Here is a 288,358-nt window from a genome sequence, read left to right as displayed (position 1 = left end):
GCTGGCTGGTAAGTTGAGCTAGTAATTTTTCTTTGTTTTTAATCTGTCCTCATAGCTGAGCTCCCCATGCCTCTTATCAGTTTGGTTGTCCTTCTCTGCACTTTCTCCAGTTCCTCATTATTCTTATTGCGAATCGGTGCCCAAAACTGAACTGCGTATTCAACATGAGGTCTTACTAATGAATTGTACAGGGGCAGAATGATGTGTCACTCTCTGTATTCTATACCAGTTTTAATACAAGACAGGATTTTACTCGTTTTATAAACTGCAGCTTGGCATTGCATGCTATTATTAAAGAATATGTAAACTCAACACTAGGGATGAGCTTCGTGTTCGAGTCGAACATACGTTCGACTCGAACATCGGCTGTTCGTCCGTTCGGCGAAGTCCGAACATTTTGGTCCGTTCGCGCCAAATTCGGGTGGCGCTCACGGCCCACAATGCACTGCGATGGCGCAGTGCATTGCTGGCTCATGATTGGCCAAGCATGCACTGTGACCCCGCATGCTTGGCCAATCGCAGCGCCAGCAGCGAGGAGAGCCATGATTGGCCACAGGCAGGATGCCTGTGGCCAATTGTAGCTCAGGCTGTGTAGTGCACGCCCCACACTATATAAGGCCGCCAGCGCGGCGGCCTTGTGTAGTGTGTTGGCGTCTGAAGCAGTGGGTGTTCTGTGTACCTTCAACACAGTACACACCGATCGTTTTCGGCCGATTTTCGATCTTGCTGTTGTGTAGTGGTTGTTGTCTGCGTGCCCTGACAGCAGCATACACCGTTATATTCACCTCACCTATATAGCTAGTGATCTATCTTTTATAATAGAGCTTGCAGTCAGTAGTGTTAGGAGCTTGTGCGTGCTGTCTGCGTGCTCTGTACCCAGTACATACTGCTATATCCACCTACATAGCTGTTCTCTATTTGAGCCCACTTGCCATCTGCAGGAGTTATTGGAGGTTGTGTGTGCCTCCAGCACAGCACAGTATACATCTTTATATACCCCTTTATCTCTAGTGTTCTATAATAAAGGCATCTGCAGGAGTTAGTGGGTGTTCTGTGTACCTTCAACACAGTACACACCGATCGTTTTCGGACGATTTTCGATCTTGCTGTTGTGTAGTGGTTGTTGTCTGCGTGCCCTGACCGCAGTATACACCGCTATATTCACCTCACCTATATAGCTAGTGAGAGCCACCTATCAGTGGTACCTATCAGTGCCCCTTAGTGCCACCCATCTGTGCCACCCATCCGTGCCATCTTATCTGTGCCCGTCTTTGCCCATCAGTGCCACCTTATCTGTGCCCATCGGTGCCGCCTTATCTGTGCCTATTAGTGCCGCCTTAACTATGCCTATCAGTGCCCACCAGTGCAGCCTATCAGTGCCCACCAATGCAGCCTATCAGTGCCCACCAGTGCAGCCTATCAGTGCCGCCTCATCAGCGCACTTCAATGAAGGAGAAAAATGACCTGTTTGCAAAATTTTATAACAAACTATTAAACATGATTTTTTTTTTTTTTTTTTTGCATCTTTTTTTGTTTGTTTAGCAAAAAATAAAACTCCCAGCTGTGATTAAATACCACCAAAAGAAAGCTCTATTTGTGGGAAAAAAATGATAAAAATGTCATTTGGGTACAGTGTTGTATGCCTGCGCAATTGTTATTCAAAGTGCATCAGCACTGAAAGCTGAAAATTGGTCTGGGACTGAGGGGGGTTTAAGTGCCCAGTAAGCAAGTGGTTAAAAATGTACCAGTTGAAAATTACAAACAGATTCAACTTAACACAACAAACCTACACAGTCCCTGTCTTGTTTGCACCGCCTGTATACTGCTGTTCTGAGTATATAGGGCCTGGGGGCCACACGCATTTCCTTTTTTTAATATGGGTACGGGGTTCCCCTTAATATGCGTACAAGACCCAAAGGGGCTGGTAATGGGCAGGGAGGGCTACCCATGCCATTTTTCTCAATGATTTTCAACCATATTGCAGGAACCAGATATAACATTAAAACCGCAAGCAGCTTTAAATGACGTTATTTCCGTTAAATGTCATTTTGTGCAGGGACTGTTCTAAACACGGGAAACACGTGGCACTTCACAGGCATACTACAGACACCCCCCAGGCACCATATTTAAAGGAATATTTCACTTTTTTTTTCCCGCCAAAACGGCCGTTTTTAAAACTTTTTTTTGCATTGACCCATGTCCCCTGAGGCAGGAGCCAGGTCCCCAAACCCTTTTTAGGCCAGTATCTTGCATATTAGCCGTTAAAATTAGCACTTTTAATTTCGAACGTTCAAGTCCCATAGACTAACGTTCGTACGAATTTGGGGTCCGTTCGAAAGTTCTGGTGCGAACCGAACCGGGGGGTGTTCGGCTCATCCCTACTCAACACTTCATATCACTGATACGTGCCTGCTGTACCGTGTACTTATATGAAAAACTATCCTGTTCTCTTTGTATTGCTTCCTTTGTGTGAAATCCTTCAGTCCCTCTGCTTTCCTCTTTAAAAATGACCACACTAGGCAGGAGGGCACAGCAGGGTCAGCTCTTTTTGGGAACTTAGCCTGCCCTCCTCCAATGATCAGACTTGTCCTGACCCCCCCCCCCCCCCCTGCACAGCCATTCACTAGGAAGATCAATTATGCAGCAGAGAACAGAAGGAATGTGATCACTTATAGAAAAAGGAAAAATGTGTTTATAATGTGTTTTTATACCTATACACAAATGTTTTGCCTTTTATTTCTATTTTTAGACAGAATGGGTTGTATTACAAGGTGATCATTTACAATGATTTTATGTTTATGATCTACCAGAACACCCAGATCCTTCTTCACCATTGACTCCTCCAGCTTCTCTCCTCCTAAAATGTATGATGCATGCATGGTTTTAGCCCCTAAGTGCATACATTTAGATTTCTTACAATTAAAACTAATTTGTCCCAATTTTGAGTCATTGTGGATCATTTGGGGCTATGTTAATATTATCCCCATTAAGGACTCCAGTGTCTCCATTTTTCTTTGTATACACAAAGCTAAAGAAGGTAGTTCATAAATTAGCCTTCTCTATGTTCTCAGTAGCCAACTCAAAGGTATCCAGTAAAGGGCCTACATGCTCAGACCTGACCATTTTACTGTTAATATATTTGTAGCACCCTGGAGTTTAGGCATGGTTGCTCCCCACAAATTGACTTGCCAGGAATAATTATCCTGGTTGGTTGTTAAAAATCTATTGATTTCTCCCTAAGTCTGGCCTTAATGCACTTTTCTCTTCTACTACTAGGTGGCCGGGTACTTGGTGGTACTAGGTATGAGAAGGGCAACACAAGGTCAGGTTATGGGTACATGGGGTATCTCAGACAATGGGCAGGGGTTTTCTTGAATCCCTTGACATGCTGGGAAAGCTTATATATTTTAGTGGAGTCAGGTGATCTGTGTTCTGTGCCACCTGGACGGCTGTCTGGATGGACGTGTGTTGTACTGCCTGGGCTGCTAGGCTGGAGATTGTGCCTATCCCGGGCACATGTGGCTGCTAGGTTGTCTGAGGGCCTATCCAATCATTACTTGTTTGGCTTTGTATGTTCACTCATCGTGGGAAAAGAGAGGTGAACAATCTCAAACCTTTCCCCGGCAGTGCCCGAAGCTGGTAAGAGAAGTTGTAAGGGGGAATGCACAAGATCAATAAAGTAACTGTTATATAAAGTAGGCCTCCTGCATCGAGGCTTGAAAATCTTTACCTCATATTGTTTATGTCCCAACCTTAAGGAAATAAGTATTTCTACCATTGGCAGGGCTGTTAAAAGTTGAATACATCAGAGAATTGGGGATTAAGGGCCCCATTGTTACCTGTTCTTAAGTTTTTTTTGTCGAATTAATGTAAATAATGTAAATTCTGCAAAAAGCATCTCAAGAAATTTGTCACCACGGTGAACGCAAAGGGAGACACTGTAATTCTACCCAACCCAGGTACTACTGGTAAAACGTCAATCGAAATGGTATTACTACCACCTTGGACTACAAATATGTGCTGTGTGATGTCAAGGAAGCTGTAAGTGAACTATCATAGCACATGCACGCATAAGGAACTTACCGGATCGCATATGTGCCAATGCACATGTGAAAAGAAATGTGCGCGCCCATGCAAGCACATCCACAGTTCCCTTTGGTGCCAAACGGCCTATTTAAGGAATGCACTGACCTCTGACAAATTCTGACTGATCTTCAGCTGTTCCCTGATACCTGACTCCTACTGTTAACTTGCCTGTTACCAATTGCTGAACCTTGGCTTTCCTTGACCCTGCTTCTGGACTCTCCTACACTCCTGATTACTGGTTCCTGATCCCAGCTTCTAATTGACCTTGCACCTGCCTAATGTCTTGGTACCCTACTGCCCGCCTGCTACTAAACCCGGCTATCCTAGTAACTTTGTTAGGAAAGCCTGGAGAAAGGGTTTATTTGGCCCTCTTCCTCACCAGCAGGTGCTGCTATCTTCTTTGTGGAGAAAAAGGATCACACTTTAGGACCCTGTATAGACTACCGAGATCTTAATAAGATAATTATCAAAAACCGGTACTCACTTCCATTGATCCCTGAACTGTTCCAAAGGTTGCGGGAGCACAAGTATTTTCCAAATTAAATCTAAGAGGTGCTTATAATCTAGTCCTGATCAGAGAGCGAGATGAATGGAAGACAGCTTTTAGGACACGATTTGGGCATTTCTATTATTTACTGTAGTTATGCCCTTCGGACTCTGCAATGCCCCAGCCACCTTCCAACACCTGGTCAATTATATTTTTCAGGACTACCTTGATCTGTTTATCATTGTCTACCTCGGTGATATTCTTATCTTCTCTGACATGGTAGAAATGCCTTGCACCCATATGATGAAGGTCTTGAGTAGACTTTGTGAACATCACCTCTATGCCAAGGCTGAGAATTGCGACTTTGAAAACCAGACTATACAGTTTTTAGGACTTGTCATTTCCGTTGATGGTATTTCCATGGATCCCCAGAAGGTCGCTGCCGTCCTGGAATGGCCAGCCCCTATGGACAGAAAAGCTGTACAAAGGTTTGTGGGATTTGCCAATTTTTAAAGGAAATTTATTAAGAACTTTTCTGGCATTATCTCCCCCATTACACAACTGACCAAACAGCAAGTTCCCTTACAATGGGTCCCAGAAGCACAAGCATCTTTTGAACAGTTAAAAGCCTTGTTCACCTTGGCCCCCATCCTGAAACATCCGACCCATCCTTGGCCTATGTCTTAGAGGTAGACGCCTCTGAAACGCAGTAGGGCTGTATTATCACAACTACAGGGCCCTAAATTGTTACTTCATCCCGTGGCCTTTTTTTCCAAGAAACTGAATTCATCTGAGAGGAACTATGATGTTGGAGATCGAGAATTGTTGGCCATTAAAAGTGCACTTGAAGAATGGCATTACCTGTTGGAAGGTGCCTCTCACCCTATCCTTATCTTTTCTGACCACAAGAACTTGAGAACAGCCAAAAGACTAAGACCTCGGCAGGCATTATTTTTCTCTGCGATTTACCTTACCTATCGCCTTGGTTCGAAAAATAGTAAACCATGGCCCAGTCCTACCCTCGGAACCAGACACTATCCTACTGGCCAAGAATTTTCTCCTTCTTCAGTCAGACATGATGTCCCAAATAAAGGCAAATGTGATGGATCACCCTCCTCCTCCTCAAGACTTTCCTCTTCAGTTAAAGTGGTTGTAAACCCATCTGGAAAAAAAAAGCAACCTGCAAGGCAAAGGCATAATGAGCTAGTATGCATAACATATTAGCTCATTATGAATAACTTACCTGAGAATGAAGCCCCCAAAGCGGTCCTCCATCTTCATGTCTGCCATGAATCCCGGAGTGACTTCCCGGGTCTCGCTGCTCCGGCGCTGTGATTCACTGGAGCAGCGATGATGTCACTCCCGCGCATGCGCACGGGAGCCGACACTCGCGGCATATCGCCGTGATTTGCGGCCTGCCCAGTGCGCCTGCGAGCCGCATGCGCCGTAGACAGCGGTGGCTGTCTTTTTGTAAATATCTCCTAAACTGTATAGGTTTAGGAGATATTTCTTGGACCTACAGGTAAGCTTTAATCTAGGCTTACCTGTAGGTCAAAGTGGTTTGTAAGGGTTTACAACCACTTTAAGGGACGGGCTCTATTTCCATAATGAACAAATCTTTGTCCCGGAACAGTTTAGCATTTTTGTCCTAAAATGTTATGATCACCCCTTGGCAGGCTACTTTGGAATCCAAAAGAGTACAGACTTAGTTTCTCGTTCCTTCTGGTGGCCAGACTTGATGCGGGACTGTAATAAATATGTAAAATCCTATGTAACATGCCTACATAGCGAATCTGATCGAACCAATATTTGGGGTCTACTGGAATGTCTTCCTGTGCCCAAGAAACCATGGAGCATGATATCTATGGATTTCATTGTAGAACTTCCCCCATCTGAGAACTTTACCACTATATTTGTTGTGGTTGATTGTCTGACCAAGATAGCACATTTTATACCTTTGCAAGGGACCCCTTCTGCCGCTGAGATTGCCTTCACGTTCATCAGAGAAATTGTAAGACTGCATGGTATCCCTAACAACATAGTCTCTGATCGAGAGGTGCAATTCACCTCCAGATTTTGGAGGGCTCTTTGTGAAGCCTTAAACATCAAACTCCATCTGTCCACTGCTTACCACCCTCAAACAAATGGACGGACGGAGAGAACTAACCAAATGTTGGAACAGTACTTGCGTTTCTTCTCCTCTTTCTCGCAGGGTGATTGGTCATCTCTTCTCCCACTGGCAGAGTCTGCATATAACAACCCCATTCATTCAGCCATCAAACAGTTGCCCTTTTTTGCCAACTATGAATATCACCCTTCCTTTTTGCCTGAGCTGTCCATAGAGTCTTCTGTACCTGCTGCACAAGACAGATTGAGTTTTTTCAGTTCCAATAATAAATTACTTCAAGACACCATTTATAAAGCCCAGGCAAACAATAAAAAAAAAAAAAAATGACAGAAAAAAAGAGGGGTGACTTGAATCTGGGACCAGGGGACAAAGTCTGGTTATCCACCGCAAACTTGAAACTAAGATGTCCCCTCAAAGAAACATCGCCCGAAATACTTGAGGCCTTTTCTGGCCAAGAGGAAAATCAATACTGTGGCTTTTGAACTGGTGTTACAAAAGAATTTGGAAAATTCATCCCGTATTCCACATCTCTTTACTAAAACCAACGGTGCACAATCCTTTTCCCAGCCGGGATCCGGAAAATCCTTCTCCACTGCTCTTTGAGGGCAATGAGGAATATGAAGTTGAAGCTGTTCTGGATTGTAAAACCAAATGGCCAAACACAATTCCTGATCAAGTAGAAGGGCTATGGCCCTGAAAAGATTTCATGGGAACCAGCTTCTAATGTGCTTGTCCCATAAAAGGTACAAGCCTTTTTTCAGCATCATCCAGAAAAAAAGCCCTTGAAGGGCAGGCTGCCCATAAGGAGGGGGCAATGTAAGAGAACTATTGTAGCTCATCAGGGTGCTCACGCACGCATGCATAAGGAACTTAGCAGATCGCAGATGTGCCAATGCATGTACAAAAAAAAGTATGGGCCCGTGGGAGCGTGTCCACAGTTCCCTTTGGCGCCAGACAGCCTATTTAAGGGACGCACTGATCTCTAACAAATGTTGGCTTATCTTCAGCTGTTCCCTGATACCTGATACCTTGCCTGTTACCCGTTGCTGAACCTTGGCTTTCCTTGACCCTGCTTCTGGACTCTCCTACACTCCTGATTACTGGTTCCTTATCCCGGCTTACCAATTGACCTTGCTCCTGCCTAATGTCTTGGTACCCAGCTACCCGCCTGCTACCGTACCCGGCTTTCCAATTGACCTGCTGTGACTTCCTGCCTTCCAAGAGTCGCATCCTCTGCTACAAGTTTCTGGGTCTACATCTGCAGGCACTCATGTTCCTCCTGTCCCTTGGCTCCCTCTGTCCCCACTCTCAGCGGGACCTGGGATGGAGGTACAAAAGAGGTTGGCCTTGTCACTTCAGACTCGGACCAGGTAGGTGACAGATGCTATGCTGACATCCACTTCACACACACATTTAAATCGTTGTTATTGGAAGAACATTCCAGAGAGCTGTACAGCCTGGACTATGCTGGACTGAACGCTGCCGGCAGATACATGGAGTGCCCGTCTGAGCCATGATTGCCTGAAGTTTGAAGTTGTTGGAGTGATCCACACTGAAGGGTGACCTGTGATCTTCAGCGGGTTGTTGCTTCCCCAGTGAAAAGAAATAATATCTTCTATGTCCCCAGCTATCACATGGATAGGCTGAGGATGTCTTTGCAAGGGGACCGATGTCCTGAAGTGCGGTCCCTTGCACTAAGGCCTGGCTGTTTGTTGCCTGAAATGCAGCTGTGCCTTTTTGTCTCCAGAGTTGTCCCTGAAGAAGAAGGGAAACTGCTGGGAAATATAGTCCACCCAGAGGGAAATCCATGGAATGTAACATGTCTTGGACTCTAAGTATTAGTCAGTTAGATTAGGTTGTAATAGAGGGGTAAATCCTTATCATGCATGTGGATAATGGACTAAATCATAGGTCCAAACTGTTTTAGTGTGGTCACTAGGTGGCGTGAACAGTGCTGACTTTAGTGAACTTTATTCACTTTATGTGCCAAGCGCAAGTTTATTGATCAATGAGAAGGAGGTGGCATTCTCCATTGAGGATGGGGCCTGCTCTCCCAACATGAATAATGTTTTATAGGGTATATTCACCCTACTACAGTATGCTGAGGACAATTGAAACTTGTTTAATCACGTATGTGTATGTGTATATATTGCACCATGTTACTATAGGATAGGATGCATTTGCATTGTTGTTTATATTCTCTTTTAGGTGTTGCTGTGTATGTGCAGCTTCCTTGACTATGGAGAGACAGGGATCTAACCTGCTATCATCACTAACCCATTTATATATTATCACTGCCTGCCTTTAAAATTGTACATAGTTATTTTTGATATTTATTGTCTTATATGACCCCTCATAACTTCATTTATGTCTATTTGATACCTATGTTTATTGTATGTGGTAAGCCACACTTATATATATATATATCTATATTGTTATATTGTTAACCCTTTCTTGTTTCCCGATTGCATCCCAGTTTTAGCCAGAAAACTCGTTATCAGGCTTGAGAGCTTTAAAATAAATAATTTTTCTGCAAACTCTGAGAGTAGTTTTATAGACAGGGGGAGGATGTAGCACCCTGGAGTTTAGGCATGTTTGCTCCTCATGAATTTACTTGCCAGGAATAATTATCCTGGTTGATTGTTAGATATATTGATTTCTCCCTAAGTTTGGCCTTGTTGCACTTTTCTCTTCTACCACTAGGTGGCCGGGTACCCTTGTGGTACTAGATATAAGAAAGGCAGTCGGGGTGGACATGTATTGTACTGCACGGGCTGCTAGGCTTGAGATCGGGCCTATCCCGAGCACATCTGGCTGCTAGGCTGTCCGAGGGCCTATCCAGAAGCAAGAGAGCAGCACAGGACTGCGGCTTGTAGTCCAACCAAAGTGACGGTTCTGCCAGCCGGAGAACCTGTTGTGGTCGAAGGTAGAGGGGAAGCTGTCGCCAGTAATGGACTATCCACCTAATTACCAGGGACCACAGTGAGTAACTGAAGCAAGCACCGGAGCAGTATTCTCACCAACCGGGGACAGTGAAGAATCTGGAAACTTCAGTGGGCATCAAGCTAGGGACCTAGTCAGTGGAGGTGATGCTTGCAGAGCAGCCTTGTGTGTCAAGCCAGGGACCGAGCAGGCCAGCGGTGGCGAAGCTTGAGAGGTATCTAAACTGCCAAACTAGGGACCCAGCAGAGAAGAGGGGGTGACGCCTAAGGAAGATACCACCGTGATTATTGGAGGAGCTCAAGGGATTCAGTGGCAGTGAATCAGTGGGTCTAGTGAGAGACCGGGCGCTTAGTGGGCTGAAGAACTACAAGGAGCGATTGTAGTGAAAGTGAAAGAACTGTTACATTTGTGTTAAGACTTGTTAAAGACTGTTGCCATAGGAGACAGCATTCCTGCACCTGCAGATGGGGCATTTTGCTGGATGCCTTTCCCTGCATGGCTATCCTCCTATTGAAGTTTCGGAGTCTGCCAATTAATCTTGCAACTACCTAAGGGTCCTAACCATCTCTCCCCCAAAAAGTTTGTTAAGAGAAATAAACTTTTTTTGCATTCAAGAAGCATCTGGCGCCCAATAACTTTAACTACTCTGCACCCACCATGCCTTACAGCCCACTACATACAGAAGGATATCAGCTATCCCTGGCCCTGGAGGTTCTCATTAGATCAAAGGAGGCCTGGGACCTTGCTACATATTTAAATACTTTTTTAGGTTTGTCCTACTCTCTTTTGCAACTTGACATTCATTTTCAATTTTTGCAGCCTTGATTATATTTTTACATATTATGCTACATTCTTTGTAACTTTTAAATAAATGATAGTGTTCATCCATTTTTTAAAAAATATTTTTTAAATGCTTTTTTATTATTATCCATAGCTATTTTAAATATTTGAAGTGAGCAACATAGGTTTTATTTTTAGTCTTTTGAACTTATTGCCCATGGGAGTATATTTTGCAGTATAATATGACCAGTTCCTAGGTTTGGCTCATTGTCCCTCTAATAAACTCTTAGGTCCTCAATCCAAGTTCAAGATTGATTTTTAAAAGACTTCAGCCTGTGAAATTCCAGCAAAATGACATCACATGTTGTGCTGTTCCTTAGCGCTCAAGCTAGAAACCCCATGATGTTTGCATTGACAACATGGAGATTTTTATGTGTGCAGTAGCCAGAGACTACAGACTGTGTGTTTCTATAAATATGATTGTAGGTAAGAGGAAAGGTAATATGAGGTGACAGATAGTTAGCAGACCTAGATTTGTGAAGCGGCAAGGTAGGCCTGAGCCTAGGGGCAGGAAATTGAGCTTGGCAGGCTAGGCTTATTTCAAATTTTTTATTTTTTTGCTCATGCCCTTTTGTATAAGCTTTAATGGATTAAATATACATAGTAACATTTTACCACATTTACAATACATTTTGCAATATTTTAAGCAGTGTGTCAAAATTAGGGATGAGCCTAATGGCCCCCGCTTCGCAGCAGAACATGCGAACAGGCAAAAAATTTGTACAAACACATGAACAGTCTATGGGACACGAATGTGAAAAACCAATAGTGCTAATTTTAAAGGCTTATATGCAAGTTATTGCCATAAAAAGTGTTTGGGGACCTGGGGTCCTGCCCCAGGGGAACATGTATCAATGCGATTTTTTTTTTTTTTTAAACTCCAGTTTTTTCAGGAGCAGTGATTTTAATAATGCTTAACGTGAAATAAAAATAAAATATTCCTTTAAATATCATTCCTGCGGGGTGACCTTAGTATGCTTGTAAAGTAGCACACTTTTCCCGTGTTTAGAACAATACCACAGCAAAATTACAATTCTAAAGGAAAAAATTTAATTTAAAACTACTCGCGGCTGTAATGTATTGTCAGGTCCCAGCAATATAAATGAAAATCATTGAAAAAAACGACATGGGTCCCAGTCCATTACCAGGCCCTTTGGGTCTTGTATGGATTTTAAGGGGAATCTTGCACCCAAATTAAAAAAAATCCCCCAGGCCCCCAGGCACTATATACAGTGCCTTGCAAAAGTATTCAACCCCCTTGGCATTTTTGTGTTTTGTTGCCTCACAACCTGGAATTACCATGGATTGTTTGAGGATTTGCCACATTTCATTTACAGAACATGCCCATAACTTTGAAGATGTTTTTTTTATTGTGAAGCAAACAACAAATAGGACAAAATAACAGAAAAAGTCAATGTGCATAACTATTCACCCCCCTAAAGTCAATACTTTGTAGAGTTACCTTTTACGGCTATCACAGCTCCAAATCAATTTGGATAAGTCTCTATGAGCTTTCCACATCTTACCACTGGGATTTTTGCCCATTCCTCCTTGCAAAACTGCTCCTGCTCCTTCACGTTGGATGGTTTGCACTTGTGAACAGCAATCTTTAAGTCTGACCACAGATTTTCTATTGGATTGAGGTCTGGGCTTTGACTAGGTCATTCCAGCACATTTAAATGTTTGCCCTTAAACCACTCAAGTGTTGCTTTAGCAGTGTGTTTGGGGTAATTGTCCTGCTGGAAGGTGAACCTCCGTCCTAGCCTCAAATCACATACAGAGTGGTACAGGTTTTGCTCAAGAATATCCCTGTATTTAGCATCCACCTTTCCCTCAACTCCGACCAGTTTCCCAGTCCCAACTGCTGATGATGTTCTTTGGGTGATGTGATGTGTTGAGTTTGCGCCAGACATAGCATTTTCTTTCATGGCCAAAAAGTTAAATTTTAGTCTCGTCAGACAAGAACACCTTCCTCCATACATTTTGGGAGTCTCCCACATACCTTTTTGCAAATTCAAAACGTGCCATTTTGTTTTTTGCTGAAAGTAATGGCTTTCTTCTGGCCAACTCTATGGAGCGTACAGCTTATTGTCGTCCTATGTACAGATACTCCAGTCTCTTCTGTGGAACTCTGCAGCTCCTCCAGGGTTACCTTAGGTCTCTGTGCTGCCTCTCTAATTAATTCCCTCCTTGCCCGGTCCATGAGTTTTGCTGTGCAGCCATCTCATGGCAGGTTTGCTGTTATGCCATGTTCTTTCCATTTGGTTATGATAGACTTGATGGTGCTCCTAGGGATCATCAAAGATTTGGATTTTTTTTTATAACCTAACCCTGACTTGTACTTCTCAACAACATTGTCCCTTACTTGTTTGGAGAGTTCCTTGGTCTTCATGGCAGTGATTGGTTAGTGGTGCCTCTTGCTTAGGTGTTGCAGCCTTTGGGGCCTTTCAAAAAGGTGTGTATATGTAATGACAGATCGATTGCACACAGGTGGACATCATTTCACTAATTATGTGAAGATAATTGGTTGCACCAGAGCTTTTTATGGGCGTCATAACAAAGGAGGTGAATACATTCACACATGCCAATTATCATTTGTTTATTTCTGAAAAATTGTTTTATGTATATATTTTTCTAATTTTACTTCATCAACTTAGACTATTGTGTTCTGATCCATCATATATCATTCAGATTACAAAAACATTGAACTAAAGACTGTAATGTAACAAAATAGGTAAAAAGCCAAGGGGGGTGAATACTTTTGTAAGGCACTGTACTCTGAAAAGCAGTATATATATATATATATATACTATACGGCCTGCCCTATATACTCTGTGGAAAATTGGGCCTTAGGTGTTGGTGGTACCAGAACACTGTAAGCCCTCACAGTTACTCTTGGTGAGCGCAGGAACGGGCCCTGTTGTGAAATACTATATCAAAAATTGTAATTACATGCCCCAGTTAAACTGGGGCCGAATAATTGGGTATGGTGGTGGTGGTGACACAACACTAAGCCCTCACAGTTACTTTTGTTGGATGCAGGAACGGGCCCTGCTGTGAAATATTATAACAAGATTTGGAATTAGATGCCCCTGTTAAACAGGGGCAGAAAAATTGGGCCTTTGGTGGTGGTAGTGGTGGTGGTACCAGAACACTGTAAGCCCTCACAGTTACTCTTGGTGAGCGCAGGAACCCTGTTGTGAAATACTATATTAAGTATTGTAATTACATGCCCCTGTTAAACAGGGGCAGAAAAATTGGGTATGGTGGTGGTGGTGCCACAACACTAAGCCCTCACAGTTACTTTTGTTGGATGCAGGAACGGGCCCTGCTGTGAAATATTATATCAAGATTTGGAATTACATGTGCTGTGAAATATTATATCAGGATTTGGATTTACATGCCCCTGTTAAACAGGGGCAGAATTATTGGGCCTTTGGTGGTTGTGGTGCCACAACACTGTAAGCCCTCACAGGTACGTTAGTTGGGCACAGGAACTGGCCCTTCTATGAAATATTATATCAAGAATTGTAATTACATGCCCCTCGCCGAGAGAGCAGCGTCTCACCAAGGCTGGGGAGGGGCCAGGACGGAGGAGAAGCCTGCAGAGATGCTGCTCTCTTGGCAAGGCGATTTGTGGCATAAACAACACACCAATCGGATTGGGATTGTTTTTTTTTTCATGTTATGCATAGAATGATGCGCTGGCAGCACCTCTAAGATGTGAGTACGATTTATAAATTATTTTAAATGAATTGAAATTGAAATGGTATTACACTATTGGAGCTTTTCTTTGCATATATATATATATATATATATATATATATATATATATATATATATATATATATATATATATATATGCAAAGAAAAGCTCCAATAGTGTAATACCATTTCAATTTCAATTCATTTAAAATAATTTATAAATCGTACTCACATCTTAGAGGTGCTGCCAGCGCATCATTCTATGCATAACATGAAAAAAACAAACAATCCCAATCCGATTGGTGTGTTGTTTATGCCACAAATCGCCTTGCCAAGAGAGCAGCATCTCTGCAGGCTTCTCCTCCATCCTGGCCCCTCCCCAGCCTTGGTGAGACGCTGCTATATATATATATATATATATATATATACTGCATATTGAGGACATCCACAGTGGAGGGATTGGCGTTCCACAGAGTCCACTAACCCTGAACCCAGTGTTGGTTCTACTGCATATTTTTGACCAGACTTAGGTGTGTGGTCAAAATTTCTGAGATGAGCGCAGACACAAAAGGGGGGGGGGGGGGGGGGGCATGTGTGAGGAATCACTGAAAGTCCCTGAAAATTTCCAACTGTGAAGTAAAGTCACATATCACTGCGGATTCTGTTTTGGAGCCCTGGATATATATTATACTTATATGGGCTTTATTTACACCTATGATATTAGCACTAATCATTAGGGATGGTCGAACGGTTCGCCCGGCGGGCGTTTTGCGGCGAATTTTCGGCTGTTCGCGGTACGCCCGATCGGTGGACTATTGCTGCCATTCGCCCGGCGGACTTCCTTGTTTACTGTGTAAAAGAACTTTGACCTATGATGACACATCCATCATGGGGTACAGGACAATCAATTGAGATATTACAGCACATGGACACTTGGACATTCCCCCTAACTTATAAATAGACCCGATCCGGCGGCCATTTTACATTCTTTCTACTGTCACTATAGGGAGAGGTTGCTGTGTGGAGCAGGGAGAGATTGCAGTGACCCAAATCGCTAGCTATTTGGTCCACAAAAGTTCTTTTCAGGACTGGTATAGGTGTTAGGTGTAGTTCAGGATATAGGTTTGAGGCACTGCTGTGCTACTGATTGTTGCAGCAGCCTGTCTCTTGTCAGTGTAGAGAGAGGGACAGTACGCTGTGTGCTGCAGGGACAGTCAGTTTAATCATTAGCTGTTACTATTAGGTCCACAAAAGTGCTATTCAAGTTATTGTTCCAGCAGCCTCTGTTTTGTCAGTTTAAATAGGGACAGGCGGGAAGCTGTGTGTGAGGCAGTGAGGGACAGTCAGTTTAATCAGTAGCTGTTACTATTAGGTCCACAAAGATTCTTTTCAGGACTGGTATGGTAATAGGCTTGTACACGTATAATATTCTTTCTTCCAAATATAGAAAGAATATTATACTTGACTGCTGCCCTTCTGCTGCAGTAGTCCTTTATGATTATAGAGACTGAGGTACAGTCTGCTAATCATTCACAACCTACTTGTTCCACAAAGGTCCTTATAAGGACTGGTAAGGTCTAAGGTGCTACAGTACATAGGGTTGAGTGAGGTACAGTCTGCTATTCCTTAAGGACTGGTATAGGTCCACAATACATAGGGTTGAGGTGCACTACTGCTGAGTCTGACTGCTGCCCTATACTGCAGCAGTCCTTTATCAGTATAGGGACTTAGGTAGAGTCTGCTAATCATTCACAATCTACTTGTTCCACAAAGGTCCTTATAAGGACTGGTAAGGTCTAAGGTGCTACAGTACATAGGGTTGAGTGAGGTACAGTCTGCTATTCCTTAAGGACTGGTATAGGTCCACAATACATAGGGTTGAGGTGCACTACTGCTGAGTCTGACTGCTGCCCTATACTGCAGCAGTCCTTTATCAGTATAGGGACTGAGGTACAGTCTGCTAATCATTCACAACCTACTTGTTTCACAAAGGTCCTTATAAGGACTGGTAAGGTCTAGGGTGCTACAGTACATAGGGTTGAGTGAGGTACAGTCTGCTATTCCTTAAGGACTGGTATAGGTCCACAATACATAGGGTTGAGGTGCACTACTGCTGAGTCTGACTGCTGCCCTATACTGCAGCAGTCCTTTATCAGTATAGGGACTGAGGTAGAGTCTGCTAATCATTCACAACCTACTTGTTCCACAAAGGTCCTTATAAGGAATGGTAAGGTCTAGGGTGCTACAGTACATAGGGTTGAGTGAGGTACAGTCTGCTATTCCTTAAGGACTGGTATAGGTCCACAATACATAGGGTTGAGGTGCACTACTGCTGAGTCTGACTGCTGCCCTATACTGCAGCAGTCCTTTATCAGTATAGGGGCTGAGGTACAGTCTGCTAATCATTCACAACCTACTTGTTCCACAAAGGTCCTTATAAGGATTGGTAAGGTCTAGGGTGCTACAGTACATAGGGTTGAGTGAGGTACAGTCTGCTATTCCTTAAGGACTGGTATAGGTCCACAATACATAGGGATGAGGTGCACTACTGCTGAGTCTGACTGCTGCCCTATACTGCAGGAGTCCTTTATCAGTATAGGGACTGAGGTAGAGTCTGCTAATCATTCACAACCTACTTGTTCCACAAAGGTCCTTATAAGGAATGGTAAGGTCTAGGGTGCTACAGTACATAGGGTTGAGTGAGGTACAGTCTGCTATTCCTTAAGGACTGGTATAGGTCCACAATACATAGGGTTGAGGTGCACTACTGCTGAGTCTGACTGCTGCCCTATACTGCAGCAGTCCTTTATCAGTATAGGGACTGAGAGTTTTGTCACATGGTCATTTAAAAAATGACAGGCAGAGGAAGAGGCAGGCCCTTCCACAGAGGTGGTAGGGGTAGGGCAGGAGCAACAGGCTTGAGCCAAAGTGGGAAGTTGCAGAAGGTGCTTTCAATTACTTTAAAGGACGCACCAGACTTGGTTGAGTGGCTCACTTAGCCTTACTCTTCTGCACCCTCCTCATCCTCTCGATTTGCACCCTCTTCTTCACTCTCTGCTATGTGCACCCCCAAAGACACTACCGCCAACAACACCACCTCCACCACATACCTTCTGCTTGAGTCACGGGAATTATTTTCCGATCCATATCAAGACATTTCTGATGCGCAGCCACTCTTGGTATTGGATCAGGAAGAGGAGGTAGCAACAACCGCTACTCAGCAGTCTGACAACAGTACCCAGATCAGCCCAAGGAGGAGGTTGGTCCCCGGTGTTGCTGCCTACTCCGAGATCTCTACTTATAGCGGTGGGGAAGGTGACGTCGATGATGACGTGTCTAGTGATGTCACGTGGGTGCCCACAAGAGAGGAAGAGGAGGGGAGTTCAGAGGGAGATATGGACCAGCAGATAGGGAGGAGAAGCAGGAATAACTTACATTGCACAGGAGGGACAAATCAGACTGCAAATGTATCAGGAGCGAGTCATCGACCATGTACGGTCACATCTGGCGCTCCTAGGACATCGGCACATGGCTCCGCAGTGTGGGCTTTTTTTAACGTGTCCGCTGCTGACAATAGCGTTGCCATCTGCAATCTTTGCAGTCAACGCATTAGTCGCGGTAATCCGAACACTCACCTAGGGACGACCGCCTTAAGAAGGCACATGAGCAGCCATCACCGAGCCCAGTGGGAGCAACGGAACACACAAAGCCACACTCCAGGCTCTCACCATCCAGCCTCGTCTTCTTTTTCTCCTTCTCCTCTCTCCTCACAATTGTCCTCCACTCCACCTTCCATGACGCCAAGCTCACGTTTTTCTGCAAAAAGGCAGGCTTCCGTGGGCCTAATGTTCGAGCGTAAAAAAATGATGACGCCGGATAACCCTCTTGCCCAACGGTTGATGGCTGGTTTGTCAGAACTGATAGCCCGCCAACTACTGCCATATAAACTGGTGGACTCGGAGGCCTTTCGAAAATTTGTGGCCATTGGAACACCACAATGGAAGGTCCCAGGAAGGAAGTATTTCTCAGAGAAGGGCATCCCAGAGCTATATGGCCATGTTCAGCGGCAAGTGAATGTATCTCTGGCACACAGTGTCGGTGCCAAGATACATCTGACCACAGACACGTGGTCTAGCAAACACGGGCAGGGAAGGTATATCACTTTTACTGCCCACTGGGTGAACCTTCTGACAGCCGTCAAGCATGTAACCCGTGGCACCCGTGTAGATTTGGTTTTACCGCCACGGATTGCATGCAGGCCTGGCTCTTCTTCTCCTCCTCCTTCTACTCCATCCTCCTCCCTCTCCTCCTCGGCTGACTCCTCCTTTTCCACTGCTAGCGTCTCTTCCGCTGCGCCGCCCAAGCTCCCCAGAACCTATTCGACATGCCAGGTGAGACGTTGCCATGCCGTCCTGCGTCTGTTGTGCCTGGAAGCCAAGAGCCACACTGGCCCGGCACTCCTTTCAGCTTTGCGTTCACAGGCAGATCAGTGGCTAACAATTTGACAGTTGGTAAAGTGGTGTGTGACAACAGTGCCCATCTGCTTAGCGCATTGAAACAGGGCAAAATCACGCACGTGCCATGCATGGCACACGTCTTAAACTTGGTCGTGCAGCGATTCGTTGTCAAATACCCTGGGGTCCAGGACATCTTGCGGCAGGCAAGGAAAATCTCGGCCCATTTCAGAAGATCTTACACGTCCCTGGCTCGCCTTGCTGACATTCAGCGGCGACACAATCTGCCGGTCAGACGTCTTATTTGCGATTGCCCGACGCGATGGAACTCAACCTTCTATATATAACTCTGCGGCAGAACAGGTTCTGGGGAGCTGGGGGGTTTTTTCACCGCGCCAGTGGCTGCTCATGCGCAGACTTCTGCGGCCATTTGAGGAGATCAACAAACTGATCAGTCGCAGCCATGGCGCCATCAGTGACATGGTACCTTATGCCTTCTTTATGGAGCATGCATTGCGTTGTGTCAGTGATCAAGCTGTGGAGGAGCAGGAGCGGGAAGATGAGGAAGTCGCAATGCTGGATGAATTCCCAGGGGGGGCTACTCTATCTGAGACAAGTGAACAACAGGAGTCTGAAGAGGAGTCAGAGGAGGATGGTGCCGGGGCGGATGAGGAGGAGCAAGAAGAGCATGCTTTAAACCTTTCTGGGATCCCTGTTGTTGTGCGTGGATGGGGAGAGGAGAATGAAGAGGACGACATTATCCTGGATGATGAGCAGGAGCCAGGCCACCACACCGCTTCCAGTTTAGTGCAAATGGGGGCCTTCATGCTTCAGTGTTTTAATAGGGACCCCCGTATAAAAAGCATAAGGGTCAAGGACCAGTACTGGGTGGCAACGTACTTAGACCCCCGGTACAAACACAAAATGTTACCGCCGTCACAGAGGGCTGTCAGAATGGAGCACTTCCAGGCCTTGCTTCGAGAAATGCTGCATTCTGCTTTTGCGTGCGCTGGCAGAGGAGCAATTCCCACTCCCAGAGAAGGAGTTGCGGGTACCAATCCAACAGCGCCTGCAAGAAGAGGCCGGTTTGAAGATGTGTTGGTGACTTCGGATATGAGGTCATTCTTTCAGCCGACCCATCGACAGGTGTCATCCAGATCCAAGCATCAGGGAACGCCTAGACCGTCAGGTGTCCGACTACATCGGGTTAACGGCCGATGTGGACGCTCTGAGGAGTGATGAACCCCTGGACTACCGGGTGGGCAGGCTTGACCTCTGGCCAGAGCTTGCCCAATTTGCAATTGAACTGTTGGCTTGCCCCTCGTCCAGTGTCCTGTCCGAAAGGACGTTCAGCGCAGCAGGGGGGATCGTGACCGATAAGCGTACTCGCCTAGCTCACGACAGTGTTAACTACCTCACATTTCTAAAAATGAATGAGGCATGGATCTCGGAGGAATTCAACACATGTGACCAGTAGACCATGTATATGTCTATAAACAATTTTTTTAATCGAGCACACAGACCTTCTTTCTTCATTTGGCTTACTTCCTTGTCCAAAAAAAGCACACCGTACTATATGCCCGTACCCTCCTGTTTGAAGAGGTTGAGCGGTGTCATATTTCTACTGGGGCTGCTTATTATGAGGGGCTCCCACCATCCCTGTGCTGTGCTGACTTCCTCCTGGGGCTGCTTATTATGAGGGGCTCCCACCATCCCTGTGCTGTGCTGAATTCCCCCAGGGGCTGTACCTCTGCTGTGCATATTATAAGGGGCTCCCACCATCCCTGTGCTATGCTCATTATGAGGGGCTCCCACCATCCCTGTGCTGTGCTGACTTCCTCCTGGGGCTGTACCTCTGCTGAGCATATTATAAGGGGCTCCCACCATCCCTGTGCTATGCTCATTATGAGGGGCTCCCACCATCCCTGTGCTGTGCTGACTTTCTCCTGGGGCTGCTTATTATGAGGGGCTCCCACCATCCCTGTGCTATGCTGACATCCTCCTGGGGCTGCTTATTATGAGGGGCTCCCACCATCCCTGTGCTGTGCTGACTTCCTCCTGGGGCTGTACCTCTGCTGTGCATATTATGAGGGGCTCCCACCATCCCTGTGCTATGCTCATTATGAGGGGCTCCCACCATCCCTGTGCTGTGCTGACTTCCTCCTGGGGCTGTACCTCTGCTGTGCATATTATGAGGGGCTCCCACCATCCCTGTGCTATGCTCATTATGAGGGGCTCCCACCATCCCTGTGCTATGCTGACTTCCTCCTGGGGCTGCTTACAGTGCAGGTGTCAGTGCTGTATATCACGGTGCTGGTGTGAGTGCTTTATGTCACGCTGCTGATGTCAGTGCTCTCTATCACGGTGCTGGTGTCAGTGCTGTATATCACAGTGCTGGTGTTAGTGCTTTATGTCACGCTGCTGATGTTAGTGCTCTCTATCACGGTGCTGGTGCCAGATGACTCTATCACGGTGCAGGTGTCATTGCTGTATGTCACGCTGCTGGTGATCATCTCCTGCACCCTCTTCTTTGCCTACCCTGACCTTCCCTCTCCTCCATTGCCTTAATGCGCTCCACAGTCCTGAATTGTCACAACAATTTCACATATAAAAAAAGAATGCTTGTAGTTGTCGATCCCAGATTCACCTCATACATGTGTTATGTCATTGGCCATGTGGTGGGACTATGTTTGCACAGCTAGTAATTATTTTGTGGCTGCAAATTTGACCTGTAGGCTTGAAAAGTTTGAAGTCAATGGGGCCCGCCGAGAACTATCGGCCGCGTTCGCGAAACGTCCCGTCAGAAGTTCGTCCATCACTACTAATCATATCTAATTATTTATTTATGGTTTATATAACACTGCATAGGTGTCTTTTAATAGCACTTATATTGTAGATTGTGTATTGTGGTTTAGTGCAAAGCACAATGTATAAGATCATTTGATGTGTATTATTATTTCAATACTTGCAATATATTCAATCATTTATTGCATGCTAAAATCAAATGGTGGTGTACTGCTAGCAGATTGGCTACAAGTACTTGGGACACCTATTACTATACCTTCATTCCTCTCAGTGCAGATTTTTGAGAGAACTGGAGGTATAGTGGGGTTGGAGATCCCATATGTGGAGCAAGGAGAAGTCCATGTTTTTTCTTTGATGTGGGTCTTTCAAGTGCTGTTGCCAATGGACTCTTCTCTTCTCTCAGGCACCCAATTACAGTCAGTGACCTCATCATCCCTTCCCTCCTCGTCACTGGAGCAAACTTGGCAGTATGCTGCAGCTGGGGGAACATGACTGCCAGTTTCTTGTCCTTCTTGGGCACCCCCTCTCTCTAGGCTCAAGTTACTCCCTCCCTCAACCTGGGAACCAACATCGGAGCCTTCAAATCGCTGCGCATCCTCCAGCAGCATTTACCCGACACTGTGGTTGAATAATTCTGAGGACTCCTCCGTGCATGATGGTGGGGCTATGGAAGGAGTGACTGTGGACAAGGAGCCGGTGGAATAGGCTGCTTTGGCAGCTGCGTTGGAAGGCAAACTACTCTGAGCCTGGGTGACAGAAGATAAGGAGGATGAGGACGGCTTTGTTATCCACTCCACCATCTGTTCTGCATGTTCTGGCTCAATAACATGGCTAGCAGCAGGAAAAAAGGACAAGCGTGCCCCACGGCCACCTACAGAGGGTGCACCAAGTCCACGACAAGCACTGTTGACCGTAGACACAGAGGCTGCTTGCCCCCTTTTAGTTTTTCCTCCTACTTGCTTTTCAATCATTATTATTTCATCTCAAAATCAGAACTGCATCTCTCTGAATGGACAATAAGATCCTAAACACTATTAATCAAGTAACAGCGCCACTTTCCCAATTGCCCCCTTTTAGTGGCCTGTGAGCGTCTGCCTCTCCTTGGTGACCTTCCGGACATGATGTATATTTTGTTTTGCAACACCAAACTACACTATATTAGATACTGCGTACACCACCAGAAGTGTAGTAGAAACTGTACACACCGTATTAGATACTGTATATATATATATATATATATATATATATATATATATATATTAAGACACCGCCTGAAGTGTATTAGAAACAGTACACCATGGAATGCACTGTAGATATAGGCTACAATGGATGCAGAGTATATATGTATGTGTATATATATATATTATATATATATTATATATATATATATATATATATATATATATATATATATATATATATATATATATATATATATATATATTATATATATATGTATATATATATATATATTATATATATACACGAGACTGTGTATATAGATTAATACACTGCCTGCACTGACTGAATATACAGTAAACACAGAATTTATAGGCTATGCTAAATGCAGTGTGTATATATATATATATATATATATATATATATATATATATATATATATATATATATATATATATATATATATATATATATATATATATCAGATACACTGCCACTAGGTGGATAACCTGCCTGCTTAATCCAACTCAAGCTATCTCTCTGTCCACTCCAACAACATTACACACGGCCGCCGTGTAAGCCACCTTATATAATGTGGGGCGTGGACTTAGTCCCCCTGAGCCATGATTGGCCGAAAGCCCCCTGCCTTTGGCCAATTATCATACCTCCTAACTTTTTGAGATGGGAGCGAGGGACACCTATTAGCAAATGTATGTAGGCATAGGACACACCCCCTGCCACACCACCTTAACCACCTCAATACAGTGCACTTACACCCCCTTCCTGTCCAGACCAATGTTCACCTTTCAGAGCTCTCACAGTTTGAATGACAATTAGTCATGGAACACTGTACCCATATGAAACTTACATCCTTTTTTTCCACACAAATAGAGTTTTCTTTTGGTGGTATTTAATCACTAGTGTTTTTTCTTTATAAATAAAAGAAAAACGTAAAGTTTGTGAAAAAAAATGCCTTTTTCTTTGTTTCTGTCATACAATTTTGCTAATTAGTAATTTTTCTTCATAAATTTTGACCAAAATTTATACTGCTACATATCTTTGGTAAAAATAACCCAAATTAGTGTATATTATTTGGTCTTTGTGAAAGTTATAGAGTCTACAAACTATGGTGCCAATCACTGAAAATTGATCACATCTGATCAGGCCTTCAGTACATCAGGCGAATATTATTTCTTGAGACAATAACAAGTCAGGAAAGTACAAATACCTCCAAATGACCCCTTTTTAGAAAGTAGACATTCCAAGGTATTAACCACTTAAGGACCGCCGTATTGCCATTATACGTGATCAGAATGGCACAGGCAGGCACAATCACGTAGATCTACGTGCCTGCCTTCCAGCGGGTGGGGGGTCCGATCGGACCCCCTCCCGCTGGATACGGCGGTCCGTTTCCCTCCAGCAGCGATCCGTGATGAGGGGATGGCCGTTGGTTTTCGGCCACCCCCTCTGGATCGCTCCTGGCCAATGACGAACTTCCTCCCACTGTGTATTGTTTACACAGGAAGGAGGAAGTGATGTCATTCTCCTCGGGGCGGTCTTTTTGACCGGACTACGAGGAGAAGACTAATAGTAAGTGTGCACCAACACTACACTGACATGTAGGTACACACAGGTACACAAACCCCCCCCCCCCCCCCCCGATCGCCCCCTGCCCCCCCTCCCCCCCCCCCCAGTCACAGTGTCACTGATTGCATTTATCATTTCTTTACTGATCAATGCATTCAGTGTCAGTTGTAAAAGTAAAAACTGTCAGAGCAGTTAGTGTTAGGTCCAGGGTAGCCCCCTATCACCCCCCCAATAAAGATTTAACCCCCTGATTGCCCCTAGAGTTAACCCTTTCACCCCCTTTTGCCAGTGTCACTAAGCGATAATTTTTCTGATCGCTGCAGTAGTGTCGCTAGTGTCGCTAGGTAGCTAGTTATTTTTTTAGGTTCACCGCCAGGTTTTTATATCGCTAGGTACCCCGATATACTACCCAATAATGGTTTTAACATCCTGATTGCCCCTAGTTAACCCTTTCACCCCCTTTTGCCAGTGTCACTAAGCGATCATTTTTCTGATCGCTGCATCAGTGTCGCTACTGTCGCTAGGTAGCTAGTTATTTTTTTAGGTTCACCGCCAGGTTTTTATAGCGCTAGGTACCCCGATATACTACCCAATAATGGTTTTAACATCCTGATTGCCCCTAGTTAACCCTTTCACCCCCTTTTGCCAGTGTCACTAAGCGATCATTTTTCTGATCGCTGCATCAGTGTCGCTACTGTCGCTAGGTAGCTAGTTATTTTTTTAGGTTCACCGCCAGGTTTTTATAGCGCTAGGTACCCCGATATACTACCCAATAATGGTTTTAACATCCTGATTGCCCCTAGTTAACCCTTTCACCCCCTTTTGCCAGTGTCACTAAGCGATCATTTTTCTGATCGCTGCATCAGTGTCGCTACTGTCGCTAGGTAGCTAGTTATTTTTTTAGGTTCACCGCCAGGTTTTTATAGCGCTAGGTACCCCGATATACTACCCAATAATGGTTTTAACATCCTGATTGCCCCTAGTTAACCCTTTCACCCCCTTTTGCCAGTGTCACTAAGCGATCATTTTTCTGATCGCTGCATCAGTGTCGCTACTGTCGCTAGGTAGCTAGTTATTTTTTTAGGTTCACCGCCAGGTTTTTATATCGCTAGGTACCCCGATATACTACCCAATAATGGTTTTAACATCCTGATTGCCCCTAGTTAACCCTTTCACCCCCTTTTGCCAGTGTCACTAAGCGATAATTTTTCTGATCGCTGCATCAGTGTCGCTACTGTCGCTAGGTAGCTAGTTAATTTTTTAGGTTCACCGCCAGGTTTTTATAGCGCTAGGTACCCCGATATACTACCCAATAATGGTTTTAACCCCCTGATTGCCCCTAGTTAACCCTTTCAGCAGCGATCACAGTATAAGTGTCACTGGTGACGCTGGTTAGCCAGTTAGTTATTTAGGTTCCCCGTCAGGTTTTTATATAGCGCCAGGGACCCCCATATACTACCTAATAAAAATTTGAACCCCCTGATTGCCCCTAGTTAACCCTTTCACCACTGATCACTGTATAAGTGTTACGGGTGACTCTGGTTAGTTTGCTTTTTATAGCATCAGGGCACCCACCATTTATTACCCAATAAAGGTTTAACCCCCTGATCACCCGGCGGGTGATATCAATTAGGTTTTAGGGTCAGGGTCTGCGTCGCCCCAGGCAGCGCTAGGTTAGTGCCAGTACCGCTAACACCCACGCGCAAAGCATACACCTCCCGTAGTGGTATAGAATCTGAACAGATCAATATCTGATCTGATCAGATCTATACTAGCGTCCCCAGCAGTTCAGGGTTCCAAAAAAACGCATTGTTAGCAGGATCAGCCCAGATACCTGCTAGCACCTGCGTTTTGCCCCTCTGCTCAGCCCACCCAAGTGCAGTATTGATCGATCACTGTCACTTACAAAACACTAAACACATAACTGCAGCGATCGCAGAGTCAGGCCTGATCCCTGCGATCGCTAACGGTTTTTTTGGTAGCATTTTATATTTAAATCCGGAAGGCAGTGCTTGGTTTTCGGGGTCCCGTACGTGGCTAGGCTCCCAAAAAGTCCCCCACATGTGGTATCCCCGTACTCGGGAGAAGCAGCAGAATTTATTTTGGGGTGTAATTTGACTTCTGCCCATAGCATGTGTGAGCAATATATCATTTAGTGACAACTTTGTGCAAAAAAAAAAAGTTTGTAATATTCCCGCAACTTTTGGCAAAATATAAAATATTCCATGGACTCAACATGCCTCTCAGTAAATAGCTTGGGGTGTCTACTTTCCAAAATGGGGTCATTTTGGGGGGTTTTGTGCTATTTTGGCATTTTATGGCCTTCGAAACTGTGATAGGTAGTGAGGAGTTAAATCAAAAATTTGCACCCTTAGAAATCCTGAAGGTGGTGATTGGTTTTCGGGGTGCCGTGCGTGACTAGACTCCCAAAAAGTCCCACACATGTGGTATCCCCATACTCGGGAGAAGTAGCGGAATATATTTTGGGGTGCAATTCCACATATAACCATGGCATGTGTGAGCAATATATCATTTAGTGACAACTTTTTGTAAAAAAAAAAATATTTTTTTATTTTTTGTCATTATTCAATCCTTGGGACAAAAAAAATATATTCAATGGTCTCAACATGGCCCTCAGAAAATAGCTTGGGGTGTCTACTTTCCAAAATGGGGTCATTTGGGGGGGTTTTGTGCCATCTTGGCATTTTATGGCCTTCAAAACTGTGATAGGTAGTGATAGGTAGTGAGGAGTAAAATAAAAAATGTATGCCCTTAGAAATCCTGAAGGCGGTGCTTGGATTTCGGGGTCCCGTACGCGGCTAGGCTCCCAAAAAGTCCCACACATGTGGTATCCCCGTACTCAGGAGAAGCAGCAGAATGTATTTTGGGGTGTCATTTCACATATGCCCATAGCATGTGTGAGCAATATATCATTTAGTGACAACTTTGTGCAAAAAAAAAAAAGTTTGTAATATTCCCGCAACTTGTGGCAAAATATAAAATATTCCATGGACTCAACATGCCTCTCAGTAAATAGCTTGGGGTGTCTTCTTTCCAAAATGGGGTCATTTTGGGGGGTTTTATGCTATTTTGGCATTTTATGGCCTTCGAAACTGTGATAGGTAGTGAGGAGTTAAATCAAAAATTTGCACCCTTAGAAATCCTGAAGGTGGTGATTGGTTTTCGGGGTGCCGTGCGCGACTAGACTCCCAAAAAGTCCCACACATGTGGTATCCCCATACTCGGGAGAAGTAGCGGAATATATTTTGGGGTGCAATTCCACATATAACCATGGCATGTGTGAGCAATATATCATTTAGTGACAACTTTTTGTAAAAAAATTTTTTTTTTTTTTTGTCATTATTCAATCCCTTAGGACAAAAAAAAAAGATATTCAATGGGCTCAACATACCCATCAGCAATTTCCTTGGGGTGTCTACTTTCCAAAATGGGGTCATTTGGGGGGGGTTTGTACTGCCCTGCCATTTTAGCACCTCAAGAAATGAGATAGGCAGTCATAAATTAAAAGCTGTGTAAATTCCAGAAAATGTACTCTAGTTTGTAGACGCTATAACTTTTGCGCAAACCAAAAAATATACGCTTATTGACATTTTTTTTACTAAAGACATGTGGCTGAATAAATTTTGCCCTCAATGTATGACTAAAATGTAGTTTATTCGATTTTTCTTATAACAAAAAGAAGAAAATATATTTTTTTTTCAAAATTTTCGCTCTTTTTCCATTTATATCGCAAAAAAAAAAAAAAAACGCAGAGGCAATCAAATACCATCAAAAGAAAGCTCTATTTGTGGGAAGAAAAGGACGCAAATTTAGTTTGGGTGCAATATTGCATGACCGCGCAATTACCAGTTAAAGCAGCGCAGTGCGAAATTGGAAAAAGACCTCTAGTCCTTAAGGTGTTTATTGGTCCGGAGCTGAAGTGGTTAAGCAAGTAGCATGGTGAGTTACATTTTTTTCCCACAATTCTTTTCAAAATTAAGATTTTTTTTTTTTTTTTTAAACTTGTCATATTATCAGGTTATTTCTCACACACAGCATATGCATACAACAAATTACACACCAAAACACATTCTGCTACTCTTCCCTAGTATGGCGATACCACACGTGTGAGATTTTTACACAGCCTGGCCGCCAACATTGAAGTAGCACCTTTAGGCGTTCTACGAGCAAAAATGACAACCACCTATTACACGTTTGAAGGCCCTGGAGCACCAGGACAATGGTATTGCCCACAAATTACCTCATTTTGGAAAGCAAGCACCCCAACGCATAATCTATGAGGCATAATGAGTCTTTTTAACGGTTCATTTTTTTCCAAATGTTTTTGGAAAATGTGGAAAAAAAATTAAAACACATTTTTTTTAAGTTGTCCATTTATAAGATATTTCTAACACATAGCATGTATATAGCAAAAAGTACACCCCAAAATACATTCTGCTACTCTTCCCGAGTACGGTGATACCACATGTGTGAGACTTTTACAAAGCCTGGCCACATACAGAGGCCGAACATTGAAGTAATACCTTCAGGCGTTCCACAAGCATAAATTACACATCTTATTTCATTCCTACCTATCACACTTTTGAAGGTCATGGAGCACCAGAACAGTGGAATTACCCACAAAATTACCCCATTTTGGAAAGCAAACACCCCAAAGTATATTCTATGAGGCATGGGCTGCAAATAGGTACTCGGGTACTCTGAAGGGCTGCAGATAGGTACTCGGGTACTCTGATGAGCTGGTGACAGGTACTAGGGTACTCTGATGGCCTGGTGACAGGTACTAGGGTACTCTGATGGCCTGGTGACTGGTATTCAGGTACTCTGAAGGGCGGTGACAGGTACTCAGGTACTCATATGGACTGTGACAGGTACTCAGGTACTCATATGGACTGGGATGGGTACTTGGGTACTCAGATGGACTGACAGGTACTCAGGTACTCCGGTACTCAGATGAACTGTGACAGGTACTCAGGTACCCATATGGACTATGACAGGTACTCAGATGAACTGTGACAGGTACTCGGGTACTCAGATGAATTGTGACAGGTACTCGGGTACTCAGATGAACTGTGACAGGTACTCGGGTACTCAGATGGACTGGGACAGGTACTCGGGTACTCTGATGGACTGTGACAGGTACTCGGGTACTCTGATGGACTGTGACAGGTACTCGGGTACTCAAATGGACTGTGACAGGTACTTGGGTACTCTGATGGACTGTGAGTGACAGGTACTATGATGGGTGGTGACAGGTCCTCTTTATTGGGGGGGCAATCAGTGTGATTGGTGTTTACTGTAAGCAATAACGACATGTTACTGCAATCTCCTCCTAACACACGATTGGTGTGTGAGGAGGAGAACCCGGTAACATCTCATTACAGCGGTTTGTTGACATTTAGTGAACGCCTGTGAACAGCCGATCACATGGGTAAACAGCCAGCCAATGGCTGTTTACCAGCATCGGTGACGAGCAGTGTTCCCTGGAACACGTCACCACCGACGACCACGCAGCGCACTTGCGATCGCGCACATGCGCCGTGCACAGTGGGGTGGAACCATCTGTGATCGGCCGTGACTTCATCACAGCCAATCACGTGGTAAACAGCCATGCCCAATGATTGTTCACCCCCTTCGGGGGTGATCCGTGTCTCTGTGACACACCGCCACCGAAGGAACAGGGATGTGCGCGCACAATCGCACGCATTCCCTGTTTAAAAGGGAGGACATCATATGACGCCCTCCTGCAATGAGAGCCACACCACCTGGCCGTCGTTTCACAGCCGGCGGTCGGCAAGTACTTAAATGAGAATTATACAAAAAAATTATTAGTTAAAGCGGGAGTCCACCGGGACTCCGCGTTTTTTTTTTTTTTTAAAGCCAGCAGCTACAAATACTGCAGCTGCTGACTTTTAAAATAGTGACACTTACCTGCCCAGCGCGCCCGCGATGTCGGCACCCAAAGCCGATCTCTAGATCGTCTCTCGAGTGCTACCGCCGCCATCTTGGTTATGGGAATCAGGAAATGGAGCCTTTCGGCTTCATTTCCCGGTTCCCTAATGCGCATGCGCGAGTCGCGCTGTGCAATAAGGACGGTCCCCGCTGCCTCTGGGATCTGGTGTGTTTCCCAGCAGGCAGCGGGGCACTTGCAGAAAGGGACGGGCACTTGCGGAAAGGGGCGTAATCTACGCCCCTTTCCGCAGAGAGCTATCCCGGAAGTGGGTGCAGATACCTGTACTGTACAGGTATCTGCACCCCCCTCCCCCCTGAAAGGTGCCAATTGTGGCGCCGGAGGGGGGGAGGGTTCCGATGAGCGGAAGGTCCACTTTAGGGTGGACCTCCGCTTTAAACCCACAAGTGCTGTATTTTTACCACTACTCATTTATATTGGATTTTGAAGTGCAAAATGCAGCAATTTAGTAATTGGATGAAAGATTTAGCACCGGGAAACACTTTTTGAAAGATAAATAGTGCATTTTATATACAACTATAGAGATCAGACCAAAATGAGGGACAAATGAGGAGGAATAAGAGACAGAGGGACTTTGTTCCAAATCAGGGACAGTCCCTCGAAATCAGGGACAGTTAGGAGGTATTCAATTATGGCTCTCTTAGCAGAGGAATTGGCCAAATCCCCAGTTGAAATTCATTAGAAAATTTAGAAATTAAACTAATTTTAACAAAATGAAAATTAAATGAAAACTAAACAAAACTAAACAAATTCCGAAACTGAACTAATGCCATAGTGAAATGAAATTAGTAACATACCTAATCTATTTGAAACTAAACTAAACACATTTTTCCGTTTTGCACATGTCTAGTGTGCAGGAGCTGAGTGATCAGATAACAGTCTGAGCTGTAGTATTGAAAACAGAAGTAGGTTCTGTAAAGCTCACCATACACTATACAATCGAATTGTTCAATCCTTTAGATCTACCATCAACTATGTAGTGTAAGGGCCTGCCTGATTGGATACAGAATGATTGGATAGATGGTGTGTCCCCATATGATTAATTTTGTAAATTGAAAGGAGATTGTACAGAGATTGTGCAATCAGATTGTATAGAGTATGGCAACTGTTATACACCTAAAATTAACTAGTTGTGCTTTTGGTGGCATAATTGTTACTGGCATACCAAATGCATAAGCAAGCATTTTGCCACTTAACCCGCAACACGCCAAAATGTCCCATGAGCTACTTTGACATGTGTAGCGCAGGCCATTGAAATCAATGGGCTGCCCTATGCGTGTCACGGAAAACAACTGCCAAAAATGTGTGCTTCCACTATGTTAAGTGTGAATGTAGCCTGAAAGTGAAATTGGTATGTTTACACAAGAACAATGAGGCTTTGATCACATCTGCATGTTTCCGAACACAATGCAAAGCACACACTTGACATCATCTGGGCCAAATAAGTGTATCTCGGTCTCATATCGGACCACAGGTCCAGGTATTTGTACTTTCCTGGCTTGTTAGGGTCTCAAGAAATAAGACAGGCAGTCAGTTCTTCAGGTGTGATCAATTTTCAGATATTGGCACCATAGTTTGTGGACTCTATAACTTTTACAAAGACCAAATAATATACACCAATTTGGGTTATTTTTACCAAAGATATGTAGTGGTATAAATTTTGGCCAAAATATATGAAGAAAAATTAATAATTTGCTAAATTTTATAACAGAAACAACGAAAAATGCATTTTTTTTACAGAATTTTCCGTCTTTTTTTCTTTTATAGCGAAAAAGAAAAAAACCCCAGCGGTGATTAAATACCACCAAAAGAAAGCTCTATTTGTGTGAAAAAAAGGACAAAAAATTCAAATAGGTACAGTGTTGCATGACTGAGTAATTGTCATTCAAAATGTGAAAGCACGGAAAGCTGAAAATTGGTCTGGTTATTAACCCCTTCCCGCCGAGCGTACACAGATCTGCGGACTCGGCTTCCGGGGGGTATACCGGGATGATGCCCGTACCTGCAGGCATCATCCCGGTACCGTTTATTCCAGCGGGCGATTGGCTATCCAGCCATAATAACCGAAGCGGCTAAAAGCCGCTCGGCTGTTATGCCGGAGGAGCGGGAGGGGGCGCCCCCCCCCTCCCGCCGCCTCCCGCCGATGTTACCGGTGCTCCCGCTCGATCGGGAGCACCGATTCAACATCCAATGCCTCCGGCTGCTGGGGGAGAACTGGAACGAAGCCGTAATCGGCTTCGTTCCAGTATCCTAATAGTAAACACAGAAGCGACGTCATGATGTCACTTCCCGTTTACTCGGCTGCCAATGGCACTAGTTTTAAAAAAATATACGGTATTCAGAATCGCTGTTTTCGGCGATCTGAATATATTGAAGTGTAAAGAGTACCTGTCACCACATATTACTGTCATTCCTTGTGACAGCAATAAAAGTGATCAAATTTATTTAATTTTTTTTAAAACAATTTAGTAATTTTTAAATAAATTCAAATTTTTTTTTAAAGCGCCCGCCGTCCCTGCGAGCTTGCGAAGCAAAGAAAACACATACGGAAGTCGCGCCAGCATATGTAAACTGTATTCAAATCACACATGTGAGGTATCACCTCGATCGTCAGAGCGAGAGCAATAATTCTAGAACTAGACCTCCTCTGTAACGCTAACCTGGTAACCGTAAAAAAAAATTAAAGCGTCGCCTATTGAGATTTTTAGGTACCGTACTTTGTCGTCAATCCACGAGTGCGTGCAATTATAAAGTATGACATGTTTGGTATCTATTTACTCAGCGTAACATTATCTTTCACATTATGCAAAAAAATTGGGCTAATTTTACTGTTTCGTTTTTTTTTTAATTCATGAAAGTGTCCCTTTTCCCAAAAAGTTGCGTTTAAAACACCGCTGCGCAAATAGCGTGTGACATAAAATATTGCAACAATCGCTGTTTTATTCTCTAGAGTCTCTGCTAAAAAAATATATATAATGTTTGGGGGTTCCAAGTAATTTTTTAGCAAAAAATATGGATTTTAACCTGTGAACACCAAATGCCAAAAATAGGCTTAGTCATGAAAGGGTTAAGGGGGATTAAGTGCCCAGTGGTCAAGTGGTTAATGATTACAGAGTTGTATTAATTTGTGCCTTTTATATCTGCTTGGTTTTCAGATTTAAGCTGCGCTGTCAGTCAGCATGAGGCAGTGGATGACTTTTAGCGTTACAGAAAGGTCCACTTTAAAGCGGAGGTCCACCCTAAAATGGACCTTCCGCTCATCGGAATCCTCCCCCCCTCCGGCGCCACAATTGGCACCTTTCAGGGGGGAGGGGGGTGCAGTTACCTGGATAATCCAGGTAAATGCACCCACTTCCGGGATAGCTCTCTGCGGAAAGGGGCGTAGATTACACCCCTTTCCGCAAGTGCCCGCCCCTTTCCACAAGTGCCCCGCTGCCTGCTGGGAAAACACACAGATCCCAGAGGCAGCGGGGACCGTCCTTATTGCGCAGCGCGGCTCGCGCATGCGCAGTAGGGAACCGGGAAATTAAGCCGAAAGGCTCCATTTCCTGATTCCCATACCCAAGATGGCGGCGGCAGCACCCGAGAAACGATCTACAGATCGGCTTCGGGTGCCGACATCGCGGGCGCGCTGGACAGGTAAGTGTCACTATTTTAAAAGTCAGCAGCTGCAGTATTTGTAGCTGCTGGCTTTAAAAAAAAAAAAAAAACGCGGAGTCCCGGCGGACTCCCGCTTTAAATGCAGACATGCTTGTCTAGATGGTAATAGCTATTAGATTTTTGATTAAAATAGCATTTTTCCTATGTATATTGATGATCACTTTCTGTTCTCCATCATCCAATCTACAAATGCTATTTCAGAAACATGAATTAAAATTAAAATGGAGAATAAAATGCCATGTCTCCTTGACACAAGAAACACGAACTAACAGGAAATATTACACTGTGCTGGAAGATTGTGTACTAAATCTATTTGTGGAAGCATAGGAGTACAGCATGAATAAAACGAATATGCCATTTTCACTAACAGCTATCAAAACGGGAAAACAGCTTTATCTCTAGACACCGAACTGCAGCTTGCATATTTATATGATGTATCTCAATGTCTTTGTTACCTTTTTATAAGTGCAGCTATAATTTTCAAGTTTCGGGCTGGGTTTACACCTAATACCAATGTGGCGCCCAGCAGGGATCCGGTGCGTCCTCATTCACAGCTTCAGGTCCAATTTCAGCCCACATTTTTAGCTGAATTCAGACCTGAAACAGACCAAAAGATGCACAGGGCCCCTGTACAAATTCACACCGGATCCGCAGTGGAGATATGTGAAATAGCTCCGTAGAGAGTCAGTCAAAATCTCCTGCTATTGCGAATTGGATGCGGTTCTCCGCATACTATTCGCAATAGTGTGAACCCAGCCTTAGAGTGGCCTAATCCAAGAATTGCAAACTGGGCTGTGTGTGTCCTTCTTGCTCCTTTTTTGTTGCTCCTAGTGGTTTAGAGACCTGCGTTTTTGTGCACTTGACAAATGCAGGTTTCTGAAAAGACACACACAGACAACAATTGTTTTCTATTTGTCCTGTTTACACTACAACAGAGCACTCGGGTGTGGAGCAGTGTGAAACGGAAAAATGCAGCTTTTGTTTGCTCTCATCTGTCTGTGTGTGTGTGTTTATATGTACCGCAGCTGAGCTAACGTGCAATTATTGAAATGTCCCTCTGTGACATTTCAATAAAGTTAAGAGGAAAAGAGGCAAGGCACTGCTCCCCACTGTCTTTAGAAAAGGCACCCCAATCCGATACAATACGCTCCAAATAATTTTGTCTAAATAAATTAAGATGACCAATGATCCCCAGTTTCCAGATACAGTACCCAATTTTAGAGGGCGGGGAAAAAAGTCCCACAGTTTTATCTCCATTTGAAATAATGTGTCCCCAGTTTCTTTCCAGCTTTAAAGTGGTAGTAAACTCTTTTTATTTATATTTACTTACAAGTAAGCTTATTGTATCTGCCATAACCCTTTGCAGGACGGCCTTAACTTTTTGGGCTTACTGGTTACCTCCGCTTGGCTTGTTCTTCCACATCTAGGGGTTCCCAGAGTTAGTACCCAACAACCTTGGACGCTGACACCAATAAAGTCCTTTTGAAAGGTTTTTATTTGCAGAGAGTAAAGTCCAACAAACACAGTCTCGTATGGGAACAGAGGGCAAGGGTGAAAGAACTCAGGCACCTTGAACTGCAACTATCACAAAGTCTCTAATGCCACCCAGAGAGTAGCCACTCGCAGCTGGGCACTTCAAGGCTGAACAAATCTCTAGCCAGAGATTGTGGCAATCAGCGCTTTAATTCAGAACTTGTGAAATGTCTGACCTTGAACAAGTTTTAACTGAAAGTGAACAGGAACCTTTTTCCTCAGTACCTGGAACGTTCTCTGTCTCCTTGACAGTACCAAAAAAAGTGTGAATTCGTCAGTGTCCTTCACAACTCAGCAACCAGGCATTTCTCAGGATGCCAGCTTGTTGGCCCTCCTCCGAAGAGTCCTCCCCCGGTCACTCACATGAGCTGCGGTGCCCCTCCAAGCCGAGAGCACACCCGGACGCCTTGAATCCTCCCTCAGTTACTGCGCCTCGAGACCCAGGAACAGACGGATCCTTACCCCAGATTAGGCGGGTCTATTGGGGTTAACCAACCGAAGCATGTTGCGGAGTGACAAACGCTCCCGTGACCGGGACCCCTCGCGTGGCTACCCTGGTCCAGAATCAGGAACAGACCGCTAGGGCCTCACGACCGAAAAACCCGGAACGTGTAACTTCAACACCCTTCCCCAGACTCTTCAGCGGGGCCCGAAGCACCCACTGATTGGCTCCGGGGAAGCTGATACCCAAAATGTCCAACAAGGCCTGGTTCTGAGCCTGTCATGTGCACCTCACTGTACACATGACCAGGCAGAACTCTAACACAGCCCAGCCAAACTGATGTCAAAGTTAAACCTACACAATTAACCCTCAGAACTTTTACTGTCCTGAGGCAAAAACTAAATTTGTACATGAATGACACTTTGTCCAAAGTGGCACCGCTACATTATAATAAGGTTAAAGAGGAACTGCAGTCTGCTCACGTAGTTTGTAATAAAAACATTTTTATCTTTCTGAAGCTTCCCTCCAACCACTTTGCATATTATTTTATACAGTTTATACAGATCTCAAACGTGCAGCTCATGCAAGACAGCCCAAGAATTTACAGGAACTGGAGGCTTTTTGCCAAGAGGAATGGGCAGCCTTACCATCTGAGATGATAAAGTGCCTCATCCACAAATACCACAAAAGACTTCAAACTGTCATTGATGTTAAAGGGGGCAACACACAATATTAAGAACTGGGGTATTTTGATCAGGGTCATTTGGCTAGTTTCTGTTGTGATTATGATTTAAAAAGCATAAATACATGTGATTTATAATAAATGGCTTCAGCCAAACACTAACCATGAGTGAAAGAAAAGTTTTTGTGTTATTCATATTCTCTGAAAAATGGCCAAGAAATCATAAATTCTGCCAGGGTATGTAAACTTATGAGCACAACTGTATATACTGTGATTCTGTACGTGCCAAATATGCTGCAGAAATTTCCCTCCACTGAGTCTGGCTACAACCATTTTAACTGTGGGCAGCTGAAGCTGTTGCCTGTTCACTTCCTGGATTTACACAGACACACAGAGGCACACCTCCAGCTCTGCAGCCCTGCAGCTCTCATTGGCCCTCTTATGACTCCCCCCTCCCCCCTCCCTTCCTGGCAAACTCTCACGGGAGTGAGAGAGAGAGCTGTGCATGATGTCATAAGCCTAGGCTAATGACCAGACAAGAAACAGGAAGTGGGCTGTATGAGGTATTTACTGGAAGAAAAAAAAATGTTTTACTATCCAAAGTTAAAACAACAAGGACAGAAGATTTAAATGGAATCTTGACAAAATGACTGAAGTTCCACTTTAACCTGTAGGTAAAATAAATATATCCTAAATGTGCACCGCTTAGGAGATATTCAGTGTCTCTGCAGACAGTGGCATCACCCATACCGTTCCTTCAAAGCTGGGTCGCCCGCCTGAAACCACCACATAATGTGCTAGTATGTGGTTGCACACTATTGTTTCTGTAGAGAAATCAAACTTAGCAAAAATTCTGTGTACCTAGAGAAAAAGGAGGGAGGGGAGGGGTGAGTCTGCTCCCGGCTGTGTCCAGGGTACTTGATGAGGTCACATGCCAATATCACATGTATTTTCCAGTCTCTCCCCTCTCAGCTTGTGTAGACTTTGTTGCGGGAGGTAAGGATGTGGATCATTTGCTTCCTTGCACTTGTTTGTGATAATGACCTGCAGTGCACACCTGGGCCTGCACTCTTGACCCTGAGCAAAGCAGGCTCAGGTGGTATTAAACCACACCCTCTTAAGCCCCTCCCATTGTTAGCACAATTTGGCCACACCCAACATTTTGTGTGGCGCAATGAAAAAAGAATAAGATTGAACAGCCGCACTCCAATGCAACACCTTTACTGATGTAAAATGTGATCCATACACCAACAGAGGTACAGATAACAGATGCGCTTCACAACCTAATTAATGCTTAATCATAACTATGATTAAGCACCAATAAGGGTGTGAAATGTGTCTTTCTTCATTGACTATGTATGCCGAGGCAGCACCCTCTATCTCTCATGCAAGGATGGCATGAACGTGGGATTATCACCTGGAGCGGTAACTCCTTTCTTTTCATTTGGTGTGGCCCACTTTGCATTCTGCTATCATCCCCACACAAGTGGGCATTCCCAATAAAAGTGGGCGTGTTCTGTTTAGTGTCCCCGGATTTTATTTAGAAAATGTGGTCCCCTTGAAAAGCAAGAGCCCTGGATCTTGAGTCTTATGTATTTCCACCATTAGTACAGCATATAGCAACGCATGCCTTTTTCCTCTGTATATGGAGTTTGCCATAATGAAGGCTGGTTGCTGTTGCTCTCTCTTTTTGTGCAGGGTGGCTGGTCTTGTAGCCACCTCCTCATATTGTTTCTGGCAGGCAGCCCGGGGTGGGTGGAGCCTGCTGGCCCCCTCCCACAGCTCTGCTGTCTGCACAGGCTATGTAAAAAACAAATATTTTTGTCTGTAATGTATTTGGTGCACCCAAAGAGGATACATATTCTTGAAATTCTGACCAGTTGGATTTTGGACTTAAAGCGGTAGTAAACCCAGTTTAAAAAAACACTTAAATTCCCAGCATGCCGGAAATGCTAACTTTCACATTGGTTGATCTCTCAACCAAATTTTCAAGCCATCCAATGGCTGGTTTCATAACTGATCACATGTGCAGCATTATGGCAGTTGAAGAATCATTAGAGGCCAAGATGGCAGCTTCCTTGACTGAAAATGATAGAAGGGTTTACTTCCACTTTAAATAACTCCTATAGACAGTAAAGACAGGAGGTTGACACTACTGTAGCACTACCCCTGCTGGTAGATGTGGTCTACCTCTCACCCTGCACAGCCAGGCACACAAATCTTCAGACACTCAGTAGTCAAGAAGCAGTCCTTGTACTTTGTTTTTATGTTTTATTGAGGGGATTGTAACTTGGATGGGGATAGGGTAGATATGGGATGCCCCCGATGATTGTAAGAGCAGTATAGGAACTGAGAACTTTATCATCACCAGTATATACACACACTTCTCCTCTTCTATCTCCAGCACAAACTTGCTTGTAGAACTACATCTCTCACGGCTAGATAACACTGAATTGCAGGTCTGACAATGGCCCAGTCTGGCCAGAGCAAAAAATGCCCTTTGAAGGCAGGGACCGTGGACCCTGCCAGTATAGCAAAAAAATGGTAGTCCTAGTGCTAGCTGTCCCATGTGGCTACTGCTCCCAGTACCACCTCTTCAGGCCCTGCCAGTCCTCCTGGCTGTAGCTGCCTCTTTCCACTACCCGTGCCACCACAGTCCTCCTACTGGTTCTGCAGCCATCCCAGACCGCTTGCTCTCAGTCCTCTCAGGTGTGCCTCCCAGTCCTCCTGACTGTGTGTCACTCATCAGCCCTCTTGGCTGCAACTTGTTATTCCTCCTGTAGATTTGCCTGGCAGTGTTCTCCTGCTGTCCTCTCTTTGCTCCCATGCCTCCTGTCCAGGACACCTCCATTGGTTGTAGGAAGGTCCCATCTGCACCCGAACCCAGGCCCAAGATCACCCCCCCCCCCTTCGCCAGACTGGGGAGCTCCCTCCAAGGCCCACAACAGCCTTAGGCCTCATGTACACTGCTGCTGGTAAACAGACATTCAGAGGAAGTTGGCTGTTTTTCGCAGCTGCCCCGAACTCATCCAATGTTATTATCTTATCAGTACATGTACACAGGTTTGTTTAATGTTGTTTTTAGGCAGTTGAGTTTAGAGGCCTTTTTTGGAAAGCAGAAAAATGAGTTCAGATGCTGAGTTTAGAGGCATTTCAAGAGCTAAACGCTTCTAAACGCATCTAAACGGGGTTAAACGCGGTAACTCACAGCCGTGCTTCATTTACAGGTGTTTTTCATTTTTGGATTTTTTAAAAAAAAAAAAGTTTTAAATGCTTCTAAATGCAAACATGGCTAAACGTGGCATGTAAAAGGACGTTTTAAACGTGGGTTACTATCTGTCAAGTTAAATCATTCAGGAGAGATTGTAAAAACGTCCCGTGTACATTAAGCCTAACACTCCAGCTTCCACCCGAACAACTCCTCCCCAGCTGAGCTGACCCTGAGTATTTGAGGAGGCCTGCCCCCTGCTAATGCAAGTTGGGGCTTGGTCATGGCCTTCAGAATACTCCAGGCAGTTCCACCTCATCTCTCCCCCTATCTTTCCAGAAGGTTCCAGCATGTTCTGAAAATAAGTGGGAGGTCTCAGTGATGCTGCCTGTGAGTCATCCAGCTCTCCCTGGATTTCTGCAAACCTAGGAAACAAAAACAATGAGGCCTGGCTACCAGCCAAGCCTGCATCAATTTGCCTACACTGACAAAAAAAAAAAACTATCGCTCACACCCAGCACACTGGAGGGTGCTACACTACTCTTTCTGTTAGTGGACCATCTCCTCACCTGCACCCAGTGGACTGGACAGTGAAGGAGTGGCAATACATCACCTCTGCTCTCTCCTCCTGTTAGCATTCTCATTGTAAGAACATTTTCAGGATGCAGAGCTCCTGGTGCTGCCCCTCCCTCTGAAAGAGTGCTGCTGTACACTGGGGGATATGAGGTTGATATTAAGACAAAGTAAATTTTTTATGCTAGTTGTAGGTACAATGCATTTTATCCTTTATAAAGGAACACAAATGCATTCCCTTATTTGTTTTCATTACTGACTGAGATGTAGCTTTAGGCCCCATTCACATCTGAGCATTTTGTAACTTTAAGCCTGAAGCTACAAAACGCTGGAGGGGAAAAAATCTATTATTCTCAATGGAGATGGTTCACATCTCCTCTCCAAGTCACCTGAAGCCGAACGCCTGAAGCTCAAACAAGTTCTGGACCCTTTTTTGTCGCTCGAATTGGGCAGATTTGGGCGTTTTTCTTCTTTTTACATTGGTGACCTTTTGCCCTGCACAAAATCGCGGCAAAACACGGTAAACAATGCCACAAAAACGCGGTAAAAATGTCGCAAAAAATGCTGAAACATTGTGGTAAAATCGCACGATTTTCTGCCTGAAAACGCTATGCTGATGTGAGAATGGGGTCTTAAGCCCCTGTCGCTAAACCTAACTTCATAGTTCAAAGAGCTCCACCTCTTCCTAAATTCCATCTATGACAGTTGGAAGAGGTGAGTCTGTCTAAGGGTAAATGCCCTTGACACGCTGAATTGTCTTTTCAGTCATACCTTATTCTTCTAAAACCTAAATTACGACTTTGTGACCATAACTGAAAAAAGGCCAGGCTGCACTGTGTCCCTAATTGTGGTATCAAATTGATCTTTAAAAAAACAGTGAAAAAAACTTTACCGAGCTGTTATGTCCCTTGTCTACCTGTAAATAGTTTATTGTGTAGGTAATCCTTGTTCTTCTATTGTAAGTGAAGAGAGGTTTTACAGTCATTGTTAGAAAAATTAAAAGTCACTTTTATTAACCACTTCAGCCCCAGAAGATTTTCTCCCTTAACTGCTTCCTTTTTTTTTTTTTTTTATTCTTTATTTTCATAATATAGTGATACAGTTTTCCATATCTATACACTTACACACCTACATCTTATGTTTAACACCATGCCATTCATAATTTAATCGTGCTTAATTTCTTCTATTACATTACCATATTTCCTTATATTCACTATTATATATTTTTTTTTCCTTAACCTGGGATAGCCCTGGTTATTTGTCTTTAAGGAGAAAAAAAAAAAAAAAACATACCAAAATAGAAAGAGAGAGAAGGAAAAGGAAAAAAAAAAAAACAGTTTTCTTAGTTTCTTTCTCCTCCTCCCCCATCTCCCTCCTCCCCCACCCCCCCCCCCCCAAAAAAATTACCGACCCTCCCACAGATATTTAAATACCAGAAAACATTGAGATTAATCTTTGTTTTGACCCTGTGTTATAACCCAACTAGTATATATCTCCCCTTAACCCTGTCCAGAAAAAAAACATGGAAGGATTTTCATGTCCACATTCTAGCCCAGGATCAGAATGGTAAAACAGGGATATTTCAGAGACAGAATGACCCCGGACCACAATGTGGACATAACAGACAGGAGATAGGGGGAAAAAAAAGTAAAAAAAATAAATAAAAGGGAACCCCCCTAATGGTTTTGTTCCCTATATATAATATAGGGTTTCCACACTTCATGATACCTCTCCTCTTGCTCTCTCAATATCATAGTCAAATTTTCCATTTGTTGGATCTCCGATACCCTGCTCATCCATTGTGATTTGGTTGGAGCCACCGTGGTTTTCCATGAAACTGGAATGCATGCTTTTGCTGCTGTAAGCAAATGCCTTAAAAGAGACTTTTTATATTTCTCTATGGATAACGGAACATCATGCAGTAAGAAAGCTGCCGGATTTTCCCCAAGAGACACATCTGTTATTTCCTTCACTATTTCCGATAACATCTTCCAAAAATCTTTTACTCCGGGACAGTCCCAGAATATATGTAACAGAGTACCCTCGGCTCTCTGGCACCGCCAGCACAAACTTGATACTTGTGGGTATATACGGTGCAATACTTCTGGGGTCCTATACCATCTAGACAAAATTTTATAGCCCCCTTCTTGGTATCTAGTTGCTATTGACGCCTTATGGGTGAACATGAAGATCTTGTTTTTCTGTAAGTCTGAGAAAGTGACTCCTAGGTCACTCTCCCATGCTCGTAAAAAAGCCAGATCTTGTGAGGCTTCTTGTTCCATCCGCAATGCATACATCGATGAGAGGGAGTGTTTCAGTGGTTCACCTTTTAAGCATATCTGTTCAAACCCAGATAGTTTCCTAATCACCGGTATTCTCTGCCTACTTGATCTAAGAAAAGCATTTAACTGTGCTCGCCTGAATGGGTCCAAATCCTCTCTAAATTCTTGTTCGATCTCTTCCTTATACATTATATGATTATCAATTGTGAAATGTATAATCCTACTGATTCCCTTTCGTCTTAGATCCCTAAAACCCTGATCTGTCAAACCTGGCTGAAAACTCGGAGTGCCCAAAATTGGTATAATAGGGCTTGGATGTTCTGATATCTTGGTTTTCTTAAATAACTTTTGGACTGTCTGTATTGTGGCCCCCACTGTCGGATGTCTACGTACCTCTTGTGGAATTTCTCCCTCTGAGAGCCACACTATTCCTTCCAGTGGTATCGGGATTATTGCTTGTTCCATATCTATCCAAGGTTTTTCTTTTTTAAGTCTACACCAGTCTACTACCCGTGCTAAATGTGATGCCTCATAATAGCCTTCTGGATCTGGGAATCCTACCCCTCCTCTCTCTTTTGGCAATATCAAAATATCCCTGCGTATTCTTGCTTTTTTACCTGCCCATATAAATTTCGTAAATCTAGATCTCAAATCTCTCAAAAATCTTACAGGGAGCTTTATTGGTAGGGTCTGAAACAAATATAGCAGCCTCGGCATTACGTTCATTTTGATTATATTGATTCTCCCAAACCATGTAAAAACCGTTTTATCCCAACGTTCAAAATCTAGCTTAATCTGTCGTATTAATGGGATAAAATTTAATTCAAACAATCTGTTCAATTTATTTGATATTTTAGTCCCTAAATAGCATATGTGGGAATCCGTCCATCTGAACGCAAAATGCGCCGCTAGCTGGGATTTCATTACATTATTAATTTCTACCCCCATCGCTTCCGATTTACTGTAATTTACTTTAAAGTTCGATATCTCTCCATATATGCGCAACTCCAGTAGCAAAGAAGGTAAGGAGATCCCTGGGGAGGTTATAAAAAACAGCAGATCATCCGCATATGCGGCCAATTTATGTTCATCATTTTTTTTTATTGAAATGCCCTGAATATCAGGATTAGCCCGAATTGTTCTCAGAAAAGGTTCTAATGTGAGAATGAATATGATAGAGGAGAGTGGACATCCCTGACGCGTTCCATTCTTTATGCAGAATGGTTCCGACATTATCTCATTTATCTTTACCCTAGCTTTTGGGCAGGAATATAAACTATCAATCCAATTCTGCATCCCATTTTTTAATCCTATATGCTGTAACGTTGCTCTCAGGAATGTCCAGTCGACCCTATCAAATGCCTTCTCTGCGTCCGCCGATATAAGTACTAGCGGTTTTTGATGGTATTGTGCAATATATAGAGCATCAATAACTCTCTGCGTATTTTCTCTTCCCTCCCTACCAGGGGTAAATCCCACTTGATCTGGGTGTACTAGAGCAGAAATAAATGGCAAGAGTCTATTTGCAAGTATTTTTGTTAAAATCTTGAGGTCTACATTTAGTAAAGAAATTGGGCGGTAACTGGCACATTGAGTTGGGTCTTTCCCTTCTTTTGGGATCACCGTTATATGAGCCATTAGTGTTTCTGGTCGCATCCTTTGCCCCTCCCGTATAGAGTTAAAAGCCTCTATAAATTTTGGTGCCAATTTTTCAAAAAAAGTCTTAACCGCTTCCTGACCGTCTCACGCAGATATACTGCAGCAGAAGGGCACGTACGTGCAGATTAACGTACCTGTACGTGTCCCTTTAAGAGGTGGCTTGCGTGCACGTGCGCGTGTGCCGGTAACTACATAACTGTGACCGCGATCATCTCACAGTGAGGAGGAACAGAGAGATGTTAATGTAAACAAGCATTTCCCCAATCTGCCTAATGACACTGATCACAGCTCCCTGTAATCGGGAGCAGTGATCAGTGTGGTGTCACACACAGCCCCTCCCCCCCACAGTTAGAATCACTCCTTAGGACACACTTAACCCCTACAGCGCCACCTAGTGGTTAACTCCTTCACTGTCAGTCACATTTACACAGTAATCAATGCATTTTTAATTGCACTGATTGCTGTATAAATGTGAATGGTCCCAAAATCACACCAAAAGTGTCCGATCTGTCTGCCATAATGTCGCAGTCATGATAAAAACCACTAATCGCCGCCATTACTAGTAAAAAAAAAAAAATAATAATCAATAAAAATGACATAAAACTATTCCCTATTTTGTAGACACTATAACTTTTGCGCAAACCAATCAATAAACACTTAATGAGATTTTTTTTAAATATGTAGAAGAATACATATCGGCCTAAACTGAGGAAAAAAAATTTTTTTTTGATATATTTTTTAGGGAAATTTATTATAGCAAAATATAAAAAAGAATGTTTTTTTTTCTCAAAATTTTCGCTATTTTTTTGTTTATAGTGCAAAAAATAAAAACCACAGAGGTGATCAAATACCACCAAAAGAAAGCTCTATTTGTGGGACAAAAGGGACATCAATTTTGTTTGGGATTAACCAATCCTCATTTTGTTGCGTTGCCACCTTTACTGCACATGATCTGCCAACGTATAGGGGAATCCATTCACTCCCTATTAGTGCTTTTTCCAGCAGCCCCATCTGACTATTTTGTCACCTTGCTGACCTGTGCTGTGATTGGACACGGCATGAGTTTGGCAGCTGATTTCAGCCAATGATTTTGGCTGAAATCAGCTGATTGGTTGTGTCCAATCAAACACAGAGTTCCGTGTTTACTATGAACAGCGATCTGGCTGTTTCTTCTCCCTGAAAAGCAGGGAGAAAAAAAAGCCAGATAGTAAAGTAAAAGCAGCACATGTTATACATTTTTAGAACACAGTTAACACCTTGATTGCCCCTAGATGTCAACCCCTTCACGGCCAGTGTCATTAGTACAGTGTCAATGTACAGAATTATTACTGATCACTGTATTATTCACTATATATATTCTGCCTGTATTAGTGTCACTAGTCACATCAGTGTCAGCCAGTGACCCTCCCAGATAGTGTCTGTGAATGTCAGATTTCCCTCCACCTTATCACAGTCACACTATAAGTTGCTGATCATTACCAATACCAGTATATGCATATATGTATAGCTGTGTAAATTCCAGAATATATACAATAGTTTGTAGACACTATCATTTTGCACAAACCAATTAATATACACTCATAGGGATTTTTATATTTTTTTTACCAAAGACGTGCTGCAGGATACAGTTTGCCCTGAATTTATGAAGAAATTCGATTTTTTTTTTTTTTGATTGGACCTGTTTTATGACAGAAAGTAGAAAAAATACTTTTTTTTCCAAAATGTGCAGTCTTTTTTTAATCTATATAATAAAAAAACCCAGTGGTGCTCAAATAACACCAAAATAAAGTTCTATTTGTGTACAAAAATTATATAAATTTCACTTGCGTACAGTGTTGCATGACCGTGCAATTACCAGTTAAAGTGACACTAAACCCACAACATAAAATCCGTCTGTATATGCAGTAAAGCAGTGGTCATCAGCCCTGTCCTCAGGGCCCACTAACAGGCCAGATTTTATGTATTACCTTGGGGAGATGCAGACAAGAATACTGCAATTGCTGAGCAGCAAATGTTATCACCTGTGATGTATTTCAGTTATCTTGCAAACCTGGCCTGTTAGTGGGTCCTGAGGATAGGGTTGATGACCACTGCCGTAAAGCATGCTTGTTATACTCACTGTGGAACCTAAGGGGTTAATCCTGCGCATTGTGTAAAAAGGCTGTTTGATCTTGCCTTCTCTGAGCCTCCCCTTTTTTTGTCCCCAATCCATCTCCTGACAGTACGGAGCCTTGAGGGTACTCTGCACATGTTCAGTTTGGTATGTATTGCTAGAGAGTTTTTTTTTTCTTTCTTGGGAGGGTGCACATGGCCAATCAGCACAATCCTGCAGCCTCATAGGACAGTCAGAATAGAATGAAAACTCCTCCTGCAAGCTTTTACCAGAAGGGGAGTGCTAATATGAGTGGGGGGGTCCAGGGGCAGCTTCCAGGAGCTGGCACCACCTCCGATCATGGTCCAGGGGCAGTTGTGCGAGTAAAGGGGGCTGGTTTGTTTGCCACCCCCCAGAATATTGAGCACCAGCCACAACTGACCTACACGGAGACAGAACATGGTGAAATGGCTTGGTTCAGAGATGTACAAATGTGGTATTTTTTATTAGTTTTTTGGGGGATTGTATGTACTGTTTATTATACAAAATTGCGATAGGATGTTGGAATGGTAAGAGTGTCTAGAGCGGCATAAAATATTAAGTCCTCATGCACACGGACATTTTAAAAAATGGGCTGTAAAGCTAGTGCAGACACTAGGAAAAAAGCAGCGCTAAAAAAATCAATTTTTTTCCGCGTTTTGCATTGAATTGAATGCAGGTTAAGCCACGCTAGCTTTCAGCCATGTTTTTCTGTCTCTATTCAAAAACCAGTGGTTCCCTATGGGAGCCCATTGATTTGAATAGAAGTCGTACCAGAAGTCGGATCAAGATGATCCGACTTGCGGTGCAACTTGTGTGCTGAGAATCTTGAAGGGGAACGCTGCGGAAATGTAAAAAAAAAATTGCGTGAGGTTCCCCCCCCAGGATGATACCAGGCCCTTCAGTCTGGTATGGATCTTAAGGGGAACCCCCACACTGAAAAAAAACAGCATGGGGGTCCCCCCACGATCTATACCAGACCCTTATCCGAGCATGCAACCCGGCTGGTCAGGAAAGGGGGTGAGGATGAGCGAGCACCCCCCCCCCCGAGCCGTACCAGGCTGCATGCCCTCAACATGGGGGGTTGGGTGCTTTGGGAAGGGGGGTGACCTGGGGCCCCCCACTCCAAAGCACCTTGTCCCCATGTTGATGAGGACAGGGGCCTCTTCCCAACAACCCTGGCCGTTGGTTGTCGGGGTCTGCGGGCGGGGGGGCTTATCGGGAATCCGGGAGCCTCCTTTAATAAGGGGGCCCCCAGATCCCAGCCACCCACCCTATGTGAATGAGTAAGGGGTACTACCCATTCACCTGGGGAAAAAGTGTAAAAAAAAACACAGAACATAGGTTTTTAAAGTAATTTATTAATCAGCTCCGGGGGTCTTCGGAGGTCTTCTTCCGACTTTTCCGCTCTGTTCGGCCTCTTCTCCCGGTGTCTGGCCTCTTCTCCCACTCTTCTGGGCCCCTCTGCTATCTTCTTTCAGCTCTTTTACTAGCAGAGGAGCCCGGTCTCCTCCCTCCTTCTGCCCTCTTCTCTCTTCTTTCTTCTTCCGTTGTTGAAACAACGCTCTCTTCATCTGTAATGGCTTGTGCGACGTGCGCGGCGACTTATAGTAAAAGAGCTGAAAGAAGATAGCGGAGGAGCCCAGAAGAGAGAGAAGACGCTGCAGAGTGGGAGAAGAGGCTTGATACCAGGAGAACAGGCCGTACAGAGCCGAGAAGTCGAAAGAAGACCCCTAAAGACCCCCGGAGCTGATTAATAAATTACTTTAAAAACCTGTGTTGTGTGTTTTTTTTACACTTTTTTTCCCTAGGTGAATGGGTAGGGGTACGATGCACCCCTTACTCATTCACATAGGGTGGGGAGCTGGGATCTGGGGGCCCCCTTATTAAAGAGGACTCCCGGATTTCGATAAGCCCCCTGCCTGCAGACCCCAACAACCAACGGCCAGGGTTGTCAGGAAGAGGCCTTTGTCCTCATCAACATGGGGACATGGTGCTTTGGGGTGAAGGAGCCGCAGAGCGCTCCCCTTCCCCAAAGCACCCACCCCCCATGTTGAGAGCATGGGGCCTGGTATGGCTCGGGGGGGGGGGGGGGGGGCGCTCGCTTGCCCCCACCCCCTTTCCCGACTGGCCGGGCTGCGTGCTCGGATAAGGGTCTGGTATGGATCGTGGGGGGACCCCCACGCTGTTTTTTTTTTCGGTCTGGGGGTTCCCCTTGCGTAAATTTTCAAGATTCTCAGCACACAAGATTCTCAGCACACAAGTCGCACCGCAAGTCGGATCATCTTGATCCGACTTCTGGTATGACTTCTATTCAAATCAATGGGCTCCCATAGGGAACCATTGGTTTTGAATTGAGACAGAAATGCCAGACGAGGTTTAACACATCGTTAAGCCTCGTTAATTTGCGTTTAACACCTTTTGCCGGCGTCTGACGTTTTTACAGCTCTAACGCTGGAGCCTCAGAACTAGTCCTGTTTTTTTTTTCACAGCTTAAAAACGCCTATGCCATTCTCAGCTCAAAAACGCCTAGGTGGGCAGGAAGCCATAGACTAACATGGACAAGCATTTTTAAGCTGCAAAAAACACTCTAAAAAAAGCAGCTGTAAAAAGCGTCTGTTTTTAAGCTGGTTAAGCATGAGGCCTTAGATTACACAAATGTCTATGTAATATATTGCATATGAGCTATATGGATGTTATTTTTACATTTGGCGATTATTCTGAACATTGTTCAACTATATACGCACCTGCTGAGCTATATAAGTAACATTTATATTCCGCCATTGACCCCAGTCATCATGAAGATCAAAATCCTTCAGTGAATGAAATGGAATTCTATAGATATAGTTATAAATACAGAATGATGAATACGAGTATATTGTGCAGCCAGCTACATACAGAGAGGCCATACATCTGTGCTTTGTCTACTCTTTCTACTTTCCTTGGAAGATAAAAATAAAACGTTCAAAGGAAGTTCTTTCTGGCTAAGGAACAGATAATGTTAACGAGCCATACGGAAGATACATTCTATGTTCAAACGCCCCCATAAAAATGTGTCACTGATATTGTTTCATTTAGGTGTTAGGAAAACCTCCCCCTGCCTGGCTGGCTGTTTAAAGCGCACACAGGTATGTTTTTTTTGTAATATTATTAACCACTTGCTGTCAATTGCTTGCTGACAATTGTTAAATATATTATAAACATTTTAAAATCAGCATTTTTTGCTAAAAAAACGGAAAAAAATTTCATACTTACCGTAATTTTCCTTTCCTGGTGCCTATCCATGGCAGCATACCAGTGATGCATGCTGCCATGGAGGCACCAGGAAAAAGTTTTAAAAACAATTTTTTTAGGAGCAGTGATTTTAATGATGCTTAAAGTGAAAAAATAAAAATGAAATATTCCTTTAAATATGGTGCCTGGGGTCTCCTTAGTCTGCCTGTAAAGTAGTACATCTTTCCCATGTTTAACCACTTAACAACCGGCCCATAGCCGATTAATGGCTTCAGGGTGGTTGTTTAACTCTGAGAGACCATTAATTAACGGCCTCCCAGAATTCTGCTCTCGCGTGCCCCCTGGGGCGTGCACACAAGAGCATCCGTGACCGCCTGGTCCACAGGACCCGGCGCATCACGGATCACGGTAAACGGCCGCTCATCGCTCATCGCGGCCGTTTACCACGTGATCGCTCCGTCAAATGACGGAGTGATCACCTGTAAACAAACCGGGGTCATGTTATGACGCCGGTTCCTCCCTCCCCTCTCTGTACCGATCGGTACAGCGGAGGGAAAAGAGATCGGTGTCAGCAGCGCTGTGGGCTGCATCTGCAGTGCCCACATCGCTGCTCACCGACAATTTACCCCTCAATACCCTGACAATACTCTCCAATACCCTGCCAATACTCTCTAATACCCTGCCAATACTCTCCAATACCCGCCAATACTTTCCAATACCCCGCCAATATTCTGCAATACTCTGCAATACCCACCAATACTCTGCAATACCAGCCAATACGCTGCAATACCCGCCAATACTCTGCAATACTAGCCAATACTCTGCAATACTAGCCAATACTCTGCAATACCCGCCAATACTCTGCAATACCCGCCAATACTCTGCAATACCAGCCAATACTCTGCAATACCCGCCAATACTCTGCAATACCCGCCAATACTCTGCAATACCAGCCAATACCCGCCAATACTCTGCAATACCCGCCAATTCTCTGCAATACCCGCCAATACTCTGCAATACCAGCCAATACTCTGCAATACTAGCCAATACTCTGCAATACTAGCCAATACTCTGCAATACCCTGTTAATACCCTGCAATACCCGCCAATACTCTGCAATACCAAGCAATACCCGCCAATACTCTGCAATACTCTGCAATACCCTGCCAATACCCACCAATACTCTGCAATACCCTGCCAATACTCTGCAATACCCTGCCAATACTCTGCAATACTCTGCAATACCCTGCCATAAATTGCCATACCCAGCCATACTTGGAGTTACCCTGCAATACCCAGCCATACTCGGAGATACCCAGCCATACTCGGTGATACCCTGCAATACCCAGCCATAGACACCCCCCCTTGCCGCCCTCCGGTGCTTCTACCAACTCGCCAATACGATCAAAGCCAGAATCTTTTTATTTTATTTTTTTAAATTTTAAAATTTTTATTTCAGGCTTCCCAGCCTAAAGGTGATATGCGGGGTCTTATTGACCCCATATCTCACTGTAAAGAGGACCTGTCATCTCATATTCCTATTACAAGGGATGTTTACATTCCTTGTAATAGGAATAAAAGTGATCAAAAATTTATTTTTGGGGAAAAAAAGTCAAACTAAAATAAATAAAGTAAAATGAACAATAAAAAAAATTAAATAATTTAAAGCACCCCTGTCCCCATGTGCTTGCATGCAGAAGCGAACGCTTACGTAAGTCCCGCCCACATATGAAAACAGTGTTCAAACCACACATGTGAGGTATCGCTGTGAACGTTAGAGCGAGAGCAATAATTCTAGCCCTAGACCTCCTCTTTAACTCAAAACATGTAACCAGTAAAAAAATGTAAAGCGTCACCTATGGTGATTTTTAAGTAGCAACGTTTGGCGCCATTCCATGGGCATGTGCAATTTTGAAGAGTGACATGTTAGGTATCTATTTACTCAGCATAACGTCATCTTTCACATTATGCAAAAATTGGGCTAACTTTACTGTTTTTGTTTTTTTAAGCACAAAACAGTTTTTTCCCCCAAAAAAGCGCTCGAAAAATTGCTGTGCAAATACTGTGCGAGATAAAAATTTGCAATAACCACCATTGTATTCTCTAGGGTCTTTGCTAAAAAATATATATATAATGTTTTGGGGTTCTATGTAATTTTCTAGCAAATAAATTACGATTTTTACATGTAGGAGAGAAATGTCAGAATTGGCCTGGGTGCTCCAGAAAGCCTGATGGTGCTCCCTGCATGTTGGGCCTCTGTATGTAGCCACGCTGTGTAAAAATCTCACACATGTGGTATCGCCATACTCGGGAGTAATAACAGAATGTGTTTTGGGGTGTCATTTGTGGTATGCATATGCTGTGTGTGAGAAATAAACTGATAATATGACAATTTTGTGGAAAAAAAAAAGGAAAAAAAATCTTGATTTTGCAAAGAATTGTGGGAAAAAATGACAACTTCAAAAAACTCTTACTAAATACCTTGGAATGTCTTCTTTCCAAAAAGGGGCCATTTGGGGGGTATTTGTACTTTTCTGGCATGTTAGGGTCTCAAGAATTGAAATAGGCCGTCAGTACTTCAGGTGTGATCAATTTTCAGATATTGGCACCATAGCTTGTGGACTCTATAACTTTTACAAAGACCTAATAATATACACCAATTTGTACTTATTTTTACCAAAGATATGTAGTGGTATAAATTTTGGCCAAAATTTATGAAGAAAAATTACTAATCTGCTAAATTTTATAACAGAAACGAAGAAAAATTCATTTTTTTACAGAATTGTCGGTCTTTTTTCTTTTATAGCACAAAAAATAAAAAAAAAACACCAGTGATTAAATACCACCAAAAGAAAGCTCTATTTGTGTGAAAAAAAGGACAAAAATTTCATATGGGTACAGTGTTGCATGACTGAGTAATTGTCATTTAAAATGTGAGAGCACCAAAAGCTGAAAATTGGTCTGGTTATTAAGGGTGTTTAAGTGCCCAGTGGTCAAGTGATTAAAACAATACCACAGTAAAATCACATTTCTAAGACCCCTTTCACACCAAGGGCATTTTGCAGGCGCTATAGTGTTAAAAAATAGCGCCTGCAATCCGCCCTCAAACAGCTACTCCATTGTCTCCACTGTGAAAGCCCTCGGGAGCAGTGCGCTGGCAGGGAGTCAGGAAAAGTCCTGCCAGCAGCTTCTTTGGAGCGGTGAAGGAGTGGTGTGCTTACCGCTCCTCCACCACTGCTCCCCATTGAAATTAATGGGGCTATACCGCCGGCAAAACATCTCTATTACGGTGCATTGTGGGCGGTTTTAACCCTTTCTTAGTCAATAGTGGGGGTTAAAAGTGCCCCGCTAGCGGAGAAATGCGTCGCAAATCTGACGGTAAAACGCCGCTAAAAATAGCGGTGTTTTACCGCCAACGATATGGACCACTCGATGTGAAAGGGCTCTAAAGGAGAAAATGTAATTTAAAACTGATCACGGTTGTAATGTATTGTTGGATCCCAACAACATAGATAAAAATCAATAAAAAAACGGCGTGAGTCCCCCCCCAAGTCCATTACCAGGCTCTTCATGTTTGGTATGGATTTTAAGGGAAACCCCATGCCAAATATAAAAAAAATGGTGTGGCCCCCCCCCCCCCCCCCCAAAAATCCATACCATACCTTTATCCGAGCATGCAACCTGGCAGGCCGCAGGAAAAGGGGGGATGAGAGGGTGGCCCCCCTCCTGAACCGTACCAAGCCACATGCCCTCAACATGGGGAGGGTGTTTTGGGGTCCCCCCAAAACACCTTGTCCCTATGTTGATGAGGACAAGGGCCTCCTCCCCACAACCCTTGCCTGGTGGTTGTGGGGGTCTGCAGGCGGGGGGCTTATCAGAATCTGGAATCCCCCTTTAACAAGGGGGCCCCCAGATCCCCCCCCCCCCATGTGAATGGATATCAGGCACATGTAACCTTACTCATTCACTAATCAAAGTGTCAAAAAATAAAAATGACAGGAGACAGTTTTGGACAATTAAATTAAAAAAAAAAAATCAAAAAAAATAAATAAATGTCCATTCATCTTTAATTACAGTCTCCAATGTCCCCAGAAAAAAAAAGGAAAAACTCCGCCTCCATGGAGGCATTCCCGTGACAGCTGTTATATAGCTGAGAGACATAAATGGGTGATCCGCCCCTTCTGATGTCACGTGACAGCTGTCATTGTGAAAAAGCTAGTTGCGGGGACACCTCCCATGGAGTTTTTTTTGTTTTCTCTGGAACGTCGGACGCTGTGTGATTGAAGATGAATGGACATCGTGGGACACTTTTTATTTTTTAATAAAGGACTTGTCCAAAACTGTCTCTTGTCATTTTTACTTTTTTAACACTTTTTTTGGGTGAATGAGTAGGGTTACAATGTACCTTATATCCATTAGCATAGGGGGAGGCAGGATCTGGGAGCCTCCTGCTCACAACCCCCATATCCACCTGGAAAGGTTTTTTTGGGAAGAGGCCCTTGTCCCCATCAACTTACGTTCAACTCAAACATTGGGCTCATCCCTAGTGACAGCAAAGCTGAAAGTTGAAAATTGGCCTGGGAGGGAAGGGGTTTTAAGTGCCCAGTAAGCAAGTAGCTAATGCATAGGATGCATTAAAGTAAAAAAAAACTTTTACCTTTACAACCACTTTAATGTGAGCCACTGAATGTGTCATAGGCACTTATCAAGCATTGAGGGAATAATAGACCACTAAGATCTCTATAAAAAATACCTATCACCTGTCCAAAGCTATCACATGGGGCTTGCTAGCCCCTTTTGTAATAGCAATACAGGTAAATGGAAAAGAAAATGTAAAAAAAGTATAAAAGTGTGCACATAGGTCTCATATGCATAACAGTGATTGCACCACACATATGAGGTATCACTGTGAACATCAAAGCAAGGGCCAACACTATGACATAATTTGCAACCGCCACCATTTTATTCTCCTGGGCATCAACTTTCTCAAAATTTAAAGTATGTGGAAGTTTTAAGTAATTTTTCCTGGTGCCTCCATGGCAGCATACCAGTGATGTATGCTGCCATGGATAGGCACCAGGAAAGGAAACTTACGGTAAGTATGAAACAATTTTCAATTTTTTGCATTGATACATGTCCCCTGGGGTAGGACCCGGGTCCCCAAACACATTTCATGGCAATAACTTGCATATAAGCCTTTAAAATTAGCCCTTTTGAGTTTTCATGTTTCATATGCACTGGTAGGTAGCACTGGTGGGCACTGGCAGGTGGCACTGGTGGGCACTGCTTAGCAGCAATAGGTATCTGTGTGCGGGACCGATGTCCCTCTGACAGAAGCTGGTAATCAGCTTCTTTTTTTTCTCCTCACGCTGTGAGGAAGCTGGAAGCTGTGGAACACATTCGCACAGCTGATGAATTGTCACCTCCGTTACCTAATCTGATGGGTCACCAATTCTGTTGGAACTCTTGCATTTGACTGGATAGAGGCACTTTTCAATTGAGAATTTTTCAGCCCACTTCTTTGACCAAAGTGGATTGATAAATGGACTCTTGTCAAGCTGAGTGGTGCTGACTGGGCCACAGATGCAAAGAATTTTGACCCATTGAGCATGGATCGGCTGAAATTCAATCAGTATATGGCCAGCTTTACATGCTTCCTACACCTAAAGAATGTCGACAAACAAGATCCAGCCACAAAAGATCTTATATTATCATAAACATACATTAAAAAAATCTGCCCAAGTGTACATGTTGACACATATTCTGGGAGGGAGGCAAAAAATATTCCCTAATATTCTATTAGGGAAAAAGATAAAAAAAATTTAAGAAACAACCTGGCCATTCGAGCCTTACCATTAATAAGGATGTCCAAGGGATACCATGGCTGTCCTCATAAACATACATAAAACAAAAAATATATAATGGGTTAAAAACATATAATCATAAAAAAAATACAATAGAGACATCTACAACATCATTATGCTATAGTAAATTACAATGAAATACAGGAAATATAGGAAGAAATACGAGCATTTATTCAATGTTGTTACAATTTGTTTACATAAATTTAACATTAGAAAATAAATAATCAAATAACTTAATACATCTGGAATTTCTGTTTCAAAGAAGCATTTCCACAAAGTGTGCCTTTTTAAGTGCAACTGTCACATTTCAATCATTTTTTTTAGCTGAATAAACAACAACTGGTGGTGCACCTGTATGGTATGGGGTACGTAGGATAGGGTTTCCCTGTTATTGGTTTTGTGCCCACCTCTGATAATTCAGCAATTAAATACTAATCAAGATAATTGATATTAAAATTATTGCAGTATTATTAAATTATATGTAACTATATCTGCCAAATATACACATTCTGCAACATAAATGCTATAAATTAATAATATAGTGACTGTCCTAGTTTATAGATCAACCTATACAACATATCAGTGAAGCCAATTTCTAAGATTTAATTTACTACTGAACTTGTCAACCTTAGGAAGACACTGCAAGTTCCAAGGTATTGTCTTTATTTCTAGAATATCCACTTTTGTGTGCCCCCCCCCTTTCTTTAAGGGACTACTTGTAATAAGTACTCCCTATAATAAGGTAAAGCTGGCTGTAGATGGATCAAAATTTGGCCAGTTTCTTTTGGTCCATGTGTGGCCATCCTTGTTAGATAAACGGCTGAAGCCACTGATCGGGGTATTCTGAAAGCGGTGAGCTCCACTGTCAGAATGCAATGTCTCAGCAGGGGTGGAAGGTGGTATTCATTCATTTTTTTGAAGGCTGAACGACACAAAATGACCCATCTATGGCCAGCTTTAGCCCTTCCAACTACCACCCCTGTGTCTAAAAAGGGCACCTCAAAGGTCAATAAGGCCATTCTCTCTGGACAAGGGGTTGGTGGGTGGACTTAGCTTTGCAGCCAGGGAAATCAGACCCATAGAAAACAATGAAATAACACAGGGGAAGCTGTTCTGGAAATGTTAATAACAGAAACCTGGTGGTATGTACTTTTGAGAGAATGTTTACTTTTAACATTTGGTAATGGTTGACAGGTTTGCTTTAACAGAATGCATGTCACTGAAGAAATGTTATTGTTAAAACACATCCTATTAAGTACCTGCCCCTTAACAATTTCATGACCAGAGGTATTTGAAGCCTAGATGTCTAGACCTAATTTAGGAGTGTCAGTATGCATTGATTAACTTGACTTTTTTGATACACCCAAAACGTTTGGTTAACTTGCATATCTAAAAAAATTGTTATATGTTGTTATAGAAACACAGCGTAGGACTCTTATTTGATATTATAAAAAAAGTGTTGCAGTGTCTTATAAAAAAAAAACATATAAATTACTTTCGGCCATTGCCAATAGCAGTTCCCACAACCTTTTTCAAAAAACTGCAATCAATAATCTTTAAATATATTTGGAGTCCGGGGGGTTGCAGAGTGGCTCGTTCTTCTTTGTTTGCCACAAAACGGTGGGGGGGGGGGGTCTGGGAGTCCCCCACTTCTTGCGTTTTTATAGAGCATCCCAACTGGTCAGTTTTACCAAATCTTTTCTATGACATACCAACCTGATTGGGTAAAATGAGAGGCCCATGCTAGCACTTCGCTCACTATTGACCTTCTGCTCTGGATTCCCTTGAAAGAACGTAGGGCCATTCTCAGTCTCTGGGATAGGGTGTGTAAAATATATCCTCTGAAGTCACCCCACTCCCCAGTGGTCCCCATTTTCAGAAATCTGCAGTTTTCCCCTGGGCAATATCCGCAACAGTTTACATGGTGGATTAACAAAGGCCTTTACAGGATAGCTCATATAGACCATAAAGGAATTAGAAAACCCCCATATTTTCTGGAGACTTTAAAAATGCCCCCGTCTGAGGCATTTAGACTCTGCCAAATTAGTCACTTTTTACAGACTATGTGTCAAGATAAGGGTGACATTACTACACAAACATTACCAAAATAAATGTTTGAGTGGCCCAGGGACGTGCGGTAGTACATCAGAGCTGTACACTCTGTTTGCAGATCAGGGTTCTAAATTCTCTTACCAACTAGCTTGGGAGTCAGATCTGGGGGAGCATATAGATGAGGACATCTGGTTCTGGCGGTAAACCATGGTGCACAGGGGAATTTTAAATACTACCCTAGGGGAGGCTAATTATAAGGTATTATAATTATAAGGTGGTACCTTAAACCCACAAGGTTGGCAAAAATCTACCCTCTGTTTCAGGGGTTGAGGCCTGGAAGGAAGCATGCTCCATATTTGGTTGACATGCCCAAAAATAAAGCGGTACTGGACAAGAATATTCAAGCTGGTATATTCAGTGACCGGTTTGAATATTCCAAAAATTGTTAAGACGACAATATTTTCTGACCTATGGAGTGAGTTACCCAAAAATCTTAGGCCTCTCACCTTTTTTAGTTTTTGTATCTCATTGTTTACCTATATACTTTTTTTCAATAAAAATTATTGGAAAAAAAAACTGTATAAATGTGAAAACCAAAATGAATTGTAATAAAATAAATCACAAACATATATACAAAATATATATAAAAATATAGGAAACACCAAAGTCCATAAAGTGATAATGTGCAAAGTCCTTGAATTCAGTGCAACACCCAGTGCTTAGACAAATGAGGTAAAAATATCTTCTTACCAGACCCAAAGACCTATCAAGGTCTATATTCGCACCTGTGCACTTTTTTACCCCTCACATTGGGTGCAGGTCAACTTATCTTATCCAGCCTCCTTGTGGGGAACCGTTGGTAAAAAAATGTGTGCAATGGGTTTTCCTTTTGTTATGATTAATGGTTGGATCAACTGTGGAGATCCTGTGGTTACTATCTCTGGCACGTTTTTTACCAACGGTTTCCCATGAGGAGGCTGGATTAGAGAAGATGACGTGTACCTAATGTGAGGGGTAAAAAAGCTCACAGATGCAAATATAGACCTTGATAGGTAGGTCTTTGAATCTGATAAGAAGATATTTTTGCCTCATTTTTCTAAGCACTGAGTGTTGCACTGAATTCAAGCAGTGCACATTATCACTTTATGGACTTTGGTGTTTCATATATTTTTATATATATTTGGTATATATTTTTGAGATTTATTTTATTACAATTCATTTTGGATTTCACATTTATAATGGCTTTTTATAAGACAGCGCAACATTTTTTTTATAATGATTGTGAGTGCTGCTGTTTGATCATTTAATTTTAATCAATCCACATCTACACTAAGTACATTATTTCTTTATACCTACTATTTGCTATTTGATACGTTTTTTTAATAATAAAAAAAAAAAAAAAAAAACACGTACCCCTGTTTTTTTTATTTATTTTTATTATAGGCTTGCAAAAGCACAAAAAGTGTTGAAAAATATCTATCTATCTATATATCTATATATATATATATATATATAGATATATCTATCTATCTATCTATCTATCGATATATATATATATATATATATGTGTGTATATATATATCTTATATATCTTTTTTTTTTTTTTTTTGAGAGAGAGAGAGAGAAACAACCCAAACTGGTTCCTAATTGTTTTGTGGACTGGAGCTATCAATGACAGCCAGAATTTAGAGTCACCAGCTGGACAGTTTTGGCTGGTGGCTCTCAAAGGGGGGGCGATTTATTAACAACATAGGGCATCTTGATGAAAAAAACTTTAATTCCCAGACTGCAGGTGGGAACCGATTAAAAAGCAATTTACACAGTGGTAATTATATTGCAAAGTACTCTGGTTATTATAAATGTTATATTAAAAATATTATATATATATATCTTTTGCAAAACTATTTTGTAAAATAATGCATTAAAGATACATTTTATTCTTGAGAAAAATCATTAGCAAATTTTAAAATGATACTATGCCTTTTAGTTCTTTCTTATTTATAACATAAGGTTCAGATGTCCCTATACTAAATTAGTAAGTGTCTTCAGTGAATGCAGCACCATGTTTTCCCATGCTTTACTACATTCTGATACTCATGGAAGTGCTGTTTTTTGCAGAATCTTTGAATTAACATTTCTCTCTGTTTGAGCACCATTCAATGGTTTGGGGTAGCAGGCAAAATCATGTTTACTAACTTCTTTATCTGTTATTTATACATTATTTTTGATGACAGGGAATAATTATTTTTTGACTCATAAAATATTTCCTATCATGCCACTTTTTCCATATAATTCAGTATGCAGAGTGTGCACATGAAATACACATAAAACACCTGTGATTTTTACATTTGAAACAATTATTTTAATTATTTCATAAATTGACATATTGGTTCATATTTTAGATAACTATTAAGTAATACAAAAGTAATAATAATATTTTAATATTTCTCTCTTCTAAAGTTTGCTATTCTGTCTTATACATTCTTTTACTTTCTTAACAAAAAAAAAACACTAACAAACATGTGGATGATTTCAAAAGTGGAAACAAAAAACAAAAGCAATTTATAAGTTGCTCTAACACAGAAATCATACATTTTTTTTAAATAGTGAACACTTCTTTAAATATAATATATTTACCAAACAAATATAAGTGATTGCAAAGATAAATTTAGCTAACGCCTTTGCCATTCAATAGGATCTATTAATAATTATGTATGTGCTGATGGGAAGGCTTGCTATGGGATTTTTATTTTGCAATTAAATCTACACTTTATCTTGTTTTATAATTTCTGCAAAAAATAATTAATATTCTGAACACATATTGGAAAATATATGCATATAGCAACAAAAAAGTTCACCTGCAAAGTTAAGTTAGATCCTACAGTACCAATACACAGAGTACAATTTGGCATAATCTGAATGATTTTGACACAGTTATGCAGCAGTACAACACTGTATAGAGAATGCACAGCAAAAATTTTATTTAATTCAACATCAAGGGGATCATAAACTCCCCTGATATAGAAGAGATACACTGCCACTTTGTATACTTCTCTGTGGACCTGCTTTTGGCTTCTTAAAATTGTCTTCAGAGACGGGATGTATTTTGGTACCATTCATTTTGAAACACAAAATGTTGGCATAATTCGTATTTACTGCATTCATTTTAATCTTTTCACACCCACAAAATGAAAAAATTATCACACCTAAGGCCTAATTATTTACCCTAAAAATAGTTTAAAAAAATGAGGGCTGCTTTGGGGAAATTTAGTTTTTTTTCTCCCAAAGGAACCCCATACTGTGGAAAACAAATATGTTTTGGATAGTATACCTACTTTTATAATGATTAAGCAACTGATTTTACTTAAGACTCCTTGATTGTATGAATGGTAATTATAAGTGAGTAAGACACACTGATTTCATGTAAACAGGATTTTGTATTTCTGGCTTTGCATATGTTTCCTCTTGGGCAGCTTTGAATAGAACCTCTTAAATACCACTTAACCTCCAGGCTTGTTGTAATAGAATGTTTTAGTGGACAACCACACAAATCTTGATACTGCTGCTGAACATGAAGGTCTAGATAGAATAACACTAGAATGTCTAAGGCAGGCTGTGGTTGCACTCCATGTATGGCTGGCCTAAAGCTGGCCCTAACGTAAACCACATACAATGTTAGAAATGTGTTAGTTTGAGGAAATTTGCCATCTTGCTCCTTCAAATTTTCTCATTACTGCAGTCAAAAATGATTGTCAATGTGACCCCACTAATAATTAGAAATTCAAACAAACATTCTCAAAATGAAAAGTTTCAAACTAAGACTACTACTACTACTGTATTGAAAAATGTATGTTAAATACGATCAGAAGGAACAACTAAATACATTTTTTTAGTACTTTTATAAACCATCCAAGGATTCTTCTTTAGATCAAAAATTCAGCCCATCCAAATTGCTATTTCAGCTGCCGTATCTGTATAGCTAACATATTTTGCCTCCTGCACATCTTCCCCCACTCCCGGCCCCATCAACAAGCTAATGACATTTTTTTTTTAAAACATTTCAGCACCCTGCCTCAGTAATCCTCTCAAGAGCCCTCAGCCCTGAGTAAAGCAGTGGGTTGCATCTTGAGAAGAGTTATACAAATATCAAAATGTCTGGATGGGTGGATCTCAGTTTGAAGGTGTGGGTGTTTCTAGGCAGAGTGCATTTATTGCAGGCCACCCTAGGTTATGCTTATGAGTGACACTGAACTTCCATGACTGAAAGAACTTAAATCAAATTAATTTTAAGGGGTGGGCCAGGGACATGCAGGATGAGAAGGATTGCGCTAGATGTTGCTGAATGTCCTCCAGCCAGAGAATTTATCAAGTTTTATCTGACTTGATGCAGCCTATAATGTGCAATGTAAGAAACGGTGTGCAGTAAAATTGGAGTAAGCAATTTCAATACTGAAGAGGAGCCTGTGCAACTGTACAAGGCCAAAGATAAGGTGGGGGTTCAGCTTTAATTGCATTTTCCCATTTTGGAATATAGGAAAGAGTTTAATTTTGATCTATTTGGTGTTAGCACCTAGTAGGAACACCACTACCGAATATAGTATTACTGTGACAGGTCTCACAAGGTTGTAATCCATTCTCCGTACATTCTTACAGTAGCTCCAACAAAGGGTGAATTAGACCACTGGAGTTGTTGTCCTTCTGCCTAGTGGATACCCTCTATATATGCTGAATATTGTTCAGGCAATGCTTGTCTGCAGCTTAAAATAACACCAAGAAAGGCCCCTTGGGGTCCATTATTAATTTGGAACCTGCCATGCTCCAACAGCAGTATGTTTTTTTGTGTAACTGTTCTTAATAGGAAGTACATTGATATTAAGACCCAGCTAGAGTGCAATAGTGAACATCTTTGGCCATTGTAGGTGTTTCAAAGGAGACTTTTATTACACACCTGAAGTTCTCCTTTCAAGCTGGTGCTCGATCTTTCCCTCTTCAGAGGAGAATAATACCTTATACACATGGCTGTCACAGATTGACCAATCATCTTGAGGGTCCTGATGCTCCAGCAATACAATATAGATCAAGCAGATGCTCCCCCACCTCTAACTCTTTAAAGGAAAATCTGCCAGTTTAGGGCTTTTCTTTGAGTCAGTACTGAATCTCTCCACATACAAGTCTACGGGAATGCAAAAACAGATTGATGCATCTCAGAAGAAGGTCAAAAGCAGGTCAGAAGGAAAATCCACCTGTCAATTAATTTGAAGCATCTCAAACTGATCACATTTGAAAGCTGATTGCATCTAATGCAAGTTGCCTATGCCCATCTACCTAAGTAGTACAGAAACCATACAGTAGACTTGCTCCTCAGCAGGTGCAATCCACATACAGAAATTAATGGATGCGATTGACAGAAAAGATATATAGTAAATACTACCACTTTAGTACACATCCTTTAAATTATGTATAGAGTATTGTTTCAATAAAAAGCCCTTAACTCCTAAACCATTAAAATACATTCACATGAACCTAATATATACAGACTCAAAAGACTGTTGCTTTAACAACTAAAGTGTAACATACCTATACATAAAAAAACAGGATAACCATGTATAAGCAGAGTCCTTTTACTTATAGTGACAAAACTAAACTGTACCTGTGGATCCACCAGATGGGTTGATTTACTAAAAGAGCAAAATATGTTAACTGTGCAAACTGAATTTTAAACTACCTTATTCACATAGTGAATAAATAGGAAGCTGCTCTGACTCAATCATCCAGTTATGTGTGTGCAAATATCCTGGTTTTAAATTATCCATGCACACAATTGGGTATTTTTTTCAAAGTGAACTTTTATTTGGCTTCAGTTCATTCATTAAGCTTGGAGAAAATGCACTTTGCAAAGTAAACATGTTCTACATATTTAGAAAATCACCCCAATAGAACTTCACCCAAAAGAGAAAAAATGTAGAGTATGCAAAATTGTTATTATCTAGGTCATATTCTAAACTTTAAACTTTTTTATTCCCTGCTGTTTCTATTCCCTAGAAACCTATCTATGCCCTACCAGTTTCCTGTTCTTCTTTTGCAGCGTACACACAATCGGAATTCTCGTCGGAAAAAGCTCTGATGGTTTTCCAGATGGAATTCTGATGGAATTCGGCTCAAGATGTCTTGCCTACACACGATCACACCATTTTGTAACGCGGTGACGTACAACACATACGATGTGACTAGAAAAAGGAAGTTCAATAGCCAGTAGCCAATAGCGTCTGTCTCGTAGTTACTTGATAGAAAGTTTTTCCGTCAGGAAAATTGAGAACATACTATCAATTTTTGGCTGGCGGGAATTCGAAAAGCTAAATTCCGATGGAGCATACACACGGTCGCATTTTCCAATGAAAAGCTCTCATCTGTCTTTTTCTGGCCCGGAATTCTGATCGTGTGTACGCAGCATTAGAGGGACATATAGCCAAAACAATTAAAGGCCCAATTCAAGACTGATCATTCTGCTTAAGATGGTTGGTGACTAGCCTAACTGCCTGCAGTCTCCTGGGTTTCTATCAAACATCTATGGCAAGATATGCATCCTAGGAGAGCCTGTCAACAGTTTTCCACCATTTTGAGTGTTTCAAATTTGTTTTCACAAAGTTATCCATTTAATTGTACATATACATAATCAAACATTAATATATATCTATTGGCCCACATAAGGGTGGCAGAATTAAACCAGGAACTAAGGCAAGGCGATATTGCTTGTTATGAAACCATATTCTGTCCCTGATTTTAAGGCGAAGCAAGAGTAAAAAAAGTTTTATTTTAGTTTTGGATGGACTGAGTGGTAAAACCCCTGCCAGTTTTTAATTGCTATGTTCCACCTGAGCATTTTTTTCTTCACTTTCTGTCTCAGCACCACACAGAAAGTGACAGGACTCCTCTCAACAGAGTCAACAGAGATTCTGTCCTTTCCCTAAGAGCTGACTTCCACCTTCTAGAGGACATGCACCATAAATTACTTTTTAAGATCAGAGGAGATCCCCCAGTTTACAGTTAGTTTACAGCTAACTAAAAACATTGTGTGGGAGATTTCCTAAACCTGGAGCACTCGGATTCTGGTGCAGCTGTGCATAGTAACCAATCAGCTTCTAACCTAAATTTCAATTAAGCTGCAGCATTAAAACCTGGAAGCTGATTAGTTTCAATGCAGAGTCAGATTTTGCACTCTCCAGTTTTAGTAAATACCCCCCTTTATCTCAGGCAATTGCATCTTTGACTACTTTTTTCACTTTTGGGTGAAGATCTTTAAATATGTTAATTCTAAAGCAGTTTATGGCTTGCAAAACCTTCAGATCAACTACCACCTGTAGAAACAAACTCTTGGAAAATACACAAGGAAGTATGGATTTATCCAAGCACACGGACAAGACAAGGTATCAGTGACATTACCTTAACAAAACAATTACAATGACAATTCTGCACATAGTCCCACACATAGAGCTAGCAACTGATACCATTTCTTAATCTAGAGCCTCCATTTAGAGGGGCTGGGTTGAACACAAGATCAAGAACAGCTTGGCTTTGTGTCAAGGAAGCATGTAAAAGCCCCCGGGAGGAAAGGAAGTCTACGTATTCTTCACAGTTCCATCTGCTTCCTTCTTTAACATCACATCATGGACTCCTCCTCTATTTCTTTGTCCACCTCAATGGCTTTATTTTCATAACTTGTGATTCCTCCATATTTTCGCATGTGAACCATCAAAGGTTTTGGGGACTGGCTGCCTGCAAGGGTATTAACATACATGCCTGTCCTGTTTTCTTCCATTGATGGACCCCAATCCATGGCAGGTCGGCTAGCTTGGCGTATTCTCTGTGGTTGATGAAAATAAAAATTCATTAATAATGTAAAAATGTCAGCAAACCTCCATTTTCTTTCATGTGTATTATAGACAATATTTTTAGTTTTGTATATGGTAGGAAGCGGTTAAAACCCTTATCATTTTTTTTGTTTGTTTTGTTTTTGCTGTGTGGAGAGAGCTCACTTCTTGTATAGGCAAACTTTACAATGTGGGCAAATTTCCTCTCCTTTACAGTTGTCATTGAAACAGGCATTTTATTAAAAAAATTACCTTTTACCTCTTGTTCTAGTGAAACTGTACAACCTTGGGGTTTATAGTGGCCAACAGGAGGAATGATGAGGATTAAGCTACTAAGCAGGGACACCAACAGCACTTTGCAGGGGTTTTAATCCTTCCCCACGCAATCAAAAACCAAAAAGAAATGATATACAGAGTGTAAATACTGTATATACACCCGTATATGCAGCAGTAGTTATTAGTGGAATTATGGTCCATTACTGGGCTTCCTAAAGCAGGTCCCTGCAGAAGATTAAGCAGGCCGGACACAGGGAGGTATAATAATTGCCATTGTTGTGATATACCTACATGACATACATTTTCATAGGTAAATAATTTTATTACTGTGTATTAAGATTGCAATAGAATTATTTCTAGTTATAGGTTCACAATTATACTGTATATATACATAGAACCATTCATATTTGCGCATACAGAAGATTCTCTGTTTGAGTACAGTAGAGTATTTGCTTTATCTAGACTAAACACCCACAATGTTCCCAGTAGACAGTGACCATGTGTTCTCGAATTATTGAAAGTGTATCTGAAATAAAATAAAATAAAACTATAACTATTAAAGAGACCCTGTCTTTAAAAATGCCAAAAAGTGCAGACACACCTGCAGCCGAAACACTTTTGGGTAGTTTCACAGCATACTGCTACCCCCCCCCCCCCCCCCCTCACACATTCTTACTGGCCTTTTCTTTCCAATGAGAAGCAGCCTTACTGACCCATAGGAATCTAAAGGGTGTGGCTTGAGGGGTCAAGCACCAATAGTAGCAGAAAATGCTGAAGCTTTTACTTTAAGAGGGTCCAGCATTTTACTGCTACAGGAATGTGAACCTTTAGTCGTTTTAATCATTATTATTAGGACATACTCTCTTTAATTGTTAAATTAACACCTGTTTAGTAGAAGCAAACTGCGTATGGCCTTTATGTTCATAACAATTATATACAACAAGTAATGGTTAAAAAACAAAACAAAAAAAAAACAATATTAGACTATTCTTATTTTTATCATGTGCAAGGAGCACAAAGCAGATTTGTTTTTCATGTTATCATAATTTGTGTACTTTTTTTCCAGATCATTGAGACTGACTATTCGAAAGGCCAGTTTCCTATAAAAATTCCCAACCTTCTCCTCCTCTGCTTTCTGTTTCTCTGACAGCTCGTTAGAAAATAGGCCATGTCTTTTCACAAGCTCATTAGCCCCACTTACTGCTAAATCTAGCAAATGTTCTATTAAATATCATGCTGTATACACAATCCTTATCCTGTAGCATTCATTTTTCAGAGTGAACCGGATCACAACAATAGCTGTCTAAGGTAAAGCATTTTAATAATAATAAAATGAATAATAATAATAACAAAAATACCAAATTAAAGACTCAAGCTTAAGGCTGGGTTCACACTGTTGCAAATTGGATGTGGGTTCTGCATCCAATTTGCATAGCAGGAGATTGTGACCGGTTCACACCGGTTCACACTTCTTGGCAGTGGCTCCGGTGCGAATTGTACAGGAGTCCTGTGCATCTTTTGGTCCATTTCAGGTGCGAAATCAGGCAAAAATTTGGGCTGAAATCGGACCTGAAATAGTCCATCATCTTTACCCTCAGCTTATTTAGCAAGGCAGTGGTCATCTTGGAGGTGCATACAAATATGCTGAACAAATCAGTATTACATGACTTACATTGAGGACATACCGTATTTTTCGGACCATAAGACACACTTTTTGCCCCCAGAAATATGGGGGAAAATGTGCCTGCGTCTTATGGTGTGAATATACGCTTGGCACCGCCCCCCACCGCGCTCCAGAGTGCTCCGTCAAATGACGGAGTGATCACTTGTAAACAAACCGGCGTCGTGATGATGCCGGTTCCTCTCTCCCCTCTGTGTACAGATCTGTAAAGTGGAGGGGAGAGATCAGATGGCAGCAGCCCTGTAGGCTGCATCTGTAGTGCCCACAGCACTACTCTGTGACAAGTGCAGTCACAGCCATCCCTCCATACCCTGCCAATACTCTGCAATTCCCTGCCAATACGCTGCCATACCCTGCCAATACCCTGCAATACCCTGCCAATACTCTGCAATTCCCTGCCAATACTCTGCCATACCCTGCCAATACCCTGCCAATACTCTGCAATACCCTGCCAATACTCTGCCATACCCTGCCAATACTCTGCAATACCCTGCCAATACTTTCTAAGGTAATGGTCACACTGCATTTTCTATGGTAATGGTCACTCTGCATTTCATGGGCACTGGAAAATATTTTAATACACCATTTTCTTGTTTTCAACCTCTAAAACCTAGGTGTGTCTTATGGTCAGGTGCGTGTTATGTAGCGAAAAATACGGTAACATAATAAAAGCTAAAAGAGCTGTGCAAGGGACCCAGCAGGTCTTTCTGCTACATGCTGCCACAGAAGACTATGGTTGGGGTGGGGATACTATACCAGTCACCCTATACAAGGAGATAGAACAGCAGTGAATGTTCTTTATGACAGAAAAGGTAATGTGCAGTTGCTTCATGCTGAATGTTTACACCGATTTGGAAGGAATAAACAAAGGAGACGGACAGAGAATATTTTTTTCTGTTTTCAGCCCTTCCACTGCAGTGCTCTATGCTGACAACATCCACACGACTCATCACAAGTGTTCTTACACAGACTTGTATTGCAGAGAAAGGTAGGTTGCGTATTAAACGAGGTCTGCCACTTAGGCCTGGTTCACACCAATGCATTTTTTTGTGCATTTTTTAGCTGCAGATACAAGAAAATGGTGGTAGGACTATGAAATTAAGGTTTGTAGGAGGGTGGCATAGCATTCTCTAACTATGCCTCTAGGTGTTGCCCCTGTAAAAATAATAAAAAAAGTACTAATGAAAAGTAGTGAGTGTGGGCATAGGAATGGAGTAGCGAGAAGAGAGGCATGACTTCTGGCTGCATTGGCCGTGGGACTGGTCAGAGCCTCTAAGGCAGACCATACATGGTGCAAATTTCTTTCCTGCAAACACTGGGGCGAGCGTCGGAAGCCATCCCCACCTTGGAGAAGACAGTGATTATCGCTGGTGGCTATAGCTGCTACATTCTGCCTGTCCATTAATGGTTTGAATCTCGCCGGTAAGGATTAGTTTTGCAGAAACACGCTACAATCTATTTAACATGGTTTCCTATGGATCACATTCACATCTATGCATTTTATGGAAAGGGCCAGCGACCAGTAGGCTTTGTTTTTGGTTCCATAGACTTCAATGGATCAGAAACGTGTATTGAAAAATGCGAAATGTACCTGGAATATGCATCATCTGCAACATGCATAGGTGTGAACCAGGCCTAAAGCCCCATACACACGATCAGAAATTCTGTCAGCAAAAGTCAGATGTGAGCTTTTGGTCAGAAATTCCAACCGTGTGTATGCTCCATCAAACTTTTAGCTAGCAGAATTCCAGCCAGCAAAAGGTTGAGAGCAGGTTCTCTATTTTTCCGATCGGAAATTCCGATCGTCTGTACAAATTCCGACACGCAAAATTCCTACGCATGATCGGAAACAATTTGACGCATGCTCGGAAACATTGAACTTTATTTTCTTGGCTCGTCGTAGTGTTGAACGTCACCGCGTTCTTGATGATTGAAAGTTCAGAGAACTTTTGTGTGATCGTGTGTATGCAAGCCAAGCTTGAGCGGAATTCCGTTGGAAAAACCATCCAAGTTTTTTCCGACGGAAAATCCGATTGTGTGTATGGGGTATAAGTGCTGATTACTGAGTGCAGTAAGGCCTGATTCACACCTATGCATTTTTAGTGCTTTTTGCATTTTCCAGATTTGCCCTAAAGTCCATTCAACATGGTTTCCTATAGAACACGTTCTGTAGTTCAAATCTGCAAAATGCAAAAAGCACTAAAAATGCATAGGCGTGAATCAGGCCTAATTACCACGTACACACGACTGGACTTTCCGGCAGATTAGCTCCAACTCTCTTCCCGACCGATTTTCGGCAGAGTTCTGACGGACTTTCGGAACGAACGGACTTGGCCACACATGAACGGACTAATTCCATTCGAAAGTCCATTTGTTTTGAACGTGATGACATAAACGGGACTAAACAAGGAAGTTCAATAGCCAGTAGCCAATAGCTGCCCTTGCGTCGTATTTGGTCTGTGGGACTAGCACACAGACAAACGGTTTTCCCAATTTTTAGTCCGTCGGAATTGAGTCCGCCGGGTAGATTTGAAACATGTTCTATTTCTAGGTCTGTCTGATTTTTTTTTTTCAAAACACGTTCGGACTAACCCACACACAATCAGATTGACAGACGGACTGATCCCGTCAGACCTAGTCTGCTGGAGAGTCCGGTTGTGTGTACGCGGCATTAGTCTAACCCTGGTACCTAATACACTGCAGTTAGATTCAGGCCGCGTACACACGGGCGGATTGTCTGTCCAACTTAGTCCGCTGAACAGTGTTTCAGCGGACAATCCGCTCGTGTGGGCTTCAGCGGACTTTTTCAGCGGACAGTCTGACGAACAAAGTCTTACGGAATTTCCGTAAGACAGTCCGTTCAAACTTGGTTTTGTCCGTCCAAACTTGGTTTCAGCGGACAGTCCGCTCGCGTGTAGGCAAGTTGGATGGACTAAGTATGGCGCATGCTCAGAAAGGGTTTACACGGCAGAAGGTTGCATTGCAGTGTATAGGACGTCGTTTTTCTAGTCCCGTCGTACGTGCTGTACACGTCATCACGCATGCTTTCAGCGGACTGTCTGCTCATCGTGTGTGGTCAAGTCCGTTCATGCAAATTTTGAACGGACTGTCTGTCGGATTGTCTGCCGAACTTAGTTGGGCAGACAATCCGCCCATGTGTACGCGGCCTTAGACAACACAGCTGCTGATACAAGAAAATTGTGGTAGAACCATGAAATTAAGGTTTGTAGGAGGGTGGCATAGCATTCTCTAACTAGGCCTCTAGGCGTTGCTCCTGTAAAAATAATAAAAAAGTGCTAAATAAAAGTAGTGTGTGTGGGCATAGGGATGGCGTAGGAGTCAGCAAGAAGAGAGGTGTTGGCTTCTGGCTGCATTGGCCTAGAACTGGTCAGAGCCTCTAAGGCAGGCCCATACATTGTGCAAATTTCTTACTGCAACCACTGGGGTGAGTGGAGGAAGCCATCCCCACCTTGGAGAAGACAGTGATTATCGCTTGCGGCTATAGCTGCTACATTCAGCCTGTCCATTAACGGTTTGAATCTCGGCCGGTAAGGATTAGGGCAGAAGAGGTGTGACCATTACGAAGGGTAAATGTTCAAAAAAACACTGGTGAAAAGACTCTGATATTTTCCAGAATGTTGTCTTACTATGAGTCGTGACATTTTATTATTTCTTTAATTAAGTTGTCAAGTAAAGTTTTGAAAACTGATGACACTGGTGTCTCCTTCCTCTATGGATTATCCAGAAAGAACCCAGTTCTGCTGGGAAGACAGTGGGCAAGTATGTTGTATGATGGATACAATGTAAGTTGAGATACTTCCTAAAGGAGTGGGGTCTACACAAACACAGGAGCCTGAGCTTTGGTCGGTCTGTGGTGCCCAGTGGGGTAATGCTGTGCCCATGTTGTGTTGCACCTGCCAACAGGTTGTTTATATCCTGTCTATCCAAATGCACACCTATTTCTGTGACTTCAGCTGTGAGCTTTCCAACCTGAAATCACTATATATTCTTGTAACCAACCCATTGTTCATGAACTGATCCCTCCCATCAAATGTCACTATGCCAAAGAATTTCAAAGAAACTATCTTCCCCTTGTCAACTAATGTGACAAAATTGAGGTTATCAGTAGGGTATATGTGCTTCATCACAACGCCATTCAGACAGTCAAACTTGCACAAATGTAGAAACGCCTTATGATTGTTTCTATGGATCACTGCCAATGTCATCTAAAAAAAAGTCCATATTACCACATCATATAAACTGGTAACCTGTGCCATGGGTAGTTATATAAAAGGAGGACTGATTTCCTGTTACAAAGAGAAAAGAGATACAAAGAAATGGGAATTTCAAGGTGCCTAAATGAAAACAGATATTTGAATAAAAAACCTTTTATATCAAAGAATATTATTCAAAATAAATACTGTATCAACAGAAACTTTAAGACATATTGCCACCATGTCAGCAGTTGCATAGAAAATCAAATGCCTATTAAAATACCATCTTACATATCCTTATTGCATTGTGTGCACATCTCGTTACACTGGTCGGTTGAACTATACTATTAACATACTGTATATACAGGTTCCATGGAATAGATAGGATGGAAATGGTATCTTGGCTTCAACACCTTTCGTAATAAGCTTCATCAGAAAGATACAGTGAATATGAAAAATCTGTCATGTAAACATTGTTCAAATATTTGCATAGCCTTTACATCTGATTAACACTATATATTTAAAATACACTGATGCTCTGTGTGTGCGTCAAAGAACAAGATACCACCTCTATCCTATCTATTCAGTGGAAATTGTATGTCTGTTAATGTTTATGACAATTAACTAGTGTAATAATATGTGTATGTAGCTTGGCTGAAGACAGAGAGTAATTTAGGACACTGGGTTGCAGTGCTTTCTGTGTCTCCACTGGACTTCAGCTGAATGAGTTAACACTACCTCGCCTTCATTCACCAGAGAGAGCTGACAGAAGGAGCTCAAGAGACCTGATGGTTGGTAGCACTGAATCATGAGAGATGAAGTTCAGAAAATAAACTTTACTATGGCAGTTTATGGACATTTGGACTGCAATTTCCAATGCCACCCGGGAATAAGGAGAGAGAGAGAGAGAGAGAGAGAGCTGTATGTTCATATCACAGGCTGAATACTGAAAATGTCCTCTTTGGTGTAAGGAGACTACTATTTCTGTGTGCACATCAAACTGCTACAAGCCTTCAGCCATGTGCTGAGGACCAGAGACACTCCAGGCAGATCCAGAAGTGAGCTGACATCTGAACAGCGGGACCCTTTTGCTGTATCTGCAAAAAGATGGAGCCGGTGTCTTGTTGAATACTGTCCCCCCTGCCGAGAAAGGTCCCCCCATCGGATAGTGTCCGCCCATACTGCGCAGGCACAGCGTTTGCGCAGTACGGAGGATAAGGAGACGCCGAAAGTTTCCAAAGTTGAATAGCTGACCATGAGCTGTGCATAGCGCCTGCACACTTAATAGTCACCACTTTGTAACAGGGCATATTTTTATTCTAACTCTATGTCCACTTGGATTGCGGGGCTTGAACCTGGACTCAGCGCGCAGGCGCAGAGTAGAGCTGACGATCAACTGTTCACCCTCAGAGATTTTCGGTGTCTCCTTTGTCCCCCGTACTGCGCAAGCGCAGTATAGGACGGACACTATCCAATGGAGGACAGTATTCGACAAGACACTGGCTCCAACTTTTTCATTATCCTGTTCTGGTGTGAATGGACACGCTGAGCCTGGGAACCTATGTGTGGATCCTTCAATTGAACTGGGCTCTCCTTGTAGAGTGCGCTGCTTTCACTAGACTCCGATTGCTGTATCGCTGGGACTGGTGAGAGGACACTGCTGCCATTAAGCTGTTGCTGCTAGCAGAGAATGAGCACATATGGACTGGTCATCTAACTGCATTATTTACTGCATGCAGACTTTACTGGGACTGTACACATGTGCACCACTGTAAAGACTGGGCCCCAATGATAGTTGGCTGAAAAACTAGGGTTAAAGACTGCTCACTCAGATATCTGCTTCACAAGAACTTTGCCTATTGTCCACAGTAAGCGGTATCTCTTTAGGGAGTGTTAAGTTTTATCTCTGCCATTAATATAGAGTGCACTCTAAAGTGAATATAGCCTACTGTTTACAGAGGAGTTATCGCAGAATTGATTACCATTGCAGTTGCTGTTTTGTAATACCATTGCTGATCTTGTGGATTATCAGGTTTACTCTAATTTAGCCACACTCCTGCAAAAAGTCCTTGACTGTGCTGAAGGAACTCTGACAGCAGCCTCTGGCAAATAAGCCATCGGTTCTGTTTATAGTTCTAAAATAAGCAGCAATTGGCAGTAACTAAGACTGGGTTCACAACTTTACATATATGTGAATTGGAATGCATTTTAAACTGCATCTGATTCACATGACATGTGAACTGAACTGGCTTTCTGTGGAGCTAGTTCAAATATTGTATGTGTGGGCTAGCCACAGGGCGTTACTAAAGAGTTACTGATATATGGTGTGAGGCCAGTGTGAATACTGTACCTGACCAGTGATTTTTCCCTGACAAGATAGTAACCACCTAACACTTAAAGTGTTACTAAACCCACAACAGTAAAATCACTCTGTACATGCAGTAATGCATGCTTGTTATACTCACTCTGGAACCTAAGGGGTTAATCCTCTGCACTGTGCAAAAAGGCTGTTTGATCCTGTATGCACAGATCCTCCTCTTCTTTCACTGACTCCAAAACATGTCCGGATAAGACAGAGTTAGTGGAGTCAGGCTGCACATGTTCAGTTTGGTGTGTATTGCTAGAGAGTTTTTTTTTCTTGGGAGAGTGCGTGTTATCAGCACAGGGCCAATCAGCACTGTCCAGACAGAAGGTCAGGTGTCAGGAAAGCTGGTGCAGTATTGCCATTAATACTCCTCCTACAAGCTTTAACCAGGCACTGGTAGTCACACTTTCTATACTGCTGATGGGAAAAGGTATTTAAAGTGGTTGTAAACCCTTACAACCAACTTTGACAGGTAAGCCTAGATTAAGGCTTACCTGTAGGTCCAAGAAATATCTCCTAAACCTACACAGTTTAGGAGATATTTTCCGAAAGACAGGCACCACTGTCAACTGCGATATGCTGCGAGTGGCGGCTCCCGTGCGCATGCGCGGGAGTAACGTCATCGTGGCTTCGCCGAATGACAGCGGCGGAGCAGCGAGACCCACCGAGAAGATGGATGCTCTGGACTACAGGGGACAGCGGTGACTTCGCTGGCTCCTGTGTCAGGTAAGTGACACATAATGGACTACTATGCGATGCATAGTAGTCCATTATGCCTTACCTTTGCAGGGAATCAAAGAGGAAGTAAACCCATCAGGGTTTACTTCCTCTTTAACAGTTTATATTTACTAAAATAATTGCATTTCCATGTTCTGTGTACTGTCTAGGGATGGGCCGAACACCCCCCAGTTCAGTTCATACCAGAACACCTCAAACAGGCGAAAAGTTCTAGTGAACATGAAAAATCAAAAGTCCTCATTTTAAAGGCTTATGTGCAAGTTATTGCCATGAAAAGTGTATGGGGACCCGGATATTGCCCTGACATGTATGAATGCAAAAAAATGTTTTTAAAACAATAATTTTTAGACCAGTGATTTTAATGATGCTTAAAGCGAAAAAATAAAAATGAAATATTCCTTTAAATATTGAGCCTGGGGCATTCCCTTAGTCTGCATGTAAAGTGGCGCATATGTGCAATGTGTAGAACATGCCGCAGCAATACTGACATTTCTAAAGGAAAAAATGTAATTTAAAGTGGTTGTAAATCCTCTACTACCACATTTAGCTACATAATAAGGCTTACCTGTAGGTACCGTGAATATCTCCTAAACTTGTATCCGCATGTGCTGACGTCATTGGCACATGTGCATTGAAGAAATGGCTTGCTCGTGTCGTTTCTTCATGGGCTGTGCCGTGACCGTCAGCTCCCGCATGCATGGCCAATCACAGCACCAAAGCCCGTGAACCCAGAAATAACTCTGGGAGGCATGTCTCCGGTCACAGCAATGTACAGGGACCGCTGCAACAGCTTCGATCTAAGGTAAGTATTTCATAATAAGCAGGTATGCTATGCATACTAGCTCATTATGCCTGTGACTTGCAGGTTTTTTTTTTTTTTGAGAGTTTACAACCACTTTAACTACTTCAACCCTGGAAGAATTTACCCCCTTCCTGACCAGAGCACTTTTTGTGATTCAGCACTGCATCGCTGTAACTGACAATTGCATTGTCGTGTGGTGTTACAATAAAATTGACGTCCTTTTTTTCCCACGAATAGAGCTTTCTTTTGGTGGTATCGTCTACAAAATAGGGGATAGATTTATAGCATTTTTTTTTTTTTTACTAGTAATGGCAGCGATCTGCGATTTTTATTGTGACTGTGACATAATGGTGGACACATTGGACAATTTTGACATATTTTTGGGACCATTGGCATTAATACAGCGATCAGTGCTATAAAAATGCATTGATTACAGTAGAAATTTCAATGGCAGTGAAGGGGTTAACACTAGGAGGCGATCAAGGGGTTAACTGTGTTCCCTGGGAGGTGATTCTAACTGAAGGGGGAGGGGATTTACTAGAGGAAGTGACGGATCATTGTTCCTAGCTAATAGGAACACACGATCTGTCCCTGCTGTCAGAACAGAACAGGGAAGTGTGTGTTTACACACACTCGTCCTTGTTCTATGTCTCCTACTCACGATCGCGATGGCCATCGCGACCGTCGGCCATAAGCATTGGCACCTGCGTGCCGGCTATCCCCACCCTGGGAGCCAACGTATAGCTACGATGGCTTGAGCAGGGGAGCCAACCTGCCGCAGTATAACTGCGGGGGCTAGTTGGGAAGCAGTTAAAATTGCTTGCGGCTGTAATGTATTGATGGCTCCTGGCAATATAGAAAAAAAAACAATGAAAAAAATGGAGTGCCCCCCCTCCCCCTCCCCAGTCCATACCAGGCCCTTTTTTAATAAAAAAAAAATTGGTGTGGGTTCTCCCCCAAAATCCATACCAGACCCTTATCCGAGCATGCAGCCTGGAGGTCAGGATGGGGGGGATGAGCGAGCGCCCTCCCCCCTCCTGAACTATACCAGGCTATGGTGGGTGATTTGGGGCGGGGGGCTCTGTGCCCCCCACCCCAAAGCACCTTATCCTCATGTTTATGGGAACAAGGGCCTCTTCCCGACAACCCTGGCCGGTGGTTGTTGGGGTCTGTGGGCAGGGGGATTATCAGAATCTGGGAGCCCCCTTTCACAAGGGGGCCCCCAGATCCCGACCCCCTATATGAATAGGTATTGGGTACATTGTACCCCTACCCATTCACCAAAAAAGTGTCAAAAAGTAAAAACCACAAGAGACAGTTTTTGACAATTCCTTTATAAAAAAAAGTGTCCCACGATGTACATCCTCCATCAATCACGCCGCCCAATGGACCCGAAAGATAGAAAAAACTCCTTCCCCACGGGAGGCCTCCCAGCGACTGCTGTCTTTTTGATTTGACAGCTGATATATAGGCAAAGGCACTGACGTAACTAGATGACCAGCCCCCCTCTGACATCACATGATGTCGGAAGGGGGCGGGTCACTGGGTTATGTCATTGAGTGGCCCCGCCCTTGCTACATAACAGCTGTCAAAGCCAAGAGACAGAAGTCGCCAGGAGGCCTCCAATCGAGGCGGTGCCTTTAAAAAAAATTACATTTTTCAGGTCTGTTGTGTGGCGTGATTGAAGATGAATGTACATCACAGTTTTTTTTTTGTTTTTTTTAAAGAATTGTCAAAAACTGTCTCTTTTGGTTTTTACTTTTTGTCACTTTTTGGGTAAATAGGTAGGGGTACTATATACTACATGGACTGCACTATATACTCTGCTTTCGCCACTAGGTGGTGAAGGTTTGCATAACTGGTTGGATTATTGCACTTAGACACGCAGTAAAAATACTGGAAAGAAAGTGTCATTTCATTTTCTTTTAAAGTGAGGCTTTGCTTCCGTAATCGCACATTTTGTATGTTTGTGTTTCTTTTCTTATGTATCTCGTTTCAGGAGAACAACGAAATCTTCTATCAAGCTACTGGAGAGTGGGTGGTTTTATAAAATGGGAGTTATGTGTTATGTAACTTGTTTGCATGTAAAATTATTCTAATGTGTTGAGTGTTTGTTTTACCTTCCCTTCCCTGTCCAAATTTTGAGTTCAGGTACCAGACTTTCAGGACTGAATGTCTTTATGTTTTTCTTTTCCCAGACGATGGGGACATCGTCTAATGCGAAGGGGGGAGTATGTAGGGTCTTGCTCCTGATGAGCAGATTCTATTGTTTTTTCAAATTTAATTATCTGAAGCTGTAGTTTGGCTCAGAATAATTTCTCTAAAAGTTCTGGTTTCTGTACCAGTCCAGTTGGGTTGCACTGATTCCCACCTGACCGTAGGTGTTGCTGTCACCATCAGTGGGTGTGAAACAGCAGCAGGCTGGATGCATTGAATATTGCCTCTTGCTCAGAAATGGTTCAGTGGGTGTGGTTTCCTTGCTGTGCATTCTGGGAGAGGGTATTTAAGGTACCGACGCCATTTTTCTGCGTTTGTTTTCCGGGGTCCGTGATCCCAACCCCAGGGCCCTCCTGGCCTGGGGTCTGTGCCGCATGGTCTTGTGCCTTGGGGCCTGCTGGCCTGAGGCATCGCAACTGAGAGTGTAGGCCCAGGAATGTCTTGGGGCCTACTGATCCAGGGGTGGTCCTGCGCTGTCTCGCCTGCGGGGAAAAGCCAAGGAAAGCTGAAGGATCCAGGGGAGGACTTTTCCAGTGGAGGACCGAGCGCAAGGCTGGTGTCTCTGGAGGAGCCTGGAAACTCAGTTTGAGGACGCATCCCAGATCAATATCCTTACAGTATCGCCGGGTCGGCTGAAAGAATCTGGTACTGTATGGTAGTTCTTCCTAAAAACTCTCAAGAATCTCTAAGTTTAATTAACAAGTCTGTGGTAGAGACTTTGTTGCGCATCTACTCTCAAGAACCACTAAGATCAATTAACAAGTCTGTGGCAGAGACTTTGTTTGGCATATCATTGGCTGCTAGGTCAAGTGAGAGGGGCCTATCCGGTGACTGCTGGATCCAGTCTGTGGAGCTGTTTGTCCTCTGGATCTGACTGATACCTCTAACCCGCAATTACTAGGTGCATGAACTCCCCTTATCCTCTAACCCTCTATTGAAGGACTGTGTCTTGTGTCTTTCTTTGGTATTACCCCTAAATAAATCTTCAAAAAGGACCACATGTCTGATATAGCTTCATTTGGGCTACTTTCCACGGGAACCCCTCTAAGATGAAGAGGCGGGCAGAAGGGGTAACGGTAAGCCCGAATAAAACCAGAAGCTCTTTCGGGGGTTAGTGCTACATATATATATATATATATATATACACTACACGGACTGCACTATATACTGTACACTGTATTATATATACTACACTGACTGCACTATACACTGACTACCTCTCTATTCATTCACTATATACGGCCGCCGTCTAAGCAGCAGCCTTATATAGTGTGGGGCGTGGATTTAGCCCCTGAGCCATGATTGGCTAAAAAGGCACCTTGCCTTTTGCCAATCATGGTTCTCACAGCACACTATGCGGTGATTGGCCAAGGCATGCAAGTCAGGTGCATGCTTTGGCAAATCAGCAGCCTGCAATCTCGAGCAGTCTCAAATCTGCAATTCTACGAACAAACGGACAGTTGAAGTTCGAGTCAAACTTAAGTTTGACTCAAACATCGAGCCCATTCCTAGTACTGTGGGAGAGCATATAAATTGAATGCATGTTCCTGGGTTTAGTAACACTTTAACTCGTTCCTACCTAAACAATTAAAGTGGTTGTAAACCCTTTACAACCACTTTAAACTACAGGCAAGCCTATAATTAGGCTTGCCTGTAGCTGCACTGGATATCTCCTAAACCTGCACAGTATAGGAGATATCCCTGTATTTGCATGTGCCGACGTCATGTGACGTCATGCGCACTTAAACCAACTGAAGTAATGGCTGTAAATGCCGTTGCTTCAGTTGTACTGTGCCGTTCGTGGTGGCTACCGCATGCATGTGCGGGAGTGATGTAATTGCGGCTCTGGCCAATCACAGCGCCAGATCCATGATACCCGGAAGCAAGCCCCGGGCAACACGTCGGCGGCCTGAGGGGGAGACGAGGATGGCTGCTGGGGATTTGTTCTTGGGTAAGCAATTCATAATGAGCTGGTATGCTATGCATACTAGCTCATTATGCCTTTATCTTGCAGGGTGTGTTTTTACTTATTTTTTTGCAGGAGGGTTTACTTCCTCTTTAACACCTTCAGTGAATCTGTCATTTTTATTTATTTTTCAGGTCTAATTGACCACAGATCCCTCCATAAAGATTACCTGTCTCAGCCTACTACTGCCACAAGGGATGTTTACATTCCTTCCGACAGCAAAAAAGTGATCAGATTTTTCTTTTCCAAAGGGACAGTGTAGAAAAATTTAAAAAAAAAAAAAACAAATAAAAAAAAACAAATAAAAAAAAACTTGTAAAGCGCCCCATCCCTCTGTCCTTACACAGCCAGGGGGCTGTGTAATATGCAGGGGGGCTGTGTAATATGCAGGGGAGCTGTATGATGTTCAGGCGGGGGTTGTATAATATGTGTAATATGCAGGGGGGCTGTGTAATGTAAAGGGGTCCAGAGATACAGGGGCTTTGTAATGTAAAGGGGGCCAGAGGTGCAGGGGCTTTGTAATGTAAAGGGGGCCAGAGGTGTGGGGGCTGTGTAAAATAAGGAGGGCCAGGGGTGCGGGGCTGTGTAATGTTATTTTTATTTTTTAGCAGGTGAATGTGGCCCTCCATGCATTCACATACATTGAATCCGGCCTTTTAGTGGAAAAGGGTTGCTGACCCCTGGTGTAGCGCATCTATATAAAATATAGAGTTTCACTTTTTTAATTGAATTACTGGAATAAATTCACATTTTGATGATATTTTATGCACCTGTATATATTTGTAAAATAAAGAGTTCATGCAAATAATAAAATAAATATATCAAAAGTCCATTTATAAACCTTAAATATAAAATAACGTGGACGATAATTCCCTGTTCTTAAATGTTCTTGTTATATTCATCAAACTTTTGTGCTCAGTACATATTGTTCTGCATAATTACTCTGTATTTGTTTTGGTAAAATGTAATAAAAAATACAATTAAAAAAAAATATATATAAAATAACGTAACCAAAAAGCATTATAGTTTCTCTTTAAAGAGGCGGGATGTTATGGGTTACCATTGCTTTCGCTATATTACTAATTAATATCATTCAGGTCTGCTGTTTCAACAAATAGTTAACATCATGACTCAGAACCTAACAGCAGGCTCTGAAGCATGGCAAGTCATGTGTTTCCTATAACATCCCTGAAAACTGAGAAAGTGTCACATACTTGTGGTTCACTGCTTCTCTCCTCAACATCACATTTCCAATATGATTCATGAAATAAGAAAACGGTGGTTGGAGACGTGCTTTGTGTGTGGTTGCCCAGGCAACAGAGAGCTTGGCCAGCATGTACAAATGAAATGCAATCTATTGATGGTACTTGCTTTACAATAACTGAACAGACAGCAAAAAACCCTTAATAAAAGCCTGGGAGTCAGGGGTGAAACTGTCATTGTATGGTTGCTAAAACAAAGCTTGTAATAAAAAATGACCAACGAGCACCTGGCAAAATTTATCTCACATTATTGTTAAAGCTGACCTGCAGGTAAATGTAAAATTATCTGAAAGCCAAGTTACGCATTTAATAATATTTTTTAAATACTATTATTAATATTTCATAAAAGCCATAATTGTAATAATATCCAATGATCCCTTGTACACTTAAAACCAGGCTAAAGCTGGCCAATACGCTAGTAGATTTTCAAAAGAAAGTATGAAAATACTCATAAGTACATTCGTTCCCTTGGCAAATGTCGTTTGACCCTACATTCACACCTATGCATTTTTAGTGCATTTTGCAGTTTGCTAAAACGCACTACTGTCCATTTAACATGGTTTCCTATGGTACTAGTTTACATCTATGAGTTTTGCAGCTGGTGTGTTTTTGGAAAGGGTCTGGGAATTTTTTTCTGCAAATTTCGGCTAATAGACTTCAATGGAGTTGCACCAGAAACGCAAGTGGGGCATTTTTGATGTGTTTTGCATTTTATGGTTCTTATTTTACCACTGTATATAGCTGGTTGCTAAACAGGGGGCCGGAAAGCCGGCTGCCACATCCTTAGAAACCCATGAGTCATCAGCTGTCAGCGGGGTTCCCCGCTGAAAGCTGCATGTAAAAAAAAGAAATTGCCTGCAAAAAAATTTGCAAAAGAAACAGCGTAGGGTTCCCCCCAGGTACATACTAGGTCCCTCTGGTCTAGTATGGATTTGGAGGGGGCCCTGATGCCAAAATTGAAATAAAAATGGCGTGGGGTCCCCCCCAAAATCCATACTGAGCCCTTATCCGAGCATGCCATCCAAAATGAGGTGACAAGCAAGCGCCCCCCCCCCCTCCTGAACCATACCAGAACGCATGCCCTCAAACCGGGGGGTGGGGGCTTTTGGGGGGGGGCCCTGCCCGACAACCCTAGCCAGTGGGTCTGCGGATAGGGGGCTTATCGGAATCTGGAAGCCCCTTTAAGCCCAGATCCTGGCCCCCGCCCTATGTGAATGGGTATTAAGTACATTGTACCCCTACCCCCTCACCTAAAAAGCAGTGAAAAGTTACAAAAAACAAGAGACAGTTTTTGACAATTCCTTTACTAGTAAAATAGCTCTGAGCCGCAGTGTCTCTCCCAGTGTTGTCTTTTTCTGCCACTGTTTTCTCCCCAAGCTGTCTTCTTCCGGTTTCACCATCTTCTTTTTCTTCCTCACCGCTGCCGGTTACCCGACAAAAAAGAAGCTGGTCTTGCCACAAAGCTGTCTTCCTCCATTATGTTCCCCACTGTCCAGTGCCTCCTATATAGGCATGGGGCGTGGCATCCATTGACGTCGCTCAGACAGCCCCCCCTTGAGACACCACAGGTCCCGCCCTGCCCCAAAGCACCCATCTCCCCCATGTTGAGGGCATGTGGTCTGGTATGGTTCAGGAGGGGGGGCACGCTTGCTCGTCCCCTCCCTTTCCTGACCTGCCAGGCGGCATGCTCGGATAATAGTTCTTAAAGCAATACATTTAGAAACAAAACAAGTCTACAGATGTATGGCCAGCAAGGAAATTATTGCAGATGGCTGCACTTCCAAAAATCCTTTTATTGAAGCTTCATATGAACAGTGGTTGACAGATGGAGCAGGGGACAAAGTGGTAGATGCATTTCGAGCAAGTGTTAGTGCTTAGACATTATTAGGTGGTCTATTAGACCCCCAATGTCTCCATAAAGAGTATCTGTCTCCTGCTCATGAGAGTAATAATTCTAGCACCAGAACTCATGGTTAACTCTTAATTGATGAGCAGTAAAGGTTTTGAAAGCGTTGCCTATAGAGATTTTTGGGTACCATTGTTTTTCGCAATATCACGGGCGCACACAATTTTAAGATTTGACATGTTTGAAATCTATTTACTCTTTTTTACAAAAAAGGGTATTATATTGTTTTTATTTGCTAGTGTTAAAATATTTTATTTGACTAAATTAATACTATTTTAGTTGACTAAAATATGACTAAAACTAAAACAATTCAAATGACTAATGGCATTTTAGTCAAAGACTATGACTAAAACTAAATTGAAATTTGATGTCAAAATTAACTATACATACTAAGCTGCTGAAAGAAAAAATAATAAGAAAAAGGCTTTTTTTTTCCTTAATATTTAATGTTGGTACGGTAATATATTCAGGTAATATGTGTACAATGTCATTACAGTGAATAGAGTTTACAGTTTTTTTTTTTTGTTTTTTGTTTTTAATTTTCAACTTATACTTCTGCTTGTCAAAAAGCAATATTTTTGTTTGTTTATGAAACTTTTTTTCATAAAAACTTAATATATATCAATATCGCAAAATCTGTCTGTAGTGCGTGTTCAAATTAGATTTTTACTCCAGGAGTATATATAATGTTTGACATTTCTAAAGAATTAATGCATTCAAATTTAACTAAATGCATTCAATTTTAGTCGACTAAAATGTACTGATGATTTTAGTTGACTATAATGTACTGGTGATTTTAGTCGACTAAAAAGGCATTTTAGTCAAAAGACTAAAATATGACTAAAACGAAAATGACATTTTAGTCAAAAGACTATGACTAAAACTAAATCAAAATTTGACGTCAAATTTAACACTGGTGTTTTTAACAAAATTTATTTTAATATATTTTTTCTTTTGCAAAAAAAAATCTCACACTGAAACCTTAGGAGTGGAAGCAGGTTAACTAACTATGAGATATATAACCTGGGCTGCAAAAAGCTAAGCCATAAAGAAAAAGAAAAAAAAAAAACCTAGAGGCTGCTTGATGTATTGTATAGGTCAGGGGGTTTCCGAGATCATGGGGAGGGGGAAGTGAAAGGGGCCAAGGAATGGGATGTGTCAGACACTGAGTTTGCCAAAGGAGTTAGTAAGCTCGGCTCACAGGTACTAGTCAGTGTAATGAAAGGATTAGATGTGAGAAGAGAGCTCTTCCGGGGAGAAAGAAGTTTCCATAAAGCAACACCATCTAGCAATGAAGCATCGAGTGGATTTAAAGTTCTGGATATTATGCCGCGTACACACAATCTGAATTTTGGTTGGAAAAACCACTGATGATTCTGACCATCAAGAACACGGTGACGTACAACACGTACGACGGGACTAGAAAAAGGAAGTTCAATAGCCAGTAGCCAATAGCTTCCATCTCGTAGTTGAATCTGAGCATGTGTGAGTTTTTGTACTTCGGAATTGCATACACACGAACGGATTTTTGGATAGGAACTTTTTCCGACTGAAAAATTGAGAACATGCTCTCAATCTTTTGCTGGCCGAAATTCGGCCAGCAAAAGTCCGATGGAGCATACACAAGATCGCATTTTTCGACCAAAAGCTCTCATCGGTCTTTTGCTGCCCGAATTTCCAATCGTGTGTATGCGTCTTTAGTGTCTAATTTCTCCAAATTGAAAAGAGCATTGAAGAGAGCCATCAGAGTCTGTCACTGCATTTATAATGCATATTTTTACATGTGTGCAAAAAATTAAGCATTTGCCAAAATGGTTAATGTTCATCATCTTCCAATAACATTCCAAAATAAAATCAAAGATGTGCTATTGTTACAATGCAATAACAATTATATAAGTATAACTTGGATCCCCTTTACATTGGCGGAGTCCATCAGTTTAGCTGCCTGCTCACCAGGGAACTCTCTACCGATCCCTGCTGAGCAGGCAGATGACAGGTCTGTATCTCGCTGATGCAGAGCAGACATGGACACAGCCCGCTGTTCTCTATGGGGTTGTGGGAGGGAAACAGCCCACCTGTCCATTTTCATCCATCAGTCATCCCATCCAATCCACTGGACGGAGGGGGAACAGATCCCCATCTGTCTGTTTTTAGCGGACATGATCAAATCGGATGCTGCTCCAAAGAGAGCAATGGATAGTCCGTCAGTGTGAAAGGGGCCTAAAGGTAAAACCTTTTACGTTTTGGACAGAGTGGAGAGGGATTAGAGCTCCCGCCACGTTTTTATCACTGTCTTTGTCTACATTGGGGAGATTTCCCCTCTCTATTTGCCGTGTTTACTGTTTTTACAGAGTGTAAGTGAAAGAAAACCTTACATTTTGGGTTGTCATCAGAACCAGAATAAAGGGGAAACCTTCCACTAGTTCTGCTGACCCTAGTGACAACCAAGGATTCCCTCACTTTGGAGGGATTTCTTAATTCCTGCGTTGACAATGGGACAAAAGTGAAGGGAAATCTCCCCAATGAGAAGCTCCCGGCTCCCCCAACTAATCTCTCATGCATCAATCAACTGTGAGTGTTTGTAACCAGGTTGAGATGAACAATGAAAGATTTATACAGATTTATAAGATTTACTACAGTCATAATTTATTTATATAGTATAAAGGCATGGTACTCCTTTGTGAGTATGTTTCATGTTACATCCATACAGTATATTGGGTTTCATATTAAACATAGACACCACCCTCAAACCTCCCCTAAACTTATCTGAAACGCTGGGCTCTCCCCCTGCAGCATTCTGATTTCTTGTGAACTCTGCAGAGCTTTCCATGGCCCCACCTGCACATCCACATCATCCATTTACAGATCCATTCATATGGATAGAATTTAACTATCTGCCACTATGACAGTGGGCTTTGTAGATCTCAGTGGAGCACAAGTGGGGTGAGGTTTGAAAGCAAAAAATAAAAGTAAAAATGCATGCAAAGGCAAAAAATGGAAAAAACTGCTAATGCAACTTAAAAAGTGTTAACTGGAGTTAAGCTTTAATATGTTTCTCATTTGCTGAGATCCTATCTAAAACTAAATGTCAATTTAAAATGAGCCTGTTTACTGTTCCCAGTGTGACAATAGTGCTGTCACCCTATAGAAATTGGACAAAAAAGGATCTACTGGTGGAATCAAAAAGAGATAAACTATGTTGTGGGGGAGGGGGCGCAGGAAAAACAAAATCTGTTTAAAGTGGTTGTAAACCCTCTCCTATACCCAGTGAAGTGATCGGCTGCAGATGATACCCTGAGACAAAACAAATCTCCCTACATACATTTTACAAACATTACAGATATATGTGCCCAGGTGAGATTTCATGAATGGGGTTTACAACCACAGACATGAAAAGTGTGCAAAGCACATCCCCCCTATAATATATACCAGCCTGAATCCAAATGAATTAGTCTGCTTCCTTTCTGATTCCTCTTCTATCTGCATGAGTCTCTAATAAAACTCTAAACTGACACCTTAGACTCCCAGGAGCCCCCCCCTCACCCCCAACAAGCAGCAGGTAACCCATAGACTCAGCTCCATGAGCCTGTTAGAGGGGGTGTGTCTCTTCCCTCCAGTTAGCTATCAGATTTCATCAAGCTCTGTGCTCTAGCTCTGCAATGTGTGGGACATCAGATTGCCCTCCCCTGTTTTCTGCTGCTGAGAGATACTGTGTAAAATAGGTGTTTTAGAAGGCTGTAGAGGAGAGAGGGATGCAATTAAATAGCTTACAACTTACATAGGAGGATTTGTTTCACCTCTGTATATCACCTGAGGCTTGTCACTTTAATAGGTACAGTGGTGTGAAAAAGTGTTTGCCCCCTTCCTCATTTCCTGTTCCTTTGCATGTTTGTCACACTTAAGTGTTTCGGAACATCAAACCAATTTAAACAATAGTCAAGGACAACACAAGTAAACACAAAATGCAATTTGTAAATGAAGGTGTTTATTATTAAAGGTGAAAAAAAATCCAAACCATCACGGCCCTGTGTGAAAAAGTGATTGCCCCCTAAACCTAATAACTGGTTGGACCACCCTTAGCAGCAACAACTGCAACCAAGCGTTTGCGATAACGTGCAATGAGGCTTTTACAGCGTCCTGGAGGAATTTTGGCCCACTCATCTTTGCAGAATTGTCCTAATTCAGTTACATTAGAGGGTTTTCAAGCATGAACGGCCTTTTTAAGGTCACACCACAACATCTCAATAGGATTCAGGTCAGGACTTTGGCTAGGCCACTCCAAAGTCTTCATTTTGTTTTTCTTCAGCCATTCGGTGGTGGACTTGCTGGTGTGTTTAGGATCATTGTCCTGCTGCAGAACCCAAGTTCGTTTCAGCTTGAGTACACGAACAGATGGTCGGACATTCTCCTTCAGGATCTCTTGGTAGACAGCAGAATTCATAGTTCCTTTTATCACGGCAAGTCTTCCAGGTCCTGAAGCAGCAAAACAGCCCCAGACCATCACACTACCACCACCATATTTTACTGTTGGTATAATGTTCTTTTTATGAAATGCAGTGTTCCTTCTACGCCAGATATACTTGGACACACACCTTCCAAAGAGTTCCACTTTTGTCTCATCGATCCACAGAATGTTGTCCCAAAAGTCTTGGGGATCATCAAGATGTGTTGTGGAGAAATTGAGACGAGCTTTGATGTTCTTTTTGCTCAGCAGTGGTTTTCTCCTTGGAACTCTGCCATGCAGGCCATTTTTGCCCAGTCTTTTCCTGATGGTGGAGGCATGAACGCTGACCTTAACTAAGGCAAGTGAGGCCTGCAGTTCCTTGGACATTGTTGTGGGGTCTTTTGTGACCTCTTGGATGAGTCGTCGCTGCGCTCTTGGGGTAATTTTGTAACCACTGTTCCATGTCTTCGCCATTTGTGGATAATGGCTCTCACTGTGGTTCGCTGGATTCCCAAAGCTTTGGAAATGGCGTTATAACCCTTTCCAGACTGATAGATCTCAATTACTTTCTTTCTCAATTGTTCCTGAATTTCTTTGGGTCTCGGCATGATGTGTAGCTTTTAAGGATCTTCTGGTGGACCTTACTGTGTCAAGCAGCTCCTATTTAAGTGATGCCTTGATTGTGAACAGGTGTGGCAATAATCAGGCCTGGGTGTGGCTAGAGAAATTGAACTCAGGTGTGGACAACCACAGTTATAGTATGTTTTAACAAGGGGGGGCAATCACTTTTTCACACATGGCCATGATGGTTTGGATTTTTTTTCACCTTTAATAATAAACACCTTAATTTACAAATTGCATTTTGTGTTTACTTGTGTTGTCCTTGACTATTGTTTAAATTGGTTTGATGTTCCGAAACACTTAAGTGAGACAAAAATGCAAAGGAACAGGAAATGAGGAAGGGGGCAAACACTTTTTCACACCACTGTATATGTAAGGGTTTACAACCACTTTAGTTATGGTAGAAACAGACTGCATCATATATGTAATTTTTGCTTTTGCCTTTAGTTCTACTTTAACCACTTCAGCCCCAGAAGATTTTACTCCCTTCCTGACCAGAGCACTTTTTACAATTTGACACTGCATCACTTTAACTGGCAATCGCGTGGTCATGCAATGTACCCAAACTAAATTTGCATCCTTTTTTCCCCACAAATAGAGCTTTCTTTTGGTGGCATTTGATCACCTCTGCGTTTTTGTTTTTTTTGCGCTATAAACAAAAAAAGAGCGACAATTTTGAAAAAAAAAATATTTTTTTACTTTTTGCTATCATAATTATCCCCCATTTTTGTTTAAAAAAGCTAATTTCTTCATCATTTAAAGCCAATATGTATTCTTCTACATATTTTTGGTAAAAAAAACAAAAAACGCAGTAAGTGTATATTGATTGGTTTGCGCAAAAGTTATAGCGTCTACAAACTATGGGAAAGATTTATGGCATTTTTATTATTTGTATTTTTTTTAATAGTGATGGCGATGATCTGCGATTTTTAGAAGTATTGCAACATTGTGGCGGATAGAACGGACACTTTTGACACATTTTTGGGACCATTGACATTTATAGAGTGATCAGTGTTATAAATATGCACTGATTACTGTGTAAATGTCACTGGCAGGAAAGGTGTAACACTAGGGGGCAATCAAGGGCTTAACAGCGTGTACCCTCACTGTGTTCTAACTGTGTGGGGATGGGACTAACTAGGAGAGATGACAGATCATTGTTCCTATGTTGTAGGAATTCACGATCTGTTTGTAAGAGATTTTATTTTTGGCAATTCTAATTTTAGTGTTTTTTTCTAATGCTTGTCCTATTGATTTCTTCTGAAAAATAAAATGTTAAAGGGTTCTTATTCACTGCTAAGGCCACATACAGGCAATGATGGTAGCTGACAGCTATGTAATGAATAGAAGTTTACTAATAACATTTTACTGACACAATAACGCAGTGTAGTGCACAACTGTGTCTGACACAGAATAATTGGTTTGGAAATGTTACAGCCCTGTGGTCCATCTGTATATTTATAATAGTTCAAACAGGGGATTTGTACTTAGCCAGGCTGAAAACATAAATTAAATAAATACATCTTCCTAGACTCCTGAATTCAAAATTGATAGAAAGAGAGGCAAAAACACCATTATAAAGTAAGTTTAAAGATGAACTTCAGACAAGCACACAGATCAAATAAACATAGGGGAGATATTTTACCTGCCAAAGGATATGAATTTCCATTTATCTCTGCCACAAAGCACATCCCTGTCTGGCAGGTCACCAGAACTTATTTTATCTAGCTTCAGTTAAGTAACACTGGACTTGTCCTGGCCCCCAGGCTATGACTGAACAGTGAAAAGAGAAGCAGAAGACGGGCTCATCTCTCTGTCACTCTGCTCTTTCCCCCTATCCCTATTCTGCTTAACCACTTGACCACCGGGCACTTAAACACCCTTAATAACCAGACCAATTTTCAGCTTTTGGTGCTCTCACATTTTGAATGACAATTACTCAGTCATGCAGCACTGGACCTATATGAAATTTTTGTCCTTTTTTTCACACAAATAGAGCTTTCTTTTGGTGGTATTTAATCACCTCTCAGTTTTTTATTTTTTGTGCTATAAAAGAAAAAAGACCAGAAAAATGAATTTTTCTTCGTTTCTGTTATAAAATTTAGCAGATTAGTAATTTTTTCTTCATAAATTTTGGCCAAAATTTATACTACTACATATCTTTGGTAAAAATAAGTACAAATTGGTGGATATTATTTGGTCTTTGTGAAAGTTATAGAGTCCACAAGCTATGGTGCCAATATCTGAAAATTAGACCCTAACATGCCAGAAAAGTACAAATACCCCCCAAATGACCCCTTTTTGGAAACAAGACATTCCAATGTATTTAGTAAGAGGCATGATGAGTTTTTTGAAGTTGTCATTTTTTTCCCACAATTCTTTGCAAAATCAAGATTTTTTTCCTTTTTTTTTTTCCCACAAAATTGTCATATTATCAGGTTATTTCTCACAAACAGCATATGCATACCACAAATTACACCCCAAAACACATTCTGCTATTACTCCCGAGTACGGCGATACCACATGTGTGAGACTTTTACACAGCGTGGCCACATACAGAGGCCCAACATGCAGGGAGCGCCATCAGGCGTTCTGGAGCACCCAGGACAATTCTGACATTTCTCTCCTACATGTAAAAATCATCATTTATTTGCTAGAAAATTACAGAGAACCCCAAAACATTATATATTTTTTTTAGCAAAGACCCTGGAGAATACAATGGTGGTCGTTGCAAATTTTTATCTCACATGGTATTTGCGCAGCAATTTTTCGAACGCGTTTTTTTGGGGGAAAAACAGTTTTGTGCTTAAAAAAAACAATTTTTGCATAAAGTGAAAGATGAAGTTATGCTGAGTAAATAGATATCGAACATGTCACTCTTCAAAATTGCACATGCCCGTGGAATGGCGCCAAACGTCGCTACTTAAAAAATCCCCATAGGCGACGCTTAAATTTTTTTTTACTGGTTACATGTTTTGAGTTGCAGAGGAGGTCTAGGGCTAGAATTATTGCTCTCGCTCTAACGTTCGCGGCGATACCTCACATGTGTGGTTTGAACACCGTTTTCATATGTGGGCAGGGCTTACGTATGCGTTCGCTTCTGCATGCGAGCACATGGGGACAGGAGCGCTTAAAATTTTTTTATTTTTTTTTATTGTTCATTTTACTTTATTTATTTTAGTTTGAAATTTTTTTCCACAAAAATAAATTTTTGATCACTTTTATTCCTATTACAAGGAATGTAAACATCCCTTGTAATAGGAATATGGGGTGACAGGTCCTCTTTACAGTGAAATCTGGGGGTCAATATGACCCCACATCTCACCTCTAGGCTGGGAAGCCTGAAATAAAAAAATAAAAAATAAAAAAAGATTCTGGCTTTGATCGTACTGGCGAGTTGGTAGAAGCACCAGAGGGCAGTGAGGGGTGGGAAGGCGTCTATGGCTGGGTATTGCAGGGTATCACCGAGTATGGCTGGGTATCTCCGAGTATGGCTGGGTATGGCAATTTATGGCAGGGTATTGGCGGGGTATTGGCGGGTATTGCAGAGTATTGGGGGGTATTGCAGAGTATTGGGGGATATTGCAGAGTATTGGGGGGTACTGCAGAGTATTGGGGGTACTGCAGAGTAATGGGGGTACTGCAGAGTAATGGCAGGGTACTGCAGAGTAATAGCAGGGTACTGCAGAGTAATGGTGGGGTACTGCAGAGTAATGGGGGGGTACTGAAGAGTAATGGCGGGTACTGCAGAGTAATGGCGGGTACTGCAGAGTAATGGGGGGTACTGCAGAGTATTGGGGGGTACTGCAGAGTAATGGCAGGGTACTGCAGAGTAATGGGGGGTACTGCAGAGTAATGGCAGGGTACTGCAGAGTAATGGGGGGGGTACTGCAGAGTATTGCAGGGTATTGCAGAGTATTGAATGGATATTAGTTGTGGGTTATTGGCGCTACCTCCGGCTATTTTTTTTCGCAATGTTAAATTTTAAACTTATATCAATCACCTTTGCCTGTCCCTAGGGACTATATAATTTAAACTGTGTTTCGTGTTATATCACAGCTATTATGATTAGACTAAACCTATTTTTACAACACCTTAAATTCAACCAAATGTGATTAGTACAGCACTTAGTATCACCTACCATAGGTGAACTGACAACCCTTGTCACTTATTTACCCAAAGAGCTAGAAACCAAAAAACCCTAACCAAAAACAAATAAAATAAAATCACAAAAAACCACAAAACAAGCACCCGTGATACCTCAAACTATTTGTTAGTACTAAGGTCTCCCCATGAAGTGGGAAGAGTATCACAAAGTGCCTGCAATTTACATACACATCCCTTGTGCTAATTACTATTTACGCTATGACCCCCCTCATTAGATATGCGTGTAAAAAAATTATTATATAAAAAAAAATTTTTTTGTACAATTTCATCCAATATAAAAATTAAAAATATAAACAAAACCAGAAAGAATATGGAAAATATATATACAATTTCATCCAATAAAATATAAACCAATCCAGAAAAAATGTGAAAAAACTGTGAAAAAAATATATATAAAAAAATATATAAGAGTAAAAAGTATTTAGTCCACAATAAGTCTTCTATCAGATATCACATTGTGCAATTGTACTGCTTCAAAAAACAGGAAGGTGACTTTCGTGAGAATGCCTGCGTTTATTGGTGACTTCCGTGCTTATTCCCCCTCAAGGGTCCCCACTCACCAGATCCACTCACCCCCTAGGGGGTTATACGCTTATAATCTGTATCCCGCTTATTCGAGGATTCCACCATTCGGTTCTGTCTTCAACAGGTCCTCCACAGGATTTTTTAAGGAGATGGAAAATAAGTTCTTATATCCGCTAGTAGTTCCTCAAAGGAAAGAGAATCCACTCATGGTGTAGTATTTCTGATTAAGGTTGGGGGAAGGGGGGAACAATCTAATATTCTTCTTTGAAAAAAATTATATTTATAGTTATCTATGAATAGTGGGAGACTGATAGCCACTTAAAAAATACTTTATTGCAAAAAGAAAGGAAAAAACCTTTTTGTACACCAAAAAACTTTTACACAGCGCTCTGTACAAAGAAGGTTTTGCACCAAAAATACAGTCAATAAAAGATGCACCAAATGCACCAAAACGCAGTGTTCTCAAATCCTCCTGAAGAACTAGTAATATACAGGCGCTATATCGATGATATTTTAATACTTTGGAAAGGTAGTAGTGCCAGCCTTAATTTGTTCCAACAGAAATTGAATGAGAACAACTTGAACATAATGCTGACATGGAACTCGGATGAGAAGGAAATAGTCTTTCTGGATTTAGTAATCTCACAAAAGGACGGGAGAATAGAAACTAAAACACACTTTAAAAGTGTAGATAAAAATAGCTATCTCCCAATGACAAGCTGCCACCATCAAAATTGGCTCTTTAATATCCCTAAAGGGCAATTTATGCGTTTACGGAGAAACTGCAGCAAAAAAGAAGTGTTCCTTGAACAAGCCGAGTCCATGGGACAGAGATTTCAGGAGAAAGGCTACGGCAAGAGTGCAATTCAAGAAAAAATATCAGAAGTAGAAAAGATGGATCGCCAGTACCTCCTTAAGAACACGAAAACACAACGTAAAAATAAAAAAGGAATAGAAGGAGCAATAATTTTGGATTATAATAATCAATATAAAAATATAGAAAAAATAATCAAAAAACACTGGCACATCCTTTTGAATGATAAAGATTTACACGAAGTTCTACCATCTAAACCGAAGTTCATCTATAGACGCGCCCCTAGCCTTAGAGACATGCTAGTTAAGAACATACCCGATCCTCCCGTGAACAACTTTACGTTTTTCACGGGGAAAGGTTTTTTTCCCTGTAAAAGGTGCCTCGCGTGCACGAGAGCGAGTAAACCTAATAACGTTTTTGAATTTCTAGCCACAAGTACTGGCAACACACACAAGGTAAAAGACTTTATCTGCTGTAATACAGTAGGCGCTGTCTATGTTTTAGAGTGTAGCTGCGGCCTACAATACGTAGGCCGTACAAAAAGGCCTTTGAGGATTAGATTGAAAGAGCACATACAAAATATCCAGAAGGGGTATGATAAACATAATGTTTCTAAACATTTCGCTATTCACCACAATAGAGACCCCAAGTATTTAAAATTCTGGGGCATTGTCCCCTACGTAAAACATTGGAGAGGGGGACACAAGGTTAGGACTCTAAGTCAGATAGAGTCCAAATGGATATATACCCTTGATACTTTTGCCCCCAGGGGATTGAACATAGACTTCGATTTGAACTGCTTCATTAGCGATTTTTAGCCCCCTAGAGATATTCTGATGCGTGACCTTTTTTCATGGATTTTTTAGGTTTTTTCCGGCATCTCTATGTTATCATTTATATTTTTAAAGTGATTTGTTTTATTAAGTCCTTGCGACTTTTTAAGATACATCTCTCTGCCTTTTAGTGCATACGGTTTGAATATTTTCGTGATTTTATATATTTTAGGCTTTTAGATATATACCTTTTTTTCACATATATTCCTACTATATACCAATATGCCTTTTAAAATAATTGCTATGTTTTGATGATATCTGGAATGTGTACGTCATTTCCGTGTCTCCGCGAAATTATATACATGTATATATATATACATTTTTGCCTAGTAAAGAAATTAAAATAATCTTAGAGATATATTTAAACTAATTTTAAAACATATCATTTTTTATAATTTTTTTAAACATGGTTTGTAACCATTCTATCTTTATCTGTTTCCCTGCCTTAGCTGCTGATGTATACATATCTGTATACATATCTGTATCTATGGATACAGGGTTGGGCACTCTCTAATTATTAGCCATTTCCCTTCTTGACCTCTCGGATACAGTGTTTTAAATGTATTTTTTATGTTTACTTACAAGTTACATTTACCAGTTATTGTTTACATAGAATTGCTGTTTTCGATGCTGGTATACCACCAAAAAAATGGCTGCTTACATAGCTCTAAACTAACTCCAATAAAATGGCCGCCGGGCGCGCTCTATCAGCTTTAAATATCTTCTTGATAGACATGACGTTATAAGATTCAACGTTGCGCCACCTGCAGCTGACGGAATGCACCATTTTTTTGTATCAACAGTCCTTCGGAATGTTAGTAGCTATACTGTTTGTTCTGTTTTCCCCGCCCCCTTGTCTGCTCTCCTCTCCTGACGGTCGCCCATAACTGTGTGTGCTTCCAGATGGGAGGAGTATTTAGCTAGAGATACGCCCGTCTATTTGAATTGGCCCGTCCCCGCTAGCACTAGTATGCTTACACAGCGGTGGTATGCTAATTGAAGGGCGGCGTAGTCCCGCCCAGTACACCTATAAATCACTTCCGGTACCCTTTGAAAGTATCCCAGTTGAAGTCTTGACGACGTAACGCGTAGGAACCCGGAAGTGACATCCATATCCGGTCTATTTGCTGTCTGTCAATGTGCATACTCCTGCTTTGCTTGTGAGTAGTTTTAATTTTGCAATAAATTTTACACATTTTAAATACTACACTATGGCGGTTCTCTTTGGTCTATTCCCCTGAGTTTATCCACCATTCATCACAAGTGAGGAAGTTAGAGAAGTCTCCAAAAGAGCCTGTTATACAGCCATCCCTGCAATCATCCCTGGCTACCTTGGTGTCCATTACTATTTTCGCTGTTTACCTACAGCGGTGAGGTAATTGCATAGCATTAGCACTATTTGCACGGATCATCACGGATGGATTGGCCGCCCAGCACGTTGCACGTTTAATTCAGTGTGTTTACCGAATTGCACGATTTGATCTGATTGTGTACGGCACATTCTAGTACGATTCACGGTTGTCACTTGGATCAAGAATTTGTTTTTATTGTTCACAGCAACATTTTGGTTCAACTTTTTACACATTTAATGATGTTTACACATTTTTTTGTATATGAATTTTGATACCTATGGTGAATTCATGTTTTTTGCACACATAGTCACTTTATGATTTATTGCAGCACAATTTTGGCTTTTAAGCTCATCGCTATATATTATGCACAGAGTCACTTTTTGATCTATTTATGCATGGTTGCACTTTATATAATTTCCTAATCACGAATATATTTTGCACATTATTGGTTTTACTGTGGCTATTTAACTCTTTGAAATTAGCGCATCACACCTTCTTTATTTTATTTCTACTAGTGAGAGACAACTCATTTAGTGATTGCTGCTTTGTTCACTTGCTACTCTCGCTCTCCTCTATTTTACCCATAGAGCGCAGAAGTCCTTAGATACACAAAAACAGTTTTGTGCTTAAAAAAAACAATTTTTGCATAAAGTGAAAGATGAAGTTATGCTGAGTAAATAGATATTGAACATGTCACTCTTCAAAATTGCACATGCCCGTGGAATGGCGCCAAACGTCGCTACTTAAAAAATCCCCATAGGCGACGCATTAATTTTTTTTACTGGTTACATGTTTTGAGTTGCAGAGGAGGTCTAGGGCTAGAATTATTGCTCTCGCTCTAACGTTCGCGGCGATACCTCACATGTGTGGTTTGAACACCGTTTTCATATGTGGGCAGGGCTTACGTATGCGTTCGCTTCTGCATGCGAGCACATGGGGACAGGGGCGCTTTAAATTTTTTTATTTTTTTTTTATTGTTCATTTTACTTTATTTATTTTAGTTTGACATTTTTTTCCCCAAAAATAAATTTTTGATCACTTTTATTCCTATTACAAGGAATGTAAACATCCCTTGTAATAGGAATATGGGGTGACAGGTCCTCTTTACAGTGAAATCTGGGGGTCAATATGACCCCACATCTCACCTCTAGGCTGGGAAGCCTGAAATTAAAAAAAAAAAAGAAAAAAAGATTCTGGCTTTGATCGTACTGGCGAGTTGGTAGAAGCACCAGAGGGCGGTGAGGGGTGGGGAGGCGTCTATGGCTGGGTATTGCAGGGTATCACCGAGTATGGCTGGGTATCTCCGAGTATGGCTGGGTATGGCAATTTATGGCAGGGTATTGGCGGGGTATTGGCGGGTATTGCAGAGTATCGGGGGGTATTGCAGAGTATTGGGGGGTATTGCAGAGTATTGGGGGGTACTGCAGAGTATTGGGGGTACTGCAGAGTAATGGGGGTACTGCAGAGTAATGGCAGGGTACTGCAGAGTAATGGTGGGGTACTGCAGAGTAATGGGGGGGTACTGAAGAGTAATGGCGGGTACTGCAGAGTAATGGCAGGTACTGCAGAGTAATGGGGGGTACTGCAGAGTATTGGGGGGTACTGCAGAGTAATGGCAGGGTACTGCAGAATAATGGCAGGGTACTGCAGAGTAATAGGGGGTAGTGCAGAGTAATGGCAGGGTACTGCAGAGTAATGGGGGGGGGGTACTGCAGAGTATTGCAGGGTATTGCAGAGTATTGAATGGATATTAGTTGTGGGTTATTGGCGCTACCTCCGGCTATTTTTTTTCACAATGTTAAATTTTAAACTTATATCAATCACCTTTGCCTGTCCCTAGGGACTATATAATTTAAACTGTGTTTCGTGTTATATCCCAGCTATTATGATTAGACTAAACCTATTTTTACAACACCTTAAATTCAACCAAATGTGATTAGTACAGCACTTAGTATCACCTACCATAGGTGAACTGACAACCCTTGTCACTTATTTACCCAAAGAGCTAGAAACCAAAAAACCCTAACCAAAAACAAATAAAATAAAATCACAAAAAACCACAAAACAAGCACCCGTGATACCTCAAACTATTTGTTAGTACTAAGGTCTCCCCATGAAGTGGGAAGAGTATCACAAAGTGCCTGCAATTTACATACACATCCCTTGTGCTAATTACTATTTACGCTATGACCCCCCTCATTAGATATGCGTGTAAAAAAATTATTATATAAAAAAAAAAATTTTTTGTACAATTTCATCCAATATAAAAATTAAAAATATAAACAAAACCAGAAAGAATGTGGAAAATATATATACAATTTCATCCAATAAAATATAAACCAATCCAGAAAAAATGTGAAAAAACTGTGAAAAAAATATACGGTATATATAAAAAATATATAAGATAAAAAGTATTTAGTCCACAATAAGTCTATCAGGAGCCAAGATGAAAAAACTGCCGGTTCTGCCAGTGCACGGAGCAATCCCCCTGAGCGAGCGGCGTGCGCTCCCGCTGCGCTCCAATGTTTCTCGCGCACCGGAAGTGACGTAGTGTGCGTAATGACGCTGTACGCGTTTCGTCAGAGACGTCCTCAGCAGCGATACCACGCACACTCACACCCACGTCTTTAAAGGTGACTCCTCCTCTCATTCACAGACCTCAACCAATAGATGATCTGGGTGGGAATTACATTTTCATTTTGGCTCCTGTCTGTGTAAGGATGCCAAACATTTTTTAATTATATAAGTACCTTTTCTTTTCATGCAGCCGATAAATAGCCCAAACCAGCCTAGTAAACGGTACCCCCGGGGGAGGCAATCACTACTTATCTCTATCGCAGAAGGAGATTGCAGGCTTGGGGAAATAGGGCTTATAGGACTAAATGTAGCTTCCTGCACATATATGAAAAGGACTGTATGGTATTTTTGATTTTTATAACCCGTAGTTTCTTTTTTGTTATATATATATATTTTTAGCATTTTTTTGCATTTTGATTTTTATTTTTATATGTTTTTCTTTTATTATCCTCTTACTTGAATTTTTTATCTTTTGGTTTTTGGTTATATATTCTTTGAGCCGTATAATTAATATATATACGTTGCTGCATTTGGTGCATCTTTTATTGACTGTATTTTTGGTGCAAAACCTTCTTTGTACAGAGCGCTGTGTAAAAGTTTTTTGGTGTACAAAAAGGTTTTTTCCTTTCTTTTTGCAATAAAGTATTTTTTAAGTGGCTATCAGTCTCCCACTATTCATAGATAACTATAAATATAATTTTTTTCAAAGAAGAATATTAGATTGTTCCCCCCTTCCCCCAACCTTTAATTAGAAATACTACACCATGAGTGGATTCTCTTTCCTTTGAGGAACTACTAGCGGATATAAGAACTTATTTTCCATCTCCTTAAAAAATCCTGTGGAGGACCTGTTGAAGACAGAACCGAATGGTGGAATCCTCGAATAAGCGGGATACAGATTATAAGCGTATAACCCCCTAGGGGGTGAGTGGATCTGGTGAGTGGGGACCCTTGAGGGGGAATAAGCACGGAAGTCACCAATAAACGCAGGCATTCTCACGAAAGTCACCTTCCTGTTTTTTGAAGCAGTACAATTGCACAATGTGATATCTGATAGAAGACTTATTGTGGACTAAATACTTTTTATCTTATATATTTTTTTATATATATTTTTTTCACAGTTTTTTCACATTTTTTCTGGATTGGTTTATATTTTATTGGATGAATTTGTATATATATTTTCCACATTCTTTCTGGTTTTGTTTATATTTTTAATTTTTATATTGGATGAAATTGTACATAACATTTTTTTTTTATATAATAATTTTTTTACACGCATATCTAATGAGGGGGGTCATAGCGTAAATAGTAATTAGCACAAGGGATGTGTATGTAAATTGCAGGCACTTTGTGATACTCTTCCCACTTCATGGGGAGACCTTAGTACTAACAAATAGTTTGAGGTATCACGGGTGCTTGTTTTGTGGTTTTTTGTGATTTTATTTTATTTGTTTTTGGTTAGGGTTTTTTGGTTTCTAGCTCTTTGGGTAAATAAGTGACAAGGGTTGTCAGTTCACCTATGGTAGGTGATACTAAGTGCTGTACTAATCACATTTGGTTGAATTTAAGGTGTTGTAAAAATAGGTTTAGTTTAATCATAATAGCTGGGATATAACACGAAACACAGTTTAAATTATATAGTCCCTAGGGACAGGCAAAGGTGATTGATATAAGTTTAAAATTTAACATTGTGAATAAAAATAGCCGGAGGTAGCGCCAATAACCCACAACTAATATCCATTCTACCAACGCAGGCTGTTGAACACAGCCCGTGTATTCTAGGGTGGCAGCAACCTCATAAAACTAACAGAACTCCTATAAACCTTTAACATTTTTGAAACTGATAGGTTTAAAAATAAAAAGAATAAAAAGAATTAAAACCAACCAAAAAATTATATAGATTAAAAGGGTCTGGGTATACATAATACGTCCATACATATTCCTGTTGATTAAGACCCATCCCATAAGCGCGGCTTCGTTTGCATAACTATTGCAGAGTATTGGCAGGGAATTGAGGGGTTCAATTTGGTGAGCAGCGATGTGGGCACTGCAGATGCAGCCCACATCGCTGCTGACACCGATCTCTTTCCCCTCCGCTGTACCGATCGGTACAGAGAGGGGGAGGGAGGAACCGGCGTCATAAGATGACGCCGGTTTGTTTACAAGTGATCACTCCATTTGACGGAGCGTTCACGTGGTAAACAGCCGCGACGAGCGGCCGTTTACCGTGATCCGTGATGCGCCGGGTCCACTGGACCCGGCGGTCATGGATGATCTCGTGTGCGCGCCCCAGGGGGCGCGCGAGAGCAGAATTCTGGGAGGCCGTTAATTAACGGCCTCTCAGAGTTAAACAACCGCCCTGAAGCCGTTAATCGGCAATGGGCGGTTGTTAAGTGGTTAAAGTGGAGGGCCACCCTAAAATAAAAAATTGTATTAATATTCTTAAAACATTTTTTTATAAAAAAAAAAACATTTTTTTAACTTACCTGAAACCACTGTTGCTAGGCAGTCTTCCTAATCTGCCTCCTCCTATTCCACGGTGCTTCCTCCTCTTCGGCGAGTGGCTCGTTGCCATCTGGGACATGTGTGTGTCCCAGAAAACAACAGGGCCATTCATAAAGCGTATGCACAGTAGGAAACGGGCAGTGAAGCCGCAAGGCTCCACTGCCTGTTTCCCCCCGTTAAGATGGAGGCGCCGGCAGCCGATCCCATGGACGGATCAGCCTCAGCAGCCGACATCGCTGGCTCGCTGGACAGGTAAGTATCCTTATTAAAAGTCAGCAGCTACAGTGTTTGTAGCTGCTGAATTTAAAAAAATAAATAAATCGCGTCCGGAACACCACTTTAATAGCATATGAGAATTGCAGTACAGCTGGCTAGTTGTTTGTGCTGCCTCTCTCCCCCAGTCTTTGCTCTGCTGTACAAGGACTGAAAAAATCTCAAGTCAGATTCAGGTATTCGCATTTCTTGCATTTAAAAGTAATATAAACCATTTTAGTACTGGCATGTTTCATCCCCTTACTGTCCAGGCCATTTTTTAGCAATTACATTTTATACCTTTGGAGGCAGAACTTTCTTTTGGTGGCATTAATAACCACTAGGTTTTATTTGTTTATTATATATTAAAAAAAATTTTTAAAAAAAATGTTTCCCTCAATTTTCATTTTAAAACATAAAAAATAAAAATGCCCGGACAGTAGGAAAACCCCTAAAATGATCCCATTTTGGAAAGTAGATACCCCAAGAAGATTTTTTTTCCCACAATTTTTGGAAATGAGTACACATGCTGGGACAGAGGGAGTTAATAATGGCACTTGATAATGTCGAACTAGGTACATTATACTGTATATACAGGTCATGGAGGATGCAGATAAGGGGTTAATGTACAGATGTTTAAGAAAAAAGAAGGTGAAATGTTAATATACAGATCAAATTAGAAACAGGATGGTGCTGGAATATACTGTAGATGGGTGAATGGCATTAGAGGGCTGTATTTTATAATTGAAAATCTCCAAAAGACAGTGGTGCTACACAGTTTGATAATTTGTGGAAAAATATTTATATGTATTAAACAAAAATTTAAATGTACATAAATACATAAAACCACCAATATTCACTGCTGTCATCTTATTAATGAATAAAAATGATTAACATAGGAAATAAAGGTGTGCAACGCAAAGGTACCCCTCAACTTCATAGTAGCACTGTGTTCCAAAATGTCACAATTTATCACCAATGTCCATAAACATCATAATAGAAAAGTCCTCAAAATGCCCATAATAGTGCCAAGAAAAAGTGATGTGTTTCTTCCTAAACTGTCCACTAAACACCGTATGTGCTCGTGAGATCCCTCTCCCTTCAGGAAAAAACTCACCGGAAATATATGTCAACCATTCTCATGACTGGCATAATTCACCAGATCATCCCTCCATCCGTTTCAAGAGGAAACTCAAATAAATGTAAAGTTCATGCACACTGGCATCCGAGGGTTTGATTATTGAACGCGACATAAACTGCTTTATTAGTGCCTTTTAGGATGGAGAAGATTTTGGTAGTTTTTTTTTTTTTTATATAAATATAATTGTTTATATAAAATATATATTTGTTATATTTAAAGTGTTTTATATACATGAATTAATATTGATTTTATATTTTTATATGTTCATTTTTGATTTTTAGTTTTAAAGGTTTTTGTCATTTATGATTTGTATTTTATTGTTGCTGTTACTGTATTGCAATGGTGGTGGCTGGTGGTCAGGAGGCTTTCTTTCCTCTTACACACCAATTGTATGTGACAGCAAACAGTACTTCCTGGTCACTGGCCAGTAAGTGATATACTACTGCTAGCTGAGGCCTCTGTTTACATTTTGTGGTACTGTGATTGGTCACATCTATCACATGGTCCAGAGCAACTCTCATTGGCTCTGTACCTTTTATCTTTAATCAGCTTTAATCAGCTTTGTCCAATCAAAACAATACCCTTTATTTGAACAACTTTCTACCAAATTGATATATATGCAGCCCTCAAATTTTGCACTCGCATTTTACGAGTGGAAATTGAGTGCTGGCGAAAAGCTGGGCTGCCTGGAAGTGGTGGGGCGAGCACCACCGGTGGGCGGGGTTGAACGGGAGCCATTTTCCCAGCGATCGCCCCCCCCCCCCCCCGAGGGAAGAGACTATGGAGGAAGAGGTGAGCCACGGGATCACAGAGCATGGATAGCATGCTGCAAAAGCTTACATTACAATTGCCTCTGCTCTGCTTGCTGTCATACACAGCCCCACCTCCTCCTAACCCAGCGCCAGTGATAGACAGAACACAGGTCCAATGCTAGGATGCTTTCTGTCAATCACAGGCGCAGGGTTAGAAGGAGGCGGGGTTGTGTGTGACGGTGAGCAGAGAGGAGGCAATTGTAATGTAAGCTGCTCTGGTATGCTATCCTGCTTTGTGATCCCGCAGCTCTTCTCTTCCTCCAGTCATGATCCGGCCCCCCTTTCTCTTCCTCTGCCCAGGCGAGGCTGCAATGGTGGGCACAGTGTGGGTGCAATGGTGGGCACATTGAGGCTGCAATGGTGGGCACAGTGAGGCTGCAATGGTGGGCACCTCTGTGCTATAATGGTGGCCACCACTGTGCTGCAATAGTGGGCACAGTGAGGCTGCAATGATGGGCACAGTGTGGCTGCAATAGTGGGCACAGTATGGCTGCAATGGTGGGCACAGTGTGACTGCAATGGTGGGCGCAGTGTGACTGCAATTGTGGACACAGTGAGGCTGCAATGGTGGGCACAGGTGAGGCTGCATTGATAGGCACAGGTGAGCCTTCATTGATGGGCACAGGTGAGGCTGTGTTGATGGGCACATGTGAGGCTACACTGACAGGCATTGGTTAGTTGTTGTTAATATTTAATGTATTTATGGAACTGTATAAAACATTTAAGTGTCATTTCATGAGATAATTTATGAGGGCGTGTTTAGGGGCGAAATTAGGACCTGGGCAAGGTAGAGGTTGGGTGGGGCAACTGATGGCGAGTAACTCTTGAGGCCTGGCTAGTAGCTCAAGACTTAACATTTTGAGCCCTGTATATATGCAGCACCCTGGAGTTTAGGCATGGTTGCTCCTCACAAATGTACTTGCCAGGAATAGTTATCCTGGTTTATTGTTAGTTATCTATTGATTCCTCCCTAAGTTTGGCATTGTTGCACTTTCCTCTTCTACCACTAGGTGGCTGGGTACTTGGTGGTACTAGATATGAGAAGATATACTAGATATTCTCACCAATGGTGACGGTGAAGAATCAGGAAACTTCAGTGGGTATCAAGCCAGGGACCCAGCCAGCAGAGGTGATGCTTGCAGAGCAGCCTTGTGTGTCAAGCTAATAACTGAGCAGGCCAGTAGGGTGAAGCTTGAGAGGTATCTTGAGTGCCAAGCTAGGGACCCAGCGGAGAGGCAGGTGTCGCTTGAGGAAGATACCACCGTGAAGTTTGGAGGAGCTCAAGGGATTTAGTGGCAGTGAATCAGTGGGTCTAGTGAGAGACCGGGAGCTCAGTTGCCTGAAGAACTACAAGTGATTGTAGTGGAAGTGAAGGGAACTGTTACGCTTTCTGTTAGGAACGCTTAAAGACTGTTGACATAGGAGACAGCATTCCCGCACATGTGGTGTCTTGTTGGATGCCTTTCCCTGCATGGTTGTCCCCATATTGAAGTCTCAGAATCTGCCAATTGAACTTGCAACTACCTAAGGGTGTCCACCCTCTCTCCCCCAAAAGTTTGTTAAGAGAAATAAACTCTTTTGCATTCAAGAAGTGCCTGGCGCTCAATAACTTTAACTACCTTGCACCCACCGTGCTTCACAACCCACCATATACAGAAGGATGTCAGCTATCTCTGGCCCTGGAGGTTCTCATTGGACTGAAGGAGGCCTGGGACCTTGTGACAACATTGAAGAAATGACACTTTGCTACAATGTAAAGTAGTGAGTGTAGAGTTTATACTACAGTGTACATTTTCTGCCCCCTCAAAATAACTCAATACACAACCATTAATGTCTAAACCGCTAGTAACAAAAGTGAGTACACCCCTAAGTAAAAATGTCCAAATTGGGACCAAAGTGTCAATATTTTGTGTGGCCGCCATTATTTTCCAGCACTGCCTTAACCCTCTTGGGCATAGAGTTCACCAGAGCTTCACAGGTTGCCACTGGAGGCCTCTTCCTCTCCTCCATGACGACATCACGGAGCTAGTGGATGATAGAGACCTTGCGCTCCTCCACCATCTGAGGATGCCCCACACGTGCTCAATAGGGTTTAGGTCTGGAGACATGTCTGGCAAATGCATCCCCTTTACCTTTTAACTTCTTTAGCAAGGCAGTGGTTGTCTTGGAGGTGTGTTTGGGTTTTTGGAATAGTGCCCTACGGCCCAGTCTCTGAAGGGAGGGGATCATGCTCTGCTTCAGTTTGTCACAGTAGGCATTCATGGTTCACTCAATGAACTGTAGCTCCCCACCGGCAGCACTCATGCAACCCCAGACCATGACACTCCCATCACCATGCTTGACTCTAGGCAAGACACACTTGTCTTTGTACTCCTCACCTGGTTGCTGCTGTCACGCCACATTTGGCTACCCATCACATTTTGCTACCCGCTGGTCTTGGTAACCATTGCTGCAGCTCAGTTTCAGGGTTTTGCCAATCTTTTTATAGCCTAGGACATCTTTATGTAGAGCAGCAATTATTTTTCCAGATCTTCAGAGAGTTCTTTGCCATGAGGTGCCATGTTAAACTTCCAGTGACCAGTATGAGAGAGTGAGAGCGATAACACCAAATTTAACACACCTACTCCCCATTCACACTTGAGACCTTGAGACCTTTTAACACTAAGGAGTCACATGACACCAGGAAGGAAAAATGGCTAATTGGGCCCAATTTGGACATTTTCACTTAAGGGTGTACTCACTTTTGTTGCCAGCGGTTTAGACATTAATGGCTGTGTATTGAGTTATTTTGAGGGGAAAGCAAATTTACACTGTTATACAAGCTGTACACTCACTACTTTACATTGTAGCAAAGTATAACTTCTTCAATGTTGTCACATGAAAAGCTAGAATAAAATATTTAAAAAAATGTGAAGGGTGTACTCACTTTTGTGACATACTGTGAGTGTGTATGTATATATATATGGGTTGAGTGTAATGAGCAGAATTTCATCTGCTTAGTAAGCTCAGTGAACATTCAATATCTTGCAAAGTCAACATTGATCTTGTTAACTGAACAGTGTCTATTCACTTAATAAAGGAACCTTAAAGTCCATCATGTCTAAATTCTCAAAGGCTTTTTTTACAGGTAAAACAGGGTCTGTAGCCTATATCATCTATGTTTGACTGAAGTAATAGTAATCTATGTTTGACTGAAGTAATAGTAGTAAGTATAACCATAATAAGACTATGATATTTATTAGTCAACTCTGATCATTGCTAAAGGTTTTTCCCGCTGTCTGTCAACAAACCACTCAAAGAATTAAAGCAGATTTAAACCCTAGCTGCATTTTAGTGTGCTAAGACCCATCCTTTTTTTTACCATTTGTTGAATCTCAATGCTGGTGATTAAGGATAAGCTTGGGTTTTCTCCAAACCCATAAGGATGCTGTCACTGCTGATCTAATCAGCTGTGACTGGGGCATTCCCTGCCCCACGTATGCACATACACTAAGGGATAGGGATGGGTGTGACATCATTGACCTAATATGGCCACATGGCCTTATTAGGTCAATGTCGAACAAGTTGATTCACTGACTAATCTTTCTGCTATGGCACACAAACACTGGATACTACAAAGCTGATACAGGGTGAACATTGAGCTTTCAATTGGAAAATATCAATTTAAAGTGACTCTGCTATTAAACCAGAAAAAGCCATATGCATAAAACACAGGCACCAAGTCTTTGCCTTACATAGTTACATAGTTACATAGTTAGTCAGGTTGAAAAAAGACATAAGTCCATCCAGTTCAACCTTAAAAACAAATAAATAAAATAAAAAATAATCGTACAATCCAAATACCCAATTTTATGCCCACAATTGATCCAGAGGAAGGCGAAAAAAAACCCCAACAGAGCATGCTCCAATTTGCTACAGCAGAGGAAAACAATTCCTTCCTGATCCCCCAAGAGGCAATCCGATTTTCCCTGGATCAACTTTACCTATGTTAGTACCCAGTTATATTATGTACATTCAGGAAAGTATCCAGGCCTTTCTTAAAGCAATCTACTGAGCTGGCCAGAACCACCTCTGGCTGGAGTCTATTCCACATTTTCACAGCTCTAACTGTGAAGAAACCTTTCCGTACTTGAAGATGAAATCTCTTTTCCTCTAGACGTAAAGAGGGCCCCCTTGTCCTCTGGGTTGACCGTACAGAGAACAACTCAACACCAAGTTCACTATATGGACCCCTAATATATTTGAACATGTTGATCATATCCCCCCTTATTCTCCTCTTCTCAAGAGTGAATAAATTCAGTTCCTCTAATCTTTCCTCATAGCTGAGTTCCTTCATGCCTCTTATCAGTTTGGTTGCCCTTCTCTGCACTTTCTCCAGTTCCCCGATATCCTTTTTGAGAACTGGTGCCCAAAACTGAACTGCATATTCCAGGTGAGGTCTTACTAATGATTTGAACAGGGGCAAAATGATATCTCTCTCTCTGGAGTCCATACCTCTCTTAATACAAGACAGGACTTTGCTCGCTTTGGAAACCGCAGCTTGGCATTGCATGCTATTATTGAGCTTATGATCTACCAAAACCCCCAGATCCTTCTCCACTATGGATCCCCCCAGTTGTACTCCCCCTAGCATGTATGATGCATGCATATTCTTAGCCCCCAAGTGCATAACTTTACATTTATCAACATTAAACCTCATCTGCCACATAGTCACCCAATTATACAGTGTATTGACTTGGCATTCTGTGTTTCTGGGTTTGAACATAAATGTGGGCATAGGGAGGCTGATGTACAGTAGGTATGTCCAACCTTGGACGCAATCCTTCTGCACTCAGGGTTGCTCATCCATTCCTAGCTTCAGGTAACCACTGGATGTTTGTTAATATGCCAACAGCCGTGGCTTCTGTCAGCCTGCCCATACTTTGAACAGGCTTCCCGGTCACATTTGTTCTCATACACATGTAATCCCAGTTGCAAGAATCCATTGATTCTTGCTGTAGGAATCTGCTGTATGTCCCTAGTCACTAATTGTAAGTGTAGACTTAAGTTATTGTATTGTCTGAGGCCCACCATACACTATACAGTCTGATTGTACAAACTTTGTAAGATCTACCATCAACTAAGTATGTAGTATAAGTGCTTTAGCATTTATTTTGTACTGATACATTGTACAGTACTTAGGTACACCTACTTCAGTGCCTTGAAGGAGCTCACCTCTACTACTGTTATACATATGTAGCACCCTCCTAGAATAGAGTAGGCTGCTGGGCAATTTTAGTTGAAGCGGAAGCAGAAAAGACCGCTTGAATATTTATGGGACTCCAGCCAATCCCTGAGGAGGTGTGCCCAGAAGGTGGAGAAAGAGCCCATAAATATTAGGAGACCTGAGGAACGAGGTGCAGTGTTCGTGGGTCCAGTCCTGCAGGAAGAGACCCCAGTACCGGGGCTATGTCCCTGTGCCAGGAGTGCTTGAGAAACCCTTGTGAAGACACTGAGGTCTCAACTAGGCATATCTGGGAGGCCTATTCCCAGATCCATTGTCCAGGGATCAAGCTGGGTCAGGAGGAAGCTCTGCAGGGCTCTGAGGAAGAAGGTTATTCTTCAAAACGCCTCAGCCTGCAGTGGCCCCTGTTATCTCCTCCGTGACCTCTGGGGTTCATTATTTGTCCTACACCTATTGTTTTCATCCAAAGACTATTTACATTGCAAGATTCCTATAGATGTTTGTGAGTAGTTTTCCTTTTATCTACTTTAATAAAATATATCCAAAGGATAATGCACAAGGCTGGTGCACCCTTGATTTAATTTTCCTTTTGACTATTAGGATGTCCCTATCCTTGAGGGCAGCAAGGCCTGTGACATTTATCATCACGATATATAGACTGTCTGGTTATCCACTTGTGCGCAGAAGTGTTTGTTTTCTGCCAGGAGGAAGCTCACTGGGTGAGCCAGGTGGAACTTGGTGGGAAGAAGTTCAATGGTCTTGAAGTTTTGTGACGCTAGGAAGAGCCTGTGGATATTGACCAGCAACTTGTTCAGTATTGCAACCAGAAGTGCAACCAGCAGTGTTTAGAGGGCATCCAAAAGTTGAGAAGTCCTCAAGTTTGTTCTGTAGCAGTTAATTGGGTTATCCCATGCTCCCTATCCCTATCCAAGTTCATGTTCCAATAAAAAACACTAAAAAGAATTCCTAAACTGTTTTCTGAGCCTTAGGAAGAAGGAAGAAAATGCTCTGTGGATCGTTAGGGGGTGAGGTACACATAAATTAGAGGGCACTTGGAAAGAAGCCAGTTAAACCAACAGTATATTTTAGGATTGAGACTGCAGTATCTGGTACAGACTCACACAAGCATAGGGAAAACATATAGCCACTGTCTGAAGTGGGATTTGAATCCAGCTCCACAGTTAAACAATTTTGTTATTCCGTTAGGTACTGCTGGTCAGATAGAGATGTGCCATTGACTGTTTTGAATGTGTCTTTGGGGCTGTCTTTGTGATCCATGGTGGACTCCTGAATGATTCACATACTTAGAACAAGCATGGGACCAGCAAAACTGTAACCTGACATCTGCATACTCTTTGGGTCTGGTTTTCTAAGGGTTTAAAATGAGAAGCAAGTCTAATTTCATAACTGTGTTTGGATATTTAAACTATTCCTCAACTGCTCAAAATAACATGATCAGCTAACACAGACGGTCTCTTGTTTTAGTAGACAGAGAGAAATAAAAAAGTTGGCTGTGGAGCACTAATAAGCCGATGTTGCAGCAGCCTGAATATTAGCAAATATGGCTGCCCCATGTACATATACATTTACAGTAAATACATACATTAGACATTAAAAGTTTTTTTTTCTATTATTATTACGATTTTTGTTAAATTGAATCCAATTTGAGTGTATTTCTGAAAACATTCCAAAGACCATAAATTATTTTAATTAAAATATTTTCTCACCCCAATTCAGAAATAAAACATATGGGAATATATCATACACTTTTTTTTTGTTTTCTAACTTGGCTTGGATTCAATGAGGTTTGCGCAAAATATTTATAAAAAAAATAAATAAGAATAAACAAATAATAGTTGAAATTATTATGCATTTCAGCATGTATGACTTACCTCCCAGAGTGTCCCTTCTTCTTTTAATATAGCAACCAGCATCCCAATGGGCACCATCATGCAAGAGAGAAGACCCATGAGAATTCCTAATGCTTCTGACCAGAAAGGGAACTTGTAGTTGCCATACTGGGAGGGCTGATACTTCACTATGCTGTAAGCCAAGAGGCCCTAGGTGAGTATAAACAATCATTTCACAATGTTGTAAAGGCAATGTTTCCAACTTGAAATATTGTGACAACATTAGTTATTACTGTGATATTATTTATTATTATTAAAGGATAAATAAACCAAAGTTTGCATTTTAGTTTTAGAAAATGTTGACTGGTAGAAGCACATTTAGGAAGCTCAACTTTGGCTGTCATCATAAGTCACTCATATCATCCTTAGGGTGTTGTTTTCCAACAGAGAATCACTTTTGCATGGCATACTGCCACGTAACTCTGCATCATAGGAAGCTGAAATTCTGTAAGTGCCCATAATTGGGAGACAGAATAGGGGAATCTGCCTACCAAATTAAAGTAATCATGCTTTTTTGTCAAGGAGTTGGTGTCTCATTCTTTCAGATAATCTGGAGTCATATCAAGTTTATTTTAGCACTTTAATCCTGATCTACTCCTTTTTTTTTTTTGCAATAAAATTACTGATCTTTAAATTGTCAATCTACTTGAAACTTATATTTCAGCTATGGTTGGACAACTGTGGGCTGAAGTACCCACTAGTTTCCTTGGTCAATCATTTTAAAAAAGCTCTCCTGACCTGAGTTTAGACATCGGCCAACCTTCTGTGGTCATTTATTTACTCTATGCATTTCAGCTTAGCTATAACTCATACTGTAAGTCATTTATTTTACTCTACCGAGAATAGAGATGAATTAAAAGAAACTCAAGAATACTTGAAGGAAGGTCACATTGAATCCAAAAGAGATGTAAGAAGCGATGGGGTAAGTAAAACCACCATGCATAATTTAAATATTCATTTAGGATGGACTGAACCTTTATTGCCAAGGGTCCCATATCTCCTAATGATCCCTTGGCAGTAAGGATGGTGCTGCTGTCTACTAAGGATGGTGCCATCTTAGCCTCCTAATGGAGATATGGGACCCAGGGCCTCATATTAACTCCAACATGATCCACTGCTGTGGTTATATTTTGACAAATCTTGCAGGATACATTAGAACAGTAAATACACTATGCACCTAGACAAATCCTATTTCCTCATCCTGTGGCACATACAATAGTCCCAAGGCAGAAAAACCACTGTATAATTTTCCAAGCATTGGTATGCAAAAAAATATGCACATGGTAAGCTAAAATAAGGTCATCACAAACACAGTCACCTAATATTACCTTACCAGTGCTGTCACTTCTCTGAAATAAATAAAAGGATAAAACAGATGCACAGTGCAGATTATTTAAGACGCTATATTTTAAAGGCTTTCTGCCTTGTTGAGAATTATGATGTGTAAATGATGCAATTAATCAATTGTCCAGAGCAGAATGTATTTATAGAGAGGGACTGCAATGGGTGTGCAGAGGGGGGTTTGAGTAACCCTGGGGATACTGCAAGCTGTTACTTATGCAATCCTAGGGATTTCCTCAACATGTCTGCTTCATTGGTCTTTCAACACATTGCTTGTTTCTGATGATTATATCTTATTTTACAGTATTAAATCAGGGGATCGATGGTCACGCCAGTCACTGAAATGTAGTAGGAGTGGGTGTAAGTATGACGTGTGTGCATTTTGTGTAGGTGCATTGCATGGGTATGTATGTACACATTTATAATATGTCTTTGGCATACCAAGGATGATTGCATTCTTATTGAAAAGCCTATAAATCAAGGGTTGTTTTGGCACTATACTATATATGAGCCTTGGCTGCTGGGGGCTGTGTAGATCTTGTATGTTAGAGATGGTTAGGTTATTTCCTAATTGGGTTATGGGGTGGGCTTGGGAGTAAGTCTATTTAACATGTGTACAGGCACTGACTATTAAGCCTTCTGCCATCCAAGGAGCCCCTCACCCCCTTTTCTATGTGCTATATGGTTATCACAGCTTTACTGGCAACTATTACCTTGTAAGCATATGTTGGTAATTTTTTATGCCCTTAAAGCAAAACAAAACCCTCCTATCCTGCTGTCTACTAAGGATGGTGCCATCTTAACCTCTATTTAGATATACAGTTGCCGTTGTAGGACACATGTAGTCACCTACGACAACAGTCATTTAAGATCTGACAAAAGCACACTGGCAACTGTGACAGTGATCAGCGGGGGTATACAGAATATACTGTGCATATACTTATCAGCAGAAAGCAAATGGAAACATTGCAGAAAACAACATTTGTATGTTTGAGTAACCAGATGTGGACAATAGGGGTGCTAGGCAGGGCCAAAAAGACTTCATGGAAGTGCAAATGACATGTGTAGTGTGCCCTGTTCTTCTGTATCACTGCTGCACCCCCCCCCCCTTTCATTTGCCAGGAGCTGTCATGTTGACAGTTGGGCATTGCTGTGAAAGTACAGCAGCTGGCATAGCTGCTGGTATTAAAAAAAATATATATAAATATATATACTTGTGGGATAAATACAACGGAACATTGTTGCTTTTGTAATTCTGTTCCATTCATCTGTAGATCAAAAAGGCTGATCTTCAATCTCTATGTAATGTCCGTATAACATGGAACTAAACCTTCCTATCTCTTACAGCCAAGGAAACTGCATCTCAGCCTCTGCCTGTTCTGTGGTTGTCATGGTGCTGCCGGTGGTTGCGGGGGTCTGCAGGAGGGGGGCTTATCGGAATTTTTAAAGCAGAAATAAAGGCAGTTGAAAAAATAAAATAAAAAAAGGAACCTGCAAGGCAAAGGCATAATGAGCTAGTATGCATAGCATACTAGCTCATTATGAATAACTTACCTGAGAACGAAGCCCCGAAGCGGTCCTCCGTCTTCATGTCCGCCGCTGCCATGGATCCCAGAGTGACTTCCGGGTCTCGCTGCTCGGGTGCTGTGATTCGCCAGAGCAGCGATGACATCACTCCCACGCATGCGCATGGGAGCCGACACTCGTGGCATATCGCCGCAATCTGCACCTGCCCTGTGCACCTGCGCGCCGCTGTCTACGGTGGCTGTCTTTTTGTAAATATCTCCTAAACCGTATAGGTTTAGGAGATATTTCTTGGACCTACAGATAAGCCTTATTCTAGGCTTACCTGTAGGTCAAAGTGGTTTGTAAGGGTTTACAACCACTTTAAGCCTCCAGATCCTGCCCATCCCCATGTGAATGAGTATGGGGTACAATGGACCCCTACTCATTCACCAAAAAAAGTGTCAAAAATAAAGAGACAGTTTGACGAGTCCTTTATTAAAAAAAACAAAAACAATGTGTCTAACAGCTCTGCCGTTTCCTTTTCCTTTTGGCCACTTGGGGCACGCACGCCCCCCGCAGTCTGTGCCCGGAGCCAATGCGAGTGCCCGGCGGGCACCCTTGTTCGCTCGTGACAAAGTGAGAACCGGTATATGTGTGTGTAAACACACACACCCTGGTTCTTTCAGGGGAATAGAGACAGATTGTGTGTTCATACTAAGTATGAACACCGATCTTTCTCTCCTCCTACACAGTCCCACCCCCCCTACAGTTAAAACACAGTTAACCCCTTGATCACCTCCTAGTGTTAACCCCTTCCCTACAAGTGACATTTATACAGTAATCATTGCATTTTTATAGCACTGATTGCTGTATAATTGTCAATGGTACCAAAAATGTGTTAAAAGTGTGCAATTTGTCCGCCACAATATCGCAGTCCAAATCAAAATTGCAGATCGGTGCCATTACTAGTAAAAAAAATAAAAAATAAAAATGCCATAAATCTATCCCCTAGTTTGTAAATGCTATAACTTTTGTGTAAACCAATCAATACACGGTTATTGCGATTTTTTTACCAAAAAATTGTAGAAGAATACATATCAGCCTAAACTGAGGAAAAAATTTGATTTTTTTAAAAAAAAAATTGGATTTTTATAACAGCTTACCTGTAAAATCCTTTTCTTGGAGTACATCATAGGACACAGAGCTTTAAGTAACTACTTAGTGGGTTATAGCTACCTTCAGGTGTTGACACTGGCACACCCAATACAGGAAGTTGACTCCCCTACATAACTCCTCCTCCTTCCAGGAGTACCTCAGTTTTTGTAGCCAAGCAATATAAGCAATATACTTAAACCCCATAAAAGAAGAGGGGTGGGACCTCTGTGTCCTATGATGTACTCCAAGAAAAGGATTTACAGGTAAGCTGTTATAAAAATCCTATTTTCTTTATCGTACATCATAGGACACAGAGCCTTAGGTATTTACTTAGTGGGACATCCCATAGCAATGCTACTTGAGGGGAGGGAGACACAACCTGTAGGGCACCCCCAGACCTTGAGGACTCATACTGCTGCCTGCAGCACACTGCACCCAAAGGGGATATCCTCATTCCTTCTTACATCCACTTGATAACATTTTGTGAATGTATGGACTGAAGACCAAGTTGTGGCCTTGCAGATCTGAGCAAAGGAGGCCTGGTGACGCACTGCCCAAGAAGCACTAACCGCTCTGGTAGAGTGCACCTTAACTTGAATAGGGGAAATCGTAACCCTTAAATCATAAGTTTGAATTATAACTTGCCGAATCCACTTAGCAACAGTGGATTTCGACACTGCCTGTCCTTTTTTAGGACCTTCTGGCAGAATAAATAAGACATCAGTCTTACGAATCTGAGCAGTTTTCTTTAAATAGATTTTCACTTCTCCCACTACATCAAGACAATGTAGTGATTTTTCTTCCCAGGAACATGGTTTTGGGAAAAACAATGGCAGGAAAATATCTTCATTCAGATGAAAGCCTGAAACCATTTTTGGAAAAAAGCCTGGACGAGGGCGTAATACCACTCTGCCCTCATGAATAATCAAATATGGCTCTTTGCAAGAAAGAGCAGCCGATTCTGAAACCCTCCTTGCTGAGGATATAGCAACCAAAAATATCAGCTTCCCTTGTTCTGGACACAAAGTTGACTAACTTCATGTTGAATCTGGACGCTAGAAGATCTATGTCCGGAGACCCCCATCTTTGGCAAACAGCCCGAAACATGTTGAAGTGAAGAGACCATTCCCCTGGGAATAACTTCTGGCGACTTAGATAGTCCGCCTGCCAAATTTCTACTCCTGCATTGAAAAATGCAGATATTGATGGGACATTCCTTTCTGCCAAAGTTAGGATAGGGTTCACGTCTCTCTGAGCTGAGAGACACTTGGTGCCCCCTTGGTGATTGATATAGGCCACAGCCGTGGCATTGTCGGATTGAATCCAGACTGGACAATTCTTTAACCTGGAGGACCAGGTTTTTAGAGCCAGCTACACTGCCCGAATCTCTAGGATGTTGATGGGCAGGGCTCTTTTGAGTTGTGACCACTGTCCCTGAACAGTCGTCTCCTCTAGTACCGCTCCCCAGCCTGAGAGGCTGGCATCTGTCATTACTACTTTCCAGATTATTGGTCTGAAGGATTTCCCCTTCAGCAAATTCTGGCTTCATAACCACCAACTGAGGCTTTGAGAAACTCTTGGGGACAGCCGTATTGGCAAGTCCAAAGCATGGATCGTCTTGTTCCAAGCAGAGAATATTCTGTTTTGCAAAGTCTTGAATGGAACTGGGCATAGGGGACTGCTTTGAATGAAGCTACCATCTTTCCTAACAACTTCATGCAAAGGCGAATTGAAGGATTTGCTTTTGACCTGACCATCCATACCAGCTCTTGTATGGAGCTGATCTTTGCTGGAGGCAAGAACACCCTTTTCTGGGCTGTATCTATGATCAGGCCTAAGTAATACAGCCTTCTTACTGGTTTCACAGAAGACTTCTCTAGGTTGAGGATGCAACCGAGACTTTCCAGGTAACTGGTGTTGTAATGCGTAAACTTTGGCTTAAGCGAGTCAGTGACTGGTCTATTAACAATAGATCATCTAGGTACACTAACACTGTTATGCCCTGTGCCCTCAACCTGGCTAGAGGTGGGGTCAGTATTTTTGTGACTACCCGTGGTGCTGTGGCTAGCCTGAAGGGTAAGGCCGCAAACTGAAAGTGCAGTTGTTCCACTTCGAATCGCAGAAATCTTTGGTGAGCGGGAAATATAGAGACATGCAGATATGCGTCCCTGATGTCGATGGATGCCAGAAGTTCTCCACTTGTAGGATGGAGACCACTGACCTGATCAACTCCAATAGAAATGAGTTTTTAGGAACCAATTTAGATTTTTTAGATCCAGAATCAGCCTGACATCTCCATTCAATTTTGGTACCATAAACAGGTTTGAATAGAAACCTAAACCTTGTTCTTCTGTGAGGACCTGTATGATTACCCCTTGAGTCAATAATTGGTCTAATGCTTGAAACAGGGATTGTCTTTTCCCTGGATCCTTGGGAACGGTTGATCTCAGAAAGTGAGATGGTGGAAACTCCTGAAACTCTAGTTTGTATCCTAGAGTCACTGTGGAGAGAGCTCATCTGTCCTAAGTTGCCCTCTGCCAGACATCTGCAAAATGCAGAAGTCTTCCCCCCACCTTGGTGAGGGGAGACACCTCATTATGAAGAGGTCTTAGTATTCTGCCTTGTAGCCTTGTGGCTCCAGGTCTTCCTTTGAGCCTGGGCCTGATCCTGCGATTTTCCTCTGGAATCTGACGGTGAAAGCCGTTGCCACTGCCTAGAGGCAGATGCACTTGCCCAGGAGAGAAAGTCAGTTTAAATAAAGGACATTTATACTTTCTTTTGACTGGCAAAAGAGTACTTTTTCCACTGGAAATTGTCTGGATGCATTTATCAAAATCATCGCCAAATAGTTGCTTCCATGAAAATGGGAAACTAGACAGTAGGTTTTTGCAAGGTGCTTTGGCAGACCAACCCTTTAGCCAAAGGGTTGCATGTGTACTAGCACAAATGCAAGGCGAGACGCCTGGTGAAAACAATCCGCCACATCCTCTCCTGTGGTTTAGCAAGAGTCCCCTAAGAGGGGAGGTGGGTGGCGGGGGAGGGGGAAGGGGATTTACACAGCCGTTTTATCAGCTTTTCAGATTTATGCCTGTTTAAACATAACATGTATCCCTATCCACTCAGTTTCCCCATTTAGAGGGAGAGGAGACCCCCACCCCCCCCCCCCCCCATCCAGCTGCCGAGACACACGCTCTATTAGCACAGATTTAAACAGGGTCTATACACTATTAGTCCCTCTAGAGGAGTTTTTAAGGCATTTTACAAAAAATTTGAAAGAAAAGTCATAGGTGGACTTTGCAGTTACTATGCTTTCCTCTTATGTTTTCCTCGCTGCAGGATACTGCTGTTGATGCATGGAAAGCCAGTCATGACAGATTGTTTACACTGTTATCATGTGATCACATAATATTCGGTTGCAAGTAAAGCCCCATAAACACTATCAGATTTACTGCTGATTTTTGTCTTCAGATTTACCAAAACCATGTAGTGCAAGGGCCTGCCTTATTGCATACAAATTGAAACTCCTAAGGTTCTGTCCCCATATTATATGGTTTTGGTAAATCTGAAGGAAAAAATCAGCAGAAAATCTGATAGTGTGTACGGGGCTTAAGAGTGAGCCACTGTGTCCGGGGGAAAGAGTTGGGCGAGCTGAATTAAAAAACAACATTACCAACATTGCCAGCAATAAAAAAGGGGAAAAAAGGCCTTTCAGGTCTGGTATAGATTTTTAGGGGAACCCACACCAAATTTTTTTTAAAACGGCATGGGGTCTCCCCCCAAAATCCATACCAGACCCTTATCCGAGCATGTATCCTAGAAGACCAGAAAACAAGGATGGACGAGCGAAGCCCCCCCCTCCTGAAACATACTAGGCCACCTGCCCTCAACATTGGGGGGTGGATGCTTTGGGGAAGGGGGATTTGTCTCCCCCACCCCGAAACACCTTGTCCCCATGTTGATGGGAACAAAGGCCTTATCCCCACAACCCTGGGCTATGGTTCTAGGGGTCTGCGGGTAGGGGGGTTATGAGAATCTGGAAGGCACTTTAACAAGGGGTCCCCATATCCCAGCCCCCCTCATGTGAATGAGTATGGTGTACTACCCATAGACCAAAAAAAGTGTCAAAAAGTAATAAAAACACAGAGACACTTTTTGACAAAAAAAAAAACAATGTCCCCCGATGTAGATCCATTGTCAATCACGATGCCGCCACATTGTCAGACCTGAAAAAGTGCTCCGTTGTCAACGTAGGCAAACCACCGATTGCCTGGCTTGCCATTTGACAGTTCTTATATAGGTAAGGGGCGTGCCACGTGTCGATGTCACCTAGTGGCACCGCCCCCCTTGTGACATCACCGACTGGTGCATGCTGGGTTAGTGATGTCAAAAAGTAGAGCCAAGGTGCTTTGGGGTGAGGGAAGAGCCCCCCTGCCCGAAAGCACCCACCCCCCATGTTGAGGGTATGTGGCCTGGAATAGTTCAGAAGGGGGTGGGCGCTCGCTTGCACCCCCGCTTTCCTCACCTGCTGGGCTGCATGCTCAGATAAGGGCCTGGTACGGATTTTGGGGGGACCGCATGCTGTTTTTGGTTTTACATTTTGGCATGGGGCTCCCCTTAAAATCCATACCAGACCCAAAAAGGCCTTCTTTTTTTTTAACATCTTTCTATTGCTGCCCATGGTATTGTATTGCCAGTAGGGATGGGCCCAATGTTCGAGTAGTAGTGTGGTATGAATAACACAGTGTAGTGCAATTTATATAATACGGTGTAGTATAGTGTGAATAACATAGAGTTCTGGTGCTACTGAAGCTTTGGTGTGTCACCACTGATCCAATTTTTTTCATTAATCTTTTTTTTTTTTTTTTTTTTGCAGTATCAGGTTTGTTGCTGCATTATTAGTACTCCCCCTTCTGTGTCGCAGGTGTTATTCCTTTTGCGTCAGCACAGCAGTGGTATACTTTTTTTTTAATTGTATTTTTTTTTATTCGGCGGCGCAGCAGAATTTTTAGGGCATAATTGCTGTCCCCCTTTCTGCGTCACAGGTGTTTCTCTTTCTGCGTCAGCAGTGGTTCTCTCCCTTTTTTTTGGGCCAGCAAAAATAAATTCTCCATGATTGCTGTTCCTTCTTCCGAGCTGCAGGTGGCCTTCCGTCTGCATCAGCATTGGCCTTTCTTAATTTTTTTTACATTTATTGTTTTATTTAAATTTTTTTGTAGCAACAGTAGAAAAAATTCTCCACAATTGCTGCACCCTTATTTTCTTTATTAAAAAATAAAAAACTATAATAGCACCAAGCACAAAAGTATTTCACCCAAGCACCATATTCCCATCCCGCATGCTATAATAAAAAGTTATAAAAATCCTCCCAAAAAATAAAAAACAATAATAAAATGGTTTAGATTGCACCAAGCACAAAAGTATTGCACCCAAGCACCATACCGTAGTTCCACCCCACACTCTCTAATAAAACGTTATAAAAATCCTACCAGAAAATCTCCATCATGTCCGAAAGGCCAACAAGAAGAGGAAGACGCTCACAGGCCACTAAAAGAGGGCAAGCTGCCTCTGTGTCTACGATGAAAAGTGGTGGTCGCTGACATGGTGCATCCTCTGCATGCGGGGCATGCTTGTCCTTTTCCACTGCTGGCCGTGTTATTGAGCCACAACATGCAGAAGAGTTGGCGGAGTGGATATCTAAGCCCTCCTCATCCTCTGTCACTCAGGCTCATACTAGTTTTCCTTCCACCGCAGCTGCCAAAGCAGCCTATTCCCCCGACTCCTTGTCCACACTCCACAGCTACTCCTTCCGTAGCCCCACCATCATGCACAGAGGAGTCCCCACAATTATTCGACCACAGTGTCGATTACATGCTGCTGGAGGATGCGCAGCAATTTGAAGGCTCCGAGGTTGGTTCCCAGGTTGAGGAAGGGAGTAATATGAGCTTAGAGAGAGGGGTGCAACAGAAGGACAAGAAACTGGCAGTCATGTTCCCCCAGTTGCAGCATACTGCCAAGTTTGCTCCAGTATCGAGGAGGGAGGTGATGATGAGGTCACTGACTGTACTTGGGTGCCTGAGAGAACAGAGGAGGAAAGTGAGGAGGTGGAGGCACAACTCCACTGAGGCAGGATATCCTCCAGGGGCTGGCAGCCACCCTATTGCATGACACCGCAGAGCTCCACAGGTGCAGGGTGCTGCTGACTCCTTGCTGACTTCCAAAAATTCATTGGTGTGGGCCAGAACACCAGCCGCTTGCTTGACAAGACATATGACAACCTGCCATGCAGTCTGTTGGCAACAGCATCTGAAAGACCCACATCATAAAAAAGAATGCATGCTTCTCCTTTCTCCTCATCTAGGATCGTCACTATGTTTGTGTTTATTGGCTGATAATTGTGTACCATTTGTATACAAGACAAAATCCAGGCACACGCCCTTCAGACAAAAGTCTGACGCTTTGTCTGTGGAAAATCTGATCATATGTACGAGGCTTAAGGGACATGTTGGAAAATTTTCTCTTGATAAACAGCTTCAGATAAGTAGCTGCTGCTGCTGATCAGTGTATTCTGACTGCAGTGGATGCCACTGTCAGAATACAATGCCCCAGCAGGGGGCATTTCTCCATCCACCTCAATTGTGAAGATAAAGGAATCTGTTAGGAACATCAGTGTAAAATAGTGTATGGCCAGCTTGCAGTGCATGTACACTGCTATATACTGACTGGATGAAATTGTTTTGGCATTACAGAGTCTGGCAATGCATATAGTTCAGGACTGTGTGTATTTACATATTTTGTGATTTTTTTTAATGAAATATGCCACAATGCTAATCTTAGGTTAAACAAAAAAAATATATATTGATTATGTCCAGTCTACTCACCATTAATGTAACTGGTGATAAAAAGGCCCAACAAGCTTTAAAATAAATACCCGGTTTGAATCCAAGCATCATTTGTATATCCCGGCAAAAACTCTTTATTCCTAGATAAAAGGAACATAAAAAAGTTTAATTCACAGCAATTTAATGTTCACTGTACCTACCAGTCTATAGAAAAGTAATTGTAAAGTAGGATGTTTTAGACTAGCAAGCAGGAAATTCCATCTGACTTTTTCTGGCAGAAATTCCGCCAGCAAAAGTCCGATGGAGCGTACACACGGTCGGAATTTCCGACCGAAAGCTCACATCAGACTTTTGCTGGCGGAATTTCTGATCGTGTGTAAGGGGCATAACAGTTGTGTCCATCTGTTTCCTAAGTCTCAGTCATGCTGTGCACAGGAGTGCAGGAAGTTAATATATGTCAATATATTCACATACCTATGCTTGCTGTATTTCAAAATTATATTATAAATTATTATAGGAATATGTAGCTGTATTAAATAATAGTCTTTTTTATGTGCTTGGAGTTAATATTTAAGATGTCGCTATGGTAAATTTTGTGTTGATGTTCAAGGTTCAGTACCACGACAGCTTGTTTTTATTAGGGTACCTTTGCTGGAAAATCCTCCCTATAGATTTTGGCTACCATTGAATATTTATGGCATGATCAAATTCTCCTGCTACACTCAGCAATGAATGGGAGTTGCAGGCGTAGTTCTAAGGTCATACTGTCAAAGTCTATAGCCAAGATCTGATAAATATGACTGCATTATTAGAGACCCAAAATATTATAAGGTGCCAGTGGATGACTGAACCACTGACACTCACCTAAAATGAAGTTATCAGCGTCAGATTATTTAGACAAATCTCCAGGACTGAAAATAAAAGACACGAAAAAAGTGAAAAAGTACCGTAAGTAAAAAAAAAATTACTGCACATTTTTAGTCTTATCTCTCCCTTAACCTCCTGCTCAGATCACTAGCATGGAGTGCCATTGTGGTAATTATAGGCAATATGACCTACCGTATACTCTTGAAACCGCGAGGCAGAATGTGATTACTATCACCAGGAGGCCAAATCCTGCACTGTAGTCATCCAAAAGGACCAGCCAATACATTCCACCCTGGAGCATTAAAACACAGGACATTGTATTACAGGCAAGAAGTAGGCATGACATAATTGTACTTTTCATTAACAAATAGTGTGTAATGAACTGGCCAACAATACAGAGTATTCAATTATATTATATTCGATTTTCTAAACGCTACATGTTATTTTCCCAGATTCTTGCCTACTGGATTGGCGTTAACCTTCTGCTTTTTAGTTTTCAGAAAATGCTTGTACTTTATTGTTACTTACCAGTTTGTATGGTAATGACCAATTATATCACCTCAGTCTGTAGCCATTGTAAACCCTACCACCCTACCTGTGCTATGGACCCCTCTCCACTAATGTATACTCTATGTACTTTTTTACACCAAAATTTTCAATAAAATTATATTTTTCAAAAAAGTTATATATACCTTATTCATTCTACAAGGCTGTTTTATTTTAAAAATATTTGTTAGGCCTCGTGCCCACGGGCGTTATAAAAAACACGCTGTAAAGCTAGTAACGACGCCAGCTAAAAAGCAACATTAAAAACGCGATTTTATCAGCATTTTGCATTGACATCAATGCACGTTTAGCCACGCTAGCTTTCAGCCGCGTTTCTCTGCTTCTATTCAAAATTAATGGTTCCCTATGGGATCCCATTGATTTGAATAGAAGTCGCACCAGAAGTCGGATCATGATGATGCGACTTGTGCGCTGAGGATCTTGAAGGGGAACTCCACCAAAACGGAAAAAAAATGGTGTGGGGTTCACCCCCAGGACCATATCAGACTCTTTAGTCTGGTATGGATCTTAAGGGGAGCCCCCCACACCACATGGGGTTCCCCCCAAGATCCATACCAGACCCTTATCCGATCACACAGCCCAGGTCAGGAAAAGGGGGGGGAACGAGCGAGTGCCCTCACTCCTGGACCATACCAGGCTACATGCCCTCAACATAGGGAGGGGTGGGTGCTTTGGGGCAGGGGGAGTCCTGCGCTCCCCACCCCAAAGCACCTTGTACCCATGTTAATGAAGACAAGGGCCTCTTCTCGACAGCCCTGGCTGTTAGTTGTCAGGGTCTTCGGGCAGGGGCTTATCAGAATCTGGAAGCCCCCTTTGACAAGGTGGCCCCCAGATCCCGCCCCCCACCCTATGTGAATGGGTATGGGGTACATTGTATCCCTACCCATCCACCTAAAAAAAGTGTCAGAAATAAACACAGTATACATGTTTTTAAACTATTTTAGTAAGGCAGCTCCGGTGTCTCTTCTGATTTCTTCTTCCCTCACCGGCGATGTCTTCCCCCTTTGCTGGTCCTTCACCCTCTCCGGTTCTTCTCCTCTCTGCACTTTCTCCTCTCTTTGCTGTCTTCTCGCTCCGCTGTCTTCTCGCTCTTTTGTCGTGTCTTCTCTGATGTCTTCTCACTCTTTTGCCAGATCCTCTCCCTCTGTTCTTCTTTCGATGTTGACTTAGCGTGATCTCCCCGAGTAATGCTGGGTCCGCCTTGCACAATGACTTATATTGGTATGGGGTGGGGCCACCCACTGATGTCATTTGGAGGCCCTGCCCCGAATGATGTCATTGTCCCATCATGCAACGGGTGATATCACAATGGGGTGTGGCCTCCAGATGAAGTCAGCGGGTGGCCCTGCCCCATGTCAATATACGTCATTGCACACGACGGACCCAGCATTACATCGAGAGATCGCATCAAGTCAACATTGGAAGAAGAGCAGTGGGAGAAGACACGGAAAAAGAGTGAGAAAACAGCGGAGAAGACCTGGCAAAAGAGCGAGAAGACAGCGGAGAGGACCCGGCAAAAGAGCGAGAAGACAGCGGAGCAAGAAGACAGCGCAGAGAGGAGAAAGCGAAGAGAGGAGAAGAACCGGAGAGGGTGAAGGACCAGAAGAGGGAGAAGACATTGCTGGAGATGGAAGAAGAAATCAGGTCGGGATCTGGGGGCCCCCTTGTTAATGGGGCCGGGGTTGTCGAGAAGAGGCGCTTGTCTTTATCAACATGGGGACAAGGTGCTTTGGGGTGGGGGACGCAGGACTCCTCCTGCTCCAAAGAACCAACTCCCCCCATGTTGAGGGCATGTGGCCTTTCCTGACCTACTGGGTTGCATACTTGGATAAGGGTCTGGTATGGAACTTGGGGGGACCCCCACACCACATTCAAGATATTCAGCACACAAGTCACACCGCAAGTCGGATCATCATGATCCGAATTCTATTCAAATCAATCCCCATAAGGAACTATTGCTTTTGAATAGAGGTAGAGAAATGCCTGATGAGGCTTAACGCTCTGTATACAGCGTTAAGCTGTGTTTAACAGCTTTTAACGGCATCTGGCGTTTTTACAGCTCTAGCGCTGAAGCTCCAAAATGCACCGATCCTGTTTTTTTTTTTTGGAGCTTACAAACGCCAATGCCTGTTACAGTTTAAAAATGCCATGGTGTGTATGAGGCCATTGAATAACATGAAGTGGCGTTTTTAAGCTGCAAAAAAAGCTCAAAAATACTTCTGTAAAAAAGTCCATGTATATGAGGCCTTAATGTTATTAGTAGCTTTTTTTGAACAATGAAAATTTGTCCTGAGCCACAGAATGTTCAGTCAGTTAACATGTCTGACTGCTGAAAACCCAACTCCAACCAAAACTTTTTTCAGTTTTGTATATCTTGGGGAAAAGTTAGAACCGTGTTAGGTTTTTATTTTTTCACTTCCTGTCCTAATGACAACAGCCACAATGACAGGAATGGAAAAGTAAGTTCTTTGATACAGACAGCAAAAATAAATAAATAAGTAGACTAAAAATCTCAATAACCTTCTTTCATAGTGTGTTAGTGTCATGGGAAAACCCTCTAAAAGATCCAATAAAAAACTCCTATGTTTCAAAGTCTACCCAAAACTAAAAAATAAAGTTTGAACAGTATCTTAGGTTTAATTTGTCTGCAGCAGTGGTCGCAAACCTTTCGGACCTCATGGACCACTAAACTCACAATTTCGAATCCTATGGACCACTAACGTGAATTTCACATGCCTTATACACACAATGCTCTGGCTCTCTGCCCCCTTTCCCCTGGATCACACTGCTGCCTTATACACACAATGCTCCGGCTCTCTGCCTCCTTCTACCCCCTCCCTCCACACACTCTGCATCACACTGCTGCCTTACACAGACTCATCATTGGATCTCACCTCTTTATCCAGCCATGTGCTCAAGTTCCATGCTCCCCCCCATAGTCTGTAATCAGCCCTGCCACTCTCCACTCTCTGCACTACCCCCAGCGCCGCCCTCTGAGTTCACAGGAGCCAGAACTACAGAGGAGGCATCAGGTATCAATGCGCAAAGACAGTATTGATGGTTAGAGCACATTGAGAATAACACCGTTAACAACATTGGGTGGTACACATCTGCCACAATGTTGATTTGTGGCGAACCCCTGGGGACCACCAACATTTTCTCGTGGCCCATCAGTGGTCCATGGACCACTGGTCGGTGACCGCTGGCCTTCAGTTTACTCAGAGACATGAGAATGTCACCTGACCCAGCCCAATCATTTCATGTCTATGGGTGTTTTATATGTGGAACTAGGTTTAGTGGTCCTTGGAAAAAATCTGAATCTGCATAAATTACTTACATCAGTCGTAAGGATTAATCCCAGCAGAAACAGCACAACACAGATGATAAAGGAGAAAAACGCTTTCTTTGGTCTGAGGTAATAGGGGAACTCATCTGTAATGGCCGTCACAATGGTCTCCATGAATGCAAACTGCGAAGGACACAAATAATATCCTGAATGAAAACAGGAGAAAAAAAATCTACAGCATTCACTAATGTAGTAACAGGTCATGTGATGAGCAGGCACTAAATAAGTAAACATTATAAGATGTACAACTAGTATGCAATGAATATATTGTATGTATATGAGTCTGATTCTTTGACTTGGTTAATTTAAGATTCTAAAAGATCTCATATACGGTAAGATGCAGTGCTGAGAAAAAAATTCCAACAGGCTGGTTGTACACAAGTCGATAAATAGATTAACAATCGACTTGTGTACAAACAGCCTATCCATACATGGATTACAATTCGGCCAGTTCCTGCTGAACCAGCCACATTTCAATCCATTTATAACAAGCCTAATTCTAGTGATCTAGAGACTAGGAGACCAGTTCTCAAAGTATAAATAGGTAATAGGATGTGGTGCTTACACACTTATATGGTATATGACCTTAAATGTGGTCACCTGCTACCTACACCTATATAAGCTTGTTGGGCATGCCATTCCAAAACCATGGCCATTATTATGGAATTGACTTCCACCCTTACCCCCCACTTCCCCCTTGAGGCTATAACAGACTCCAATTTTTGGGGAAAGCTTTCCACAAGTTGGTGGGGGGTTGGTGCCCATTTACAAAAAGCAGCATTTATAGGGTCATGTACTAATGTTGGATAAGAAGACCCGCCTTAAAGTCTGCGTTATTCATCCCAAAGGTGAAAAGAGAGGTTGAGATAAGTGCTCTGTGCAGGTCACTTAAGTTTCTCTACACCAAACTTGTCAAGCTATGTCTTTATGGGGCTAGTTTTGTGGATAGGGGCAGACATGCTGAAAGATAAAAGAGTGTTTCCTAAACTTTCCTAATGTTTGTCATTAGATATTGCGTTGTTATATGCTCCAGGTAAATATAAGCGGGCGACTTTATTTAGGTGAAGGTGTTGCAAAAGGCAAGGATCAGGTTCACTTTGTGGTGGCAAAGTCTAGGCAACTGCACCAGTTTTGTGGAGACTGAATTACAGGCTGAGCAGACCTGCGCATACTAGAGAGAATTAATAAAAAGTGTATTAGACAAGTTCTATCTGAACTGGTGCTGTTGCCCATAGCAACCAATCAGATTCTATATAAAAAGTCTGATGTGAGTTTTTGGTCGGAAATTCCGACCATGTGTATGCTCCATCGGACTTTTGCTGGCAAAAGATTGAGAGCAGGTTCTCTATTTTTCAGACGGAAAAAGTTCCAATCGGAAATTCCTATCGTCTGTAGCAATTCCGAAGTAAGAAATTCCTACGCATGCTCGGAAACAATTCGATGCATGCTCGGAAGCATTGAACTTTATTTTCTCGGCATGTCGTAGTGTTGTACGTCACCACGTTCTTGACGGTCAAAAGTTCAGAGAACTTTTGTATGACCGTGTGTATGCAAGCCAAGCTTGAGTGGAATTCCGTCGGAAAAACCATCCAAGATTTTTCCGATGGAAATTCCGCTCGTGTTTACGGAGCATGAGACTTTAGTCAGCGTTCCCCAAGTTAAACTTCTGCCAACAGCGTACTTATAAAATCAATACGGCCAATGTGCTTCAATTCACTGGGCTTTATATGTATGACCCAAAAGAGAATTCCTTTAACTTTACTTTTATTGCCCAGCACCAATATTCATACAAACCAGTATTTTGTAAGATCAGTTTTAGTTTTTAAAGTGAACTGCTTACCTGGCTGTCTAATCCTAGAGTCAAAAGCATGAAGAAAAAAAGGAATGACCAGAAAGGAGACAGCGGCAGCATTGTCATGGCTTGTGGATACACTACAAAGGCCAGCCCGGGACCTGTAAAATACATATCAAATAGATCATATATAGTAATTTTTTGCACATTCGTTATACAGCATGTGTTTTTTAGTTTGAATTGAGTGAGAAAGGTTGGAATTTCTATAGTTTTTGATAGTGTCTGTGTTATTGTTGGGCAGATTTTCGATGACTTCTCTGTAATGGAGACAATGTTGACAGCAATAAACATATGTCAGGATCTCTGATCCTCCTACCTTCTATCCCAAACTAAAGACAAGTTAGTCATATTGTATTTGTTAATATTGTATTATATAAAATAAAGGCTTCAGAGGTGACATCTTTAAAGTGAATTTGTGCCCAGAAAGGTGTTGGCATATTTTGCTCAAGCAGTAAAAGCCCTCAGTCACCTCTCTAGCTATAAGCATTGTGAAGAAATTCATCAACAGAGAGATTGACATCTCAGCTCTTGCCCACTTACTTTCTATTGTAGAAAAATCTTGGCAGGCTGCCAGCCCTCTAAGCAAATTAGAGGTGTTTTTTAAGTTGTTAGAAACCAACTGAAACCCGAATTTTGAGTTTATGTTGTGAGTTTTATGTATTTTTGAGAATCAGGTTTGTCACAGTACATGCAGCTCATAAAGAAAGGATGAGGCTGCTAACTCTAAAGTGGAAGTTTAGTCATAAAAATAAGTCCTACTAGATCATAGCAGGCTGACACCTTTTGTAGGTAAGGTATGGAAAACATTAAAAATAATTATGTGTATAATAATATGTTTACAATCCAGTAATACACTGCCTCACCCTGCTCTGCTCATGCCCATTTGCTCTCTATTTCTGGGCACTATGCCAAAAATGTAGAGGCTGATCTGCTGACACCCTAATGATTTACTGCTGCTCAGAGGCTCTGGGCTTCAGCAAAATGGCAGACTCCAGCAAAAAGAAACAGAAACAATGCTAGAGGCAATTTACAGCACACATTAATGTTGATAGCATAATTATTTATAGTGGAATGTATGTTCCTTGATAAAGAACATTATTTTTTATCAAGTTGATATGGGTAAAGTCCAGCTTTAAAAACACAAGAAGTAATGGCAGCTCCTGTAGTCCTGTTCTCTTTAACTGATGAACCATTACCAATAAAATAGATAAAAGCAATTACAGTATATATAGCTGTGTTAACAGTTTTTCCCGTTTGAACCAATATTCTGGCGTTTAATAACAGTCTTTCTTGTCGAATGAACGTAGAACAGTTATTATGGCATTTTAGGCATAGAAATTCTTGGACCAGATTCTCAGCTCTTTCTAATAAATGATAGTTATCTGAGCTCAGCTGTCAAATAATCTTTGTTACTGGTAACAGAAGTCTGTAGATGTCATCACATTTGTTGGCTCTGCATAGTTTAGTTGGTTTAATCTGTTATTTGGCTAATTAGTAGTTTGGGCATTTGCCAAACACAACTTAAATGCAACACAATTAAAAGCCTTTGAGCATGACAAAAATGCATTTTAGAAGAAAAAAAAAGAGAATAAACTGTTGAAGAACAACCCGCAAAATAAATTAGAATAATTTAAGGTCATGTACATATCAGAATTTGAAGGCATAAGCTATACAATTAATTTAAAGCAGTTTTAAGAGTTAAAGTAGTTCTAAAGGGAGAAGATTTTTTATCTTAATGCATTCTACCGGTACCGAGATGATGCCTGCAGCTGCAGGCATCACCCCAGAATAACCCCTTAAACCGAGGTCGCATATATGCGTACGGTCGGCGCTAAGGGGTTGTTAAATAGAAAAACAGAACAACATACAGGTATCTTGAACAGTAATTGCACAATGAAAATTGGTAAGGCGAAGCAAAATTACAAGCAGGAGTCAATTGACGATGCATAAACCTTTTAGAAGTGGATCTAGTCCCAGTTTCTACAATAGGGTGGATGGTCTTCAGCTAGTGAACATTGTTTGGGTCAGATAACTGTCAAAGTTTGTAATATGTGTGTAATAGTTGCTTTGTTGCCTTTTGCCCAGCGAATGTACCATTCCGTTACATTGAATCCCAAGAAAAAAATAGCCATAAGAATAATCGACCTGCAGGGGAAAAAATATGAGGTAGACCTTAGCACTGTGTACAGTCTATGGAAAATCTTGTGTGAATGGATGAGAGAAAGGGTGTTTTGCCAAACAAACCTCAAGTTGCAGTGGGAAGTGAAACATTTAGCAATGGTATAAATAATTACCCCTGTAAATGTGACAGATTCCTCCTTGTTGTTATGGAGCAGGCCCCTGCCCGCATCCTAACAACCGGTGACTCACACTTTATACCTGTTCAGCACATTCAGCTGTCAGCTGGAGATTCCCAACTGATAGGTGAATGTAAACAAACAGTAGGAATAGTGTAAATAAATAGCATTGGCTCCCCCCCAAAATATATTATATGTTTGGTATGAATTTTAAGGAAGACCCCCCCAAAAAAAAAAAAGGGTGAGGAGTCACTTCTAAATTCCATACAAGACCCCAAGTCTGGTATAGATCTTAAGGGGGAAATCCCATGAAAAAAAGCAAGGGAAAAAAAAGTGCCCCCCGCATCCATACCAGTCCCTTATCTGAGCATGCAGTCTGGGTGGCCAGGAAAGGGGGGGTGAACCAGACGAGACTATATTCTCTCAACATGGAGTGGTACCTTAACGGGGGGGCTGTTAAAGCTTGTTGATAAGAACTAGGGCCTCTTCCCCACAACACTGGTCCAGTTGTTTTTGAGGTTTGTGGTCAGGGGACTTATCAGAATATGGAAGCATCCTTTAAAAACAAGGGGCTCTCCAAGATGCCGCCGCTCTTTCCTCCATGTGAATGGGTACACCAAACACCCATTTATTTGGCCATTCAGACAGGAAATCTGCATTTAAGCATTTCTCCTGCCGGTCCAGTGTTCTTTCTATAGTGTTAGGCTGGCCATACAATAGTCATTTTGTTTTGTTCAACCAGCGGGTTGAAAAAATAAATGACCCAATTACCCCATCCACGCACTTGATGTAGATGGGGAAATCACTCCCCCTGAGATATTGTGTTCTGACAGCGCTAAAATTGGAGTCACTGATCATTTGGGAAAAACCTATCAGGCTGAAAATACAGAAGTTGATCTCCCAACCAGCCTGACCGTACATGGATCGAAATTTGGCTGGTACCTGCTGAACCGGCTGAACTTCAATTCATATATGGCTGCCCTCAGGCTATTTCATCTACTGGTGAATGTTAATTATCATGGTTTAGGCCGGGTTTACACTGGTGCAACATGACACCTGTCCTACTTTGGATCTGACTTTGCCCTGCGTCTTGTCAGAGATGCGTCCGATTTCAATGAACGGGGATCTGACTTGGATCCCCGCCAATACCAGGCACTGTGTTTGGTATGAATTTTGAGGGGGAACTCCACGCCAAATTTTAAATTAAAAAAACGCAAGAGCATACCGGGTCCTTCGGTCTGATATGGATATGAAAGCCCCTATGCCAGAAAAACGGCGTGGGGGTCCCACCAAAATCCATACCAGACCCTTATCCAAGCACGCAGCCCAGCCAGTCAGGAAGGGGGGTGGGGACGAGCAAACGCCCCCCCCCTTCCTGAACCATACCAGGCTGCGTGCCCTCAACATGGAGGGGTGGGTGCATTGGGGCAGGGGGGCGCACTGATCCCCCCCACCCCAAAGCACCCTGTCCCCATGTTGATGAGGACAAGGGCCTCCCCCCAACAACCCTGGCTGTTGGTTGTCCGTTGTCGGTGTCTGTGGGTGGGGGCTTATTGGAATCCGGGAGCCCCCTTTAATAAGGGGGTCCCAGATCCCGCCCCCCCCCGCTCTATGTGAATGAGTATGAGGTACATTGTACCCCTACCCATTCTTCTGGGGGGAAAAAAGTGTCAATAAAAGAAAACTCACTAGACCGGTTTTTAAAGTAATTTATTAGGCAGCTCTGGGGGTCGCTTCCGACTTCTCCGCTCTCTCCGGCCTCTTCTCCTGGTCTCTGGTTCTTCTCCTGCTCTCCGGTATCTTCAGCCAGACCCCTCCGCTATCTTCTTTTGCCCGCTCTTTTGCAAGCGTTGGCACGGTCTTTTCCGTCATCTTCTTCCCTCCTGTCTTCTTCCGATGTTGTCACGACACTCTCTCCCACTGTAATGCAGACATATATAGGCATGGGGCATGGTCACCGGATGACCCCGCCCCTTATAAAGGCCACCACCCATGGCATGGTGGGACCCTTGTCCTCATCAACATGGAGACAAGGTGCTTTGGGCAGGCAGTGTGCCCCCTTGCCCCAAAGCACCCACCCCCATGTTGGGGGCATGCGGTCTGTTGCAGTTCAGGAGGGGGGGGGGCGCTTGCTCGTCCCCACCCCCTTTCCTGACTGGCCTGGCTGCATGCGTGAATAAGGGTTTGGTATGGATTTTGGGGATCCCCACGCCGTTTTTTTGTCGTAGGGGGTTCTCCTTAAAATACATATCGGTCCAAAGGGCCTAGTATGCTCTTTGAGGTGGAACCCATGCCAGTTTTTTATTAAAATTTTGGCGTGGAGTTCCCCCAATTTGGTATGGATTTTGGGGTGACCTCCACGCCATTTTTTCAGCATAGGGGGTTCCCCTTAAAATCCATATCAGTCCGAAGGGCCTGGTATGTTCTTGGAGGTGGAACCCATTCCATTTTTTTATTTAAAATTTGGCGTGGAGTTCCCCCTCAAGATCATCAGAGCAAAAGTCGCATGTTAAAGTCGGATCAGGCAAGACAGCGATCTGACTTTGATCAGACTTCAATGATATTCAATGGGCTGAAGTAGGATCAAAGTCAGACCAAAGTAGTGCAGGGAGCATTTTCAAAGTCGGACCGACTTGTATTAAGACGGCTCCCATAGGGAAACATTGATTTTCACACATCATGCGACATGAGCTCCCAATGTCGGAGCGTTTGTCGCACCAGTGTAAACCCGGCCTAAATGTTCTTAGAACTATTTTTCTTCTATTATCGAAGGGGCAAAGAGCATAAAGCAACAAAGAAACTTTTACACACATATTAAAAACGTTACAGGCATTATTCATTACATTTGCGTCAATGGTGAGACATTCACAAAGCACATTTTTTTATATGTAGACCCCGAAGTGACTTTTGTGCATTTTGTAATACCCCTTATTGGTAATAGTAACTGTCTGTATATGCACTAAAAGTTTCTTTTGACATGGTGAAGTACTATGTACTAGTATTATGCTTAATATACTGATGATCTATTTTTACTTTTCTATCATTGGGAGGCAGGATTGCCAACCGTCTGTAATTTTTACAGAAAGTTTGTAAAAATCACCCTGATTTTTCCTGTCCATAAAACTGACAAAACTGTATCTAACAATATGGAGGCTGGCTTATCCCTGTAGTCTCTACGGCCACTTACAGTTCCAAGTCCCGCTACCATTGCTGCTGGCCACTGCCCACTTGTCAAAACTATTGGTTGCTGAGCCCACCTAGCGTCCTAGCAACCAATTATGTGTGGTTCCCAGCATTCAGAGGAGGAGGATGAAACGTCCTCCTACAGACTTGCTGCTCCACCTCCAAGCTTCAGCCTAATTGAGAATAAACTTGGAGACTGAATCCAGCTCTGAGGTAGGGGGGACCCACTGGGACTCTAAGGGTGGGGAAGGGACCAGTGCTGGTGGTGTGCGCCAAGGAGCGAGGGTATCAGGAGGGGAGGGAGCGGGGGGATGGGGAAGAGTGATATCTTCTTGTGCAGTCCTGCTGTGTGTGGGCACTGGGGAGCTGAGAAATGAAGAAATTGGAGCCTGCTATGCTGGGATTTGTAGTCTCATGGAGACAGGAAGGAAATGCTCACACACACACACATACACACTGAGAGGGCATAGGGGGTCATGTAAGGTAAAAGAACCCTGTGATGTGAGGGGTCTCTGGTCACCACCAGAGCCAATAGAGATCCCAGTTACAGCAAAGTTCCCCCTTACAGTGAAAGGAGGAGCTCTAGGGACTCTTATATAAAGGGGGACTGTGATGTAAAAGTGAATTCTGGGGACTATGATGTAGATGGAATCTCTAAGAACTTTGATGTGAGGGGGACTCTGGGATTTAAGGGAGATTGCTAGAAATTCTGAAGTAATGGGGGACTCTGGTGACCAGAGACCCTTTTACATCAGAGTTCACCTTTATACCAGAGTCCATAGTGGTCTCTTTACATACTCCTAAATCAGAGTGCCTAGATTTCCCAGTCACATCAGAGTCTGCAGAGTCCCCCTTTGCATTGTAAGGGGGAACTCTGTGGACTCTGATCTAAAGGGGGCTCTGATGTAAAGGCAAACTCTGGGAACTATGGTTACATAGTTACATAGTAGGTGAGGTTGAAAAAAGACACAAGTCCATTAAGTCCAACCTATGTGTGTGAAACTAATATATGAGATGGACTCCTAACATGCAAAGCAAGATAGTTCGTGATTTATCATAATTGTGATGATTTTGGCTTACAGCTCATGAAAACCCCAAATCCACAATCTCTGAAAATTAGAATATTGTGAAAAGGTGCAATATTCTAGACTCAAAGTGTCCCCCTCTAATCAGCTAATTAAGCCATAACACCTGCAATGGGTTCCTGAGCCTTTAAATGGTCTCTCAGTCTGGTTCAGTAGGAACCACATTAATATAAAGTTATGTGGAAGGGAAAAGTGTGGAAGAAAAAGGTGCACAAGCAGCAGGGATAACCGCAGCCTGGAGAGGATTGTCAGAAAAAGGCCATTCAAAAGTGTTGGAGACTTTCACAAGGAGTGGACTGAGGCTGGAGTCAGTGCATCAAGAGCCACCACACACAGACGGATCCTGGAAATGGGCTTCAAATGCCCTATTCATCTTGTCAAGCCCCTCCTGAACAACAAAAATCAGTAGCGTCTTACCTGGGCTAAAAAAAATCAGGCCTGGTCTATTGCTCAGTGGTCCAAAGTCCTTTTTTCTGATGGGAGCAAATTTTGCATCTCATTTGAAAACCAAGGACTAGAGATGGACGAACTTCCGACGGGACGTTTCGCGAACGCAGCCAAAAGTTTGCGAACCACAAAGTTTGCGGCGAGCCCCATTGACTTCAATGGCAGGCGAATTTTAAAAACCTACAGGTCATATTTTCAGCCACAAAATACTTACTAGCTGTGCACACATAGTCCCACCACATGGCCACTGACATAACACATGTATGAAGTGAATCTGGGATCGACAACTACAAGCATTCTTTTTTTTATCTGTGAAATTTTGACAATTCAGGACTCAGGAGCGCATGAAGGCAATGGAGGAGAGGAAAGGTCAGGGTAGGCTATGAAGAGTGTGCAGGAGATGATCACCAGCACTGTGATATAGAGCACTGACACCAGTACCGTGATATAGAGCACTGACACCAGCACCATGATAGAGAGCACTGACACCAGCACCGTTGATCGTTGATATGGATCGGAAAATAATTCCTGTGACTCAAGCGGAAGGTATATGGTGGTGGTGGTGGTGTTGGTGGTAGTGTCTTTGGGGGTGCACATAGCAGAGAGTGAAGAAGAGGGTGTAGATCAAGAGGATGAGGAGGGTGCAGAAGAGTAAGGCTGAGTGAGTCACTCAACCAAGTCTGATGCGTCCTTCGACGTAATCGCACGCACCTTCTGCAATTTGCCACTTTGGCTCAAGCCTGTTGCTCCTACCCTACCCCTACCACCCCTGCGGAAGGGCCTGCCTCTTCCTCTGCATGTCACTTTTTAAATTACCCTGTGACAAAAGTCTCTAGAGAAGGGCAGTATGTATGTGGAAGAAGGTATATAACACCCCGCTTCAATCTGTCGTTTTTGGGGGCCACTGGCCTATCACACCAGTTATAATACTTTTTTTTTATTGCGTTTGTCACTCTTTGTAGTATCGCTGCTGAACCGCTCAGCAATCCCAATGCTGCACAGTGGAAATGCACTATACTATGCTTTCTATATGTGCAAGTATTTTATACGTGTATTACACACCTATATGCTGCACACCAAATAGTACACCTATACCAGTCCTTAAAAGGACCTTTGTGGACCTAGTAGCTAGCGATTTGCAGACTGTCCCTCAGTCCCTACACTGATAAAAGACTGCTGCAGAATAGGGCAGTAATCTGCAGCACAGCCCTGCACCAGCACCCTATATATTGTACACCTATACCAGTCCTTAAAAGGACCTTTGTGGACCTAGTAGCTAGTGATTTGCATACTGGCCCTTAGTCCCTACACTGATAAAAGACTGCTGCAGAATAGGGCAGCAGTCAGCAGCAGTGCACCACAACCCTATATATTGTACACCTATACCAGTCCTTACAAGGACCTTTGTGGACCTAGTAGCTAGTGATTTGCAGACTGTCCCTCAGTCCCTACACTGATAAAGGACTGCTGCAGAATAGGGCAGTAATCTGCAGCACAGCCCTGCACCAGCACCCTATATATTTTACACCTATACCAGTCCTTAAAAGGACCTTTGTGGACCTAGTAGCTAGTGATTTGCATACTGTCCCTCAGTCCCTACACTGATAAAAGATTGCTGCAGAATAGGGCAGTAATCTGCAGCACAGCCCTGCACCAGCACCCTATATTTTGTACAACTATACCAGTCCTTAAAAGGACCTTTGTGGACCTAGTAGCTAGTGATTTGCAGCCTGTCCCTCAGTCCCTACACTGATAAAAGACAGCTGCAGAATCGGGCAGCAGTCAAGTATAATATTCTTTCTATATTTGGAAGAAAGTATATTATACGTGTACAACCCTATATACTGCACACCTATACCAGTCCGTAAAAGGACCTTTGTGGACCTAAAAGTAATAGCTAGTGATTAAACTGACTGTCCCTGCTCCACACAGCATCCTGTCCCTACACTAACAAAAGACAGCTGCATAATCAGTCAGCAGTGCACTCTGCAATCACCAGCAGAGCAGTGCACCAGAACCCTATATACTGTACACCTATACCAGTCCTTAAAAGGACTTTTGTGGACCTAATAGCTAGCGATTTGTGTCACTACAGTCTCTCCCTGCGCCACACAGCGTCCTGTCCCTACACTGACATAAGACAAAATGTAAAATGGCCACCAGATCAGGTCTATTTATAAGGTAGGGGGAATGTCCAATTGTCCATGTGCTGAAATGTCTCAATTGGCTGTCCTGTACCCCATGATGGATGTGTCATCATGGGTCAAAGTTCTTTCACACTGTAAACACATATGTCTGCTGGGGCGAACAGCGGCAATAGTCTGCTGATTGGGCGAAACGCCAACACGCAAAATTTGCTGCGAACCGACCGCCGGGCGAACAGTTCGGCCATCCCTACCAAGGACCCAGAGTATGGAGGAAGAATGGAGAGGCACACACTGCAAGATGCTTGAAGTCCAGTGTGAAGTTTCCATAATCTGTGTTGATTTGGGGAGCAATTTCATCTGCTGGTGTTGGTCCACTGTGCTTCATTAAGTCCAGGGTCAATGCAGTCTACCAGGAGATTTTGGAGCACTTCATGCTTCCTTCCACAGACAAGCTCTATGGGGATGCTGACTTCATTTTCCAGCACCTGCCCACACTGTCAAAAGCTCCAAAACCTGGTTCAATGACCATGGGATTACTGTGCTTGATTTGCCAGCAAAATCTTCTGACCTGAACCCGATAGAGTATCTGTGGGGCATTGCCAAGAGAAAGATGAGAGACATGAGACCAAACAATGCGGAAGAGCTGAAGGCCGCTATTGAAGCACTCTGGTCTTCCATAACACCTCAGCAGTGCCACAGGCTGATAGCTTCCATGCCACGCTGCATTGAGGCAGTAATTGCTGAAAAAGGGGCCCAAGTACTGAGTACATATGCATGCTTATACTTTTCTGAGATTGTGGATTTGGGGTTTTCATGAGCTGTAAGCCATAATCATCACAATTATGACAAATCACAACTTGAACTATCTTGCTTTGCATGTAATGAGTCTATCTCATATATTAGTTTCATCTTTTAAGTTACATTAGTGAAATAAATGAACTTTTGCATGATATTCTAATTTTTCGAGTATCACCTGTACTTTTTTTTACCCCTGTATGTTGCAGTCGTTCAGGCGCTTATCTAATAGGTTTTGAAACTTTTGATTTGATGCCCCCCGCTGAGACCACCGTCTCTGGAAGGGAATTCCACATCCTTTCCGCTCTTACAGTAAAGAACCCTCTACGTAGTTTAAGGTTAAACCTCTTTTCTTCTAAATGGTGTGGCCACGTGTCTTGTTAAACTCCCTTCCGTGAAATCCCTATTGTGGGGTTACCAGTACGGTATTTATAAATTGAAATCATATCCCCTCTCAAGCGTCTCTTTCCGGAGAGAATAAGTTCAGTGCTTGCAAACTTTCCTCATAACTAATATCCTCCAGACCCTTTATTAACTTAGTTGCCCTTCTTTGTACTCGCTCCATTTCCAGTACATCTTTCCTGAGGGCTGGTGCCCAAAACTGGACAGCATACTCTAGGTGCGGCCGAACCAGAGTCTTGTGGAGCAGGAGAATTATCATTTTATCTCTGGAGTTGATCCCCTTTTTAATGCATGACGATATTCTGTTGGCTTTGTTAGCAGCAGCTTGGCATTGCATGCAGGTCCTTTTCCATCCTAGATTCCCCAGATATTCTCCCCCCAGTGTATAGATTGCATTCATATTGTTGCCACCTAAATGCATTATTTTATATTTTTCTACATTAAACCTCATTTGCCATGTATTTGCCCACCCCATTCATTTGTTCAGATCTTTTTGCAAGGTTTCCACATCCTGCGGAGAAGTTACTGCCCTGCTTAGCTTAGTATCATCCGCAAATACAGAGATTGAACTGTTTACCCCATCCTCCAGGTAATTTATGAACAAAATAAATAGGATGGGTCCCAGCACAGAACCCTGGGGGACCCCACTACCTGCCTCTGACCATTCCGAGTACTCCCCATTTATGACCACCCTCTGAACTCGCCCTTGTAGGCAGTTTTCATTCCATGTACTCACCCTATGGCCCATGCTAATGGACCTTATTTAGTACAGTAAACATTTATGGGGAACTGTGTCAAATGCTTTTGCAAAATCTACGTCTATGGGCCTTCCTTTATCTAGATGGCAACTCACCTCCTCATAGAAGGTTAATAGATTGGTTTGGCAAGAACGATTCTTCATGAATCCATGCTAATTACTGCTAATGATACCATTCTCGTTACTAAAATCTTGTATATAGTCCCTTATCATACCCTCCAAGAGCTTGCATACTATTGATGTTAGGCTACTTGGTCTGTAATTCCCAGGGATGTATTTAGGGCCCTTTTAAAATTTTGGTGCTACATTGGCTTTTCTCCAATCACCTGGTACCATTCCAGTCAGTAGACTGTCAGTAAAAATTAGGAAACTCAGTCAAGTAATTGCCAGACCATTGTTCCTAAGTACCCACGGATGCAAGCCATCTGATCCCGGTGATTTATTCATTTTAAGTTTCCCAAGTCTAATTTTAATTCTGTCCTCTGTTAACCATGGAGGTGCTTCATGCGATGTGTCATAAGGATAAATACTGCAATTTTGGTTACTGAAGCCCCTTGATTCCTTTGTGAAGACTGAAGAGAATAATAAATTCAATACATTTGCCATCTCCCCATCCTTTGTAACGAGATGGCATTCCTCATTCTTTATGGGGCCAATATGGTCTGTCCTCCCTTTTTTACTGTTTACATAATTAAAGAATTTCTTGGGATTTTTTTTGCTCTCCTCCGCTATGTGTATTTTGTGTTCTATCTTAGCCATCCTAATTGCACCCTTGCATTTCTTGTTGCATTCTTTAAAAAGTCTGAATGCTGATGATGATCCCTCAACCTTGTAATTTTTGGAGGCCTTCTCCTTTGCTTTTATATGCATTTTTACATTGGCGTTAAGCCATGCAAGACTTTAAAATGTATTACCCAATGGCTAGTGCCCTTATTTAATATGCTCTTAAAGTAAACCCATCTCTCCTCCATGTTCTTTGTACCTAAGATTTTATCCCAAGTCATGCCTTCTAACAAGGTTTGTAGTTTAGGGAAGTTGGCTCTTTTGAAATTCAGTAAGTATGGCGTAAGGGAAGTTCTGGGAACCCTAATTTAAGGGAGTAACTCTGGGGACTCTGATGTAAAGGGAAACTCTGGGAACCTTTATTTAAGGGGGAACTCTTATGTAAGGGGGCTCTGATGCACGGGCAATGCTGTGGACTCTGATGTAAAGGGGAAAAGCTGTGGACTCTAATGTAAGGAGGGAATGCTCAGGAGAATCTGATTTAAGGGAAACTCTGTGGACTCTGGTGTAAAGGGTAACTTTTATGTAAATGGGAAACAGTGGGGACTCTGATGTAAGAAGGGACCCTGGGAACCCTGTTATATAGGGAAATGCTGGGGACTGGGGGCAAGCCCACAGACGAAGACGTAATGACGAAACGTGTATGGTCGTGACCGTGCAGCTTTACATCATCGCAGCAGGAGAGCTTGTCTTCCCGGGACCCGCCACAGATACTGAGACCGTTTGTCAACATTGTGATCTGGACTGTGGTGAGACAAGACTGAGCCCTGCTGGCGACATTTAATGTGATATGAGAGCCTTTTATTTTGTACGTATGTTTTTAACGAGTGTATACGAGTTTGCCTATTAAAAACAGTTTGCACTATGGATTGTATTTCTGATTCTTTCCATATGTGAAATAACAACGAATTGTGTTGGTTGGAGAGAGGCTTAATTGGAGGTTTATGGCTGTGAACAGGAAACAGGAGCTATTTAACATTTGATGTGCCTGTATTTAATCTTAGTTTTGGTGAGTGCATTACCATTGGGAGAGTCACTGTGCATGGAGTTTTCACATTGACAATTTGGTGGATGGCTTGGAAACTGACTCCTTTCTCTTCCTCTGAATATTAATTGAAGCACTCTATCCACAACTTAAGACTCAGCACATCGGTTAAATCTATGAACTTTCTGACCTTCATTTTCTGATCGTCTCATTTTTATTTTATTTTCTTAGCGCTGTCAATATAGTACACTCTGGGCTGCAATTTTCTGGAATAAGTGATACTATATATCTGTGTGATAAATGCTGGGGACTGTTGATGTAAGGGGGATTCTCTAATGTGAACAAAGGGTTCATCCTGACTTTATGTTACTTACTCCTGACCCCTGCACTCTAAACATTACTGTATGTTGTGCAACACATCGTCCTGACCATGGTGTTCATTGTCTCAAAAGTTGCTGGTTTTAATAAATTTCGTCTTTAAGGTAGTCTCAGTCAGATGAAATTATAGCGCTCCTGGGACCTCCCTCCTGTCATGTGCCCCCCACAGCAGCAAGCCATGGTTTAGCCCCATCCCTTCCATCTCCTTAATGGCTCACAGGCTGTAATTGACAGTAGCCAATAGCCAATCAGGAGTGCTAGTCCCCACAGAGACAAGGCTCTCGTGGACATCACTGGATCGAGAGGGGGCTCAGATAAATATTAATGTGGGCTGCTGCACACAGAAGTTTTTTTACCTTCATGCAATAAAACCTTGTGTCTTTACAACCACTTTAATGTTTAAAAAATGCTCCTTTGTCCTGGGGTTTGTTTGTGTCTGTAAGCCCTTGTACACGCGGTCGGAGATTCCGACAACCAAGAGGTCCGGAAGTGATGTTGCATACACACGGTCAGACTAAGTTGTCGGAATTTCTGGTTACCAAGAACGCGGTGATGTAAGCCACGTATGACGGGCCTAGAAAAGGGAAGTTCAGCACCATGTCCGGCACCCTTTGGGCTCCTTCTGCTGATCTCGTGTGCATCGCGTGTTAGTAGAAGTTTGGTGAGAGACGATTTGTGCTTTTCAGATTTGTGCTTCAGTTCGGTACTGCTTTCAGTTTCTGCTTGTCTTTGCGTATCTGATAATCAGTGCGTGCAGTCAGTAAGCATTTGTTTCTCATTGTGGACTATATCTTGGTATAGTACGCTTTGATTTGCATTGCTTATTGTCCGCTTGCTTCTGCTATTCAGGTCGTTCTTTCAGGCCTTGCTGTTTATCGGTGCTTTCTGTTGTCCGTTCTGACCAGCCGATCGTTTTCAAACCATGTTTCGTCTACGTACTCGTCGTAGAGTTTGTGCTGTGCAGGGGCTTCGTGTTCGGGTTCTTACTTTGACACAAGCCCGGTCCATGAACAGGGAGGGGAGGCGTTTGTGGACCAAGAATTGGTTGCGACAGAGTGACCATTTCTCGCACATGCCTTTGCTCTGTGAGATCCGGGAGAATAATCCTGATGATTTCAGGAATTATCTCCAGATGACGGGCCCCGTTTTTCACCATCTGCTGGCTTTGCTGTCCTCTTATATCAGCAGGCAGGATACCTGCATGCGGCAAGCCATCACTCCAGAGCAGAGGCTCATCGCCACGTTGCGCTACTTGGCGACAGGGAGAAGCCTTCAGGACCTCAAGTTCTCTACAGGTGTGTAGATGTGACGATTTAAAAAATTGTATTGCTGAAATGATTAAAAAAGACTCAGGAAATACTAATGAGCATCAAAAGAAGTTCATTCTTGCAGCATTGTAAAGAACAAGAGAATGCGCTTCATGAAAGAATTTTTAACATTGCAGCGTGACGAATGTGCTATATCGATTACGAGCAGTAGTTTTACCTGAGCGAGCGCTTCCGTGTCTGAATTTGATTGTGAGCATGCGTGGCACCTTGTCCGTCGGAGTAGGCTACACATGATCGGAATATGTCTGATCGGAGCATTTTGTCGGAAAATTTTACCGGCAAGTTGGAAAACTTGGTCCGTCGGATACTCCGATGCAGACCACACACAGTCGCAATATCCAACAAATGCTCCGATCGGAAACATTCCGTCGGAATCTCCGACCGTGTGTACAAAGGCTTAGGCTGTCTGTTGTGCTACAGTAATTACGAAATTTTTAGTGGATACAAGGACTAAATTATATGTGTGCAGAGTATATGGCGACTAGCCTCAGATTCTGTTTATTGATCCCCTTTACTATTTTGCAAAATGTGGCCATGCATACTGTTTGCTGCATTGTGCTACCCACGCCGCAGAACTTACTTTTCTTTTTTACCTCAAGGTGCCCCAGGCCATTTATAATTCTAGTCATGATCACACTATGGGGGAGATTTACTAAAACTGAAGCACACAGAATCTGGTGCAGCTGTGCATGGGAGCCAATCAGCGTCCAGGTTTTATTGTCAAAGATGAATTGAGCAAGCTGAAGTTAGAAGCTGATTGGCTCCCATGCACAGCTGCACCAGATTCTGTGTGCTCCAGTTTTAATAAATATCCCCCCATGTTTTGAGCTTTTAATTGTAGAGTCAGGCAGATTACAGGCAGAGTATTACCAATGTTTACATATTGTTTATACTGCACAATCATCAATTGTCATAATTTATAATAGGAGTTTCTGTCATACTTCAGATTGGCAGTATAAAATGTGCTCTGTCAAATTATTTAATTTTTAATATATTAATTAATATATGTTTTGTCAGTAAAATAGTGGGGGTTTGGGAACCTGTTGGGAGGTATACATTATATTTTTCATTGTAAGCAGTACAAATTGAATCTCCTCAATGGTTCAGGAAAGTTTCACTAATTATAAAGATAATAAATTCCTGGCAGCTCTCCGATCATAAAAGATATGTGAAACCCAAAATAATTGGAGCAAAGGCAGAAGAATTAGCAGAACGGATGTAAAAAAAAAAAGCTGCCAAAAATCCAGTCCTAGCAGATTCAGGATGAAAAAGAAAGGCACCATCTGGCTAGCAGAATATGTACAACAGGCATCCCGTGTGGGATGTAGACGGTTACAGCAGTAAAAGTCAGTGTAAGACTACAGCCTTAAGGCGACCATTATAAAAATAAAGAAGGCATACTGAGTAGGTCTTATCTATTCATCATCAGGGAATCACTGTTTTGGACTATTTAAGGCACAATTGAAGTGAAAGAAATAAATATGCAGTCAGATAGACTTTGCACTAACAAATTCCATTTGCATAGCCTTACCTGCACTCTGGGGGGAGGGGGGTGTTAAATGTACCAGCAGATTTAAATACACCAACAAATTGAAGCCAAACTCCAGCTAACAATTTATAATCAGTTACAGCAAATAGTTTTTTTTTCCCTTTTGGGATAAAAGTTTTACATGAATAAATAAAAACGTATCATTGTAAACACCCTTAGCCATTCTAATTCTGATTTGTTTCATCCCTCTCTTCTGTAAAGCTTGTTCTTTTGAAAAACATCAGACCTATTGGCTGGACCACCAGATGAAAATAGAATAAAAAAAGAAAACAAATGTAGCCGTCACATCTAAGAACCAGTAAGCTGCAATATAATAAATTCTTGATTTTGGGTTATTAGTGCTTTAAGTTAAAAAAAATCACCAACACTCTCCACAGCACTCCACAATAGAGCTGTGGCCAAAAGTTTTGAGAATGACACAAAAATTAATTTTCACAAAGTCTGCTGCTTCAGTGTTTTTAGTGCTAGTTCACACCAGATGCAGTTCCGTTCACTTCCGTGTACTTTTTTTCTGCGCTAAAAATGCATGCACAGTGTTTTCCATGTATTCCAATGGTTCTAGTTCACACCATGCAGTCAGTTTCCGGTGCAGAAACTAACCGGAAACTGACTGCATGGTGTGAACTAGAACCATTGGAATACATGGAAAACACTGTGCATGCATTTTGTGCAGGAAAAAAGCACACAAAACTGCACGGAACTGCATCTGGTGTGAATTGGCCCTTAGGCTGGATTCCCACCTATGCAGTTTTAGTGATTTTTGCATTTTGCAGATTTGCACCACAGAACGTGTTCCATAGGAAACCATGTTAAATTGACTGTAGTGCAAACATGAAAAATGCAAAAAGCATTAAAAATGCATAGGTGTGAATCCAGCCTTAGTGCTTTTTGCAGTTTGCAGATTTGCACCACAGAACGTGTTCCATAGGAAACCATGTTAAATGGACTAGTGCAAATCTGCAAAATGCAAAAAGCACTAAAAATGCATAGGTGTGAATCCAGCCTTAGGCTGGATTCACATCTATGCATGTTGCTTTTGAGCGTTTTTGCAGTGCTTTTTGCAGTGCTTGTCGCGTTTTTGGACACGTGTTTTTACCACGTTTTTGCTGCGATTTTGCCACGTTTTGCGTATTTTTTAATTTTTTTTTACACTGTGGTTGTTTAGCAACCAGATATATACAGTGAAAAAAAAGAAAAAAAAAACGTTTTTGATGCAGGTCCATTGACTTCTATTACATGCAAAACGCTGCATTTTGCATGAAAAAAAGTCCCAGACCCTTTCCAAAAATGCAGAGGCACAAAAATGCATTGATGTGAACATGTTCCATAGGAACCCATGTTAAAAAATTTCCCTGCATTTCTGCAAAATGCAAATTGCATCAAAAAACGCGTTAGTGTGAATCAAGCCTTAGACCTTTTTGACAGCTGTTACTATGGTATACTGAAGTATAATTACAAGCATTTAATAAGTGTCAAAGACTTTTAGTGCTAGTTCACACCAGCCGCAGTTCCGTTCAGTTCCGTGTGCTTTTTTTCTGCACTAAAAATGCATGCACAGTGTTTTCCATGTATTTCGATAGCTCTAGTTCACAACATGCAGTCAGTCAGTGCCGAGAGGTTGGGAGAAGTTGCTCTCAGAGGATGTTTTTTTAGCATTCTTTACTCATGGCTGTGTTCATGGCTGTGGTCTCAGGATGCTTTACTGTTGGCATGACACAGGATTGATGGTAGTGCTCACCTTTTCTTCTCCGGACAAGGTTTTTATCCGGATGCCCCAACCAATCAAAAAGGAAATTCATCAGAGAAAATGACTTTACCCCAGTCCTCAGAAGTCTAATACCTTTTGCAGAATATCAGTCTGTCTCTGATGTTTTTCCCAGAGAGAAGAGGCTTCTTTGCTGCCCTTCTTAACACCAGGCCATCCTGCAAAAGTCTTCACCCCACTGGGCATGCAGATGAACTCCCACCTGCCTGCTGCCATTCCTGAGCAAGCTCTGCACTAGTGGAGATTCATCAGAGAAAATGACTTCACCCCAGTCCTCAGAAGTCCAATACCTTTTGCGGAATATCAGTCTGTCTCTGATGTTTTTCCCGGAGAGAAGTGGCTTCTTTGCTGCCCTTCTTAACGCCAGGCCATCCTGCAAAAGTCTTCACCCCACTGGGCGTGCAGATGAACTCGCACCTGCCTGCTGCCATTCCTGAGCAAGCTCTGCACTGGTGGTGCCCCGATCCCGTAGCTGAATCAACTGTCCTGGTGCTTGCTGAACGTTCTTGGGCAACCTGAAGCCTTCTTCACAAATGCAGTGAAAATGTTTTTTATGGGATTGAGTTAATTTTCATGGCAAAGAGGGACTTTGTAATTATTTGCAATTTATGTGATCACTCCTCATAACGTTCCAGAGTATATGCAAATTGGCATAATAAAAACTGAGGCAGCAGACATTGTGAAAATGTATATTTGTGTAATTTTCAAAACTTTTGGCCACGGCTGTATACTGAACCCCTTATATCAGCTGCTGTCCCAGAAGGATTATATAACCAAATGTCCTTCCCAAGTCATCATCATCATCACCAAATCTCTACACAGTTCAGACACCTATGTGAATAACCTTATCGGCTAAAGGATTTTTTTTTATGTCTAGCTATTGTTGTGATTAATTAGACAAATTGCTAAAAGCATAAAATCAATAAGAGCATCGCCATTCAGAAGTATAAATGTCTTTCTTCTGACAATATCCCATGATGACCATTTTTGCAGTGCAGCTGACTAAACACTGTACATTCTTGACAAGTGCAAAGGATTTGCTTTTCCATGGTTTGGTTGGATGCATTAGCACAATAAGGGAAAAGTGGTGACGGGATCCATTTGTGCTCTCCATGGTCCTGACACTTTTAAATGCTTGGGTGCTTCCTGCCAACATGTGAGGACCACACAATCTAAAACTGCTGTTTATAGCTCAGCATTTCCCAAGCGTTTGTGATGCTTTGTTAAGTTCATGTGTGTATCAACTTTCAGCACTCTTGTCTGAAAGCATGCCATTAGATTACACTGAAATGAGAGTCATTTAAATACCCTCCATCCAGTTATGTCAAATGCAGAGAAAAATGCATCCATCTAATATCCCTTGTTTGCTAGCTACACACACACACACATTAATTTTATATTGATATTTTGGTTATTATCTGATCATTCAGTCAGGTCTGGAATTCTTCTCACACATTCCTACGGAGAAATAAATCAATCAATGCAATTGAAATTCCTAACCAGTTCCCATTCATTTGACCTTGGATCCAGCTGGAGTTGACAAATGAAAGGACTAAAAAAAAAAAAAATAAAAAAAAAAAAAAAAAAAGAATCAGTATACCAACCATTTTAAACCATATACCAAATGAATATAAATAATCCAAGCTGCTAAATGTCATATTTACCAAGCTACCAAAACTAAATCGAAGAACTCATAAAGAATTCTACATACAAACTGATTTTTCCAAGGCCAGCCACACCAGATGCCTCCCCATGGCTTATAGGCAGTGCAACTTCTAACCAACTTGTGTGACTCCAATAAACCAATAAACTGACATAGCTAAAACCTTCCTTTTATATCCTCAAATATATTTTATTACAACAACCCTAAGGCTGGATTCACACCTATGCATTTTTAGTGCTTTTTTGCATTTTGCAGATTTGCACAACAAAACGTGTTCCATAGGAAACCATGGTGAATAGACTGTAGTACAAATCTGCAAAATGCAAAAAAGCACTAAAAATGCCTAGGTGTGAATCCAGCCTTAAAGATACTTTTAAGGAAAACTTCTCAAACACTTCTTACTAACACAAGACAAAATCTAAAACACTGGACAAAAAATATACAAAGTGCACGAGCATCGTGTGACATCTTCGTATAACCTTTAATAGAAATAGTAAAATGTGGTATTCACAAACATTTCTTTATAGACCTACTATGTCACATAAAATGACACGTAGGAAGACACCTGCTCAACCTTTACGGCCAAGAAGAAATTATTGAAGTGGATCCTGCTAGAGAGCATGCAGCCGCTGTCTCTAACATACATAACCACTTACCGGGTTCAAGGGCTGACCTTTTTCATCAGATCTACAAGATTGCAGCAAGATTTGAGCCATTTTTTTCCACTTGTAACTGGACAAAGGATACTCATGCAAGTCTCGGGAAAAAGCATCTTACAAATGAATGTCCTTCCCCGCATTTTATACTTGTTGGACACTCTTCCGATACATATTCTTAGTTCATATTTCCATTATGTATGTAAATAATTTATAAACTTTCTGTGGGCCCATATATCCAATCAGATCTCACACAAGCTCCTGCTCCTTCCAGAAGATAGAGTTGGCATAGGTTTTTCCCAAACCTATCAAATACCACCAAGTCATCCATCTCTCTAGGGTACTTGAGTGGTGCAAACATGCACCTTATAAAAGTTGGGTAGATGTAGAGCAAGAATTAACAGCAAAACTCCTTGCAACCTTGCCCTGGGTGCCAAGCAGGGTTTCCAACTGCCAGTGAATTTACTGACAGTTTGTAAAAATCTGTGATTTTTTTTTTACAACTGACAGCAAATATCAGGGGCTGATATTTGCATGTGGTGTTTACTTTTTAAGTGTAAATCAAGCAAGTTACTTTGGTATAGGTATTGTCGGTGTTTCCATATTATGTTTATACTGTTCAGATATTCACTGCGTTAGTTTTCATTAGGGGTTCTGTAATTTTTCAGGTTGCCAGTAAAAAATGTTCTCCGCCAGTAAATTTTGCATGTTTTGCCAGTAAAAAACGCTGCGGGATGTTGGCAACCCTGGTGCCAAGACATATACCCTTATCCAGGGCTTTTTTTCTCAAACAATAGGTGCTGGAACTCAACCACCACCCCCGCCCCGCAAAACCCCTCCCCCACACACACCCTCCAAATCACATCAAATAGTGGGTGTGGTCATATTTCACAAACAGTAGAAGGGTCTTAAAGGGGCATTAAATATCAGGATTGCATTACATGCAGAGTGCAGGTTTCATGGGGGTTACACACATAGTGCAGAACTGTCTCTTGTAAAGACATAAACCAGACTTTTGTGTTTACAAGTGATTGTGGTGAGTAGGCACCAAAGGGTCTGAACCACAGCTGGTGGAACTGAGTTCCACCAAGTTCACCCTGAAAAAAAGCCCTGCCTCTATCTGTTAAAGTGTAACTAAAGGCAATTTTTTGTTTTGTTTTGAATGAAGTGGAGAGAAATTAGAACCCATGTCAGTTTTTATTGCTGCCTGTGCCCCATTTAGGAAGATACACCTTCTATATTTGTCCTGTTTACTGTTATCATTGAAAGTGAAAGTAAAAGAAAATCACAAATGTTAGGTTGTCCCCAGAAAAGTAATAAAGGGGAAATTTTCCAATGGGGACACTAGTTCTGGTGACCTGGTGATTCCATTAATTTGCAGGGATCTGTTCTCGCTTCCTGTTTGGCTTCAGGACAGGAAGTGAAGGAAAATCTCCTCAATGGGACACAGATGGAAAAAAAATATCTGACAGGGGTTATAACCCTCCTTTGCTCTATTCAAAATGAATAAAAAAAAGTCTTATAGATAACACCCTCTCAATCATTTCCAAAACTCACTGGAGTTGATTTACTAAAACTGGAGAGCCCAAAATCAGCTCTGCACAGAAACCAATCAGCTTCCAAGTTTTTTGTCAAATCTTAAATTAACGAGCTGGATTGGCTACCATGCATAGCTGCACCAGATTTTGCCCTCTCCAGTTTAAATAAATCAATCACTAGAACACGATCTCAACCACCTGAAATGATTTGAGTCATAGGTAACCCAGCATTTTTACTAGGAATGTAAGTCACCTTATATAGACCATTTCTGAATTCTAATTGCTTTAGATTCAAACATGTTCGACATGCTTCTGCAACTATGGCTGGCTATGCAACTTTTCGCTTATAAATCATAGTAACTGTCTATATAACCATAATTGCCAACATTAAAAAAAATTAAAATTCCAGGGACCATTTTCTTTTTTTGCTGTGCATTCAACAAGCCATTGTACAATGTACATTATGTGCGGGGCATTCATGTAGAACTTTCATTTCTCCTTTCTTTAATGTCTATGTCGGTTTCACCCCAAACACCTTCCTTCCAAAAAAAAAAATTAAAAAACCCTTAGTTTTCTGCCTGGGAAATAGAAGATTGATATAATTACATTTTTTTTTTTAAAGTTTTAATGGATTGCCAATTGTTTACCCAGCGGCTTTAGAGAACTGCGTGTAGCTTCCAAGAAACAGCATGCCTATCCCCGTATCTGAATTGACAGTTTTAAAAAAATGAGCTAAATGACATTAATTGCATAATGATTCCTCTCTACAGTACGGAGCATTGATGTGCTCCCTGCAGGCAGCTTCAACTGCAAAGTCTAAAAGTAGAAAGAATTAACCTAATCCAAGTCTGATTCTCTGAGATATTAAAGGCACAAATACATATAAAATGGAGTGGGATTTTCCATGGGAAATGAATGAATATACTCTGAAGCAGACCGTAGATATTCAAGGGCAGTCGGATGAGCAGGAATGGTCTGACTGCAGAACATTTTTAAAGAATCTTGGAATAAACATTTAAACTAAGATTACTATAGAATTTATATTTATACCTATGGAGGAGGAGGCAACCGGACCTTATTACCAGCATTATATCAGAGGTAATAATAATGTTATCATGTGTAGGCACTATTATTTGTGTGATCTGCAAGTAACATAACCCCCAGGTCATAGGTGTGCACAGCCTATGGCAGGGATATGCAATTAGCGGACCTCCAGCTGTTGCAAAACTACAAGTCCCATCATGCCTCTGCCTCTGGGTGTCATGCTTGTGGCTGTCAGAGTCTTGCTATGCCTCATGGGACTTGTAGTTCTGCAATAGCTGGAGGTCCGCTAATTGCATATCCCTGGCCTATGGCATTAGTGTGTGTACCCCAAAGTTCAAACACATATGCCTGTATGCTGTACATACTGACAGTGTCAGTAGAGCAATGAACGGTGTCAGTAGGCAGTGAACGGTGTCTGTAGTTTTTTTTTATTATTATTATTATTATTTTTTATTTTATTTTTACAATTTAGGAGCCCCATTAGGGGTGTTTGGTGAAATATCAGGGGTCTAAACAAGGGGAATCTGCACCACACGGGGTGATTCGAGTGTGCCCAGGCACACCTGGCACACCCCGTGCACATGCCTATGGCTCTGATGCATAGGTGCGCGCAGCATATTGGATTAGGTTGTGCACCCCAAAGCTCAAATACACATGCCTTTCTCTGCAGCCCTAGCTGCACAGGACAGTGAATTAATGGGAAGTGCTCTGTGCTGAGCGGCTTCCTGTTCATTCACAGACTGAAGCAAAGTAAACAGTTTACTATGCATCAGTTATGAATGAACACAGGGAGGTATGCCCTGTACACACGGTCAGACATTCCGACGACAAAATCCGTCTGATTTTTTCTGACGGATTTTGGCCCAAACTTGTCTAGCACACACACGGTCGCACAAAGTTGTCGGAAAATCCGATCGTTCTGAACGAGGTGACGTACAACACGTACGTCGGGACTAAAAACGGGCCAGTAGCCAATAGCTTTTGTCTCCTAATTTATTCTGAGCATGCGTGGCACTTTATCCGTCAGAATTGTCTACACACAATTGGAATTTAAACAATAGGATTTTGTTGTCGGAAAATTTTAGATCCAGCTCTCAAACTTTGTGTGTAAGAAATTCCGATGGAAAAGGTCCGATGGAGCCCACATACAGTATGATCGGATTTTCCGACAACGCGATCCAATTGCACATTTTCCGTTGGAAAATCAGACCGTGTGTACAGGGCATTAGTGTGTTCACTGTGTTCATTTAATAAAACAAAGGGGCTGGTAAATGACATATTTACTAGCCCCTTCCCCTGCTCTCCAAATTGAAACATTCCTAGCAGCAGCTGGGGGCAGAGAAGGGAAGCCAACAGCAGTGCAGGGTGGTCAACACGAGGGAAGCAGAGCACTAGGGGGAATCTGCACTACACATAGTGATTAGGATGTGGTCAGGAACACCTGGCACACCCCCTGTGCATGCCTATGCACCAGATAATTGCCCTATTTGGGTTGCTTTATGTAAAAAAAAAAAAATGTGATCTGCTTATTATCGTATTTATTGTTATCTTCTCAGCTGAAAAGTTTAATGATGGGTTTAATGATACTTTAAAGTACTAACCTGTACTCCTAGGCATGCGCAGGGGGTGTGGCCAGGTATGCCCCTTACTGCCCAGGCTTTCCATCCCCCCACAGTGCTAATGGCTTCCCTTCTCTTCTCTCCTCCCCCTTTAGCTGCTGGTGGGGGGGGGGGGGATGTTCACAGATGAGGGGCAAGGGAGAAGACTGGTCAATATGTAATTTACCGGCCCCTTCCTTTTCTAAATGAACACAGTGAACACACTCATTCACGGTGTTCATTCATAACTGAAGTATAGTAAACTGTGTTTACCATGATTCTGTTTGTGAATGAACAGGGTGAGTGCTTTCCATTCATCCACTGTCCAGTGCAGCTGAGGCTGCTGAGAGGCATGTGTGTTTGAGCTTTGGGGTGCACATCCTAAGGCAATAGGCTACAACTATGGCTGCACTATAAAATATACAACACATCAACCTCATTACTGCTGACACCATAACTTGGAAATAATAAATTAATAATGAATCTGTTCTCCCTATGGCAGTAAATGGCCTTCTATAGATCACAGAGGTAGCCAACATTTTATGGTGAAGCCTCTCCTCCAGTGTCAGGAAGCCAGTACTGGCTCTCAGGCACTTCCAAGGGGGAACTTTAACCGCTTAAGCCACGGACCATTTGGCTGGCCAAAGACCAGACCACTTTTTGTGATTCGGCACTGCGTCGCTTTAACTGACAATTGCGCGGTCGCACGACGTGGCTCCCTCATTTTGATCTGATCTATATAGTGGTATATAAAATGCACTTTCTAGCTTACAAAGAGTGTTTCCCAGTGCTAAACTGTACATCCAAAATCTAAATTGCTGCGTTTGTACATTTTAAAAGCCAATATAAAGGAATAGTAGTGGTAAAAAAAGCCCTTGTGGATTTAATTAACCTTTTTTTCGTTAAATCTCCTTTAAGGGGGTGTGGCAGGAGGCGTGTCCTATGCCTACATATGTTTGCTAGTAGGTGTCCCTCATTCCCATCTCAAAATGTTGGGAGGTATACGCCTATACGCCCTATACATTTTACTTTTTTTCTGCAGACGTTTGCTTTTGGGTGAGGCCAGGGCTTCTGTTAGAAATCACCCCTACCTAACAGGGCCCCACTCTGAACCCCAATGATATTTTCACTAAAAATAAACTAAAATCATTATTAGCAAACACAGCATAACTTAAAAAATTCCTGCTAAATCTAAAAAAATAAAACCCTATTGAGTTAATAAATAAAGTTCTGTTTTGGAATAAGATCTTGGAGCTCATTCAAATAAGCACTATGACCCAGGCCTATACTGGCCATCAGGACTACCGGGAGATTGATTAATAATTTATTGTCACTGATCACGATAACTGATTATTAATTTATTGTCACTGGTCACGATAACTGATTAATAATTTATTGTCACTGGTCACGGTAATTGATTAATAATTTATTGTCACTGTCCACGGCAATTGATTAATAATTAATTTTTTTGCGCAATTGCGTATAGTTTATATACTGTTTTTGTGTATGTTTGCAAAATTAAAGTGGGCCGGTCTGGATGAAGTCCAGGGCCAAATTTTTGTCCCAGTCCAGCCCTGCTATGACCTGTACAGTGCCAATCAAGGTGTTTCTTTTATGTGGCTGGAGCTTTGTGCAAGCAGCCTATGTTACGTTATAGGGACATAGCAGCTGTACGAACAGCGCCGCAGGTTCTAATTTCACAGGTTTGTGGGTGCAGATGTATGGCCCCAAATACAGGCAGTGTGCAGCCAGGGCCACTCACCCATACCTGTACACCTGTCAAATTAAGACCAGCATCTGTGTTCTTACAGCCGCTGCTTCCCCATTGAGTAACAGACAGCTCCAGGCACACAAACTGCTCATGCGCACTGTATGAAAACTGCCAATAAGCCCTTTGTTTTTTTTAAGTAATTTTTTTTTTTTACAACTTTGTAAAATTATTTTTTACAATTAAAAAAAAAAAATTCCCACAATGCTGTGGATCCCTGATCACTCACTTTTGAGACAGAGGAAAGAATTTTTCTGCAGCCTTAGATGCACTTCAAATGAATGAATAGGAAACACTCTGTATAGAAGCTTCCTGTTCATTCAAAAAACTGAAGACATAAACACAGTTTACTATACTTGAGTATTTACTGTGTTCACTTCTTTAAGGAAGGGGTTGGTAAATATTATATATTTACCACTCCCTTTATCGCCCCCCCCCTTATCCCGCTCTCCATCCTGAAACAATACCCTCTATGCCCACAGATGTCTGCATCTGGTGGAAGAGAAAGGAAGAGAAGCCAAAGCTGGCAGCCATGAGGGGGAAAGGGGCATTTTTTTGTGTTGTGTATCAGGGCAATTGCTAAAACTGCAGCAGCTGAAAACCAGCAGAAGGGAGAGAAGGAAAAGACAGATATCCTCATCAAATTGATCATCCTCCCTGTCCACGATTCAATACATGCCTCTTTCTTACATCTTATCTAGAGAGATATTTTTTCTAACATCTCCAATAACTCTAATATTTCTAGACTTTACCAGGAGATAAGTTCTTTCATCAGGACAGGAAATGATAAAAGAAACAACGTTGGATAGAAGCTTAGGGGACATATTCCAAAAAGGACATCTGTTCTGATGGCAAATGTCTATGAAGGCATTTCTCCTCACTATTTAGAGCTTTCCTTTAAATTACTGTTTTGTCTCCAGGGCAGAAATGAGGAAGTAGTTGTGGTTCCTCTTGCCAATCTCTTTGTCTCTACAGGACACAGTAATGACATAGAAGTCCATTGAATTGAACCAAAGGAGTCCAGAAATTTGGCAGTCTACCGATGTAGGATTCTGCAAGGACTTTCATTGTTGTTATCTCTTCCATACTACATGAAAGCAGAGAGTAGCAATTATGTACACTAGACAAAAGATATCTCCCATGAGACTTTGTTGCAGCAATAGAAATCACACAATTACAAATTGGTGTATAAAAAGTTAAAAAAAACTTTTATTGACCAACAGGTTTAAAATTAGCTGGTCTATACACTTCACATCCTTATCTTATACCATTCCTACAATATACATATACTGCAGGGATACATGAAATTATTAAAATAAATTGCATATCCACCAAGTCAACCCAACGCATTTCAACTTATGTAAAATCTTCATCAGGGGATAAGGAAGTGGAAGCAATCAAAGATATGGACGTGACTGGATGTCCAGACCGACAGGTCATGGCTCAGTGATGCTGCGGTTATCTACCATCCAGCTCCTTATATATATTTTGTGGCCTGTTACCCTTCCATTAGTGAATACAAGCAAGTGTCCTCTGTTACCTTCTGCTTGACAGCCATTGATCTTCTGTGATGTTATAGGTCTGGGTTGTGCTGAGACCCATGTGGTAACCCAGAGCTCAAGCCCCACAAAAGATCAATTGCTGCCAAGAAGAAAGCAACATAGGCGGCTTGCTCGCATTCCCTAACGGAAGAGTAAGGCCGCGTACACACGCGGGGACTGTTCGCTCAACTTTGTTTGTCAAACAGTTTCAGCGGACAGTCCGCTCAAACTTAGCATGGACGGACTTGCCCACACACGATGAACGAACAGTCCGCTGAAACCGTGCGCGATGACGTGAACGGCACGTACGACGGGACTAGAAAACGACGTCCTATACACTGCAATGCAACCTTCGGCGTGTAAATCCTTTCTGAGCATGCGCGGAACTTAGTTTCACGAACAAGCCTACACACAAGGGGACTGTTCACTGAAACAAAGTTTCAGCGGACAGTTTTTCGGAAATTCCGAAAAACTTTGTTCAGCAGACTGTTCGCTGAAACTGTCTGCTGAAAGCCCACACACGAGCGGACTGTCCGCTGAAACACTGTTCAGCGGACAAAGTTGAGCGAACAGTCTCCGCGTGTGTACGCGGCCTAAGAGGCCAAAAATATATATATATGGAGCTGGATGGTAGATAACTGCAGCAAAAGGAGAACAATGTCCTAAAAAGCCATCCAGCATGGGTTGACAGCATGAAGCCCACCAGTTGTTCGACAATAGTGAAAAAATATTCACTATTGTCATACTGATTCTCTTCCCAACCAATCAGGAAGCGAGGGTGGCAGTGGCTGCATTATTTGTCGACCCTCCTAAAAAAAAAAAAAAAAAAAAACTCCAGCTGCCACTGATAGGAAACTGTGAATGATTTGAACCCATTTAAATGGTCCAATATTTAAAAATAGAGCTGCAAATAGTACTATGAAGATTTAGCATTTGCTGGAAGCCAGGAAATGCATTATCCTGCTTCAAAGCAACAATATTGTCTGCTTCGTTCTTTGGTGGCTGCAATTGAATGTTAGATATTCCAAGCCTACACAATAATAGATAGTTTAGTTTTAATGATTCTGTATACATTTGCAGTCAACAGAAATGTATTTGTCTGTACATGAAAAGAAGCAGCATGAATTTGTCAGGTGAATGGCCCCAGCTAATAAAGCAAAGCTAATAAACAGTGAAATGTTTGATGTTCTGTTCCCCGGTGCTGTCCACAGGCAAAGTAGCATACGATCCTAGATTCTGCTATAATATTAAAGAAACACAATTGTGCTCAATTATCAGGGCATCTGAAGAGAGTATTATTTCTGAGACTCTCCTGCCCAGTACCACAAGTTACAATCTCCTTTTATTTTTCCTAAACTTGACCGGAAAAGGAAAGGGGAGAATCTGGTAAAAAAAGGAAACTATGACAAATAATTGTGCAATATATTTTTACAAAATAATAAATTAATACTTTATGTCACTTTTTTGTAACTTGTACACAGTGTTAATTTTAAAGTAGATGTTTATTATAACCCATTATCCTGACAATGATAACAAGCATTCTGGGCTGAAAATACAACCCAGCAGTAGCTGCTCACTGTCTCTCTCTAACTGACACTCCAGAGCTGTTTTAAGTGGAAAGAGAGAGAAAAGTGTTTGTCTTTCCTATGTAGGGTAGCCAAACCCGAACACTTTTAGCGGTGCACAGCAAAATGATTTCATTATTTTTGACCACTTGCCCTTGCTCTATGGCCAAATGACCTGTTATCCTGACCGGACGTTATATAACGTGATTAGGATAACAGAGACAGCGCACGCCCGCGGGGGCACGCAGAGAGCCGATCTGAGGTGCTGTGTGTTAGGCTGGGTTCACACTGCTGCGGGGGGAGATCCGGATGTGATTCGCACCGCAAATCACATCCGATCTCTGTAGCGATGCGAGTTCAGCCATACAGATAGTATGGCTGAATTCGCATCGCTCCCGCAGCAAACTCGCACGGGACCCTTTTTTTGGTCCGCAACAGCATCGGATCGCATGGGGGTTCACACCATGCGATCCGATTCCTGTGCGAGTCGGCAGATCGCACTGCGATATGCGGACGGATCTGGGGGTGTCATTAACATATCATTGACACTCCCAGCCGTCCGCATAGGGCAGTGTGAACTGCCGGCGGGAGTAATGCGATGCGGGAAAACGCCGCGGATTCGCGGCGTTCCCGCATCGCAGCGGTGTGAACCCGGCCTCAGTCTGACACACTGCAACTCCGATTGTGTCATGAAGCCTCTGAGGCCGCGTACACACGCGGGGACTGTTCGCTGAAACTTTCTTCGTCAAACAGTTGCCGCAACAGTCCGCTCAAAATTTGCATGAGCGGACTTGCCCACACACGGCACTTTTTGAGCGGACTGTTTCAGCGAACTGTTTGCCAAACAGTTCGCTCAACTTTTGAAATGAACGGACTCGCCCACGTAAGGCGGAGGCAAGTCCGCCCATTTCGAGCGCGTGTACAGGTAGGCGGGGCCCGCGAAGGAGACGCCGCGGGCACCGCCGCCTGGAATGGACTTAAAGGGACACCCAACGCCGAAAAAAATCGGCGTGGGGGTTCCCCCAAAGTCCACAACAGACCCTTGTCCGAGCACGCTACCCGGCCGGCCAGGAAAGGGGGGGCGAGCGAGCGCACCCCCCCCCTGAGCCGTACCAGGCCGCGTGCCCTCAACATGGGGGGTGCCTTGGGGAAGGGGGGGCCGCGCGGCCCCCCCACCCCAAAGCACCTTGTCCCCATGTTGATGAGGACAAGGGCCTCTTCCCGACAACCCTGGCCGTTGGTTGTCGGGGTCTGCGGGCGGGGGGCTTATCGGAATCCGGGAGCCCCCTTTAAGAAGGGGGCCCCCGGATACCGGCCCCCCACCCTATGTTAATGAGTATGGGGTACAATGTACCCCTACCCATTCACCTGTAAAATAAAAGTACCCAAAAAAAAAACACAACACACGAGAAAAAATATTTTATTGCACAGCTCCGGGGGTCTTCCGTCTTCGGGGGTCTTCTCGCCGGACTCCTCCGCTATCTTCGTGTAGCTCTTTTGCTAGCGGAGGAGTCCGGCTTTCTTCCTCCCCGCCGCCGGCCTCTTCTCCCGACTTCGGGGGTCTTGTCCCCCTCTTCGGTTCTTCTGCCGGGCCACCGCGCCTTCTTGTAGCTCTTTTGCAGGCGGTGGCCCGGTCTTCTGTCGCCGCCGCCTTCCGTTCTTCTGCCGGGCCACCGCGCCTTCTTATAGCTCTTTTGCAGGCGGTGGCCCGGTCTTCTGTCGCCGCTGTCGCCGTCGCCGCCTTCCGTTCTTCTTCTTCTTCTTGTTCTTCTTCTTCTTCTCCAGGAGATGTTGACACAACGCTCTCTCCGGCCGGAATGCCAGAGCCGCCCTGCGCTGCCACTTATATAGTGACAATGGGGCGGTGTCACATGGTATATGTCACATGGGTTGGTCACATGGGTTGATGTCACATGGGGACTATGACATCGTAAGGGGGCGGGGTCACCATGTGACATCAACCCATGTGACCAACCCATGTGACATATACCATGTGACACCGCCCCATTGTCACTATATAAGTGGCAGCGCAGGGCGGCTCTGGCATTCCGGCCGGAGAGAGCGTCGTGTCAACATCTCCTGGAGAAGAAGAAGAAGAACAAGAAGAAGAAGAAGAACGGAAGGCGGCGACGGCGACAGCGGCGACAGAAGACCGGGCCACCGCCTGCAAAAGAGCTATAAGAAGGCGCGGTGGCCCGGCAGAAGAACGGAAGGCGGCGGCGACAGAAGACCGGGCCACCGCCTGCAAAAGAGCTACAAGAAGGCGCGGTGGCCCGGCAGAAGAACCGAAGAGGGGGACAAGACCCCCGAAGTCGGGAGAAGAGGCCGGCGGTGGGGAGGAAGAAAGCCGGACTCCTCCGCTAGCAAAAGAGCTACACGAAGATAGCGGAGGAGTCCGGCGAGAAGACCCCCGAAGACGGAAGACCCCCGGAGCTGTGCAATAAAATATTTTTTCTCGTGTGTTGTGTTTTTTTTTTGGGTACTTTTATTTTACAGGTGAATGGGTAGGGGTACATTGTACCCCATACTCATTCACATAGGGTGGGGGGCCGGTATCCGGGGGCCCCCTTCTTAAAGGGGGCTCCCGAATTCCGATAAGCCCCCCGCCCGCAGACCCCGACAACCAACGGCCAGGGTTGTCGGGAAGAGGCCCTTGTCCTCATCAACATGGGGACAAGGTGCTTTGGGGTGGGGGGGCCGCGCGGCCCCCCCTTCCCCAAGGCACCCCCCATGTTGAGGGCACGCGGCCTGGTACGGCTCAGGAGGGGGGGCGCGCTCGCTCGCCCCCCTTTCCTGGCCGGCCGGGTAGCGTGCTCGGACAAGGGTCTGTTGTGGACTTTGGGGGGACCCCCACGCCGATTTTTTTCGGCGTTGGGGTTCCCCTTTAAGTCCATTCCAGGCGGCGGAGCCCGCGACGTCTCCGTCGCGGGCCCCGCCTACCTTCACACGCGCTCGAAATGAGCAGACTTTCCTCCGAGCGGGAACAGTTTGCTCATTTCGAAAGTAGCCTACACACGGGCGGACTGTTCGCTCAAAGTTTCAGCGGACAGTTTTTCGGAATTTCCAAAAGACTTTGTCCGTCAAACTGTCCGCTGAAACTGTCCGCTGAAAGCCCACACACGGGCGGACTGTCCGCTGAAACACTGTTCAGCGGACAAAGTTGAGCGAACAGTCCGCCCGCGTGTACGCGGCCTGACAGAGGCTTCTTACTACGTGATCAGCTGTGACCAATCACAGCTGATCATCTCATGAACCAGGAAGGGCCAGTAAACAGCTTTCCTCGATTCATGCTGACAGGGAGAGTCGATCGACGGCTTTCCCTGTCAGAGGGGGGTCTGTGCTGATAATCAGCACATTGATTATCCGCATAGCCCCCATCAAAAGGTACCTATCAGCTTCCAATCAGTGCCCATCACCTGCCAGCCTGTCCTCCCATAAAAGTACCGATCAGTACCCACAACAGTGCCAATCAGTACCTCATCAGTAATGCCTGTCAGTGCCCCATAAAATTGCCAATCAGTGCCACTCAGCAATGCCTGTCAGTAGCTCCTCATCAGTGCTGCCTATCCAGTGCCACCTATCAGTGCCCATCAGTGCTGCCTATCAGTGCCCATCAGTGCTGCCTATCAGTGCCGTCAATGCTGCCTATCATTGCCACTTATCAATGCCCATCAGTTGTTTTTTTTTTCAAAATTGTTGGTTTTATTATTGTTTATAGCACAAAACCCGCAGAGGTGATTAAATACCACCAAAAGAAAGCTCTATTTTTGGGAAGAAAAATATAAAAATTTAGTTTGGGTACAGTGTTGCATGACCGCGCAATTGTCATTCAAAATGCGACAGCGCTGAAAGCTAAAAATTGTCCTGGGCAGAAAGGGGGGAAATTGCCTGGTATTGAAGTGGTTAATATACACTATAGGATTGTAACAGACCTGGGACACCTTTGGGCACTTTATAGAGAATAGTAATGCGGCACACATAGTGCACGTTCCTGATCTGATCAACATTCCTGCCTGAATAATTCGTCCAGGTTTCAGGTGGACTGAAACCTGGATACGTGATTCAAAACCCAGACTGTCCAGGTGAATCCTGGACAGGTGGCAACCCTGCTCCTATGACGCATTCAGCTGTGTGCTCTGAATAGAACTAAACAGCAGGTGATGAATTTACGCTATCTGTACAACACGGACGTCAAGAACTGCAGAATACATGCATACAATAGATTTTATTGCGCCATCTGCTGGCTAAACCTGGTAAATAGAGTAGAGGGAGCCCCTGTCCCCCACCATATTCCCATAGGTGGTCCATTCTCACAGAGCACCCAGTTTCCAGAATTATTTGCAAGTTAATAGCACTCTGCTCAGATCGACCAGAAGAGAGCAGAGAGATGATGAATTAAATATTCTGCATTTAATGAGTGCTCTGGCTAATATTTATTATTTACCTGAATAAAAATGTCTAGAGGAAATAAAATCTGTTTCTACTCTCCCAGACTCACCAGCCTTAAGTATTAAAGAGTCAATGAAAAGAAGTGTATGTAGAGGTAGTCAACATTTCCTTCCCCCCCCCCCCCCCCCAAGTGCAATTTCTAAGATCTCAGCATGTAGGCAGGTGCAGTCTATTTTCTCCACTGCAGGTGGCGCTCAACCACAGCAGCAGTACAGAGTGAAAGGAAGTCAGGAGGAACCTGGTTCCTCTATGGTTTCCTGGGTCACTGGGGCAGCGATCTGGTTGGATGCTGACAGCCTGTGTGACCCTAGTGGCCATTTTGGGTCAGGCAGAGTCTATTTAAGACCATAGCTCCTGGGTTTGGCGTGCATTTAGCATCAGGGAAAAGTTCCAGACATGTAGGGAAAGCTTAGGGATCTTCTAACTACTCGTCTTGGAAACCTCCTCACTTGGGCGCACCTCCAGATATATGCTGTCAGCTCGACTGAGACCTGCACTGCTACACGCTGCTGTCATCTGTGTACCCGGATGGGTTTCCTTCTGCCGGGCTTGTCGTAAACTGTTTTACTTTGACTTCAAAACAAGTTCTTTCAATTGCATCTGGACCGAGTGTGTGTTGTTGCCGCCACACCCACATATAAGAAACTATTCTTGTACCCTATATATTTTGTGATTTACAGGACTCTCATAAAAGTCATGGGATTATATGGGATAATTCTAGGAAACCATTTAGCATCAGGAGGCAATAAATTAGCTGTTTAGCTCTCTATCAATGATTCACAACATGTATAAACTAATATGCAGACTGTGTCTGGTTCAAGCTCTTTTTTGGGTGGCCTGATCTTTAAAAAGTAACTCCAGTTTCGTGGGAGAAAAAAAAATAGGCCACAAAAATAAATAATATAGTATATACAATTGCTACACAAGCAGTATTGTAATTGAATGTTTTTTTTTTTTTTTTAATTACCAATCTTTTTTTGTAAAATGCAATGCAATATGGTTACCCAAAGGCATTCTGTACACTGGCTGTGTACAGACCGCCCCCTGAAAATGAAATTTCCTGCTTGGGTGATTGGCTCACTAATTTTCCTATGAGCCTACACTAAGATATAATTCAGATTTGTGGCATCCTCTGCAACAAAAATTTCATTTTTGGTGAGATACTCTCAAATGAAAATCATGTTTAAAGGGATGCAGACCCTGTCAATGTCATCATTAGAGCCCCGCAAGTGCAGCAGCTGATTGATAATTATAAAACCACTGCCATACAGAATCACTCTGTATATGAACACAGACAAACTGATATTTATTTAGAATACCAAAAGGTAGGAATCCGCAACAAAGTTGGTAAAACCGTTGCAATGTACATAGATCACCCAGAAAGGATTTTTTTTTCTCATCAAAAGTGACTTTACTCTTTAAGGAATTTGGCCATATGCAAGAACCCATTGCCGCTGAAGATGTCTATGACAAAACGGGTACAGCACAGCCACGCTTACTACGTCATTTCCAGGTACCAGAGCTAGTGGGTGGAGCGCAGCTGGAGCGCACTCTGGGAACCCATAGCCCGGCTCAACCCGGCATCTACTAGTTAGAACTGGGGTTGTGTACCTTGCACCTTACAGACTCTGGGTTCAATTTTATTATTTTATTTTTGTGGTTTATGTCATTTAAGTTTTTTTAACCATTTTTAATAAATTGAACTGTGTGGATACTACACCATGGGAGCCAATCTCTTCTTTCCATGAGGAATTGTATTTGGATAAATCTGCCATTACCTGGAAACATAAGGGACGCCTGAGACACTGCAAAGGCTTGGAACCATCGGCCGGGATTGTGGATCTATATGCGCATTACCCCTGTGGGGGTTATAGTAGCTGGTGAGTGGGGACCCATGAGGGGGAGCACGCAAGTCACCTATCAAGAGTCATGAACACTAAAGTCACCTGCAATTATTTGTTTTAAGCATGAACTTTGATCGGTTTAAGCACGAATAATCATTTATATTTGGAATGGGTGCACATATATTGTATGTGTGTTTTTTTGCAACTGATGCCATTTTTTTGGTGCAACTGGTGCGATTTTTTCTTTTTGATTTTTGCTATATATATATATATATATATATATATATATATATATATATATTTATATTTATATATTTTTTTTTTTTTTTTTTAAGTAATTTCTTTGGGAATCACATTTTTCCTTTTTTTCATCACACTTAACTCAACAGTTTTGAAGATTTTTTGGGTTAAACTACCTATTGGTGGTTGGACAGTTCACAATATTAAAGCCATGGGTTTTATATGAACTTGGGACTCTATGTCATAATATTTTTCTTTTCTTCTTTTTTAATTAATAGAGTGTATTCACTTATATTATTGGTTATATCATTTATTTCAGTTTTTTGATCACTATTTTACACTTATCTTCATTTAAGGTCTAGGTAGAGGATTCTTCAACAGGAGGACCCCTACATCCTTTCACCCCCTCATTTAGGTTGCGTTTTTTTCACATCATATTGTGATCTAATTGCCCCTCTCATATAAAGAGTCACCTGGTAGATTATTCTTCAGGGCACTGTTGTAGATTCATTGGTGTGTACCCTTAGTGGCTCTTTAGGTAGTAGTTTTTCTGTATTTAGGTGCAACTCCACACCTATTTAGCCTTCATTTAGAGTGGGGACCTATTTTTACCACTCTTCAGCTGTAGAGCCCCTGTGGGTTATATACAGGGTGACCTGATAGGGTGCCTCTTTGCACATAGGTAGCACCAACCCCACCTATATCACATATTTGTACTTTTAAGAGCTATCTTAAGGGAGTTTTTTTAGGGGAGGCTGCCACCTTATTTTACTTTCTCCTAAGCGCGGTACCTTTTATTTGTATATCTGCAAGAACCCTCCAGGTTTGTACAGTGCAAGCACTTGGCATGCCTAAAGAATTTTCAGATTATCTCTGTTACAAAAGCGAACTTGGATAACATCATCATACATGTTGCAGTGTGGTTATTTTAACCTGAATGATATCAGAAGGAATTAGTAATGATAGTTATGGGCAATGTATACATTTCGACAGGAGCATCTGTACTTGCAAAAAGATGTACTTAGGCTGACAAAAAAGAAAACTGATACAGACATCCAGGGGCGGACTGACAACTCATGGGGCCCCCAGGCAATAGGAGATTATAGGGCCCCCGGGGAATAGGAGATTATGGGGCCCACGGGCAATAGGAGATTATGGGGAGCGCCCCCAGGCAATAGATAGATTTTTTTAAAGCACAGATTTTTACATACTGTCCCTGGTTTTATTGAGGCTGGCAAACCTGATGGGGCCCCTTAGTGGCATGGGGCCCTCAGGCAGTGCCCGAGCACCTGAATGGTCAGTCCGCCCCTGCAGACACCAAATCCAAAAATATTACATTTCAGAATATGGCTGTAAAATGAATAAAAGGTAATCTAATATTCTGTTCTGACCTGCTTTAGCCACTTGATCAACCGGAACTCCCAGCTCCTGCGACATGTAACCCAATACGGAGAAGATGGCAAATCCTGCTAGTATGCTGGTTATAGCATTTCCAAGAGTCACAATAAAAGTGTCCCTGCAATATAAAATGACAACAGCTGCACACAAACGAATAACTGAAGGAATACAGAAAAAGGCCATCTCTAAACTTGTCTTTGAAAAAATCAAAAATCTGAGAAAAAAAAACCCTAATGTCCCGTGCACGTGATTGGAAATTCCGCCAGCAAAAGTCCGATGTGAGCGACTGGTTGGAAATTCCGACCGTGTGTATGCTCCATCAGACTTTTGCTGGTGGAATTCCCACCAGCAAAAGATTGAGAGCAGGTTCTCAATTTTTTCAGTCGGGAAAAGTTACGATTGTCTGTTACAATTCCAAAATTCCTACGCATGCTCAGAAACAATTCGACGCATGCTTGGAAGCATTGAACTTAATTTTCTTGGCTTGTTGTAGTGTTGTACGTCGCCACATTCTTGATGGTCGAAAGTTCTGAGAACTTTTGTGTGACCGTGTATGCAAGCCAAGCTTGAGCGGAATTCCGTCGGAAAAACCATCCAAGATTTTTCCAGTGGAAAATCCGCTCGTGAATATGGGGCATAACAATTAACTTTTATTTTAAACAGAAGGATGCAAAGTTTGGAGAAAGCATAAACCAACTGGATAAGATTTTTTTTTTTTTTTTTTTTTTACTGAATCTATTTTTTACCCTATAAGCCACAATTACATTTAAATGCTACTTCAAGGACTCAAATACATTTATGATTTTCCAAGGGCAGATGATTCATTCAGTGAAAATCCACAATGGCTCATTATCAGCATAGCTGTATACATTACAGACGCCCTTAGAGAGTTTGCTTAAAAATAATGTACTGTCATGGTATAGTTATCATGGAGCAAGTAGTACATTACTTGCTCTATTTTTTTACATCTGAAATATATGACATGCAGGCTGGCCAGCTATGGGAATAGAAAAGCATTATTTACCGGTAAATGTTTTGATGGAAAGTGTTGTATGATGCAAAAGTTAATAGACCTCCAAATCCAACTCCAAGTGAGTAAAAGATCTGAAGTGCAGCTTCGATCCATACCTATAATTGGAAAAAAACAAACAGAAGATCAAAACTTATTTAAGGTGGACATGTCAGTTGCTTTATAAGAATGCATGAATACGTTATTGATTTCATATACATAACAATATACAGCAAACCTATAATGGAAAAAATATATATACATTTTAGAACTAAAAATTCATAACGTTCCAGTCAAGTGATTTTGCTTAGGCTTAAATGATGTCATCAGTCTGATACAGGTAGGAGGGAGCATTTTCTCTATTTCTTCTCTCCCAGTGATCAGACTGAAATACAGTAACATTGTAACAAGTTACAGTAAAACCTTAGTTTGAGAGTAACTTGGTATGAGAGTGTATTTACAAAACAAGCCAGATTTTTAAATACATTTTGACATGATATACAAGCAATGTCTTGATATACAAGTAGTGTCATGTCACACCTGAGTATAAAAGAGAAGAGAGGCGCCTCTAAGTGTAGCAATATGGTTACATTTAATGAAGGTGCAACATTTAGCAACTCACATTGTTGATTAAAACAGGCACATCTAAGTATGCAGGCATCCAGGGTAAAGCTGTCCACATAGACCATCCACCGCACCACCATCAACGTCATCCCTTCCATGCTGTGCTCCATGAGCGTTTCGAGCCTTGCTTTCAGATGGCTCTACTGCAGGGTAGTTTTCCCGGTCATGATTGCAGACTGATAGACAGCGTTGAAAGTCGGCAGAGTGGAGGACGGTCTATGTGGACAGCTTTACCCGCGGATGCCTGCATACTTAGATGTGCCTCTTTTAATCATCAACCATGTAACTTGCTAAATGTTGTACCTTCATTAAATGTAACCATATTGCTACATTGGAGGCGCCTCTCGTCTTTTATACTCTGTAGCTCCTGCTGGATTTTATTTTATTTTAATACCCTATATGGAGGCTGTCATTTGTGTATGGACATTTTATGGTTACACAACCTATCACATTGCTATCATCTTTTTATATGGACTATAAACTGAAGGAATTATGAACAAATGGTTGTGAAACGAATCATCTGAGTTTCCAATATTTCTTATGGGGAAATTCGCTTTGATATACAAGTCAGTGCTTTGGATTACAAACATGTTTCCTGAAAGAATTCTGCTTGCAATCTAAGGTTTTACTGTATAAGATAAGAGGCTTCTGCAGGGGCTCTTTGTTTTAGGCTGCATGCACACTGGCCATTAAACCCCTGTGCATCAAATCCCAGGAGGCACAGAGGAATGTCCAGCCCTGCTGCCAGCATATACCAGAGTGAAGTTGGTGGCAGCTACATACTGTTCTTAAACTGGAGTTCCACCCAAAATTTGAACTTCCACTGTCCAGATTCCTCCCCCTCTTCGGTGTCACATTTGGCACCTTTCAGGGGTGAGTGGGGAACAGATACCTGTCTAATACAGGTATTTGCTCCCACTTCTGGCAAAAGATCACTGCAGTATCCGTGGTAATCTACACCATGTCTAGCCCCTCCTCCACCCCCCCCCCCCCCCGCTGTCTTCTGGGAGACACACAGGTCCCAGAAGATAGCAGGGACCACTCAGCGTGACTCGCGCATGCGCAGTTTTGAACCGGACTGTGAAGCAGAAAGGCTTCCCTTTCTGATTCTCTTACTAGCAATGCCAGCACCTCTGCCCAGAGCTGAGGGATGGGTCCATTTTGGGTGAGGACATCGCAGGTGCCCTGGACAGGTAAGTGTCCTTATTTTAAAAGTCAGCAGTTGCAGTATTTGTAGCTTCTGACTTAAATTTTTTTTTTTTTTTTTTTTTTTTAGACGAAACTCTGCTGTATAGCACAGATGTGCCTTCTGGGCACACAAAAACGGTAGGATTTGAAGCCAAGGGAATAAAAGCTCAGCGTGCATGAGTCCTTAGACATTTGTGCACACAGCCAAGAAGTGTACAGGCACCATGATTTACATGATTTCCATATCTTTGGGCCCACATCTCAGTTGAGGAACTAAATGCTGACCATGGATTCTGCCTGAATAATGAGCGAACAGTCCTACTGGAGAGAAAATCGGAAGATGGCATTGTCAGGGGAATACTTCGGTCTCCGTTGGGAGTAGAACTGTAAATGTTACCCTTACACATGAATTGGTATGCATACACATAGCATGGAAAAATATTTAAGATGCTAGGTCCACTTAAAGGAATCATGATCCTAGTTCAAAACAGCTATTTTATAAATCCAGGCATGTGGGGGTATTCCGACTGTAAAGTCAGGATCTTTCCCCAGTCTGGACTGGCTGAGTCACATCAGCTGACAGTGGGCTTTAGCCCGCTGTCAGCTGAAAACGATTCACAGAAGTGCAGTTTGTTCTGCGTGCCTCTGTCCCATTTTAAAACAGCAGAATGAACTGCACCCCTGTGATCCGTTTTCAGCTGACAGCAGAAAGGACTCCACTCCTGATACGTATGGCCAAAAAAGCATTGGTCATACTTCCCTTTTAAGAAAGGACAGGGCAGATCTCCCATTTTGAACTTAAGCCCTGTTTAACCTCAGTCTGGTCTGCCATTTGTGAACCTGGTTTATTATCTAATCACTAGGTACAATATATAATTGCCGTACTTTATACACAACATGATAACAATATGATTCTAGCTACTTAGCAATTTAACCTTGTTGCCTAATTGTTGATGTCTATGGACCTGCACAAATCATACATTTTTTTGCATCAATTATAAATATAATTACGTGGAAACACATTATTCAGATTCAGATAGTTTAACTCTATTATCAGCTCATCAGGGTTATTTATGGATCAGTTCATCCAAAACTAATGTTGCAGGTGTTAGTGGAAGCTACAGATACCGATGGTGCTGTTATGGCAGTCACAACACATACGTAGCATACAGCAGGCACCATGGGAACATCCTCACTGTAGTAGAAGTAGTAAAACCCCAAGATAAGAAGTAATTAAGCTAGAAAAAATGGAAGTCAAACCTCTTTGTCAAAGTTCACCAAATTCACCCATCCATGCTCCCTTGCTGTATCCTCACTGCTCAGATCCACACCAAGCATGGGTGTGTGCAGGGGGTGTGCTGGGTGTGCCTGGGCACACCTCAATCATCTCATGCGGCGCATATTCTGCCCTGCTGATATTTCACCAAAGCTCCCCAATGGGGTTCCTATACAATTTTTTGTAAATAATACGAAAATAAAATAAAAAACTACTGACACCAACCTCTGCCCTACTGACATGTCCCCTGCCCTACTAACGCTGTTGTAACAATGTTGTAATACATTTTAAAAAAATGTTTACATTTATTTATAAGAGTGTGTGTATGGGTGTGTGTGTGTATATTACACAATTCTACATACACACATGCACGTTTGAGCTTTGGGATGCACACCCCAAGGCTGCGCACACTTATGACACCAAGTAAGCTATGTTGGATGGTTTTTCTCTGGGCGGTTGTCAAGAGTTGAGCTGGCGGACACAAGCTCTTCTCACCATCTGTAAGACCCCATCTTTGGCCTGGGTCCTGCACCTGCATACTTAGCCTCTGGGAAGTTTCCTCTGAGCCAAAGGTATCACACACCACCACTAGAGCCTTACTGCATACTAAGGTTAGCATTTCAGTAGTTTTATATGTAGCACCCCTACCGTTGCTAGAGTGCTAATGTTAGGATTTTTTTTTATGTAGGTAAATGTGTTTTTCTGGGTCAGGATTTGAGTGACACATGGAAGGCTGGATGACTCAGCAGCAGCATCCCTGCTAAGAGCCCCGACAAAACCCCAACAGATGGGTTGGCAGGGGGCCTATGGACTATGCCTGCTGTGTTCTGAATGCCGGATACTGACCATGGTGGTCAGTGTCTGGTTCTGGTGCGGCCATTGTGACGTGCTGCTTACTCGGCTAGTATTCAGCAAGCAGGGCCAACAGTATTACCATGTGGACCTGCAATCAGGACTGTGCCAATTACAGTCGCAGAAGTCCCGGAAAAAGGCTGGTGCGGGCCTTGGATCATCTGAGCAAGACAGGGTCGGAGCCTGGTGACTCCCCTGAAAAAAACAGTGACATTGGGGAAAAGACTTGGAGATCTGCCATGGCCTGCAGCTCGGTCGGGGACATAGTAACTGTAAGTACTGCCCAGCAGGAACCAGACATTGTCCCTGAAGTGCTGTCTGCGCCTATGTGCTCTGCTGACACCACCTGGAAGGAGCCAGTGTAGAAGGGAGATGTGTCCTCAGGTGAGCCAGAAGGGGAAAGTGGAGACAGCGCCATAGATTGGGGTTCCCCAAGACTGCAGGCAGAATTCGGGTCCCTGGAAGATGAGATAGCGGATTAGTCATCATACTCTAGCTCAAGAGGAATGCGAGTTGGGGGGCTCAGTGGTAATGGAAGAGATCCGGTACGATGTTAGATGTACCAGGTCCTGTACCAGATGCTTGTGCCCTGCCAGGAAAAGGGAAGCCCAGAAACTGCCCAGGTTTTCCAGGTTCCAGTGGGAAGTTCAGCGCAGAACAGATCTGGAGTGGGGTCTGGACTACCCCTTTGTCCCTCCTGACAACATGGATATCATCGAGGAGTCCAGGAGAGAGTGGGAGGATGAACTGGTGTGGGAGTACATGCACATCCCTAAGCCTCTGTGAGTGTCAGATTGTGAAGAGGCCTGGGCCTGGTACAGGACATTCAGAAGGAATGGAGGCTGGGGAGAGCAAGCCACAAAGACAGAGTGGTGGTCGTGAAAGCAGGACAGCCTGCAAAGGCTATTTGTCACATCACTTCCCGACCTCCATTTTTCTCTGGAATAGCCTCAAGATTGTTCTCCTTTTTTTTTCCATTACATTAGCTTTACAACTGTCTTCTAGGGTTTGTTATTGGGTTTCCTGTTTATTTTGATCCTCGGCTCTCACATAATACCCTGCCTATGGCTAGATCTGGTCATGGCTATATGTACCCATGTAGGCCAGACATACTAGATACAACATGTACGCTGCACACTACCTACCTGTGCTCTTGATTGCTCCACAGCCTGAGAAAGAATCTCCTTTCCAGGACATTTTTTCACCTCTACTACAACATTTTGAACTGAACTTCTCTCTCGGTTTCTAGTGTGAAACATATATATATATATATATATATATATATATATATATATATATATATATATATATATATATATATATATATATAATTATTTTTTTTTTCATCCTAGGTTTACAGACCATCTTAAATCTGAGGTTGTATTATGTTGACAACACTAGTCCTCACTGCACGATATGCAAACTTTTCCCAGTCTCTGTGCTTCCACTGTAATTTTTTTTAAAAACTGGGTCCCTCGCTAGCACCACTAAATCACTCCTAACTTTGTTGTCTATGACGTCCTCCCTTACAATGATTTAACCACCAATGCTTCTCTCTTCAGATGGCAGACTAGGAGCAGACCCAGTTGATTAGAGAGCCATGCTATGTGTTTATACTGAAGTTAAAGTTTATTGTTCTGGTTATGTTCCCTCACGGGCAGGGCTTTTTTTCAGCTGGAATGCGGGGGAACGCAGTTCCGGCACCTCCAGCACTGAATGTATGTAATAGCAATGTGTGCTGGGGTGTGCTGGAGGGTCTATTGATGCTGGGGAATACATTGTTGTTGGAGAGGATCTATTTTTGGGGAGGTCTTCTGTTGCTTGTGGAGGATCTACTGTGGCTGGGGGTGGGTCTTATGTCAGTGTGAGGAGGGATCTACTGTTGAGGGAGGGGCATTGTTGCTGACTGCTTGATGGTCTATTGATGCTGGCTGCTGGGGAATCTATTGTTGCTGGAGGGGTTCTATTTTTGCAGTGGGGTCTATTGTTGATAGTGGAGGATTTTGTTGCTGGGGTGGGTCTTATGTTGCAGGGCTCAATCAGTGCTGGAAGGGATCTACTGTTGAGGTTAGGGTCTAATGTTCCTGGCTGTTGGAGGGTCTATTTATGCTGGCTTTTGGGAGCCAATTGTTGCTAGGGTGGATCTACTGGGGGTGTCCATTGTTGTTAGATGTATTTTTCTTCCTTTCTTGTTATCATTAACACATTCCATACAAAATACTTAGCACCACAAAATTATACTTGGTTCTGTATTCTTTATAAGGGGTGGACAAAGGAATGGTTGCTTGAAGGTGGGTAGGGGGAGGAGTCAAGGGGTGACTTGGAAGGGAGGAGTTCTTGCACCTATTCTCTGAGAAAAAAAGCCCTGTCCATGGGAATTTCTTGCTCCCTCATTTGCTGCCCTCAGATCTCCATTCCTATTATGTGGATATCTGATGGTAGTCTTCAAGCCTCTAGGGGATCACTTGTCGCACCCCTAGCATGCTTCTTTACCCTATTGTTATGCTGTTACTCATTTATAATGTTTGTAGTAAACAGGATCGTTCAATTCCCATATGTTCTTTCCTGCTCAACCTCACTTCTCCCACTTTTCTCTCTCCTTGCGGTAACCGCGGCTCTCTTCTCGAGATTTGCCACTTTCATCACTCCACTCATTATGCTACATCCCCCCTTGAATATTCTCACCTTGAATGTTCCAGGTTTCAACACACCTTATAAATGCACTAAGGCACTTCGCTCTTTTGCTGTGGCCAAAGTACACATACTTAGCCTACAAGAAACCCATTTCAAGGACAAATCTACCCTAAAATTTCTCAGCTCCTCCTATCCTCATTTGAATACAGCTTCAGCTACAACCAAACAATGGGAAACTTTAATGTTTTTCACCGCTCCACACCATTCGCTCTGACATCCCATATCAAAGACCCTGAAGGCCGATATTCGATTCTAAGGGGCCACATATCAGACTCTGCAATCACAATTGCGTCATATGCTCCAAATAAATGATATACTGCTTTCCTCACACATCGTCTCCAGTTAGTTAATGACCACAAATTTGGAACAGTAATTTTTTGTGGGGATTCAAACCAGGTTCTCCTTCCCTTCCTAAGTGTCCACCTTGTTCTTCCAACACCTACTTACTAAACACAACTTGGTCACATACTGGCATGAATTCAACCCTGTTAGCAAACGATACACGCACTATTCCCATCCACAAAAATCTTTTTCCCACATCGACCATATGAAATTGTCTCTTCAGTTACCACTCCCTTCTCCTGGACCGCAGCGTGGTTTGCACTACTGAAGCCTCCCCAAACCCAAGAGCACATAATACATCTTCGTTTATTATTAATTATATCCTAACCCTGCTAACTCTCACCATTTAGACATTGAAATGGCTCTTAAAGACTATCTTACTGATCATGTTTCTAATGATCTTTCTGCACTTACACTATGGGAAGCTCATAAACCTGTAATTTGTGGCAGACTAATCCAGCCAGCAGCATCTCTCAAATGAGAGTACAAAAACCTATACTAGAAACTAGATGCAAATTTTAACGCATGTCACGCTGCATTCCAGTCAACACCTAATCCCACCACAAAGTCCAATCTTGATAAAGCTCGCTTGGACTTTGACCTGTTCCTCACTGATTCATCAGATAAACTTCTACACAAACGACAACATACATTTTATCTCAAAGCCAATACACCCGACACCCTACTGGCACGCACTTTGTGAGCGGTACACAAACCCACCATATCTATACACCTAAAAATAGCCCATGAAGCTTACACAAGCAGCCCAGTCAAAATACCGTAATGCCGCGTACACATGACCAGACTTTTCAACATCAAAAGTCCGACGGAACAATTCCGGCAGACCATTCGATCGTGTGTGGGCTGCAGCGGACTTTTGATTTGCAAAAGTCTGACAGACTTTAGAAATGGAACATGTTTCAAATTTTTCCGCCAGAACTCCGCCGGACCCAGTTCCTACCGAGAAATCCGCTCGTGTGTATGCTAGTCCGATGGACAAAAACCGACGCGAGGGCAGCTATTGGCTACTGGCTATGAACTTCCTTATTCTAGTCCAGTCGTACGTCATCACGTTCAAATCCGTCGGACTTTGGTGTGATTGTGTGTGGCCAAGTCCGTTCATTCGGAAAGTCCGTCAGAACTCTGTCAGAACTCCGTCAGAACTCCGTCGAAAGTCTGTCGGACCTTGTCCCTCGAAAAGTCCGGTCGTGTGTACGTGGCATAAGTGTTCCGCTTACCCTGGCCAAACTTTATTCACCTTCTCAGGATTTAGACCCCACTTCTGTCGACACCCTCTTCTCATGCATTTCCCTCCCGACCCTCAGCCAAACAAAACGTGATCAATTTGAGTGTCCTATCTCAGACTCAGAAGTAACTTTGGCCATTAAAGCACTGAATTTACATAAAAGACCGGGACCAGATGGGATCTCCACCTCTTTCTATAGACAATTTTTGCACATCGTAACACCCATGTTAAACAACGCCTTTAACTCTCTGCTGAAAGGACACTCATTCAGATCTGAAACACTAACTGCCATAATATCCATGTTACCCAAACCCTGATCTGACTGTTACTCTTGGGCAAATTACCCTGAACCCTAAATATCAAGCTTCTAGCCAAAATCCTTGCAACCCGATTGAACACCATTATAGGTGAATTAATACATCATGACCAGCTAGTGACAATGTCAGATACACCCTATTACTTTCCCATGCCACTAAAACTAGACCCATCATGCTTCCTATCCCTTGATATGAAGAAAGCGTTGAGCTTGGTAACATGGCCTTATCTAAGCTATACCTTTCAAAGCTGGGGCTTTGGGAGTCACTTCCTGACTTGGGTCTCCTCCTTATATGATAATCCGAGAGCATACATCAAGTATGCTGGATATAAGTCTGCAATGTTTGACATTAGGAGAGGCACCCATCAGGGCTGTCCCCTCTCCCCTCTGTTATTCGCTTTACTCATCGAACCATTGGCTCAGCTGATCCGATCGGACCCTGATATCAAGGGGATAAAACTTGGTGGCCACCAACACAAAGTATGCCTCTTTGCAGATGACATATTCATTTTTGTATCCTCTCCCCACACATCTGCCCCAAACTTCTTTCTCTCCTGGATCTCTTTGCCATAACTCAGGCCTCCATGTCAACCTCCAAAAATTGACTGCGCTAACCATCTCACTATCACCCTCAGAAATCCAAAAAGCCATGCCACCATCACCCTTTACTTGGGTATCACATCACCTCCCCTACTTAGGAGTACATCTCACTGCTTCCACAGCTGATCTCTTTGTAGCTAATTTTCCACCCTTACTAAAACAAGTTACCAAACTCGTGACTTAATGGTCCTCTCTCCCTCTCTCATGAAAGGGTAAAATCAATGTCATTAAAATGTTAATATTACCTAAATTCCTATATATCTTTAGAGTATTTCCCATCCCTATCCCATCTTATTTTCTGCGCCTCTTGCAGCGTAGAGTAATGGCCTACGTTTGGGGCACTATCAAAGCTCGTATTCCCAAGTCCACTTTCTATTTCCCCAAACTCATAAAACTTTCCGACAACATGATCCGATCGGACTTTGTCAGATTGTGTGTAGAGAATTCCGATCGGACAAAGTGCCACACATGCTCAGATCAAATTCCTAGACCAAAGCTATTGGCTACTAGCCTGAACATAGTCCCGTCATAGCGAAATAACGTCATCACGTTATGTACGATCGGATTTTCCAACAACTTTGTCCGACCGTGTGTATGCAACACAAGTTTTGGACAAAATCCGATGGATTTTGTTGTCGGAATGTCCGACCGTGTGTACAAGGGCTAAAACTTTGTGTACAAGGGCTAAAACTTTGTCCGTCGGATATTCCGATGGAAACAGTCCGATGGAGCCCACACAAATGTCCAACCGTGTGTACAAGGGCTAACACCTCACAGATACTCTTGTTAGGCCCTGCGATTAAATATTAGATCAAAAATTGTAATTACATGCCCCTGTTAAACAGGGGCAGAAAAACTGGGCATTGGGTGGTGGTGGTGGTGGTGCCATAACACTGTAACCCCTCACAGATACTCTTGTTGGGCACAAGAACAGGCCCTGCTGTGAAATATTAGATCAAAAATTGTAATTACATGTCCCTGTTAATTAGATGCCCCTGTTAAAAATTGCAATTACATGCCGCTGTTAGACAGGGGCAGAAAAATTGTGCCTTGGGAGGTGGTGATGGTGCCACAACACTATAACCCCTCACAGATACTCTTGTTTGGCGCAGGAATGGGCCCTGCGTTAAAATATTATATCAAAAATTTTAATTACATACCCCTGTTAAACAGGGGCAGAACAATTGGGCCTTGGGTGGTGGTGCTCTAAACCAAAAATATTGTTGGAAGCTAGCATCATCAAGATTGAGGAGTAAAAGGAGAGACAGCATACACAGTCTTCAAGTGATCCCAAATCCCTAGCAAATTCAATCAGTTACATCAGCATCAAGTGCTTGATAGCTCCTGATCTAAGACTGATTCATTTTTATGAATATGAGCCTATCAACGGAGTCTGTGGACAGGCGCACTCTTTGATCCATTACAAATCCTCCATCAGCACTAAATGTGTGTTCAGAAAGCACGCTGGATGCAGGACAGGCTAGTAGCTAAATTGTATATTGAGCAAGTTCTGGCCAGTGGTCAAGACCCAAAAACCCAGTGGATGCTCTGTTGGAAAGGTCTCCAAGTCTGCTCTTGCCCCTAGATATTCTTGCATCATGCAATGCAGACGCTGGCGATGGTTGCTTGAACCAATCAGACCTTGGTGCTGAGGACTGAAAAATTGTTTAAAGGCATCGGTCAATCGGCCACATTCTCCACCGCTCTTCCTCTGACTGAACAAAGCCTCAGCAACACGTTGACCAGCATCAGGAAATTGTAACCTCCCAGGGTCTGGAAATGCATTGCACAAACCTTTCTTCAAGGCCACCTGAAGATTTTTCATCATCTGCTCCCTCTGCGAAGGCAGGATGAGTTCTGCAACCTTACCCTTGTAATATGAATCAAGAAGGGTTGTCAGCCATTAATGATCCCTCTCCTTGATACCATGAATCCTTGGGTCCTTTCACAGGCTTTGCAGAATCAAGGAGGCCATGCAGCGTAAGTTTGCAGAGGCATTCAATTCCTCTGGGTCACTAAGGATCACATGATCCATAACTACCTCCTCCCAGCCATGTACAACTCCTTGGGTTGCTGGGAACGGAAAACCATCCCTTGAAGACTGTTGCTGAGTGTTATCCTCTACATCCATGCTGACACATCCCTCTTCCTCCTTTTCTTCCTGTGTGTCTGGCTAGGCCAACAGCAATGCTATCCAGATAAAGGGGGCCTTGAGAGGTAAGAAAGTCCTCCTCTTCCTCCCGCTGCTCTGCCTCCAGTGCCGTGTCCATGATTCCATGAAGCGCGTGCTCCAATATGAAGACTAGAGGGACAGTGTCACTGATGCATGCATTGTCGCTGCTCACCATCCTTGTGGCCTCCTCAAATGGTGACAGGACAGTGCATGCATCCTTGATCAGAAGCCACTGAATAGAAGCCAAGCTCCCCTGACCCTGTCCTGAGTATCTGGTGCCATACTTGCACAGGTACTCATTGATGGCCCTCTGCTGTGTGTGCAGCTGATGCAGCATTGCCAACGTTGAGTTTCACCTGGTGGGCATGTCACAAATGAGGCGGTTGGTGGGCAGGTTGCATTCCCTTTGAATGTCAGCCAGCCGAGCACTGGCATTGTATGACCGGCGGAAATTACCACCGACTTTTCTGGCCTGCCTCAGGAGATCCTGTAAGCCTGAGTACCTGCTCAAGAATCGCTGCACCACCAAATTCAAGACGTATGCCTAACATGTCTCAAGTGTCCCTGTCAGAGTGCAGAGAGAAGGCTGGTGCCATTGTCACATACAACTATTCCTGACTGAATCTGGCATGGTGTCAACCACCTCTGAGCCTGCCCCTGCAGAACTGACAGAATCTCTGCCCCAGTGTGGCTCCTGTCCCCTAAGCAGACCAACTCAAGCACTGCATGGCATCTTTTAGCCTGCCTGCTTGCGTAGCCCCTTGAATGCTTACAGAGCACCACTGGTTCAGAGAACAAATCTGCAGAAGAGGCCATCGAGGAAGAAGAAGAGGAGGGGGTGGAGGAGAGAGCTGTGACAGAATTACCACTAGCATTTTGGAGGCATGGTGACGGAACAAGCTCCAACAAGACTGAACCCTGTCCTGCATCCTTTCCAGCTGCCAGCAGAGTTACCCAGTGCACCGTGAAGGAAATGTAACGTCCCTGCCCATGCCTGCTGGACCATGAGTCAGCAGTAATATGCACCTTACTGCTGACTGCCCTGTCCAACAAGACAAAAACATTGCCTTCCACATGCCAGTAGAGAGCCGGAATGGCCTTCCATGAAAAGAAATGGTGTTTTGGAACCTGCCACTGAGGTATAGCACATTACACCGCATGAAGTGTATTAAAAACAGTGCCCCACGGAATGAACTGTAGATATAGGCTACACTGGATGCAGTATATATATATATATATTAATACATCGCCAGTAAGCCACAGAATGCACTGTAGATATAGGCATAGGCCAGCACTGGTGCTTCCACAAGGCTCCCCTTCAGGCATTCTGTCAGGTACCATGGGCAAGGCCGAGATGCTGAGAGAGCTCCCCTTGCGGCTAAGTGCAATGCACCCCTGGAAGTGGTACAGGGAGTGCAGTGCCCAAAGAAGCAAAATTTGCCAGGTGCTGTGGTTTGATGTGCTGATCACCGAAAGGTTGCTGTAACAAGCAAGATGCACTGTAGGGAGGTTTACTTGCGGAGTACCAGGATAACTTAGCAGATGGACAATCCGGAAACAGAACCAGAAACCAGGTCGGGGGTCATGGACGAAAACCTTCTCCAGAGTGCTCAGGACCCCAGACTGGGCTGAAGGTTTACCTTCCAACAAGACAATGACCTTAAGCACGCAGCTAAAATAATGGAGTGGCTTCACAACAACTCCGTGACTGTTCTTGAATGGCCCAGCCAGAGCCCTGACTTAAACCCAATTGAGCATCTGTGGAGAGACCTAAAAATGGCTTTCCACCAAAGTTTACCATCCAAACTGACAGAACTGGAGAGGATCTCTTTCCCAAAAAGACTCATGGCTGTATTAGATCAAAAGGGTGCTTCTACTAAATACTGAGCAAAGGGTCTGAATACTTAGGACCATGTAATATTTCAGTTTTTCTTTTTTTATAAATCTGCAAAAATGTCAACAATTCTGTGTTTTTCTGTCAATATGGGGTGCTGTGTGTATTAATAAGGGAAAAAAATGAACTTTAATGATTGGCTGCAATATAACAAAGAATGAAAAATTTAAGGGAATCTGAATACTAAATATATATATATATATATATATATATATATATATATATATATATATATATATATATATATATATATATATATATATATATATATATATATATATATATATATATATATATATATATATCCCTGAGCCATGATTGGCCAAGAGCACCCTGTCTTTGGCCATTTATGGCTCTCTTAGCAGAGGGAGCTATGATTGGCCAAAGCATGCATGTCAAGTACATGCTTTGGCCAATCATCATACAGCAATGCACTGCGATCTCGGAAGTGCATTATAGGGCATTCTGTGGCGCTTGAATTTGCTGCAAGTGCCCCATAATGTTCGCTGTACCCTGCTCTTGTCTGCTCCACTGTGTTTGATCTTGGCCTGGCCACTGACTCTCCTGCAATCTGTTTAACCGTGTAAGACCTCGGCTTGTCCAAGTTCTGCTACCTGAATCTCACATTGACTGATTTACTCTGCATGATCCCCACCCTGGCTCCTGGTTCTGTTTCCGGCTTGTCCATCTGCTACATTTGCCTGCTACTCCGCAAGTAAACCTCCCTACAGTGGATCTTGCTTGTTCCAGCAACCTTCCGGTGATCAGCGCATCAAACCACAGCAACTGGCAAATCATGCTTCTTTGGGCACTGCATTCTCTGTACCACTTCCAGGGGTTCACTGCACTTAGCCCCAAGGGGAGCTCTTTCAGCACCTCGGCCTTGCCCCTAGTACCTGACAGAATGCCTGAAGGGGAGCCCTGTGGAAGCACCAGTGCTGGCTTATGCAGACCCATCTAAGCCTTATGAATTGTACGTGGATGCTGTCAGAAACCATGAAACAGACTGAGACAGAAGTACAATCAAATCACACTTGTTTATTAATAAAAATAAAAAGGTAAATAGAAAAAAGCGTAGTCAAGCATAGCCAGACTCCTGTAGCCAGATCGGGTAGTCAGTCAGTCCAAAGTTCATAAACCAGATCGGGTAATCAGCCAAGCCGGAAGTTAGGGATCCAAGGAGAGCAACCGCAAGCAGGATAAGAAGCCAGATGGGATGTCAGCAAGCCAGTCTTGAAACAAACAGCAGGAGATAGTTCCCTGTGATGCGACCAACACGAAGGCAAATGAAAAAGTGAACAGGAAGACTTTAAATAGGCAGGTCAGACGAGCATCACCGGGAACAGCTGGTAACTGTGGAAAGAGGAGAGCTGGCAATTAGCCGACAGCTGAGCGGCCAGCCCAGAGGAGGAAGGTCTAAGCCAGCCCTGACAGATGCCAGAAGAGATGGCCTTGGAGGAGTGCTGTACCAAGAGTCAAAGGGAAAACTCTGCCCTGTAGCTTATGTGAGCTGCAGCCTCACCCCTCCTGAGAAGAACAATCCGGTACACAAGTTGGAATTCTTAGCCCTCAAGTGGTCCATGGTAGATAAGCTACATGACTATCTGTACAAGGCTACCTTTGTGGTGAAAACTGATAATAATCCTTTAACTTATCTATAGAGCCCTGCCAAGCTGGATGCTATTGGACATCAGTGGTCGTTCGCTCTGTCTGAATTTTGGTTCAGTCTGAAATACCTGCCAGGAGTGGGAAATCGGGACACTGATGCCTATTCCCGAGGATCCCGTACCACAGATGTTGGCAAAAAGAGTTGGATTCATTTGCCCCTGGAAGCAGTGATGGCTGTGTGTCAAGGAGTCGAGCATAAGCACAGAGGGTCATTAGGAGTGGAAGCTGTGGGAGTCACTCCTGCTGGTGTGCCCAAATATTACTGTGATTTGACACAGTCAAGAATTGCCCCAGTTGACAAGAGAGAATATGAGGTGGGATCAGCAGCAAGACCCGTTGGGAAATCTTATGAGAAAGTCGCTATCCGTTCAGGTGCTGTTAAATAGTTCCATTGAGGGAGCAAAAGTAGTCCATAGAGAATGGGAACAAATGCGATTAGAGGATGGAGTTATATACTGGAGAGGCCCATCTGAAGAGCCAGAGGGTGTTCGTCAACCGTTCCTCCCTGAGAAACACAGACTAAAAGTGCTGACCACCCTTCATGATGATCATGGTCCCTTAGGCTCCAACAGAACCTTCAAGTTAGTCAGGGATTGATTTTATTGGCCATCCATGAGAGCTGAGGTGGAAAGCTACTGTTGCTCTTGAATCAGATGCATTCAGAGAAAGACTTTACAAGGCAAGGCAGCCCCAATGGGCTATCTACAGAGGCAGGGAACAGTGGAGTTGGTGTGCATTGATTTCTTGTGTTTGGAACCTGACTTAAGTGGACGGAGTAATGTCTAGTTTGTGACAGATTATTTCACCCACTATGTCCAAGCTTTCCCCACTAGGGACCAGCAAGCCAGTACTCTAGCAAAAACCATAGTGGAGAAGTTTTTCATTCATTACGGGATGCCACAAAGCCTGGACTTTGACAGCAAGCTAATCATAAGATTATATGAACTGTTAAGTATAAAGAAATCCAGGACTACTTCTTACCACCCCCAAGGGGATCCGCAACCTGAGCATTTCAACTGTACTCTGCTGAATATTTTGAGAACACTTCCCTCGGAGAAAAAAAAAGCATTGGGGAGACCATATAGCTGCAGTAGTATATGCTTATAATAGCACCTCAAATAATTCTACTGGGTACTCCCCCTAAGACTGATGTTTGGAAGAGAAGCTCGTTTACCTGTGGATCTGGCTTTTGGAACATCGTTAGATCATACCTCTCAGGCCTCCTACTGGGGGTATGTTGACAGGCTTCAGAAGAATTTGAAGAGGGCCTATAAGAAAGCAAAGGAAGCATCCACCACCAGACAACAGAGGAGCAAGAAAAACTTTGACCTCAGAGTGTGGGTCCAGGACCTACAACCTGAAGATTGAGTGTTGTTGCGTAACCTAGGAGTGCCTGGGAAACATAATCTGGCTGATCGATGGAGCTCCCAACCTTATATTGTCTGTAAACGATTATCCGGGCTTCCTATGTACCAGATCTGACCGACCTGAGGGTAAGGCTGAGAGTCTGAAGACCTGGCACCAAAACCATATGCTGCCTATACCTTCCTGCCAAGACACTTTTCAGTCCCCTACACTAAGGCCTAGGGCCAAGAAAGCCAGCCAACCCATGCCACCTGAAGAGGAGAGTGATGAGGAGGTATTAGACCTTAATTGGTTATGGATTTCCCCCTTAGAAGACAATCCCACCACTCAGGGGACATCCTTCATGAGTTAAACACATCTTCCACTACCAGAAGTGTGCCAGAGACCCCCAGTTCCCACACCAATGAAGTGGAGAGAGAGAGACTGTTCCTGAACCAGAGCTTGAGCCAGAGCTTGAACCAGAGTTTGAAACAGAACTGGAATCAGAGTCTAAATCAGAACCGCTGGAAAATATCTACTCCAAATTGAGACAGAAAATATGTCCTTCAGTAAGACTGACATATGAAAATTCTGATGAACTCATTCCTAACGCTCAGCATTCTAGTCAAGCACTTGCCTCCTTTATTGAACCTTTAGTAAGGGATGGCCTTGATCCACCACCTGACACTACTGGGTGGGCCACTAATGTGTTACTGGCCTGTCATAAACTTGATATGACTTTGCCTGATAATGTACATCGTTTATTGTTAGAAGATCCCTCTTTGGATCAGTTGTTAGCTGCTGCAACTTCTAGTATGTCATATGATTAACCAGTCGATTTCTTATGATACAGTGAAGTGATCCTACAGGTTGTGTTCTGTCTTTGGGGATCAAAGACTTTTAAGTGGGGGGAGGATGTAGCAATATGGACTACAATTACAACGGACAGTTATTCCTTACCCTATGTGTATATTATGTTATCCCTCTAGTGCCGCTGTTACTAAACTGACATCATATTCATGAGTCCAACCAAAGGGATAGTGGGATTAGTAGTTACAGCAGATGGCTATACCCCTGCATGGCTATACACCCAGACCACATATCCCAGGGATCTTTGCTACCATCTGGGAGATTGCTGGGAAGGTCTTTGTGTTCCAGATTCGGGTGATCATCAGGACATCTACTCAGGAGTCACTGTCTGGAAGGCGCTCGATTGGCCTGGTCATTGGTGAGAGGGCATTTGCCCACCTTTGCAAAACTTTCCTTGGTTGTTTAACTGGGACACTGTGTATAGACAGCTTTACTTTGGCAACACTTCACTGCACTTCTATTCGAACACTGTACATAGGCATCTTTAGCTGCAGTGACCACAAGATATACTACAACTCTGGTAATGCACCTTATTAGATACAGTTAATGAGCTCTGACTGCCGGTGAAGACCATCAGATCTGCAACAGGGACATTCTGTCATAGCTGCTGATTAACCACTTCAATACAGGGCACTTAAACACCTTCCTGCCCAGACCAATTTTGAGCTTTCAGCGCTGTCGCACTTTGAATGACAATTGCGCGGTCATGCTACACTGTACCCAAATGAAATTTTTATCATTTTTTTCCCACAAATAGAGCTTTCTTTTGGTGGTATTTGATCACCTCTACGGTTTTTATTTTTTGCGCTACAAATAAAAAAATACCGAAAATGTTGAAAAAAAAAATGTTTTTTTTTGTTTCAGTTTCAAAACTTTGTAAATAAGTACGTTTTCTCCTTTACTGATGGGCACTGATGGGCACTGATAAGGTGGCATTGATGGGCACCAATGTGGCACCAATGAAGTGGCACTGATAGGCGGCACTGATGGGCGACACGGATGGGCGACACGGATGGGCGACATGGATGGGCGACACGGACGGACACTGATAGGTGGCACAAATTGGCACTGATAGCTGGCACAGATGGGCGGCACGGATGGGCGGCACGGATGGGCATGGATAGGTGGCACAGGTGGGCATGGATAGGCGGCACAGGTGGGCATGGATAGGCGGCACAGGTGGGCATAGATAGGCGGCACAGGTGGGCACTCATAGGCGGCACAGGTGGGCACTCATAGGCGGCACAGGTGGGCACTCATAGGAGGCATCGGTGTTATAGTAATGGATGCCAATCAGTGCCAAACAATAATGCATGCCAATCAGTGATGCCCATTGTGGCCACTGATTGGCATCCATTATGGGCACTGATTGGCACCCATTGTGCTGACTGGCACCCTGGTGGTCTAGGGAGGATTATGGATTTTTATTACCTTTTCCCTGGTGGTCTAGTGGTGTCCCTGGTGGTCCAGTGTGGGCATCCTCGGGGGGGCTGTGCTGATAATCGATCAGCACAGACCCCCCCTGTCAGAGGAGCAGCCGATCGGCTCTCCTCTACTCGCGTCTGACAGACGCGAGTGAGGGAAAGCCGATCACCGGCTCTTCCCATTTACACTGTGATCAGCCGTGATTGGACACGGCTGATCACATGGTAAAGAGTCTCCGTCGGAGACTCTTTACCGAGATCGTAGTTGCCGGGTGTCAGACTGACACCCCGCAACAACGATCGCCGCGATGCGCGCCCCCGGGGGCGCGCAGCGGCTCATAATCCTAATCACGTCATATGACGTCCGGTTAGGATTATGAAACCACTTTGCCGCCGTCAATTTGTAATAGGGCGGGCGGCAAGTGGTTAAAAGGCCCTTATACCATCCTTGTTTAGCTTCATCTCTCATTAGGAAAAAGATTAAACAGGCCAGCCTAGGTTTCTTTCTAGAAGTATTGTCAGAATCTATGCTTAACTTTGCTTATCCTTTCAGGTTATGTTCGAGTGATATTCCATTGTACATATGTATATATAGTATCCTGGTGTTGCCAACTGTCTTAAAGAGGAGTTTCTCCTAAAAAAAAAAATTCAAAGTCAGCAGCTACAAATACTGCAGTTGCTGACTTTTAATAATCGGACACTTACCTGTCCCAGGGTCCAGCGATGCGGGGGAACGAAGCCATACTCATCCCCCTTTCTCTCGGTGGTGCTGGCATTGCAACTGTGGGCACCCGGCTGTGGCTTCACAGCCGGGTACCCACTGTGCATGCGCGAGTGGCACCGCACGCTTTGATTGGCCACGCAGTCATCTGGGACCTGTCACGTGTCCCAGATGACTGACAGGAGGGAAAGGGCAGAGCTGAGCCCTTCCTACGCCAAGAGGAAGTGACGTCAGGAGCCCAGGCACTGAAGGAGGCAGACTACGAGGGACCCCCTAGCAAAAGGCATTTAGAGGTGAAAAAATTTTAAGCATTTTTTTTGTGTGTGGAACACCACTTTAACTGTTTTACTGGGGGAATCATTCTACTGATCTGGTACTGTTACCCAAAGCTCAGTTGGACCATTACTCCTCTTGTACAACTATATGTTCACTGGAGCATTCCAGTAAATGTTAACAAAATATAAACATATTGAGTGTTGTCTTACTACTCAAAGGTGTTGCAAGGATGTCTGTACCCAGAGTGTCAGATGGGTTGGAATGTTCACAGGGTCAAGGCGATGCAGATGAGCAGGTAAATCCAAGCAGTCCCCAAGGGGGCCGTGCTACATTTATATTATGTTAATTAGCTGCTGATCCTACACAGCATCCATCTTTGTTTTTCTTTGTTTACCCGGTTTCTTGATATTGTTTTGATTGGTTTCCCACCTGCTACAATGTATGTGCATTTTGAGATGGTTTCCCTTATTCCTGTATGTAACTATGTCTCATGTTAAAACCAATAAAATCTTTGACAAAAGAGAGTAGCCCCCCCAGTCTTCAAGGGGTGAACTCAAGCCTGGGCTCGGGTGCGGAAGGCACCCCTTCTCATGACACATGGAGGGATCATAACCAGGAGGCACAGGGACAAGGAGGGGACAGCAGGAGTATACTGCTGGGCAAATCTTCAGGGAGGAAGACAGCCAAAGAGGGCTAGTGAGTGCTGCAGTCAGAGGACTGAGAGGCATGCGTGAAAGGACTGGATGGAAACAATCTGGGGTGGATGCAGAGTCAGTCTGGAATGACTGTGGAGAAATAGCCAGGAGGGATTCAGTGCCTGAAGAGGTGTTACTGGGAGCAGTAGCCACAGGAATAGGACAGCTAGCACCAAAGACCTCTATTTTTGCTAAACTCCTGAAGCAGGGCTTGAAAAATTTGCTTGGAATCTAGGAGCCAGCTAAAAAAGTTAGGAGCCAGGTCCGTAACGGCGATCTGGACCTGTCCCTGGCCTGACATGGAGACGAGTGAGGGGAAGATAGCCCCCCCCCCCCCGCCACCTGTCTCCAAGTCATTGCCTATAGCTCTTAGAGGAACATTTTATTTATTTTTATTTTTTGACATTTCAATGACATTTTTTTTTTAATTGCATTTTAGTGTAAATATGAGCTCTGAGGTCTCTCTGACCCCAGATCTCATATTTAAGAGGACCTGTCATGCTTTTTTCTATTACAAGGGCTTTTTACATTCATTGTAATAAGAATAAAAGTGACAGAATTTTTTTTTTAAAAGAACAGTGAAAAAAATCAAAATAAAAGTTAAAATAAGGGGAAAAAAAATGTTAAACGCACCCTGTCCCGCCCGCATATGAAAGCGGTGTTCAAACCACACATGTGAGGTATCGCTGTGATCGGTAGAGCGAGAGCAATAATTCTAGCCCTAGACCTCCTCTAACTCAAAACGTGTAACCTGTAGAATTTTTTAATCGTCGCCTATGGAGATTTTAAAGGGTAAAGGTTTGTCGCCATTCCATGAGTGGGCGTAATTTTGAAGCATGACATGTTGGGTATCAATTTACTCCGCGTAACATTATCCTTCACAATATAAAAAAAAGTTGAGCTAACTTTACTGTTGTCTTATTTTTTTATTAAATAAATTATTTTCCCCAAAAAAAGTGCGCTTGTAAGTCCGCTGCGCAAATACGACAGACAGTATTACAACGACCACCATTTTATTCTCTAGGGTGTTAGAATAAAAAATATATATAATGTTTAGGGGTTCTAAATAAAGGGAAGGAGATAGGCAGGCAATGAAAAGAGGCAGAGGAAGCTCCATTAGCCAGATTCCAGAAGGAATCATAGGACCGCAGAAGGCCTCAAAGCCGCGGCCTCAATTACTGGCTGCCGGCGGAACAGCCCGACGCGATCACGCCGGGGGGATCCACGGAGACAGGATACCCCCAGCTTGCTGCCCCAGGCGCCAGGTCGCTAATTCTAGTCGCAAATGCGACCTGGTGCCCGGGTTTTGTCGAGCCCTGTCCTAAAGGGGCCCACAGTCCCTGCCTGCAAAGGGCATTAACTTGTATCTAACTGAGATTGTGTTGGATCAAACTGTCAGTGCTAGCTGGTCTTGGGAGGTGTAGTTCTACAAGCAAGTCTGTGCTGGAGGTAGAAGAGAAGTGTATATACTGGATGTATATAGTTTATGTCCCTGAAGACTTCTCTACTGATCAAGTGGGCATCCCATAAGAACCCTTACCCCACCCAAGTTTACTCCCCTAAATAAAAAAACAAAGCTGCAAGGAATGCTTCTTGTCTCCAATGTGAGTGGAAAATTCATGTGTTTGGCTGTGCAGGGTGGGAGATACCCATATTCACCAGCAGCTCTTACAGGGGTAGCACTACACATATAGGACCTTGCTCTTATCATTGCCTTCATATTCAAGAATGTTGCTTATGGATTTATTGTTCTGTTTCAAGACTTTTTAAGATTTTAAGCTATTTAATAAACATTATTGTGATTCACAAATAACTCTTGGTGGATTCACATTAATGACAGTGGACACTTCAAGAGCCTGTTCCAGGTTCACCATCAGCCCTAAGCACTTTTTTGGGGATCTACTTGTGGATTGTATGTGTTTTCCCCATCTCCGAATGTTTTTTTGCCCAGCAGCTGTGGACATTTTGTTATCCTATTCCTATCCCCAACTGGTGCCAAATGCTGTTTGAGTAGTTGTGTTGGATGGTATTAGAGCTTACTTGGGTGGGTGATGCAAATACCCCCTTGTGATTGGACACTTAAAACTACACACTGTACATGGAGGAGGTCATACCTGGAATCCAATCCCTTACAGCTATGGATTCAAGGCTTTCAAAGCAGTATGGAGGTGGCAAGGGAATGTGGATCTGTGAGTATAATTTGCTGGGAAGATGAGCTATCGGGAGACACTGATACTTTGTCCTGAATAGAGATGGTTGAGAAGTGTTAGTGGTTACAATGCTATTCTTAAGATCTATAATAACAATGTGAATGGATTAATTATTTTGAGATAGCAATAATGCAGGTGGGCTATGTGTACAATGGCAGCCAGCCAATCAGAAATCTGACCTGACTACAGTTTACGGAAACTTAATGGATCCTTCAAGTTACCGTACAAAATGCACATCATCTTTACTCTTTGTACTGTCTTTCTAAACTAACATGCCTGGAATTGTCAGTCATTTACCTTCGATGACAGTAAGTGATCAAACTGCGGTGTCAGGTAGAACTTAATCCCGATCCAGGCTCCTTCCAACGTAACACCTCGAATTAGCAGCATAATGAGTATTACGTAAGGGAAAGTAGCGGTGAAATACACTACCTAAATGCACAAAGAAAACATGTTACCATAACCCATTCACAGATGAACTACATATATACATAAAAACCTCATTAACATTTTATATGGTGCAATATATAGTATATTCTGAAGAAAGCAGTGAAACTTTACTCATTGTGTACTCATTGTGTCTACTATAGACATTAAACATATTTATTTAATAGTATAACTCTCTACAGAGTTATGGTCTGTTAGTCTAAGATTATAACCTTGGTATTGGATGTCATAGAAGGGTCAGATTTAGAGCAAATTAACAAAGTTTTTATATATATATATATATATATATATATATATAAACAACAGCTGGTATACTATAAAACGGCCTATCATATACCTCTCTGCGCCAAACTAAGACCTTCATACACCTCCCAAAATTATATATATATACTCGCGTATGTGAGCCCTCTTAACCAGTGAACGCACACACGTAAATAAAGGAGTATAAATATAAATATAAATACATATATACATGCACATATACACTTCCCTTCAAGCGGATACCTGCATATATAATAAATGCTAGAACCACACAAATAGTAACTGCTGAGTATATTATAACCCAGCAGAGCGGACAATAGTAGCAGCCATTAAAAATATTTATAAAAACATATAAAAAAAGTTATACAAACAATTCATCAATATATACGAGAATATCAGTATAAAAACAGCGCTTATTTCTAAAAAAGGAAGTCCTTTGTAGAAGTCGTAATAGACAAAAAAATCAAAAAAATCACTAGACAGTTCCAAAATGTGCAGATAAGGTGCCTATAGTGATCTAATCAACGTTGTAAGGTGATCAAAGGTGCTGCCAAACTTTCTTCCACCAAAAACCGGGAGTGCTTCACCACATGCGATGCGTACCCCCCTCGGGGGTTAAACTCACCAGACGCAGCTGATAAGATAAGCCTTAAGGAGTAATCACTTCAATGGATATAGTGATATTCATATATATCCCCCTTTAGCGTTGCAGTCACAAGTAGTCCTCCAAGTATATCATAGAAATGAAACAGAATATATACATAGCATAATACTGTTTTATTTTTTTTAAAAGTTTGACACATATCAATAAAATCACCCACTTCAATATATGCGTACATTAACAAAGCGTAACATCAGCGTTAAAATCGTGTACTTCACCGATTTAGCAATTCCAGAACCATTCACCAGTGTTCCCCTGTATACACTGGGTATCACTTCCTGGTCCGTGGTTAGCGGTGGAGCGCACACCTCACTTCCGGTAGCGTCGTGTAGGCCACGCACTGACGCGTTTCGTCACTTCCGACTTCAACCGAGGGCGTGGCTACACGACACAACCGGCCAATATATATACAGCCCGCCCTCTCTCCGCAAGTCAATCAGGCAACAACACAATATCCAGCCCACACGACGCTGCACATCGTCATGGAGACCGGACGTAAGCAGCCTGACAATACAATGCGGGGAGGAACTATAGCCAAAAGCAAAAACGATCGTAGCATACGTCGCGATCTGTTAATTGCAAAGGCAAGTCTGACATTATGAACATTGTAACATGAGCAGCACGTAGCACCAATATCCCTAAAAAATATATATGAAATTACAGTAAAAAAAATATATATATATCCTCAATTTATAAATAACTATAAAACACGCAATAAACAAGGATACCATAGGAGAAGTATAAAAAAGGTCAAAAAAAGTCAATTAATCCCTATATGTGTATATAGTTTAAAGAAAGAAACTTTCTATACACATTAAGGTTTCTAAATTATCTCTCTAAAAAACGGCTCTCTCAGAGCCAGAATATATATTTTATGTATCACAAAAGATATATATGTATATGTATATACAACAATTCCTGCATATATAACAAAGCTGTGTCACATCTCATCCTGAGACCACCGCCCCAGTCAAAAATGGAATCTTAATTGTATTAAAAGGAGCCATCATCCCCATGGCGTTTATTAACACCATGGGGTGCCATATTGAGGGGCTTCATCCTAGTTAGAACTACTTTCAATACCAAAGACAAATAAAATCACAGAAAACAACCGTAAGCGGAAAAGGAAACATAAAAACTAGAAATATTTAAAATAATCAACGTATTAAAGCTGTTAAGAGTATTCCAAATATATTAGAAACTATTATGAATATTGCACATTTCCTTCGAACAGAGGTAATCATTCAATGCCATTCCCAATCCCCATAATCACCAGCCATAATCCAAAAATGTAATGTTGCATAATGTGTCAGTCATGGGGTAAATACAGTGGCCAGACACCAATCGATGTCAGAAAGCCTCTCATAATAGTCTATAAGGGTGGGTGTGGGTAAATCAAGATACTTTATGGGGGTAATGTCGCAGCACATGCAATACCCTTCATATCGTGGATATCTTTATTATTCAATTCGATTTTGTCTATTACGACTTCTACAAAGGACTTCCTTTTTTAGAAATAAGCGCTGTTTTTATACTGATATTCTCGTATATATTGATGAATTGTTTGTATAACTTTTTTTATATATATATATATATATATATATATATATATATATATATATATATATAAAACTAGTTGTGTTATATAAAGATATTTGTACTAACTGTATGAGTTTGCTCTACTGATATCCAAACAACAGAGATTCTTGTAGCCATAAAACGTTTGGCGTTGTGCATAAAAAGAGATTCTGTTGCTAGATTAGGAAAATGACTAATACATATCCCTTCGCCCACACACTAATCTTCTCTCTTTTGAAGAGATAAGTTGGATGAAAAAAAACTGTGCATCCAAAGAACCAAGTGTGAGATGCCCAGTTGCTCTTGGCATAGTGTGGTTTGGTCCTACATCACACAGAGGTGACATAGAGGAAGCTGGGTGGAACCATAGTGAGCAGTGGGGGACCAGGTATCCTACATATCTATAGGAATCCCTATAAAAAAAAAAGAAACACTTTTTTTGGCCTGGTTCACACCTATGCACTTTGTAGCTCATTTTCTGTTTTGCAGAAACACACTACAGCCCATATAACATGGTTTCCTATAGATGTAGTTCACATCTGTGCATTTTATGGAAAGGGCCAGGGACTTTTTTCTTTGGTTCCATAGACTTCAATGGATGAAAAGCATGTATTGAAAAATGCAAAATGCACTTGAAATATGCAAACTGCATAAGTGTGAATCAGGCCTAAGGCTTGATTCACATCTATGCATTTTTAGTGCTTTATGCATTTTGCAGATTTGCTCTACAGAACGTGTTCCATAGGAAACCATGTTTTTACCGCGATTTTGCCACGTTTTGTGTTTTTTTTGTCTTTTTTTTTTACACTGTGGTTGCTTAGCAACCAGATATATACAGTGAAAAAAAACGAAAAAACGCAAAACGCAAATCGCGGCGAAATTGCGGTAAAAACACAGTAAAAAAAGCGGTACTTGCGTTTTTGATGCAGGTCCATTGACTTCTATTACATGCAAAATGCTGCATTTTGCATGAAAAAAAGTCCCCGACCCTTTCCAAAAACACAGAGGCACAAAAATGCATTGATGTGAACATGTTCCACAGGAACCCATGTTAAAAAATTTCCTTGCATTTCTGCAAAATGCATCAAAAAACGCGCTAGTGTGAATCGAGCCTTAGTGTACTTTCAAGTGCACTTGCAGTGCAAGGTGGATTTGCCTTTTCGTAAATAACCCCCATAGTGTCAGTGAATTGTAAGCCATTGCAGTGAAAGCTATCAGTGAGAGATTTAGGAAATTTAGGAAACTATACTTACTAATTCTGACTTCTAGCTCTTTGAGCAATCCCCCCACTTGCTTCTTTTGTATGTGTTATTCTTTTTATTGGGGTGTATATATCTTTAATTTTAGTCTGTGGCTGATTGGAGGGCAATGAGCTTTTGTATAAGTAGTGGTATTTTGAGGTTTTCATTTATTTTGGGGGTATATATATATATACAGTGGTGTGAAAAAGTGAAGACTTTGGAGTGGCCTAGCCAAAGTCCTGACCTGAATCCTATTGAGATGTTGTGGTATGACCTTAAAAAGGCCGTTCATGCTCGAAAACCCTCTAATGTAACTGAATTAGGACAATTCTGCAAAGATGAGTGGGCCAAAATTCCTCCAGGACGCTGTAAAAGCCTCATTGCACGTTAACGCAAACGCTTGGTTGCAGTTGTTGCTGCTAAGGGTGGCCCAACCAGTTATTAGGTTTAGGGGGCAATCACTTTTTCACACAGGGCCATGATGGTTTGGATTTTTTTTCACCTTTAATAATAAACACCTTCATTTACAAATTGCATTTTGTGTTTACTTGTGTTGTCCTTGACTATTGTTTAAATTGGTTTGATGTTCCGAAACACTTAAGTGTGACAAACATGCAAAGGAACAGGAAATGAGGAAGGGGGCAAATACTTTTTCACACCACTGTATATATATATATATATATTTTTTTTTTTTATATATTGTTCGTTTTGGAGTGCTTAAAGTGCAACATTCATTTTATACTGATCATCTGTTCTTGTATCTGCCTTTTGTTTACAGCATGGGACTGCATCATTTGAAATAAAAAGTGTGCACCTAAACCACCTATTCCCATACATAAAATAGTTAGACAAGCAGCCAGGGGCGGGCTGAAAACTCATGGGGCCCCCGAGCAATAGGAGATTATGGGGCCCCCGGGCAATAGGAGATTATGGGGCCACCAGGCAATCAGAGATTATGGGGCCACACAGTATTCACAAACACACACACACACAGTATACAATCACACAGTATACACAAACATGTTTCTATTGGCTGAGAAGGTACTGGAGAGGTGGGGCAGCTATAAACTCTGGATTTTTAGACCAAAAGGATGTCGGTAAGGGACATTTCAGAGACAGATGTAAAAAAAAACCCACAAATTTTACATACTGTCCCTGGTTTTACTAAGGCTGGCAACCCTTATGGGGCCCCCTAGTGGCATGGGGCCCTCGGTCAGTCCGCAAGCAGCTGTTAGGCCTATTGCCCCTGATCAAAACTGTCCTGCTGCTGGCAAATTTTATACCGCTGATTCCTCTGTATCCTAAATTTTGAAGTAAAACCCCAGACTGTGCTCTTTGACTCTTGGAAATTTGGGCTTAGCCTTACCTATTAAATTGTCACGTTGCTGCCCAATTTTACACTACTGTATCATTTATGGTTTCCTAATTCTTGTAAAAAACTGTCTGTACTTTTTCTTTCTAGGTACCTATTATTGCTGATTAAAATTGCCCTGCTGCTGGCCAGTTTACACAGCTGTATTTTCTGACGCATCTTAATTCTTGAAGTAAAGTTCCTGCATGTACTCTTTGTGGTTGATTTACTAAAGGCAAGTAGACTGTTTACTTTGCAAGTGCAGTTGCAATGTGCAAGCAATTTCCCCCAGAGTTTAGTGAATGTGGTGAATTTTTACTTGGCAAAAAATACCCAACCACGTGCAAAGCATTTTTGCTTGCATACAATTAGATAAAAGTCATGAGAATGTCACCTCATTCAATAAACTCTGGAGATACAGTAATTCCCTTGCAAAGTAAACAGTATATTTGTCCTTAGTATATAAACCCCAATCATCTCTAGTAAATTTAGGCATAGTCTTGCTATTTTAAAATTTCCAGCTGCTGGCCAATTTTACACTACTTACTGTATCATCTTTTTTTTAACAAATTGTTGTTGTAACACACCTACTTGTACTCTCTTTACCACATTTCAGCCAATTTTACCTTAAAGTGATTGTAAGGTTTCATTTTTTTTTTTAAAACAACAAACATGTCATACTTACCTCCACTGTGTAGCTCGTTTTTCACAGAGTGGCCCCGATCCTAGACTTCTGGGGTCCCTCCGTGGCTCTCGCGGCTCCTCCTCTTATCAGACCCTAGGAGAAGCACTCTCCTGGAGGGATTACCTTGCGGACACGTTCCTGAGCTCAGTATTTGCGTCCGTGAATGCGAAACAAATGGACAATAAACTCGGCCCCGCCCCCTGGCGCCCACGTCATTGGATTTGATTGACAGCAGCGGAAGACAATGGCTGCACTGCTATCAATCTATCCAATCAAGAGCTGGGACCCCATGCAGAGAGGGAGAGCGTGTCTCCACAGAGTGAATGAAGGGGCTCAGGTAAGTAAAATGGGGGGGCTGGGTGGGCAGTCACTGGCAGAAGTTTTTTCACCTTAATGCATAGGATGCATTAGGCAGAGGTGGAAGTATAGGGGTCACTGAGGTCACCATGGCGACCGGGCTCCATGCTGCAAGGGGTCCTTGAAGGCCCCCTGTATACCTCGATAGGAGGAACAACAAAGGCAGCTGAGACCAAGCTCCCCAATCCTCACCCGAACTGTAATTTGAACTGCAGGAAGCTAGTCACACTGATTTGACCTAAAGTGAAAGCACAGTGTGCTATGCTTTTTGTCTCCCCCTACAGTGCATTACTCGGCAGGAAGAGGTAAGGTAAAGCAATGCCATTTTTTAAAAAGCTATCTGTGTTTATGTGCATTAATGTGTGTGTATGTGCATGTATGTGTGTGTATGTGCATGTATGTGTGTGCAGTATGTAGATTTGTGTGCATGTGTTTATATGTGTGTGCATATGTGCATTTATTTATATATGTGTGTTTATATATGTGTATATATATATATATATATATATACAGTATATATGTTTGTATTATGTGTGTGTTTATATATGTATATGTGTATGTGTGTGTGTGTTTATATGTATGTATGCACATTTTCATGTATGCGTGTGTAGCACTGACCTCCCGAAGGAGCTGCTGGTTTTATTGGGCTTACTATTACCTTCTTGACTGCTTCTCCATCTAGGGGTTCCTGTGGTAGATGGCCCAAAGAAATGACACTGAACCTTCTTTTGGGTTATTTATTTAAAACTGGGTCAGAGTCTCTCAGTGTAGGGTAGAGGGTTAGGAGTAAGTTCAGGTACTTTAGACTGCAAAAATGGAAAGTCTCTTATGCCGCATACACACGATCAAACAAGCGGGTGGAAAAGTCCGGCAAACTGAAGTCCGCTGGACAATCCCCTCGTGTGTAGCCTCCGGCATACTTTTTTGACCTGAAAGTACGGCGGACTTAGAAAGTAGTTTTGCACTCCAATCTTCCTGCCGGACTCGTATTTCAGCGGACAATCCGTCCGTGTGTGTGCCAGTCCGCCGTACTTTTGAAATGAGCGGACTTTTCCCGCCCGGAGAAAAGTCCGCTCATTTCGAGCGGGTCTCCAGGTAGGCTGGGCCTGCGAAGGAGACATCGCTGGCCCCGCCGCCTGGTATGGACTTAAAGGGGAACCCCAACGCCAAAAAAAAAAAATCGGCGTGGGGGTCTCCCCCAGGTCCACATCAGACCCTTGTCCGAGCACGCTACCCGGCCGGCCAGGAAAGGGGGGGATGAGCGAGCGCCCCCCCTCTCCTGAGCCATACCAGGTTGCGTGCCCTCAACATGGGGGGTGCCTTGGGGAAGGCCCCCCCACCCCAAAGCACCTTGTCCCCATGATGATGAGGACAAGGGCCTCTTCCCGACAACTCTGGCCGTTGGTTGTCGGGGTCTGCGGGCGGGGGGCTTATCGGAATCCGGGAGCCCCCTTTAATAAGGGGGCCCCCGGATACTGCCCCCCACCCTATGTAAATGAGTATGGGGTACAATGTACCCCTACCCATTCACCTGTAAAATAAAGTACAAAAAAAACACAACACACAAGATAAAATAGTTTATTGCACAGCTCCGGGGGTCCTCCATCTTCGGGGGTCTTCTCGCCGGACTCCTCCACTATCTTCTTTTAGCTCTTTTGCTAGCGGAGGAGCCCGGCTTTCTTCCTCGCCGCTGGCCTCTTCTTCCGACTTCGGGGGTCTTGTCCCCCTCTTCGGTTCTTCTGCCGGGCCACAGCGCCTTCTTCTAGTTCTTTTACAGGCGGTGGCCCGGTCTTCTGTCCCCCCGGCCAGGGTTGTCGGGAAGAGGCCCTTGTCCTCATCAACATGGGGACAAGGTGCTTTGGGGTGGGGGGCACGCGGCCTGGTACGGCTCAGGAGGGGGGGGGGGGGGGCGCTCGCTCATCCCCCTTTCCTGGCCGGCCGGGTAGCGTGCTCATGCAAGCGTCTGATGTGGACCTGGGGGAGACACCCACGCCGATTTTTTTCGGCGTTGGGCTTCCCCTTTAAGTCCATACCAGGCGGCGGGGCCAGCGACGTCTCCTTCGCGGGCCCCGCCTACCTGGAGACGTGCTCGAAATGTGCGGACTTTCCTCTGCGTGTGTGGGCGAGTCCGTTCATTTCAAAAGTAGGGCGGATAGTACGGCGGACTAAGTATGCCATTTTAGTCCGCTGAAAAAGTGCCGTGTGTGGGCAAGTAGCCCGTTCGGAAAGTCCGAAGGACAGTCTGGCGGGAAGTCCGCCAGACTAAGTCCGTCGGATAGACGGCTATGTGTGTACGCGGCATTATAGGAAAAACCCAGAGAATAGCAATCTTTTCACAGCTGGATTTTACAAACCCCGATAGACCTCCTCCCACTATGCCTAGCAGCCAGTAGGGTGTTAAGTAAAGCCACAGACTTGCCACAGACTTGAACGTAGAATATTTGAGAAAGTCTCTGCCACAGACTTGAGCGTAGAATATTTGAGAGCGTACTGAGGGACATAGACAAATTTAAAGAGCTATCATACAGTACCAGTATCTCTCAGCTGATTCGGCGATACCGTATGAGTGTAGATCCATGTAGTGTCCTTCAACTAAGCCTCCAGGCTCCTTCAGAGAAGCCAGCCTTGCGCACAGCCTTCTCCTGAAGAGTCCTCCCCTGGGGTTCCTCCAGTTGCTGGGCCTCTACCTTAGATGAGATGGCACCGGAGCACCTTTGGATCAATAGGCCGCAAAATCCATTCAAGCCTGTCCCTGCAGTTGCGTTGCCTTGGGCTAGCCAACCCCGAGACTTGAAAATGTATGGTTCCACACCCCAGGCCAGGAGGGCCATGGGGATGGTCAGGAGGACCAGAACCAAACAGACAGAAAATAATCTCCGGAACCACTCTATTTTCCTCCTGCAGCCGGAGAGAAGGAGAAGCAGCGGGAAATGGAGAAATCAGTTCCTTTATATGCAGCCACCCACTTGCGACTGGGCCCTGTTGTTCCACCACCGAGCTCGGAGGAAAGGGACCTGTCCGGGGGTCAGGGGGGCCCTTCATGGTTTCTTGCATCAGCACGAGGGTTATAGTTATGCTACTACATTAAGGTAACAAAATTCAAGGGTTTACAGCCCCTTTAATAATGTCTCACTGCTTTCTCATCTGTGGTCTGCTAATTCTTAGTGAGAGCTTGAAAGAAATTTGCCAATTGCAGAACAGTTTTACATCAGCAAGAACAGGGACAGTTACAGCAAACTGCTGGCCAGTTTTCATCTGCTGGTCAAAGCTAGTCCATTACAGTTTAATTCTACAGCTATTGTAAAAAAAAAAACTTGTTTTAAAATTAAAATAATCAGATTAGGGTCAAGCTAATTGCAAAAGAAAAACATTTTTTTTACTGCCAAATATGCTCTGACAGTGCACATTGTTCCTGAAACTGTAGGTCAAAACAGTATTGTTACGTAACACTTTAAGGCATCACCCAAGCATGTTATTTAAAGGATTTATAAGGCTCCGTTTCTATCTTGGCGTTCCAAATCGCGGGCGGAATTGCCGCGATTCTGCCCGTAATTCGAAATAGCATCAAATCGTGGGATAGCCATTCGATCCCTGTCAATTTCAATGGCCCCCGGATCGCAGCAGAAACAGAATCGCGGGGCGCCTGTCACCCAAAAGAAGTTCAAGAACTTGCGCCACGATGGGGGGGGCATTGGAAGTGAAGGGGATCGCATGATTTAGTAGTATTTAGAATTGCGGGCAGAATTGCGGCCTGTGATTTGGAACGCCAAGATGTGAATGGAGCCTAAATGTTCAATATTCCCCTCAAAGCCACATGAAAGCACACTTTAAAAATAAAACTAAAAATAAAATTTGTCTTCATAAATTTAAGTCAAAATGTACATTTCTTTGGTAAAATAACTGAAATCAGTGGGTATTATTTATTTAGTCTGATTATTATTTAGTGTAAAAGTTATACAAACTATGGTATATATATATATATATATATATATATATATATATATATATATATATATATATATATATATATATATTTGAAAACTGATTAATCCTAATGTACTGACTGTACTGGCAGCTCATTTCTTCAAGCCCTAAAATACCAGGATAGTACAAATACCCCAAAAAAGAAACATTTTTGGAAAGTAGATAGTCCTAGGAATTTTAGTAAGAGGCATGAGTTTTTTGACGTTGTAGTTTTTTGTCACAATTTTTTTGAAAATGAAGACGTTAAGTAAAATATGTTTTTCTTTTCACAAAGTTGTAATTTTAACAAATTAGTTCTCATACATACAGCAAAGATATACTTACACTTACACCCCTAAACACATTCTGCTACACTGCAGTATGGGAATATAACACATATGAGACTTTCACAGCCTAACCACATAGAGGGGCCCAAAATCTAGGGAGCACCCTTAGATTTTCAAGGAGCATAAATTACACGTCTAATTTTCTGACTATCATGTTTTTGGAGGCCCTGGAGCACCAGGACAGTTAAAACACCCACAAAATGAACACATTTAGGAAAGTAAACATCCCTAGGTACTTTCTAATAGGCATGGTCACACGTTTTTGGAAATGTGGAATGCAAATGAAAACTTTTTCAAATACATTTTTCAATAATAAGATATTTCTAACAAAAAACATAAGCATACTTAGAATTACACCCCAAAACACATTGTCTTACTGCTTTTAAGTATGGGAATACCACATGTATGTGACTTTTTCACAGTCAATCACATAGAGAGGCCCAGCATCCAAAGAGCACCTTCAGGCTTTCTATGGGCATAAATTATACATGTAATTTCCAGACTACATATCAAATTTTTGAAGGCCCTGAAGCGTCCGAGAAGAAGCTATGCTAATGGAGCCAGCGAAACGCGTTGATGTCACACACTGATGCAGGCCGGGCTTTGCAATAGCGGAGAGTGAGATTGTTTGTGGGCCGGTAACAATGTTTCTTGTGAACAAGCCTACCTAGCAGATGACCTAACCACTAATGGACAACCGGATCACTGTTTAAGTTCCTAAAAAAGCTGTTTAACGAACTATTGCTTCCTCGTGGGTTACTTAGAGGAGATGTGGCCATTATATAATAGACGGCTGAACTGCACTATCTGGAAAAATGATGACGTGGTGAAAACATCCACGCACTGACCCTGTATGGCAGTGGTAATGTATGGAAAGACTTTGTGAGTTGCCTAAAATTGTTTGGAAACTGCCCGGATCTAATTATTGCAGTGTGTGTTGTCCTTTTGATATTGTGGAAGTCAGCTGCCACCAGATCTGTCTGAATTGACTAGTAGCTTAAAAAGCGTGTATTTTTTCACTAGCTACCCCTATTTAAAAGGACAGTGACTGTATGGTTAAATCCCCTATAGCAAGGTTGCTTGGCTTAAAAATAAAGATGACTACCCAATAAGAATTCTATTGATATATGCCGATAGAAAATGAACTGCACCTTAGAGCATGCTGATGTGGATACTTAGTACCTACTGTTTAAATGAAGTTACTACTTAGCTTGAAACACTTGCGGTTTGATCAAATTGCTACATAGGCTATCTAGTTCGCATTCCATCCATCAATTTCATCCCCTCTCCCTTATTTGCTCAAAACTATTGTTTAACCGTTTAGGGACTAATTGGGACTATAGAACAATTGTTCGCCTAGATTAATTATTATTTTTGTTATATACCAACAGCGGTTATAATAGTCTATAGCAATAGGTCCGGACCTGCGTTGCGTGTTGTGTATTAATGTAAGTGTGTGTTTTTTATGCGTGTCCTGTGAGTTATATTCGTCTGCGGATATTGTATTATTTATTTGTGTGGGCAAAACCTTATGAATTGCACTTGGTTTTAATTAAGTATTTATGGTTTATGGTTAATTTTTTTAATATAATAATTAAAATATACTGCTTAAAAAGATCAACCGAAAATTTAACTATTTATTGTTGCCAATAGTAACCTCTTTACAGTCAGGGTCTGCCGGTTTGTACCCTCCCTTTTTTCCTGAAGCAACAGTGCAGTGGAAATACACACAAATTGACTACATTCTACACAGTAAACATCCCAAGGTAGTGTTAAAGTGGTTCTAAAGCCTAAAGATTTTTTACCCTAAAACAGAGGTCCTCAACCCTGTCCTCAGGGCCCACTAACAGGCCATGTTTTATGTATTACCTTGGGGAGATGCAGACTAGAATACTGCAATCACTGAGCAGCAAACCTGGCCTGTTAGTGGGCCCTTAGGACAAGGTTGATGACCACTGCAATAAGGGAAACCATCAGTGAAGCCTTGCTGGTTTCCTATTGTACCTGTGTAAAATGCTCTGCACTCTCTGACTGGCCTGGCAGTGGGGAAAGGAGCCATACTGAGGCTGTACTTGCTCTAAGGACAGTATGTATTGTATGTATTTTACATACTGTACTATCAGAGTAGTGTAGTGATACCACAGTGACACTATACTGCTCCTGGGGGGGGGGGGGGAGTAATTAATTTTTATTTTTTTTACAATGTGATTGCTTATAGTCATGATGACTGTATAATCAATCATTTTTGACCGATTGGCCGCATCCATTGCTTACTACTGTTATCGCTGTGATTGGTCACAGTGATCACATGATACAGGGAACATTTACAGCGATCACAGTAGTAAACAAAGGCTTCATGAATGATAGCCTCTGATTACTATTACTATTATGATAGAAGGGGCAAAAAAGGTGCGCGAGCAGGAGGACGTAAAGGTGTGGACATTTATGTATAGTGGCCGGGAAACAGTTACTTCCCTGCAGACATGTCGCTATTAAACCACCCTGTAACTATGCCTACTTTCTGGGAAAAGCAACAGGTTTGCTTTTACAACCAGCAGCAAATACTTATTTTTACTTTGAACCCACCCGCCATTCTGCTCAGAATAAATTTTTCTGTGCTGCAGTTCAAGAAATCTTATAGGTCTTGTCCCTCCCCCACCCTAAGAACGTATCTCTTTGTCATTCTGCTGTTTTGTCCTATGAGCATGCTCCTTGCTAGCACACCTGCTTACTTCCGTGCGCCACTTCTCCCTCCCCTTCTCTGGGCTCTGTTGTACTCTGGGCTCTGTTGTACAGACTGTTCATTAGGCTGTAAGTGGCTAGGTCGAATTCATATACCTAGACTGTTTTCATTTAAACAAATACATTTACTGATGTAATAATGATGATTACAAAGCTGCATTGATAATTTTTGTGAAGAACAAACTAACCAATAACACCCTGTACAGATACCACATTTAAATAAATTCTTGAAATAATATTCTTCTAATTGTATGATTTGTACCTTGCCAGAAGACTTCACTCCCTTTAGAATGCATAGATAGACAATAGTCCAGGCTAGGAGAAGACATAGACACAGGTTCCATCGAATCTGTCCTGGATCCCCTATTCCAGAACTCCCTTGGATGTGAAGAACGTAGCGACTTCAGTGGAAGCATTGACCAAAGGAATCACAATACAAAATGGATAATTAGATATTATTGGTTGTAATTTGTAATTTTAAGTATTTTCCTTTAACCCAAGTTAAAAATGATCTCTGCTGATTAGTTAAAACGTATATAAACCAAAAAACATAACTTGCAGCTTACCAGTCCTTAGATATGATGCCTGAAATATTTTTTTTTTTGCCTGTTTTCCTTTGTTTTCTCCTAGTTTTTACAATCCAGGCAACGGCATGATCAGTTTTTTTAGCTCTGAATTCTACCAAAGGACTATCAAAGCTTGTGTGGCACTTTCAAAACTTCAGTAAATTCCTCTGAGGGTTCAGCAGGACTCCTCCAAGGACTGAAAACAGCCCATCACATTAAAACATAAGGTTCAGGACTTATACAATACAAAGGATTTTATTTTCACCTGTTGAGCCCGAAGATAACAAAAATCCTGTTCTTTTGTGGTTAAGCTCACTCACTCCACTGTATCTATAAGGGCAGCCAGGGTTGTCACACAGGCTGGACTGAAAACATTTCTACCTTTGCTCATCTTCATTACATGGTGGCAGTGGTGGCTAGTGCTCCAAATTTTTGGGGGACACAAACTGAAAAATACTGAAATGCCCCCCCCCAATCAAGTGCAGCCTCACTGTGCCCATCAAACGCAGCCATTGTGCACATCAAACGCAGCCACATGTGCCCACCGTATGCAGCCACTTGTGCCCATCAAACGCAGCCATTGTGCCCATAAAACACAGCCACTTGTGCCCATCAAATGCAGCCACTTGTGCCCATCAAATGCAGCCACCTGCGCCCATCAAATACAGCCAACTGTGCCCATCAAATGCAGCCACTGTGTCCACGATCCTCCCCACTGATGGGGATTACGGCTCTAACTGCACCCCCACGTGGATCGCGGCTCTGGCACACCCACCCACAAGGATCATGGCTCTGGCACCCGAGGGGGGTGCCAGAGCCATGATTCATGTGCGGGGGGTAGGGGGGATGCAGCTGAGGGGACTTACCTCTCAAAGCAACGGCAACCTCCACTCCAGCTCGAGTCTCCTCTCTCCTCTTCCGAAGCCCCAGGCATCCTTGGTGGCCTGGCACTTTGGCCAATCAGGAAGCAGGCCTGACGTCCTGTCTCCTGATTGGTGGGGAGGAAGATTTGTGTGTAATAAGCAAAAATTTATTCGCTATGATCACAAAATTGGGTGGGATCAGGGCACACTCTCTGTGTCCCAAGCCCACCCTATTTTGAAGCCTATTAGAGCCTCTGGCAAAAAAAACCTCTGTACATTCTTTTCAGTTCACACAGTACTTTTGTACTTACTGATAATGTTCTTAGTTTGAAAAATTAAAACAAGTTCAGCCACCGCTTCTAAGGACTGGTAAAGTGATAATACTGTATTTTACATTTTTGTTTTTTAGGCCTAGATACACTGTAATTTATGTCCTTGATAGCCATACAGATAACACAACACAGGGTAGGTCCCCGACACTCACCTCCAGTACTCCTCACTGGGGCTAACAGTGCAGCTGATGTTTATTGGTAGTGCAGAGTTGCTGGACCGAATCACATGGTGGTCCAGGCAGAGCTCAGTGTTCCACCAGTTGCCACAATGCTTCCAGGGTAAGCTGGTGGTCAGAGAGGCGAAGAGGTAGAATAACACGTAGGCAATTATCATGTTGTAGTAGATGGCTACTAGGGCCACAATAAGAAGCATGCCCATCCCAACACCTACAGAAGAAAAAGGAAGACATGGCAGAGTTACACTAAATGAAGTAGAACAGAGCTATTCTGATCTGTAATCATTATGTTACCATGGGACTGATTTGTATCATTTTTATTTGCTACAATAGAGATAATGCTTTATGTGTAAACTGATTGTTTTGTATAAGTAGGGAAACCATTGTCAAAGTAATACCTTTTTAATCTGCCTTTCAAGGAAAAACTGTACTGAGAGAAAGTCAGGGGTTGATATTACTGTCCTTCTTCTAAGAATACCAACAGTCACCTGGCTATTTTTGGCTTTAGCACTTTCTAAACAAGTTTCACCCTTTTTGGGTCTTAATCTACAGGCCCACATCAGTGTGCAGACAGCCACTGTTTTGTTGAAGTGTACTAGAGCCTGACAAGTCAGTTCTGTTTGTCTTGCACCAGTCTATTCATGTGCTGATCGGACTGGCACAGATTTGGGGGGCATTCGAACAGTACTATTTTTATTGTCAGAAAACCAATAGTCATAAACAGATCATTTAGATTAATGACCAATAGATTTTATTTTCAATTGATATTTTTTTAGTTGATTGTAACGTGCAGAACAATAGGATGTATATTACATTATTTCATATTTTAATTGATGATGAATTGCTTGTTTGAGATTGCTTGTACCTATATCACCATAAATAGCTTTTCATAAGGCCACAAGGAGAATTATAATAAAAACAGCAACATTAAAAATATATGAGCTATATGTATAATAACCATGACAAGAACATTGTCTTCAGTTTCTGTACATGATTAATAGCAAAATTAAAGTTTGCTTACATTGCTAGTTTACTGTAGCCAAAGCAGATCTCAGCCAGGTATATAAAATACGTACAACATTTTTGACATCTGTGTATATCTGAAAAGCATATGCTATTAAAATGGAACTTTGGCTTAAAAATAAATGTCCCTTCTTTAATAAAATCTTTTTGCCTCCCTGCTTGCATGCTTCTTTAAAATGTACACGCCTCAATGCCAGGATGATTGAAAACTCATGCCCATGCATGAGAGTTACATCATCCTGACTTGGCTCACCAAAGATGGCTGAATATTCAAAACCCATAAGAAGACTGGTAGAAGATGTCAGTACCCACAAGCGAGCTCACTAAAGTCACATTTCTGGTGTTGAGGTAAGTCTAGTTCCACTTTAATGTGGTATCTGTGCATATTACCTTATCTATATTATATAATCTTGGCATATGACTCACCTTTAAAGAGTGGACTTATTTTCCACACTGCTAAGGGCCCCAGGCTAGAAAACTGACCCAGAGACAGCTCCATAAAGAAGAGGGGAATTCCACAGATAGCTAACATGATGAAGTATGGAATAAGAAAAGCCCCTGAAATAGAATACATTTTATTACAGTAAAGTTCACAGAAAAAAATTTGAATAGATTTTTTTATTATTACCATGCCACACAAGTAAAATTAACCTATACATAAAAGCATTACACATTTCTGTACATATATACAACTGTGCACTGTGCAGTATTGGTCTTCCTTTATGATACATTGGCAAGATCCAAAATTCTAATTTTAACTGACACTGAGAGTATTATTCAGTGTGGTACTATAAATTCAATAAATATGGCAATCATGCTAAAGCCAGTAATTCACGTTATTAACGTTACATAGCATGCAAATCCTAGCATTAAACTTCTCTTATTTGCTCTCTTTTGGTCTAATAATTATACCATATACTCTGTTATATGGTTATATGTTAAATAATACCTGGTGATCCTGCCATAAACCTAGTACTGCTCTGAGTCTTGTGCAGTTATAGCTTAAAAAGTCATATTACCTTGGCAAGTTAAGCTGGCATATACAACAGTAGAATTTTGATCAAAAATATTTGTTTTTGGAATATTCATTCAATTTTCAAATGGTTAATGGAGTCAAATCAATGTTCAATTACAACTGTAGTAATGACAACATTTCCAAGGAGTAAAATCAAATGTTTTTCTTACAAATTCATTTCTGTGAATGTGTTTTTCCTTAGTGAAAAAAATTGCACATATTGTAATGAAACTTGTTTAACACATCTGGGGTTACATTCAGTTAACAGGTCTGGATGAAATTTTAAAGGCCAAGTCCACCATTTGCAAAAACATAAAACAAAAAACAAAAAATGTAAATACTGCAGCAATAATCTTTTGACCAGTGTGCACTGACCACAATTGATACATCATGATGCATTAAGGCATCGCAATGCACATGCTCCATCGATGTTTATGCCAGCCTCAGGTCCATATGGAGGTACAGACCTGGACTGGAGAGATGCACCTGGTCTACAAGGGGTGAAAGAAGGGGGATTACCAGTGAGGCTGTGCACAGTCCTTTTGCTGTACTTGCAGATGGGACTGGGAGTGATCCCAGTAAATCAAAAGAAATACAAAAGGGATGTTTTATCCAGAAGATGCACAGGTTCTATCAATGTTTATTCCAGCCTCAGGTCCATATGGAGGTACAGACCTGGACTGGAGAGATGCAGCTGGTCTACAAGGGGTGAAGGAAGAGGTATTACTGGTGAGGATGCGCACAGTCCTTTTGCTGTAGTGGCAGAGAGGACGGGGAGTGATCCCAGTGAATTAAAAGAAATATAAAAGAGATGTTTCATCCAGAAGAAGCACTCCATGATTTGGATGAGGTAAAGGAGGTTTGTGGAATTATTTATTTGACTATACTTCAAGTTACACCCTAATATGAGTATAACATGAACCCAACATGATCCAAAATCTACACCTAAGCCTGGAGCATGGGGATCGTTTGCACATTCTCTCTTCCTCTTCTTTCTTCTTCTCTCTTTCTCTCTTTTCCTTTTCTCCACTTTGCTCTTTTTCACCTCTTCTTATAAACTTTTACTTTGTCTCCATAGCTGGGTTCCCACATGCTTGATAGTGGGCTCTGCAGAATATTCAGTTCAGACTCAAGCTGGGAAATCTGATTCCATCATACAACAGTCCCTCTACAGGGAATTTCACTGTTTCCTATTCCTCTCTTATCCCCCTTTTTTTTTCCTCCTTTCTTTGTTTCAAGACCTTCAGACCAGGATGGCCTTGATCTGTTATAGAGTTTATTAATACTATCGTTGGGTGTACAGTGAACAGTTGAAAACAAAGAAGATACCAAATAGATATCAACAGGTCAGACTTTTAAGGCATGGAAGCAAATAGGAAAGTAGAAAAAAATATTTATTTTATTGAAAAATACAATATCATAACAGTGTTCAAAACAATATAAAAATCATATGAAATGATATAACTTGTACATTGAGCCCGTGTGCGTCGCGTCAAAATTATCAATTGTCAATGTACAAATTATATCATTTCATATGATTTTTATATTGTTTTGAACACTGTTATGATATTGTATTTTTCAATAAAATAAATATTTTTTTCTACTTTCCTATTTGCTTCCATGCCTTAAAAGTCCGACCTGTTGATATCTATTTGGTATCTTATTTGTTTTCCCTTGATACATTAGGGATGTGGCATTGTGGGTGCTCCCTTCTTCCTATTTCTCATACAGTGAACAGTTATCAATAGCGTGTGAGAGGCACCTTATGAACCATAAGTTTTCCTATGGATAGGAATGGACAGGGTCAGTGCCTTTGTTTAGTACAATTATATAATGTTCCATTCGTGCTATTCTGAGACCCACTATCGTGACACTATTGTTGACATAAAACTTGTATCAATGTGAACCCTTGTTATCTGTAAAATTTGATTTCAATAAAAATTATTGAAAGCAAAATCTAGACCTAGCCTTTAATGGCTTTCAAACTAGTTGATTCAATGATGGCAAGAAAGATTGTTCTGATAAATATTTTTTCTGTGAAAGTTCGAGCGAAAATCCAACCATGTATGGCCAGCTTCAGCTGTATGAAATTGTCAGGCAATTTAATTCTCCAGCAACCAAGCATAGCTGAAGCATCTCTTTTGGGTGTACTGACCCTTTACGTTTTCATGAGCTTTCCATCTTTACAGCAAAGAGTTGTTAACAAATCAACTTGTTTCAGGAGACAAAGTCAAGACTTCCTGGAGAGAAATGACTGTAGCCTAATATTTTATTTTATTTCAAGTACTTATATAACACCATTAGTTTACACAGTACTTTGCATATATTGTACATTCACATCAGTCCCTAACTCTCAAGGAGTTTAAAATCTAAGGTGCCTAGATCTCATTCATACATACATATACTAGGGTCAATTTAGACAGGAGCCAATTAGCCTACCAGCATGTATTTGCAGTGTGGAAAGCAACCGTAAAACCTGGAGGAAACCAATGCAGGTAGTGCTGTGGCTGGGATTCAAACCGACAACCCTACTGCTGTTAAGTATAAGTGCTAACCACTTGGCTACTGCGCTGTCCATAATAGAACAGAGGTGTCAGGAGAAAGTTGGCATACTGAATGAGGGCTAATAAAAATCAATCATAGGTACACAACACATTAGGAGAAGGTAGAGGGGTCTTTGTTGAAACAAACTATGCAGCACCACAATTTGACACTTTCATGAGATAATGCCCTAATTTTATGTACTGACCTATGTAGCCCTTGCCTTCTATAGTTATATATTATAGTAAAATGTTATATATGTCTGAGTGTCTACAAGTTCCCTTTGTAGTGAATGTTTTGGTCACTTTTATGTATGATTGCGACCAATGCTTTTCTTGTAAAAATTGCGACAAAGTTAACACAGCTGTTCTTCCATAACAACTAATCAGAAACTGGTTTTCACATTGTAACCTACACTGGAAAAATCCATTTGATCGAAGGTGATAAACTGCTCTATTTTCTCTTCTCTGCTTTTTATGAAAAATATGTTTTTTAAAAAAGCTCAGTTTTGCACATATGCTTTTTTAAGGTCAGGTCACAGCAGTAATAAAATACAAATCCTTTACCCATGTTGGACTGTGTGAAGCTAGATAGCAGTATCAAAGGGCAAATGCTGAAGACAGAAAAATAATATTTTAGCAGATAGCTTCAGATGTGTGAGAAGAAAAGGTGGTAGTGTCTGCTGTCTGTCAAATAATATCTAATCAGATTAGCCTGTAGAGTCAAAGAGCAAGTACTGATAAAATTCTGGCCATAGATGGCTTGCATTTTCTGCTAAATTGTGCAAGATTCTATCCATTCATGGCCCTGCAAGCAACCCGATTCCCACCCACCCCCTAGTTCAACAAAATCCATTTTTAAAATCAACTGAGGCTGGTGGTAAATGATCTGCTGAACAGTGACTGCACCGCCCATTATATTCAGGCCACCCACACATGCTGTGGCTGCCTAAATACAATAGCCAAGGGAAATCAACAACAAAAGAAACCCAGCCATTATCATTGAGAGTCCATAATTATTTACTGTTGATAAATTTGAGACAACAGAAAGATAGAAAGTATCCATTGCATTTGGGGGGGGGGGGGGGGGGAAATCCCCCTTCATCAATACTTGGAGAACAAATCTAAAATTGAAAAAAATTGGGGAGCACCAGCCTAGTGCATTATCCCACGTAAATTTTTTCAAGGTATAAAATATTAACTAACTAACTAATTAATTACTCGCAAACAGGAGATGTAAGTAAGCTCAAAACAGCCAATCTTCTGTGGATAAAAAGTCCTGGAATATACAGTTTCCAGACCCTGGTCGGGGGACCAAGCTGGGGCCCCAGCTGGTTGAAGCGTTTCAAAGGTTCAGAGCCCTGGCTTCTTCCTCAGAACTTCTAAATGCGTCAGCCAGCTGGTCCCCCCAGGGTAGGGAGACTGTATATTCAAGGACTTTTAAGCCAGGGAAGATTGGCTGTTTTGAGCTTACTAACATCTCATGTTTGTGAGTAGTTTTTAATATACTATACCTTTAATACATTTGCATGAGATAATGTACTGGGTTGGTGCACCCTCTTTTCTTTACATTTTTCAGACTTTTCAAGGACACCCCAAGTTCTAGAGGGCAGACAATCCTGAAGCAATACCCCTGGTGAAGTGGACTATCGCATTCACCTAAACTGGGCCATTATACTCATGCACAAGAGTTTTTTTTTTCTCTTAGATAACAAATAAAATAGCTTCCTATAGTAGCCTTCCTTACTGAATATACTCCTGGAAAGTATTCTGTGTCAGAGGAGGAGTGCCAATAGTCGCAATGGATGTATGTTTAAATTACTCATGCCCCGAAATGCTGAAATTGCCTACATTTTATCTTTTTTGTCTTTTCTTACAGTGCATCCGGAAAGTATTTACAGCACTTTACTTTTTCCACATTTTGTTATGTTACAGCCTTATTCCAAAATGGATTAAATGTATTATTTTGCTCGAAATTCAGCAAACAATACCCCATAATGACAACATGAGGAAGTTTGAAATCTTTGCAAATTTATTAAAAATAAAAACGAAAAAAAAAATCACACATGCATAATCATTTAGAGCCTTTGCTCAATACTTTGTTGAAGCACCTTTGGCACCTATTACAGCCTCATGAATGTTTGAGTATGATGCTACAAGCTTGGCACACCTATTTTTAGGCAGTTTCTCCCATTCTTCTTTGCAGGACCTCTCAAGCTCCATCAGGTTGGATGGGGAGCATCGGTGCACAGCCTTTTTCAGATCTCTCCAGAGATGTCAGGTTCAAGTCTGGGCTCTGGCAGGGCTACTCAAGGACATTCACAGAGTTGTCCCGTAACCACTCCCTTGTTATTTTGGCTGTGTGCTTAGGGTTGTTGTCCTGTTGGAAGATGAACTTTCGCCCAAGTCTAAGGTGCATAGTGCTCTGGAGCAGATTTTCAACCTGGATGTCTCTGTAAATTGCTGCATTCATCTTTCCCTCGATCCTGATTACCGTATTTTTCCGTGTATAAGACGCTACTTTATCCTTAAATTGTTAGCCTGAAATTCGAGCAGCGTCTTATACACGGTCAGTCAGCCTGGGAGAGAGCCGTGCGGGTGCCTAGATGGTCATAGCTTGTGAACGGCTTCCTCCAATCACGAGCCATATGTTAGTGACGTCAGCTGGAGGAAGAGGAGGAGGTGGAGAGTGCGCAGATACGATCCCGTTCGACGTGGAGACTGCGCAGATGCAGAGAGCAGAGCGTTTTGAGCCCAAGATGTCACAGAATAATAAAAGTAAGAGACTGTCTTATTCTGCAAAATTTAAACTCAGTGTAGTTAGCTATGCAAAAGAGCATGGGAATAGAGCTGCAGAGAGACAGTTGACTGTGACTCAGAAGACAGCAATGATGCAAAAGAAGAATTCTGTCTGGAACTAGTGATGAAGAAGAGAACATTGATGCAATAGAGGTTGAATAAAGTGATATGATGCATAATATACTGGTATGTAAAAGTTAATTACTAAATAAAACTGTGTTCTGTTTTACCTGTTTAAAATATGGATTTCTTAATTCTGGGTCGCAAAAGTGGGGGGCGTCTTATACATGGGGGCGTCTTATAGACGGAAAAATACGGTATTCTCCCGGTTCCTGCAGCTGAAAAATATCCCCACAGCATAATGCTGCCACCACCATGTTTCACTGTAGGGATGATATTGGCCAGGTGACGAGTGGTTCCTGGATTCCTCCAGACATGACGCTTGCCACTTAGGCCAAAGAGTTCAACCTTTGTTTCATCAGACCAGATTTTGTTTCTTATGATCTGAGAGTCCTTCAGCTGCTTTTGGCAAGCTCCAGGAAGGCTGTTATGTGCCTTTTACTGAGGAGTGGCTTCTGTCTGGCTATTCTACCATACAGGCCTGATTGGTGGAGTGCTGCATAGGTGATTGTTCTTCTGGAAGGTTCTCCTCTCTCACAGAGAAGCACTGGAGCTCTGTCAGAGTGACAATTGGGTTCTTGGTCATCTCCCTGACTAAGGCCCTTCTCCCCCAATTGCTCAGTTTGACGGTGGTTGTTCCAAACTTCTTCTATTTACGGATGATGGAGGTCACTGTGCTCATTGGGACCGTCAATGCTGCAGACATTTTTCTCTACCCTTCCCCAGATTTGTCCCTCGATGCACTCCTGTCTCAGACAATTCCTTGGACAAAATGGCTTAGTTTGTACTCTGGCATGCATGTTAACTGTGGGACTTTATATAGACAGGTGTGTGCCTTTACAAACCATGTCCAATCAACTGAATTTACCACAGGTGAACTCCAATCAAGTTGTAGAAACGTCTCAAGAATGATCAGTGAAAACAAGACGCACCTGAGCTCAATTTTTTGTGTCATGACAAAGGCTGTAAATACTTATGTACATGTGATTTTTTTCATTTTTTATTTTTAATAACTTTGCAAAGATTTCAAACAAACTTCTTTCACGTTGTCAGAATTTTGAGGAAAATAATGAATTTAATCCATTTTGTAATAAGGCTGTAACAAAACAAGATGTGGAAAAAGCGAAGCGCAATGAATACTTTACGGATGCACTCTATATAGGGCCTATTTTCGGATTTGACTAGGATATCTTATTTGCTGGGAATTTAACTGTCACATTGGTTGTGCTCTCAACCAAACTGTCTAACCATCAAATGCCTGGTGTCATAACTGTTCACATGTGCAGCATCATGGCAGTTGAAAATCAAACAGAGGCTAAGATGACAGCTTCCTTGGCTGAAAACGATAGGAGGGTTTAGTTACGCTTCAATAAAAGAATGCCTTTATCATTTTCTGTCAACTTTCATTATATAAAATGTATTTTAAACCAAAAACTTTTTTCTAGTTTTGAAAAAAGTGGAGAAGGATTTGAACTGCCATGTTTTTATTGCCATCTAAGGCACCGTTAGGGAGATTTACACTCACTTCCTGTTCTGCTGACAACCGTTTCATCAGACCAAGTGAGGGAATATCTGTAACAGGGACACAGACAAAAAATATCTGACATGGGTGCTAGCCTTCCCCTACTCTACTAAAGAAAAGTATTATATGTATGTGAAAATAATTTTAATTATACTGTATGTTTCTATTGGACAGTTTTCCTTACTTCTTGTCTGGTAAAATGTTTACAGTAGTACAAATAGTGAGAGTAAAACTCTCTAACAAAAAAAAAATTGACAAAGGTTCTAATCCTTCCATTCTCTATTCAAAACTAAGAAAACAAGTTTTGACTAGACGTACACTTAAAGCGGAGGTTCACACAAAAATTGAACCTCCACTTTTCCAGAACCTTCCCCCCCTCCTGTGTCACATTTGGCACCTTTCAGGGGGGAGGGGGGTGCAGATACCTGTCTAAGACAGGTATTTTCACCCACTTCCGGGCATAGACTCCCACAGGAGTCTACGCCTCTTCCTGTCCCCCCGTGCTGTCTGCTGGGACACATGGGTCCCAGAGACAGCAGGGACCATTCGGATTGCACAGCGCGACTTGCGCATGCGCATTAGGGAACTGGGAAGTGAAGCCGCAAGGCTTCATTTCCTGATTCCCTTACCGAAGATGGTGGCAGCAGCATCTGAGCACCGAGGAACGGTTCAGCCTCGGATGCTGACATCACTGGACCCTGGGACAGATGAGTGTCCTTATTTTAAAAGTCAGCAGATGCAGTATTTGTAGCTGCTGACTTTTAGAAAAAAAAAATTGCGGGACTCCAGCTTTAAGGTATCCTTAAGCCCTTGTACACACGGTCGGAAAATCCGTCAGAATGTGTCCTATCGGACCGTGTCGTCGGATAATCCGACTGTGTGTGGTATGCATCGGACTGATTCCGTCGGACCCAATTTTCCAACATGTTGGAAATATTTCCCAACCAACTGGGCCGATCGGACATACTCCGATCATGTGTAGAGAATTTTGATCGGACCAAGTGCCACGCATGCTCAGATCAAATTCCTACATCAAAGCTATTGGCTACTAGCCTGAATGTAGTCCCATCGTAACGAAATTACGTCATCACATCATGAAAGATTGGATTTTTCGCCAACTTTGTCCAACCGTGTATATGCAACAGTTTTGGACAAGATCCGACGGACAAAATCCGACGGGCAAAATCCGCCGGATTTGGTTGTGGAAATCTCCGAACGTGTGTACAGGGGCTTAGATGTCCAAGAGAGATCATATGCACAATCATACTGGGCTTCAGGCTCAGCAGTATGTTTTTTCATGTGGATGGGGTCAGACAGCAATGCTGGCGGATCATTGAGGAAACACTAGATACTGGGCAGGATTGCTAACCTAGGCAATTAAATGTTCCCAAGAGCATTTGGTCTTGGATCATATGCAGGGCCTATAGAAAAGGGAGTGTCTCTCAATCTTGGCAGATGAAAAGGCTGGATCCAGAAAATGACATAAAGGGCCACAGGGGTGCCACCCCCCTATTCCATGCGCCCGGTCCATAATCTAGATGCAGGGCACCGGATGCATGGATTTCAGTTAAATTTTTTTTTTTAAGCACAAGATTAGAACTTGAGGCTCTAATTGGCTTCAAAAAGAGTGGGCTAGGGGCGCAGTGCACCCACCCAGTTGTGTGACGATAGCTCCTCCCCCCCCCCCCCAAAAAATATGGACCAGCCGCCACTGATAGTATCTATTAAAATATTCTTTAAAAAATATGCTGTATATTATACTTTTCTAAATAGCTCGTATTCAAATGTTTAAATATCTAGAAACAACTATAATAGCTCAGTTTAGAAATAGTATTGTTTGGGCTGGATTCAAAAGGAGTGATGATCTAGCTCAAACCTTACAAATCCTCTCTGTATTCAGGAGGATCCCCAACCCTTCTGGTTAATGTCTACTGGATTCCTTAAAGCCAGTGCACCTCTTTAGTTTCACATATTTGTATGTCAGGAACATGCAAAACCACGTACTTTCCTGATATGCAGAGAAAAGCGCTGCACTTTAGCAAACATGCAGGGTGCAATTAGTTGTTAATGCAACTGGTAACTGAATAAAAAAAACTTTAATCTCTAAATTCTGAACACAATAGGTGATGTGACTAGATGCCAGCAATCATGGGAACTCTTTTTTATTCTTCATTTCTCTCTCCATAGCAACAGCAAAAATCTCTGCTGTTGCATCACCTGAAAATGGCCTTGATCGACATAATTAGTAACTGTCTATCCAAACTGTCAAAATTTTTAGAAAATAGTATTATCTGGAAGGGATAAAATTAAATAAAATGAATTTTCAAAAAACTGCAGTAAAAGCAGATGTAAAATACAGATTTTGGTGTTACACATCACAACCACTGACATCCCAGCTGTAATATTTTCAGTTAAAGTGTATGTATAGCCATTTTTGTTCAATTATATTTTTGGACCCCAGTCAAGTTTTGCTATCTGGCTCTCCAATGGAGGGTTTTCCCTTCACCACCTGTTTTTGTGACACAGATTTACCAGACAGGAAGTGAGGGATTGCAGATTTTCCCTCACTTCTAATGCCCTGTACACACAAGCGGATTTTCCCGGAATTCCGATCAAGCTTGGCTTGCATACACACGGTCATACAAAAGTTCTCTGAACTTTCGACTGTCAAGAACACGGTGACATACAACACTATGACAAGCCAAGAAAATTAAGTTCAATGCTTCCAAGCATGCCTCGAATTGTTTCCGAGCATGCATAGAAATTCTGCTCGTCGGAATTAGTACAGATGATTGGAATTTCCGATTGGAACTTCTTTTCCGACCGAAAAATAGCGAACCAGCTCTCAATCTTTTGCTGGCAGGAATTCCGCCAGCAAAAGTCCGGTGGAGCATACACGCAGTCGGAATTTCCGACCAAAAGCTCTCATCGGTCTTTTGCTGGCCGAATTTCCGATCATGTGTACAGGGGCATAAGAGATAAAAATGTGTCACCAGGACAAGAAGTCAGTTGAGCCTCTTACAGGTTCTAACTTATATACTCCTTCATACAGTAGAAAACATTTTTGGCTGAAGATATTCTTTAAAATACAGCTGTAAAAATATTGAGAGGTAGATAAGGAAGTTTTTCTCTAAAAAGAACCAGTATGGGTCTATAATATACATGTGTAGACCATTTACCTATTTCCTATTGCAACCTTTTTAAAGCTGGGTACACACCGTCCTTAACCACTTGCCGACCGCCGCACGACGATGTACGTCCATTTTTTGAAGAGGGATATCTCGGTAACGGCAGCAGCTGCTGCCACAACCGAGGTGTCCATCTCTTCAGGCGGCGGTCGGCTGTACGATAACGGTGGTCTCCGCGGCGGATTCGCCGCGAGATCACCGCTATCGGCGGCGGGAGAGGTGCCACCCCCCCTCCCGCCGCCCTCCCGCACCTTCCGCCGCTTACCGGAGCCGTCGGCAGCGGCGGAGGCGATCGGGTCCTTCAGTCTGCTGGGCATAGAGACAAGTGAGGCTAAGATGGCCCCCACTCGTCTCTATACCATAGGAGGGCGGAAGCGACGTCAAAACGTCACTTCCGCCCATACCTCTTAAAGGTATATTTTTTTTTTTAAATGTCAGATTTTCTTTATTTTTTTTTTTATTTTTTTTTTGTTGCATTTTAGCCCAAATATGAGATCTGAGGACCTTTTGACCCCAGATCTCATATTTAAGAGGACCTGTCATGCTTTTTTCTATTACAAGGAATGTTTACATTCCTTGTAATAGGAATAAAAGTGATCCATTTTATTTATTTTTTTTTTAAAAAGTGTAAAAATAAATAAAATAAATTAAAATAAATAAGAAAAAAAAAAAAAAAATTTTTTAAAACACCCCGTTACGACGAGCTTGCGCACAGAAGCGAGCGCATACGTGAGTAGCGCCCGCATATGAAAACGGTGGTCAAACCACATATGTGAGGTATCGCCGCGATCGGTAGAGCGAGAGCAATAATTCTAGCCCTAGACCTCCTCTGTAACGCAAAAAATGCAACCTGTAGAATTTTTTAAATGTCGCTTATGGAGATTTTTGAGGCTAAAAGTTTGACGCCCTTCCACGAGCGGGCGCAATTTTGAAGCGTGACATGTTGGGTATCAATTTACTCGGCATACCATTATCTTTCACAGTATAAAAAAAATTGGGCTAATTTTACTGTTGTCTTATTTTTTTATTCAAAAAAGTGAATTTTATTCTCTAGGGTGTTAGAAAAAAAACAATATAAAATGTTTGGGGGTTCTAAGTAATTTTCTAGCAAAAAAAACTGTTTTAAACATGGAAACACCAAGTCCGAAAAAGAGGCCTGGTCCTTAAGTGGTTAAGCAGTTGATTCAGTAGGAACTGGCCGACTTTCGCCTCATGTGTACAGCTCTTTGTAAAACAGAAGCCAGGCTTGTGACTGGCTTCTGTCGGATGGGCATGCTGGAAAACATGCTGGCATATGATCAGTGATGGAAGCAACTGATCACTGTGTGCAGGGGGATCTGTAAGTTTTCGTTCGGCCCTCTGGGATGATTGAAAATAAAACTTCCCATTTGTACCCAGCAATAGACTAAAATTCTATAGTTTTGATTGGCCAGCTTGTAAACAGTGCTGTGACGCTAATACATTTAGTTGTGTGGAGGAGAGAACAGAAAGATGACCTTATCAGTGATCTGCACATAAAAACAAAAAGTACAGAAGCACGGAATCCCATAAAAACATAGCAGAAGTCCAAGGATGCCCCTGCTGATCTGTGTCCACTACCAAAAGCACCCACAATGGTCACATGAGCATCAGAACTGGACCACAAAACAATGGAAGAAGGTACCTGGTCTGAGGAATCACATATTCTTTTACATCATGTGGATGACTGGGGACATGTGCATTGCTTTACCTGGGGAAGAGAGGGCACCAGGATGCAGGATGCAGTATGGGAAGAAGGCAGACTGACAGTGGCAGGGCTGTTTTGGCAGCAAAAGGGCCTATTTTTATTCAATACCAGGCTTCAAACAAGAAACCTGCTCAATATTAGCTGGGTAATCATAAAGTTATGGCTGTTTGGTATGCATTTCACCATTGTAATTTAGGTTTTTATGCTTATATTTACACTTAGGCCTCATTCATATTGGTGCATAGGCCTGTACAGTGGAAAATTAGCATTTGTCTTTGCATGTGGAACCGCCTAAGCTGCAGGCAGTCTGCATTAATGGGTGGATATGCAGTGGCAGTCTGAACTCTAGGCAAGTGGAGGTTTCCCTCTGTCCTGTAGATGACACTTTGCCATTATTACAGACAGAGTGGAGTCTGATTGGTAAATGTCCCCTCATGGACCCTGTCAGACTCTCAGGAAAGTCAGTTGTCCGATTGGTTGCTGTAATCGTTTGTGATTTTAGGCACCATCTTGGTGCAGTACCTTATATAATAGTACCCGCATTATTTGGGCATGCCTAGAACGAGGGGTAGATCAGGAACAGAGACTTTGCTAGTGATGGAAAATATGTAGCACTTGGAGAGGTTCCTGTCAAGTAAGGCCATAACAGGGACAACGCCTACCTACAGTAAACATCCCCATATCCAGAATAGCAAAATGGGGCTCTTTCCAGCAGTATTACATTTCCGTCCTGGTAGACCATAAACCTCAACCCCTCCAGGAGAAGCTCTTCTTTGGTAATAAAGGCCCAAGCCTGGTAACACTGTATAAAAACCAACTGTAATATTGCCACCTCTCTTTGCCTACAAGATTTAGCAATTATGTATTACTGTTCACCTACATAAAATAGTCAAGATAATTATTACAATCAAAAACTGTGTGTGGTCTCTTCCTTCTCGGTACCTTGGGCCTAGACCCAGTCTACAGGAGGGTGTGAGGTCATGAACACACACTGTTTGTGTTTAGGGTCGGGCTTATGCCTCTGCATGCCTGTCAAACCCAGCTGGAGTCCATACAGCTGCTATGTATCCATTCAATAACACAGCCTGCCTCTATATACTTTATATAAAGAAATACCTAATTAACGCTGTATGAGCCTCTGTGGACAATGTGATAGAGGCCATAAAATAAAGATGTTTTACTACTTTTTTACCATTATAAGTTTTTTATCAACACAAAAACAATATTTATTGCACAAGAAAATAGTATAGAGCCAATCAGAATCCATAGTGTACTGATCTGACTTTGGTAAAGTGATTTCTGATTGGTTCCTATAGGCTACAGCACAGTGCTCTTAGAATTTTGACCCTCACACTGATTCTTAAACAAACATATAAAGGCACAGCAAGTGAATGTGAAAATTACCTCCTCCATTGGTATATGCTCTGTATGGAAATCTCCAGACATTTCCCAAGCCAACACAGTATCCAATACACGATAGCAGGAAGTCTAACTTTCCAGACCAATTCCCTCTGTCTTCGGGGTATTCTATGTCCAGCTCTGCATCATCACGATCACTGGGGGTCATCAATAGGTCAGGAGTGATGGGCTGTAGATCAGAGTTATGAATGTGTTTAGTCGCTTTGCTATATTTATAAGTAAGACAAGTCATTTTTTTATTGTCAGAAATTATTTAATGAAAAACAAACCTGTGCTTGAATAAAGGATATCTTTCGACCAAGAATAACATAATACCAAAAGCAAGTCATCAGCCCTCTCTAAGGTTTTGTGCAGTTGAAAGCAGGAGGGCATCAGATGATTGAATACAGATCCTAACATTTGTCCAACTGCTTGCCACCTTCTCGGATAGGGAGCAATAAAAATGAATGATAACTGTCCTGTCAGCTCTCACAGATGCTGTAGCCTGTAGTTTATTATGCTGTACGTAAACCAATGCGATATAGGGATTCGGTAAACATCATGTATTGAGCCATTTGGTTGATTTGTCAGAAGTTATCAATCTCATTCAAAACCTTAAAGTGGTTCTAAAGGGAAAACATTTGTTACCTTAATGTATTCCCTGAATTAAAGTAAAAAATGTTCCAATATTTGTATCACCACCTCTCCCCCTAAATACCTGAGTTCTCATTTGATCCAGTGCTGTGCCCGTCTGCAGTGGCTCTCCTCTCCTGTGGCAGCTTATGCATTGTGGGTGCACGGACACTGCCCCCCCCGGTAACACTGCCGTCGCCTCCCCTTTTAGGACACCGGCGCATTCATTATTAGGGCAGGGATGGGGATGTGACTTTTTAAAACACATGATTAGAGCCAGAGGCTCTAATAGGCTTCAAAAAAGGGTAGGCTTAGGGCACAGCTCACTGTGTCCACATCCCACCCAGTTGTGTGACTATAGCAAATAAATCTTCACTATTTTCACACTAAATCTTCTACCCGCCAATCAGGAAGCAGATGTGAGACCTGTTTCCCGACTGGCCAAAATGTCAGGTGATCCTATTGGGCGCCTGAATTGGAACCAGGGAGGAAGTTGCTGGAGCCAGAGAGGAAGCCACCCTGAAGCCGCTGCCTGGACCCCACACCCACTAGCCTGGAGCCCGCACCCCGTCACACTGGATGACACCCCCATCTATCTAGATCTATCTATCCAGGTAAGTGCCGGACTAACCGACAAACGCATGGGGAGAGGTGGCAGTTGTTAGTGTTGTGCCGCCGAGGGGTGGTTGTTTGCCACCCCCCCCCCCCCGAACAAAAAACTCACCTGCCACCACTGCTGCTCTCTACCCTTTCTCACAGGACAGAGAGGCAGCAAAGAAAGCCATTGGCTCCTCCTGCTCTCAATCAAATCATGAGCAGGGGGCGGGGCCGAGCCATGCTGAATGTGTCTATGCACACACAAAGCAAGGCTCGAGAGTGGTCCTGCACATGTGCATCTATGGAAAGTGAATTTCTATGGTGACACAAAGAGAAGAGGAAGGGCATAGAGCACTGGCAGGGGACCCCAGAAAGGGTAGGCTTTGCGGACACTGTGCAATACTATTGCACAGAGCAAGTAAATATAACGTGTTTATTAATTTAATTAAGAGAAATAAAACAAAGGTTTACAACAGCGTTAAGAATAGTTCTACTTTGCAGTTTGGACTGCACAGGATGGGAAACCAGAGATTCTGTTGTTTTATTGGTTTATTAAAGCAACGCAAAAAATGTCACAAACAGGCATATCTACAATAGAAGAGATACTTACCTTCTTAGGTAAACACTTTATGTTGTGTCAATCAGGAGTGTTGGACAGCATGATGGCTTAAGCCTTGTACACACAATCAGATTTTCGGACGACCGACGTCCGTTTTTTGTTGCACGTACACACGGGCGGATTGTATGGCCTACTTAGTCCGTCATACAATCCGACGGACAGTCCGTCATACATTCGAATGAACGGACTTGACCACACACGGATGCACAAACAGTCCGTCGAAAGCTTGCGCGATGACGTGTACAGCACGTACGACGGGACTAGAAATAGGAAGTCCAATACACAGCAATGCAACCTTCCGCCGTGTAAATCCTTTCTGAGCATGCGCCATTCTTAGTCCGTCGAACTAGCCTACTCACGAGCAGATTGTCCGCTGAAACCAAAGTATGACGGACAGTATTACGGAAATTCCGAAATACTTAGTACGCCAGACTGCACGCTGAAAAAGTCCACTGAAGCCCACACACGAGCGTACTGTCTGCTGAAATGTGTTTCGGCGGACTAAGTAGGCCATACAATCCGCCCATGTGTACGCGGCTTTGCTCTTATGATTTTTTTTGTAGGAGACCATACTGATCAAATGAAAATTTGCACATCCAGCTTTCGTCTGGTGAAAAAACTGGAATCGGCTGTTGAAAGCACCATACTAACAATCTGAAAATGGTGGTTCGTTTGGACAAAATTTTACTTTAGATTTTCGTATTGTGTGTACGGGCCTTAAGTAGTTAGCAATTCTAGCAGCACTAGGGTTGTCAGTTTAAATCCCAACCATAACACAACCTGCCTGGAGTTTGCGTGTTCTCCCTGTGCTTGTGTGGGTGTTATTTGATCACCACTGCGTTATTTATTTTTTATTTTTTGCGCTATAAACAAAAAAACTTTTGAAAAGAAATCAATATTTTTTATTTCCCCAGAACATATCCACAAAAAAAAAAAAGTAAAATGAAATTTCTTTATAGTTTAGACAAATATGTATTCTGCTACATATTTTTGGTAAAAAAGTTATAACGTCTTAAATCTATGGAATCTATACATGAATTTTGAATTTTTTTTATACTAGTAATGGCGGCGATCAGTGACTTGTAGCGGGACTGCGAAACGTGGAGGACAATCGGACACTAACTGACACTTTTGACACTTTGCAGGAACCAGTGATACTAATACAGTGATCAGTGCTAAAAAATATTCACTGTCACTGAATTAATCACAATGGCTGGGAAGGGATTAAACATCTAGGGTGATCAGATGGTTAACTGTGTGCCTAGCCAGTGTTTTTGTGTACTGTACGTGCTGCTTTTACTAGGGGAAGAGATGGATTTTATTCATTGCTTTGCAGAGACACAAAATCCATTCCTTCCTTACCTGTCAGAACGGTGATCTGCCGTGTTTACAGATCTCTGTTCTAAGTCTCTGCCTGACGACCGGCAGGTGCCGGCAGACATCCAGTGCCCAGCACCCACAGATCTGCTTCTGCTGTGAATAATCACAGTAGAAGCAGCCTGCCGCCGGTGCACACATGCCACCTGTAGGTGGAAGTTCAGAATTACGTATATATAGTATACAGGTATGTACGTGATCCTACACAGGAGAGCTGCCCTGTCGCAGCAAATATGCTATGGGACAGTCAGTAAGTGGTTAAAATCAATGACAATGCTCTCATGCTGCATTGCCACTATGTGTGGTAGCATGCATTTTACTATGTATTACCACAACACACTGGTGAGAATAAGCTGAAAGAGGAAGGGACGGCAGTGTGGGACAGCCAGACTGTACCACATTGCACAGTGATGTTAACCAAATTGTAGGCATGAGACAGCAGTAGGGCTTTTAACCTGAGGAGCACTTCTCCAGTTAACATGGCTTGGAGTAAATCCAGTGCGCGCTCTGTCACTTCCTAGTTGTGTTACGGGGTAAACAAAGCAGTCACATGACCTCTACCTATTACTGGTGGTAGGGTAGCCTGGCATTGGATTAATGCATTTTTTTGTATGAGCCCCTGGCACCGTCTTGGGAGAGTTCCATTGAATACAGAATTCTCTTGAGATTTGGGCAACCATCTTTGATGCAGGGAGCCTATTTATAGCCCCTTCCCTTATCACTGGGGGCCGGTTTGAAATTCAGAGATAGTTTTTAGCTAGTGTAGCGCCGGGGTTGTGCCCAAGTTATCATGCTAAATAATGTGATGTTCTTTAAATAAGAGTTTGGCTCCCTCTAGTGTTCTTTTAATGCTATTGAGACTTTTGTTTAGTTTCTGTGAAGCAGCGTTACAAAGCATTGTGTGAGATGTAGTTTAATGGGGAAGTGACTCTTGTGCTAAAATCAGCCAGGGAACTACTGACCCACAATGCCCAATTCACCTACCCACAATGCCAAGTCACAGAACAGCCTGCTGGGTAAGCAGATAAAAGGACAGGTGTGGCATGACACTTTCATGAATTAAAAAAAAAAAACAGTAGAGTTAGCCCAATTTTTTGTATAATGTGAAAGATGATGTTACGCCGAGTAAATAGATACCAAACATGTCATGCTTTTCGCACTCGTGGAACGGTACCTAAAAATCTCCATAGGCGACGCTTTACAGAGGAAGTCTAGTGCTAGAATTATTGCTCTTGCTCTGCCGATAGCGGTGATACCTCACATGTGTGATTTGAAAACCGTTTACATATGCGGGTGTGACTTCCGTAAGTGTTTTTTTTGCTACGCGAGCTCGCTGGTGATGGGAGCGCTTTAAACATGTTTTTATTTTCTTATTTATTTTAAAATTAATAAATTGTTTTTTGTTTTTTTAAATAGGATTTTTATATACAGCTTATCTGTAAAATCCTTTTCTTGAGAGTACATCACGGGACACAGGAGCTTCATTACATAGTGGGTTATATAGGCACCTCTGGTGATTGGACACTGGTTAACCCCCAATTAAGGAGAATTCCTCCCCTATATAACCCCTCCCATATGGGAGGCACCTCAGTTTTGTAGCAAAGCAATAAGAAACCACGTAAAACCCAAGAAGGGCGGGAGCCCTGTGTCTCGTGATGTACTCTCAAGAAAAGGATTTTACAGGTAAGCTGTAAATAAAAATCCTATTTTCTTTTCTCATACATCACGGGACACAGGAGCTTCATCCCAAAGCAATGCTCAGTTTGAGGGGAGGGAGACACAGATCAGAATTATAGACCGCCATGGACCAGAGGATCTAAACTGCAGCCTGCAGTACACTGCGCCCAAAGGCGATATCATCTTGCCCTCTGACATCCACCTGATAAAATCTGGTGAATGTGTGGACTGATGACCAAGTTGCAGTCTTACAGATCTGAGCCAGGGAGGCCTGGTGATTCATTGCCCAAGAAGCACTTACAGCCCTCGTTGAGTGCGCTTTCACTTGAAAAGGAGGACTCTTCCCCTTTACACTATAGGCCTGAAAAATAACCTGTCTAATCCACCTTGAGAGAGTGGATTTTGATGCCACCTGGCCCTTCCTAGGGCCTTCCGGCAAAATAAATAAGCAATCATTTTTTCTTATCTGAGCAGTTGCCTGAAGATAGATACTGGTTGCCCTTACCACATCTAAAGTGTGCAAAGATTCTTCTTCTGCGGACTGTGGATCCGGAAAAAAGAATGGTAGGATTACATCTTGATTCAAATGGAATCCTGAAACCACCTTAGGCAGAAAGGATCTATTACTACCCGGTCCTTATGAATAATTAGATAAGGTTCCTTGCTGGAGAGAGCTGATAGTTCTGACACTCTTCTAGCCGAGGATATGGCTATCAAGAAAACCAATTTTTTAGTCAGGAGAACTAATGAAGCCAGATGCAAAGGTTCAAATGGTTGCCCCTGCAATGCCGAGAGAACCAAATTCAGATCCCATGGGCATACCGGAGGTTTGACTGGCGGCCTTAACCGCATAGCCCCCTGGATGAAAGCCCGCACAAGGGAATGTGATGCAAGTGGCTTCTGGAAAAACACTGACAAGGCCAAAATCTGCACCTTGATAGTGCTTACGGCCAAATTCATTTCTAGGCCTGACTGGAGGAAAGCCAAGATCCTGCTAATGACATACTTTCTAGGATGCCATCCCCTGGGTTCACACCAGGAAACATATGCCTTCCAGATCTTGTAGTAAATAAGCCTGGAGGCCGGCTTTCTGGCATTGACCAGAGCAGAAAGGACTGGCTCCGAAAGCCCCACGATCTCTCAGAATGTGGGTCTCAGCAGCCAAACTGTTAAACTTAGACTGTGTAAAGCAGGATGGTAAATTGGACCCTGCGAGAGTAGATCTGGCCAGAGAGGGAGGATCCACGGCCTGCCTACTGCCAACTTCAAGATCTCTGCGTACCAAGGTCACCTAGGCCAAGCTGGGGCTACCAAAAGAACCGACTTTGTTTCCCTCTTGACTCTTCCCAGGAACCGTGACAGAAGCGGGTATGGTGAGAAGGCATAAATCAGATTGTACTGATCCCAGGGAACTGTCAGAACATCTGACCCCTGAGCAAGTGTATCTCTTGTCCTTGACACGAATTTGTCCAGTTTTCTGTTGAATCTGGACGCAAACAGATCTACGTCTGGAGTGCCCCACTTGCGACATTTGTTCCGAAATACGTCGGCGTGTAGAGCCCATTCTCCTGGGCATAACTGTTGGCAGCTTAGAAAGTCCACTTGCCAATTTTCCACTCCTGGAATGAAGACTGCAGAAAGGCATGGGACATGCCTTTCTGCCCTAGCAAGTATGCGATTCACCTCTCTTTGTGCAACCAGACTCCTGGTGCAACCCTGGTGATTGATATAGGCCACAGCTGTGGCATTATCGGACTGAACTCAAACAGGGAGACCTCGTAGTCTGTAAGACCAGTTTATGAGAGCCATATAAACTGCCCGGATCTCCAAAACATTTATGGGCAATAGCTTCTCGATCGCAGACCATTTCCCCTGCGAGCACGTCTCCTCCAACACTGCTCCCCAGCCTGTCAGGCTGGCATCTGTAGTTATAATCTTCCATGGAAGAGGAAGAAAAGTTTTGCCTTTTCAACAGATTCTTGGTTTGTAACCACCAAACGAGACTCTTGCGTGTCCCTGGGGATAGACACATAGGAAGGTCCAAGGCCTGGGGCTTCCTGTTCCAAGCCGCAAGGATGCATCTTTGCAGAGGCCTAGAGTGAAACTGGGTGAATGGAACGGCCTCGAAGGAGGCGACCATTTTCCCTAACAGTCTCATACACAACCGAATGGGGGAAGATCTTCTGCCCAGAATTAGGCGCACCAGATCCCCTATATCCATGGCTTTTGGCCTTGGTAGAAACACCCCACCCTGAGCGGTGTCGATGACCATGCCCAGATACTCCAACCTGGTACCAGGCTGTAAAGACGACTTTTCTAGGTTTATAATCCAACCTAGGCGTTCCAGGTGTTCTAACGTTCTGGTAACACTGTGGTTCAAGAGCGCTACTGTTTTCTCTATGAGAAGTAAATCGTCTAGATAAGCCATGACAGTTATACCCTGAGCTCTTAGGTTTGCCAAGAGAGGGTCTAGAATCTTTGTGAAGACTCGAGGAGCCATAGCGAGACCGAACGGCAAGGCCACAAATTGAAAATGGCGCCGATCTACTGCGATCCTTAGATACTTTTGGTGTGCGGAAAAAATTGGCACATGAAGATATGCATCCTTGATATCTATCGATGCCATAAACTCTCCCCCTTGCAGGGAGGAGACCACAGAACGTATTGACTGCATTCAGAAAGACCGGATGCGCAAAAACAGGTTCAGATCCTTCAGATCCAGGATAGGTCTGACACCTCCATTTGACTTTGGAACGGTGAAGAGATTCGAGTAAAAACCTGAACCCTGTTCTTTTGGGTCCACTTCCACTATCACCCCCTGGGATAGTAAGTGATCTAAGGCCAGAAGTAGCGGTCTTTGCTTTACTGGATCCTTGGGGATCCTTGACCTTAAGAAGCGAGAAGGTGGAACCTCCTGAAACTCTAGCTTGTAGCCCAGAGATACAGAGGAGGTTACCCACTTGTCCCGGATCTCTTCCTGCCAGGCTTCTGCAAACTGCAGGAGCCTTACCCCCACTCGGCCGAGTGGGGGCGCCCCTTCACAAGGAAGCTTTTGGGCTCTGCTTGGCAGGCTTTCGCCCACAAGTCTTTTTCTGCCCCTGGGCGTGGCCTCGGGCCTTTCCTGTAGAGGGAGGTTGGGAAGGCTGTCGCCACTGCTTAGAGCTTGATGCTCCGGGAGAAAGAGAACGCCTAAATGATGGATGTTTGCTCTTTTTGATTGGAAGGAGAGTAGATTTACCCCCTGTAATCTTTTGGACGAATTTATCTAATTCCTCTCCAAATAAGCATTCCCCCTTAAACGGGAACCCAATCAAATACTTCTTACATGATAGCTCAGCTGCCCAATTTTTTAGCCATAGGGCCCTTCACATGTGTACCAACAGGAGAGACAAACAAGATGCTTGTTGGACTGAATCCAAAAACGCATCAATCATAAAACACAGAATTTGAGGAATTTCTGCATAATTCTCCACTTCCTCACTGGGAAGAAGGCCAAGCATCTGCTTAACCTGTTCCTTGAGGAACTGACACAACCCCACAGTTGCGACTGTAGGCTGCACTACAGCGCCAGCCATGGAAAAGGAGGCTTTCAATAACGTTTCCAGCTTCTAAGGCAGTCTGTGGGATTTTCCTGACCCCCAGGGAAGAAACAGAGGATGTGGCGGCCTCAGCAGCGGGCATTCTGAATGTGGTATGTACCAACTCAGTATAATATTGAACCTGTTTTCTGAGTGCCTGGGAGGAGGGGACTCTCTCCTCTTCCTCTGACTCATCCGACTGCTCTTGATCCCTATCCCATGATAGGGATCTCTCCTCATTGTCAGAGGTGTCATCTGAAAGAGGAATCTCAGCAGAGGGAGGGGATCTACCCCTTTTTCTGCTATCTTTTAGGGAAGCTGAAATAAAATTCATGATTCTCCCTTCAAAACCCTCCAATGTAGCCTTAAGGGAGTCTTCAGTGACATATACCGGGGCTGAAACATTAGGAGAGGCTGCAAAACCTGACAGGGGCACTGACTCATCCTGTGAGGCTGGCTCCAGTCTTGCAGGGGGGGGTGGTAAACTACAGGCATTTTTAGGACCCCTAGACCTAGGCGGTGATTTACCAGTGCCCTTGTTACCTCCCCCTGAGACCCTCTTACGAGGAGACATAGTCCTAAGCTACAAAGCAGAGGTACTAGTAAAAAAGTGCAATCACTGTTGTGCTCCAAGTCTCACAATAAATATATATGTTTAAACTGCACAACCTGATGCTGAGTAAGTGTCTTAGGTTTGCCTGGATCCAATCCCTTAGGATGCTTACTGCCCACAGCTCCTGTGTCTTCCACTTACAGCCCCCTGGCTCTCTGGGCTTTTTAAAATTGCCGCTTGGGCGCTGGCGTGCACGGCCTGAAACCACACCCCCCTCCTTCCATTAGTATGGAAGCGCACCCAGTGCGTGTGCACGCGTGCACGCGTGCACGAAGACTGCCGGTCGTCCAAGGGGGGAGAGGATCACCTACGGAGCCACGCGGGACCCCTAGACTACGTGGGACCCCTCTATTACCTCTATTGTGGCAGAGTCTGCAGCGGAGACGTGAGTCATCTGGAAAAACCAGGCTTCACTGAGCGTGTGTATCTGAAAGGCATGTAAGTATGCATCAGGCTGCTCTTACTCCCTCTAGTGGTGGAAACCAGGTAAGACATACAACTACTCAAATGAAGAAATCCATAATATATGATTTATATAGGATTAACTTCTCTTACCTGTTCCCGCCGCAGGAATTGCTGAAAACAGACAGATTCCAGCCTTCACCCATCACGGCGGGCAGAGTTGTGCCAACCTTCAGGATTTTTTGGGTTCCTTCTCAGAGGAACCTCTTACCTGGACCTTGTAAAAGACTCTGCCAGAAACTTTCGTGCCACTATGTAAATAGTACACCAAGTCTGGTTTTCCCAGAGCCCAGTCTTCCAACAGGAGAGGACTTACAGGCAAAACCTAATTTCTTCGGATGACAAGGCCCGGGTACCATATCATCTTGGGAGTCAAAATATCGGCCCGAGATATGGATCCGGTTATCATAGCCCTTAGACCCCCGCAGGGACCTGCACAGAGCTTTCTTCAGAGCACATGTTTTACGTGACCAACCACCTTAGACACTGGTGAAAAAACTTAGGTGCCTCCCATATGGGAGGGCTTATATAGGGGAGGAATTCTCCTTAATTGGGGGTTAACCAGTGTCCAATCATCAGAGGTGCCTATATAACCCACTATGTAATGAAGCTCCTGTGTCCCGTGATGTATGATCAAGAAATACTAATTTGATCACTTTTATTGCTGTCACAAGGAATGTAAACATCCCTTGTGACAGTAATAGGTGGTGACAGGTACTCTTTATGGCGGGATCAGGGGTCTAAAAGACCCCAAATCTCTCCTTTGCACTTCAAAGTATTCAGATCGACGTTTTCGGCAATTCTGAATACTGTATATTTTTTTTAAAACCGGCGCCATTGGCAGCTGAATAAACAGGAAGTGACGTCATGATGTTGCTTCCGTGTTTACAATCATGAGATGGGAATGAAGCCACTTACTGCTTCAAGCCAGTCTGTCCTTAGCCGCCAGAAGCAGCGGATTGTTGATCGGGGGTCCCGGTGGAACGGGAGCCCCGGTAAGAGTGGCAGGAGGCGGCGGGAGGGGGGGCGTATCCTCCCGCTCCTCCGGTATCTTCTTTGGTTGTTATCTCTGAAAAGCCGATCGCCGGCTCTAAAAAAACAGTACCGGGATGATGACTGTAACTGCGGGCATCATCCCAGTACAGTATAACCACCGAAAGCCGAGTACGCACATCTGCATACGCTCTGCGGCAAGGGGCTAAACTTCATCAACATTGAATTGCACTCTAGGGGGAGCCCTACAGTACAGTATAACCCCCGAAAGCCAAGTACGCACATCTGCCTACACTCTGCGGCAAAGGGTTAAACTTCATGAAGATTGAATTGCACTCCAGGAGGAGCCCTAGTGTATAGGATTCAATATTATACTGCACTACCCTTTTTATGTGAATGTAACATATTTGGGTCTGGGTGCATTGAGGCTGTAGTGGGAAGGTGCTTAATAGGGGTGAGCTTCGTGTTCGAGTCGAACATACGTTCGACTCGAACATCGGCTGTTCGCCCGTTTGGCGAATTCCGAACGTTATGGGCCGTTCGCACCAAATTCGTGTGGCGCTCACGGCCCACAATGCACTGCGATGGTGCAGTGCATTGCTGGCTCATGATTGGCCAAGCATGCACTGTGACCCCGCATGCTTGGCCAATCACAGCGCCGGCAGCGAGGAGAGCCATGATTGGCCATAGGCAGGATGCCTGTGGCCAATCATAGCTCAGGCTGTGTAGTACACGCCCCACACTATATAAGGCCGCCAGCGCGGCGGCCTTGTGTAGTGTGTTGGCATCTGTAGCAGTTAATGGGTGTTCTGTGTACCTTCAACACAGTATACACTGATCGTTATCGGCCGATTTTTCCTTCTTGCTCTTCTGTAGTGGTTGTTGTCTGCATGCCCTGACCGCAGTATACACCACTATATTCACCTATATATCTAGCGATATATCTATCTTTTATAATAGAGCTGTCAGTCAGTGTTAGGAGATTGTGCGTGCTGTCTGTGTGCTCTGAACGCAGTATACACCGCTATATCCACCTATATAGCTAAATATCTTGCTCGTTTTAAATAGAGCTTTCAGTCAGTGTTAGGAGATGGTGCGTGCTGTCTGCGTGCTCTGAACGCAGTATACACCGCTATATCCACCTATATAGCTAAATATCTTGCTCGTTTTAAATAGAGCTTTCAGTCAGTGTTAGGAGATTGTGCATGCTGTCTGCATGCTCTGAACGCAGTATACACCGCTATATACACCTATATAGCTAAATATCTTGCTAGTTTTAAATAGAGCTTGCAGTCAGCGGTAGGAGATTGTGCATGCTGTCTGCGTGCTCTGAAAAAGACGGACGGCAAAACAAATTATACAGGGGTGATAACCCTTTTCATATGTTTTCCAAAAAGCTTAAAAATTGTTTTTTTGACTCGAGCTACACTTTAAAAATGTACCAGTTGAAAATTACAAACCGATTCAACTTAACACAACAAACCTACACAGTCCCTGTCTTGTTTGCACCGCCTGTATACTGCTGTTCTGAGTATATAGGGCCTGGGGGCCACATGTATTTCCTTTTTTTAATATGGGTACGGGGTTCCCCTTAATATGCGTACAAGACCCAAAGGGGCTGGTAATGGGCAGGGAGGGCTACCCATGCCATTTTTCTCAATGATTTTCAACCATATTGCAGGAACCAGATATAACATTAAAACCGCAAGCAGCTTTAAATGACGTTATTTCCGTTAAATGTCATTTTGTGCAGGGACTGTTCTAAACACGGGAAACACGTGGCACTTCACAGGCATACTACAGACACCCCCCAGGCACGATATTTAAAGGAATATTTCACGTTTTTTTTTTCATTTTAATTGTCATCAAAATCAGTGCTCCCGCCAAAACGTCCGTTTTTAAAAGTTTTTTTTGCATCGACCCATGTCCCCTGGGGCAGGAGCCAGGTCCCCAAACCCTTTTTAGGACAGTATCTTGCATATTAGCTGTTAAAATTAACACTTTTAATTTCGAACGTTCGAGTCCCATAGACTTCAATGGGGTTCTAACGTTCGTACGAATTTGGGGTCCGTTTGAAAGTTCTGGTGCGAACCGAACCGGGGGGTGTTCGGCTCATCCCTAGTGCTTAATATAAGTGTTTTATAATATTGACCATTTGTCCCACTGCGCCCCTGCCTACACATACCCTTCATGACAATCACTGAGTTCTTGTTTCATGTATACATTGACTGTCTTCTATTGTAATTTTAGGCCTGAGTTACCACAGTGTTTATTGCGCTAAATATCTTCTTAGTAAATTTCTTAAGTGGTTAATTGACAACTTGTGTGAGACTCCATTCATTACTACATCTGGCAAAGTGACTGGTTCCATGGATACGGTAAATATACTGTGTAGTGTACCATTATTGTGTTTCTTTTTACTACTGAGTCTCACACTAATATTACCACATAGGTGTGCCAGAGGGGTTGAGATTGTCCTTGGGGTTGATAGGCAGGGTACAGGATTATACATACATCGGCAGCTTCTACGGGGGTAGTGCTACACTAGGAATAGGTTCCTGATAAGGAAGGGCATTGCAGGTCCTTATGAACTTTTCTATGGAGGGCAATCTAGTATAACATGATCTGATTGTAAATTCACCCTCACCATTACTTTCTTTATATATTTATCTCTGCACTCTTCATTTTCTCATTTACACACGATCGGAATTCTCGTCAGAAAAAGGTCTGATGGTTTTCCCATCGGAATTCCGACGGAATTACGCTCAAACTGTCTTGCCGACACACGGCCACACCAAATTACGACTGCCAAGAACGTGGTGACGTACAACACGTACGATGGGACTAGAAAAAGGAAGTTCAATACCTAGTAGCCAATAGCTTCCATCTCGTAGTTGAATCTGAGCATGCGTGAGTTTTTGCACGTCGGAATTGCATACACACGATTGGAATTTCCAATAATTGAGTACATTCTATCAAATTTTTTCTGGCGGGAATTCGGCCAGCTAAATTCCGATGGAGCATACACACAGTCACATTTTCCGATGAAAAGCTCTGATCTGTCTTTTGCTGGCCGAAATTCCGATTGCGTGTACGCAGTATTATATATTTGGTTCACACATTTGTGGTGCCCTTGGTTATTCTTGCATTGCAATTTATTTTGAAGGGTACCATGCACATTTTTATCCTTTGTTATAGGATGTATGGTATCGGCTCACTTTTTGGGTTGAACCTTGGTGGCTTGCTTGCCCCCCCGTGACCTTGTGACGCCGATAGGCTCTTTTCCTCCCTGTATCTCAAGGTGACTGCCATCCAGAATCTGCAATCCCCCTCTATATTGTAAAGCGCTACGTAAACTGTTGGTGTTATATAAATCCTGTATATTAATAATAATAATGAGGGACTTATTGATTTGTTTTTTAACCAAGCTGATTTGTAATCTTACACTGTATGGAGTCCAAGGGAATATTTATTTACTATGTTCAGACCTTGCACTGTATATCTCATTTTTTTGTATTTAATCCATAGACCCCCTGTCAGTAACATCGACTCCTGGGCGAATTATGGTTCGCAAAACACATTGAGATTATGATGCAATTTATCCATTTGTTATTTTTAAGCTTCATGACTGGCTTGTGTATGAAGATACCATTTAAATATCTGGTTTCATATTTGATTTTGTAAATTAGTACCTGGTTCAAAGTAAGCATATAATCTCCTTTTATATGTGGTTTTATATATTCAATAGAGTTGATTATTTGCATACATCATTCATTGTATTGAAGTACCTCCAAAAGTCCCATGGATATTGTTATTTTATTTTATTTTAAAGAAGAACTCCGTGGGAAAAATTTTTTTCCATACAGTGACGCTGAGCTTGTATCGTATGGGTTAACTGCTCATTTTTGTCTAGGGGTGAGGAGAGCAGAGATTAATTATCCATCAATATTCCAAGTGCAAGACTGGTCCCTGCCTCTCCTGCCAGGCTGCACGCTAGCGGTCTTGTGCATGGACTATTCCTGATATCATCAGGCCCATAGACCGGCTCTGGACGTGAGGATGGCAGAAACAGTCAGGCCGCGTACACACGCGGGGACTGTTCGCTCAACTTTGTCCGCTGAACAGTGTTTCAGCGGACAGTCCGCCCGTGTGTGGGCTTTCAGCGGACAGTTTCAGCGAACAGTCTGCTGAACAAAGTTTTTCGGAATTTCCGAAAAACTGTCCGCTGAAACTTTGTTTCAGCGAACAGTCCCCTCGTGTGTAGGCTTGTTCGTCAAACTAAGTTCCGCGCATGCTCAGAAAGGATTTACACGCCGAAGGTTGCATTGCAGTGTATAGGACGTCGTTTTCTAGTCCCGTCGTACGTGCCGTTCACGTCATCGCGCACGGTTTCAGCGGACTGTTCGTTCATCGTGTGTGGGCAAGTCCGTCCATGCTAAGTTTGAGCGGACTGTCCGCTGAAACTGTTTGACAAACAAAGTTGAGCGAACAGTCCCCGCGTGTGTACGCGGCCTCAGCTGAATGCGGGGGAGCGTTGTTTTCCTGAGGATCGAAGGATCGGGTGAGTATAGCTTTTCGGTGTGCCCCTAGACAAAACAAGCACTGAATTTTTTTCTGTTTTCTCAGGGAGAGGTAGTTTTTTTTAGCTAGGGTTGGGTTCTTGATTAGGAAGGAGATCGCAAGTCCTTATGAGCTTTTCCAGAGAGAAAATGGAACAAAAAGGAGCCTCAAACCACAAGAACAAGTATTCTGGAATGGTGACAGTACACTACATAGCAGCTGGTCCAAGCCTTGTACAATCTGTATATACAATGCCTTGAAAAAGCATTCATACCCCTTGAAATTTTACACATTTTGTCATGTTACAAGCAAAATCGTAAATGTATTTGATTAGGATTTTATGTGATAGACCAGTGATGGCGAACCTTGGCACCCCAGATGTTTTGGAACTACATTTTCCATGATGGTCATGCACTCTGCAGTATAGTTGGGCATCATAGGAAATGTAGTATCAAAACATCTGGGGTGCCAAGGTTCGCCATCACTGCTATAGACCAATACAAAGTGTCACATAAGTGTGACGTGAAAGAAATATGATAAATGGTTTTCAAAATGTTTTACAGAAAAATATCTGAAAAGTGTGGTGTGCATTTGTATTCAGCCCCCTTTACTCTGATACCCCTAACTAAAATCTAGTGGAACCAATTGCCTTCAGAAGTCACCTAATTAGTAAATAGTCTACCTGTGTGTAATTTAATCTCAATATAAATACAACTGTTCGGTGAAGCCCTCAGAGGTTTTTTAGAGAACCTTAGTGAACAAACAGCATCATGAAGGTCAAGGAACACACCAGACAGGTCAGGAATAAGGTTATGGAGAAGTTTAAAGCAGGGTTAGGTTATAAAAAAATATCCTAAACTATGAACATCACATAAAGCACTTTTCAATCCATCATCTGTAAATGGAAAGAGTATTTAACAACTGCAAACCTTCCAAGACATGGCCGTCCACCTAAACTGACAGGCCGGCCAAAGAGAGCATTAATCAGAGAAGCAGCCAAGAGGCCCATGGTAACGTTGGGGGAGCTTCAGGGATCCACAGCTCAGGTGGGAGAATCTGTCCACAGAACAACTATTAGTCGTGCACCAGGGACGTGCAGTCAGGGGAGGCAGTTGAGGCAGAACCATGAAAATAAAAAAAGACCCCACATTTGGGGGGTAGGTAGCTGAAGCCATACTTCACCACTGATCAAATGTTGGGGCTCCTGCGGCCTATGGTTCCAGAGATACGGGGCTCCTTGTGCAGCCTGTCAGAAGCTACATACAGAGCAGCCAGTTTAAATACAAGCTGGCACACTCTGTTTGCAGCAGACTGAGAGGATGAGCTCACAGTGCCTCTCCTCACTTCTTGTCAGAGGCACTGAGCTCAATGGACAGCTTGGAGTCTTGGACAAATGGTAAAGTACAATTTCCCCAAGCTGTCCAATAAAAATGCTGAAGTGGAGGTACGCCTCTCACTGCAGTGTCATAGAAGACACATGCTCCCTTCCAGCCCTCCTATCTAGAAGGAAAAAGCATAGGTTTATGAGTATAAGGTTTAGTCATAATCCCATGTTTTTTCTCACACAGGTAAGAGGGAGAATAATAATCTGCTGCTCAAAAGGTACTGTTTTATTCTGTTTTACTAGCCAGTTCCTCACCAGCCACTGACCTCACCGCACGTCCCTGTCGTGAACTCCACAAATCTGGCAAGAAGAAAGCCATTGCTCACAGAAAGCCATTGCAGTTTCTGAGAAGCCATGTGGAGGACACATCAAACATGTGGAAGAAGGTGCTCTGGTCAGATGAGCAAAACGCTATGTGTGGCGGAAAACTACCACCGCACACTACCATGAACACACTATTCCCACTGTGAAACATGGTGGTGGCAGCATCATGTTGTGGGGATGCTTTTCTTCAGCAGGGACAAGGAAGCTGGTCAGAGTTGATGGGAAGATGGATGGAGCCAAATACAGGGCAATCTTAGAAGAAAACCTGTTAGAGTCTGCAAAAGACTTGAGAGTAGGGTAGAGGTTCAGGTTCCTTCCAGCAGGACAACGACCCTAAACATACAGCCAGAGCTACAATGGAATGGTTTAGATCAGGGGTCTCCAAACTACGGCCCCCCAGCTGTTGCGTAACTACGCATTCCAAGAGGCATTGTAAAACTCTGACATTCACAGACAAGACTAGGCATGATGGGAATTGTAGTTCCTGAACAACTGCAGGGCCAAGTTTTGGAGACCTCTGGTTTAGATCAAAGCACATTCATGTGTTAGCATGTCCCAGTCAAAGTCCAGACCTAAATTCAATTGAAAATTGCTGTTCACAGACACTCTCCATCCAATCTGGCAAAGCTGGTAGAGACATACCCAAAAAGACTTGCAGCTGTAATTACAGCGAAAGGTCTTGACTCAGGAGGACTGAATACAAATGCACCCCACACTTTTCACATATTTATTTGTAAAAAATTTGGAAAACCATTTATCGTTTTCCTTCCACTTCACAATTATGTGCCACTTTGTGTTGGTCTATCACATAAAATCCCAATAAAATATAATTATGTTTTTGGTTATAACATGACAAAATGTGTAAAATGTTAAGGGGGTATGAATACTTTTTCAAGGTGCTGTAAACCCTGCATTCTTGTTCTTCACTGGTGATTGATCATATCCAAGCCTTATTGTTTGCCGGGGAATTCCAGAGAAGAAAGCAGAATTGTTATAATAAAAAAATAACACCTAAAGAATTTGTGTGGCCTGTTCTCTCTGACCCACTGCCACGCCATAAACACCTGCTATATAGTTACATAGTTAGGTTGAAAAATAAACAAGTCCACCCCATATACACAATCCTTTACCCACCGTTGATCCAGAGGAAGGCGAAAAACCCCAGAAAAGCATGCTCCAATTTGCGAAAGTGGGAGAAAAAATTCCTTTCTGATCCCATGAGAGGCAATCGGATATACCCTGGATCAACTTTACCTATAAATGTCATTACCCAGTTATATTCTGTACATTTAGGAAACAATCTAGGCCTTTTTTAAAGCAATCTACTGAGCTGGCCAGAACCACCTCTGGAGGGAGTCTATTCCACATTTTCACAGCTCTTACTGTGAAGAAACCTTTCTGTATTTAGAGATGAAATCTTTTTTTTCTGCCAGATGTAGAGTGCCCTCTTGTCCTCTGTGAAGACCTTAAAGTGAATAACTCAACACCGAGCTCACTATATGGACTATTATTAAGCTTATGATCTACCAAAACCCCCAGATCCTTCTCCACTATGGATTCCCCCAGTTGTACTCCCCCTAGCTGTATGATGCATGCATATTCTGAGCCCCCAAGTGCATAACTTTTTTTTGCCACTTAGTTGCACAATTAAAAATAGTGCATTGAGAATGGCTTGTAAGTTGGAGACATCTTGTAAGGACGTTATTCCACTGCATAGCTTGGTGCAAAGACATACTGTATGATGCAATCTGTCAGTAGCATTAACACAGCCAATATTGATTTTCTGAGTCCCCCCCCCCAGTAAAATGATTTTGTTACTTCTTCCTGGCAGTAGAGGTTATTTTTATGCCGCGTACACACAATCGGAATTCTTGTCGGAAAAAGCTCTGATGGTTTTCCCGACAGAATTCCGAAGGAATTCGGCTCAAGCTGTCTTGCCTACACACGGTCACACCAAATTCTGATAGTTTATAACGTGGTGACGTACAACACGTACGACAGGACTAGAAAAAGGAAGTTCAATAGCCAGTAGCCAATAGCTTCTGTCTCGTAGTTGAATCTGAGCATGCATGATTTTTGGAGTGTCGGAATTGCATACACGCGATCGGAATTACCGATGGCTGGCGGAAATTCGGACAGCGAAATGCCGATGGAGCATACACACGGTTGCATTTTCCGATGAGAAGCTCTCATCGGACTTTTTCTGGCCGGAATTCCGATCGTGTGTACGCGGCATTACACTTTCTGTAACAGGCTGACAATGCTATTCGTTCTGCAGGGAAATCCCTCAGCAGCGTTTTTACTCTTTGCGACAGAGATGTCTTAGATGGACATGTAGTTTTAAAGGGACTTTAAGAGACACACAAGTTAAAACACAACTCCAGCTAAAAACCCTTTAAAACAGAATAAAAAAAATAAAAAAAGAAATCTGTTTGGAAACAAAAAGGTTTAAGCAGTGCAATATGGTTTAAACAGGAGCAAAAGAAAACCAATGCAGCCACTGTATTTAAGGGATTGGTAAACTGCAACATATTGAATGTTTGTTTTTTGGGTTTAGATACACTATAAGCACTGTTACTTTAAACGTTTTTAGGGTTGGTCAGGTTCCGTTAAAGCACATCAAGGAAGTAAGGGTAGCATGATCCCGAGAGCAGAGAGGACAAGCACAATGTACAATTGTACATTATTAAAAAACACACTTACTACTTTTATGTGCATTGACTCTACTTTTATTAGTGATCATCTGCAGTAAGCCCTCTTAAAGTGGAGTTCCCCCCACTTTTGAGAGGTGGTCTTAAACGAATGACCCCTATAAAAAAAAAAATATATATTTTTATTCTATAGTACCTTTTAATGAAGCCTAGACCTCAGATCCATTAGGTCGGCAGCACAGGACGTCATATTCTTTTGTGCCCCCCCCCCCCCCCAGCTGTGTTCTGGGATCTGTGTGTGTCCCAAAAGACAGCTGGCCATTCACAAAGCAATGTGCGACTCGCACATAGGCAGTAGGAAACGGGCAGCGAAGCTGCAAGGCTGAGCTGCCCGTTTCCTTTAGTTAGGATGGTGGGCCGATCGGCCTCGGGGGGCCGATATTGTTGGCTCCCTGTACAGGTGTCCTTTATTTACAGTGTTTTACAGTGTTTGTAGCTGCTGACTTAAAAAAAAATAATAATTGGACATCATAGTCTCATGACAAATCGTACCCCATGTTTTCCAAAGATAACCATTCATATATATGCGACTTAAAGAGAAGGTCCGCCCACCCCTGCAAAAATGAAAAGCCAGCAGCTACACAGACTGCAGCTGCTGACTTTTAATAATAGGACATTAAGGCCCCTTGCACACTGGGGCAGTGTGGGCGTAGGCGGTAAAGCGCCGCTGTTTTTAGCGGCGCTTTACCCAGGGCCAGATTAAGCACATCATGGGCCTGGTGCTGAGGATTTTGGTGGGGCCTTTTATAGACAATAAATAAATAAAAATGCAAACTATTTTTTGTTATAACAAATTCAATTAAAGCGAGAGAGAGAAAGGGGATGAAAGAGGTGTGAGGGGTAAGGGAGGGAGGATGAGAGAGAAGGGGGGGGATGAGAGAGAGAGGATGCACATGAGCATGTGTGGGAGTGACATCAACGCAGCCTGGCCAAGGCAAGTGACGGAAGGCACAGAACCCAGAAGGAAGACCGGATGAAGATGGAAGTGCCCGGGCCCCGCCGAATTGATCACAGCACAGCACTGGAGGGCTCAGTCTGACAATTTAAGTGTACCCTAATGTGCTAATATGCTGGGCATACTTGTACATTATGGCATAACCTACCCCAGAGCCTCTAAAAAGTAGTAATGTTAGAAAAGTTTAATACCACTTTAATATCACAGGAGCCTCGCATGGGGCCCCCTACTGACCCTGTGGCCCTTGGGTGGTGCCTAAGTACATAGTTGTCAACATTTAAAAAATATTTTCAGGGACGCTTTTTTTACAAGTGCTATATTTAGAGTAGCTGACATCCCCTATGTTCCTCTATACATCACAATAGTAATTACAAAATTAAATAAGTACCAATAATGGGGCAGAACAAATATGAGGACTGTGATATTTCCTTTAGTTGAACTAACAAAAGTGCCCATTCTAGAGCTGGTAACATTGAGGATATTCAGTATAATTTTAAAGAACAGTTTTTGTGGGTAAGAGGCATAAGGGAGGAGTATGGATGGTATAAAAGTGGGAAGTATGTGCAGGTGAGGGAGAGGAATGTGGAGGGTCTAACAGTGGGCGCTATGTACATGAGAGGAGTGCAGAGGGTATGGCACAAGGCACTATGTACAGGAGAGGAGTGTGAAGGGTATGACAGTGGGCAGTATGCACAGCAGAGGAGTGTAGAGGGTATGACGGTGGGCACTATGTATAGGAGAGGAGTGTGGAGGGTATGACAGTGAGCAATATGTACAGGAGTGTGGAGGGTATGACGGTGGGCACTATGTATAGGAGAGGAGTGTGGAGGGTATGACAGTGAGCAATATGTACAGGAGTGTGGAGGGTATGACGGTGGGCACTATGTATAGGAGAGGAGTGTGGAGGGTATGACAGTGAGCAATATGTACAGGAGTGTTGAGGGTATGATAGTGGGCACTATGTACAGGAGAGAAGTGTGGAGAGTAGAACAGTAAGCAGTAATTACAGAGTGTGGAGGGAGGGTATGACAGTGGGCACAATGTACAAGAGAGGAGTATGGAGGGTATGACAGTGAGTAGTATGTACAGGAGAGGAGTGTGGAGGGTATTACAGTGGGCACTATGTATAGGAGAGGAGTATGGAGGGTACGACAGTGGGCACTATGTACAGGAGAGAAGTGTATGACAGCGGGCACTATGTACAGGAGAGGAGTGTTTGGATATGACAGCGGGTGTTATTTATAGGAGAGAAGTGTGGAGGGTATGACAGTGAGCAGTATGTACAGCAGAGAAGTGTGGAGAGTATGACAGTGGGCACTATGTATAGGAGAGAAGTGTGGAGAGTATGACAGTGAGCACTATGTTTAGGAGAGGAGGAAAAATGTAAAGGTTTGTGGAAGGATGATTAGGGACTGCGTAGTATTTAAGCGGGGCAGACATGGATTGAAATGACACCAATTAAGCAGAGACCAGCCATAGTCGATCTATGTATGGGCTAGCTGGTTTTACACAAGTCAACCTAGTAACCGACTTGAGTAGAACCAGCCTGTCAGGTTTTCCCCAAAACATTCAGTGCTGCCAGCTATAGTTATCAACACTAATCATTGTATTCACTGGCAGAACACAATAACACTGCGGGAGTGATTGCCCCATTCACAGGTCAGCAGGTGAGAGGGTGTGTGGGGACAGGCTGGGGAGAGATACCAGTCAGTCCCTGGGTAGGCACTGGTTAGTATCAGAGCCAGATACACACAGGTTACATACGCCACGATCGTTAGAGCGAGAGCAATAATTCTAGCACTAGACCTCCTCTGTAACTCTAAACATGTAACCCGTAAAAAAAATTTAAAGCATCACTTAGTACACAACAAAAAATCGTGCTAACTTTAGTGTTTTTTTATGAATGAAACAGTTTCTTTCCAAAAAAAAGTTAGAAAAATTGCTGCGCAAGTATCGTGTAACATAAAAAATTGCAAAGACCACCATTTTATTCCATAGGGTGTCTGCTAAAACAATATATAATGCTTGAGGTTTCTGGGTAATTTTCTAGCATAAAAAAAAATGATGATTTTTACATGTAGGAGAGAAGTCTCAGAATGGGCCTGGGTGGCAAGGGGTTAATTATCATAAGTAATATACAAATAATTATAATAAGCACTGTGAGTTCATCCTCTCAGTCTGCTGCAAAGTGTTCCAGCTTGTATTTATACCGGCTGCTCTGTATGTAGCTTCTGACAGGCTGCACAAGCAGCCTTGTATGTCCGGAACCATAGATGATAGCAGCCCCATATTTTAACCAGAGCTGGAGTGGGTCTTTAGCTACCCACCCCTCAAATATGGGGTCTCTGTGACTCCTGATCGCCAAGCTACAATCCTCGAAGTTGATCTTTTTTTTTTTTGGGCAAATGGGCCTATCTTGAGAAAGGGGCCCGGAGCTGCAGCTCCAATAGCCCCTATGTTAATCCTGCTCTGGCTTTACCATCATTTAGCGGCGGTATGCGGCCGCTAGCGGGGTGGTTTTAACCCCCGCTAGCGGCCGAAAAAGGGTTAAAACCGCTGCGCTGCCCCATTTCAATGGGTAGGAGCGGTTTAGGAGCGGTAAATACACCGCTCCTTCACCGCTCCAAAGATGTGCTAGCAGGACTTTTTTCAACATCCTGCCAGTGCACTGCTCCAGTGCGAAAGCCCTCCGGCTTTTACACTGCAGTGAAAGGGCCCGGTTTTTTCAGGTGCTACACAGGCGCTATTTTTAGCGCTGTAGTGCCTGAAAACTGCCCCAGTGTGAAAGGGGCCTTACCTATCCTGAGTCCAGCGATGTCGGCACCGCAGCTGATATTTCTATCAGCTGTGGTGCCGACATGCTGCTGCTGCCATTCTCTATAAGGTAAGAAAGTAGTGAAGCATTACTAGACGCTGTTTCCGGGAATACTGACGTCAGTTCTGGTTGTTTGGAACGCATGCTACCGTCATACGATCTCTTCCATGCTTAATGCTTGTTTTAATCCCTCTTTTTGTAAGTACCCATCTTTTGTTTAAATAAATCAATTTTTGATTGTACTTCACTATTAGTTCCTTTTTTACTTCTGGGTACGTGTCTATCTGGCTCAAACTCTTCTTTGAGGAACCCTGGATCTGCTTGACCTGGATTTCCACACACCATCCTAAAGACATCCATACCAAGCCTTAACTGACCCTCCAGACTGAAAAGCTGGGGTTCACGTGGATCTGGTGAGTGGGGACTCTTAAGGGGGTGTTGTGCACCTGAAGTTGTCATTCATTGCCTTTGGATTGGAGCACCTTCAGTGATTTACAGAGAGGGAGAGGGGAAGGGTTGGGACTTTAAATGAGGCATTGAATATATCAATTCAACTGCCTCCATCCCTGGTTCAATAAAAAAAGAATATATTTTATATTGGGACTTTAAATGAAGCATAGCTGCAAAGTGGGTATGCAAGGACATGTCTGAAATTGATTGGTTTAGTTATAAGCTTCAGAAAGTTTGAATTAATAACATCATAAACAGTAAGTATCAATAGGTTATATTTACATATAGATATATATACAAGCGCATATTGCAACATAATTTACAATAGTAATCAACATCTTGATGAAATCCGTTATTGTAAAAAGAACAGGAATAGTCTTCCATTAATTGAAGCATATGACATTGTAGATAAAATAAGGGGAGGGGAAATTTCAGACAGATGCTTGCAAATGGTAGCATAAAAGCGCTCTACGCGTTTCGTGGAATTCATCCACTCATCAGGAGCAATTCCGGGGGTTAAAATTATCTACAAAGAGATAAATAAACGCATGAGGATCAAACAGGAGAAGCACAGAAGGGCAGAGGAACAGAGGGGGGGGAGAAACTCAGCTCCCCCAAACACTCTTACCTACAATAAGAATGTAACTTCATAAGACAAAACCATTAGCAAACAAGGACGCTATGAGGACAAGTTTTGCAAGCATCTGTCTGAAATTTCCCCTCCCCTTATTTTATCTACAATGTCATATGCTTCAATTAATGGAAGACTATTCCTGTTCTTTTTACAATAACGGATTTCATCAAGATGTTAATTACTATTGTAAATTATGTTGCAATATGCGCTTGTATATATATCTATATGTAAATATAACCTATTGATACTTACTGTTTATGATGTTATTAATTCAAACTTTCTGAAGCTTATAACTAAACCAATCAATTTCAGACATGTCCTTGCATACCCACTTTGCAGCTATGCTTCATTTAAAGTCCCAATATAAAATATATTCTTTTTTTACCTTCAGTGATTTGTTTTGGACTTTTGTGTTGGTTCATCTTATATATTTTTTCACATACATTTTTTCACTTTCATTTAGTATGTTTGCAAGTGCTGTATTTATATGTTTCATAGTGAAGCATTACAGCTTCACGCCGGGTCCCTATTGCGCATGCGTTTTTATATATACTACATACTGGGTTATATGTATACTCACACAGGGTTTATTATTGAAAGCTACATCTCTGTTTAAACCTCCACTGACTAGCAGGCTTGAGAGCCGGGGACTGTCCATGGTTCATTTACGATAAACCAGCATGTACCTTCCTTCCCACTACAATAACGAATGCACACATAATGTCACAAACGTTTCCTCATACATGCTTTGTTTCTATATATATCGGTTTAATCAGGTTTTTAATAACAGACCAACAGGAGGATTTTTGCTTCACTGGCTTGGAGCCTCTAGTTTTTCGGAGGTAACATAACATTGTGCAGGGTAATTTCTGTCATTCTGCTTGCTGGCTGGTGTCATTTGTGTGCCACTACAGAAAATGGAAAATTTCCTGTCACAGATTGCTGGGCTGCCCTTTTAACAGCAGGTTGTGCTACAAGTGTGCAGTCCTCGCCTCTGTTTCCAAGGAAACATAGGCATACTCCAACAGCTGATTTAACACGTGTTTATGTGTGAGTGTATATTTATACAGAATGTACCGTATATTTTCTGCTTCTGCACAGTGTGCTCAGATACCCTGCCTACGCCCAGGGTCATAATTAACTATCCATCCATCTACTTAATTTTTGATCTATATTTATCCTTTCAGTACTCTACATTAATCCTTTACCACAGCAGTATTTGCAAGAGGTGGGCCTTAACGCACAGCTACCACATATGGGGGTGCACATCACTGGCACACAGGCATGTACTGGCCATCGGGACTACCGGGAGATTCCCGGTGGGCCGATGGCTCAGTGGGCCGGTTTCAGTGACAGCCTAGCCAAATGAATGGCTGCGCTACTCGCACAGCCATTCATTTGAGCACCGCTGTACTTCTGAGCACAGCGCGGCACACTTCGGCTCTTTCCGCCCCCACTCGGCGCTCTCATAACACATCTTCGGCCACCTCCGCCACCGCTCGGCTTCCCCCGCCCTGCTCCTCTCCGACAGCGAACAAAACTCGGCTATCTCCGGCGGCCCCCGCGGTAACGGACGCTGTGAGTTTAAATGAGCCTGGGGCCGCCATGAGAGCAGCCGACAGGCAGAGAAGTCCCTGGAGCAGACGAGGGAGCCTGGAGGATGGCGGTGCTGCAGGAACCCATCCAGGTAACCGGCCGGCCCATTGAATACTGTATATAGCACATGGCTGGATATATATATATATGCTGTGCATGTGTGTATATATTATATATTATATATATATATATATATATATATATATATATATATATATATATATATATATATATATATATAGCTGTGTGTATATATATATATATAGCAAAGGATGTGGTGCTAAATAAAATAACATAAAACATCCATTTGGTGAAAATAATGGTTAAAATAATATGCAAAATCCAACATAGCTAAAAGTTCACCAAAACGGTCAATTAATATTAAAATGTGCATAAAAATATTTTCAGCAAAAAAATCATATATAAAAATGCTTATAATTAAAAACCCCCCTTTTTTTTGTACTCTTTTTGCACTTTAATACCAAGGACATAGTTTGGATAAAATGGTTTTAATTATAAGCATCGTTTATATACAAATTTTTTGCTGAAATTTTTTTTTATGCACATTTCAATATTAATTGACACGTTTGATGTACTTTTAGCTATGTTGGATTTTTTGTATTATTTGAATCATTATTTGCACCAAATGGATTTTTTTTATGTTATTTTGGTTAGCATCACATCCTTTGCTATATATTCAATTTATCTGTGGGTTTGTGTTAGGCCCCTTTCACACATGCAGATGATATGTCCGTATTTCATCCATCCGTTTGCAGATGAAATACGGGCATACATTCATCCCTATGGGATAGCGGGTGTCTGCGGATGAACATCCGCAGACACCCGATTTCATCCGCCTCCGCAACAGTCCGATTCTGCAGACGGAGGAAAATCCTATTTTTCTATCCGTCTGCAGAGCGGATCGGATGAACACGGACAGACGGTCCGTGCTCATCCGATCCCCATAGAGGAGAGCGGAGAGCTGACAGGGCGGTCCCCGCACAGTGTGCGGAGACCGCCCTGTCCGCAGCCGGCTCAGCGGGGACAACGGAGCGATCCCCGCTGAGCGAGCGGATCATCACGGGGCGGATCATTACTGATCCGTCCCGTGTGAAAGGGGCTTAAACCTGTTTGATGTTGGCAGCTTCTCATTACTGCGGTTGATCAAAAATAGGTGTGCACATTAGTTGTTTATTTTAAAATATATAATGCAGAGCCAGACTTCGGGCAGGTGACAGGGGGACACCAGGGGGTGGGGGGGGGGGGGCTGGAAAATAAAAGATCACCAGCAGTGTGCTGTCGGCTTCTGAGTTTGCATACTCCTGCTATGTGTCTAGCCGGGCCGTGATGACGTCACTCTCGTGCAAGTGCGCAGCATACTGTTTTTGTGCGCGTTTGCAAAATTGGAGTGGGCCGGTCTGGATGAAGTCCAGGGCCAAATTTTTGTCCCAGTCCAGCCCTGCTGGCACACCCAGAACTATGACCTAGCGGTCTACCAGCTCCCGATGATGTCAGCATGGGGATCTACACCTAGCGGCCAACCGCATGGCCCATTTAAAGCGCCAGCACCTGCTAGCATAAAGGGGTTACATTTCCTTTCGCCATGCGACCTTGTCAACTCCCCCTCAGCCTAGCTATAGACAGTCTGAATTGTGGCTGACTCCAGCTGAACCTGATGAAATATGAAACATGGGTGGCCTTGCAAGAACAGTATAGGCCAGAAGCTCAGGCACAGTATAAGCATAGGGCCTACATGATGGGGTTTGACCAGAAAGGCTATAGTAAGGTAGGGGTTAAAAAAAGTTCAGTTAATAGGAGGGATAATTATTAGTATTAGCACATTGGAGGATATTAGGATGGGCAGGGTGTGGTCAGGGTGGTCCTAGGGCAGTGATGGCGAACCTTGGCACCCCAGATGTTTTGGAACTACATTTCCCATGATGCTCATGCACTCTGCAGTGTAGTGGAGCATCATGGGAAATGTAGTTCTAAAACATCTGGGGTGCCAAGGTTCGCCATCACTGTCCTAGGGGGTTCGTAGGTGAGAGGCGACCCTCTAGTATCACTTGGACCAGAGGACAGCAACGGACAAGATAAATAAGGTAAGGTGGTATTTGGGTAAGTGGCATAACAGCCGGTACTTGGGCAATACCCCAGGCATGTTTTTTTTTTTTGCATTAAGACAGCTGATTTTCTTTGAATGGGCCAATAACTCATGAAATAAGGCACCCGCACCATGTTTATATCACAAGGCACCCGTGCCATGTTTACATCACAAGGCACCCATGCCATGTTTACATCACAAGGCATCCGCGCCATGTTTACTTCACAAGGAACCCGTGCCATATTTGCAGCACGAGGCACCCGCACCATGTTTACATCACAAGGTACAGCGCATTCACATCTTTGCTATATTATGTGCGTTGGGGTGCCATTAAGGCTCAGGCCATACTAATGATTTTATAGCAGCTGCAGAAAAAATTGCATTGCAGTCAATGAAAGGTCTGTTTCACAGAAATTTCATGCAATCTGGAGCTAAAGCTGCATATAAACACACAGGGGTTGATTTACTAAAGGTAAATATACTACTGTGCATTGCAAGCAGGGCCCGGGACAATGGAATTGGAGGCAGAACTTATTATCAATAATAAATAATCACATATGAACAAAAAAAAAAAAAAAACCTGCGGATTAAATAGGCAGTGGCCCTTCGTTATAGGTATTAAATAATTAATTAATTATATTACCTCAGATAAATCAACAATCAAATATCACTCATAACATAAAAATAAAGATAAAATGTTACCCGTAACCAAATAGTTTAGCTATTTTAAGCGTAAGCTAACCATTTCACATAAACTTAACAATCCCCTTTCAGAGAAAGGGACAAACCTCATAAAAAGAGCCACGACAGGGAGGTGGTCGGGTGGGATGAGCTTTCTTCTGGATATCCTCACCAACTGCCAGCAAATTACATATCCTCTTTTCTTTTATAGGTGCCTGCTCGTGCAAGAGGAACGTTTTTTTTTTTTTGGCAGCTGCCACTTTTCCAACCAATCATGGGTAAAGGCCGGTTCACACAGGGGGCGATGCGAGGCGACACGACTTGCCACGCCGCGACCTGCCGCGACCTCAGCGGCGACTTGCAAATGACTTCTGTATAGAAGTCAATGCAAGTCGCCCCGAGGTCGCCCAAAAGTAGTACAGGAACCTTTTTTCTAAGTCGGAGCGACTCGAGTCGCTCCTCTTAGAACGGTTCCGTAGTACAGAACGGGGGCGACTTGTCAGGTCGCGGCACGGCAAGTCGTGTCGCCTCGTGTCGCCCCCTGTGTGAACCGGCCCTTAGTATTTACATTTCAACTTTTTTTGACAGTTACTTAGTAACGTCCCTCGTCTGCCACTCTCCCATGTTTTTTTATTGCCCCATCCTACAGCTTTCAAGGGTGGGCAGGTGGAGCGGCTGTCCTGGGCACTGTGGTATCATGTGAGATGGGGAGGGGGCACCACAATGAGATTGGCAGGGGATTTGTGCTGAGAAGGTAAATTTGGGGGGGGGGGGGCGGCAGGGGGTAAGAACTGTTCTAGGAGGGAAAATTTGGGGAGAGGTTCTAGGAGTGGTGATTTGGGGGGATTTGTGTTGGGAGGGAGGATGGAGAAGAGAATTTCTGCTAGGAGGGGGGATTTCGAGGTTTGTGATATAAAAGTAATATGGCAGAGGGGAATTTTTATTTTTTAGGGGTGGGGGTATTTGTGCTAGTAGGGATGATTGGGGGGTATTTGTGCTAGGAGGAGAAATTTGTGGTCTAGGACGTAGCATTGGGGGAGTGGTATTTGTGCTGAAAGAGGGGAATTTGGAGTGGGGAAGGAAGGATTTGTGCTTGGAGGGGAAATGTGAGGGGTAGAAGATTTGTGTTAGTTCGGAAGGTTTTATTTTATTTGTGAGGGGGGGGCAGATTTGTACTGGGAGGAGATGGAATTTATGCTTAGGGAGTGAGGGGGAATGGGATTTTTGCTGACACATAATGCTCATACATCATGGGGGAGGGTGCAATGTGGCATGTTTGCCCAGGGCACTAGATGACCTTGTCCCAGGACTGACTGCAAGTGCACTTGCTCCAGAGCTTAGTAAATAAGGTAAAGCTTCACTTTGCAAAGATTACCCAATCACATGCAAGGAAAATAAAAAAAACAGCATGATTGCTTGCGCATGATTGGACAATAGAAATCAGCAGAGATTCCCCTCATTTCAGTGCTTCCGCATCTAAAGTAACTACTTGCAGAGAACAGTATATTTGCCTTTAGTAAATAAACGTCCCCATTTTTAATTTTATTTCTTCAGCTAGTGTGCTACCTTCACATATCCCAGGAGGCTGCAGGACCATTCACACAGGGCAGCAAGGCTTGCGTATGCTCAGTGGGGAACTGGCTGCAAAGCTGTAAGAAGTCACAGCCGGTTTCCTAAACTCAACATGGCTGCACCGGAGACTTGAAGACTGGCAAACAGCTGGCCCTGGGGAGTACAGCGCTAAATCCCTAGACAGGTAGGTGTCTTATCATTAAGCAGCTACAATATTTGTAATTTTTTTTTTTTTTTAAAGTAGTGGAAAAACCACTTTAAGTCAAAAACCTCTTCAGTAAATTGGAAAATAAACCTGAAATCTATTCCTTAGTAAGAATGCGCAGTTCTAATTTTAACTCATTTTATTCTGTTATTCATCTGCTAAAAATATTAAAGCTTTAATTAATTGCTAACAAGCCAGCAACACATATGTACACAATGGGAGATGACTAAACCATGGTGTTTCCTTTGTTAAAGTTATATTTATAGAAACTGTAATTTCCCATTTCCCTGTAATTGTCACAGAGAATGTCCCTCTTTACAGGGAGTATGATTATTTGATAGCAATGCAACATGTAAGATTCGGGCCCAGCAGCTGTCCTACTTGTAGAACTGGTTGGGTAGATTTATAGGCACCCTATCACTTCTTTGCTCGGGTCCCAGTGCTTAGTGGGTTCCTCTGTGAGGAGGATACAGAAGATGGAAAAGCTTATAATCTACTAGGCTATAACAGAATATGGAAGGTAGAAGATCTCAAAATCCATGACGGTATCAGGGGTTATAATGCAGGTAGCAGAGCTTACAATCTGTTAAATTATAATGCAGAAAGTAGAAGCTGGAAAATTGTACGATCTATTAGGATATGAGAGGATACAGATGGTGGAAGAATTTAGAACCTGTTGGGGTATAAGATTGAATACAGAAGGTGAAGGACCCTACATTTGGGGGGCTCACTACCTCATGTTGTTAATGTGCACTTGTTTTTCTAATAACGAATGTAATTAGTGAGTTCTGGTGTTATTAGACTGCCCGGAAGTTAAGAAGGGGTTAAGGCTGCCAACTCTCCGTTGTTTATGGCTCTGCCCCCCTCTGGCGGGCCATAAACACAAAGGGAGGTAATGTAGATGGGTCCTTAGATCTTGGAAAGGAAAGTACAAGGAGAACTGCAGCCACATGTGCTCTATTTTTGAGGGGGATTTCTCCCACTCTATGGGGTATACAGTTGGGGTACCAAAGATGGTTCATGGACTTTACTGAAAGGACTTTTCTCTGCCCCCCTGTGGTGGGCCATATGGCTCTGCCCCCCTGTGGTGGGCCATATGGCTCTGCCCCCCTGTGGTGGGCCATAAACACAAGGGGAGGTAATGTAGATGGGTCCTTAGATCTTGGAAAGGAAAGTACAAGGAGAACTGCAGCCACATATAGCTCTATTTTGAGGAGGATTTCTCCCACTCTATGGGGTATACAGTTGGGATACCAAAGATGGTTCATAGACTTTACTGAAAGGACTTTTCTCTGCCCCCCTGTGGTGGGCCATATGTCTCTGTCCCCCTGTGGTGGGCCATAAACACAAGGGGGGGTGACGTAGATGGGTCTTTAGATCTTGGAAAGGAAAGTGCAAGGAGAACTGCAGCCACATGTAGCTCTACTTTTGAGGGGGATTTCTCCCACTCTATGGGGTATACAGTTGGGGTACCAATGATGGTTCATGGACTTTACTGAAAGGACTTTTCTGATCTAAGAGGTATGAACTGGGCAGTCTGAGTTATGCCCTGTACACACGGTCAGAAATTCAGATGGAAAAGGTCCGATCGGATTATATTGTGGGAAAATTCGAGTGTGTGGGCTCTATAGGACTTTTGAAAAAATTTGAAAGCAGGATCTAAAATTTTCAGACAAAAAAATCTAATCTGACTTTTTCCAATCGTTTGTAGAGAATTCTGATCGGATAAAGTGGCACGCATGCTCAGATCAAATTATGAGACCAAAGCTATTGGCTACTAGCCTCTACGTAGTCCTGTCATACGCAAAGAACGTCACCACGTTCCGAACGATCGGATTTTCCATCAACTTTGTCCGTCCGTGTGTATGCAACACAAGTTTCGGACAAAATCCGTTGGAAAAAATCTGACAGATTTTTTGTGGTCGGAATGTCCGACCGTGTGTACAAGGCATTAGAATGTACTAGGACTGTGTATAAAGCCACCTGTGAGATACTGTAACTGTATCACATTAATTTATGTACCTGTGGGAAGTTTACAGTAAATGTTCTAAATAGGAATGCGCCAATACCGAGTATTCAGTACTCATGAAAATGCTTCCGATGCCGAAACTGATACTTTGTAGTGCGATTTGCGTCCATAGAAAATGAATGGGTGCAAATTGCACTGTAAAGAGTCACATATGATTTGAACAAGACTGTAGTGCAATTCCTGTCCAAATCGCATGTGGTTTACCCCACTGCTCCTATATGTGTGATCCCAGTAATGAACCTAAAGCACCATGTAGTGCAGCAATAGACAGTTGATTAAAATCTTACAACTCACAAAGTAAATATCTAGTCAAATCTATATCTGCAGTATCCCCGCCCCACGGATAATAGCAAACCTCAGCCACTGGAGGTGCTCACAGGGCTGGAGGAGATGTTCTGGAAGTCTGCCCCACAAGCTGACATCACTTCTGCTGTGCATATAAGCACAGGAGTCTCGGAAATTCTCATCCAGACCCGGCACTTTCTGTTTCCCAGCTCCACCCCCAGCATCTTCGCGGCAGCAGCACATAGTAAGGGTGGTGCACCATGATGTAAGGGAGGGTGAGGGGACTCTTCACTTCTGATTTTGGGGGGGGCTCTGGACATCTGATGTAATTGGGGGGGGGGGGGGGTGCTCTGGACATCTAAAGATACAATTAGCCCTTTAAGGGCAACCATAATGCTGATGTGGTCCGTGATTAAAATGTGTTTGACACCCCTGTTTTATAAGTTGGAATCATTTACAGCTAATTAGGATAATTACAGAGTACTGTAATACGGAGGTTTTTATTTCCTCAGAGAAGTAGTAATTTAGAAGACTTCCTTGAGGTGAAAATATTTGTGTTGTTTTGCTTATATATAATAGTTTATCTAGGTCTGGGTTTGCTGTTAATCTAGCTCAGGATAAAACATTCCCTTATAGTCTATAGACCTACCAGTGCCAATAAGTGCCCATCACTGCCACCCATCAGTGCCCATCGCTATCACCCATCAGTGCCCATCAGTGCTCATTACTGCCACCCATCAGTGCTCATCAGTGCCAGCTATCAGAACCACCTATCAGTGCCACTTATTAGTGCCCTTCAGTCCCACCTATCAATGCCCTTCAGTACCTCCCTTCAGTGCTACCCATCAGTGCCACCCATCAGTGCCACCTCTCAGTGCCCACCAAATGGGCAAACAGAGTGAACAAATCATACTCTGGAAGAGTACCTTCAGTGCTTCTCATCCTTTGCCCAAGATGACTGGGTATCACTGTTACCCCTTCCTGAATTTACATACGGAAAGAGAAGAGGAGACCCAAAGCTTCAAGTAGGGGACAAGGTTTGGCACTGAGTAGAGAGCTGCTGCCTGTCAATCAGCATCTCTCCTGCTCTGCTCATTAGAGCGCTGAGCTGTGGAGGGGTAGACAGCGGTCATCTCAGCGGCTTGCTGAGAGGCTGAGATGGCTATCAGTCCAGACTAATTTCTGTGAGGTCAGCAGAGAGCAGACTTCAGCCTGCTCTCTGCTGAAAACGAGTCACAGGAGTGCAAAACTAATTGCACTCCTGTGACTTGTAGGAGAAGCCCAGTCTAACAAGCTCAGGCTGGACTTCTCCTTTAATATGACTAAATGACTAAATTCATTTAGCTCAAGTGTGAATGGGGCCCAAAGGTAGCAACGCATGGCTCAATTTTCCAGTCTATTCCCGATCCATGCTAACAGCTTGGGTGTAGGAATCTCCACTGCCGGACCTGTGGCTTTTCTGAATACAATAGTACAGACAAAAAGTTACAACATATGACAGGATGCAGTCCCTTTGGCCGATAATTTTCCACTCGGCTCAGTCAAATTGTAAATTGACTTCTGTTGAGTCAGTTGGTGCTTGCAGGGCCCCCCACAGCTTAAAATTCAATAGTAATCAGTAAAAATTTGGCAAGCTTTACTGTGACAGCTAAATTTGTGGCAGACAGGGTTGCCCACAGATAACCTCTTTAGGACCACTCATCCACATTGTACTGCGGACAGGAGGCTCCTACAGGCGCAGAGACATACCTGTACGACGCTGGCCTCATCCCAGTACAGGGCGAGCGTGCACAAAGCCCCCCCCCCCCCCCCATCAACTCAATGTGATTAGATTTTGTCAGCAGGTCCTGGCCAATCAATGAGGGGAGAAGGAACAAAGATTTTTTTGTAAAAAGCAACACATAATACAAACATTAACACTTGTTAGGCACACACTTAACCCTGAGATTTTAACCCCTTCCCAGCAAGTGTCATTAGTACAGCGACAGTGTATTCTATTATCACTGATCACTGTACTAGTATGATGTCAGTGTCAGTTAGTCAGTTCCCACACAGTGTCAGTTAGTGTCAGTTTGCCTTCTGCACTATCACAGTCTCACTATAAATCGCTGATCACCGCCATTACTAGCATAAAAAAAATGATATATATATATATATATATACATACACCAGTGTATATATGCAGAGCACAAAGCAATCCATATACACTTTTTTTTTTTTTTTACCAAGAATGTGTGGGAGCATACATTTTGGCCTAAATTTATGAAGAAACTAGATTTTTTTTTTATATGTTTTATAGAAGAACGTAACAAAAAAAAAAATATATATATATATATAAATATTATATATATATAATATATATATTATTTTATATTATTATATATATATATTTTTTTTTTCAAACTGTTTTGGTCTTTTTTCATTTATATAATAAAAAATAGAAAATGCAGTAGTGATCATATACCACAAAAGAAAGCTCTATATGTGTAAAAAAATATATATAAATTTAATCTGAGTACAGCTCTGCATGACCATGCACTTACCAGTTAATGTAGCACAATGCTAACTAGCAAAAAATGCCCTGGCCATGAAGGGGGTAAAACCGTCCAGACCTAAAGTGGTTAAAGGAGAGATCTTCAGCAGGCTGATCTACAATTGTAAGAGGAAAGCTTTATATTTGTCAAACCTCTTTGCAACAATTTGCAAATATAGTTATTTACTCAAGCCTTTATCAGTACTATGCATTAGCCGTCTTGACATAAACAAGACAAGGCTTACAAACTGTTGTTTTATACTATCCTCCATTTACTATTGAAAATCACTCGGTGGTTGCTGTGGTAACTGAGAGCAATGATGCCATTATTTCCTGCAAATTTTCAGGTCATCGAAAACAATACACAAATCTGCTTCCTGGGGTTATTAAGAAAAATAGAAAGTAATAAATATTTAACTTTCGATAGCTGTGGTTCAGAGACAAAGATACGCTCTGCAACTCTGCAGAACTGCAATGGAATATAAACAATGGTGCTCAGATCAAATTCCGTCTAACATAGACGTCATCGTCTCCATCTTATATGCTCACGGGAATGTAAAGCTTAATTAGGAATAAAAAGATATATAAAGCCTCTTGTGTTGTGCTTCGAGAGGGGTAATAAAGAGGGAGAGGGTAAAAGGATCGAAGAAAATTGAGGAAAAATTGCAAACATTTTCTGTTTCAATATTTTTATTGACATTTCAAGAATCACAACAAGCCATGATTTGCCCACACAGGGGGCGACATTAGACAGGCATGTAAAGAAACAGCGTATGAACGCGCAATAAGTAATATAACTGTAAACTGTTACCAGGACCATAGAGGATCAGGTCTGTTTCCTGGAGGACAGTAGACATGTGTTTTGGAATTTAGTTTTAGTCCGAAAAATACATTTATTTAGTTACTCCCGAAATTCATTTTTATTTATTTCGTTTTTCGTTAAAAAAATTCATTCATCCGAAAATCCAAACTAAGGTTGAATCTGTCATTGAAGGCTTATGGTGTCTGTCGAATGTTCAAAGAAGATTAGACGGAGCAGCTAAATTGTATGACTCTGTATAGTTTAGCTGCTCCGTTGAATCTTCTTAGAACTTTCGACAGATACCATAAGCCAAAGATTTGGCGTTTGTATGTTTTTCGCTGCTCTGTCGAATCTTTGTGATTCATGTTGAATGTATATAGTTCAAACAGAAAATGGACTGGTGATAGTGATCACTGATCAGACAGGTAACAACATAGGGTATATTGAATCTATATAAAATCTCAATCTATAATATAGAATCTATAATAATACCCCCCCCCCCCCCCACAACACGGGCATCCTCTGAGGCTATCACAAAACTAGCAACACTAGTATCACTATCAAGTTCACAACACTAACACAATAGCAGCAGATTATTATGAAAAAGCTAAGTTGAACTGTAGCTTGCTTCACTATTGTTCTGCTGCTGTGCTTATGCTTAATTGCTAAATAATTCAGGTTCTCTGACAAACGGACCAGCTAAGATTGACTGTCTTCTGAAATGATTCAGGCCGCGTACACACGCGGGGACTGTTCGCCCAACTTTGTCCGCTGAACAGTGTTTCGGCAGACAGTCCGCCCGTGTGTGGGCTTTCAGCGGACAGTTTCAGCGAACAGTCTGCTGAACAAAGTTTTTCGGAAATTCCGAAAAACTGTCCGCTGAAACTTGGTTTCAGCGAACAGTCCCCTCGTGTGTAGGCTTGTTCGTCAAACTAAGTTCCGCGCATGCTCAGAAAGGATTTACACGCCGAAAGTTGTAATGCAGTGTATAGGACGTCGTATTTTCCGTCCCGTCGTACGTGCCGTTCACGTCATCGCGCACGGTTTCAGCAAACTGTTCGTTCGTCGTGTGTGGGCAAGTCCGTCCATGCTAATTTTGAGCGGACTGTTCGCTGAAACTGTTTGACGGACAAAGTTGAGCGAACAGTCCCCGCGTGTGTACGCGGCCTCAGTGTGTCTCTCTCTGCTAGCAATCGTAAGTGAAAGTAAGTTGGCTGTACGAGTGTACTTAGTTCTAGCTATTTTACTGCTCCTCCTCTTTGGTTACAATCAGCCAATAACATTCATCATCATCATCATCATTATTTTTATTTCACTTCCCCCAGCCAATTCCAGCAGCGATCTTTTCTATCTATCTATGTTGAATTTTTCTCTCTATGTCGAATCTTTTCTCTCTATGTCTAATCTTTTCTCTCTATGTCGAATCTTTTCTCTCTATGTCGAATCTTTTCTCTCTATGTCGAATATTTTCTCTCTATGTCGAATGATCCTGGAGTAATAGAGTTAAGGTTAGGCACATTCGACCACAGGTTCAATAGACACAGATTGTTATTGTCAGCATCATGTCGAATCTCTTATTTATATCGAACTTTTGTCGAACCTTTGTCACAACGAAAACAAATTTGTTTATGTCAGATCTTTTGTTTTTCGGATTTCTTTGCCCCCTGGAAAGCAACAGATGGAGTATTCCAGGCATGGACAATGCTTCGCTTGGCAGAAATGAAAAGGTATGAGGCCAATTTCTCTTGGGGGCGAAGAGGCCCGGCTAAGGGCAATTTAAGAGAGCCAACCAGATATCCTTTCGGACTGCCACATGAAATAACGTCAGCAGTAGGCCAGAGACCCTGGACCAGAAGCCAATCAAATGTGGGCAAGAACACCATATATGTAGGACATCACCACAATTCCGAAAACATCTGTCGCTGCTGCCAGGATAAGCACGAGCAAGCCTAGCCGGGACCTAGTACACTTTATAAGTGGCCTCGGGGTGGTAGTGTTGAATGAACATTTTGCGATTGTTGTCCAGGCCTTACTCAATTGTAAACATTTTCAATCTATTTAAATGGGTATATACACCCCAACAATGAATGCCTTTTATTTGCTATATTTTAAGCTGTTAAACATACCACTGAAAGAGTTTTGGTATACCTGAGAAATGCAAAAAATACCTTTTGATTTTACTAGCCTGATAAGCTGTGTGCTCTGCGTGTACTGCATTCAGGGCTGCCATTGGAAAGCATTACAGGATGCCCAAAATTATATTTTTGCTAAAAAAAACACTAAAACAGTTATTAACCACTTGCAGACCGGACCAATTTGCTGGTCAAAGACCAGACCCCTTTTTGCGATTCGGCACTGCGTCGCTTTAACTGACAATTGCGCAGTCGTGCGACGTGGCTCCCAAACAAAATTGACGTCCTTTTTTTCCCACAAATAGAGATTTCTTTTGGTGGTATTTGATCACCCCTGCGGTTTTTATTTTTTGCGCTATAACCAAAAATAGAGCGACAATTTTGAAAAAAACGCATTATTTTTTACTTTTTGTTATAATAAATATCCCCCAAAAATATATAAAAAAAAATTTTTTCCCTCCGTTTAGGCCGATACGTATTCTTCTACATATTTTTGGTAAAAAAAATCGCAATAAGCGATTATTGATTGGTTTGCGCAAAAGTTATAGCGTTTACAAAATAGGGATAGTTTTATAGCATTTTTATTAATAATTTTTTATTATTATTTTTTTTACTAGTAATGGCGGCGATCAGCGATTTTTATTGTGACTGCGACATTGTGGGGGACCCATCGGACATTTTTGACCCATTTTTGGGACCATTGTCATTTATACAGTAATCACTGCTATATAAATGCAGTGATTCCTGTGTAAATGACACTGGCAGTGAAAGGGTTAACCAGTGGATGGCAGTGTAGGGGTTAAGTGTTCCTAGGGGTGTGTTACTAACTGTGGGGGGGTTGGGCTTTCATTTAGTGAACACTGATCTCTGCTCCAATCACATGGAGCAGAGATCAGCGTCACTAGTTGCTAGGCAGAATGGAGAAATGTTGTTTACACAGCATTTCCTCCATTCGGCCACTCCATGAGACGATCGCGGGGATGCCCGCGGCGATCGAGTCCGCGGGTCCTGCGACCGGACTCACGGGGGTCCCGACCGGCGGCGCGCTCCCGATGGCAGGGCGGCATTGAATATTGGACGTACCTGTACGCCTGCCCGTGCCATTCTGTCGATGTACATCGTCGTGCGCTGGTCAGGAAGTGGTTAACAGACACAAACACAACATAACTTATACAATCCCGACTAAATATAAATGATAAAAGTGTATTGAGTTAAAAAATAAAGCTCTCCGTGTGAATGAGGTCTTGGGGCTCATTCACATGGGCATTATGGCCTGTGAACCAATCACAGTCATCACAATTGTAAACACTAGAAGTATTTACAAACATTCAGCCTATTCAAAATGGAGAAAGTGGTTCTTCCCCCATTGTGAATGGGCTGAACATTTGTAAATGCAGCATGAAGAAGGATCAGCAGATTGAAGACGAAGGGTCTTAAAGTGCCACTGGCCACCTTTTATAGAGTAACACACATTTTAACCACTTGCTGACCAGCGCATGACGATGTACGTCGGCACAATGGTGTGGCTGCGAAAATGGGCGTACCTGTACGTTCCCTTTAAATCGCGGGCTAGCGGGCGCTCGTGCGCTGCATGATGTCCACAGGTGTCCCGCGATCGTGACACATAGAGGCAGAATGGAGAGATTTAAACAAGGCATTTCCCTGTTCTGCCTAGCAACATGACAAGGATCTACTGCTCCCAGTGATCAGGAGCAGTGATCTCTGTCATGTTCTAGTGAGCCCATCCCCCCTACAGTTAGAACACAGTGAGGGAACGCAGTTAACCCCTTGATCATCCCCTAGTGTTAACCCCTTCCCTGCCAGTGTCATTTACACAGTAATCAGTGCCTTTTTATAGCATTGATCGCTCTATAAATGGTCCCAAAATAGTGTCAAAAATGTCCGATGTGTCCGCCACAATGTCGCAGTCAGGATAAAAATCTCAGATCGCCACCATTACTAATTTAAAAAAATGCCATAAATCTATCCCTTATTTTGTAGACGCTATAACTTTTACGCAAACCAATCAATTTACACTTATTGTGATTTTTTTTTTACCAAAAATATGTAGAAGAATACATATTGGCCTAAACTGAGGAAGAAATTTGTTTTTTTATATATTTTTTGGGGGTATTTATTATAGCAAAAAAGTAAAAAATGTAGCTTTTCTTTCAAAATGTGTGCTTTTTTTGTTTATAGCACAAAAAATAAAAAATGCAGAGGTGATCACCACCAAATGAAAGCTCTATTTGTGGGAAAAAAGGGCGTCAATTTTTTTAGGGTGCAACGTCGCATGACCGCGCAATTATCAGTTAAAGCAACGCAGTGCCGTATCGCAAAAAGTGCTCTGGTCAGGAAGGGGGTAAATCCTTCTGGGGCTGAAGTGGTTAAAGTGGTTATTAATCACTTGACCTCCTGAAGGTTTTACCCCCTTCATGACCAGGTCAGTTTTCGCTATTCAGCACTGTGCTACTTTAACTGGCAATTGTGCGGTCATGCAACACTGTATGCAAATGAAAGTTATGACATTTTTTTCACACAGAGTACCAGGATCTGGTGGACACAGCAGTCACAGGAATGGTGAGCTGCTTGCCCCCAACCCCAAGAGGCCGGATTACATACATGTACGTAATCCAGCCTGCCCGTGCCGCCCAGCCACAGGGAAAGTACTGCGGGCACTCTTAAAGCAGTTAAACCACACCAAACAGAGCTGTACCTTGAAAAATGGTATAAGTGGTATACAACCCATTTGGGTGCAGTGTTGCATGACCAAGTATTTGCCAATCTATCACATCACTGAAAACTGAACTGGGAAAGTACTCAAACTAATACTCAACTGGTTAAGGAATAAATGTACTTTTAAAGAACTCATTTTTTTTGCACCTTCTTCTCGCCCCCAAGCACTTTCAATATAGAACATCTATTCCTACAGCCCTGCTCCTTCCAATATCTTTACTATCTGCTCTACCCAGCACCCTACATTCTCTACCCATAACGTTCAATGCTTTGAAGACTGGTATTCAGTGTTCTCTATTCCCTTGTATGGAAAGTCTGACCACGGTAGAAATAAGCAAAATTGAGTTTTTGGTTTGCCAAAATGTTGCAGATATAATATGGTAACATGGATGAAATGCATTAGAGTCAATGGGGTAGGAGAAAATACTGTTTTTGACCTGCTAGTCACTTGACTATTGTTTGTTAAAAAAGTGAAAAATTACTTTGTTATGCAAACAAAGACATTTCCCACCCGTTTGTTTACGTAACAAAAGACACGTGATCAGCAATTTAACACACCAAAAAGATTTAAAAAAAAGCACAAACAAACTGTTTGCTGTATATTTACCTTTTTTCAAGTTGCTATTTCAAATTTACACAACAAAAGGCCTTCCAAAACTTTGGTATTTGGACAATGTTCTTGCATGGAAAGAAATTGGTGCTGAGGTTGTCTGTGGTCCTGTAATCAGGACCCCTTTCACCCACCCTGCTCCATTCCCTTGACAGGGCCTCATTTATGGAATCATGTTGTCTAAAGTAATAGTACAAAGCCACGAAAGGGGTTATTTTTCTATTTTTGCATTGGCTACCCCCATAAAATCCATACCAGACCATAAAATGTCTTTTTATTTTTTAGCAAAAATTTGGAGAAAAAACAAAACAAAAGATAATTTCTACTTTTTCTGTAAAAAAACGTATCCAAAAAAAAAATAAACTGTATTCATAGATTTAGGCTAAAATGTATTCTGCTACATGTCGTACACACGACTGATTTTTCCATCAGAATAAACTCTGACGGTTTTTCCGACGGAGTTCCGCTAAAACAGACTTGCCTACACACGATCACACCAAAGTCCAATCGTTTAGAACGCGGTGACGTACAACACGTATGACGGGACTAGAAAAAGGAAGTTCAATAGCCAGTAGCCAATAGCTGCCCTTGCGTCGTTTTTTGGTCCGTCGGAACAGCATACAGACAAACAGTTTTCCCGATAGAAATTGATTCCGACGGAAAAACATGTTCTATTTCTAGGTCCGTCAGAATTTTCGAAAAAAAAAAAATGATGAAGCCCACACACGATCGGAATATCCGATGAAATTATTCCATCTGACTTTTTCCGACTGTGTGTACGCGGCATTAGGCTTCATGAACACAGGGCATTAGAAAACCTCTTCTGAACGCTGGAACTTAACAGCTAGTAACTGACAGTTAAAATGGCAATTTTTCCACTTTTAAATGCCACGTTTATGTGCGTTTTGCGGCGTTTATAAGTGTTTATGTTTAGGAGAATTTTTCACAGATAACCTCAGTAAACCACCCCAAATGCCCACAATGCAGGCAATCTCTATCTCACTTTCTCTCCTTGCAGCCAACAAGGGCTCTGGAAAGACTTTTTCCCCATTGAAAATACCTATAAAAGAAAACGCTTATAAATGTGAGTTACGGCGTTTAGGCGCGTTTGCGCGCTGTTATAAGCATTTGCAGTTTCAAATGCCACTAAACGGAACGCGATTTTTTGCTTTCAGAAAAATGCTTCTAACCTCTACTGCTTCTAAACTACTATAAACACCTGAGTATGCATGTACCCATAAGATAACACTGGGGAGAGTTCAGGGGCTGCTGAAAAAAAATGCCCAACTGCTCCTAAACGTCCGTTTACCAGCTGCAGTGTACATGAGGCCTAAGTGTATATTAATTGGTTTGTGTAAAAGTTATAGCTTATACAAACTTTGGTCTACATATACACTGGAATTTATGCAGCTATAACGCTATACTGATAATGGTGGTGATCAGCAATTTTTAGTGGGACCAGGGCCAGGCTGGGAATAAAAAGCAGCCCTAGAAATAATTTAATACCAGCCCCATAGCATTATTGTACCAGCCCAAAAGCATACCATCATTATGTTCTTGCTCATAAAAGGGAAAACCATGCATTTTAAAGCACATTTGAAGAGTACATTATACTCACCAGTCACACAGCCTTATCAATGCCCATCAGCTCAGCCTCATCAGTGTCCATCAGCGTAGCCTCATCAGTGCCCATCAATGCAGCCTCACCAGTGCTCATTAATGCAGCCTGTTTAATGTCTATCAACGCAGACTCACCAGTACCCATCAATGCAACTTCATCAGTTCCCATCAGCTCTGCCTCATCAGTGCCCATCAGATCAGCCTCATCAGTGCCCATCAATGCAGCCTGATCAGTGCCCACCAGCGCAGCCTGATCAGTGCCTATCAATGTAGCCTCCCCAGTGTAAATCAATGCAGCCTGATCAGTGCTCATAAATGCAGCCTCACCAGTGCCCATCAATGCAGCTTCACCAGTGCCCATCAATGCAGCTTCACCAGTGCCCATCAATGCAGCCTCACCAGTGTCCATCAATGCAGCCTCACCAGTGCCAATCAGCTCCGCCTCATCAGTGCCCACCATTGCAGCCTCACCAGTGCCCATCAGCTCAGCCTCATCCGTGCCCGTCAATGCAGCCTGATCAGTGCCCATTAATGAAGTGTGACCAGTGCCATTAGTGCAGCCTGATCAGTGCCCATCAGTGCAGCCTCACCAATGTCCATTAGCACAGCCTTACCAGTGCATGGGGACCAGTGCACCAAATCCTGTCTCCTGGACTGGCTCCTATGATGGACATCACACGCCCCAGCATTGGACCAGTGGTTACGTCCAACATAGGAGCCAGTCCAGGAGGCAGGAGTTTGTACGACAGTGGCAGCTGGGTAAGCAGGAGATCCCCACTCTGTAATCTGGCGCTCTCACCCCCTTCTCCTCAGAGGCAGCCCAATGGACCCAGCGGCAGGACCCATGGTAAGGCCGGCCCTGGGGGCCCCCCTCTACCTCAGCTCATGGTGCACAGGCTGCACCCGCTCAGGATCAGCCCCAGGGCAGGCTGCCTAAGAGGAAATTTCCTGCTATCCCGGTAGGCCAGTCTGGCCCTGAGTGGGACTGTGATAATGTGGGAGGCAATCTGGCGCTAGCTGATGCTGGCTGGAAGGTGCACTAACTAACTAACAACTGACAACAATAGTAACACTAATACAGTGGTCAGTACTAATATTGTACACTGTCACTGTACTAATGACACTGGCTGGGAAGGTGTTAACATCTAGGACAATCAAAGGGTTAACTGTGTGCCTAACAAGTGTACTGCTTTTAGTAATAGATCTGCCAAAGCAGGGAGAAGAAACAGCCAGATTACTGCTCTGTGTACAGAGCCCTGTGGTGTTTATAAACAAAGGACTCTGTGCTTTGATTGGACAATTGGCCATTCAAAAGGTCTCAGCCATAAATCATTGGCTGGGGCCTGCTGACAAAACAGTGCTGTGTCCAACCACAGCGCGGCAGATCCAGAAGCAAGCTTGCAAAATTTATTTATGTTGCTGAGCCTGCAGCTGCTGCTTAGTAAATCTACTGTGGCCAAGCAGCAAGTGGTTAAAGACTCTATGGGTAAGGGTTCTCACATGAATTTTCAGGAGGTCGCCACTATTTTTATTTATTTTTTGTCATTCTTGCTATAGAATGTGCTATCGCAAAGGTGACATCTTAGAAAGAAAAATAAAAAAAAACATTGGTCAGTGATTTACATTTTCCGTGCTAGCTTCTTTGTTATTGGAAAAAATGGCACGGGGCCTCCCCAAAAGTCCCCCGAAATAACATATCAGACCCTTAAGTCTCATGTATTTATCTTGGGTGGTCCTTATGCTGGTTTTTAAAGTAAATCAAGCTGGCAGGAAAATGTAATTTATGGGAAATAATATATATATATATATATATATATATATATATATATATATATATATAATTTTATTTTTATTTTTTTAAAGATTAGTGTTTCTGCAGTACCTTGTATACATTATACAGGTGCTACACTTCATAGACAGGTTTAGAGTATCCCCCCAAGTACGTTATTTAAAGGAATTGGATATGTTTTATATTTCTCATTAAGTGTTATTAAAATCTCTGCTCCCGCAAGCGATTGTTTGACAATTTTTTGCCAATAAACCTTGAGAATGATCACAATTGATTTGAGCATTTTGGTCCCCATTTTTTTTCAGTGGGGTTCGGATTAACGTTCGAACTTGAGCTGTTCAGCAAAAGTCCAGCAAACTGGCTATGTGGGTCCAGAGTTCCCACAAGTACCAATGTCCTCCCGATTGCCCCTGTTCCATGCTGAAAAGATGTATGTGCAGCTGTGCGACTGGTCTCTTCAAGGCCTTTGGAAAGCACACGTGTTGTGGATTATCATGTATGCGCCCAAATGCCACCAGCTTGTGGTGGATGAGCACTGTAGTGGCCTGTGGCATTTTTGTGCATGTACAGATTCTTGCAGCTTAGTAACACACTGCCTCCTAGGATAGCTGTGACGCAGCAATCCCAGAAGGCAGTGGGGCCTGGCCTGGCAGGAAGTGCTGCCTTGCAGCACAGAAATAAGAAAAACAGTGAAAAATAGAATACATTTTTTTGCATTTGTGAAAGAGGTAGAGGGGAAGGAACAAAATAAGGTGAATTTGTTTAGGTGAGTTAGATTCCACTTTAAAGAGTATATGCATTGATAACATTTAGAAACACATGCAAGTGACTGGATAGTCAGAAAGAAAATTTGATGGATAGCAAGCCTCCATGGACCCTCCAAACCATGTGGGCCCAGGAAGAGTTGTACCCTCTTTACTGAGTATAAACTTAACCTTAAATGTGGTTGAGACATGACTCAGAATGTGGCACTACATCCAAAATATAAGCAAAGAAAAAGAACCAAGGACATGTGTATTAATATACTGTAATACATATTATATTTCTAGGTACTAATATGATCTCCTGAGGAAGCTATATGCGTAGTGATCCCTTGGTACATTGATTTCATGTGGGGCCCCGATATGTAAGACCTTCAGCACATACTGGCCAGAGTCTATCATATCTATGGGCATACCTACAGGGTTTCTCAAGTGGTCTCACCTAGGTGGGACAACACCACACAATTTTGATATGTACAGTATTTCAGTATGTGTTTTAAATATGTTTTCTTATACGATGTTAAATAAATTTGGATTTGTGTGCAATTGAGTGCTCTCTTTTTCATCTTGGGTCTACTTGTGGCTACCAATTTAAAGTGCATGAGTATAAACATCCTGCAAACAATAAAAGGTGCAGGTATGACATATGTTAATCACCTGTGCTGCTTGCTTTTATTTCCACATTAGCAGGAAGTAAAGGCATTCCAACTGTCAGGATGATTTGAAAGCTTAGCTGGTGTAGAGAATGATTGTATTGAGTATTGATATTAGCGCACTAATAATTTTACATGACTAGCAAAAGTGTGTCCTTTTAGGTTACAGGAGTTATTAGGAAATGTAACAAAATATTGATATTCATACAAAACAGTGCTATTTTTATAAGGAGATGATGGCCTATTTATTAACAGTATCATTTCCATTGAGAATGTTACGTGACCTGTGACGCAATGCGTCGGGTGGAGGAGCCAGTGACGTCAAGCCCACAGTGTTCAGAGGCACAGAGAGGCTGTGAGGAGGAGTACAATCTGATGTTGTATTGCCATTACCCCATGCTTTAACTGGAAAGATCGACGTGCATATATAAAGTTTATCTAAATATCGCAGTAGTACACTATCCCCTGTCTCTTTTCTTTTCTCTCCTATGGCAAATGAAAGTTAAAATCAAGGAGTAAAGAGATAAGCGATAAATGCGGTACAGCGGGATAGTAGAGAAAGCTGGTTTGGTACGGTGTTTGTGGACATAACATAAAGGACTGAGTGTGATAAGTCACTTTGCGGATTATATCCTAAGTCTTGTGGACATCACCACATGGGAGTGTTCTACAGTGTAGATATAAGAGCTGTATGTGATCAGATCCCGGATCCATCTATCCCATCAGGAGGAGATTTTTATACGCACAGAATGCATTAATTAAGAAATAATAATTTATATTTATATCTATATTTATTTCTTATGTGTATTTATTACGGAGAATTCATTTATTTATAATTCACATTTATATTTAATTTATTTATATACACGGCTACTTTTTATTAATTTATTTACACAATTATTGATTTTTATGGCACAAGAATATTGTATAGAGTATTGATATTAGCTCACTAATAATTTATATAGTTTTTTTGCATTTGTACTAGTGAGGGATCACTGATATTTGGTGCAGCTTTTATTATTATCATTATAATCAATTTTTTCTGTATTTTTCACCACACCAGCGCTTGAGTACTTTGCACTTTAGTATCCTATTTATTAACAAAACACCCGTAGAAGCACTTCATGTTTTTAACTGTGTTTCCTTTAGGTGATATTAGAATCATACTTTACAAGATACAATATTTATTACATTCTATCTAAAACAAAATGAAGTGTGTTCCTGTGAAGCAGTGCATTAAAATGATACATGTTGTATGAATACTGTGATATAAAACTTGAGGTTTGCAAGTGGCTGGCAGTCCTGAGTGGGGGGTCACTGCATGTCTAGATCGGTGTGGATTACTGTCATTGGGTCAGTTCGGGACATGATAGGTCTACATTCGACAATGAGGAGGAGACAGGATGCTGCTATGGATGTATGAGGAGAATGGGCATTACAAATGTGACAATAGGGAGGTTGAGCGGGTGTGATTGCAGGGAGCATCTCTTTGGCTGTGTAGCATCTGATGTGTGCAAACATAAGAAAGGCAATGCAAATTGTGGGAGGAGGGTTTTGCCAGTTATTATCTACACTCTTCGGCCACTTTATTAGGTACACCAGTTCAATTGCTTGGTAGCAAAAATTGCTAATCAGCCAACACATGGCAGCAACTCAATGCATTTAGGCATCTAGACGTGAAGATGATTTGCTGAAGTTCAACCTAAGCATCAGAATGGGGAAGAAAGGGGATTTAACCACTTAAGCCCCGGACCAATTTTCAGCCTAAGGACCAGAGGTCTTTTTACAATTTTGCACTGCACTGCTTTAACTGGTAATTGCGCGGTCATGCAATGTTGTACCCAAACGAAATTTGCGTCCTTTTCTTCCCACAAATAGAGATTTCTTTTGATGGTATTTGATTGCCTCTGCGATTTTTATTTTTTGCGATATAAATGGAAAAAGACCGAAAATTTTGAGAAAAAATATATTTTCTACTTTTTGTTATAAGAAAAATCGAATAAACTCAATTTTAGTCATACATTTAGGGCAAAATTTATTCAGCCACATGTCTTTAGTAAAAAAAAAATGTCAATAAGCGTATATTTATTGGTTTGCGCAAAAGTTATAGCGTCTACAAACTAGAGTACATTTTCTGGAATTTACACAGCTTTTAATTTATGACTGCCTATCTCATTTCTTGAGGTGCTAAAATGGCAGGGCAGTACAACCCCCCCCCCCCCCAAATGACCCAATTTTGGAAAGTAGACACCCCAAGGAAATTGCTGAGGGGCATGTTGAGCCCACTGAATATTTTTTTTTTTGTCCCAAGTGATTGAATAATGACACACAAAAAAAAAAAAAAGTTTACAAAAAGTTGTCACTAAATGATATATTGCTCACACATGCCATAGTTATATGTGGAATGGCACTCCAAAATATATTCTGCTGCTTCTCCTGAGTACAGGGATACCACAAATGTGGGACTTTTTGGGAGTCTAGCTGCGTACGGCATCCCGAAATCCAATCACTGCCTTCAGGATTTCTAAGGGTGCAAATTTTTGATTTCACTCCTCACTACATATCACAGTTTCGAAGGCCATAAAATGCCAAAATAACACAAAACCCCCCAAAATGACCCCATTTTGGAAAGTAGACACCCCAAGGAAATTGCTGAGGGGCATGTTGAGCCCATTGAATATTTTTTTTTGCCCCAAGTGATTGAATAATGATACAAAAAAAAACAAGTTTACAAAAAGTTGTCACTAAATGATATATTGCTCACACATGCCATAGTTATATGTGGAATTGCACCCCAAAATATATTCTGCTGCTTCTCCTGAGTACGGGATACCACATATGTGGGACTTTTTGGGAGTCTAGCTGCGTACGGCACCACTAAAACCAATCACTGCCTTCAGGGTTTCTAAGGGTGCAAATTTTTGATTTCACTCCTCACTACCTATCACAGTTTCGAAGGCCATAAAATGCCAAAATAACACAAAACCCCCCCAAATGACCCCATTTTGGAAAGTAGATACCCCAAATCAATAACCCTCTCAGATCATGCTCCCGTTATGGCCACTTTGGATTTAGAGGACATACCGGTTAGGCAAAGATCATGGAGGTTGGATGAATCGCTCCTACATGACCATAAAATATTCGTGGCTCTAGAAATGGATTTGAATCTATTTTTTAAAGAAAATAATGAAGAGAATATTACACCAACTGTATTGTGGGAGACTCATAAGAGAGGGAGATTGATAGCAGAAGCAGCCAAGAGAAGGAAAATATGGACAGCGTGAAAACAACTGATTTTACAGGAGGACATATCCAAACCTCACCTTGTAGGAGGTTTCAGTAGAATCCCAAATCACTACCATCAGCTCCTCCATATTGTTTGGCACAGTGGCAACAGGTTAAGTGGTCTTGGCAGAGCTCTATCTTTCCCAACAGTGGTAAAAGTACAGCATGAAGCCCACCCCATCAAGACGGAAGAAGACCACCGGAACTGTCTAATAAATTATTTTAAAAAACTTGTGTTGTGTTTTTAATTTACACTTTTTTCACCAGGTGAAAGGGTAGGGGTACCATGTACCCCATACTTATTCACATAGTGTGGGGGGGGGGGGCGGTATCTGAGGGCCACCTTATAACAGGAAACAAAACCAGGTCAGGCCACTGACATGAAGCTGGTTGGTCCCCACCATCCTCCTGCAGGTTGTAGCACACTGTAGTACTGCACATTCCATGTTGACTCAAGGGAATAGCAGCTCTGCTGGAAGACAACATTGAGCTCTGACACTCCTCACACTTCACAGAAATAAGCCCAGCTGCTTTACTTAGCAACCTCATTTCCACCACTTGTAGCTTGTATTTTAGTGACAATTATAACCCCACAGTCTAATGTACAACACAGAGCACAGCTGACAACCAGAAGCAACATAGTATGTGTCTCATAGAAAGCAAACTCACATTTCTCTCCAAGAAACATGGACCAGATGATCTTCTATCTGGAAGCTTTAATTGACCAGAACGCTATGATTCCCTCCTAACTCACAATTCTGATGTTACACAGCACAGATAGAAAGGTAGGAAGAGGTCAGCATTTTAATCAGCATAGGAAAGATTGGAGTGTGTACACAAATGATGAATAGTTTGGCGTGAGAAGTATGAGCAGCATCACCAAAATCTAAAGAAGGCTGTACATGTACTAATCTGTCTGAACAATGTCTGTTAAAACAGAGCCCTGTATGTACATACAATAAACAAACAATAATTAAGTGCAGCACTCACTACATGTTGAAAATCTAATATATTCTCAATAAATTAATATAAAAATAATCACCATCACACCACAATAAAAAAAAAAAGAAAATCATAAAAGACGTAATCTTGAGAATTATATGATACTGGTTCTTTCTAAAATGTAACCAAAGTCCTCTGACAAAGTTTTTATGACAAAACATGTCAAGCAGAGCTGGATGACGTTATTACATTGCAATTAGGAAATGCTAGTGAATGTCCAACAGCCTGAGTTGGAGTTGGAAAACTTTTTCCTGATCTATTGCTCTATCTTCACGGCTGAAAGGCCTGTGGCAAGGGGGCTTCACAAATACTATCAAAAAAATTTCGGGGGGCCCAAATTCTGTGTTTCCAGGCCAGGTCCATCAGAGGTTGGGCCAGCCACCCTGCACAAATGGCACAGGTTTTTATGGAATGTGTTCCAGACAGGGGTCAGGCTCTCCTTCTACTAACCACCACTTGTTCCCTGCCTGAGCCAGTGCTTACGCTTGTTCCACATGTATAGGCCACCATGCACACCATCAGAATAACAAGGTTCAAATTAAATTTACATGCAACTGGCCACATAGTAGTCTATAAAATGTGGTCTTTCAGGCTCTTTGGGTCCCCATTTGTAAGCTATAACCCTATGGATTATTTATTGTTGTGAGAATTTTATTGTTACACGTGTTGGTTTAATCCAGCAGGCTGGTTGTACCCAAGTTGATTGATCAATCAACTTGGTACACTCAGCCTGTACACTCAGAATCTCGGCCAGTTCCTGCTGAAGATTTGGACCATCTATAGTCGGCCTTACGCTCTACTTCTTCACTTCACACTCAGATTTCTTGAACTCCACCAGTCCTTGATACCTATCTCCCAACTGGACATGAAGTGGGGACCTGTAGTTAGGAACTAAGAAGAAGCTAACCCTGTCCCTAGTTTGGACTATGACATACACCACAGCTGTCAGTAAATCTAAAGGAGTTTTTCATCAAATGGTGCCCATACACATGCAGATCTAATCAGAGAACGACTACGTCAATAACTTTGAATAATATTGAATTGGTTAAAATAATTTATGCTAAATTTGATTATAACTTTTTAGCAGTAAAAATGATGTAACTTGGTTCTGATAAACATAGCTGAGTTTCTATAAAAGGGTAAAACTTAATTAATTTGGTTAAAATATGTATGCTAAATACAGCTACTGATTACCTGAATTTTAATGAACAAATATTTTAATGAATGAATGTTTCAGAACAAACAAACTGGCACTTAATTTTAAACTATGCTTCAACTGATTATTAGCTTAAAATATTTGTTTTGAATAATGATGAATCAATCTTAAAACCTAAAATTGCAAAAGAGATCATATTTTTCCCAAACTGATCCTTTTTATTAGACAATGTGGAAATCAATTCAACGTTGATCACCTGTGTTTATTTATGTCCAAAAGATCAGCCTAAATTGATCATAAGTCAATTCTCTGTTACAAATTGCTGCATACAGTGCATGTCCTGCATTAGTATAAAGAAAGGCCACTGAAACTTTTTTTGAAAGGAATGTAGGGGTCCAGTAGTGTATTTAGGTTTTGTGCTGCCCTAGGCCTGACTAAACTCGTGCAATCCCTAATTTAAATATGACCCACCCCTTCCTGTCATGGCCACACCCCTTGCTGTTTAAGACCCGGCCTGAAATTTTAGAGTGAAGACACTAGTTCTGAGGGCCTGGGTGGGGGGGGGGGGGGGGGCAATGAATTCCCTTAATTTGCATAGATTTCCTCTCTAATTTGCCTCTCAGCCCAGTCCACCCCATAAGACTGGTGCTACACTAACAAGCCGGCAGAGACTCTTTCCTTGCTGCCCCCCTGCAAAGTGCTGCCCTAGTCCTGGGCCTTGATACAGCATTGTAGGGGTTGCTGTAGATTACTCCAGGTCTCCTTTGCAAGTTCAGAGGCTGCTAGACCCAGACATAGTTCCATGTGCACCGACAACACAGGCTCAGTCTAGGGCAGTGATGGCAAACCTTGGCACCCCAGATGTTTTGGAACTACATTTCCTATGATGCTCAACTACACTGCAGAGTGTATAAGCAACATGGGGAATGTAGTTCCAAAATATCTGGAGTGACAAGGTGGGCTATCACTGGTCATGGGGATGCCTTTTTTGTAGATTTATTGTAGCAAACAGGAGAAAGGGATAAAGTGCAAGATTTTTCAAACTTTTATTCCAGAAATTTGTAGGAGGACAATCTTTAGACAAAATTCTCTTGTAACAGCCTTTGCTGGAGATAAGAGGGAATGGGCAGCTAATCTGGCACTCTATATGAGAAGTCCTAGCCCTTACAGCAACATCTGGAACTTACATCCCCAAGCACATGGAAACCTGGCATCCATAATCAAAGTCTTACTCAGAAAGTCCAAGGACAGCTGTCTGCTACACAGCCTCCATTCAGCACTTTCCAATGAAGAAAAAGGGTCCTTCACATGTGATATTCTCCAGCAAATATCCTTTAGTCCAGTGGTCTCCAAACTGCATCCAAGGGGCTGGATGCAGCCCTTTGCTTATTTTTATCCGGCCCTCTGGGCAATATTCCCCCCACTGTCAGCAATAGTGAGCCATAGTTCCTGCCCCAACAGCAGGGTACTATTCTTCCCACTGACACCAATGAGGGGGCACTATTCCTCCCACTGACACCAATGATGGGGCACTATTCCTTTCACTGACCCGAATGTTGGGGCACAATTCCTCCCACTGACTCCAACAATGGGCCACTATTCTTCACAGTGACACAAATGATGGAGCACTATTCCTCCCACTGACACCAATGATGGGGCACTATTCCTCCCACTGACACCAATGATGGGGCACTATTCCTCCCATGGACATCAATGATGGGACACTATATCTCCCACTGATACCAACAATGGGACGCTATTACTCCCCCTAATACCAATGATGGGGTATTGTTTACACACACTGATGCCAGGACATTTTGTTCTCCCACTGGCCACAGTCCATCTCCCCTAAAGTTTGAGGGACAGTAAACTGGCCCTTTGTTTATAAAGTTTGGAGACTCCTGCTTTAGTCTAATCTCTTCCCAGGCTCAGAGCCCAGCACATGCTGAGGTCCAATAGCATCCCTTCTCAGTAATACGCATTGGCTGCCTCCCAAGAGGCAACAGCCCCAAGATAATAACACTCAAAGCAGGCCTCTTTAACATTTTTCATATCCCCAGCCACCTTCTGGGTGCCCCTTCCAGGGATTGGCTGATGTCCAATACATATTCATAACTCAGTCAGACAGGAACAATCAACTACCAAGCTCAGGAAAACCTGGCCAGGCCTAGAAGATAGATTGCTCCACTCCTTCTTTCCCCATACAAGTCACTGACACTTCAAAAGCGGCTTGAAGCAGGTTAATGTGTTTTATAAGGAGTTCAAACACATGGCTACCATACAGGTCAATGCACTTGTTTCTCCTTTTAACTTCTATACCTACTTCTCTGAAGGTGCCCATAGACCTACAAAGGAGGTCATACAAGCATTTAGATCATATTTTCCTTCATGCTTATTCGGTGAAGAGGTCAAAGATTTATTGGAGGAATGATATCAGGATATACTTTCAAACGTGACTGAGAAACAAAAAGATTATACATTTTTCTTGTTGATAGCTCAATCCATTTTGTTTCATTTATAGTGATAAGCAAACAATGAGCTGAAGGATGTATCACTCACAGGAATATATTATGTCCCTAAGCCCATTGTTATTTTCATTATTGGTTGCATATGAACCCCCAACCATGTTGCTTTCATAGTAAACCTTACCCATGTATGGCTGGCCTGCAGGGATTTTTTCATTATTTATATGCCAGTCCAGTTATGATAAGGTCAGCTGTACCAGCGTAAAATGTCACAGCAGGTTCTTTTATTGGGATAGTGCATATTGTGTGCTCTTATAAAGGTGGCTGTATATGCAGGGCTGGTTTTTCATCACTGGCATCTGTAGGCATACAACGTTTGAAACACAAATCAACAACCCTCTGCTGTTTTAAACTGAACATTTTCTTATTTTACTGGTCCTAACCTGGCTAAGAAAAGTATAGCAATGTGAAGCCTTATTCACTACAGTAAACCTCCAGTTTTGTTTCAGTCTGGCACAGTGTACATAGGTTTCTCTCCTGTACTGCCTAGCCTGATTTCATTGCATATTGTGAACTCATGGTGTGCAGTAAGTAGAGAAGCCATCCCATTTGATTTGTCTCTACTGGAATGGGCTCAATAGACACCAAGGTTTACTAAAACTGGAGCACTCGGCAGCTGGTGCAGCTGTGCATAGTTACCAGTCGACTTCTAACTTTGGCTTGTTCAATTAAGCTTTGACAATAAAACATGGAAGCTGATTGGTTTCTATGCACAACTGCTCCAGATTTTGCACAGTTTTAGTAAATGTCCCCCAAACTGTCTACAAGTATGTCATCCTTTGTGAAGTGAAAGGCAGGTGCACAGCTTTGACCCATTGGGGGGGATTTACTAAAACTGTTACACACTTCTGTGTTCAGCTGTTCATAGTAACCAATAAGTTTCTAGGTTTTATTGTCAAAGCTTAATTGGACAAGCTGAAGTTAGAGCTGACTGGCTACAGGTAGTCCCCAAGTTACGAACATCCGACTTGCGAACGACTCCTACTTACGAACGGGAGGTGGCCACTTTCGATGGTGGGCACTTTCGACAGCAGTTTTCTACGGCGGGCACTTTCAACAGAACATTGGAAAACAACGTCTCTGCCGTTCTGCGCATACTGTTCCGACTTACGAGCATATTCTACTTAAGAAAAAACCTACAGTCCCTAACCCATTCGTAACTCGGGAACTTCCTGTACTGTGCACAGCTGCACCAGTTTTAGTAAATCTCCCCTATTGCACTACCATCTGGGTTTACTGTAGGAGGACAAAGACTGTAACTAGGTCACTTGGACATCCCCTGGGCCCTAGGCTACTGCTTCAGGGCCTAGGGGTTTAAATCTTTATTTTCCCATTTAGCTTCAATTACCTTTTGATCCTGCTAGGTTATACAGTGTCTCTTGGATACCCTGTAGTATAGTGGTCTCCAAACTGTGGCCCTTTGCTTGCCTGTATATCTGGCCCTTGGGGCAATATTCCCTCCACTGACATGAGACATCATTCTGCCAACTGACATCAACAATGAGGCACCATTTATCCCACTGACACCAACAATGGGGCATAGTCTGCCCCCCCCCCCCAAGTCTGAAGGGCAATAAACTGGCCATTTGTTTAGAAAGTTTGGATACCCCTGCTATAGTAAGAAGATAACGCTAGACCAGCAGCTCCCAATGCTGATGTAGCCTTGTTCTCAACACAGAAGGCATCATTTTTGGTTGGAGTCACTGTACTAGCAATCCAATGTTAGTACAGCAATGTCCCCTGCTGAGCCATTGTGTTCTGACAGGGGAACAGCCCCCCGCCAGAACACTGTGGCCAGCGCTCTCAGCCATTGGTTGAGAGTGCTGAACGAATGCCGGTTGGCAGACCTTTGTTGGTCATGAGCCTTCGACAGAAGCCTGCAAAAACAACCAGATTCTGTCGGACTGGCTGCCATGCACACAGGCCAAATGCTGGCCGGTTTCTATTAAACCAGCCGATGCCGGCTTGTACATTCGCATGTACAAGGCTTAAGTTCATTGGGGCACATAGTTCTATTCAGTGTAAGGTGAATGTGAGTTGGAGTGGAAGCCCAATTATGCAGGATGCTGAGTTTGAATAGTTTAGGTATGTAGGAAGGGGACTGAGAATGATGTTGTTCTGCCTTGGATAACATATGCCTCAGTCTGCAGATTGTTCAAAGAAATGTCTCCATCCACCCCCGCCCCCCCCCCCCATTTTAAAAAGTTTTGACGTTTGGGAGCGTTTAGAATTGTAGTGATGGTTAAAATAGCTTCCTATGATGGAAACTACACAAGTAGCACGGAGTAGCAATTAAGCACACATGGTTGCACAATGCCCCTAATGTGCCCAATTAATCACTACCATTTGCTACATGCCACTTGTGTAACTTACACCACCCATTACTCCACTTATGTAGCAAATTATTGCTGCTCTCAGTGGTGTGACCGTGCTACAAAAATTGTTGTAGCTATAGCATTCCAGATGACCTCCACCTTCAAATATCTTAAAAATGGATCAGATGTGTTTAAAATTGCCAGATGGTCGCAATGTTTTCAGGGTGGAATTTTGCAAAGCAAAATAGGGAACACATGACAGGAGGGGGGGGGGGGGGTTGTTGGTGCCCTGTACTGTTTAGATTTACACTGTACTGTTCTGAATATTCTTAGCTCTATAAATGACAGTGCTGGTTGCCAGATGTGAGTTAATTAAGCCAATTGCCTTAGGCCCCCTTCCCACCTAACCATTCTATTGTGGTGTCATAATCCCACACATTAACGCGCATTGCATTAAGGCATCCTAGTTGTTTGAATGGACTGTCAATGCACCACAACACACATAAAATTGGACAAGTACCATTTGTTTTTCCTGACGCAGCCGGCCATAACATAGGGTCATGCATTACAAACAGTTGTGGTACACTACAACTCAGATGCATTGGAGATGTGTTGCTTTTGTGTGTTAGGGTGCCATTCAGAATGAATAACGCCCTGATTATGGGCATTGTGGTACATGTTTAAACATGCCTGCGTTACCGCAACACATAGGTGTGAAGTCTGCTTTAATAATGCTTCTGACATAGCCAATTAGGTATTTAATGTTTACTCATTGATAGATAGATAGATAGATAGATAGATAGATAGATAGATAGATAGATAGATAGATAGATAGATAGAATATATATATATTTATATTAAAATATATATATTTTACACATAGGATGGACTTGTGTATTTTTTCAACATCACCTACTATGTAACTATATATGCATGGGTAGGGTATACCTATATGAAATATCTATCTATCTATCTATATATATATATATATATATATATATATATATATATATATATATATATATATATATAAAACTAAATGTTGTGGGCGAGATGCACTGACGGTCAGTCAAACCGGTGTGCCAGCAATCTAGTCCTTCCCGGGGACTAAATATAAAAAAGCAAACAGGGATTGCTGCACAACTAATGAAAATATATTCGTAAAAATTACAGTACATCAGGTATATTTCAGGTACCCACATGAAATATACCTGATGTAATGTAATTTTTACGAATGCAGCAATCCCTGTTTGGTTTTATATATATATATATAATGAAAAGGCCAAAAAATCCCTGACTCTATAGACATTATACTCTTTCATGTATAATGCACGGAAGGGGTTAATCCAGAAGAAGTCCCCTACACTGAGAAAATCATTTTTTATTTTTTTTTACCCACTTGTATCTCCGCTCTAGCATAAAAAAATAAAAAAAAAATAAAAAACACAAAGCACAGATAAACAGGACTTGCTCACACTATATCAAAGAACAACATTTGCGTTTCGTTTCTTTTTTCTCCACCGTAATGTCTGCTTCTAGATCAACTTCCCAAATAATCCAATTCCAATACTCGCTCTGCTTTCTCCACATTGTCATTTCATTCATAATAAAGCCATTCCATTATTTCCTATGCTAAAGATTTGCATTCCTGTGTATAACAGGTTCCTGCCTGCTGTATGCTATTGAGAATCCTAAGGAAACAGTGCTGGGTAGACTGAGCGGTGAATGGAATTAGAGGAATACAGAGTCCTTCTAGGTTTATGTCTGTAGTCACAAGAAGCCTGTTACCTACCTGCTGCAGATGATGTTCTTGGTACCGCTTCATCCTGTTGCTCGGGGCTTTCCCCGTCTCCGTTTCGCTCAGTCAGATTCTGTGCCCACAGCTGGGAGATGAGGCCAGCTTGCTGGAGAGATGTTCTTGCTCGCCGGCTCTCCCTCTTCCTCTCTCTCTCTCTCTGTATCTCTCACACTCAGGTGATTGGCACAGAATGGGGATGAGTCTTTTCACTGTTAACCCCTCTTAGGAGATGAGCGAAGCAGACAGATTGGAAGCAAGATTTTCCGAGTAGGGGGTCTCAATAAACACATGAACACTGATGTTATAATGCATTGCATGAACGTGTATTTCTCAGATTCATTCAGATTCCTGTTCTATGGAAATATATTCGCAGTGAGAGACAGCGTTGGCCAATGCCATCAAGCCTTTGGCGCAACAGAATCATCGTTATTATTTGTGAGAAATATTTGAAAAAGATTATGAAATATTTGAAATATATTATGTTGTCTTTTATTTGGCATTAAAAGCTCGCTGTTTCTTTGGCGCACAAATAGTACAGTAGTGGTCTTTTTTAAATAAAGCAGCTCTGAGAGAAATGGTAATGTGCAAAAGAGAGTAACCTGTATCAGCCAATCAGATTTCAGTTTGATAGAGCCAGATCAATGAAATGTGAATTCTGAATGGTTGAAGATACCCTGTTGCCAGAACATTAAATACAACAAACTATTATTAATGGAGTTATATAGCGCCAACAGTTTGGGCAGAGCTTTACAAAATAAAGAGAGACATTACAGTTGCAATACATAGTTACATAGTTGGTAAGGCTGAAAAAAGACACCAGTCCATTCAGTTCAACCTGTGTGGGTGTGTGTGAATGTGTTTATTTTAATAGTTGAACGTATATCCCTGTATGTTGTGACCATTAAGATACCCATCTATTGCCCTGTACACACGGTCGGAAATTCCGATGGAAAAAGTCAGATCGGATTATGTTGTCGGAAAATCGATCGTGTGTGGGCTCTATCAGACTTTTTCTTTCGGATTTTCTGACACACAAAGTTTGAGAGCAGGATCTAAAATTTTCCGACAACAAAATCCGATTGCATAAATTCTGATCGTATGAAGACAATTCTAGACAAAGTGCCGGACAAAGTGCCACGCATGCTCAGAATAAACTAAGAGACGAAAGCTATTGGCTACTGGCCCATTTATAGTCCCGACGTACGTGTTTGACGTCATCTCGTTCAGAACAATTGGATTTTCCGACAACTTTGTGTGACCGTGTGTATGCAACATAAATTTCGGATAAAATCTGTCGGAAAAAATCTGACGGATTTTGTGGTCGGAATGTCCGACCGTGTGTACAGGGCATAATCGTTTTTTTTTAAACTATCAATGCTCCCTGCTGATGCCACTGCTTATGGAAGAGAATTCCACATCCTTACTGCTCCTATGCTGCGTTCACACGATCGCACATTCCAGCAACAAAATCCATGTTTTTTTTTCGACGGATGTTGGTTCAAACTTGTCTTGCATACACACGGTCACACAATGTTGTCGGAAATTACGAACCTCAAGAACGTGGTGACATACGACGAGCCAAGAAAATTTAAGTTCAATAGCCAGTGCGGCTCTTCTGCTTGATTCCGAGCATGCGGGGAACTTTGTACACACGATCGGAATTTCCGACCAGGGATTTTGTTGGAAAATTTGAGATCCAGATCTCAAATTTTGTGTGTCGGAAATTCCAATGGTAAATGTCCAATGGAGCCTACACATGATCGGAATTTCCGACAAAAATCTCCCATCGAACATTTTCCGTCAGAAAATCCGACCGTGTGTATGGGGCATAACACTAAAGGACCCTCTACGGTGATTATGGTTAAACCGCTTCTCTTCTCATTTCAATGAATGGCTGCATGTCTTTTTAAACTCCCTTTCACTAAAAGGTTATTTCACTATGCTAAGGTCACCAGTAAGATATTTGCGGATTGCTATCATATCCCCTCTCAAGTGTCTCCTCTCCAGAGAGAATAAGTTCAATACAATACAATTAATAACAAGAGGGTTAGGAGGATCCTGCTTTTGAGGGACTACAATCTAGAAGAAAGGGGCAAGTGATATTAAGACCCCTTTCACACCAGGGCGTTTTTGCAGCGTTTTAGCGTTAAAAATAACGCTATTAAAACGCTCATAAAACGCTCTCCATGCATCTCAATGGACCCTTTCACACCAAGGCGTTGCGCTGGCTGAGCGTTGAGAAAAGTCCTGCAAGCAGCATCTTTGGAGCAGCTTTTGGGCGTTAAAAAAAGCGCTTCAAAAACGCTCCTCTCCATTGGAATGAATTGAAAGCGCTGTAAAAACGCCCTAAAAACGCCTATAATCCGCCCTGAGCTGTAGAAAAAGTCACATGATCTCAAAAAAAGTAAACATGCAAGTAGAAAGAGAGCATCTACAACAACAGGACTGAAATTGTGGAAAGGTCACAATGATTTCCAAGCCATCAAAGTGCCAAAGAAATCGTAGAAAAATGTAGATTTGAAGTAAAACAAGACACTGCATTTACTTTATATAAACTGCTTGTTTTTACATGATCTCACAAACAAAAGATAAACATGCAAACAAAAAGATAGCATCCACAGCAACAGGACTAGCTGTGGGGAGGTAACATGATCTCACTGAAGCGTAGGATGCTGGGAAATCAGGAAATCCTGTTTGTAGAGGTGGATAGGAGCTAAGAGAAGATGGAGGTTGAAAGAGACCAGGGATTTGGGACCAGTGGGAGTGGGATTAGGGTTGGAGATTAGGGTTCTGGGACCAGTGGGAGTGGGATTATGGTTCTAGATTTGGGTTTTGGGACCAGTGGGAGTGGGATTATGGTTCTAGATTTGGGTTTTGGGACCAGTGGGAGCGGGATTATGGTTCTAGATTTGGGTTTTGGGACCAGTGGGAGTGGGATTATGGTTCTAGATTTGGGTTTTGGGACCAGTGGGAGCGGGATTATGGTTCTAGATTTGGGATTTGGGACCAGTGGGAGTGGGATTATGGTTGGAGATTTGGGAGCAGTGGGAGCGGGATTAGGATATAGATACTTACGTTCCAATGCTCATTCGAGTATAGTTTCGGAATTTGTCTGGGTGCACTCTTAGGTGCTCATATAGCAACACAAATTGCCCGATAGAGCTGTGTGTTTGTAGGATGGGATGAACCCAATACCGACGTTGCTGCCTCTGTTGGTGGATATTTTCCCAATACAGTAGCACAAACATCAAGAACAGCTCCATGAACTCCATCTTCTTTCTGTATCCTCTGTCACCTCACAAGATCCCAGGAAGTAAACAGGAAGTGATGTAGGGAGGTGAGGTGGCTCTTTGACGCCCAACGCTTGTAAAACGCTTGTAAAACGCTGCAAAAACGCCCACAGCGTTGCAGTAATTTTAACGCTAGCGCCCCAAAAACGCTGTAAAAACGCTGTAAAAACGCTCTAATAACGCTGTAAAAATAGCAGCGTTTTACCGCTGACGCTATGGGCGGTGTGGTGTGAAAGTGCTCTTTGACTGCTTTCACACCACACCGCTGATAGCGGCGGCGGTAAAACGCCGCTATGTTTAGCGGCGTTTTACCGCCGGAATTGCGGCGGATTTGCGGCGGATTTCGGCCGCTAGCGGGGCGCTTTTACCCCCCGCTAGCGGCCGCGAAAGGGTTAAAACCGCCGGCAATACGCCGCAATAGCGGCGTTTTGCCGGCGGCAATACAGCGCTGCCCCATTGATTTCAATGGGCAGCAGCGGTGGAGGAGCGGTAAACACACCGCTCCTTCACCGCTCCAAAGAAGCTGCTGGCAGGACTTTTTTCTGACGTCCTGCCAGCGCACCGCTGTAGTGTGAAAGCCCTCAGGGCTTTCACACTACAGACAATGGTGCAGCTTCTTTAGGGCGTTTTTCAGGCGCTATTTCTAACGCTATAGCGCCTGAAAAACGCCCTGGTGTGAAAGGGGTCTTAAGGTAATAGCTGTGAGTTGATGGAGAAGGTAAAGTTGGTAGGGCCTGGGCAGACTTCTCTGAAGAGATGAATTTTCAGGGATCGCCTAAAGGTGGACAGAGATTGGGGTAAGGGGTTCCAGAGGATGGGAGAGGCTCTGGAGAATCCAGATGGTGAGCATGGGAGGAGGTGATGAGGGGGCTAAAGAGTAGGAGGTCCTGAAAGGAGCGGAGAAAACAGTTTGGTGATATTTTTAGATGAGGTTGGTAATACAGCTTGGAGCAGAGTTGTGAATGGTTTTGTATGTTGTTAATGTTTTGAATTTTATTTGAAGGGTAAGCAGAAGTCAGTGGAGAGACAGGCAGAGAAGGGTGGCAGATGAATTTCTCAGCAGCAGTCACGACAGACTGAAGAGTGATTAGCCTGTGTAAAGACAGGCCAATGAGAAGGGAGTTGCAATAGTTTCAAAAGATTATATATGTATTTAATACATTTTATGTATGTAATTTACATATAAAACCCCCCTTATGTAGACACCCAAAAGTTTTGAGACTGCTGCTGGGAACAAGCATTTTTGTGCTTTTTATCTGTGCTTTCTTAAGTTGGCGACAGGGTCTCTTTAATAATGAGCTTGCCCACATTAGTGCTGAAATCCAGGTTTTTACTAAAAAGATATGTAGCGGATGACATTTTGGACAAAGTGTCATTCAATTGTAAATTTAGTTTTTGCCTCAGAACAGTAATGGGGTTCTGAGGGTTAATTATGTAGGTTAACTTTGACATCAGTTTGGCTGGGCTGTGTTAGAGTTCTGCCTGGTCATGTGTACAGTGAGGTGCACATGACAGGCCAGAACCAGGCCTGGTTAGACGTCTTGGGTATCAGCTTCCTCTGAGCCAATTAGTGGGTGTGCCCCGCTGAGGAGTCTGGGGAGGGGTACTTAAGATGTTGAGGTCACATGTTATGGTTGGTTCGTTCGTGAGGCCCTAGCAGTCTTTTCCTGTTTCTGGACCAGGGTAGCCCCGCGAGGGGTCCCGGTCATGGAGCATTCGACGCTCCGCAACATGCTTCTGTTGGTTACCCCCAATAGACCTGTCTGGTCTGGGGTAAGGATCCGTCTGTTCCCGAGTCTCAGAACTGGCTGGTCCGAGGCACAGTAACTGAGGGAGGATTCAAGGTGTCCGGGTGTGCTCTTGGCTTGGAGGTGCACCGCGGCTCGTGAAGGTGACCGGGGGAGGACTCTTTGGAGGAGGGCCAACAAGCTGGCACCCTGAGAAGTGCCTGGTTACTGAGTTGGGAAGAACATTGATGAGTCCATGCTTTTTTCAGTACTCTCAAGGAGACCGAGAACGTTCCAGGTTTTGAGGGAAAAGGTTCCTGTTCACTTTCAGTTACAACTTGTTCAAGGTCAGAGATTTTACAAGTTCTGAATCAAAGTGCTGACTGCCATAATCTCTGACTAGAGATTTGTTCAGCCTTGAAGTGCCCAGCTACGAGTGGCTACTCTCTGGGTGGTACTAGAGACTTTGTTATGTCTGCAGTTCAAGGTGCCTGAGTTCTTCACCCTTGCCCTCTGTTCCTATATGAGACTGTGTTGTTGGATGTTACAGTACGCCTGCAAAATAAAATCTTTCAAAAGGACTTTATTGGTGTCAGCGTCCAAAGTTGTTGGGTATCAACCCTGGGAACCCATAGACGTGGAAGAACAAGCCAAGCGGAGGTAACCGGTAAGCTCAAAAAGTAAAGGCCGCCCTGCAAAGGGTTATGGCCGCTACAGGTACAATAAAAAAAAAAAACATTTAATTCAGTTGTGTATTCCTTTAAAAAAAAATATGTATAAATTTGCATAAAACTATAATACATACTGGGCTCCATTCACAGAATGAACTCACATGAGAGATTTAGGTGTCAGGACACATTTTTCTAAATATCTCATGCATCAATTCACTAGACCGTTTATGCGATATATACCGCAAAATGCTGAAAATTTATGAACAGGCGGTAAAATCCATTCACAGAAGGTAATAAATTATTAAATGCATGTGTAAATTAAGTAGTGGTCCAGGAATGCAGTATTTGTGGAATGTGCACCGGTTGTTAACCACTTCCCACCCGGCCAATGCATATATACGGCCGGGTGGGAGCCGTCTACTCCTGATAGGACGTTCAGGAACGTCATTCAGGAGTAGCGGGATCGCGCGCGCGCGTGCCCGCGCAGCGGCGCGATCCCGATGTGCTCGTGTCACCCGGACACGGTACATCTCAGATCGGCAGGAGGGCTCTGTGATTGGCCCTCCTGATCACATGACGGCTGTGTCCAATCACGGCCGTCATGTGATGTAAACAAACAGCCGGTTGCTAGGCAATCGGCTCTCCTCTCCTCACACGGAAGTCACCACTGAGGAGAGGAGAGCAGAACGCTGCAGCCGGCTGATGATCAGTGAGTATGGGCTGCTTTTTACAGCTTTTTACTCACTGATCATCAGTGTAGTGTAAACACACAACACACCACACAGTACAAACACAGTCCCCACATATGTTCCCAAAACACACATGTCCCCAAAACATACATGTCCCCAAATAATAAAAACACATGTCCCTAATAATAAAAACATGTCCCCCACATATGTCCCACTAAAATCACATGTCCCAATGATTATCTGCACACATATGTACGTGATCACCTGCACACATATGTACATGATCATTTGTGTACATATGTCCGTGATCACACAAACCAATTATTATACACTTAACTGAATTATTTTTTACCAAAAACATGTAGCAGAATACATTTTGGCTTAAATTTATGACAAAATTTGATTTTATTGGATTTCTTTTCAAATAGAAAAAAGAAAATATTGTTTTTTTTCCAAATTTCCGCTTTTTTTGCGCTTATATCTCAAAAAAAAAAACGGAGTCGTGAATAAATAACACCAAAATAAAGCTCTATTTGTGCGAACAAAATGATAACAATTTCATTTGGGTACAGTGTAGCATGACCGCGCAATTGTCACTGAAAGCGCTAGAGCGCTGAAAGCTGAAAATTGGGCTGGGAAGGAAGGGGGTGAAAGTGCCCTGTATTGTAGTGGTTAAGCATGCAGGCCACCACCTGCTCCTTAACAACCAGTAAACATCATGGATGTTAAGGAGGAGCCGGCCGCCGCGTCCATAACAACTGATGAGTCATCAGCTGGGTTCCCCACTGACAGCTGAACCCAAAGGACCTTGTCTCTTAGCACCCCCAAAGCATCTTATCTGGTAAGAAGTGCTAAGTAACTACTACGAGTCGTAGTGAAGCAGGGTTGCCAACTGCCAGTAAATTTACTGACATTTTGTAAAAATCATAGATTTTTTTACAACTGCCGGTAAATATCAGGGGGTTGATATTTTCATGCTGTGTTGACTTTTTAAGTGTAAATCAAGCAAATTACTTTGTTATAGGTATTATCAGTGTTTCCATGTCATGCTTATACTGTTAAAATATTCACTGTGTTAGTTTTCAATAGAAGTTCTGCATTTTCTCAGGTTGCCAGTAAAAAAATGTGCTCTGCCAGTAAATTTTCCATGTTTTATCAGTAAAATAGTCTGCGGGAGGTTGGCAACCCTTTAGTGAAGTTAATTTTCCTTTCCTTGCACCAATTTTGATATTTGGAGGACCACAGACTGTGGATGTTCTGTGATAGGAATTTTGGCTCACTGATGGACTATATATATTTATTTTGTTGATTTATACGTGGAAATATGAATTTGTATTGACACATACATTTATATATGCACTTTATCTTGTATTTGTGCACCTTTAGTGGATGTATATACCAGTATATATAGTTTATTTGCCTTTTATATGTTTGATGAATTAGTTGTTGATATTCCATGCCATTTGTTTTTTTTTATATTGCACTTTTTTTTTTTTTTGATATTGCACTTTTGCACTTTATATTATTTGATGTTTCATATTGAACTTTCCTGGTGCCTCCATGGCAGCATACCTGTGACAAGCTCCGCCTTGGCTCCTCCCTCAGGACTAGTGAATATTATAAAAGAAAAGGTTAGTACAGCCCCCGCATTTTCCTTTTTTTCCTCATACCTCATGGCAGTGAATCCTGGTCGGCGTCCTTACCTTCTGCATTCGGCAGCGTCCGTCCGGGTTCAAGCCTCTCCCGGACGCAGTTCCTTCTCTTGGGCAGCTAAATGCGCTTATAAGGTTGGAAGTCCCTTCTGTAGGATCTTTTGGGACAAGCAGTTTGTCTCTTAAGTAAGAGCTTTACCTGCAGTATGGGCGTTCAGGCTCCAGTCTATGGCAGCAGAGGTAGCAGCTTTGCTCTGTCCCTGAGGTTTGTTTTTTCCCTCCAGTCTCATCTGTCCTTCCTCTCTCCTGCGCTCTGTTTCCGCGGTCCCCATAGTCCTAGCAGGCCCCCCTTTCCTTTCCCATGTGTGTTTGTCACTCCCAGACTCACTAGGGGCCGCGCGCGGCGAGTCTGTGTCATTTTATAATAGTCTAGCGTTCCCGCCGTCGTCTGCGCATGCGCCGGCGGGTCGTATGTTTCGACGGTCAGTTTTGACGTTCGGCGCGTGCGCGGTAGCGTCGGAAGCTTCGGCGGCCATCTTTTTTGAGGGCGAATGGTTCTTTTTGCCCTCAGAGTGTCAGAGGAGGAGCTTTAGCACGACATCACTTCCCCTCCTCCTATTTATTTCCCCAGCAGCACAAGTGGAATGCCTGTGGTCAGCAAGAGAATTACACTCTAGAGTTCCAGGCTATTCCCACCCCTGTTAAGGTAAGGCATGTTTTAATGCATTTGTTTTTGTACATGTGATCATCCGAATATATTGGTATAGCTCTGATGGAATGTCTCTTTTCACTTAAAAAGAATTAATTTATTAATATATTAAAATTATTTAAATCGGAGCCTCCAAAAAAAAAAAATATATATATATATATATATAAAAAATGGATTTAAAAAAAAAAAAAAAAACACAAAAACACAACACACAGTAACAGGGGGTGGGAATCGTCACTTTTGTAGGCAAATTCCCTTCTTTTCCGTGAATCAGCGCACGACTGGTTGACGCCTTTTTTCCTCTGACTCTTTCCTAGCCGTTACCTCTGCTAAGCCGCCTAAAACATGAGCCTTTCGCCGCCCGCTCAAGATCCTACTCTACTCCCAAGGTAAGGACCTACGCCCAGGTAAGTTTAAAAAAAAAAAAAAAAAGAGTGCACTAAGGACGATACTTTTGTATTTCAGTCCTGTACGCCAGAAGACGTCTAAGAAGACCTCAAGGCGATATGGAGATGACGATGATGATTCCTGTCACAGCAGAGACAGGTCACCCAGACATGGGCATTACAGAAGCGGCAGGAAAGCTTCAGCTAAGAGGCGCCGTCATTCGCGCTCCCCGAGACCTAGACCTACCAGATGTCAGGCCTGCGGAGGCTCCCCACTTCCGGACAAACTAATTTGTCGAGACTGCCTTAGAGACTATGCAGCAGACAGAGAGTCTGAGAGCCTACAGGTGGCAGATCTCCTTAAAAAGGCAGTAAAAGACTCCCTTACGGAATTGGTCGCTACAAGGCCGACACAACAACCGGCATCTCCTCCTCAGGAGCTGATGGCTGAGGCCTCCATTCCTGGTCCATCCACCAGTGGAAGTGGTCGTCTGTTCCCTCCCTCCTCCTCTAAGCATCAGGACGAAATGGCCATTTCAGAGGATTCCTCAGATGACACAGATGCCTCTGGCTTTGCCTTTGCCATGGTCCAGCCCTATGTGCAGGCCGTTAAACAAGCAATCGGTTGGGAGGATTCCAACGTGGAGGTCAGGAAGTCCAAATCATACTTCCCCTTCCTTAAGCGCCAGATCTCCTTCTTCCCTCTTATGGAGGAAATCAGGGAGGTGATCGAGAAAGAATGGGGGAGGACAGACAAAAGACTTTCCACCAATCGATTGGGAAAATTATACCCTCTCTCCGAGGCAGATTCCAAAATGCTGGACGGCCCGCCGGTGGTAGATGCCGCAGTGGTAAGGCTGGCCAAGAACGTCACTTTACCCCTAGATGATTCAACCTCCTTCAAGGACCCTCTGGATAGAAGGATGGACCTTGACCTTAAGAAGGCCTATCAGATGGCAGGATATGCCTGTAAACCTGCAATAGCTCTGACATCAGTGTCCAACGCACTACGCGTCTGGACAGATAATATAGAGTCGGCAATCCAACAGGATATCCCTAAAGAAGAGATAATAAGGGCATTGGATGAGCTGAAGCTCTCAGCCGACTTCATTGGAGAAGCCGCCATCGATTCCATTCGTTGCTCCGCAAGGGCAATGCTTCACACAGTAATGGCCAAAAGGGCACTGTGGCTAAAACCATGGGCAGCGGACGTTGCCTCGAAGCAAAATTGGTGCAAGATACCTTTTGACGGTAAAGCCTTGTTCGGGGAAAAACTCGACAAAGCCATCTCTCGGGTCACCGGCGGAAAGTCAGGCCTACTTCCTCAAGACAGGCGATCTAGACGTTTCAGATCCTCTGCACCAAGGTTCCAATATTCCAAAAATAGGGACTACCGACAATCAAGACAAGGGAAAGGCTTCAGGCACAACTGGAAGAGCACACAGTCGACGTTTCTCAAGTCCAGGAGGCAGAGGCCGGTACCTACCCCACAGGAGCCATCAAAATCTTTTTGACGCCAGGCCAGCCCAAGTGATCCCTGTGGGGGCCAGGTTGAAACAGTTCTCAAAGATTTGGGAACAAAAATGCAGGGATCCCTGGGTGGTTGCAACAGTCAAACACGGTCATTCCTGGTCCTTCCTAAACCAACCCCCCAAGGACTATTTT

The 288,358-nt window shown here is 42.7% G+C and overlaps 1 protein-coding gene across 1 annotated transcript; it reads right to left on the bottom strand.

The window, feature by feature from the left end:
- Positions 1–64,906: 64,906 nt before the first annotated feature.
- On the bottom strand, positions 64,907–277,841 carry SLC6A7 (solute carrier family 6 member 7). The gene is made up of 14 exons (XM_077468287.1): positions 277,564–277,841; positions 219,005–219,188; positions 205,117–205,248; positions 203,644–203,878; positions 201,993–202,131; positions 188,395–188,529; positions 165,700–165,803; positions 164,669–164,793; positions 127,459–127,571; positions 125,610–125,741; positions 121,898–121,997; positions 120,878–120,978; positions 109,980–110,147; positions 64,907–65,386 (listed from the first exon to the last, which is right to left on the bottom strand). Exons 1-14 carry the CDS (start codon positions 277,594–277,596, stop codon positions 65,183–65,185), a joined length of 1,905 nt encoding a protein of 634 aa, XP_077324413.1. The 5' UTR covers positions 277,597–277,841; the 3' UTR covers positions 64,907–65,182.
- Positions 277,842–288,358: the final 10,517 nt, after the last annotated feature.

This window comes from Lithobates pipiens, unplaced genomic scaffold, assembly GCF_037356315.1.
Source record: "Lithobates pipiens isolate NorthernLeopardFrog02 unplaced genomic scaffold, aLitPip1_a1.2 Scaffold_8, whole genome shotgun sequence".
In the NCBI taxonomy this organism is placed as follows: domain Eukaryota; kingdom Metazoa; phylum Chordata; class Amphibia; order Anura; family Ranidae; genus Lithobates; species Lithobates pipiens.
The sequence above is the reverse complement of the archived record's forward strand: the minus strand, read 5'-3'. Positions and strand labels throughout refer to the sequence as shown.

What these genes read in the sequence shown, in the direction of transcription:
- SLC6A7 (XM_077468287.1), bottom strand. Translation starts at nt 277,596, where the DNA reads ATGAAGCGGTACCAAGAACATCATCTGCAGCAG. An exon ending in CCCAGTGAGGAGTACTGGAG is followed by an intron (nt 202,132 to 203,643) that starts GTGAGTGTCGGG and finishes CTTCCACTGAAG; the next exon opens with TCGCTACGTTCTTCACATCC. An exon ending in CTCTAGGATTAGACAGCCAG is followed by an intron (nt 125,742 to 127,458) that starts GTAAGCAGTTCA and finishes TGTCCTTCGCAG; the next exon opens with TTTGCATTCATGGAGACCAT.